Here is a 244,049-nt window from a genome sequence, read left to right as displayed (position 1 = left end):
ATGTTGTGAGTATTTGCAGAAAAAATGTAATATTCAAGAAAAGAATGTCAAATTTCTACAGACATATTTCTGTCATTTCCTCAGTCTTTCTAGCAAACCATTTGGAGAAAAGGATTTCACAGCTGGGTGGATCGTATGGCCTTCCTCCACAATACCTCCTTTTTCCCAGTTTGCTTTTTTTTTTTTTTTTTTTTTTTCTTTTCAGACTCCTAAAGAACCAGGGTTAGTCTCTTCAAAGACAGCTGGAGTCTTTGCCCTCCCTCCTCTCATAAAGGGTTAGAAGCCTTGTTAACAGGAAGTGAATCCTCCTATCAAATGCAATCTTCTGTTGACTGTCCCCTTGCAAAAAGGTCAGCGCTGGGTCTCCCTTGTAACTGAATATTCCCCAGAGCATCACAGCCATTCCAGGGTTTCCATATGTAGTATGTTCAGGTCAGATCGGTTTCCCCTTTGGTGGTTTCAGGGCCTTTGTATTTGGATCTGAAATCCTTTCAGCCCCTTTTCCCTGATATTTTAAATGCAATCCTTGCAGACCACATTGATAATATCTAAAAGCAGGTTGGAAAAAATCCAGTATTTAATGGCCACATCTTCATTGCCTTCATGCCTGTACTGTGCACGTTAACGATAGATACACGATATCAGATTGCTTCCAGCCAAGAAATTTCATTTTCAATGTGAATTGCTTGTGGGGAAGAAAGATCAATTTGACTATGACCTTTGCTGGCCTCCCCTTAGCAATGAGGTTAAGTCCAGGGTGTTTATAGACTATCGATTCCTGGCTCCATCACTCTGCGCCCCGGGCAAATTTTTTCATTGTTCTAAGTATCAGTTTCCTCATCTGTGACACACAGGTACCAGAGTGAAGATAAATGTATACTGAGCAGTTAGCCTAGTGCCTGGCATGTTCAAACAGTGGCAATTATCATTCACTGCTACTTATCTGGGCTTGTCAGGCCTTCCAGATATGGTTCCTGCTTACCTCCTGATCAGTCATTCCCTTCTTCTTGGACTCCAGTTACTCTTTGTGGCCATTTTCCTTCTGTTTGTGCTCTCCCAGTTGATTAGGGGCTACAACCATGTCTTAGTAGCTCCCCAGTGCCTTGCAAACACCTGGCATGTAGTAGGAATTCCATTACCTGGTTTTCACTTTGAGCCTCAGTCTTCAGTGTGGACATGCAGGGGTCTACCTAGCATCCCTTCCTCTGAAAAACTGCTTTTTCTCCCTTCTGTTGTAGTCCTGCATGTTCTCCAGAGGCTGGCCCTGTCCAGGGGAGAGGCACATGACCCAGACCAGACCTGTCAGTCCGCAGGATTTTGGCTGGGGCTGTTGGGAAGACCTCTGTTGGTTTGTAAGCTGTGACATCCACATGGGCTGAGGGCTTCCACCATGGAGACACATGGAAGGAAGCCCTGAGATGAAAGACAAGCCAAGAGGGCTTAGTAGGAATAGAGGGATAAAGGGGCGAGAGAGGGTGGCCATGTCCCCAATCTCAGGCAAGTCCCCACCAGTGAGGGTCCTTGGCTTCACACAGGAAAGGATTCAAGAGCGAGCCACAGTTGAGTAAAGGTAGATTCATTCAGAGAGACACAGACTTCATTCACAGCATGCAGGCCATCTCAGAAAGCCAAAGAGGCCGCAAGGCGCGGTGAGGGTGGTTAAAGCAAAAGTGGATACTCCGTGGAGTGCGGGCGGTCTCAAAAGGCAGGCGAAACCATCTTCAACATTTGCACTAACAATTGGCTTTATCATTTTGGTAAAACTTTCTCAGCTGATTTTTTGGTGGATGGGGGAAGCCTGCCATTTTAACTTGTTTTTCTTTATTAACAGATTTTTTTCACATATTAATTGGCTATTTGAACATTAATTTCCTTTTGGGATTTTCATTCTTTGTTTATTTTTATAGATCAGAGACCTCACTGAATATCAAATTTGTGACAAGTGTATTTTTTCCAGTTTATTATTTACCTTTGAAGGTCAATCATGTCCATGCCTATTTTTTTTTGGTAAAACTTTCTCAGTTGATTTTTTGGTGGTTGGGGGAAGCCTGCTATTTTAACTTGTTTTTCTTTATTAACAGATTTTTTCACATATTAATTGGCTATTTGAACATTAATTTCCTTTTGGGATTTTCATTCTTTGTTTATTTTTATAGATCAGAGACCTCACTGAATATCAAATTTGTGACAAGTGTATTTTTTCCAGTTTATTATTTACCTTTGAAGGTCAATCATGTCCATACCTATTTTTTTGTTTGTTTGTTTTGTTTTGTTTTTCTTCACTCTCCATAGCTGGTGATGAAGAGTCTGAATGAGTTTGCCGCACAGGCAGGCAGCGTTAGTACATGTCACCCCAGAGTTACTGTCACTTGGACCCACTTCAAATGGACCTAGTTATTTCCCGCCCATGTGTTACTCAGCTAGCTCCACTGGGAGAGGTTCTTTTAGTTAACCACAATGCAACCAACTAAGTAATAGTAATGACAACCATAGTATAACCATTATCATCATAAAATACATGTACAATTTTTTAAAAAGAAGCTTATTGGCATCCCTCTGAAGTATTCCACAGATTGAAAGAAAAAGGATTTCAGCCAAGTCTGAGTGAGGGTGACAGCCAGGACGGCTCTAGGGACATAAACAGGAGTCAGCTGTAGCAGATGGCGGTGTGCCTGGCACCATCCCTCTGATCCTTAGCATCTGCGTGCACGCCCTCCTGCTTCCCACACTCAGCACCTGTGTCTCTCTGCCTGGGGATTTCTCTGGACCCGTCCTTTTTAAGCAGTGAGAGGCACAGGGCATCCTCACAGAAAGGAAATCAGCGTGAGCCCACCAGATGTCTACTGCACCAGCAGAGGAGAGCCCCCGGAGACCCTCTAAGGCCAGGCAGTGTGCTGTTTTCTCGGATCGGACGTTGGGGAGGTGAGTGGGGAAGCTTCCTTGTGGCTGCCGGCTTATCAGGCAGAAGAGAGATACTGGTCTCAACCAAAAGATCAGGACAGGAAAAAGGACCGTCCCTAAAACTAGAAAGAAAAGGAAGAGTTAAGTGGGAGGGAACAGGCCTAGAATTGAGTGGGCAGGCCAGGTAGGCAGGAATCCTTGTCTGTGTGTGGCCCCAAGCACTCCTGGAAATTCTGGCTGTGTGGCCAATTGGGGAGCAATGTTTGGGTCCACTGAGTTCTGCGGGAGGACAGTCTTCTGTATTAATTGCTAACATTTGAGCTGCTATCAGGGGAGAATGGAGGTATCCTCCCCAGGTGCCCAGAATCCTCCAGGCCATTAACGCCAGTCTTGTTGATACGATTTAAATGGTTCAGCACCTGGAACTTGGCCTGTTACTGATCTGATCAAATAAAACTAATTTTCCTTTCAAAAAACTCCCATGTTTTTAATAATATAGCCTACCTCACATTATCATCCATTTCCACTAAGTAAACCAGCTTACAAGGCCTATTTTAATCATTTCTGGAAGCTTAATCAGAAGAAGGGATAAAGGCTGAATACATTCTGAGCTCCAGTAACCACGACACCATAAACTGGATAAAACCATGAAAAGGGCTTTCTGATCCCATGACCCATTATGAAAACCACTTGAAAGTCCTTGGCCTGGACATTTTTTTAAAGCTCTACCTGGAATATCTTTGTTTTTAATTTTTGTGGGGGTGATTAGTTTTATTTATTTATTCAGTGGAGGTACTGGGGACTGAACCCAGGACCCTGTACATGCTGAGCATGCGCTCTACCACTGAGCAATACCCTCCCCTTGGAATATTTTTATAATAGTGATCTAAATCATCAGTGCTAAGAAAAGGCAGATGCAGACAAGGATGGGGATCCTGACCAAAGGAAAGAAAATCCAAGTTATCAAGGAGAGACCTGAGTTCCAATGTTGATTCTTACTGTGTGACCCGGGGCAAGTCATTTAAGCTCTCTGCCCTTGTCATGCATGAAATGGGTACGATAATATCACCCTCCTCGAGCTGTTGGAGGATTTAATGATATAGATGGAGAGAGAGGGCTTAGCACTGTGCCTGACATATAGGAAGTACTCCATAAAAGGGAACAATTATTATTGTCATGGTTAAGTTGTTATTGTTATTGGGGAAGTAAGTGGTATCCTGGCAGTAGGGAAAGGCAGTCCAAGAGTGGCACGTGGTCAATCCCAAAGGAGCAGCAGGTCATAGCAACACAGCCTTGAAGGGGTGAGGCTGGTGGCCACGTGTCTGGCTGTAGAAGGAGAGGAGGATTGAGGATGGTGAAGACAGTGGCCCTCTCTGACCAAGCACTGCACCCATAGCAACCGTTTAATCCTCGTAGCAGCAACCAGATGAGGCAGGATTCCCATTTTATACATGAGGAAATTGAGGCACAAAGCTCTTTCATTATGAGATCTGAGGAAGCTTTATTTCCTTGATATATAAGCAGACCTTGGAGATGCTGCAGGTTTGGTTCCAGACCACTTCAGTAAAGCGAGTATCTCAGTGAAGCCAGTCACATGAATTTTTTGGTTTCTGGCGTATATAAAGGTTATCTTTACACTATACTGAAGGCTATTAAATTAAGGGTGCAACAGCATTATGTCTTAAAAAAGCCAATGTATATACGTTTATTGAATTTAAAATGCAAGACAGAAAAAATGACAATAGTAACATCAGAGAACCCTGATCACAGATCACTGTAACAGATATAATAATAATGGAAAAGTTTGAAATCTGGAGAGAATGACCAAAATGTGACAGAGACAGAAAGTGAGTAAATGCTGTTGGAAGAATGGCACCAGTAGACTTGTTTGGTACAGAGTTGCCACAAAGCTTCAGTTTGTAAAAACTGCAGTATCTGTGGATTGTAATAAAATGAGGTTTGCCTGTAAGTGATGGAACGACCCGTTCAGTAGTTTAATTGCCCCACTGCTGAGTAAATACCTAGTTTCCCAGCACGTAAGGGCCCATCATCTCTCAGGTCCACAGCTAGGGAGGTGGAGAGAGAACTTGAACCCTTGGAAGTTTGGCTCCCGAGCCTAAGCTCTGAGCTGCTGTGCTAATGACGCAGAGCATCTCAGGACAGAAACTGTGGGAAAGTCCGAGTGCCTGGGGCTCATTCTTGCCGAGTGCTGGCTCCCTGGTGCAGGACTCCCTCATCCGGTTAGCAACCTGGAAGGCAACATGCGGTGGGTGACCTGGTTGTGCCTTTCCTACCCAGGCCTGCTAACAGGAAACAGCATCCTCCTCGTCCTAAGAGCAGGAGAAGACCTCAAAGTCCTGAACCACACCGGAAAACCACCCCCAATTGACTGGAGTGAATTGGTGTCAATGAAGGTAATCAACAGTCATTCAAAAAGAATAGAAAAAGAGTTTTATCTGAGCCAAACTGATGACCAGATTACTCTGAGAAACTGCTCCAGAGAAGCAGGGTTTTCAGCAGTGTTATATTTTGTCAGAAAAAAAAGAACAGTAAACAATCAGGGACATGTTTCTTTAAGGTTAAAAAAAAAAAAAGCCAGACCATCAGGTACATGTACAGCACATACAGTGGTGGCCTCGGCGCTGAGAAGGGAGTCTCGTCATCAGGGAGGACCAGTGTGGGGGTCCCAGGAAGAGGGGCGTTTAATCTTTATTTTTAACTCGGACACTCTTTCCTTCTAGTCCATGTGTTCTTTTTGTTTATAACTGAAGCAGATGTACAATGTATGTTTGATAGGCCACACACAGGCTGTTTCAGAGAGCATAAAATTCCAGTTAACTTATGTATAAGCCAGAGTGACCTCCCCAGACCTCACTATATGAACCTTCCTTTTATTACAGGTCAGATAAAATCTACTTGCTGTTGCTTGACAGCTTAGGACACGCCGGACAACAGTACAGAAATGCTAACTGGGGACTGCTTTTATGTCAGTAAGAATCTGTCATTCCCTAAGAGACTCAACATGTTGCTCATCTGGATGTCCTGGAAATCACAAAATTAAATATGCAAACACATGTACATTGAACAGAGCCCATGGAAGAGCCCCTGCCAACCTTAGGAGAATCCAGGTATTTCAAGGTCGTCGCAGAGGGCAAACCCCCACTTGCAGAGGGTCGGCTGGACTCTGTAACCTTCCCTCGGGCATCACCTCCACCAGCAAGGCCCCAGCTCTGGAGGAAACCTGTGGGCCCTCAAGTTAAGAAAACAAAACGAGGGGGAGAAAACACCAGCCTTTCAAAACTGGTGACTTCATGAATCCCAGCATCAGGCTGGAAACCGGAGGAGCGATGTCAGGGGCCCACGCAGAGCTGGCCTGGAGCCCCAACACGCAGCGCCTGCTGCCGCGATGATGCTCTGGAACCCCTGCCTCTCCTTCTGGACCTGGTATTCTCAAACTTCCTCAAATAGTAGAGCACCAAGCCCTTTGGGGGTACAGCATGAAATGTGGATAAATTAAGCAAAAAAGAACCAAGTGCTGTAAACGTTTATGCCAACTCTCACAGCGTCTAAGCCAGAACTGAGGGGTAACAAGTGCCAGGAGGCTTAAGAAATGTTATCCAGGGACACCTTAAAACTGAGAAAATTCTATTACCTTAGTTTTTTCCTAAAACCGAGAAGAGAGATTGCTGCTTCAATTTTAGCTATAACATACCTCTCTGTTCAGGATAAAATAGGTGGGAGCAGGCCCGGCCTATAACGTTACCATCAGTGTCCTGATGTAAACCTGATGCCAGATCCCAAGAGCAGTGCTCGCAGAAATGACCCACTGGGACGGTCTTTACAGCTACCTTTGATCCCCGGTGGGGAAATGTAAGGTACAGACTACCACAAGCCTCCGACAGAAGGCGCCCGAGGTCACCAGGCAGGCAGAGCAGCAAAGGTCGGCTTTCAGCAGCTCACAATACCTGCTCTGTGGCCAGACAAAGGCCTGACCTTCCCAGCGATGTCTGACCTTTCAACCCTGACAAACATATGTATTTACTCAGCAATTACAATTTAAGCTACTAAAGGGGCAGTTTAATCACTTATATCGAAGGGAATAAATTAAAGTTTCCCTGGATCGCATAACAAAAAAAAAAAAAAAAAAAAAAAGCTAAACTAGCCTTTGCACTCAAAACAAAGAAATGTCTCTTTCCACCAGTGCCTATAGCTGTCTCAGAAATCCTCATTGTTTGTAACCTAGGCAGACGGTTAGAAGGACTGTTCGGCCCCAAATTGCAGAAGGTGAAAAATCTAAAATCTCAGAGGACGGTGGTTGCATACCTAAGAAGATGTCATTCTTTAAGCTGAGGGGAAATTACTGTTCTGATTTATTTTTCACATCATTCAAGACTGAAATCTGCTGTGAAAACTTGGAGATACCATTTTCCAGTTTGATCATAGTAGTCACCCCCAGGGATTCCACTTGACAGCATTGAATTAAACTGCTATTTTGGGGAGCTAGATACTGAGCTAGAAATTTGAGACATTCAATTTCAGTGCATTTGGGGGCAAAATAAACTCATGTCCCCTCTTACACTGAGGGTGGCAGTGTAAACTGGTAAGAGCACCCTGGAAAACCATCTGGCTGTATCTGTTAAAGCTGAAACACAGCTGATGACTCAGTAGTTCCACTCCCAGGCATGCACTCAGCAGAAATGAGAAAGCGTAGGTACCAGGGGATATGCAGATGTCAATTCCATGAGCATCCAGCCCCGCCGGGAAGAGTGAACATCTCACCGACAGCAGGATGGATGAACACTGTAATAATAAAGTCTGCACGAACTCCTGTTACAGAGCAACATGGATGAATCCCATGGCATCTCAAGTGAAAGAAGCCAGACACCAAAGAGTACATGTTCTATGATTCCATTTACATGAAATTTAAAACCAGGCTAAACCAACCCAGAAGTAAGGATATGATCACTCTTGGGCTAAATAGTCTATTTCTTTGATTTGGGTAGCAACAGCCTAAGTGTGTGCACTTTGTGGAATTCTTTGTGCTGCCCATGTAGGTTTTTATGTCTCTATGAGTATATACTCCAATAGAAAGTTTAGCTCAAAAAAAGGCCGGGCAGTTTTATGACTGTATCTGTATCTTGAAACTTGGTTACAGATAGATACATACTCAGTATCACACGGTGAGGATCACACGGCGAGGCGATGATACTGGAAACTAGAGTAGCACTTCAGAATTAAAGTGGATTTCTTCATTAAAACGTGCTGCCTGGTTTGGCCACTGTGGTTCCTTAGGTCCAGTCACTTGGAGAGCCGCGTGCTGGAAAAAGCATTGTGCCTGGAGGATGGGGCCTCTCTCGGGGCTGTGCCTCAGAAATCAATGTTAGACACTGCTGTCTGGGCCAACTTCATGCACTTGAAATAGTTTCAGATACTTAACTATGTGCCAGACACCCAGTTTTCAATATCTTAATTTCACTCTCTCCACCCTAGGAAGCAGTACGATAGATAAAAACCCTGAGGTGCAGGGAGGCTGCATAATCTGTCCTTGGTTAATAATATAAAGTCGGACTGGATGTCAGGTCTCATTCCAGTGCAGGGAGCCCCGTTTAAAGTTTATCGCCTCCCACTGCCTCCCACGTGGGTGGGAGTGGAAGTCGGGGTGAAAGGGGTTGTGGCAGGAATAAGAGAAAGATGACCCACTACAGCAAGTAGTAAGTACCGTTCACCGGAGCCAAGTAATAACCTAACGCCCCCACCCCCACCCCAGGCGGAAGGACTCATTCCCTCCGGGGGAGCCGTTCACCCCCAGGACATCTACTGTGCTTGCCTCCAGCTTGTCTGTCTCCCTGTTCCTACAGATGGGGGAGAGCCGGGCCCAGGTGGGCACTCTGGAATTATCTCATGAGTCTCTGTGACTTACAAGGGTTTCAACAAGAGGCTTAGAGCAGAATTGCAGGCCCTGACGGTACCAGAGGGTTCAGGTCCAAGCATACGTTTGTGAGGAAAAGCAAAAAACAATGAGCACAAATTCCCAGCAGAATCTCAAGATGTGAAATCCCACTACATGCTTACGATCAATCATTCCTCTCCTGAAGGTGAAAGGGGCAAGGCTCTCCCGCGTACCAACTCTTCTGCCAAAATCCAGCTTACTGAGAGAGAGCAGGATTAACTACACAGCTGCCCTCCCGCCCATGTGTAATTCAGGAATCCATATAAAGTAACACTTCTGCACCTACTAAGGGAAACACAATACGGTCTCCCCGGCTCACTAAATAGAAAAAGAAGCTTGGAAGACCTATTTTACACACTGAAGACTTAATTAGAAGAAATAAAGGCTGAATATATGCTGAGATCCAGTAACCACAAAGTACTGGTAAGTATCAATGCCGTCTCTCATCTCAGACGAGTGTAATAACAGATCTCTGATTTCCTTCCACAGGGAAGAAGTTACAGTCTTCGTGCTACGGTGTCATGGCTCTGTAGCCAGGTAAAAGTTAACAGTATACAATTATCTACTTTGTGCTGGAGACCAGGTTCATCATTGAGACAAAAAACAAAACAAAACCCCCCAAAACCAAAAACACACACACACAAAACCAAAAAAAACAGCTAGAAAGTTCTGTTTTCATGGTGGAATAAAGAACGAAGATACACTATCAATGCTTTCACTGATGCAGATGAATTGAACAGAACAACTGATCTCTTAAAGCTTTCCTTATTCAACTGCAACAGTGCATCTAAAAGTAAACAAATCTATACCGAAGGCTGCTTCTGTTTTTTTCCCCCTAGAAATTAATTTTGGAAAAGAGAGGCAATTACAGGCTACTTTGATATTATCAAAGTAAATTGTTTTAATAGGACCTGGTCAGCTCAAGGTTTAACTGAAAGAAAAATGACATGTTTAGAAGGATTACATGAGAACTTCTCAAGGCTCTTCATAAAAACCTGCAGACCTGTCACAGTGCTATTCATCTTGACTTTAATAGCTTATTCTGATAAACACCCTGTGTGGTGGGTTTAAACGGAGAACTAGGAACAGGGTCCTTGAAAGCCTCTTTTCTTAGAGGGGTTGTCTTACTTCACCCCAAGGTAACAAGGCACTTGTGCCTGCCTGAAGAAAAATTAACCTGGGGAAACTTGAGTGGTTTTTAACCTTCCTCCACCTACGTGCCCCTGCCATCAGCTGCTTGAATTCTTAGACTTCTGCACCTGCCCGGGTCTGGCGGTCCAGCTGATCAGAGGAGCAGCAGCCGAGGTCACTCCTGCTTGGCCTCCCTTTCACTGTTCTGAGCCTCAGTTTCCTCATCAGACCACAAAACGCCTCGTGTGTCTGACTTTAAAGAGGACCCCAGCGTGCAACAGTCACACACACATCTTTTGGTGGGCAGAACGCAGCCCATCTTCTCCCCAGTCCTGTTTGTAAGCAGCATCATGGAAAATGGCCAGTGCAAATACCTGGAATGTCAGAAAAGGCATCAAAAAAAAAAAAAAAAAGGAAGGAAAGAAGGAAGGACTTCTGCTTTAAAAAAATAAACCTAATTACCTCCCCCACAAAAAATAAAAATTCTTTTTTAAAGTACAAAATTCTCACTGCCACGAATTTAGAACTTGGGATGAGAATATATTTTATTTTTTTATATAAGGTCTACTGAAAAATATATTTTTCTTAACTTAAAAATACAGCTTTGGAAAGCAAAATTTGAGTTGTTATAATTCATTGCATGTTTACAAACAGTGGTAAAAGGAAGAAATCAACAGAGTGGATCCAATTTTTCAATATAAAAATGTTCATTTTAAAAGCTTGATCTTGTCCTTCAATAACTTAAAGGTGGGGTTCTTGCTGACTTTCTTGTTGAAGATGACCAGGAGTTCCTCTTCAGACTTGTGATGTTCATCTGTCACAGCATAATACTGGGCTAGAACCTTCGCAGAGAAAAACAACTGTCAAATGGGTGTCTTTGTCCTGAAAATTTACCTAAAATGTCCTTTCTTTGACCCAGAATAAGGCCAACAGTGACACATGGAGGGACGCAGGGGCCGGTTACACAGTGTGTCCTGTTTGTGACAATTCATGTAGCTGCCCATGTGTGAGTACTTGGCTACACGAGTCTGACACCAACAAAAAGTTAAAAGGAGAAAGAAAACACTGTTCTGGAATAATCAAAAGGCAGCACCATATCTGGAGCAGTGATCCGCAATCTGATCTGGGCACCGGTCGGGCAGAGGAGGTGCTGGCGGGCTCCGGCCCCATTCCCTCTGCACACGCCCGAGGCCGACAGGAGCAGCTAGAGAGCCGCTGAGACACGTACACGCTCCGTTACAGTATTTTAGATTTAGAAAAGCAGAACAAAGCTGTACATCTTAAAGCAAAGAGCTGAGCCACCCCAGCTTATAGGCTGGGTTCCTGCTCCATACCTTTTTCCTTAGCTTTTTGATTGTCATTTCATTGTCGGGGGCTTGCTTCAGAACTGCTTTAATAGTTCCCTTCCAGTTGAATTTACCTACAACATACAGAATGACACGTAAAGCAATGCGTTTTGTTGCACTACCAGCGCATCTGCTTGCTACCCTGCGAGTGAACTAACCCTGACCGATCAGGATACCACTGTGCTGGTGGCAGGCACCTGCCCCGAGAAGCGCTGAGTGCTGTTCACAGCACCCGGTCTCAGAGTGAGCAGGATAATGAAGTGCCACCGTCCTACAAAGCCCTGTGAAAGGAGGGGAGTTGTATCTAGTGAACTCAAGATTCACTAAGGACCCACTAAGATCACGGGGCTGTCTAAGCACAGCAAGTAAGACAGAGATGAGCAAAAGCAGCTTAGCCTTGCATGAGAGGGGACAGGACAAAAAATTACTGCACAGCAGGCTCAAAGACTCATCTAGGGAACTTCTGCTTCTGGGAAGATGAAGACTCGTATGCTAAAGACACATAATGCTGATGAAAGAAATCAAAGAAGCTTTACATAGAAAGACATGCCATGTTCGTGGATTAGAAGACTCAACACAATAAAGTTGTCAATACTCCCCGGATTGATATACAGGTATAACACAATTCCTATATAACTCACAGCAAGACTTTTTATAGATATAGGCGAGATTATTCTAAAACTTCTAATGTTGGGTTGGGAGTTCAGGATTTGCAAGCACACATTACTGTATATAAAATAGATAAACAATAAGGTCCTAACTGTATAGCACAGGGAAACATATTCAATATCTTGTAATAGGTGAATATGAAAAGGGAAAAAAAAATATATATATATATATAAAACTGAATCACTATGCTGTACACCAGAAACTAACACATTGTAAATCAACTATACTTCAATAAAAAGTAAATAAATAAAAAAAGTAAAACTTCTAATTTTGAAAAAGACTAAATTGAGAGGAATAAGACAATACTTCCACTATAGCTACTGTAGTCAAGAATGTGTGGTCCTGGTGGAGGGGCAGATATACAAACCCCTGAAATCCAGGATAGCCCTGCACAATTATGCCCAACTGATATTTGGCAAAGGTACAAAAGCAATTCACTGAGGGAAAAGCTTTTTCAACAAATAGCGTAAAACAGTTGGACACCGATAAGCAAAAAAAAAAAAAGCAGAAACAAAACCAAAAAACCTTGAACCAAGTCTCCTATGTCATATAAAAATTAACTCAAAATGGATCATGGACTTGCGTGTAAAATCTAACTATAAAATTCAGGGGGAAAAAAAAACAGAAAAAAAAAAAATCTCTGGGATTTAGGCCTGGCAAAGAGTTCCTGACATCAAAAGTACTAAAGGAAAAATTGATAAATGAGACTTCATCAAAGTTAAAAATTTTTGTTCTACATAAAGATCCTGTTAGAGGATAAAAAGATAAGCTACAGACTGAAAAAACAAAACAAAACACAACTTTGCAAACCACACATCCCACAAAGGACTAGTATTCAGAATATATAAAGAACTCTCAAATCTCAACAGTTAAAGAAAAAAAATCAAACAATCCAATTAGAAAATGGGCAAAGGACAAGAACTGACCTTTCAATGAAGAGGCAGACAGATGGCAAATAACTACAGGAGGAGCTATTCAGCCTCATTAGGGACATGCAAATTAAAAGCACGACGAGCTGTTACTACCTACCTATCAGAGTGGCTAAAATAAAAACAGTACCACCACCAAATGTAGGCCAGGGTGTGGGGAAACTGGACTCCTCACATGTTGCTGGTGGGAATATAAAATGGTCAAGCCACTCTTGAAAAAGCTGGCAGTTTCTTAAAAAACTACACATGCAATTACCATACTAGATGGCCACTGCACTCCTGAACATTTATTCCAGAAAACATGACATGTGTTAACAGGCAAACCTGTACATGAATGTTTTTAGCAGCTTGACGCATGATAACCATGAACTGGAAATAACCCAGATGTTCTCCAATAGCTGAGTGGATAAACAAGCCATGGTCCCCCCCACCCCCAGCACAGAGGACCGCTCCCAGTGAAAAGGAACGGATCGTGGACGACATGTCGGCGGGGATGAAGCTCCCATGAATAACGCTGAGTGAAAAGAGCCCACCTCAACAGGTTGCGTACTAAACGATGCCCATTTATGTAACATTCTGAAATTATAAACTGAGTCCTGGGGCCTGTCCTAACAGGCAGGACCCGAGGGAGTGCCTCAGGCCTGTGGAGCAGCAGGAACTGCTCTGTGGAGGAGGCGTATTTGAGAAGAACCTTGAAGGCCAAGGGCTGGGTGCTGACAAGAAGGGAGCAGGGTGGCCGTGGAGCTCCAAGCAATGGGGCACCAGGGACAGACCCAGAGATGGAACAGGGTACAGCCAAGCCAGCCGGGCTGGACCGCAGGGTACTTCTAGGAGAGTAATGAGAGGCAGGAATAAAGGAAGCAGAAGAGGAACAGGGGCTAAGAAAGCCTACTGGGTTTATTTTAAGCTGTGAAGATTGTCTATGTTTCCAACCCCCTCTGCCTTTCATTTTCTCCTTAAAGCTGGGCAGACACTGCACGACTGACTGACAGCTCTCATGCCTTACTCTGGAGTCACACCCTGGAGAACTCATTTTGCTTTCAAATCCTTCCACCGGACCACCCGCCCCCCAGCTCTCCTCCTCCTCCTGCAGCCTTAAGAGGACAGAGCTTCCAAACGCTGGCAGCCTTACCTTTTGCAGGAGTCTCATGGTTTTCCGGTTCTCCACCCTCAGAATGTTCTGGGAGCTTAATCTTTTTCTTCTTTGAATCTGCTTCAACTAAGTAATTAAAACAATTGAAGGAGAAAAAAAAAGATTTCCTATTTATAACAGCAGCTCCACTTAATGAGAGGCTTACCCGGCCAGGCCCCTTCCCATCCATCACCGTGTTCACTCCCCAGGCACCCCAGCTCCACTTCTCCTCCCCCTACCCCGGGCAAATGGCAAACTGGGGAGTTGAGAGGTGCTCTCATCTGCCCGCATGAAGCCCAGGTAAGCCTGCTCCCAAAGCTTACACTTTTTGCCCTACTTGGTTCAAAATGCAAGGTCTCAGAGACTTTATGTAACTGAAATACACAGCTTAAAAGTTCTCAAACAAAAGCCTGGAGCCTCAGGGAGCCACATACCTTCCGAATGCTTCCGCTTTCTCTTCCCTGGACTGGTTTGCGGCGCCCCGGCCTCCGCAGCTCCATCCACAGCCCCGGGCCGGGCGCGCTCTGCCTTGCTCCCCTTCCTCTGCTGCTTCTTCCCCGTGGGGCTGGTGGCCTCGGTGGTATCCCCACCTTTGGCCTCCTGCTCGGCCTCCTGTCCCGCTTTGCGCTTTTTAGGCTTCTGACTTTTTGAATTCTCCTGGTGGTTTTCCAGTTTTAGTTCTTTCTTTTCTTTTTTTCTCTTCTTCTGCCGTTCCTCCTTCCTTTCTCTCTTATTCTTCTTGGCCTCAGCTGGCTCTGCCATGCTCTCATTTGCTTGGGACGATGGAACGCTGGTGGCATTTTCCCCATGTGGCCTGGCCACATGCTCCAGTGGCTGCTGATCTGGCTTCTTCCCGACTGGTTCCTTGTTATTAAGCAAAACCAGAAACACATAAACACTCATTCCAGACACATTCATTCACATCACTGCATGTATCCTGTGATAAAGTCTAACAAAACTGTTATTACTTACCATGTTACATCTGTGACAACCCGCCATAGTTAACATACAGCAGTAAATAGACAGATTGGCAAAAACGACCCCCAGCCCACACCCCTCTTTGCATTTAACAGATATTTTCATTCCACTGGCAAAGTGAAGAATTCCTCTGTCACTTAAAAGCCAGACCTTTTGTTCTGGCTCATGGTTCGCCTTTTAAGTTAGAAGATGAGCAGGCAGATATGGCAGAAACCACCAGATTTATGCACCTGCAGACCTGGGTTCAAGTTCCAGCTCTGTTCATTACTAGCCAGGTAACTCAGGGCAAGTTATTTATCTGCTCCGCACCTCTTGCCTCGTCTGTAAACCGAAAGCTGGTCAGACCTACCTCACACTGTGCACATATGAGTAAAAGGGAAGGGCTCCATCACGTGCTTAGAGCAGCGGGTACTCAGTGAAGCAGCCGGGTGTGCGGCAAGAGTTCTGTAAACAACTGAGTACCAGACAGAGGTGCTGTCCTCATCACCACTGCTCAGATTAATGGTTACCCCGCGAGGAATAGTCAGGGACACCTGGATGGCGTGCGAAGAATGGTGAGTGAGGAACCACAGGAAACTAAGTACCCACCTGCACTGGGAAAAGATAAACTTCCCATTTACCGCACCACTTTATTCAAACCCATGCAGAGATTATTTTAAAAAATGACTTTGGCCAGCTGGCCACACCGCCTGCTGTGCTCCGATCTAAATATGCTGCCGTCCCTACACCTGCCCCTGCTCTAAAGCAGATGGGGAGCAATTCACTGAACTGCTCCGTGAGCCCGGATGCCCCTGGAGGGCCAGGGGGACAGTCAGGGCCAGGGGCTCCCGGGCTGCTTCAGGGGTGGTGCAGACTGCTGGACTTACGGTCAGAGGCCTGGGCCCAAGTTCCATCTCTGTTAGTTACCCGCCAGGGGACAGACACCAGTCACTGCAGTCCTCCTCCTTTGGGAGACAAGACCACAAGGAGGGAACGCCTGCTCCCCAAGTTGGACCAAATAAAGGACAACTGGCTTCCACTCAAGTGTGAGAACTCTACCAAGCTCCCGCCTCACGGCAAAGCCATGACGCCGCATCTCACAGAGCTCGGCACCTACCACGAGCTGCTTACTGGTGATTTTACTGAGTTCTTAGTATGTCCACAGTTTCAAAAGGGCAATTGGAAAACATCTTTTTTTAACTCTGCAACTGAACTAAGTAATTTTAAACTTTTGATTTTAGTTAAAATAATGTAAATAACCTTTACAAAATAGGTGCCACATAAATGCCAATTAAATGATTGGTTATAACGTTTCAGAGGCCCAATGTGTATGTTTGGAGACAAGTATTAGATATACTGCCAAAATAAGGTTTCATTTTTATCCCAATTTGCTGCCCAAACTATTCTCTTTATATAAAGCAGATCAACTGCTGACAACATGACTAAAGACCAGTCAGACCTCACTGGGTTTTTTTGAAACTACTAATGACACAGGTCTCCCAATGGGATATAATCTCCAAGTCAGAGCGAAGTGCAACTGAATCAGCGAGAAAAAATGTTTAATGAACAATGTAACCAACAATATGGCTACGAAATATAAACTAGGATTTTCTGCCTGTATATTTCACACCTGGGGACTCTGATCAAAACATATTGACTGACGGTGGTTGCCTGATTTGCTCCGACAACTTCTCCCTCCGCCAGAAGGAAGGCGATGAATGAGAGGAACACTTAACAAGTGCCCACTAACTGCTGGGCATGCCATGGGATGCTGGCACACCCTCATCTACGTTAATACTACGTGTAAGGAGGGGCCTTCGCGACCCCCTCGCCCCACACCTAAAATAACACCCAGCCAGCCTCTGTGTCCTCACCCTGTTTATTTTTCTCCAAGGCACTATCACCGTCTGAGATATTTTATATTTTTTGTTCCAGGCCTGACACCCATCAGGCACTCAGGAGGTCCTGAGTATAACTATCTACTTTTCCTCAAGATAAGGAAACTATGCTCAGGGAAGTTAAATAACATGCCCAAGAGCAAATATGCGGCAAACAGCACAGCAGGGCTTCAGACCAGGTCTGTCAGAAGGCCCCAGTCCTCCTGTGGGTCCCAGTGCAGCATGCTGCCTGATTTCTAAGCAAATCGTTTTGTGTTAGCTGTACCACTATCAAATGTTGGGATTAAATACCTTTCTCTGCACAATAAGGAAATCTCTGCAGTGCATTCAGTTTATTCCTTCCCATTAATGAAGGCACAAAGAGGTTCTCTGAAAAAGAAGGCTGTCTTGACCTCCAAAAATAAGACATTCCCATTTCTTTGTCACTAATCATCTTTGCCGCATTATCAACCTAGAATTAGATCTGACTTACATTGCTGGAAGCTTCAGAAAAGATATTCCACACCTGCTCCAGGATAGATTCATTATGAACTTTTAAACTGTTCTTCATCCAATTCTGTAAGGAAAAAAAAAGACAAAACCCCACTTAGCCCATATTTTGACAGGTGCACACAGGCTGTCACTGATGGGGCCACTGCCCCTCCATTCAAGGAAGTCCTATCAAATACGTACCTGAAATTTCGCCTTTTTCCTGGGAACGTTGTCAAAACCACTAATTTGCTCTAAAAGTTCCCTCACTTTGGGGCTGACACTGGGTCTTTTTATTAATTCATTAATTTTCTACAAAAAAGGAAGATAAAATGAAAACAATTCACAACTGACATATATTTCATGAAAGCCAAACTAGAGGGTTCACATTTCCAGTCCAGATTTTGTACTGACATCTATGCAGTGCATTCAACAAAGTTCAGAGTGAGGCCAGAAAGGCAAGAAAGAAAAGGCATCCACATTGGAAAGGAAGAAGTAAGATTATCTCTGTCCATAGACAACATGGTCTTCTATGTCAAATCCAAAAGACTCCACAAAAATAATCTTCAGAACCAATAAAAAAAATTCAGCAGTTATAGGATACAAAATTAACACTTCAAAATCAAGTTGCATTTTATACACTAATAATGAACAAATCAAAAAGGAAATTAAGAAAATAATTCCATTTATAAACTATCAAAAAGAATAAAATACTTAGGAATAAACTTAACCAAGGAGGTGAAAGACTTTTACTGAAAACTATAAACACTACTGAAAAAAATTAAAAAGACACAAATAAATGGAGAGATGTCCAAGGTCCATGAATTGGGAGGCAATATTATTAAGATGCCAGTACAACCCATCTCTGTCAAAAGATGACAACGTTCTGGAGACGGACGGTGGTGGCGGCTGCACAGCATTGTGTATGTACTTAGTTGTATATACTTAAAAATGGGTAAAATGGTAAACTTTATGTTGTATAATTTACCACAATTTTTAAAAACTGAAAGAAAAAACTATCAACAAACTAAAAATGGTTTTTAAAAAAACAGACAAAAATGGATATCATAGGGCCTAGGAAATAAATCAAAGACCAAGACAACAAAATTAAGATCTATAAATAAATATGAAATAGCAAGAACAGAGATGGAAATTTTAAAAGTGATCCAGAGAAAGTGCTTCTGGCAGTCACACTGAAGGCAGAGGAAAAGGTAGTTACTAAAGTCTGGGAGATGACAGTACATAAGAAACATGGTCACTTCTGAGCCAAGAGGACAACGATGCAGCTAAACAAACATAATGCAGGAAAATGTCCCTGCACGAGGAAAGAACGGAAGCTACACAGAGACAGGCCAGGCAAAACTGATACAGGGTACCAAGGAGGGGCCAAGGCAAAGCTTCCCAGGCACCCAGGCAGAAAAACAGATCAAGAAGACGAGCAGAGGTCCCAGTTTCAATCCCCAGGACCTCCATGAAAAACCTAATTACCACCCCCTCAAAAAAAAAGTAGGGAGGAGGAGAAGGAAGAAGAGGAAGGAGAAGGAGGAGGAGGAGGAGAAGAAGGGGAAGAGGAGGAAGAGGAAGAAGAGGAAGAAGAAGAAGAGGAAGAGGAAGAAGAGGAAGAAGAAGAAGAGGAAGAGGAGGAGGAGGGGAAGGAGAAGGGGAAGAAGAAGAGGAAGAAGGAGAAGAAGAAGAAGGAGGAGGAAGGAGGAGGGGAAGAGGAAGGAGGAGGAGGAGGAGGAGGAGAAGGAGGAGAAGAAACAAACCGAACAAGGAAGAAGTCAGGGTAGCTCGGCAACGGCCGGAGCACGTGCTGAATTAGAAGAGAACAGAGCACTGGTGACAAAAGTTTGGATGAAAACACCACGATCAACGCCAAGTAGGTTATTTCCCCGCAGACCCCCCACCCACTCTCTGTGTGTAAGCACAGAGACATTCTGGAAGGATGCTCAGAGAACATTCACCCTGATGGGATTCCAAAATCTTTCAGAGTTTAGGGATTTAAGGAAAAGAATAAACACCGAAATCCAAATCCATCTCTGCTGGTCAGGTCACAGCAGGCTCCCCATTCACCACATTCAGGCTCAGCTGTCTGTTAACCCTGCTGGCTAGGGAGCAAGAGAGGAGGGATCAGACAGGGAGTGGATGGGTGGGCAGCACAGAACCTGACATAAACTTCTTAATCTCTAATACTGAAGCCTAGCAGTTTGGGGAAAGGGTTGCCAAACTTTTCCATACTGATGTGAGGCTGCAGACCACCGGCTTCCTGGCCTAACTACTCGGGGCTGTCCTTGTGGCCTGACAGCAGCCAGAGACAACATGGAAACAAGTGGGCGTGGCTGTGTGCCAGTAAAATTTACAAAGAGGCCTGGGGCTGGGCTTGACCCGCGGGCAGTAGTTTGCGAACCCCTGCTTTAGAGGATTTCATTCCAGATGTGATGTCAACACAGATGGAACTCACAGACCAGGTACCTCAAGCTCAGGGGCCTAAGAATGTCATCTGGTTCTCAGGGCGATCAGACATAGGGCCCAGAAGTGCAGCTGATGACCACCAGTCCAAATGTCTTAGTTAAGATAAGAGGGTCTCACCTGCTCCTCAGGCTGGACTGGCAGACTTTGTTAGTCCTTTGTGAACAGCAGATTTTCCCTCCCAAGACTGTTAACTCAGTAAGCTAGTCAGTATCAGGAAATTCACGTTTAAACTCTATCATTAAAGACAGTAATTATTTGGTTTCCAAGAAAATACAAAATTTCCACATAGATGGCATTTGTTGTTTCTTTTTGGGGGGGTAATTAGGTTTATTTATTTTTATTTACTTATGTATTTTTTAATGGAGGTTCTGGGATTGAACTCAAGACCCTGTGCATGCTAAGCACGCGCTCGGCCACTGAGCTGTAAACTGCCCCGAATTTGGCTTTTCATTCTCCTACTTTCCGTTCTGAATCTTTCCTCCAGCTACTATTCTGTAAATGGTGACTAACATTCTGGAACTTATACCTCTCAGTAAATTAGGGATTTTGTTGCTTTTGCCATTTTTATTGTATATATATTTTCATTTTATTTAAGTAGCAAATTCCTCATATTTATGAAAATGCCTTCTTTGGAGGCCCAATTCTGATGACTGATAGACATCACAGATTAACATGGCTGGAGTTATAAAAGTTGCATCATCACTAGCAGATACAGATTAGAAAGCTTCTGTTCAGTCTCGTAGCCAAGGGAAAGTCAGTGAGAATTTGGAAATATTTTTCAAGAGATCTGCAAAACGTATGAATTAAAGACAAAATATGCTGTAACTGTATTAAAAGAGAAATGAACTCTTTTTCAAGGTTTAGTTGCTCAACCTTAGTCTATACTATGACGTGACGTGTCTGGGTCTCATCTGCATGGACAATGCGTTTATTCTGAGCTCCTTAGGCTTCCAAGGGAAGCAGATGTCAGATGAAGCTGCTGGATGAGTCAGAAAGACCTTACCTGAATCCAAGCCTGCTGCTTAACATCGCCTTTGTGGGTTTTACCTTCGTAACCTTTGCCGCCGTACTTTTGATCTTCGGTTATGCATTTCACATGGTTTTTATAGTCGTCACCCCTGAAAGGCACAGGAAAGTTCCACCATTAGAATGGTTCTCAAATTGGAGCCTCTGTCTAACACTAGCCTGCTGCCCCGCCTTCTGCAGGCCACACTGACATTCATGTCTGTCCACAGCCCGGCCGCCCCACCTTTCACTTACCATGCTGATAACCTCCTGGTCCTACCACACCTTCCTTCTTCCCAACTGTTCAAACCCATCACCAAACTTTCCACCCATTTTTATATACAAATGTCTTAAAATCAAATTGACAGGCAGTATTTTTTAAAGTCTTAAGTGAATATATACTAAATAAAAATTTTTAAAATTGTCTGCAATAGGGTGGCTCTGTCTTAAGTTACAAAATCGGTATGACTTCCTGGTAATATAGTAGGCAATCAACAATCAGTTGTAGAATAAATTAAAAGGCGGTGTAGAACAGCGCTATCAGGTCACTAAACAGTTCTGGAACTCAGAGTTAGAAAAAAAAAAGGAAACTGGATTCTGTCTCATATAGTGTTTTTTGGAGCTCTGTGAGGTCCTCAAGGGACTGTCTAGGACAATGTTGGGGGCAAAGTGACCCAAGGAGAAACAACCCAACTTTCACCTGTTTTATATATCCTTCCTCCAAGGATCAGGTATGAACAAAGGGTTTAGCAGTTTCCATAAATAAATAAATAGACAAATAAATAAATAAAGCAGCTTTAGAATGAAGTTAAAAGCAACTGTTAGCAAGCATCACTCAAATGCCACAGAGGCCATCAGGGCGGACGTGCCAAAAGCAGCCTTTTCACCTGACCTCCCGAAGCTGAGGGGAGTCAGCATTAAGACCGAGGTCAGTCACTTGCAAGGGACCCTCCCTAAGAAACAGAGAATGAGCAAGGTCCACCCTGCCCCCTCCCCTAAGCCCTCAGCTTTCCAGAGACCCCTCAGTGGAACCACCTGACACACCAGGGGCCTGGAGAAGCTGCGCTCTGCCATCACCTCCGATTTTCTAGAAGAGACCAAGTCTCTTCTCCCAGATGCCGCCTCCACGGTGAGCTAACAGCTAATGGTCTGGAAACCTATCTCTTCACTGTGATTAGCATGCCACACCCTTGAAACCTTACTCCACATGGTCACCTCCCTGGGTCTGATAACCGTGGCAAGGAGATGATAGTAAGCGCCACTGAGAAATCAAATGCTCGAACCCATGATTCCCATTCCCTGGGTCTTCTCTTTAAATCCTCCTTCAAAAGCAAATGGTCCTCTAAGGCACTCTCAATTTTCCCCCTCAAATTTGCCTCTTACTTTTTTTTAAAAAATGCTTTGTGGGGCCAGGGCTTCCAAAATTGCTCTGGACCCCCAATGTGGAGCTAGGTGAATTCTGTAGAACTTACCAGAAGTCTTTACCGCAGTCAATGCAGGAAAGACATTCACAATTTCTGCAAAGAGCCACGTGCTTTTCCACTTGTACTTTCTTCACTGATTCGCCACATGCATTGCATGTAAAAAATACCATTTTGAGCTAAATGATTAAATATTCTTTATCCAAGATAGGTTTTAAGTCTTGTCCTAAAAAAAAATGTTTTTAAAAAGGAAAAAAGAGAATTATCATTGTAATCTAAAACTTCTATTCCAAATATATGATTCAGACAGCCAACTTTTCCCATGAAAATAATAACACAACAGAATCAAAGTTGATTAGCAATCTACATAAAACACTACCATCATGTACATAAAATTATCACCAACATAATAAAAATGGCTAGCATTTGTTGAGTGCCTGCTTACTACATGCTGGCCCTATTCTCAGAGCTTTATGCATATTAACTTATTTAATCCTCACAGCAACCCTATGAGGGAAGGACTATGATTGTTCACAATTTACAGGGGACATTGAGGTTCAGAGAGTTTAAGTAACTTGCCCAAGGTCACACAGCAGCAGAATCAGGATTTAAACTTGGCAGGCTGGCTCTAGAAATGAAGTGTTTGGGGGCGTTAAGAAATATCCCACCTTTTCCAATAACTTTAAGCACACACATGCATTCCGTTTCTAATGCCTTTAGGTGTGCACTGCAAAGTATTTCAGGTTCCCAAATATAATACGAACGTAGCAAAAGGGGAATTAAGGGAGGTTTACAAAGTGGAGAAGAGGCCTAAAAACGATTTCTATAAGCACAGAAAGCATTCATTTGGCACAACTACGCATCCACAGGTGTTTGAGTATGAGGCAGTGTCCACCAGTTTTAGTGGACAGGAGTGGGTGTGGCTTCTTGTCGGATCAATCAGAAAGAAATGGGACCATACCCAGGGGTCTCAATGCTGGGTGAACGGCTGGAGGGCGTCCCCAGACACAGGTGTCCGGAGCACCGCCCAAGATGAAGTGGGTCGCATGTTTAAAAATTTCACAGAGATGCTATTATGCTTAACAAAACATGAATTCATCTAAAAGTGTGACAGGAGTCATAGGAACTTGCCAGGGTTATATACTTTCTTAATCACCAGATTCTAAAAGAGTACTGTCACTTTACATGATAAATGAGTTTCACAGTAAAAATGGTGAGCAACTATTGAATCCAGCACCTTCCTCCTCACGATGAAGATAAGAATCAAGTAATCTGATACAGTTTGTTCCAGGACAAGACTTCATCCGAGGGTCCTTCAGCACACGTGACTCCCGGTTTGTGGAGAATTTTCATGGATGAAATCACCGGCTGTCCTCCACCCCCATATTCTGAGTCACTGCTGGAGAGGACACACCTACCTGTGCAGGGATCAGGGCTGCTCCCACCCATTCAGCCTTGAACGGAAATGTACACCCCAGCTGCTCCTCCAGGGTTTACAAAGGCCCAGCCTGTGTCTCTTGGAGGCCTCTGGCCCGGCGGGGCACTGTCGGGTGTCAGTTTGCCTGATGCGCCACATACAAATAGCAGCCCCCTGACCCCAGACCCCCTCCTCAGCTCACCACGGAGGGCTAACGAGGGAGGACACGTGGTCAGCTACAGCCTAACACTGAATCCAGAGGAAAGCAAACCTGAGTGTTCTGGGATGTGCACCAACCAAGAGCATCTTCTCACCTCGTTATGATAGATTCGGGTGAAACAGTCACAAGTCCTGGGGAGCTGGCATCACGCGGACTGTGACCCACTCCCCCGAGGCTTAGCTTTCTGCACGCAGCAGAAGATGATCGTGAATGACAGGCAGCAACCCCCCCCCCCCCGCCTCACAAGGAACACAAAGGCCAGAACAAGAGCCAACGGCACATTATCAAATACACAGTGTCCAGGGCACTTTGGTCCAAGAACAACCAGACCATCATTCAGTCACCAAGAGATGGACTGTCACACAACACACGAGGCAGAGAGCAGCTGTGATGAGCCAAACTGTCTGCCGAAAAATGTAGAAGCACTTTCATAATGAGATTCAACGATGAAAAATGCCCCCTCAAATTTCAGCTATGGCCTAGAGCTTTCCAGCCTTCATTTTTGACGTCTATTCTGTATCTTGATCCGGGGGGAGGGGAGGAAGGCTTCCCTAAGCTTGGGAGATGCAGTCTGCAATGGAAAGCCAGGAATTAAAGGCCCAAGAAGGACAGCTGGAAACAAAATTTATGGACTGAAAGGAGCCAGGGATGTTGACAAAAAGAATGCTCGGAATATCTGTTGAAAACATGTTTTCCCTCTGGGGATTAGCCACACACAGTGTAAACATCAATTCAAGAGAGGATTAGAATTTGGTCACATGTCTATCAAAAAATACCTCTCCAACCGTTTGTTTTCTGTTGGTCTTTTTGGCATGTTCACTGAGAAATTTGTTTTTGTTTTTGTTTTTTAAGGCAAAATGGTAGCTTGCACTTAAGTCAGAACTCAGTCTCACAGTGCCTTCCTCTGGATTTTTAGAGCCACTGCTGTATTTTCACACTGGATCTTAAATGGGGGCTGTGTGGCCACCCGCTTGCTAAGGAGATAAGGTCTGTAAGGAGCTTACCCACCCCTAGCTTTCATTTATGCAGTAAACACTTGCAAGTGAATATGTGGGGGGGGGGGGGAGGTGCCTCAAACGACAGCAAACTCAAAACCACTCTAAGTGTATAGCAGACAGGGTGTGCCAAGTCTTAGCGCAGGCTTAACAATTTTAGAAGTAGAAATGCTACAAACTTACAAAAAAGATGCCCTGTGAAAACACAGTCCCTCTAATTGAAGATAGCAAGCATTACCTAAAACAAAAGCTTCAACTCATTCAAGTTTCAAAAACCCAATACATGTAGAAGAAATTTAGATAATTAAACTTTCAAATGCTGAATTTGGTAAGTTTGTAACATTTGTACTTCTTCCTAGGCATATATCCAGAGGGAACCTTAATTTAAAAAGATACATGTACTTCAGAAGTTAGCAAAGCTGAAAGCATGCTGCCTTAAGTCCCTCCACTGGCTCAGGTGCCATATAGGTCAAGATCTTCCATTTAAAAATATTAGGACCCTAAGTCTTTATCCTAAAGCCAGGCCACACTGGGCAAGGAGACCATCTGTGTCACAGCAGAGGATGTTGGGTACTGGACAATCATGCTGAGCTGATGGGCAGCAGACAGCATCAGTGAGGGGCTGGGAACTTACGAAGCAATCCAGGCACCTCAGTCTTCTCTGATCCAGATGGTGACCCCAATCTGTTGACCTGGGCCTGGACTCAGGGCTAGCAGATCCGAGCTGGAGCCCAATTCTGCCAATTAAACCTAAATGACCTCAAGGCACCTAACTTTCCCATAATCTGTTTATCTGTAAAATGGGTCTAACATCTAAGAGCATTATGTGGAAAATTAAAGATATGAGATGTGAAAGATTCATCCTTACCCAGAAGTAGGATTTCTTGTGACCTATTAATTTGCACATCAGTGATATTACTTCCAGGCCCCTCCAAACTCATGCTTCTTTATATATGATCCTCAATCCACTCATCTATCTTTATAAACTCACTCTGGTCTCCTCTGGCTCCCATTGGTGCCTACGTTACTACCCCATTCCCTGAAAACATGAACTCAGGTTTGGTTCTGGAGTCACTCCAGGTTTGGAGTGACTTTTTTACCTTCCTTCCTACACATTTTTATATTGTTTATTTCTTATTTAAAAAAATAATTAACTATTCTTAAAGCATTCTTTCATGCACATACAGACCTAAATGCCATCATCACCACCACCACAACAGCCTGCCTGAGGGGCCAAGCTGTCAACAGCCACCAGTGAGCACTGTGACTTTGAACTTACATTCTCCCATCTGTACAACAATGGATCAGGCCAACTAGGCTGGCCCTGAGCCATTCATGGGGGATAGAACTCCAAGAAACCAAGGTTATGGTGAAAGGGACAGACAAGTACAAACTATCCATCATCCTACCTGAATCCCTGAATGTGGGGTGATGAGGATCTCAATGTGCACTCATGCAGGACCTCTCTCTCGCTCTTTGCAAAAAACACTAGGAGGCAGGTACACCATCTCCACTTTACAGATGAGCCAACTGAGGCTGGGAGAAGTTGAGCCATGTCTCTGCCACCAAGTTCCAGTCTCACCCCTTCCCCACACCCTACATCACCAGCCCTGGTTTAAACAACATCCCTTCACTGGTGTAGCAACTATCTGTGGAAGCCGACCATGTCTCAGGCACTATACTAGGCACTGAGGGACTGGGGGCTCTGTGTGAATGAGTCCCAAGTGGGCCCTCTCTGCAGGAAAGTCAGCCTTGCAAACACTCACACCCCACCTCATTCTCCTAACCAGGTCCTCAGAGGTAAGTGCTGCAGAAAACGCTGACATTTATTGAGCACCTACTATGTCCCTAGCCCTGTCTTAGGTGCTTTAACACGTTTGTTCTCTTGTAATCCTCACAACAGTCCTCTGAGTTAGGTTCTGTATTATTCCCTTTTGACAGACAAGGCACAAAGAGATTCAGTAACTTGCAGCAGGTCATACATCCAGTTAGTGGCAAACCACCATTCCTACGCAGCTGTCCTGGCCCCAAGTTCGTTCTCTCGACCACTATGCCCTAAGGCCTCCTCCTGAGGGACTGAGCTCCCCAAGAATCAGAGAAGACAAGCGCCTTGTCTCCAACATGCAGCAAGCCTGAAGCCCAGCCTGGACCAACCATCCTGGTTGGAAACTGCTGTGGGGGTTCCGGACACGAGTACTTTTCCATTTTAAAACCCGGAGGAATTGGCCATCCTAAGTTCAGGACTCCTTCCACTTTCCCAGAGCACGAATAAGACCTGAATGGATTTCCTCCCACCATGCGTGCAAACCAAAGGAGGGACTCTAACGCTGGAAACGCAGGCATCGGCCACAGTGCACTCCCCGCCCCACTCTCTGAGCCTCCGAGGTCGGACCTCTGGGCCACCGCTCCTCACCTCTCAGCCAGCGCCCGCCAACGGTTTCAACCGGCCCGGGAGAGCACGTGGGATCGCCGCCGCCCGCCCAGCGGAGCCTCCACCTCCCTCCTGAGCTTCCCCGCGTAGAATTCGCTTCTGAGCCTCTCCGCGCGCCTGCGCGCCGCGGCCACACCCCCTTGGCGGAAGTGACGCATCCGGAAGCTGGAGGGCGGGTCCGGCCGGCCTTGGGGGCGTTGTCGCAATGGTTCCGCTGCCGGCAGAGCCGGGCCAGAGGCGCTGAGGGCTGCGACGGCGGCAGGTGAAGAGGAGGCGGCGGGACGGGGAGCGGCCTCCGAGGGTAAGGTGGTCGCCGGGCGGGTAGGCCGGCCTCGCGAGGGCGTGCGGGGTCCGGCGCGCGGGGAGCGGCCCGGAGTCCCGGCCGGGCTCCCGAGGGCCGGGCAGGGCATGGACCCGCGGCCGCCCGCGCATCCCCGGGCGCCGCGAGGGTCAGGGGAGCTGCCGGGTCCGGCGTGAGTTACCCCGCGGCCGCGCCGTGCTCTGGCTCAGAGACACGGAGGCCCAGTCCCGGTCCTGGAGCGGGGCCTTCTCCCTCGTGCAGCTCCCTCGGCCTGGAAGCCCAACCCGGGGCCCTAGCCGGCCTCCGGCTCGTTGCTCCCGGCCGCCCGGGACGCTGCAGGTCCCTCCCCGCCCTGGCTCCCCGGCTCCCGGCGCCCGTTTCCCCCATCACACTGTAGTTGAGGGTACTGCTTAAGACTACAGAGCTCCTAGCCAGCTGTCTCAGTGCCCAGCGACCTCTCTGTGCCTCAGTTCCGCTTCTGTAAAACGGGTGCAATAGCAGTTCTTACTCGGTGGGTTCCCGTAGGGCTTCACGAGTTGTGAAGGGAAAGCGCTCAGCAGAGTGCCTGCCGCTTAATGGCTTAACTACTCTTTCAGCCCTAAAGACAGGTCCGGCACACAGCGGTGGTCACTAAGTGTGTTGCTTGAATGAATAAATGAATGAAAGTTGAACGGGGGTATGAACAGAGAATGGTAAGCAGCATTAGCCGTAGGGTGGGGGTCTGTGGGTGATAAGGAGGGTTTCACTCTGCAGGTGAGCAGTGTGGGGCCTGGAATAGAGGGTGTATGCGAGGGCCAGCCATAACGAAATACCATAGCCTAGGGGACTTGAACAACAGATTCTCACAGTTCTGGAAACTAGAACCAAGATCAAGGTGTCGACAGGTTTGGTTGCTTCTGAGGCAGCTCTTGTTGGCTCGCAGACGCCCACCTTCTGGCCCTGTCCTCGCCTGGTCTTGCCTCTGTTCCAGCATCCTTGGTGTCTGTGTCCAGACTTCCTCTTATAGGAACATCAGTCAGATTGCATTGGGATCTACCCTAACTGCCCCATTTTAACTTAATTACCTGTTTAAGGCCTGCTCTCCAAACACAGTCACGTTCTGAGGTCCTGGGTAATACTTCAACATATGGATTTTTGGGGAACACAATTCAGCCCATAACAGAAGGAATTCACCAGAATGGACAAGAAAGGAAAGACTGTCCAACAGAAGTGACAGAGGGGCCAAGAGGTTTGAAAGCAGGGTATGTTAGTGTGCAGGGCATGTATGTGCACCTCATCCTTGTTTGTGCTCTCCTGCAATTTTTTTTTTTTTATTCATTTGCTCCCTCTGAAAACTCAGGGTGAGCTCTCCTGGCACTCTCTGTGGCAAACTGAACTTTCAGGTTACAGCATAGATGTCTCTTCCTCCAGAAAGTTTTCTTCTGACCCTCATTCCCCAAATTAGTTTGTGCCTCCCCCATTTAATATCCCCGGTGCAGTGCTAGTCTTGTTTCTTCCACTGAACTGATGCTTCATGAAGGCCCAGATGACCATGTCTGAGTTGTTCACTGTCATACCTTAGTTCCCAACATATGATGGACACTCAGTGGAGTTAAGTGAATGATGTGAAAACTGAGACACAGCCTAGGAAGGGCAGGGAGCAGTCCATCCTCAGTGGAGCAGCCTTCCATCCTCACCACAATGTCTTACGCATATTAGGCACCCAACATTGGCTCAACTGGATTGGTCCATATAGCATCCTAAGGTCATTGTAGTGCTGAGACAGGACTCCAGACTTGTTTGCTGTAGCCAGTGGTTTTGTCATTAGGGTTGGGGCGGGGGTTTGGAAACAAGCCATTTGAAAAGCAGGGTGGCCAAAGTGGAAGGCAGGACCGCTCTAAGGCCAGTGCAGTGCTGAGGTGTGTACACTGTGGACCCTTGGAGAAGTCATCGATCAGTGACCTCACTGCACAGACTTCCACACATTCTTTCCTTTGGGGTTGGCCAGTGGGTAAATTGCCCCATAGAACAGAGGGACCTTTGCTCCTGGAGCACTTTCTACAGGATAAAGTTCCATTCTGACTCTTGTTCCCTTTGGAAGCACCTCTTCATTCACATTTGCCTGAGTGTTTTCTTATGTTTTTCTTTTCCTCTTTTCCCATATTTACATTCCCTTTGATGCCATTGAATCCATCTTTCCACTGTCACATTCTTGGTATAGATTTATAGCGTTTAGAACAGAAAGATGCCCTAGAGAGTATCTAACCCGATGAGAGACCCCTCCATTTTACAGATGAGAAAACTGAGGCCCAGAGTCTCCATCATCCAGAAACCATGTATTGAGCACCGTTGGTGAGCAAAGCATTCTTCTAGGTAACAAAGATGTGTTGATCAACAAGGCAGGAGATATTTGTTCCTTGTCACCAAGTGAGTTAGCCGCAGAGATGGAGAGAGCCCCACACTCCTGGTATCCCAACACACAATGGCTATGTTGCACGCACTCATCCTCACGTGCTGTGCTTTACTTCGGTGCTTATCTGTAGGGTCACCTGGACAATCAGGCATAGGTAGTAGACGGAAGAGGCTACTGATTTTATTCAAGGAAGGCCTTGGAGCTGTAGCATGTAATCCAGGGTGTTGCCTTAGCATGTGGGCCTTGGAGTCAGATTCTCTGTGTTTAAATCCCAACTCTGTCCCTTATTGATGACCTATTATTAGCTGTGTCTGTAGCTCTGGTCAGGTTATCTATTGCTGTGTGCCAAACTACCTCAAAATGTAGTGACTTAAAAACTGTTTTATTTCATCTCACAGTTCTGTGGGTCAGGAACTCAGGCAGGGCTCCGCTGGGCAGTTCTTCAGCTCCACGTGGTGTGGGCTGGACGTGGTATTCGGCTGGAGGTGGGGCTGATCTGGAGCTTTCATTGTGGCTTTGCTCCCATATCTGGTACCTGGGAAGGGATGGCTGGAAGCCTGGGCTCACCTGAGCCCTTCTCCTGCTCTGTGTGTTCTCTCCAGCTGGGCGACTTACGGTCCCAGTGCCTACCCAGGCCTTCGAGAGCCAGTGTCCAAAAGATGGAAGGTGGAAGCTGTTGACTCATAGGGCCTGGGTCCAGAAGTGAGCACAGCTTTACCTGTTCTATTGATTAAGGCAGAGGCTGCTCAGGTTCAGGAAGAAGAGACCTAGATCCCACCTCCCCTAGGGAGGAGTGTCAGAGAAGTTGTGGTCATCTTTAATCTACCAAGTTCATTGTTGTCCTCATCTGTGAAATGAGGCCAGTAGTGTGTAGTTTCTCTCTAACAGTTATTCTGAGAATTAAATGAGTTAATATGTGTAAAGGGCTTAGAATAGTGCCTGGCACAGAGGAAATGTTTGATAAATATTTTTATTATTTGTGACTAGGCACATGATATGTTATTGTTTATAGCTATTATTCATAGGACACGTAATAAATATAGGACACCAATTCTTTTTGTGGAGCTTTTTATTATCTTATTGGGGAGGTACAGGATTGACATCATGAAGCAATTAGAGAACTATACTGAGTAATATAGAATAGTTACAGTTTTTATAGTCAGAGTAAATTGTGGAATGTTCATAATTTGGCATGCCACTTCTAAATAGCTAGAGAATATCTAATGTAGATTCAGAGTATTTGCTGTATTTTAACATTTAAGTCTTTGGAGGAAGGTTTTGTGTTGTTTTTAATGTTCTTTTTCTCAAGGGCATGGGCTCCAGGACTTAGGAACCAGGATTTAAGTCCTGGCTTTGGAACACAGCAGTTTTACAATCTTGGGTGAGTTAAACTCCTCATTTCGTAATTTCCTCACTTGTAAAATGATAATAGGATTCTTGTAGCACTTTTTGAGTTGATGGATAGAATATGCTTAGCACAGTGCCCAGCCTGTAGTAAGTCATCAGTAAATGATAGCTCATAGTAATGAACCAAGAAGCCTTTTGTGTTCAGGCAGCCATGGGGCAGGGACAGTAACTGGTCACTTAGTCGTTTGGGTGTTCAACACCCTTGAGGATTCAGCTCTGGGGACAGTGCCCGTCATCTGACATAATGCTCCCCTTTCCTTGTTTGTTTGGGATAATATATCCACTCCCAGTGCTTCCGCGTTGCTCTTTGTAGATGATGTCATCTCTGAATCCCACCCGAATCTCACACCAAGAGATCATGCCAGTTCCCCAGACTCTACATATCAGAAACTGAGGTTTCCAGGCAGAAATAGAGGAATCAGGATAAGGGGGTGAGATGATGGGAGGTGAGTGTTGGAGACTCTGAGCTGAGGGGGTCATACAGTTAGAGGTGTTTAGCAGAAAGCTGGACATTTGGAAGTGGTGGTTGAAGCTAAACCTGCAAATTTAGGAGTTGTCTGCTTAGAGCAGATGAAGACCAAAAATAGATGTGGTTGTCAAGGGAAAGAGAAGAGGGCCCAGGTGCTGACTCTTAAGGGACAGGAACACTTGGGGGGCTTGCAGAGGAAAAGTACAGTGTAGAGAAGGAACAGATCAGGACAGAGAAAACCAGAAGTGGGCTGCACAGGGAAGGATTTCAGGACGGAGGTGAGCAGGCTGCTCCACCACCTGTCGCAGGAAAGCTGGGCAGGATGGGACTGAGGGCAGCACCGTGGGAAAGTCTGTCTCAGCGCAGCGATTGGGCAGCAGGGCTGTAAGGTGGAAGGGAAGCAGGGTGTTGTGTGGACTGCTGAAAGAGGGGCCTCTGATGACAACGTGTACCTAGGGAGAGGTTTGTTTTGCTTTTTTCCCACATAGGATGATCTTGGTGTGTTAGGGGATGGGTGAGCCGGTGGAGGACAGAGTTGGGTAATGATGAAGGGAAGTCCTAGAGGAGACGGGAAGGGAAGTTAAGGAGAAGGCACACTTCATCCTATGAGGCTGAAGGGATTGAGGGGGAGAGGTGAGGGGGAAATCTGAAACTGAAAAAAGAATTTAAAGGCAGTCAGGTTATAGCAAGTTACCCATGGGCTCAGCCTTCTTAGTGAAATCAGGATCATGGTCATTTGCATGGAAGAGAGGTGGTGGGAATGAGGAGAAGGGAAAGGATGTAGGAGAGCGCTTGTGGGGAGCGTAGAGCGGGAGGAAACAGGAAACTAACCGTCATTAACCAGCCACAGAGCAAGCGTGTGCAGAGCAGCGAGCGTTTCAGCGGTGGAGCGTCTGCTGTGTGCCAGGCGAAGGGGAGTCAGATGGTACCCTCAGAACTCACAGCAGAGTGGGAGACACAAGGACAAGCTGAGGCATAAGGACAGGTCATCTTACTGAAGTGTGTGTGCAGTAAGGTTGCAGAGGAGTGACCCCAGGGCAGACTTGAGGAGGGAACTGTGGGGAAGAAGGATTGTGACAGGAAAGGCGTCAGATGACAGCTCGGCTGATCCCTGGTGGGGGAGTGGGCGTTATCCAGAAGGTGGGAGAGTCAGACATAAATAAAGTCTTCCCAGGACAGGAAGTGTCAGAACCAGAGGCTTTTTAGGAGAGAGCACAGCAGAGGTCTGCAGTCCACCTGCTTCAGAATCACCTGGTTGCTTACAATGCAGAGGCCCCCGGACACTGCATTTTCTCAGGCTCTCCAGGTGTCCCTCCTAGATAACGTTTGTTGACTACATCATATATGCCAGATGCATTTATTTCTAAATGATCATGTGGGTTCTCACAATTATCTCGATAACCTGTGAAATAGGATGAGGGAAGTCGGGCAGTGAGTAGTGGGCGGGGGCTCCAGCGCTGGTTAGGAGCTCGGCTCCCTTGGGGAGCTGCAGGTAGTTTATTTGGGCTGGCACACCTGGGAGTGACAGGAGACAAGGCTAATAATAATACTAACAGTAATAATACTGCTAATAGTAAAGTAGAGGCCATGTTAACAAGCTTAGATTCTTCATGGTTTAGAGACTTTTTCAGTCATGCTTAGGTACTAAGGATGAAAGCAAATAAAGCAGATAATGGCTTTTTAGTTTTTAATACCAACATCCATAGTCTCATCCCAGTCTGACCTCATTTCTCCCTACTTTTCCTCTTCCCAAAACCATCTCTGACTAGACTGAGCTCCTGAACATCAGAGCCCACGGTTTAGCTCATCGAGCATCCAGCTCGGACTGTTTTGCTTGGCTGTTTGTCGTGTGCTTTTGTGTGTGTTTCCTCCCCTAGAACTGAAGCTTCTGGAGGGTGGGAGCCTGGAGGCTTTGCTGACCTTTGTGGCCCTGGAGCCTGGCGCACAGTCGTCAGCAAATGGATGCTGAATGATGGAACTCTCCGTATCTGCATAATGGCTTCCCTCTCACTCGGATTCAAAGTCAAGGTTCTTAAGAGGCTCTGCAGGGCTCTTCGTCTGACCCGCTGCATGTCTTTCCCCTCCGCTCCTCTCCCCTTCCTGAGAAGTCATGTCCTACCACGCCCTGGGCTTCAGCCACACACTCAGCTCCTGCCTCCGATCTCACACATGCCAGTATTTCTGCCCCCAGTGCGTTCGGTTCCTGCTAGAGCAGTGCCTTGTCAGAGTCACGAGGGGGCGAGTGAGTGGACATGCTGCTTTGCGATACGTCTTTAATCATTGTCTAGTGGTGGTGGTTAATTTATTTTGGCTTGTACCTTGTCTCCCCAAATAGGTTCTTAATTTTCCTCAGCTTCTAATTCAGTGCTCCGTATACAGATGCTCAATATTGGTTTGATCTTGTCCTGTTGGGCTTTTTTCTAACCTTGTAAGAGTTTATGTCTGTGTCTTTCAGTGAAGTGATCTAAGTAGAGGTGAGAGAGGTTCACATAGTATTAGCACGGTCATAGCCTAGATCTGCAGTGTCAAGTACGGTGACTGTTAACGTATAAATTAAATTGAACGTGCGGTTCCTCCTGCGCACTCATCACACTTCCAGGGCTCAGTGGCCTCACGTGGCTCATGGCGACTGCGCTGAGCAGTGCAGAGAAGGAGTGTGTCCATCACTGCAGATGATTCTGTCGAACAGCATTGGTCTAGATGCTCAAGAAGCGATTTTTTGTTTGTTTGTTAAAACTGTTGAGACAGGGAATCATGACAGTGAACCACAGATCAGCTGCTGAGCTTCCCATCATGGCGTCGAGAGTCACCATGGATCCACGTTCTTTGTCGTAGGTCTCCTGGATGCTTGAGCATGGACCCAGTTGTTACTCACAGCTGCCACCTCCTCCAGCAGCTGCACGAGCAGCGCATTCAGGGCCTGCTCTGCGACTGCATGTTGGTGGTGAAAGGAGTCTGCTTTAAAGCACATAAGAACGTCCTGGCAGCTTTCAGCCAGTACTTCAGGTACGCGCTCTCGACTCTGTTCCTCTGGTCGTACGGAGGGAACGCTCTTCTAGCGTGGCGCTATCCTGCCTGGACTTTATTTTCTCCTTGGATTTCACTCTCTTTGTCTTTTGTAACACATTGTGGCCTTTTTCTTTTGTATTTAAAGTCACCTGAGAGGAAAAGAGCCATTTAACTAAAATATATTAGGGGTGATTGAAAGTATTTTGGCACTTTGTCTTTGATTTTAATAGTTCTAATGAATGTTAGTCTTAGATATACCTTTCTTAGCCTTTCAGGATAAAAGGTTGAGGAATCGAATTTCTGGTAGGAACGTTTCTGGGATGAGTACTCACAGAGGGGGAACATCTTGTATGCTATTTTTTTTTCTTTTAATTAAAACATTTTAGTTTTTGTTTCCCATTTGCCTATTCTAAGAAAACAGGTTTGAATTTAATTTACCTATCCCTGTAATCATTTTTGCCTCAATGGAAGATTTACTTATAAATGATAATATTAAGCAATAGTATATCATTTATTTTTAACATTAGAGTTAAGTGTTCTACAAACATTTTCTGATTAACTAGATTTATCTCACTAAGCACTAAAGTGCTGTTTTCAGTACCTTTCTTTCCCTAAAGCGGAACAGGATTTAATCTTTCCGTGACAATCCTGAATGATCAGTTCGAAGCTCAGCTGTCACATGTGCTGCAGGTCGTGTGGATCTGCTCGCTCAGGTCGGCAGTGCTTCTTGCCCCTGTGCAGGGTGGTCCCATCCCTGGGCTTTGCCGTTTCTTCTGTCTTCACAGGACAATTTGGTCGAGATGTGGTGATAAACTGGCTATTTTTTTTTTAATGGAGGTACTAGGCGTTGAGCCCAGGACCTCGTGCATGCTAGGCATGCGCTCTCCCCTTGAGCCATAGCCACCCACCCCCACATTGGCTAGTTTCAGTTTTCCCCACCCTACTTCTGATTTGTACTTTCCTTAAGTAAGAACAGAACTGAAGGCTATTTGGAGGAAGCATTTGATAAAATGTCTTTAACAAACTTGCAAGAGAACTTACCTCACTCAGCCATTAATTTATAGTCTCTCTCACTGCTGGCTTATGGACCATTGGGTTGCTAAAAAACCTCAGACAGCCAGATAAATTACTGCTTACAAAATGAGTATTTATCAAGTACCTAGAGACAGAAAGTAGAATGGTGGTCACCAGGGGCTGAGGGGCTCGGGAGAATGGGAGTTATAGTTTAATGGGTATAAGGTATAGAGTTTCTGTTTGGGATGATGAAAAGTTTCTAGAATTGGGTAGTGGTGATGGTTGCACAACTATATGAATGTACTCAATGCCACTGAATTTATCATATGAACCATAGTCAAGTGTTTGACATGTATGTTTTGCCACAATTAACAAATTAAAGTTTTAAAAAATGAATATATATCTAGGATTGTTTTATTAAAGCTATTTTTATTTTCAGACTTTTTAAAAAATTTTATTGAGTTGTAGTCGGTTTACAATGTTGTGTCAATTTCCAGTGTAGAGCACAATTTTTCAGTTATACACGAACATACATATATTCATTGTCACATCTTTTTCACCATGAGCTACCACAAGTTCTTGTATATATTTCCCTGTTGCTATACAGTATAATCTTGTTTATCTATTCTATATATACCTGTCAGTATTTACAAATTTCAAACTCCCAGTCTGTCCCTTCCCACCCCCTTCCTCCTTGGCAACCACATGTTTGTATTCTATGTCTATGAATCTGTTTCTGTTTTATATTTATGTTCATTTGTCTTTTTCTCTTCTTTTTTTTTTCCAGACTTTTTAAAATTTTGTTTTTTGTTGAAGTGTAGTTGATGTACAATGTTAATTTTAGGTGTACAGCAAGGTGATTCAGTTATACATATACATACATATATTTTTTCAGATTTTTTCCCTTATATGTTGTAAGAAATTAAATATAGTTCTCTATGCTATACAGTAGGTCCTTGATTTTATCTATTTTATACATAGTAATGTGTGTTTGTTAATCCCAACTCCTAATTTAATCTTCCCTCGCCCTTTCCCCTTTAGTAACCATAGTTTGTTTTCTATGTCTATAAGTCTATTTTCGGTTTATAAATAAGATTTGTATAATTTTTTTTTATATTTCATATATAAGTGATATCATATGATATTTGTCTTTCTGTGTCTGACTTACTTCACTTAAAATGATCATCTCTAGGTCCATCCTTTTCAGATGTTTTTAAGATACTTAGATATGGAAATGTTGTTGCATGTGTTTTATGGCCTGAGATCTATAACTTGTCAGACTAAACATGAAATATTAAAAAATGTGTATTCTTTAGTTTTCTATATTCTTATCTGTATGCAATTAATAATACACATGGATAACTACATTTTAAAAAAAAAGAGCAATGAGTATGTTTCAGAATTTTACTTTGAGATTTACTTGGAAGTTTGGATATTCAACATGCTAATTTAATTCATCTGGATTGCTTTATTGGATGTCTTATCAAAATTTTCCAAAGGATGAAAGCAGACTTAATTTTAAAATCCTGGCATTTATAGAAGCATAGTAATTATAAATGTTAACATGAATATTATTCATAAGAAAAAGCTATCAGAATGTATTCCTTGTTAGCACTGTAAGCACATATCCTTTCTTTTATCAGGAGCCTCTTTCAGAATTCTTCAGGCCAGAAGAATGATGTTTTTCACCTGGATATTAAAAATGTCAGTGGCATTGGGCAGATCCTGGACTTCATGTACACATCTCATCTCGATCTTAACCAGGACAACATACAAGGAATGCTGGACATAGCACAGTGTTTGCAGGTTCAAAACGTTCTGCATCTGTGTCACACATTTTTAAAGTCAGCCACTGTAGACCAGCCACCTGTCCTGCCTTGTAACAGCGCGTTCTCCCTGCAGGGCACTTTGGCTCCCGACACTAATTGTGTTATCAGTGAAAACTATCCGCCCCATTTGCTGCAGGAGTGTTCAGCAGGTGCTCAGCAGAGTAAAGCTTTGGACGAATCACATTCTCACGCTCCATCGTCACTTAGTCTTCATCATTCCACAGCTGAAACATCCAAACAAGCCCCTGAGACACTGGATGGCAGCTGTCCAGAACTGCCTTTCAAACAGCCAAACTATTACTACAAACTCAGAAACTTTTACAGTAAGCAATACTATAAGCAGGCCTCTTGTCCCAGTCATGAGAGGGTCATCGAGCAGCCTTTCCCCTTCAGCGCATCCCCAGAGCTTCATGGCGCAGAACACCAGCCCTGTGCTGTCAGTCATTCCGAGTGCGTCCTGGAGTCCTCGGAGCACTTGCCTTCCAACTTCCTGGCCCCGCCTTTGAGTGACTCTGCCCCGGACCCCGAGTCAGACAACGCATACCAACAACCCACCAGACAGATGAGGCTCAAAAAGGCCATTCACCTTAGGAAGCTCAATTTCCTAAAGTCGCAGAAATCTGCAGAGCCAACATCTGAACCCAAATCAGATGACAGTTTAACAAAGAGGACAGAATCTGCTAACGAAGACAGTAGAGAAAAAGTGGACAGCCAAAGTGCTGAAGAAAAGGAAAGAGAAGAACTCATCAGTTCTGAGAGTTTTAATTGTGGGAATGAAATGGAGAGGCCGGAGGACCCTGCAGCCCTGGAAGACCAGTCCCAGACGCTTCAGTCACAGAGACAGTACACGTGTGAATTGTGTGGAAAACCTTTTAAACACCCAAGCAATTTGGAGCTTCACAAACGGTCTCATACAGGTACACTGATTCAGTCCCTGCAGGCAAAAGGAAAGGAAATAATGCAGACGGTCAGACACCACTGCCTGCGCCTGTTCTCGTAAGAAGTTTTGCTGTTGCTTGATGACGTCATTGGTAGTTACCCAAAAAGTCAAGGGGTGTTAACTATTTTTTGCTTTATATTTTTGGTGATGCCTCGTAAAGAATAATCTTAAGTTCTATAAATGCTTTCATGGAACCAGTTTCAAAAGATGGTAAACTTTTCATTTTAATGACAGTTTTATGTGATAAACTTTCCATCTCTAAAGTTTGGTGAGTTATTCTGATGCACTCAAATTTTCAAATTAATTATAAAACAGATAAGCAATATTAGTTTGCTGTTTAGAATTAGATTTTTTTTAAAGCATAATGTAGGTTCATTCAGACTAAAGTAACTTAGTTTGAGTAATTCTGAAAGTTTTCTGGAAAGTAATTTGAGTATCAAATTTTTTAAGTTGTCATTTGGGAGGCAGGAGGTGAACTTTTTAATATGGATCAGCTTTAGCCATTTGATATTTTCGAAGGAAATTTTTCCATTTGAACATTGAATTTTCAGTTTTACTACATTGATTTGTGTCTCCTCCCCTTCCCCAAAACTTTTTTTCCAAAAGCTTTTTACAAAGTGTTATACAAACTTACATTACATGATACGATATATGTATATTACTTTCCTTCCTGCCCTGAAACGTGATGACTCTAATAACACCATAAATTAATGGCAGTTACTTTATGGGCTTGAGAAGCAATATGTTACAGAACGCTTCTAAAATAACCTCTCTCCAGGTGCTCTGGGAATTGTGGTTATTAACGTGACGGTCTGTCAGCACTTCTGACTCCCCGTTTGCTTAGGTGTTTACTACCTCGTTGTGTTAAGAGACTGAATTAATATTTATGAAATCTCTTTACAAATCTGTGTATTTGAATATGAAGTACTACTATCATTATTAACTAGTATTAACTCAGTTTTTCCCTGAAAAAATTTAATTTAGGTCATTGTGTTTTCTTATATTTCCTGGAACCTAACGATCACTGTCATTTTTATTTGAGAAACTTATTGGTTTAGCTTTAAAGGAAACAGAAACTGTTTATTCTGCAAGCACATCTTTGGGTAATAGTCATGGTACAGCTATGTGGCACAGATGCTCCTGGGATGTAAATACACTGAGAAGGGCAGCAGTTCTCAAAGTCTGGTCTGGGGCACCCTTTCAGGGGCTCAGGGAGGCCAGAGCTATTTGTATCATAGTGTAGGGTGTTAGTTGGCCTTTTCCTTCTCCCAAGAGTGTGCAGTGGAGTCAGCTAAAGGCTGCAGGGTGTGTGATGAGACTGTCACTCTGGTGGGCAATGAAAAATGTATACTTATATGTCAAAGATCACTCAGTCTTGATTTCTAATATGGCCTGTACCAACAGAGATAGCCCACATGAACAAAAGCTCTTTAGGACCCTCAATTGCTGAGTGTAAAGGCGTCCTGAGAGCAAAACGTTTGAGAGCAGGGTTATTAGCCCTGGCCACTTGAGAGTCTTAATAACTGGTGCCCTCTTTCTTCAGACTCTCCCCATGATGGTGACTTTAACATAACATAATCTGTTATCTCCATAATTTCAGACATAAGTGTAGTCCGAAATACAGAATCAATATGATTATAATTGCAGTTGACCCTTGTAGGGCTTAGGGGCCCTGACCCCCTAAGCAGTCAGATTCCTAGTATAACTGACGGTCAGTTGCACACCAGTTCCTCCACATGGTGGGTTCGGCCAGCCTCAGACTGGGTAGTACTGTTGTAGCTTTACTGTGGAAGGGAGTCTGCATTTACGTGAACCCAAGCAGTTCATACCCTGTCGTTCAAGGATCATCTGTACTTGGGGTCGGAAGCCCCCCCCCCCAGCACCCTTGAGGAAGCCATTAAACAGTTTCAGGAAGAGATCAAAATAAAAATACCCTAATTTGACACAACATTGTAAAATGATTATAAATCAATAAAAAATGTTAAAAAAATAAAATAAAAATAACTAAAAATAAAAACACCCTGGTGGCAGCCCAGAAAGCTAGCAAACCCCGGCGATACAGTAGGAAGGGACACAGTCGTCTTATTTTTTAAAAAGGATCTTAATGAAACCACGAGATTGGAGGAGGATGGGGACAATGGAAGGTTTTTGGTCCTTGCGGTCTTATTTATTAGGGTTCCGTAGGTTAAGGTGATACCTGAAGTGTGCTTTTAAACAGATCATTTTCTAGAGACTACTCAGAACTGCCATGGCTTCTTTGTAGCAGAGCTCCCTTCTCTACATCTATTACAGTGTAATTCTTCAGAGTTCCTCAAATCAGAGGGGGCTAAGCAGCTGGCGAGGGAGCGCATCCCACGCTGGGATCATGTTTCCCCCTTAGCGCGTTTCCGCCAAGGCTGAGAGGCGGTAGAGAGGCTTTTCCCCGTCACTCTTTCAGGAGGTCCTGCTCTGTTTCGGGCTGCCCCAGGTTCCTACCTCATGTGGTATGAAGGAGTCACTTGGCTCAGTTCGAAATCGGTGGCAATCGGAGGAGTCAGACTAAAGGACAGGGGACTAGGTTCCTGCTGTTCAGCAAGAAAACTCAGATTTCATTTTCAGATGAAGGCAAAGGCTATGTCCAAACCTAAGTATGGTTTGAATGCAGATAAATTCATTTGATTTCAACACTGGTTTATATTGGAGGACAGGTGAAGTTTTTAGAGAAGAGTGAATATGGATCTCACTCTTCTCATCCAAGGGCGAGAGAGAGGACTACCAGGGCGCAGAGGCTCCTGTTTTCATAGCCTTTCAGTAACGTGTGTAGTGCTCTGCTTTGACAGCCAGGACCCAGGAGGCAGGTCTAAACATGTTAAACAGAAGATGATTGTGCAAAGATTGCTAATGATTTTACAAGTTGTTGTTTTGTTTTGTTTTAGGTGAGAAACCTTTTGAATGTAACATGTGTGGGAAACATTTCTCTCAGGTGGGAATACTTTTATTTATTGTTAATCGTTGGAAACCTGAAACCCACTGTTTATTTTTATTACAGATAAGCCATACTTTTGGACTTGTGAGAAAAGCTTCTGACAAAATCTGTAACTTTTAACAGACTTCAGACTAAATCAGGAGAAAATAATTTTCAAGAAAACAAATTTCTAGCTGATGAGGAGAAAATACCATTTTTTATAAGCATGTGAACTCTCACGGTACCTCCCCGTTCATCAAGGATGGGCCCAAGTTCTAGTATATTTCTCCTCCTCCGGGAATGATGTTCCCAGTAAACCATATGGAGCACCACCTGGGGCTGCAGATTGTGCTGGGCTGGATCCAAGAATGTCCTGATTCTTCCTGACACTGTAGGTGTTAGGATGTTGGATAAAAGACCAAACACTTTTCATGCCCTGCCTGCACTCCCTGTTAGCTGACCTCAGTTACGACCCTTTGCACGTGTGCCCTCTCGCCCAGCCAGCATGCGTCGTGTCCTCCCACAGGCTGTGTACTGATCTGGGCACTAGACATAGAGAACCCTAGAGATGTAGTGTCTTAGAGGAAATGCTGAGCGTGGTAGAATGGCTGTGGGAATCTACTTCTGAAATGGAAGATAACGGGTCCCCTGCTGTGGGCTGGGCACTGGCATTGCAGAAGCTGCTCACAGGGGCCCGTGCGCAGCCCTGCAGAGGAAGCAGTCACCTACATCTGTTTTTACACACATGTGAGAATCTTGTAGTAACAGCGTGTGCAAGGGCTTTTGCACTGGGGAGGGGACTTCCGGGCTGGACCTTGGAGGACGCGAGCCCTCCAGTCTGGTGGGAGTTGGCCGGGCCGGCCCTGTGGGGCACAGACAGAGTAAGGGAGCGCCCGCTCTGCACACGGCTCCTCCAGTTTCCCCTTCACCATTGCCTGCGCGCCACGACCTGAGATCTAATTACTGTCCCCTCTTCCTGCTCCCCTCGTGCAGTGATTCACCATGTCCTCACGTGTCCCTCTGCATTATTCATCCGAGTGGGGGCCGTGCACCCACTGGGTGTTCAGTAAGCTTCTGCTGAACTGAGTGGAGCAGCCATCGCTCATCTGCCCCTCTTGCTGGGACCTGTGCTGCTTCATACCTGCCCCGCCTGTGGGTCAGAGCTCGGGCTCGAGGGCCAGACAGTCTGGATTTGAATCCAGCCTCTGGTCTACTGCTCTGACCTTGGGCAAGCTACCCAGCCTTTTGTCCCTGCGTTTCCTAGGCTGTAAATTGTGAGGAGTAACTGAGTTGATAGGATGAAGTCCTTAGAATCGGAGTGAGTGCTCAGGAGACATTATTGGTCCTTACCCTGTTGCCATCGCCTCCTTCCTCTCATGTCTTCTGTCCCCCTCTGCGTTTGCAGACCAGTCTTCCTAAGGCAACCCCCTCCCCAAACCACCACCATTTTCATCTTACCAGCTTTTGTGTGGTGGGAAAGCATAAAACCTAGATTAATGACCACTAATAATTAGCAATCACAACTTCTCTGGACCTCATCTTTCTAATCCTTAAAATAGGGGTAATACCACCTCATGGGAATGTTAGGATTAAATGAAAAAATGGACGTGAAAGTCCTTTATACATTTAAATTCTGATAACAATGTAGGTTCTGTTCTTTTCTTGCTTGGAACCCTTCTGTGACCAAATGAAGTAAAACCAGACACCCAGGCACCCTGAGCCTGCCTTCAGCCCTCTCTCCTGGCATTGATGCCGGGGCTCTCTCCCAGAGATTCCGACTCTCTTGGTTTGGGGTGGGGCTTAAGTGTTGATACTTTTGAAAAATTTTTTAAATTTTTAAAATGTTAAGTTTTAACTAGAGAGGCGATAGCAAATAGGAAAGGGTAGAAATAGAACATACATTTAGAAGTCCAAAGTTTTTTAAATATATATGTATGTGATATATATTCATATGATGTGTGTGATGTGTATGTTTATATAATATATACTGAGCTTATAGAAGCTCAAACAATTAAATCCATAAAGTCAGAGTTATCACTCTGTTGTGAATACTTTTCATATCTGACGGGATCAGCTTCTCCGATTTGAAGGGGTGGAGGTCTAGGAAGTTGATCTAATTTGCATCAAAATTTCAGATGAATTTTCAGTCTGTTTTCTTGTATATACGCTTCCAAGTTTTTACTCCTTGAACAATATGTATTAATTCTGCTCCTACTTGATATTGGAGTTACAACAAATAGGGTGACGTTGGCAATATCCTTAGAAGAGCGAGTGGGGTGTCACCTGGCTGAGAACTGTGGGCAGGCTTTTCCGAGGTTTGGTAGGTGTGCAGACGCTGCTTGGAAAGTAGGGCAGGATTGTGGTGAGAGCTGGGTCAAGAGCATGTCCAGTAAACATTTATTGAATGCCTGCTATCTGTCAAGTAGGCGGTGGGGATAGCGCAGTTAGGAACACTAGTTAGAGAAGACGACATTGAGGTGATGGGGACCAGGTCATGTAGCATCCTCTAGGCTATTATAAAGACTTTGAGTTTCCCTTTGGAGAGGAATGGAGAGCTACTAGATGGTTTTAGGCAGAGGAGTAACTTGGTCTAACTTAAGTTTTCCCAGGCTGACTGGCTGTTTTGCTGAGAGTGTACACTAAGGGTTAGGGCGTAAGCAGGCCGGAACGTTGGTTCCCTCTAACACAGTGATTCCGAGGGCAGCCTGCCCACTGCTTCAGACCGGGTCCTACACTTTCGCTGTGGGTCCTGCCAAGGGCCGCCCTGTCTGATAGGCACTACAGAAGTCCTCTTCTTCCATGCGGGTGTCTGTATTTTTATCAGATTTTTATGAATGTAGAGTTACATATAGTACATATGATTACGTATATATGATTTTCAGTGCTGTTTTCTTTCATAGTGAAATGATGACATTTCTGTGAATAAGGACTCTTAAAAAACTTCATTCAACACGTATATATTGCAAGTCTACAGTGTCCAGGGAGCTCTGCCCTGTGTGGGGCACAAAGATGAATAAGGCTTCCAGGAGCTTATCTTTGTTTAGAGGAAGAAGCAGCTGTGTGAAGTGACAAAGTGCAGTGAAATGTTGGAAATGCCATGGCAGAAAGATGTACAGGGAATAATGCGGGCAAAGAGGAGAGGAGTCCTTTCTCCCTGAAAGCTGTGGTATTTGGGTGGGTGGGGACCTGGCATGTGTCAAGTGACTGCTTAGGGGAGCCGTGAAGACAGGAGGGCACCTGAGGAGCCTGGAAGCCCCATGGTATTCCAGGCAGAGGGAGCAGCGGTGGTGTCTACACAGGGATACTGTGTAAGCCACCCTTCAGCCCAAGCCAGCATCCGTTTCTCATATGAACTGGAATACATGTGGTACAATGACTGGGGTGTCCCATGTAGCTGCCAGACTGTTTGCTTTGGCAGAAGTGAGCTTGTATTTTCCCTTCTGGAAGATTCCAAGTTAGAAAACAGAGCTACCAAAGAGAATTAATCTTTTATGCTGTTTGTTCAATTTAGTATTTAATAGGGTTAGTCTTTAAAAAAAAATGTAGCCACAACCTTAATGCTGAGTCAGCAAGCAGTTGATACATGAGAAAGGTATGCCAAGTCCAGGTTGTGACAACGGAACATACGTGTGTTAGCATAATCCTGGGCTCTGCACCTGCCTGGATCGCAGGAAGGAAGAGTCCTGCCGTACTTCAGAGTATGAACGAGGATCCATTTGGAGCCACGTGTCTCCCATGTGGAGTAGAACCTGGGCATCCAGAGGACAAAATAAGATGAGTGACAGATCTGGAGTGCCTGTCACGTGAGAAACAGGAAAAGGGAAACTCAGCATATTTAGCTGTCTTTGGGAGAGGAATGGAGTTGTTTTGTCTCTCCAAGGTGGCAGAAATAGGAGCACTGAGCAGCTGCTGCAGAAGGATGAGTTCTGAGAGGCTCAGTGCCCTCCCAGCAGCTCCTGTGTTCAGGGCGTGGTGGGCAGGATGCAGCATCCTGCAGGGGCCGCCGGGACGCGTGGTTCCAGGGTGCTGATGTGGCCTGATGCCAGGGTGACAAAGTTTCACCCCATCCATGGTGAAAACGCAAAATACAAGATTTTTTTTTTAAAGGGAAGCAGGGAGATTAGAGTAAATGATCATTTGACTACTCAGCAGAACTTTTTTTTTTAATGGAGGTACCAGGGATAGAACCCAGGACGTCGTGCATGCTAAGCATGTGCTCTACCGCTGAGCTGTACCCTCCAGCCACTGAGTAAGAATATTTTCATGCACTTTCTTAAGTTATTAAGTTTTCAACTCTGAGCTGATATTTCCCACACTGTCAAATGTCCTTTTATCAATGTAATGGTCAGTTTTTTAGGTGACATCTCTGTGTTAATATCTAGATTTTTTTTTCTGTTTTAAACACTTAGAACACAAATGACTTTTAAGATCTGAGTTCCCTTTTATCTCTAAAATTTTCTGATTCCCTGTTTTCTTATAGAAACAATCAGTAGCCATTAGAAGAGTATTCTGAGAGAGAATTTATCCTTGGTTTGATCGTGTTTAAATACTGATGTTCAGGTACCTATCTGAGTGGGTTTATTTTTTTAATTACTCGATAAATCAGGTGTTAGTTTCTTTTCTGCGACAGAGTTTTTCAGTCCAGAATTCTGACGACTCCATCCTGATTTAAAATGGTATTGACTTAAAGGGAGTAGAACTTCCTTTACTGCTGGTACCTCGCTGCTGCCCGACAGCCGCACAAGCTTGGAGTCGGCAGACAAAGCGGAGGCGGAGTATTCCCGCCGGCTGTCGGGGCTGAGGCCGACTGCCGCCCAGCGCCTCTGTCTGCTTCCTGTACCCTGTGAAGCAGACTTTATGAGGACATTGTGATGACCTGGAGCACTGTTCGCAAGTGCTTAGCAGAGGGCTTCATTCAGAGTGGGCTCTTCATAAATGAGATCTCCTGCTATTACCAGTGCTGGAGTCCTCTTGGACCCAGCGGTAGATCATTTCTAGGACTGTGTGCTTTCTAGTCTGTGTACTTAGGATATAATTAGCAATAAAGCATAGCAAAGTTTACCGAAAATAAAGACGCTTGAGCAAAGAGCACGTAATCTGAGCCCTAGTTCACAATGTAATTTGGTGTAAATTGTCTGAATATATTATTGGACTTGCCTAAATCATGTAATTACTTAATCTGTTTTTGTACCATGTATCAGACTATATGCTGCTTTATCTGGGGGAATGATAATTATTTTCATTACACATTTCCAACACTAAATAGCTAAAGAAACATTTTAAAGTTTGTTTTACAATTGCTTACTATAATATTAAGTGGAAGACCATTCAGTAAAATTTACTTTGGAAACAAGTCATTGTTATGCTTTATTTAAAAAGGAAATCTGCAACATTGCTGAGAATCTAATCAGAACGCATTTCAATCATAATACATAGTTCACAAGATAACTTGAAACAAGAGGATCCAATTTAACAGCTGAGCAGATGGTGCTATTCGAATTGCTGAGCTTTTCTGAAATTTGTAAGTGACTGTTTTAAAACAGTCAGCGGTGCCTTATATTAACTGCCACGAGCTGCTTCCTGAGTGGCAGAGTGACTGTCGTGCTGAGAATTCAACACAAGCTAGTTTTTTCACAGAAACGTGCACGCCCTTCGTGTAAGACAAGAGTTTAAATCAGACAAACCAGTATTAATTCCTATCCATGTAACTTAGGGCAACCAATTTATTTCTCTGAATCTCAGTTTTACATCTGGAAAATAGAGATAACACTACTAATTTCTGAGGGCAAGTTGGTTATGTATGTAAAAGCCTGAGTAGACCAAATGTCTATTGCTGTTGACATTTGCTGTTTTATTATTGTTACTAATAATCATTCAGTTAAAAGCTGGGTATTTGCCAATGTTTTGCCAGATTCTTTCTCTTTGGTTATCTAAAATACACCAGTTTTTTTAAAAGCCATATTTATCATATTCTGAAATGTTGTATCTAAGTTAGTGTGTCCCAGTCTGGTAGACGTAAAGAACCTTCCAAGTTACATAAATTCCACAGACAGCATCCTTTATACTGGCCACAGATGGACATCAAACCCATCTTCAGACCTACAGCCACGAACTATCTTTGCATCTTGTTTAAAATATAGTTTGCAAATTTACAAAGCCACGTTTATGAGTCGGGTTTTACTGTTCATGCTGGCTTTTTGGCTTATTTTGTGTGTGCTGCCTGCACATTATTGCCCTTGAGTATGTTCATCCTATTCAGTGTGGGGGTTTTGTAACAGAATTAAGTATGGGACATGACAGTTTGAGACTATTAATTTAAATTACAGCTATGGAAGATTTTGTTTCCAAATCCTAATTTAACACATTTGCCAGTAGCGTTTTTAATATCTGAGGCATTTGCAGTTTTAATTTCACTGTACCTTAAGCAATTTCATTGATTTCCTATCAATTAGTACCTGGAAATCTATTCTCTGGTCTTCATTTAAATCAGTTAACCTTCATAAAGCCCGGCTAGTTTCACAGATTAGGAACATAAAAGGCCCGAAGCTGCAGGACGACTGTGAATCTCCTGGTTTGCATTTTTGCACAGAGGTAAAAATGACCAGGCTGTCAGGCAGAACAACCATACTGCCGGAGGAAATAGTTTTGAGAAATGTCTCACCTTCTTTATGAACAAAAGCATGTTTTTAAGGAAGAAACAATGAATACTGAAATAACCAAGTGCAAATGATACCTTTTTTTCAAATGATGTTTGCATATAGATGGTCCAGGTTAAAAAAAATACAAAATAAAATATATCAAGAGCTGTTTAAACACAAGCTTAGCGACCCCTAAAGAAGTCCCCACGGTGTGTCAGGCACATTTAAGAGGGACACGGCACCCCGCACACCTGAGATGGGCCAGGCTAGGGGCTGGCGTGGAGCGCAGAGCTGAGAGGCACCCCTGTTCAGCAGATTGCTTGCGGGTCGGGGGGATCCCTAAGGCCGAAGTGGGCTGGACCTCCATCTCCTCGCACGTGGCTCCTTCTGAGTTGTGCATCAGGAGTCTTCATTCTGAAGTAGGACTGGAACCTGGCTGAATCTGTCAGTTTCCATTTTGAATTTGTATGCCCTGAAAAAAAAGAGAAAAAAAACCTTTCATTGTTGGCATGTTTTTGCTTTTCCTTTTTTGCAGGCGGGCAACTTGCAAACTCACTTGCGTCGGCATTCCGGAGAGAAGCCGTACATCTGCGAGATCTGCGGGAAGAGGTCAGTGCCGGCCTCGCTCACCCCGCGCGAGGAGCAGCCCTCGTCTCAGCGGCTTTGAAAGTCCGTGTTCCCTGAGCCACGGGGGGGCTCGCTGCCTCACTAAGGAACACAGTAAAGCCAAACCCTCTGGCTTTTGATGTGATGCACATGAGAATAACCCAAAGAAGTGGAAATATTAATTAAAAGAATGAGAATCTAGGACACAAGTCTTAGGAAATGGGATTTTACAGGAAACAAAATTATTTTATACTAAAATTTCCATTCATTCCAAGAATGTCTGTTAAAATAGATGAGTGCCAGAGGTGACTGGTAGGGGAAATGAGACTTGCGGCCTGAACGCCTGGCCTTCAGGAGGGGGTGGTAGGAGGCACCCCAGCTGTGCACCCAGACCCATAAAGGGCTGTGAGTTCAGCCACAGGCAGGGTGGGCCAAGCCTGAGGGCCGGGGAGGGCTTAGACTTGGGAAGTGGGAATCGACCTGACTTACTCTGGAGGTGGAGAGCGGTCTGGAGAGATGGTCCCTGCAACGTGGACCCCTGTCCCCTCACTGGGGGCCCTTGTCGAGAGTCCACAGCCTCGGTCACCTGATGGCCAGTCATTGTAGGACAGCAGGGAACAGCCAGGATTCTACCAGTCGCGTAGTGTTTTATTCATGTAACCATTCATTCGGCCAACATTTATTAGGCACCTTCTGTATGCTAAGTGCTGTGATGGGAACAAAAACATAAACAGTACAGATTCTCTGCGTCTGATAAGTTTGCACTCAGGAGCTGGGGGATGGGACAGGAGTGGGACAGCTGTGGTCACAGTCCGCTGTGAGGACGCACAACACCCTTGGTTCTGTTGTCTCTGCAGATGGTATAAAACAGAGAAGTAAAAGCTGCCTAGCCTCACATGTCACCCTTTCTGCCGTAGCCCCCTGGACACTGAAGACCAAGTTTAGTGCCCAGGTCACATGTGCTGCTTCCTGGAGATGCCTTGTAGCAGAAACTCCCTGCTGCTTGACTTGGGGTCCCTGAAAGTCTTGTTTTGCAGGGCACTTTAAATGTGAGCTTTCTGAACTCCCATTAAAAGTAAGGCATGCATTTCAAATCATGTCTGTATTGCAACATCTTCCCCCAAACACAACCTTTTACTCTCCTGTCGAGTACGGTGGAAAGGAAAGAGCATAGGTTTCCATATTCGAGGATTGGGTTGATCATCTCGGAAGGGGAAAGGTTAATGAAAGTAGGGAGGAGAAAGGGTTTTAAGAGCAAAACACTTGGATCATTTTCTACTTTCCTTTAAAAAGAAGAGAAAAAAAGTAATTTTTAAAAATGCACATTTCAAATGAAATAGGCCACTCCTGATTACATTCTGAAGTAACACAGGGAGAATTCATCTCCTCCCTCAGTGACTTGCAATTATAAAGATTTGCAGTAACTCAGAAAGGCTGTTAATTGAATTTCCAAATTACATTACAGGTTTGCAGCCTCTGGTGATGTCCAGCGTCACATAATTATTCACTCAGGAGAAAAACCACACTTGTGTGACATCTGTGGTCGAGGTAGAGCTGAGCGTTTTCCTTTTCTTCCCTTGAAGATTTCCGATTAAGCTGTCCTCAGTCCTTCAGCTTAACACCTGCTCCGGTCTCCCCAGGGTTCAGCAACTTCAGTAACCTGAAGGAGCACAAGAAGACGCACACGGCCGACAAGGTATTCACCTGCGACGAGTGCGGGAAGTCTTTCAACATGCAGAGGAAGCTGGTGAAGCACCGGGTCCGGCACACGGGGGAGCGGCCCTACAGCTGTTCCGCCTGCGGTGAGTCCCCGCCCGCCGCAGGCCGGCGGTCACCTGGCCGCCCCTGTGGGGAGGGCGCCCGTCTCTGCCCGCTCCGTCATGGGCTGTTCGGGTCCCGGATAAGCCATCCCTTTTCTCTTGGGTAAACTGGAAGTAATGCTGTTCCACTGCCCCCTTGGTCTTCTCTGATTTGTCTCCGTTCACGTAGCAGACGTTGACTCAGTGTCTTCCGAGTCAACCAGGAACTGTCCTAGGTGCTCCGGATACAAAGATGACTGATACGGGGCCCCAGGTGCCGCGTGCTCCTGGTCTGGGCTGGCGGGGCACAGGCAGTTGGAAAAGTGGGGGAGAGCATCGTGGGTTTGAGACGGAGGGTTCTTGAGACCATGTATCATGAAGCCGAGGTTGTTTCTGAGGCATTTGACCCATCAGTGACATCATCAGGAAGGAAAGGGAAGGCTGGCAGCCCTCAGTCTCAGGGTTCATCCCTGCCCAGGTGAGGAAACTGGGACTGTGAGTTCAGCCTCCTGTTACGACGGTCACAGAGTGTTGGAGCCTCTGGAGAACTCAGGGAGTGTGTGCGTGTGTGCGTGCACAGGCATGTGTACACGTGACAGTGTGGGTTGAATCTCAGGTGAATGAGTGAGTGACCATTGCTATGATTACTTGTTTGGAACAAATAGGAACAATGCTCGGAGTCAGGCAGCGAAGCCTGGAACTGGGGCACCCCTGGAGTGGCTCCTTCTCATGGTGATTGGTGTCTAAAGTAGGGCAGGACGTGTGGGAACTGGAGGCAGCTTTCTTTGTATCTCCCACTTAAATTGTATCTCGATCTCCTGGACACGAATGTCTGTCAGCACCTCCAGGACCATTCTGATCATCCTTAAAGGATAAAATTACATCACTTTAAATCACAATTACAGTCCCAAATCCTTAATTTAAAGTGTCAGTTCCAAATTATTGTTGTATCTGTGAACTGGAGTGCAGGTTCAGTGTTCTCGTCCCCTCCCAGCGGGGCCTGGCTGCCAGCCCAGACCCCCGCCGAGGAGGAGGCGCAGCAGGACCCCGTCTCCCATCCCCACGCTTGCACCCCTTCCCCCACCAACAACCAGGGTTTTGTTTTTGGGGCATCAGGGGAAGAGAGAAAGGGAGCGAGAGCGTTCTCACATGACCGGTTCAAGTCTTTTTAATAGCTTATTGAGATAAACCTCAGACTGTAACATCTACCGTGCAGAGTGAACAGTTCGGCGGTTTCAGCGTATTCAGAGTTGTGCTTCCCTCACCACGATCGAACCTGAACGTTTTCATAGCCCAGAAGAGAAAGCCCACACCCAGCAGCAGTCACTCCACACTCCCTCCCTGCAGCCCTGGGCAGCCATCAGTCCACTTTCTGTGCCTATAGGTGTGCCTGTTCCAGACATTTTGTGTCAATGGAATCATATGATACGTGGTCTTTCGTAATTGTCTCCTTTCACTTAGCAAATTTGCTGTGGACACTCACGTGCAAGTTTATGCGTGGGTGTATGTTTTCATTTTCCTGGGTTCAAAAGATAGTTTCCATTTTAAGGTGGCTTCATGTTCTGAGCTTTGCTGTGTTTGAAGCTTGTCTGTATCTCTCCTCTGCCTCCTCCCTCCCTCCTCCACCTCCCTCTCCCCTCCCTCCATCTCATCCCCCTGTCCCTGTCCCTGTCCCTCTGTTTCCAGCAGTTCATGCTTCTTCTAAGGCCAGCCCTAGACCCACTCCGTTCTCCTTCCCCAGCATTCAGCTGCACTTTCTAAGATGGAGAGGCGCTTTTTCTTCCAGCCCGACTTTTCCCTCTAGCCCTTAGTTTTGTAGCAGTTTACTCCAAGGAGACTTTCTCTGTTGGGGTCCCATCTGCACCTCAAAGCAGTCCTCTTAGGCTGGATTTCAAAAGGCTCCAGACTGGCTCACTGGCAAGCATGACCCCTGTCTGATCTGTGGAAATACCCATGGTCTGTGCTCCAGGGGGTCTGCAGGCCCACACCAGCACAGAGATGACCCTCCCCTCTCTGCCACCCATCCTGCAAGCCAGCTGTCTCCACTGGATTTTCCCCAGCAGAAGGTGGGCGCTGCTTCACTGTGACCTCCTGATGGAGGGACAGAGGAGAGACACTTCCCATATCCCCTCTCTCTCCGTGGGAACTCTACTGTGGCTGAAATTGTACATATTAAGGAACCTGAAAGCAGTGATCACCTTTTGCCCAGTAATTCCACTGTTGAGAATTTATCTTAAGGAAAAAAGGAAAAGAAGGATATTAATTGCACCTCAGATATAGGAGCAAACAATTAGAAGCAGCCCAAATAGCCCACCATTGTTTGACTAGGACTGGATGGCTGAGAATTCAAATATAGTGACATAGGAATGAGTGAGAAGTTCTAAAATGTGTCCCCGTAAATTGTATAGCTTGTTTCAGCCCTTTATAAATATATTATGACTTCCGTAAGGTTGCTGATTGGTTTTTCCTTTCTGATCTGCTAACCAACTCTAACGGCAGAACTAGATCCCCTGCTTCTATGATATATCCAGAAAAAGAAAAGGGAGCCTGGAGAAGGAGACATAAAATGATGTTGGGAGCTGGACACATTAGTATCTTTAGAAAAGATGCTTCTAAGTTATAGATTGGCTGTGTTAGATTTATGAAAATCTGAACAAAACTGACAGAGTTTCCCAGCATAGGTAGCAGGCCAGCGCCCTGGCCTACTCAGCAGGCACTCCCACGCAGGGCGGCCAGGGCTCGCATGAGGCACCAGATGAGGCTAAAGGTTGGAGGGGCTACAGCTGGAGAAGTGTGGACAAGTCTGGAATCCAGAGTGAGCAGGTGATCGATGCTGGAGAGGGCGTGGAGAAAAGGGAGCCCTCCTACACTGGTGGTGGGAATGGAGTTTGATGCAGTCATTATGGAAAACAGTATGGAGATTCCTCAAAAGACTAAAAATAGATCCAGCAATCCCACTCCTGGGCATATATCCAGAGGGAACCTTAATTCAAAAAGATACATGTACCCCAGTGTTCATAGCAGCACTATTTACAATAGCCAAGACATGGAAGAAACCCAAATGTCCGTCAACAGATGACTGGATAAAGAAGCTGTGATATATTTATACAATGGAATACTACTTAGCCATAAAAAATGATAAAATAATGCCATTTGCAGCAACATGGATGGACCTGGAGATTGTCATTCTAAGTGAAGGAAGCAAGAAAAAGAAAGAAAAAGACCATATGATATCACTCATATGTGGAATATAAAAAAGAGACAAACGAACTTATTTACAAAACAAAAACAGACTCACAGACATAGAAAACTTATGGCTGTGGGGCAGGGAAGGGGGTGGTAAGGGATAATTGGGAGTTCAAGATTTGCAGATACTAACTAATGTATATAAAATAGATAAACAAGAAGGTCCTGCTGTACAGCACAGAGAACTGTATTCAGTATCTTGCAGTAACTTGTGAAAAAGAGTATGAAAACGAATATATGTATGTTCATGTGTGACTGAAGCACTGCATTATGCTATACCGTAGAAATTGACACATTGTAAACTGACTATACTTCAATAAATATATATATATATATATACAGAGTGAGCAAGTGATGCAGGGCCCAACTGAGTTCAAGTCAAAGCAGCGTGGGCCAGGGTTTAGCAGTTGGAGGAGGGGACTCCTTCCAGAATGTTCCCCGCTGAAAAGACCCCTTTTTCTTCCTCCAGGAAAATGTTTCGGTGGCTCTGGGGACCTCCGCAGGCACGTCCGCACTCACACCGGGGAGAAGCCGTACACCGTGTGACGTCTGCAGCAAGTGCTTCACGCGCTCGGCCGTGCTGCGGCGGCACCGGAAGATGCACTGCCGAGCGGACGACGCGGGGCTCGCGCCGCCCATCGCCCCCTCGGAGCCTGGGAAACCTCAGAGCGCAGACTCCTTTTCCCAAGACGTGTCTGTGACTTTGATGCCCGTGTCCGTTAAGCTCCCCGTCCACCCAGTGGAAGAAGAGCCAGCGACTGAATTCGACAGCCACTCTGCCGGCTCCTACTGTAAGTTCCGGCCCACGGTGCAGCCTCACGGAGTCGGTGACCAGGAGAGGCTCAGCTTGGATCCGGCTAAAGCCGCCAAGCCCCCGCTGCCGCAGGCGCAGCCTCAGGCTTACGCTTACGCGGACGTGGCCGGCGCCGAGCCCCTGCAGGCCGACGGCATGGCCATGATCCGCTCCTCGCTGGCCGCGCTGGACCAGCACTGCGGGGACCCCCTGGGCAGCCGCACCGCGGCCCCCGCGCACAGGAACTCGGACGGACAGTTCTTCTCCAGCATGACCCTCTGGGGGCTGGCAATGAAGACGCTGCAGAATGAGAGCGAGCTGGACCAGTGACGTCCTGCGGCGGCGCCGCCTCGGTGCAGACCTCTCAGAGCTTCAGGAGCAAGCCGTCCCCAGTTGCCTTCCTAACCGGCCCGAGAGCGGTCGGACCGCTTCCCTCCTGGTGGGGCCTGATAACCAGAAGCATCCCCAGCTCAAGATTTGGGAAGGAAGGCCCCCTGGACCTTCGTGGAAGCAGACACGAGACAGCACAGCTTGTGTCACAGAAGCCAAAGGCTTGAGAGACCGTTTCATGCTTCAGTGAGCACGACGGCGTGGACTCCGGGTAACTACTGTGCGTTTGGTCATGATAAAGGGAAAATATATATATCACAATACAGATGTTATTTTTGCATTTTTATATGATTGAAATTTGTAGCATTTTGTATTTTTATTTACAAAAAGATTTTATTTGTATAGGAAACTCATACTATAATTTAATTTGAATAAATGAAAGTTGCCTTTCTATATAATATTGTGTTTCCTCCAACATTTTTTATTAATCTGAAGACCATAGTGGTACAAAGAAGATAGCCATCACCAACAGGCACCCTTGCAAGGACAAGTACCGGCTCAGTTCTGCCGCCCTGGACAGAGGACTTCCGGAGCCCAGAGCAGAGCCTGAACCCTGGCCGCCACCTCCTGGTGAGCTCGTGGGCAAGCTACTCCACCTCTCAGAACCTTCTCTGGGTTTGCTTTTCTGCAGCATGAGATAAATAGCTTTCAGCATTCTTACAAGGCTCGAATGATCTCATCCACTTGAAAATACCTGCCCAGGTCTGGTTGCTGGACAGAGCTCCTGAGCCTGCTCCTCCTCTCAGCCGCCCAGTGGACCTGCTGGCCTCTGTGGGGCCATGGGTCGTGTCCACAGCACTGTCGCTGGAATGGCAAAGTGAGATCCAGGGCAGAAAATGCGGTTACCCTTGTGGACAGCAGAAGTCACTGGTCCAGAGAACTGTTTGCACAGAGGACCGGAGTGTGTAAGGGCAACTCCAATCCTGCCGGCATCAGTCCTAGCTCAGAAATAGACAGCCAGCAAGAGACACGGGCAGGGCAGGATTTTCTTGGAAAAACCATGGTTGCAGACCAGGAGGTCAGCTGTGAAGTCAGATTCAGGTGCAACTCCTGGTGTTCCCAATCATTCAGGGCACTGCAGTCCACAAAGCCGGGGCAGCGAGCACCTACTGTCCCTGCCCTAAAGATGGGGGAGCCCAAGGTCCCACGGGTTTGCTGACCTGCACAGGGACGTGCAGCTGTGGGCGAGGCCCGAGGTCTCAGGGGCGTGCCTGGCAGTGAACTTGATGCCTGGTAGTTGCACATGGATGGTCATTTCTTTCCATCTTCCCACTTGTCCTCTTTCTCATCCCCACTCCGGCTCTTTCCAGCTCCTCCCTCCAGTATCCTGACCTCACCAACCCTTCAACCCCACTGGGACCCACGGTCCATTGGTCAGCTCATCTTTTCACAGCCTCTCGTGTCCCTGTCCACCTCCTTCCCGGGCTAAGCCCCATGGGCCATCTTGCCATGATCTGCCCTCTGGCCTCTTTATCAAGCTTACCTGGTAAACCTCCACCTGCCCTCTGCTCCTCTATGTCGGTCACTGAGCCAGGCTGGTGAGAAGCCATCCTCTGGTTTCTCCTGCAGCTCCTGGTGAGCCCTGGGTCTGTCCTGCCTCCCTCCTCGTTCTCTGGACCCTGTGCTGTCCTGAATGACTGTCTCTGTCCTCACTGTGTTCTCCAGCCTCTCTACCTCCCCGCCTCCTCCCCCGCTCAGGACCTTGCTTCCTATTTCTCTGCAGACGCAGAAGCAAACAGAAAGGATCCCTCAGCCTTCCCCCACACCTGCCAAATCCCTGTGCCTGTGCCTGTGCCTATAGATTGCACCCCCACCTACCTGCAGCCTCTCCCACCCCAGCCCACTCCCTCCAGCTTTGTTTTTCTCATTAGGACTTTCTACTGTCAAACCTACTATAGATTTCATTTGTTTCCCCACCAGGATGTACGCCCCCGAGGTTTTTGTCTCTTGTTCACTGCTCTGTCCCCAGTGCCTGGACAGTGCCTGGCATTTACTAGATGTTCAGTAAATAACAGTCAAAGCAATGTTCTTTCAGTCAAAATAGTGGACCTCCTGGATTGATCCTCTAATTTCCTTTTCTCGCTGGCACCCTGTTCTAGCAGATGACTTCTGTCCCCACTACTCCACTGAAACCCTTTTTGCCCAGGTCTCCACTGATGGCCCAGCGGTGGTTCTCGGTCCCCACCTCAGCTGACTCCTGGGCAGTGCTGATAGCTCAGCAGTGAAGTGACTCTTCCTCCGGGAGACAAGAGCCGGGGCCTCCTGGAGGCCCGCTCGTTCTGGGCTTCCCCTCACCTTGCTGACTGCTCATCTCAGCTTCCTGTTCCCCTCCTCATGCAGGAGTCGGGGTGCCCCAGAGCACAGGCCTGCAACCGGCCCCGTCCTTGCTCTCCCTCGGCCGTCCCTCCCGAACTTGTGTCTGCCCCAGGCCTCTCCCCAGACTCTAGAACCCCTCCCCTTACCTGAATGGCCAGCAGACATCTCAGACAGAACATTTTCAAAACCAAGCACCTCATCCTCTCCCCCGCTCTGGCCCACCTCATTAAATGGCAACCCCATTCGTCCAGTGGCTCAGACCAAACCCCTGAAGAGTTCCTGCCCCCATCAGTAAACGTCTACAGTGTGCCTCCTGTCACCTGGGTTCTGCCCATGGCCCGAAGAGTGGGATGTGCCCAGGCGGAAGTAAATCTTCTTGACGAGGACAGTAATGTGTTCTTGTAGAGGCAAAGTTTAGGGAAAAATGAAAACCAAAGCTTTTAAATGTGTATCTCCTGCCTCTTTCCTTTCTCCCTTTATTATTCTGCCCTAAAGCCTTAACCTAAATAAGGCAAAGCTTAGAAGTGGTGAAAAGGAAGTGTGTGACTGTGCTCTTGGATGGAAGATTCTCTTGCAGTGGGCCACGCCTTGACTTTGTGGTGTGCACGTAGCATGGGCCATCTGCAGCAAGAGTATGAGTGCACACGTGTGTACATATGTGTGCGTGTGTGTGCGTGCGCGTGCACATCATTGACCCCGGAGTCAGGGCACCTGGACTGTGTTCTCAGCTCCATCACCAGCCAGCCGTGTGACAAATGCCCTCTACTCCCTGGACTTCAGTATCCTGACTGGACCAAGGTGTTCTCAGTCCTAGTGCTCTGTGAACATTCTCTGAGGATGACCCGTAATGAGGTTCCTGTAGAACTCTCCTGGGCCAAGAACTACCTTTCATTACAAAATTGGGGTGCAGAAGCTAAGAGATTGGGCAGGTCTTCAGAAGAACCCCAGCATCTATGACTGTCTGAGCTGGAAGGGACCTTAGGAATTATATCCTGTTTCCGTGGGTCTCCACTTTCTGTGAGGTCAACGGGAAGGCTTGTTAACAAAGCAGATCTTTGGAAATTTAGCCCCTGTAGGTCAAGGCCACAGCTCCCCAGATGATTCTGAGGCAGGTGATAGGACAGTAGCTGGGGACGCTCTGCTTTCTTCTGAATCCCTCGGTGGGTAGATGCCCTGAGATGGGAGGTGGTGACTTTCCCAGTAGCAAAGATGCATCGTGTTTCTCATGGGCCGGCACAATGGAAACAGAAGCGTCAACCCTTTTAAGCTCCAGTGACACCCTGCTGGGTAGACCCTGTGATTGTCCGCATTTACAGTATAGGAAGGTGACTCCCTGGGAGGTCAGGGAACTTGCCTCATTCCACCCAGCTGGGCGGTTGGGTCCCAAGGTCCCAGGTGAGTTGGTGGCCCCAGAGCCAGGATCAGACCAGGCCCAGAATGCAGGGCTTGCCTGGCAGGTGGTTGGTGGGTTTCTAGACAACCCGCGGCCGTGATATTTGTGAGTCATAAGTCGTCTACACTGGAGCTTATCCCACCCTCTTCTTTTTAATTTCTTCTTTTTTCTACATAACATGGACGATAGAGAAAGATCAGAAAATACAAATAAGTAAAAAGGAACAGTATTTCCATCCCAGAGGTGACGGTGATGAGAGTGATGCTGATAACTGTGATTCTCGTCCTGACAACAACAGCTGAGCCTGCTGCCCCCCTCCCCCACTGCCCCGGCCCTCCCCCCACACACCCCTACTTCACCAGCCAATGAGGTCAAGCACCACTTCCGTCGTTGTGTGTTCCCTTCCAGATATTCTCCTCTGCAGTCAGAGACAAATACATTCAGAGAGCTCAACATTTATAAAATCAGCTCATAACCATACACACTTCTTTCTGCCTTTCTACAAAGCAAATTGTCATAAACATCTCTCCTTGTCAAAAAATGTGTAGGTATCACCGCTTGGAATCCTCGTCTCATGTCCCGTCTCGCCCCCTGCAGTCCGATGCTGTTTGTGAGGGTCCAGCACAGTTCTGGGCGGATGGCAGGTGCCCTACCCAAAAAGCTCTCTTTTCCTTGAAATTACCAGGAAACCTACCGGCCACCGAGCTGTTTCGTGTCGGGTTTTCCTCCAGCCACCAGATGGCGGTATAGTCCCCCGAAATAAGCGGAGACCGCGGCTGGGTGACCTCAGCCGCTAAGGCTGCCCCCAGAGGCTGCCTGGCCGCTTTCCCCCACCTGAGCCACACCCCCCACGCCCCGCCCCTCAGCCCAAGCCTGCTGGCCAAGTAGCCTCCTCTTTCTTCAGTTTGCAGGAATGTGTCCCAGGAAGGGAAGTCACTTACTCATTTATTTTTAAACCTTGCCGAGTGCCGACAATGTCCCAGACTCCAGGGTTCAAGCGGCTGTGAGAGGAGACGCCACAAAACAGCTGGGTGAACTCGCCACGGTTCGCTGGGTTCTGGTGTTTCCTCTGTACAAAGGGGCTTTGAAAATAGCTCTAACTCATGGGTGACCCTGGAAGACACGATGATGAGTGAAGGGAGCCAGACACAGGAGATTGCATGTGATACACGATTCCATTTGTATGAAATGCCCAGAATAGACAAACCAGCAGACAAAGAAAGCAGATGAGTGGGTGGGGGGCGGGGGACAGGGGGCGGGATGGGAAGTGACTACTAATGAGTTTGGGGTTTCCACTTGGGATGATGAAAAGATTCTAAAACTAGACAGTGGTTGCTAAGGACTGAATTATGTCTCCCTCCGGAAAAATGAGGCTATAACACTGGGGCCTGATCCCACAGAACTGTGTCCTTATAAGGGACACCGGAGGTCAACAGGAGGTAGGGACAGGGTTTCCCTTGCTCCTAAGTGGAGGCCTCGGTGAGTTCACCTGCAGGATGCCTGGAGGGGTGAATCAGACGCCCATCTGCTCTCCTTCCTTTGCCTTCAGGGCAAAAGCATCCCATCTCCTGGGCCCCAGGGCTGGCCTCGCCGTCTCTGCAGCCCTCTAACCCAGCTGGGCCAGGATGTGCTGACAGAGGAGAGAAAGGACTTTTGAAAATCCCATCTCTCTAGCAAAACCCTGGCTCTCGGATCTATTGTCTTGCTGTGAGATTCATTCTGCATGCGGGGACCCAATAGTTCCTCGACCTCTGTCTTCGCTTCTTCTGTAATATTCCTGCTCTCACTCCACCCCCACCCACGGCAGATGGATGCTTGGATCATCATGGAGGAAGTTTGAGTTCTTAGAGGAAAAAGAGAAGCAAAATGAATAATTTTCCAAACAGTACCCTTTATGGTTATACATAATGCAAACACGTAAACCTGACTCAGCCTGGCGCCCATAGGAATGCAAAATAATTCTCGTGGCCCCTGTCCTGTCCTGCAGAGGTTCAGCTGGCTTCTCCCCTGATGCGAAAACCCAGCCCTGCCTCCATTTCACACCATTTCCATATTCCTGACCCAAAAGTGTGTCTGTTCTGTGAGTTCTCTGCTGAGCCAGTTACAACATCTGCCTGGTCCCCACCCTGATTAACTTGTTCAGTCAAATCTTTAACATATTCATTTTCATGTCTGTGTGAGAGGCAGAATTTTACCCCTTTTTTGGAAAATTATTTCTAACAGAAAGCAAAGTTTGGTGCAGACATAGAATTTTCTCTTGTTTATTATTTAATTTATGCCTGAATTTGGTTTACTTCCAAATATAGAGTGTATCCCTTTGCCAGGGCTGCCCAAACAAAGCACTGCAGACTGGGCGGCTGAAACAAGGGAGATTAATTTTCTCCCAGTCCTGGAGGCAGGGAGTCTGAGATCGAGGTGTGGGCAGGGTTGGTTCCTTCTGAGGCCTCTCTCCTCGGCCTGTAGACGGCCGTCTTCTCCCTGTGTCCTCACAAGGTCGTCCCTCTGTGGTGTCTGTGTTCTGATCCCCACTTCTTATAAGGACACCGGTCATATTGGATCAGGGCCCACCGTTATGACCTCATTTTACCTCAATTACCTCTTTAAAGACTCTATCTCCAAATACAGGTACATTCTGAGTTCTAGAGGTGAGCGCTTCAACATACGAATTTAGGGGGTGTCACCATTCAGTCCATAACATAGAGCAAGACACAGGGCAGGCCAGAGTCCGTGGCACGGAGGGGCGGCCAGGGGACCCGGGGAAGGCAGCTGTGCCAGTAGTCTGCTGAGCAACCCAGGTCTTGAATCTGCCTGTGATTCCGCGAGACCCCAGCAGCAAGGCCAGTGACAGACAAGGCCACCTGCTAAAGGAAGTTGGTCATTTCACTTTTGGCCCCTGAGATTGTCAAATTACCAGGTGATTTTACCAGGGCCCTTGGCAGTAGACCACCCAACCCTTCAACTGTAGGAAAAAAGACAGAGACAGTGGAATAACAGCTTTGAGGGGAGACGCCGCTTCCTGCCGGCTGACCCGCTGCGGCTGGTTTGGCCTCAGGGTTTCCCAAGCGATCGTGTGTGTGGGCTGTTCACCTGCCATGTGGCTCACGAAGCCCATCCCACAGAGCTGGGGTTCCCCAAGGGTGCGGCCGGAGCCCTGCCTGCACGGCCGTAGACCCTGAGGGGGCTCCGTGAGACCCCCAGAGACTCCAGGGAGAACAGCATGAAAGCCAGTGGCCTTGGGGACACTGCGGGGAGTGTCACCGCATTTCCAGCCAGCTGGCCCCTGCACATCAACACAGCACAGTTCCATTATTTTGTTATTTATTAAGACTTGCTTTGCTCCAAGACTATAGAAAGACAAATAGATGTTTATATTTCTAAAATATCCAAGGAGACAAAGAGAAAATAGAGGCAGGGGATAACGTAAAACCAGGGTGTGTCTGTATGTTGCACACATGGGGATGTCGGGATGTGTGTAACATACAGCATGTCGTGCGTGGTATGTACGGTTGAGGCTTGTTGTGCACTGAATGTTCATGTGTGCCCCCTCATTCCGTATGGGGAACCCCCAGGACCTCAGGACGTGATGCTGTTTGGGAGTTGGGTCATTCAGGTATAATCGTACAAGTTAAGATGAGGTCATACTGGAGGAAGGTGGGGCCCTAACCCAGGATGACTGGCGTCCCTATAAAAGGAGAAATGGGGGCACAGACACAGGGAGAAGGCCATGTGATGATTACAGTCCTGCTACCACAGCCAAGAAAACAGGAGGGGAAGTCGGGAACAGACTCTTCCTCAGCACCTTCAGAGGGCCATCGCCCTGCCACCATCTTGATGTTGACTCTGGTCTCCAGAATTCTGAGGCAATAAATGTCTGTCATTTAAGCCCCTCAGCGGTGGTACTTAGTTATGGCGGCCCTAGCAAACTCTTACTATAAAGAGTCCTGCCAGTTTACACACATGAGCTTTGCCTTCAGCCATGAGATTCCTGGTGGCCAAAGCAAAGAGGGAATCTGTTATTGGAATCTCAGCATTCCCTAAGGGCTCTGCTGACCACCTTAATAGAACTGATGGGTCCAGTGTGCTTACTGCAGTGCCGGACACCAGGTGGTGCTCAAAAATAAGTGTTACCTGGCCTTTTTATTTTTAATTTTTAAATTATTTTAGGGGGAGGGTATAGCTCAAGTGGTAGAGTGCATGCTTAGCATGCACAAGGTCCTGAGTTCAATCCCCAGTACCTCCTCTAAAATAAATAAATAGACTTAATTACCTCCCCACCAAAAAATATTTTAAATTTTTTAGCCACTGAAGTTCTTTTTCCATGAAATCATCACTTTGGGAAGCAGCAGACTAGAGTCTAAGTCTCCCTTCAGCTCTGTGGTTTTAAGATTTACAGTCGTCTTGCAGCAGCTGGTGTTGGTTTTCATGGCAGAGGAATAGCTGGTATGGGAATCCACAGGCTCTGGGCTCGGCCCAAACCACAGGGCTTGGCCAGCCAGGCGCCGGCAGGGAGGAGCCCTGTTCCCAGGCATGCGACAGGCCATCCCAGGGTGTTTGCCACTGCTCGCCTGTACCTGCACTTTCTCACTGACCACACTCCTCCCAGCACTGTGCTCCCGGCAGACATGGCTGACCAGACCAGCAGCACTAAAGAGGAAGGTCTTCTCAGCCCCCGGATGAAATAGTCCCTGTGTCCCTTCAGGAGTGAATGTCCTAGAATCCCATCACCTGTGTTCTGGGCCGCCAGGCTGTGCTCCTCTAGCCATTATCTTTCCTCGTCACAGTCTGGTGGGTCTTTGAGCTGGTCTCTGAGCATCCATCTCTCGCTGGTACGTGCCCCTCCCCTGAGTGGACGGGTGGGGGTGCCTCACAGCCCCTGACACCATCATTCACCCATTGATGCACCAGCAGCCCCGAGCCTCTGCTGGGCACAGACCCTTCTGGTGAAATAGGGCAGTGTCACCTCCTCACCCTCAGCCTCCCCACATGCATCCCCTGGTGCTTGGAGCTTAGTAAGTGCTCACAAATATTATTGATTTTGTCAAACAGAGAACAAATCTGACCTTACACCCATTAGGATGGTTACTAAGAAAAAAAAAAAGAATGAAAATAACAAATGTCGGTAAGGATGTGAAGAAATTGAAACCCTTGTGCAATGTGGGTGGGAATGTAAAATGGGGCAACCTATGGAAAACAGCACAGAGGCTCTGCAAAATTTTTTTTAATTTAAAATTTTAAAAATTAATTTAAATTAAGAATTTTAAGTTAACTTTTTAAAAAAATTAAAAATTAACCCAGCAAACCCATGTGTGGGTATATAGCCAAAGAATTGAGAGTAGAAGAGACATCTGCCCATCCATGTTCACAGCAGCATCACTCACAGGAGTCAGTGGTGGAAACAGCCCAATTGTCCATCAACAGACAAATGAATGAACAAAATGTGGTCTAGATCTCACTACACAATGGAATATTATTCAGCCCTAAAAAGGAAGGGAATTCTGACACCTGCTACCACCAGAACGGATGCTAAGGGCATTATGCTGAGGGAAGTCAGCCAGCACAAAAGGACAAATACTGTCGGCTTCCACTAATAATTTACAGGGGACCAGTTCAGAGAGACAGAAAGCAGAATGGTGGTTATCAGGGGCTCAGGAGCGGGGGAGATGATGGGGAGTTGCTTACTGAGGACAGAGTTTCAGTTTTGCAGTTTCCAGAGGCGGGCGGGTTTGTACAATGTGAGTGTACTTAACACAACTGAACTATGCACTTAAAAATGGCTAAGATGGTAAGTTTTCTGTTATGTGTTTTTACCACAATTTAAAAAAAGTAAGACAAGTACATCTAAAAAACAAGGAAACCAATCTGGACTTAGGTAAGGAGAGACTTTTTTGGACAGGATCTTTGCAAGAGCGGGGAGGGACGATCACATTAGGGAAAAGGCTGGGACCACGAGCCAGGCAAGTCCCCCAGGGCCAGGCAGGGAAGGGCCCTTCCTCTACAGGGAGGCACCAGCGCAGCTGGGAAGAGCCCAGTGGACGGGGTGGAGGTGGAGTGATGGACAGTGGATCAGAGGATGTCTTTCCTGCAAGTGTCCCTGTGAGGCTGTTAGGAGGCGTCATATGCTGGCCCAGGCCCAGGGCAGCCAGTGTTCAGGAGCCTGAGGGCAGGGGGAAAGCCTGACTAAGGTCTGGTCAAGCCGGATGAACAGTCACACCCAGGTCGGTCAGTGAGGACTAACAGTTCAGCTCATCTTTCATGAGCAAAGGATGGGAATTTGGAAGGAATGCCTCTGGCCTTATCATGGGTAAACGGGGAGCATCTGTGAGGTGTATCTGAGTCCCGTGGGGAAGGTTGATGCTTTGTAGTGAGCCGTCTTTGCAGAACACAAAAGGCTGAGGGGGTTTCTACAGAGCAGACCTTCAGTAAACACTCAGTCAATGAATGAATGAGTGAATGAATGAATGAGTTGGCAGAGGGAGCAGGCACTAGGCACCACGGTGGTCTGGGGAGGCTGAGAGAGGGTGGGATCTGAAGTGGGTGTGATGGACACACAGGTGAGTGGTCACCTTGAAGGTCACAACTGCAAAGCAGGTACAAGGGGCAGGAGGGCAGAGAACCATTGATCATAAGAGCCGTGTGACGTGTGAGGCCCTGGGCAGTTCCGTCAGGACATCAGAAACCTCTCTAGCCATTTCAAGCAGAAAAGACAAGGAACTGACTGCTTACAAAGCCAGAGGAGTGGATGGCAGGCCTGCTCCAACGCCACCTCTTCCAGGACCCCTTTCTTTCTGTTTCCCATGCTGCTTTTCCCACCTTGGTTGCCATGAGGCTCTGGGACTCAATTTCCCTGAATGCAAAGACTGAGTCCCAACCTCTGCCAGTTGCAGCCAGAAGCCCCCTCAGCGTGCCGTTGAATGGGGCCCTCCAGTGGCCTCCTGGCCCTTCCTGTGAGTCCCTCAGAGGACACAGGGATGCAACCCGAGCTTTCCAAACAGGCCTCCCACCTGTACAAAGAAACTCAAGGGAAGCTGGACTCCAAGCCAGCTGTGCCCACAGGGACCAGCTTCCCCCCATCAGCCTGGCTCTTGTGGGGCTTGCGGGGAGGAAGGGTGGCCTGGGGCCGGCCAGAGACTTGGGGCCCTTCCTTGAGTCCGTGGTGGTGGCCAGGACCACGCTCAGGTCTCAAAACAGCTCCCCAGCCTCTCAGTTGGTCTCGGGTATGGATGGGGGATCAGAGGAAGTTCAGGGTGCCCACAGGGTGTCCCCACATCCTCCCTAAAGTCCAAGGTGGTAGCATGTGGCTGAGCTGGAGCTCTGTCACTCGGACCCCACTACGCCCACGTGGACCCCCCAGCTCCACAACCCTACTCCCTCCAGGCAGACAGTCCCTGCAGTTCCCAACTGCTCGTGGGCCACCCACGGACTGCTCATAGACCCCCCCCACACACACACAGAGCCCACAGACCATCACGGACTGTCCGTACCCCCATAGGGCCTTACTGTCACCATCCCACAGGTCCCTCCTGCCCAGGCATGCCCGCCTCCCTCCCCTCTTCTCTGCCTCCCCTCAGCTGCTACCCCACCATTCAGCTCCTGCGGTGAACCCTCCCCACCCCTGCGCAGGGGACAGTTGCCTATGAGGCAACTAGTTTACTGAACAAGAGGCCCCGGTGAAGGGCAGTGGGAGCGAGTGTCTGCTTTCTCGTGTCTGCCCCTTTCCTCCTGGCCCCGGAAGTGATCTTGGCAGGTCCCACAGCTTCCCCAGTGGCTCTCAGAGGCTGCTCAGAATACCATTACCCAGCCAGTCCCGCCGGCTCTCAAGGCTTCAATCTGACATCTAATTTACAGGTTCCGCCGTCCTGGTTCTGGATGTGGAGCCACGCCCCCCAACTTCCCCACTGCTCCTCTCACCCTTTACAGGCTCGGCCAGGCACCCCAGGGGGCCGTGTCTGGCTGCCCCAGCATGGGTGTCGGGCGTGCCGCAGAGATGGCAGGACGGTCTTCTGCAGCTGGCGGGGCTGGGGTGCGCTCTCAGCTGTGCGTGCCCTGGGCCATGGCAGACACAGGCCTGCGGCATCCTGTGCCCACTTGTGTGGCTTCTTTGGAACCTGCCCACCCCCACTACCCAAGTTACTGGAGCCCATGCTGCTGACAGCAGCCCCTCCAGCCCCGGCTCCCAGCAGGTACCTCCTCCCCGGCCCTGCACAGATGGGCGCTGCCTGGAGGCCCTGTGGTCGGCTCAGCAGCGCCCCAAGCCCTCCAGGTCCTCGTCCCTGGACCAGCAAATGCCGCCTTCTACAGCAGAAGGGACGTTGCAGGTGTGGTTCAGTTAAAGATCTTGAGAAGCGGAGGTCATCCTGGATTATCTGGCTCGGCCCTCTCTGTCATCACAAGGGCCTTTAGGAGAAGGAGGCAGAGGGAGCTTTGACATAAAAGAAGGAGGTGATGCCGTGACAGAAGCAAAGAGAAATTTGAAGCTGTCAGACGCCGCAGACCCCGCCTTGTGACCAGGACACGGATCTCCCAGGGGTTGTGTTTCAGTGGAAGGAGACAAGTACGCAATTACCCAGGTATCTTCAGAGAACAGTAAATGCTAGGAAGGTGATATGGCGGGGCAGGATGTGACCCCCGCAGGGGGTGGGCAGAGCAGGGAGCTCGAATGAGACGAGAGAGAGGTCAGGGCTCCTCAGGACTGAGCCCCTGGGCGTGCGTGCATGCGTGCGTGCGTTAGGCCCTCATGTACGTGTTAGCTAAATTCAGGTATGAGATCCAGGCGGGGGACACAGTGCAGGCTTGTCCCTAGGTTCTGGAACACTCCTGCAAGAATCCTGAGTGACTTCCTGCTTTTTCCAGTCTGGTACCTGTTCATTTGTTCATTCTTTACTCATCCATTCATTTAAGAGTTCTCTCTAGAACACTCCTGACCCACTTTGATCGGGTGCTAGGCATTGTGCCATCTGTCCCCTCATTTGAGCTCTGCAGCCCCACCCCGGTTCTCCGGGCCTGAGTTGGGCTACCCAGCACCCCCTGCAGGAGAGCCCCACCTGCTCAGGTGGGAGCCGCCCCCATCACCAGGGAAGGTGGGTCCCTAGGTGGTTCCCAGCCCCGCAGCCCCTACCCCTGAGTGGGAATCCCCTAGTCCAGGATGGGGGTCTGGGAACGGGCAGTCACAGCCCATTTCCAGGGTGAAAGTTTGGGAAAAACTGCGTTTCAATAGAGCTTCTCACACTTTGCCCTGCAGGCAGCTCCCTGGGGGGGCTGGTTCAATGAGATTCTGGTGCAGCAACAGCTCAGGGAGGACCAGAAAGGAGGATGACATTTCCCGGGCAACCACGTGTGTCAGGCTGCTGTTGGTTTATCGTAGCCGCTGATCCCGACAACAGCCCTGCGGTGGACTTGTTAGTGTCCTCGATTTACAGGAGAGGAAACTGAGGCACGGGGCGGCTATGTAACCGGCCCAGGTCAGCCAGCTCCAAGTGGCAGGGCTGGGACTGAGCCCCAGCTCCCTGACGTCCACGCCAGGCTCTCCCCAGCCGTCCAGCGGGGCATGGCCTCTGAGCAGAGCACAGAGCTGGTGCTGCCCAGTGACCTGGCCCACGGCCACCTGCCATCCTGCCAGCTGTGCCTGCCCAGCCGGAGGCCCTGGGCTGCTTTCCTGCGGCTGCTGGGACAAATTACCACCAACCGCGGGCTTGAAACAACAGAAATCTATTCCCTTCCAGTCCCGGGGGCCAGAAGTCCCAGGTCAAGGAGTCTCAGTGCCAGGCTCTGATGGCTCCAGGAGAGGGACCTTTCTGATCTCCTCCAGCCTCCAGGGGCTCCTTGGCTTTGGCTCATCGCCCTAAGCCCTGCCTCCGCCGTCACATGGCCTCTCCTCCGCGTCCATCTCTGTGTCTCGCTCCTCTTCCTATAAGGATACCGGTCGTGTTGGCTTAGAGACACCCTACTCGGCATCGTCTCAGCCTAACTCACGGCATCGCCAAGCCCCTGTTTCCAATAAGGTCATATTCTGAGGATCCGGGTAGATGGGAATTTGGGGGGATGCTACGCAATCCCGTACAAGCCCGCCATCTGCTCTTGGCCACAGGCTGTAGCACAAAACAGGAAGACAGGAGGCTGGCGGAGCTGCTGGCAGTCCCCGCAGTACCCAGAGCTCTGTCACGTAGGGGGCCGGCTATGCAACGCCACCCAGACAAAACAGGCTTTTGCTCCGTTTGGGTTTGTTTTCCTTTCTAGAATTTCTCCTCCAGGCCTTTTCCCCTCGCCGGTGGTTGGGGGCTGCGGGCTGCTGCTGTACTTGTAAGAGGTCAGAAGCAAAGGGCATGAACAGGCGACACAGGGAGAAATGTCACTACAGGAGGAAACGTCACTAGCGAACAAGCCTGGAAATGTGTTCATCCCCCTGGTGGTCAAACAAATACCCATGGGCACAGGACACCATTTCTTGTCCTTCAAATTAGTGAAAGTTGTTGTTGTTGTTGTTTTACGGTAATCGTCAATGCTGGCAATGATGTGTTGAAACAGTCACTGCCATGCAGTGCTCGTGGCCCCCTTCGGAAAGTGATGCGATAGTGTTCCCCAAGAGCTGCCAAAAGACCCGTGCCGCTCCGTGCAGTGATCCCACTGCTAAACATCTCTCCTAAGGAAACAGATGTGGTCAGATTTTCTTTACAGAGATGTTATTACAGTGTTTTTAAAAATCATGGTAAAAAATAAACTGGAAATAGCTTCAATGTCTAACCACAGGGCATTGATTGAGTAAACAATGGCATATCAGCTTGAGAGAAAAATGTTTATGGAGTCTGTATGAACTTGGAAGAATGCTGTGCTAAGTGAAAAGGGATACACAATTGTATATCCAGTGGGACCGCAAATGTGTCCAAAATGGTGCAGAAAGAAAAGACTTGAGGTGCCTGTGATGATGAACATCACTAGGGAGCCTACACCCACCCAAGGTGGCAAGGGGACTGTCTGGGACAGAGGTGGGACCTGGGGGAGGGATGGGGGTCACAGCCTAGAAATTGCCCCCCCAAGACAAGAAGCACGTGGTGGGACAGGAGGTTTTGAAGAATTTCGGGCTAGTACCGTGGCCACCCTGGTTGCTACCTCCCCACTGGTCTTTCCTCCATCCTTCACCCTGCAGGCAGAGTGATTTTCCAAAACACAAATCCAGTCGAGTCACTCCCATGCCACAAACCATTCAATAGCTCCCCACCAACAAAGGACAAATCCAAGCCCCAGTTGGAAGGCCAGGTGCTTCCCAGTCAGATCACCTGTCTTCCCAGCCTCACCACCCACCCCCAACCATAAGCCATACTCTTTCATTCCTCGGTGCCTTTGCCCATACTCTTCCCTCTGCCCCTAATCTACTTCTTTTTAGTTTCCTCCTAGTGAACTCCTACACACCCTTCAAAACCCAGCTCAGTTACCACCTTCTCTGTGAACCTTTCAGAGGACTTGTCCCCAAATGAGCTGAAGTTTCCCTCCTCTGCTCCCATAATCTCTTCTGCTCCCTACCCCCATCCCAGCTCTCACCTGCTTGCACTGTAATGAGTCATCTGGCATCCTGTCTCCTCCTCCAGGCTGTGAATTCCTGAAGTGCAGGGACTCTCACCTCTTCATCTAGAATCTCCAGAGCCCAGCATTGGCACCAGCCCATAGTCAAGGCCCATAAGCATTGGCTGAGTAGTGATTACATGTCACGGCGGACCAAGAAGCGCCAGGTGAATTTCCTCATTGGGAAAACTGTCAGAAATAGGAATTAGGGTCTTCATTTAATCTATAGGGAAACTAAGACTTACAGTGCTTAAGGAATCTGGCTGACACAGCGAGAGGCAGAGCTTGTGTCTGCGTCCAAATGTCTCATGTTCCTTCTACTACACCTGTACCTCCTAGTGCGGGCTGCAGCCCAGCTCGCACATCCGAGCAGTCTGAACCATCAGGCCCTGAACAGCTGTCACTTCTCCACAACAGTTTTTCCAGACCTCTGTCCACTCCTGTTCTATTCTCCACAACAAAGAGAAGAGAATCAAAGGGATTTGGGTTCAAGACATACTTTTGCTGCTTGCTGCTGTGTGACCTTGGCCAAGTTACCTACCCTCTCTGGGACAACTTTCTTCTTCCTAAAAGTGGGGATAATACAGAATGCTTTCCACAGAGGAGCACCGAGGGGGTTCAGTGAGGTTAGGAAGGAGATGGAGTGTTGGCCCTTTCTCTAGAAATGGTTCGCCGCCTCAGAACTTCCATTCTCTCATCTGAGCAGGCTGCCTCTGCCTCTGATTATGGTTCTCTGGGGAGCCGCGCACCCCCCTCATAAGTGAGGGCCCCACGTCAGGATTCAGTGGCCTCCTTCTCATGTCCTCACACCCAACTGTGCCTGAGAAATGCTTGCTGATCAAACCTGTGCCTCCAAGAGACATGCACTTGTCAACGTGGACCCTCCCGCGCGTGGTTTGTAGAACCCTTTGACAAGAAGCAGTGAATGTTTCTCCTTTGGCTTGTTTTATGCTGAAAAATGAGAGGAGTAAGAAATACCTCACAAGTGCCTGGGGCCCCGCGATGGGACCTGTGGGAGAAACACTCAGGAGAGCGAGGGAGAGGCTACTGGGTTATTCAGGGCCTGGGTCTGGGACCACAGCTGAGCCCCACATGGGGGCTGGGCAGGTGTCCCATGAGCACAGCGGAAGCTGGGTGGGGAAGTGGTACCAGAGCGAGTTCTAACCCAGCACCGGGGCCGCGGCTGGAAGCGTGGGACCAGGTGTCCCACACCCGATGAGCATCCCATGGGCTGAATGGCGGCCCCAAAGAAAGGTGTCCACGTCCCAGTCGCTGGACCCTCTGCCTGCTGCCGTATTTGGCAAAGGGCTCTTTGCAGATGTGATTAGGTTAACGCTCTCCAGACGGAATAATCCTGTATTATCCAGGTGGACCCTAAGTCCAACAACAAGGGTCCTTGCAGGAGGGAGATTTGAGACAGAAGAAAAGGTGTGGGGCTGAAGCAGAGATGGGAGGGATGCAGTCCAAGCTGAGGGAGCCAAGGACTGCTGACACTCCCAAAGCCAGAGGAAGTAGGAAGAACCCTCTCCTAAGGCCTTCAGAGGGAGCACAGCCCTACCCAAACCCTGACTTCTGGGGGACTTCTGGCCCCCAGAACAGTGAGAATAAATTCTGTTGTGTTAAAGCACCTGGTTTGCTGTGTTTGTTCCAGCAGCCTCAGGAAATTAATATGTGAGCTTTGGGATAGGTACAAGTTTCTCAGCCTTCTAAGTGTCAGTTTCCTCACTTGTAAATAGCACCTAATTTATACAGCTTTTAAAGGATTAACCAAAGTATTTAGGTTGAATCATATTAAATTGCCATTTTTGCAAGTCAGAAATAATTGGATGTTGGCAGCTTCACTGGAGTCAAAGTGGTGATCTAAGAGCTACTTAGAAGAGCATCTGGCGTGCAGTGAGTGAGCAGCAAACACAGGGACACATTCCTAGGGCCTGGAGAGATGACTCAACAACGGGGCTGTCAGGCCAATAGCTTGGGGTGGAGTGGCAGTCATTCTGGGCTCTGAGGGTTGTGTAGGAGATCATGTGGCAGAGAATGGGAATGCTGGGGGCTGGAGGGGGGGTGCCTGAAGAGATGAGGCAAGGAGGGGGAAGGTGGCTGGTAGGGGACAGAGGAGCTCCCCTGGGGGGAGGCATGCAGGGTGATGTATGCACCTACTGAGGTCCCATTTGTAATTACTTTCCTGCAAAATAAATACTTAGGTATTAATATAACAATACATGTGCATGACCTGTATGTAAAAAGTACAAAACACTGGTGAAAGAAACTAAAATGTATATCTGAATAGATGGAGAAATATACTATATTCATGGATTAGAAGAGTCAATAGTGTTAAAATGTCAGTTCCCTCCAAACTGATATATACTGTATCCCAGTCATCATCTGAGCAGGAGTTTTTGTAGTTATTAGCAAGCTGATTTAAAATTTCTATGGAAAGGCAAAGGAACTAAAATAGCCAAAACAACTTTGAAATAGAAGAACAAATCTGGGGGTGGTGCTGCCTGACTTCAAGACTTAAAAAAAGGTACAGTAATCAAAATATTGCGTTGCTGGTGAAAAGATTCTGTTCAGTGGCACAGAATAGAGTTGAGAAGTAGATTCAAAAATATATGGTCTATTAATTTTTATTTTTGGTGAAAGCCTTATTGAGGTATACTGCCCATACTGTACAATTCATCCATTTAAAGCATAAAATTCTATGGTTTTAGTATATTCACAGAGTTGTGCAACCATGACCACAGTAAGTTTTAGAACATTTTCATTACCTCAAATAGAAGTTCTATACTCTTTAGCCATCATCCTGTCCCCAACTAAGCTTTAAGCAACCACTAATCTACAAATCTCTATAGATTTGCCAATTCTAGGCATTTCATATAAATGAATCATACACTAGGTGGTCTTTTGTGACTGGCCTTCTTTCCTCAGCATAGTTTTCAAGGTTCACGCACGCTGTGGCATGGGTTAGTACTTTGTTCCTTCTTACTGGTGAATAATATTCTGTTGTGTGGATTTGCTGTTTTATTTATGGGTTCATCGGTTGATAGGCATTTGTGCCGTGTACACTTTGGGGTTATTAGGAACAATGCTGCTATGAGCATTCATATACAGGTTTTTGTGTGGATCTACCTTGCTATTCTCTTGGATATATATACCTCAGAATAGAATCGCTGAGTCATATGGAAACTCTGTTTAACATTTTGAGGACCTGCCAGACTGTTTCCCACAATGGCTGCACCATTTTCCATCCCTACCAGCAGTGAGTGAGAGCTCCAGTTTCTCCACATCTGGGCCAACCACTTGTTACTGGTTATAGCCATCCTGGTACATGTGAGGTGACATCTCAGGGTGGTTTTAATTTGCATTTCCCTGGTCACTAATGATCCTCAGCATCTCTTCATGTGCTTATTGGCCAACTGTATATCTCCTTCGGATCTAAATGTCTATTTAGATCTTTCCCCCATTTTTAGTTAGGTTATTTGTCTTTTTATAACTGAGTTGCAAGACTTCTTTATATATTCTAAATACAAGTCACTTATCAGATATTTAATTGATTTTCGACATAAGTACAAAGGCAATTTAATAGAGAAATAATAAGCTTTTCAACAGATTATTGGAACAATTGTACATTCATATACAAAAAAATTAACCTCAACTTTTACCTCACACCTTATACAAAAACATTAACTCAGGATGGTTCATAGGCATGTGTGTAAAATGTAAAACTATAAAATAGCTAGAAGAAAGTATAGGGGAAAATCTTTGTGATCTTAGGTTTCACAGTGAATTTTTAGGTATCAAACACTATCAATAAAAGAAAAAAATTATGAATTAAACTTTATCAAAATTAGAAACTTTCACTCTTTGAAAGAAACTTTTAAGAAAATGAAAAGAAAAACCACAGACTGGTAGAAAATATTTGCAAATCACACATCTGGCAAATGGCCTGTATTCAGAATAACAATATTCAGGTGACAGGAAGAAAATAAGCAACCCAGTTTTTCAAATGAGCAAAAACTTGAGTAGACACTTCACCAAGGAAAATATATGAATGGCAAATACATGGAAAGATACTCAACAAAAGTGTGCTCTCTATCACAGAAAAGAAGGCCCTCTGGCTGCTGTTTGGAGAATGGACTACAGGGGGCTAAGAGCAGAGGCAGGGAGGGTACCAGGCAAAGACGGTGATGGGTAGACTGGCGGGTAGCCATGGAGACGGTGTGGTGAGGTCAGCCTGGGGCTGTGTTTGGCGGTAGAAGTGACAAGCTTTGCCTACAGGCTGGAGGAGGGCTAGTGAGGGAAGGAGCGGAATCACTGGGGATTTCTAAGTATCAGCTGTGCATCAGCCTCCATGGCGAAGACTGAGGGGCAAGCCGTGTATCAGACAGTACTCAGGTGCTGGACAAAAATCACTCCTGCCACTGTGGGCAGAGAGCTGTTTAATGCAGGGACTCAGATGCACACACAGCCTTGGAACAGCTGAAGGATAAAGAGTGACTTCAGGGGCAGCCCCACTGAACCGGGTCATCGAGAAAACCACGACGGAGCCCCAGTCAGGAGGACGGTGATGGAAGGACCTTGTCCCACCTGCAGGCTCCAGGAGCACACTGCCCCTCCACTTAATTCGGTCCAAGTCCAAGACTCGTGCAGGTGCCTCTGACTGGTTGTATTCATGTCCCAGGCCGCCATAGCAAAGGACCCCTGGACTGGGCAGCTTAAATAACAGAAATTTCCTGTCTCACAGTTCTGGAGGCTAGAAGTCCGAGGTCAGCATGTCGGCAGAGTTGGTTTCTTCTGAGGCCTCTCCCCTTGGCTTGTAAGTGACCACCCTCTCCTGCTGTCCTCACGTGGTTGTCCTTCTGTGTGTGTCTGTGTCCAAACCTCTTCCATAAGGACACTATCATATCGGATTAGGGCCTCGCCCCTGTGACCTCATTTACCTTAATTACTTCTTTAAACATCAATGACCTCTAATCTCTAAATGCAATCACATCTTGAGATACAATGGGGATTGAGACTTGAACATATGAATTTTTAGAGGGGCCCCAATTCAGCCCATAACACTGATGGAATGTAAATTGCATCCAGAACCCTAGCTGAAGCGGGTCTGGTAAGTATAGATTTTTTTTGAAGCCGTCTAAATCCTGTCTAAAGCTGTCTAAGGGAAGTACATAAGAAGGAAGTTGGGACAGAGGTTGAGTCAGATAATCTACTCTTGGCCAGCAGGTAGTCGGGAGGAGGGGTGGGGACGAAAGTTCATTTGATGTACCAGCTAGTGTTACCGGTTGAACTGTGTCCCCCCAAAAGATGTGTTAAAGTGCTACCCCCTAGAACCTGTGAGTGCGATGTTATTTGGAAGTAGGGTCTTTGCAGATGTAGTCAGGTAAAGATGAGGTCATTACGGTGGCCTCTCATCCAACGTGCCTGGTGTCCTCCTAAGAAGAAGAGACAGACACGGGAGAAGGCCGTGTGACAGCAGAGGTAGAGACATAAGCCAAGGAACATCAAGGGTCTGCCGCCAAGCAGAGGTTAGGAAGGGCAAGGAAGGACCCTTCCCAGAGATCTCATGGGGAACATGGCCTCGGGGACATCTTGATTTTGGACTTCTGCTCCCATAGAACTGTGAGTGAATAAAGGTTCTTCCCTCTAAGTCCCTCCACAATCATGTTCATTCTCCCTAGGATGCCAGGAGGGTCATACTCCTTCCTCAAGGGGGTGCAGGAAAGGATGCTTTCTCATTGCCCAAAGTGTAGTGGTTGAATGGTACCCCCAAAAGGTATCTGCACATCTCAACAGATGGCACCTGTGAATGGGACCTTATTTGGAAAAAAGGTCTTTGCAGACGTAATTAAGTTACTGCTCTCGAGATGAGATCATCCTCATTAGAGTAGGCCACGAGTCCAGTGACCAGTATCCTTATAAGGGACAGAAGAGGAAAAGACACAGACACAGAGGAGAAGGCCAAGTGCAGGCGGAGGCAGAGAAAGGAATGGTGCAGCCACGCCACGGAACCTGGAACCACCAGAAGCTGGAAGGAGCAAGGAGGGGTTCTCCCTGAGAGCCTTTGGAGGGAGCTGCCGCCTTGATTCCAGACTTCTAGTCTCCAGAACGGTGACAGAATACATTTGTTGTTTTAAGCCACTCAGTTTGGGGTAATTTGTTACAGCAGCCATAGGAAACTAACACACAAGGCTTTTGAACTTCTCACAAGAGGTACCTCTGACTCATGGGCCCGTTGTCTGGTAGGACGTTACAGCAGCAGGGCCCCTCCGAGATCTCCTTTGGAACTGGAGGGTGGGGGGTGGGATGCAGAGGACCCCTCAGCTCAGATCCCAGATTTACCTCTTGTGAACAGCATGACCGTGGGCAAGTTCACCCAAGCTTTCTGAACCCAAACTGTCTTTGGTGTAAAATGAGGATAATGTCGTCTCCTTCGTGATGTCATCATGAGATAATAATGCGCGTTGAAAAACTCAACACAACAATTGGTGTAAGTGCCCAGACTAAATGTGTTGCATTTAGCCTGGTCCTTGCACCTCCATGGTGCTCGCTAGTCGGTCAGACCGTGGCTTTTCATCTTTGTGAGTAGAAGCCACTTAGGTGATGTTTGCTGCTGACACAGGAGCCCCACAGAGCTTAGTGGAAGCTTCCGGGTCACCGGGGCCGACCCGGGACAGCAGCCGGGCTCCCGCCGGGCTGGCTCCGGGAGACGCTGTTTTATTAGCAAGATTGGGTCCAGCTAGAAGCTCTGGCCTGCGCTCAGAGTTAGCCATGGGTGAAATGATGCTCCAGGAGCAATGAACATCTCTGCGCTTGTTAAGCATTTCCAAGAGGCTGGCAGGTGTCTCCGCACGGATCGACTTGGATAAGCCGCAGGCACGCCTCACCTTCCCGAACCTCCCGATGCCTTATGGTAAGTGCCGCCTCCTCAACGGTTTGGGAACTCGTGGGTTGGTCATCCATTCTTCCTCGCTGGGGAGAGTGCACCTGCGTGAGTCCTCTTTTTTAATCTCATAGCCTAAAAAATCGCTCCCTTACTGTAGAATCCAAGTCCTCCTTCCCACCCCCAGGGTTGTGGCTGTGGCTCGTACCCTGGCTGGTCCTGCCGGTCCCCTGACACTGGATTAAGCCGTTACCAACCATCAACCACTTGGTTTTAGGGGGTTCAGTGTAGTGCTTCGATAACTGCAGTTACGGAAGGGCTGGCACCGGCCTGCAGGGAACCTCTGTGCACCTGTGTATCCTCGTCTGTAAACTGGAGACACTCATAGTCATCACTTCATAGGATGTGGTAAAAAATCACGAGGGAGAATGCACATGGCACACCGAGGATAGGGCTGACCCACGGTCAGTGCTCAGTAAAGGCTAAGACGTATGATCACCACCCAGAAAAAAATGGTGCCTCCTGCAGTGTAGACAGTGCTTCTGAGTCTGCTAAGCGCTGAGTAGGCATCACTTCGTCCCCACCGGGTGGCAGGCCTGCGAGGGCAGATCAAGGAGTGAGGCCCCTGATTCGTGGTTGAGGGAGCGGGGTGCTCAGCCCCACGGTGGGGAGGCACGGAGCTGAGCAGGGCTCCAGCTTGGAAGCCCGAGATCTTTCCACCTTTCTCCAGTGGGAGAGACTGGCCGGCCCTTTTGAGAGGGAAACTGGATTTCTGTGACAGCACTTGGAGAGCAGAGGCGGCGTCTACTCACCTCTGTGTCCCCGATACCTTGTGCTGTGCCCGGCTCGTAAAATGAGACCCTCAGTTAGATTTGTTGAGTGAATAAATGAATGAAGGAATGAAGGCGGCCATGTAGGGTGACTGAGTCAAGGCTGGTGGATCACGAAGACCAAGGGTCTGCTTAATAACACTTACCCTGAGCCGCTGAATCCGAGCTAGCCTTCACAGCAATCCATCACTGAGAACATTCGTCCCATTTTACAGATTGGGAAAATAGAATGCTCAGGTTAAGCAAACTGTTGACCGTTGTGAGAAATGGGTTGAAATTGGGTTCCAGCTGGGATTAGGTTCACCCCTGACTGATCCTCATCCCTCTTCTCAAATACCCCCAAGGGGCATGTAATGGGAGCTCATCAGCTTTCAAATCAAGGTCCTGTTTTCCATATAACAGCAGTCATCCAGCTCTGGGAAAAGCTTATACTAGTTCTACCAAAATTAAAACTGCCAATACTTTTCTACTGCCCAGTGTGTTCAGTTCCTAACGAAGTCCCACAGATGGGGGGCGTAAACAACAGAAGCATGTTTTCTCACAGTTCTAGAGTGGAGTCTCCTTGCCTCTCATATGATCTGCTCGGCCAGTGAAATGTGAGTGGGTTGACACGCGCCCCTCCTGACAAGGGCATTTAAGAGCCATCATGCGATCTGGGCAGCTCTCTTTTCTCTCTGCTCCAAGATCAGCATGTCCCAGAGAGGGGCTGCTGCTTCCTTCGTGTTCTGGAGTACAGAGGATGCAGGCAGAACCACAGGGACCCACGGTGGACGTAAACAGGAGCGTCCTTGATTTTAGGGTCACTTGTTACTGCAGCGTGACTTGACCTCGGCTAACATACACTGCGGGCATCACTTTATGGCTTTAGGGGGTTCAGTGTAGTTCTTCACAGCGATGGAGGGAAACCTTCAATCCTCAGACGCCTGTTATTAAACTCTACCTGCTGCATCTGTCTGACAATAGACGCGCTGTCAGATGCTCTGACCATGTAACAGTGCGACTGAATCTCTGAAACACAAAGTGGTGCCCAGGCCTCAGGATGCTGCCTGCCCCCAAGGCTCGGCTGCAGTCAGAGGCTGGCCACTGCGGGGCGCAGGCTTTGGCAAGAGACCCAGGCTGGAATCCTACCTGTGCCCTCCCCACCGACCTGGTGACCACGAGCAAGTTACAAGCGGATTAGCTGGTGAGTGTATTAATCTGCTTGGGCTGTCACAATAAAATATCATGAACTGGGCGGCTTACACAACAAAAACGTATTTCTCACAGTTCTAGGGGCCAGATGCTCCAGAGCAAGGTTCAGCAAGATCGGTTTCTGGCGAGGGCTCTCTTCCTGCCTTGCAGGGCGGCCGCCTCCTCACTGCGTCCTCATGTGGTGGAGAGAGAGGGGACACTCTGGGGTCTCTTCCTCTTCTCACAAGGGCACCAGCCCTATCGGATTAGGGCCCCACCCTTATGACCTCATTTGCACTTTGTCACCTCCTCACATGCTCTCTCTCTAAATACAGTCACTGTGGGGATTAGAGATTCAGCACGTGAATTCGGCAGAGGACACAGCATTCAGGCCTTAACAGTGTGGTAGCTGAGTAATGTCCTTCTAAACATGTCCGTGTCCTGGTCCCCTAGGAGCTGTGAATGGCACGTAGGGAAAAGGGACTTTGCAGATGTGATCAAGCCAAGAGCCTAGAGGTGGGCAATCGCCCCGGATCATCAGGAAAGCCTCGTGTGATGGCAGTGGCCCTGTGAGCCACGGGCAGGAGGGCCTGGGGCAGAGGAGCACACGTGGTGACGGGGTGATGGAAGCAGAAACTGGAGGAGTGCTCTTCGAAGATGGAGGAAGGGGCCCTGAACTGAGGGCCACAGGAGGCCACGAGAAGGTGGAAAAGGCAAGGGAAAAATTCTCCTCGAGAGCCTCCAGAGGGAACCAGCTCTGCCAGCACCTGGACTTTACCTGGTGAAGCTGATTTCAGACTTCTGGCTTATGACACCATGAGAGAGTCAGTTTGTATTGTTCGAAGCCAATGAGTTTACCGGCAGTTTATTATAGCAACTGCAGGAGAGGAATACAGCTGGGACTAGCTTTGACTGTGACAGAAAATCCCACCCAACAGTGGCTCGAAGAAGAGAGCTGGGGACAGAGTCTGGAGGTGCGTGGACCAGGGCAGGAGGGGGCTCAGCTGTGAGGTCCTCAGGGCCCCAGCTCCGTCCAGCTCCCTGCGACATCATTGTGGCCAGGGCCCTTATCCCTGTGGTCCAAGACAGTGGTAACCACATAATAGGCAACAGGAGGGAGGAAGGGACAAAGGAGACAGAGGCAAGAAGTGGGCCCCAACTGTCCCTTCTGGAAGGTTACTAGGAGCTGCCACACAACACTTCTGCCTTTCTCCCCGTCTCCAGAGCTTACTTACAAGGCCAAGCCGTGCCGCAAGGGAAGTGAGACAATGGTGATTTTACTCGGAATAGACAAGTGCTTGGAAGGACCTTTTATTACAACAGAAGAAGGGGAGAATGGATGTTGGAAATAGTCCACATCTGGTACGCTGACCCTGTGAGGATCAGCCTATCTCTGAGCCTGTGAGGTAGGAACGTGCTCACTTCAAGGAACAGAAATCCTGCCCCAACAAGGATTCAGCAAATTAGGCTTTGCTTTTTTTTTTTTTTTTTTGATAATAAGGAGTGTTTGGTTGCTGGGGCAGTGTAGCCATTTTGAAGATGACTGCACTTTAAGGGTTGATTTCCATCCTCAGACTTGGAGCCTCATGGACAGAAGAAGGCTGCTGTGGCTCCAGACATCATTTTTACATTTTTGGCAGGAAGAAGGATGAAGAGTCCTGCCAGCCTATGTCCCTCTTCAGCAGGAAAACAAAAGGTTTCCTACAACACTCAGGGAAGACTGCACAGAGCACTCACTGGTCAGCACTGGGTGTCATGGTCTCCCTAGCTGCAAAGAGCATGGAAAACCAAGCATTCAGCTTTCCAGTCTCTCTGTTAGACAGTAGATCAAACACATTGTACAGGAATTCCTGTACCAATAGTTATCATCACAGTTGTGCACAGAGGTTGGTATGTGCCCAGAGATGTTCATGACAGCGTCGCTTGTCACTGTGAAAGTTCATAAACTTCCTGAACGTCCAACATGTATTGTTTGGGTCCCAATGAGTGAGCCCCTTATTCAGTGTCTGGCTCCAACATCCGTGTCGCTTTATCTTGAAAACAGAAGAAACTACGATTTCCTTCTTTTAGGATTATGTTGATGCACAAAGATAAGGATAAGGCTTGTCTGGCACACAGCTGGTGCTTAGTCAACGGTCCTGTATCCAGATCTCCAGTTCTTCCACCACCGGCCCCATCTTTTAGCAATCAAAAAAAAAAAAAAAAAAAGGAGAAATAACCAGTGACAATGTGTTGGAGGCATCTTGTTAGAAACGTTCCCAGTTGGTTTAGCTTTTAGATCTCAGGACACTGGAACTGTATCCTCCAACTCTCTAAACTCTGGAGGGAGGTTCCCGCGGGACCTGGGCTCTGGGGCCAGCTGCACTTGGCTAGAATCTGCATTACATAATTTCAAATTATACCATCCTGTGGAGGTGGCCCTCAGCATCTCTTCTGTAACATGGACAATAGTGCTGACCTCCCAGGCAGCTGTGAGGTTTCACAAGGAAAACTGCCCGGGGCACAGTGCCAGCTAGTAAAGCCCAAACAAATGCAGGTCCGCTTAAGCACGCTGTCCCTCTGGCCCGAGGGCATTCTGACATTAGCAGTGAGAACACTGTACCACACTAAGGGCTTCCGTTCTAGCCGAAGTCTCCCTGGCCTGGGCCATCCAGGGCTCCCAGCTCAAAGGTGACCTAATTATTAACGAGAGCTCCAGAGATGAAGCTAAGACATAATCCACCCCTGAATGGATTCAGAAGGAGCAGATAATGGGACAATAAAATTAATCTTGTAGAAAAACACAATTAGCCGTATCGTTTATAAATCTCATCTCCTTCCATGCGGGGTGAGGCGGGAAGTGGCTGAGCCTGAGCGGTTGTCCACCTCACCTCCCATTCCACGTGGATGGATGCAGCTCTTGCTGGAAAAATATTTTCATTTCACAATCGAGGGGCACTGTTAGAGGTTTAAAAACAATCTTCAGAAGCCAAGATGACCCAGAGAACAAAATCAACGTCACGGCCCTCCATCTCCCCCAGCCTGTTTCTTGCCTGTTTCAAGTGTCTTTGATGCAATCAAAGTTCCATTTATGAAGAATATATTCCACAGGGGGGCCCTCACTCACAGCTAGATCAGCCCCCATTTCTGCCCTCTCCGGGCTCACAGGACCCAGGGGAGGAATGAAGTGGGCACAGACACTGCAGAGATACAGACGCACCCCCGCTCCCCGCCCCACCTCCCAGCCGTGCCACCTTGAGCGCGTACTCCACCTTGGTAAGCCTCAGCTCCCCTACGGGTAACGGCAGCCAACGGCGGGGACTCCCTCCGTCCCAGGGCCCGCGGAGGGTGAGATGGGCCTCTGCAGAGCCCCCACCCAGGAACTGTCCCTGGCAGCCTCAGCACCGGAAGCAGGGGTGACCCCCTTGCGGGGAGTGTTATTTATCGAGCACCTGCTGTGCACCCGGTACCGTTAGCTGCAGAAGCCTGAGGGCATCGTATTGGATTCGCATGATGACCCATGATGATGGTTCAGAGGAGGAAACGGGGCGTCTGGAAGGGGAAACAGTCTGACTCACAGCTAGAAAGTGACCACATCCAGGTTGAGCCTCAGCCTGTCTGGCTCTGAAGGCCAAGCTGTTTTCTGAAACATTCCTCTGTGGGAGTGCTGTAAGCTGAAGTGTGCCCCCACATTTCATATGTTGGAGTCCTAACTCCCAGGACCGCAGAATGTGACTGCTTTTGGAGATAAAGCCTTTAAAGAGGTGATTAAGGTCAAATGAGGTCACGAGGGTGGACCCTGATCCAATGTGACTGGGGTCCTTATAAGAAGAAGAGATGAGGACACAGATGTGCACAGAGGGAGGATCACGTGAGGATGCAGGGAGACAGTGGTCACCCAGGAGCCAAGGAGAGGGACCTCAGGAGAAGCCATCCATGCTTCCACCTTCATCTCAGACTTCAGCCTCCAGGACGGTGAGAATGTGTCTGTTGTTTGAGCCCCCAGGCTGCGGTGTTCGCTGTGCTGGGCAGTGGGGGGAACGGGGGAGGTGAGTCTCACCCTGGGGAGTGGGGTGAGGTCTTGGAGGCGCTGCCCCTCAGTGGGTCTTGAAGTTCATTCGGAAGGGCAGGCAAAGGCAGGCCTGCTTCTGCTCCCAAATCCCAGTGTCTGTCCATCTTGCCCTCAGGCACCGGCTGACTTCCTCTGGGGCTTTTATTCTCTCAACCCAGATCCATCCCACCCTGGCCTAACAGGCCCTCAGGTTCCTGTCATGGGTGTGCAAGAGACACACACAAATGACACATGCATACATGCATGTGTGTGTCCATGAACACACGTGCACATGGAAGCATGAACACGCATGCGCCCACACATATGCAATTCACACATGCATTCATGTATATGCACACATGGGCTCATGCACACACAATACACAAGCACACACCTGCACACGCACAGCCAAAGTGTCAGGCAAGCCGGCCAACATGGTGGGGGAGCAGGTGACTCCTTGGATTTGAGTCCCAGCCTGTCACTCTCTGGACCCGTCTTAGTTTCTCCACCTGAAAAAGGGCTCTAACCATAGGACCTACACATTTGTCCACTGCAAGTACGGTATTTAAATGAGTGGACGTATGTGAAGTCTTTTTTTTGTATATATATATATACATTGCTATTGAAGTATAGGCAGTTTACAATGTGTCAGTTTCTGGTGTGCGGCATAATGCTTCAGTCAGATGTGAACATACACATTGCAAAGTCTTCCTACAGTGTCTGCTGTGTCAGCGCTATACAAGTGTTACCAATTCATATTATTATGTCTCAGAACCATTCTGTCCCTACCCCCTGCTCACTCTCCCCCTTCCCCAACCGCTGATGCGCCAGCTGTTGTGTGACCTGTTTCCCCTTTTCTTTTGACGTATAATGCACATACCATAAAATTCACCATTTTGAAGCATATAATTCACTGGTTTTCAGTACATTCACAGAGTAGTGCAATGATCACCACTAGTTCTAGAATATTCTCCTCACTGCAAAAAGTAGCCCCAAGTCTGTTAGCAGTCAACACCCATTCCTCTACTCCCACCCCCATCCCCGAGCAGCCACTAACCTACTTCCTGTGTGAATTTGCCTACTCTGGACATTTCACATAAATGGGATCATGCAACATGTGGTCTCTTGTGACTGATCCCTTTCACTCTGTGCAATGTTTTCAGGGCTCATCCATGCTGTCCCCAGCATCAGTGTGTCATTTTTAAAAAATTTTAATTGAAGGTCAGTTGATTTATAATGTTGTGCTAATTTCTGGTGTACAGCATAGTGACTGAGTTGTACAAATATCTATGTTCCTTTTCATATTCTTTTTCATTATAGGTTATTACAAGCTACTGAATGTAGTTCCCTGTGCTGTACAGCAGGACCTTGTTGTTTATCTATTTTCTATATAGTAGTTTGTATCTGCTAATTCCAAACTCCCAATTTATCCCTTCCCCCCACCCTTCCCTTTTGGTAACCATAAGTTTGTTTGCTATGTCTGTGAGTCTGTTTCTGTTTTGTACATAAGTTCATTTGTATCATTTAAAATTTTTTATTTTTTAGTAATTTTTTTTATTAAACATTTTTGGGAGGGAGGTAATTAGGTTTATTTTTATTTTTTAATTTTTTACTGGAGGTGCTGGGGATTGAACCCAGGACCTTGTGCATGCTAAGCATGTGCTCTACCACTGAGCTATACCCTCCCTCTGTGTCATTTTTTTAGATTCCACATATAAGTGATATCATACGATATTTGTCTTTATCAGATTTCACTTAATGTGATAATCTCTAGGTCTGTCCATGTTGCTGCAAATGGTATTATTTCATTCTTTTTTATGGCTGAGTAGTATTCTATTCCATATCGTCTTTATCCAGTCATCTGCTGATGGACATTTAGGTAGCTTCTATGTCTTGACTATTATAAATAGTGCTGTTATGAGTATTGGGGTGCATGTATCTTTTCAAATTAGTTTTCCCTGGATATATGCCCAGGAATGGGATTGCTGGATCATATGGTGACTCTGTTCTTAGTTTTCTTAAGGAATCTCCATACAGTTTTCCATAGTGGCTGCACCAATGTCATTTCTTTTTATGGCTGAGTAATATTCCATCGCACAGTGAGACCACATTTTGTTTATTCCTCTATCAGTTGGTGGACCTTTGGGCAGTTTCCACTTTTCAGCTTGTATAATTCATGTTGGAAAGAACGTCTGTGTCCTCATTTTGTGTGAACGTGTGTTGGGTGCATACCTAGGAGTGGAACTGCTGGACCATACGGTCATTCTATGTTTATTTACCTTTTCGAGGTGCCGTCACCTTGCCTTCCACAGTGGCTGCACCATTTTACATTCCCACCAGTGGCTTCGAAGGGTTCCAATGTCCTCACATCCCTGGCAACACTTGTTGTCTCTTGTTGGTGCTGTCGTAGCCATCCCCTGACTACCTTCTGTGTCTCTCCCTCCCCTCCCTCTCCATGGCCTTGCCCCATCTTCCCTCACCTTCTCCTGAGTGGCCGTGGTACCACTGAGACTGTCTAATTTCAGGGCTGACTTCTTAGGAGCACAGCTTTCCCAGGTGCCCCTGATGAACCTCTGTTTCCCTCACGTACCCGCGAAGGCTTCTGAGCTGCCGAGATCACCCAGCAAACACATCGGAACGTGCTCACCCCCTTGTCTGTTCCTCAGTATCCCCGTCTGTAAAACGAGGTATTAGGTCAGATTAGGGTCTCAAACTCAAGTACCTGCAAGGGCCAAGCTGAAGAGGTAGCACCCGTGAGTGGAGCACAAACCCATCGGCGGCAAATGGGGGCATGGACGGTGGGCAGCCCTCATCCCTACGCAGCTGACTTTTGTCCTCTAGAAATGCCTCTGTTGTTATCACTCAGTTTTCCAGAAGAAAGCACGAAATCTGGATATCTTGTGAGATCTCCTGCTTCTCAGTAATTCCAGTTGAAGCAATTTTTAAAAATGCCAACAAGCAAAACACGTCTGTGTGTCTAATGTCATGCAGCCTGCGGAGTTCCAGTTTGCAAACCTGGAGCCAGGGATTCTGCCACTTGCGTGTGCATGGGAGTCACCTGGAGGGCTTGTTAAACCAGAGTCTCTGATCCGGCAGGTCTAGGGTGGAGCCTGAGAATTTGCATGTCTAACCAGTTCCCAGGTGAGGCTGATGTGCTGGTCCCGGGACCCCACGTGGAGAACCACAGCCCTGGACTACCACTCTGAGTCCCATTGCAGCACTGAAATGCAGGTTCGTGACTCTAAACCCCAAAGTGCGGGCTCTTCACTCAAGGACTCAAGGGGAGGCAGGACCACGTCGTGGATAGGGCTCTGGTCGGGAATTAGCAAGTTCCTGTGACAACCACCCGGCTCAGACGCCGCACGGAGCAGGTACACGCACCTTCGTGCTACTGAGCATTAGTTGTGGAAATTTGTGCTTATGAAATGCTTTGAAAACCCTAAAGGGCTATTTTAAAAATGCATATGACATCAAAATATGCACCAGGTCAAGATGTAAAGTGTAAAAGTCCTACGGAAGGGACTGGGGCGGCAGCATTTCTGTGTTAATCTCCTAGGGCTGTTGTAACAAATGACCACACACTGGGTGGCCAGGGTGGAGCTTAAAACAACAGAAGTGCACGCTCTCCCGCTTCTGGAGGCTGGAAGTTAAAAATCAAGGTGTCGGCAGGGCATGCTCCCTCTGCTGTCTTGGGGAGGGTCCGTGCTGCCCCTCTCCTGGTTTCTGAGGGCTGGTGGCAATTCTCACCATTTCTTGGTGTGTGGTTACGCCTGTCTATGCTGTGCCTTTGTCATCACCAGCCCTTCTCTTCTGTGTGTCACCCTGTGTCCTCTTCCTATAAGGACACCAGTCACTGGATTTAGGGCTATCCTAAATCCAGGATGATTTCATCCCAAGATCCTCAACCAATTATATCTGCAAAGACTCCATTTCCAAGTAAGGTCACATTCTGAGGTCCCAGGTAGACATGAATTTTTAGGGATTCCTATTCAACCCACTACAGCCTCCCTCCTCCTTTTTTGATGTTATTCTAATATATTTGGCAATTTGGATATTTTGCTCACAGCAAGTTGGAAAGAGGTAAGAGGGTGAGTGGTGAGGATAGTGACCAGGACAGAGGCCACAGAGATGGCAACAAAAGCAGAATTCAGCACTAACCAGGTCTGGGAGCCTGGGGGCCCTCAGTGTAGTGGGGCTCCCAACCCCACGCCCCAAGTCCAGCTTGTGCAGAAAGCTGACCCCATTCTTCAACATCCTCTGTTTCAGAAGGCAGGGCAACACGCCTTGCATATTAAATAACTGTGGTCCCAAATGAGGAAAATGAGACCTAGAGGGGTAAAATCTCAATCTTCGGGAAAATCTGCTCATAAAGAACCCACTCCCTATTCCCCAGCTAGACCAGAGAAACAGGGTAGACTGCCCGACAGAGAAAAGGTTATAAATTATGGATGTGAAAAAAAAACATGCCACGGCTGGAAGTCCTAGGTCAGCTCAGAGCCTGTGGATCTGCCGTGTGCTAATTTCGCTCGGCTGTGACCACCTGAAGCCCAGCCCAGCCGCGGGAAGGGAGACGTTCCGGACAGAACGGCCCCATTAGGTCATAGCTGAGCTGCCTGCAATGCAGTTCAGCCTTGCGCTGTGTAATCTCCAGCACACTCCGGGGATGCTGTGAATTTTAGACACTCTCCCAGGGACCCTGGCTCCACAGAGCGTGGAAAGCATTGCACTCATCCATCTGTGGGCTTTTGAAAAATTCAATAATTAGTTCAAGCATACAGTGATATTACTGTTATTAGGATTTCGCCTTTCTGCGGTTCTTTACTTTGGCAAAGGGCTTTTATAATCATCTACCAGCTAAATAATTTAATAGAGTTATTGCTACACGCTGGGAACCGTTACTTAGCTGGCACTGGGTGATGCTCATCAACCAAGCAGGGACGGAGCTGATGAGATTCCACGGCCCTGGTCATTTATTCCCCAGGTCGTGTGCAGTACCTTGCTTGACCTCAGCCCGCCCTTGATGATTTCGGTTCTGATTCATCCTGAGCTATCCTTATCATGGGGAGAGTGAACCAAATTGCTGGGGTCAGGGGGGCTCTGAAGCAGGAGGGGAATTAAGTTATCATTCTAGCCCATCCCCCTCATTTTATGGACGGGGAAACTGAGGCTGGGGCGGGTTGGTACTCTGCCCAAGGCCGCACTGCCAGTATAATTCGTTTCCAATGAGGAAAGGGAACAACGGGTGGCAGACACTCGGGACCCAAGTTTAGGGTCGCGAGCTCGGAGGCAGGGCTGGGCTTGGAGCAGAGGGAGGTGGCTGCCGCCTCGGTGAGAACTCTGTACTTTGACTGGGTTCTTCGGCGCCTGATGCTGTTCTACCCGCGTCCCTTCCCAGCCTTGTCTTAATGACCCCGTTTCATCTCAGCCTCAGCGGTCTTGTTCCTGGTAGATGTAACCAGTTTCCAGGTTCTTGTCCTGTCCCAGAACTCAGAGACAAGGCGCAGTGGTTCAGAAGCAAAGTGAGGGTTGACTAAGGGATGGATAGTACAGTCTCAAGGGCGGGCAGGCTCAGGGGAGCGGCTGCCCTGAGTTTCTTTGGCAAGTTTGTTACAGGGTGTAAAAACGAGTGGGCGGAATATTCACTGGGGAGGGAAGGGTTGGGGTTGGATTCCCGAATTTTCATCCCAAGGGAGGAGGGATTTTTGTCCTTATTTAGTCTGGATCGGAAGTGTCACGGCATCAGTGCATGATGGGTGCTTCTAATCTGCAAGGCTAATTTTATCAAAATGAGGGCATAATGAGCAAAAGTTACATTCGGACACTGGAGATTCCTGCTTTTTCTCACCTATCTTTGTTGGCCTCCAGGCCACTCTTCACTCCAAAAGCTGTGACCACTTATCAGCCCAGAGGTTCCTGCTTTTCTTTATCTGCCCAGGGATCTCTGGTGCTTACATGATATATGGTTTCCTGCATTTGGCCTGTGCCCCTCCTTTCTGCCCACTTCCTGCCATTTGGCCTGTGCCCCCCTCTCTCTGCTCATATCTAGCTGTCTGCCTGCTCTAACAGTCTCATCTGAGACTTGGAATAATAGAACCAAACCCAGATGGTGGTTTAGGGGGATTAAGGGTCAGGGCCTAGAGAGCCCTTGTCAGCATCCACTGCACCTTTACTATTGTCAATATGGGCACTTTCAACTATTGTCATGGTGCCTTTGTCTGCAGATTGGGTGTGACAATACCTGCCCCATCCACTCTGGAATTTTTGTGAAGCTAAAAAGATAAAGAAGATAATGGCAGATAAAGCGTTTTATCTTCCTCCTCCTCAAGTTCTTCCCCCGGGAGGATGGGGCAGGTGGAGGCTCCCGGGAGGGTCCAGGTGGGAGCAAAAAAGCCCTCCCTTGGCATCTGGACCAGTCAAGACATCACAATGTGGCAGATGCCCCCTAAAGTGAGATCATTTGAGGAGGGATTGTTCGCAAAGGTGTGGCCAGGGTGTGGGGCCCAGAAGAAGTGGTCCAATAGCCAGAGAGGGTGGTGGGGAGCTGGGAACGTTTCTGGACCAGCAGGAAGGCAGGGAGAGGTGAGTGGGCTCCTGAGTGACCTTCTTCAAGGGACAGGGCCAGCCTGAGGGGGCAAGGGGACCACTGGCCAGACGATGCTGAAGTAAGACATGGTGTCTGTGGGCCTGGAGAGAGGCTGGGATGGTGGGAGCTGGTCTGGAGGACTAAGAGGGTGCCTGGGAGGCGGTGTTGGGGGAGGGAGTCTGCCTGGTCTGTGAGTTCGCTGCCCTGGCTCCCTGGGGGAATGAACAGGCTGAAAGTCCCGGGGACAGGTTCAACTTCTCTGCTGAGTGGCCAATGACAGTGCACCTGACTCCCTGCCAGCCTTGGTATTCCCTGCTGTAAAATGTAAAAGGAGGGTGTGGAGCCAGAGGATGATTCAACCTCTGAAAACCCTAGATCCTAAGATACCTTGTCGCTGGATCTGAATTTCCTCCCCAGGAAGGAAGATGGTGGGGTTTTATCTTCTGAACTTGACCCCCGCCCCCCCACCATCAAAATAAAAGGCAACTGAGGGAGGTGCTCCTTAGAACTGCAGGTGCCGCTCCCTCCCCTCCATCTGCTCCCTGCCCCTTGCGGGGGTTGGGGATGGGAAGGCGGGGCTGAAGGCTGCTGCTCCTTCTTCCCCGCTCCCTCCCTCCCTGCTGCCCTGGAAAACCTTGAGGTCACTAGAGAGCCTTTTAGTTTCCTTCCACTAGACAGCCATGTTCCTTGTCTGAAATAGTTTTCTACTCTGATGTCCCTGATTTTGGGGTTGGATAGATCTGAACATCTGAAAGCAACCTGGGTTGTGCAAAGCATAGGAATTTGGAGCTACCAGCATCTTGGAGACAGTTACCCAACTGGAAAAACAAAAACAAACCAAAAAAACTTCTGCTGACTTTATGACCATTGATCACCCAAAACGGCAATGCTCTGACCTCAAAGCCAAAAATGGGGCTCAAATGGGGAACATTTTAAAAAACAACTTTTCTTATCTCCTAGATCTTGGAGCTGAAAAAAGAAAATCTTTGTGATTACTCCCTTGATTTGTAGATGAGGAAACTGAGACCTGGAGAGGGCCACTCGCCAGAGCTATGCAGCCCCTGATTCCCACACCCCCACCAAGGCCAAGGGCCTCACAGCTAAGGTAAGGTTGATCTTAGAAATATTGGGGGAAAATTAGGAACTGCTGAGTGGATCATTAGGACCTTGTAGGCAACGACAAACAAAAAAACCCCAAGACGCCTAAAACCCAGAAAAAATAAATACACACACACAGAGTTCTCTTAAAAACGTAAGAGGTTGCCAAATGACTTGGAGCCCCAGAATCCCGTTTACTCTGTTCCTACAAGTACAAAAGAACCAAAAACATCACTCATTTCTTAACCTTTTCCTGAGTCCCTAATATGTGCTGAGGGCTGGGGAATACAAAGATAACTGAAACACTAAAATCAGGAAAATCACCGTATTTATGATTTCGTCTGTACGTTACACATTTTAAAATAAGGTCTGGCATTTAGAGATGAGCATGTGCAGCAGAGTTAAACTTAGGAAGGAGAAAGGCTCAATGATGCTATGGGATACCCCGCCTCCAGCTTGAATTAGACTGTGAATTTTCTCACTACACACTTGAACTTGGCTTTACAAACCTGACATTTAAATGCCTGAATCTGCCATGAATGTAAAATGAGTGGCTGCCTATTCTGCTTAACATCCAGTTCCTGAGTACTCACCGCATGCCAGGCCCTGTTCTAGGCACGGGAGATGGAGAAGTGGAAGATGAAATTTTCCGTCAGGGTTTGCTCTTGTGCTGGGGACCAGGCTGGTTATGGGGAAGCCGGCTGGGGGAGCACTCCGCGTGGCACTGTGGCCTGGGACTAGGCATTTACTTCCCTGAGCTACAAAGAGGCTCATCAGGACCTGGGGGAGGGCCTCCTTAGTCAGCCTGAGCACTAATCCTACACACAAGACAAGCCTCCACCACGTCCCCCTGGCTCGGCATAGGCTACATAAACCACAGGGTGCCTAATTAGAGGTCAAAGCTGTAATAACAGCAAGGCAGGCACTGCCGGTTTTTTAAAAAATATAATAGCTCATTTGATTCCCACAACACTATGATAGAGATACTATTACAATTTCCATTTTATAGATGAAGAAACTGAGGCACAGAGAAGTTAGGCGACTTGTCCAAAGACACCTAGCTAGAAGTGGGAGAGACAGGGTTGGAAATCAGACTGTCACTGCCTCCTGCTGTGGCAGTCTGGGCCCCAACCAGAGGGACAAGGGAAGTCGCCAGGGGGCCAGGACGTGGAAATGACAGGGTCTTTTTAAAATGATATCCTCTTTTTAGAGTGCAGTCAGTTTACAATGTTGTGTTAATTTCTCATGTATGGCATCGAGACTCAGTTACACACATGTATATTCCTTTTCCTATTCTTTTTCATTATAGGCTATTACATGATATTGAATGTAGTTCCCTGTGCTCTACGGCAGGACCTTGTTGTTTATCTATTTTGTAGATAGTAGCTGGTACGGGGAGAAGCAGCTGGCTGCCCTGCCCTGTGGAGGGAAGATGGGGGTGGGGGTTACAGCAGTCACGTAAGCAGTGATGTCATTGAGTCGTAAGCCTAGAAGTGTCCCTAAAAGAGCCGTTTAGAAAAACCAAGCAGATGTCAAAAATCCTGCGAGACACCAGGAGTTACAGACTGCTAGCCCAAGGGTGAAATGGGTCTAAGGGAAGAGCCAGTCCTGCTGATTTCAGTCTGTGTACACTGTAAAACACCTTCAATCTGTTTGCCCCACAACCACCATCGCAGCTTCACTTGATCCCAGTTCTTTGACTGTTGCCTCTTCAACCTATTTGCTAGCCAAGACCCTGCCCCTCTCAGGACCATCTGCATCCCTGAGGTTGAGTTCCCCAAATGACTGCCCCCTTGCAGGCTGGACACCTGTAGTTGGCTCAGTGATGCCCCCTCCAAAGACATCCAAATCTAACCCTTAGAATCTGTGAATATTCATCCGAGTGGCCCTGAGACCTGATGACAAGTGCCCTTATAAGAGACACAGAGAGGAGGGGAGGGGACAGTGTTGACTACAGGGGCAGAGATTGGAGTGATGCAGCCATTAGTCAAGTACCGACTGGGGCCACCAGAAGCTGGCAGAGGCAGGAACAGATTCTTGACTACAGCCCCTGCAAAGAGTGTGGCCTGGCTGACACCTTGATCTCGGATCTGGCCTCCAGAGCTGTGAGACAATACACTTCTGTTGTTTGAAGCCCCCCAGGTTGAGGGAGTTCGTTACGGCAGCCCCGAGAGACTGATGTCTGCCTGCACATCCTGTCCGGACCTGGGAGGCCTTCCTCCCTGCGTGTGTTGCCCGCTCTGCCCCCTGGGGACCCCCTGTGGATTTCACACTTTAACCACAGTCTCCTGTCCTCTCCCCTCCGCAGTGGAAATGGCCGCTTCCTCCAGTGGACCCTCTGCTCTGCCCAAAGACTTGTCATTTCATCTTCCTCATCCATCAGCTGCTGGTGGGCTGGCTGTGTGTCCTATTCATTGCATGGCCTGTGTGTGCTTTTCCCAGGGTCTGGTGCTGCCTGAGAACCCACAAAAACACCCACACGGAACGAAGCTGCAAAGTCCCAGTGACCAGCGCCAGTGAAAACTAGGACAGTGTGAAAAGGACGCAAGCGGCACGGTGACGGTCTGCTGCCGTCTCCGGGACAGCTGTGGGCTTTCTTGTCCATGTGCTTCTCAGCTGACGAAGACTTTGAAGGGGAACAGGGTCCACACAGGGTCCAGGAGGCCCACTCTGCAGCTCCTGGTGTGGGGTTGTGACTGTAGTCTGTGTGTGTGTGTGTGTGTGTGTGTGTGTGTGTGTGTGTGTGTGTGTGTGTGTGTGTGTGTGTGTGTGTCTGTGTTGGAGTCTGTAAAACGCTGGCACCTAGGATGAGGACAAAGCTATCCGCTCCCTGAAGCCCATGTTTCTCCTCATCTGTGAGCTTAGTCTGGCCAGGGACGAAGCTAGGCCAGCACCGGGGGTGGGGGTGCTAGCTGCTCCTCCTCACCTGCTGTGGGAAGAACCGGGACCACACACAGATGCCTCATCAGTCCCCGTCCTCCGTTCCAAGGGCCTTTGCCAGAGGATGATGAGGCCAAGCCCCAAGGCCGGTGGCAGTGGCCAATGCCTGGGACATCTGCCCTCCCTGGGCCAAGAGCCTGGGACCCACTAGGCTGCCCTGTGGTCAAAGGCCCACTTGGACCCTGCTGGGGACCTGGGGCCAGCTAAGAGGAATCCACGTACCTCATCTGTGTAAGGAGGGGGGATGGGTTCCTGGGGAATTTGAAATCCGGGCCCCCAGGGCCAGGTTCCTAGGCTGGGCCGGCAGGGGCTGTTCCTGGTCTCTAGGAATATTCCTAGGGCTTGCGGGGTCATGGTCTCTGGTGAGGGGGTCTCTCATGGTTCTCACGTGGCTGATGGAAAACGCTGGGTCTCAGGTCATCAGCCAAGCAAAGCAGAACTAGACAAAGGGTGGTAAAGTAAGACCCTGGAGGACACTTACTCGTGCCCTGGCCGGGCCCCAGCAGCACTTAGGGGCCAGGGGAGGTTCCCCTTCCCCAGCAGCAGCCTTCCTCTGGCTCCTGGTCTTGTGCCCGCACCCCCGCAGTTTTCCCCCTGGGGGGTCCTGTGGGCAGGGCTGGCTGGAAGTCTGTAAAGTGGGGCCCTAATCTGGGCAGCTGCGACAGTGGCCCCGCTGAGGGGAGAGAGCGCAGAGGATCAGGTTAGAAACTCCCTCTTCGTCCCAGGCCTCCCGTTCTCTGCGCCCTGGATACTCCAGCCGACTGGACCAGAGAAACCCTCCAATAGGGCACTCGGAGCCCTCTCTTTGCCCTGAATATCTTCCCTTCAGATACCCTGGGCGAACCCCTCAAACCCGGACACCATCCCAGCTCTGGAGAGCGCTCCCCCCACATCCTGCGCCACCAATCTCCCCCCTCCATTCCCATCCGAACCTCCTTTCAATAGGGACACGCCCTCTTTTTGTAGCCCTCTCCCCAACCCAGGCAAGCTCCGCTCTGGTCTCTGCCACCGCCCACCGCCTCCTGGAACCCTCCCCCCAGGACCCTTCACTATTCGTCAGGACTCCCAGATCGGCTCGGCTGTCAGCGGGTGACCTTTTCCCCCACTTTTGGGGACAGCTCCATCCCTAGGATCTACCCCCAACCCCCGCGCCCCTTTCTCGCTTCGAATCGCCTTGCGCCCGGGCCGCCGCCGCCGCCCCACGGTTGCATAGCCCGCACCCCTCTTTCCCCCCCCCGTCCCAGCCTCCAGCCCTGGGGAACCCTCCCGCAGCTCCGAGCCTCCCCTCCGGAGCGCGATCCCACCCCGCTCCTAGCAGCGCCCCCATCTGCAGGTTGGCGCGGCCGCGGGGCCCGTGGGGAGCGCTCCCCCGCGCTCCTTTGTGCGGCCGGCGCGCGCGCTGCGTCAAGGCTGCCGCCGCCACACGCACACACTCACCGCGCGCAGTTAACCCCCGGGAGCAGCAGGAAGGGAGGCGGCGAGCGGGAGGAGGGAGCCCAATCGCGCGGCGCCCCCGCCCCGGCCCCGCGCGCGGCGCCGCCTCCGCCATTGCTGCGAGCCGGAGCGGGCGACGCGGAGGCTCGGAGCGCGCTCGGAGCTCAGACCTGCCGGAGCCGGGCGTGGGGTGAGTGCAGGCCCGCGGGGCCTCGGGGCGCCGAGGCTGGGCCCTCCCGCCGAGGAGCGGGGTCCGGGGGCCGCGCAGCCCCCCGGGTGGGAGGGACTGGGGTCCCCTGGCGGGTCTCTGGCGCAGCGGCGCCAGGACTGGGGACGCGCTAGACCCGCCGGCAGGGGCGGTGCCTCCTCCCCGGCCGCGGTGCGCCCCGCGCCCCGCGCTCTTGTCCAGCGGGTGAGAGTCTACACAGCACCTGCCCCGCCGCGGGCCGCGGTCGCCGCGTCCTCACGACCCCTCCCCGGAGGCGAGGCGGGGGCGGGAGAGCACGCCGACGCCCGGGACGCGGGTGGGTCCTGCTCGCGGTGACTCCCGCCCGGCACCCTCCTCGCCCTCCGCAGGCGGCAGCCTCGGGTCTCCCGGAACCATGGTGAAGTTGGGGAACAATTTCGCGGAGAAGGGCAGCAAGCAGCCGCTGCTGGAGGATGGCTTCGACACCATCCCCCTGATGACGCCCCTCGATGTCAATCAGTTGCAGTTCCCGCCCCCGGATAAGGTGAGAGGCCCCCAGCACCCCGCACCGCCGGGTGCGCACCCCCCAAATCTCGGGCGGCGGCCGCAACAAAAGAAACGCGCCGCGTGCGCTGGGGACGCGAATTGGGGGGCGGGCTCGGGCTGGGTAGAGGACGCCCCCCGGAGGACCACGTCCCCGCGCGGGATTCTGGATCGGGTGATCTGGGGGGTCCTCCGCCTTAGGTGAAAGCTTCATCCTGACAGTGGAACGCCGTAGGTAAAGGTCCTTTCCTGATTTTCGTGGGAATCTTGTCCAAGAGCGGGCACTGGCCCCACCGCCGCCAACCCAGCCCTGCTTATCCCAGCCCCGCGGTACCCGGAGCTCGGGTTCCGGGATGAGCCCAGGGGCGGCGCGGCTGCCCCTCACGCCTTCACAGGTGATGCAATTCCAGCCCGATTTGCCCTTTGCGGTGGGGAGGCCCCTTTCCTTGGCCAGATGGACCCTCCTTAGGGGCTGAATCCCCTTCTTTACCCTCTCTGCCCGCCCCTCCCACACCGCTGGTAAATGCGGCAGGGTGCGCGCTCCTACACCGCCTCCTTCCTCTCTTTGTTCCTTTTGTGAAATCTCCAAATAAGCACTTGTGCTCCTCAGTGTAACTGGGGACAACCATTCATCATCCTCTTCTCAGAGCGGGGTTTTTCTTTGTGCTGAATTTAAAGAAGCACCCCCTCTTTCCTTAAATACAGCACGCAATTAAGTAGTTCCTGTCCATTAAGAGCCATATTTTCCAGAGTTAATGCTAAAAGATGTTGAAGAGCCTAGACAATTATATTGTAAAACTCAAACCTAAAATAATCAACACGCATCCATTCTGATAATCTTGCTGCTGCTTAAAACCACCGCAGCCTCGGGTTAGCTCACTCAGTTCCCTGAAGGGTCTCCGCGTTTATTGTTTCATTTAGTCCCTGGCAGGGAGGTTGTGACTCAGGGCTTGTCGTTTATTCCAGCATGTTGGTGATTGCTGGCCACAGGGCAGGGTAGGGATGGGGGAATGTCCCTGCAGTGGGTCCTATCTTTCTGGAAGATTTGTTTATTCCCATGGTGGGTCCTTGGAGAGACTAACTCAGCTCTGCAAAGTGGTTGTGATTCCCAACTCTGGTCTGTGTTTGGGTAGTGGGGCGGGGATAGGGGCAGGAGGGAGGCTGCAGCAGGTGCTTCATTTCAAGAAAAGAGGCTCAGCTGCTCACACCTGTGCACCCAGGCCACGTGGGGCCACTCTGAAGCATTGACGGCCCAAAAGAGGCTTTGCAGGAGGGCTGGGCTGCCTGAGGCCTCAGCTTCTGTCTCGCCTCCCCCTTCCCTGTCAAGGTGTCAGACTTGCCCAGTTTGCACAGCCTGGTGCCACTGTCCCCACCTTCCCCTCCTGCCTCAGCCCTAGAGTGGTAGTGGCTGGTGCCAGGAACACCGTGTCCCCATGCAGCACCTTTGTCAGGTGATTCCCTCCATGCAGCCTCAGCCTCCTCTTTTGTCCTCAGTCTGTTCCATTCCAGAACCATCTGGCACACGGTTGGCTTATACTGGGGAGGAGGGTTTCAGGCCATCCTGGAGTAGCCCAGGCAGCAGGTTTCACCTGGTGGGTCCCCCATCCCTGGGGGCAGCTGGCAGGGATGCTCCAGCGGTGGGAGTCTCGCAGGGAGTGACTGTTGAGCTAGAAGATTCCTGAGGTCGCAGATGAGGAAACCAAGTCTCAGAGAACTTCTGGGACATGCCCAAGGTCGCACAGTTCCCCAGAATGCAGAAGTCTTGGCAGGGCCTCTAGCTCTGCCCTGCTTGGAACCAGCCTCGCACAAGACATCTCCTAACCTGAATAGCAGTAGCATGTTTCTCCCAGCCGGGGTTCAGGGAGGCGATGTCATCTGCCCCAGGTGCCATGTGTCCCAGGGCGGATAATCTAGTTCAGGTTGTGAACCTGAACCTGTGCCGAGTGCCAACGTTCCGGAGGTGTGACAGTGCCGGTAGTCACAGGGCTGCAGCAGCAGCCGGCCCGGCTCACCTGACCTGTGTTGAATGCTTGCTATGCACCAGGCGCCCGCCTGCATGCTTGACAGTTTTCAACTCCTTTAATGTCCTGATGTTAGGAGGGAACTACCACTATTACCCCATTTTACAGATGTGGAAATGGAGGCACAGAGAGTTTAAGGAACTTGCCTGAAGTCACTTAGCCTATTAGTGGCAGAGGCCGACTGAATCTGGGCTGATGAATGCTGACGGGGTACCCCCTGGGCCGGGGGTTCATGGAGTCCCTCTTCTTCACAGTAGCCCAACCAACAGGCTTTCCTCCCATTTCACAGGCCAGGACACGGGGTTTCCGAGTAACCAAGTGTGTGCTCAGGATCACACGGCTACTCAGGTCCAGGTGGGCTTGGAGGATGGCAGGGTGAGGCCCAGGCGCTGCTGAGAGACAGGCACCCGGGGTTGGTGGAGGGACGCACACAGGCTGCCACGCTGGGCACGGAGGGAGAGCTGCGGGCAAAGGGGGGAAGGGGGAGGCAGGAGAGGGTTTGCCCTGGGCAGAGGCGGAGCAGGTTTGCTGGTTGGAAAAACATCTGCTTCACAGTGCAGAGGGGAGGGGGAACAGAGCGGGCTGACCCTTTAAGGGCTGTTGCAGAGACCCAGAGAGAGGAGGGGAGCAGGGTGGAGACAGACAGACTCCCCATGATCAATTTCCCTGAAGGCTGGCTGCCTGCTCCTTCCTAGTCCTGAAGGGGAATAATGCGTGTGCATCTTCTCATTTACCCCTGGCGGCCGCCAGTAAAGACGAGTGGAAAGCCAAGTGCATCCTCCCCACCACCTGGGCTGATGAAGCTCTGGGCAGTGAAGGGAGCCCCGCTGATGCCTGTAAGCCCTGCCACCTGTTAAGTACGAGGCCTTGGCCAATGAGCTTAACTTCTCTGCCCCCCTGTTATCATATTTCCCTCCTGGGGCTGCTATCAGGATGATTAATGGGTAATTTCTCTGAAAGTCTTGGCACAGAGGAGATTTCTAAGAAGTGGCTATTCTCTCAAAGACTTCCTGGCCAAATGGTGACTTTGAACTTGAGGGTTCCCATACCCTTCTTTTTGGGGCAGGTGTGTCTGAATGTATCTGGCCCCACCATTCACTGTTTGCTTCTGTTTCCTGGACAAGGTGGTTGTGAAAACTAAGACCGAATATGAACCTGACCGCAAGAAAGGCAAAGCACGTCCTCCCAAGATAGCCGAGTTCACGGTCAGCATCACCGAGGGTGTCACCGAGAGGTTCAAGGTGAGTGCCCTGGAGGTGAGTGAGATGCTGCTTTTGCCCCCAGGTGGGGTCCCCTGAGCTGCAGAGATGACCAGGGAGTGACGGGAACAGGATAAGACACCGTCTCTCTGGGCTGATCCCACATGTGCGAAACCCACTTCGTGATTTTTACAAATTTCTTCTTTTATCTTCCAAAATGATCACCTATTACTTAGTTTTAATAACAGGGAAAATTTCTAAACTTTCTTTTAGACAAAGGTTAGAAACATATGGAAGATCACTTACCAAACATTAAAAATCTTTACCTACAGCTCTGGGAAGGGGCAGACAGTAATAAAAAAGCAGCCTGCTGTAACTCATCTGGTGCAAGGCCAGGCTGAGCCTTTACATTTGCGGGCTCATGTGAGCAGCCCTCCCCGGGAGGTCAGTGCTATCTGTGTCACCCATTTTGCAGATGGGGAGGTTGAGGCACAGGGTGGTCACAGCTCTTCGTGGCAAGGCCAGGATCCAGAGGCCATACAGTCCAGAGCCCTTGTGTTCACACTCCATCCGTCACCACCCCGGGCACAATGCAGGGGTGTGGGGCTTGGCCGGCCCTGTACCCTGGTTGCTGGAAGTGCTCGCTCTGGGGAGGGAAGCCTTGCTCTGGATGGTTCTTCAGGCAGGGCAGGGACAGCTGGGCCTGGGGACAGTCTTTTCCACTGAGTCTGGGTGACCTCAGAGGGTGGAGGCAGCTGGGTTGGTTAAGGAACAAGTTAGGATATGAATCTTCTGGAAACTTGTTCTTTGGGAAACATGAGAGATGGTAAAATGGGGCCCCTCATCTAGATTCAAAAGAGTGATTTGGGAGCCAGCAGTGTGTCACCCAGGCCTTGAAGACTGGCCTCGGCTGGCTCCCTGGTTGCCCCCCACGTGGATGTGGGAGCTGTTTGCTTTTGCTGAGGGTACAGCTGCCTGCTCACCGCAACAGCCCTGCAGTTTCCAAAGCCCCTTTGCATACGCGGCGTCCTGTTCCACCTCCACGGCAGCCCTGTGAACTGGCTAAGAGATGAAAGTGATGCCTGGAGCAGCGAGGTGGCTTCGTGGGGTGACTGTGGGCACCCAGGCATAATCTGACTTTCAATCTTCTTCCCACCTCTCTGTGATGCCTCCCGGGGCTGGAGAAAAACCTGCCAGGCCAGAGGATTGCATTGGAGTTGCCACCTTTTGTGTCTGGGGGTGCATTTACTTGTGTTCACTCATCCAGTCCTCCCAGCAGCTCCCCCCAGAAGCAGGTGCTGTTAGTTTAACCCATTTTACAGATGGGGAAGTTGAGGCACAGAGATGCCCATAGTTTCTGCTGGTGGCCTCAGGAGGGTGCTCTTCTAGCACCTCCTGGCCTGGCAGCCCATTGTTTTGAGGTTCACGGGGGACTGGGTCAGACTGACCTGAGGTCAGCATCTCTCTCTGGCTCTGGCCGGCCAGTTTGGCATGTGCCAAGTCTGTTGCTGTTTGCACGGCCCTCCCTGTTCACGCCCTGGGAGCAGCCCCTGGCTCAGGCAGCAGTGACCTCGGTTTCAAGGTCATAATAGCCGTCATCCTGATGGTGGACACTGTCTGGGTATCCGAGCTGTCTGGGTTTCTCATCCCTAACTTGAACTTTGCCTCTCCTGGGCCCAGCATCTTGGGTCCCCATGGAGTGAGGAGCTTTGTGGCACTTGAATGGCTGTCCCTTTTATCTGTTGAGTGTCAGTTGTGTGCCAAACCCTGCCTCCAGGGGCCTTTGTGCTTTGCATGCACGCTCACCTGATGCAGGTCCCCAGGTCCCTTGTTTAAGGTGTGGGTGACGCACATGGGCCACCAGGGCTCTTGGTAGCCACGGCAGGGCCATTGTGTGGTTACTTGGCTCCAGTTGCCCAGAACCCGAGGGCCCAGAAGATCAGTGCCCATCCCAGTGGATTGGGTTGTGGTGGCTCCCGCCCACTCCCGCCTCCTGGGGATGCCCGAGAAGGTGGTGTATACAGTAGGTGCTCAGTGGGTTGTTGCCCTGCAGTGGGTCCATTTCCCTAGTTCCATACAGAAATGGACCAGGCATGTCCGTTCACTCAGATCTGTGGCCTCCTTAGGATCCATAGCATCACAGCCCCTTTTGCAAATGAGGCTGTTGGGTCCCAGGTGGTCACCCCCCACCACTCTGTCTGCGAGCCCAGTGCCCTCCCACCATGCCTCCTGCCATACGTGCCTCCCTGCGGACCTGCCTTCCGATTCTTAGAACCGATTCCCCTTCCATTGCCTTCCAGTGCCGGCTCAGGTATCACCTCTGCCGTGAAGACTCCTGGGATTAACCTCACCTCCTGGTGTTTCCACTGCCCTCCATACCGAGCCAGTAGCCGCATGGAACAGTTCTGGAGCGCTCCCATGGGCCAGACTCCGGGTCAGGCTCGTTACATTTCTGATCTCATTTTATCCTCAGAAACCTCACGGGGCAGGCACTGTTATTATCTGCACTTTACAGCCGAGGGGACCCGAGGCAGAGATCTTGGACCAGGCAGCCTGCTTTTGGCTGTAGCACCTGAGGTCCAGGCACCTCCTTCTGGAGGACAGGTTCGCAGGGGATGCTCTCAGCCCCAGGCAACCCACTGTGCTGCTTCTAAGAAGCCTGTTCCTTTGTGGACTTGAAACCCTTTCCCAGTAGCTGCAGCCCCAAGGCCCTCAGGGGCACAAGTCCCCCTCCTTCCCAGCAGCCTTCGGATATGGGGGGCCTGCATACCCCAAGCCCTCCCCCATGTAAGCATCATTTTTCTGCTTTCCCTTCCTTTTCTGTCGCAGTGTCCAGGCCCCTTTCCCCGGCCTGTGCTTCTCTTCGAGTGAGTGGGGTGGCCCTTGTATGCAAAGGCCCAACAACCTGAGTTGGTGACCTGGGGGAAGCAGGTGGCCCCTGAGCCACCTCAGGCAGACTGATGGCACTGAGGTCTCTGGGTGCGGACAGGACTTTCTAGGCCCTCTGTGCCAGGCAGGAGAAGAGCGCCCTGATGCCTCCCCGCTAGCGCTGGGCACACTCACAGTGACGGCTCCGAACGTCCGGGGATGACCGAGAGGGCGGCCGGCCCCGCGGGAGTGGGGGCCTGGCGTCGTTTCCCGGGCTGCTCTTGGGACTCTCGCCTGTTGGGTGAGTTGGATGGCAGTTCCTGAGGGAGGCCTCTCTGGCCATGCCTGGATGCGAGCCCTTTGCAGGTGGTCACTCAGTTGGCAGGTGACCTGCGCAGTGTCACAGTCATTGCGAGGCAGAGCGAGCTCTGAGCCCAGGCACCTGGCCAGTGTGACCCGTGGGCCCGACCTGCATAGCTGAACGACCTGCCTTTGCTCCAGCGCCTGTCTGAACAGGAAGCAGGCTTACCTGGTTCCCTGCGCGCCCACCGCGGGGTCTGTGTGTGGGAGGCAGCCAGCCTGGGGCCGCCGGCGTTGGAACCACCTGAAGTTCGATTTAGCAGGGACCCTGGACCCTAGGACGGGCATTGTAACAAGCTCTCCAGGTGATCCTCATGGTACTGAGTTTGTAACCTTTTATGGGCAGGGCTGTCTTCTAGCACAAGAGGAGGGCTTGTGCTTTTGGAAATGCTAAAGGTACTCGCCCTTCCAGAATGTTCTCCTGGCCGTTTACCACCCATTATGTTTCTGATGTGTCTGAATGCATGCTTCTCTTGTGGGAAGCATCAGCTGGTCGAGGGCTGGGGGCTTTCTTTTGGAAAACGGGGATGTGAGCCGGCAAAAGGTTGTACTTGAGCTGCATGTGTGAGGGAAGGATGGAGACGAGGACCTGCAGCCCCCCGCTCCCCACCCCTGCTTGGGGGTGAGTCACAGCTTTGGCTGGGACAGAACATCTTCCACATCCTGCTGGTGACCGGGCAGCATCCATGTGGCTCCCCACCCCGGCCATCTCCTTGTGCTTTTTTTTGACTCCGTGTGTGAATGGCAGGAAGGAAATTGTGCCTTCCAGCTGTTGAAGCAACAAGTCAATATTGTGCCTTCCTTTTGTCTGTAATTTGTGGAGCTCGGGAGTGAGGTGCCGCTGCAGTGCGCCTCGTCCTTCTGTACCTTTGGACGGCATCCTTGAGACGGGATGTCTTTTTGGATGTTGCTTTATGATTATCACCCGGGGATTAATCTCTGGGCTACGAGGTTGCTAGGCTGGTTGCTAGGTAACTGCTGGCTGGGGGAGGGCTTGGTGCGACTCCGCTGCACTGGGATTGCTGGGTGACTCACCCGGCGGCGGCGGCCCAAAGTCTGGGCTTCCGAAGAGGTTAGTGTCAACAAGGAAAGAGGCCGTTTAATTATTTGAAGGTGTGTTTATGCCGAGAATAAACACGAGCTGAGATGTTTCTCAAATTAACTAAACCTAAATATGTTTTTAATTGCACTTTCCCACTCACCCATGCGGAGTGGCGGGTCGCCGTGCTGCTGGGGCCACTTCTTAACGCTTGGAGGTTGGAGGGGGCGCAATTAGGCAGGCTACAGGAAAGTAAGGTACGTGCTGTGGCTGCAGCGATGGAGGGGTGCCGACCCCTCTGAGATCGACACACTGGTCCTTGTGGGTTCAGGACTTGGGTGAGCAAGCCACACACCCTCACCTGGCACCACATTGCCTTAGGGGCTTTAAGAGGTTCCAGGGTCAGCCTCGCACAGAGCTGGGAGAATGTCCCACAAGGAGTGACCTGGTTGGTTTGAAGGGTCTCCCTGTGCTGTAGCAGGGGTCCCTTTGCCTCCCATCACACGTGACTGTGTGGGTGGTTGGTGTCTTTTCTGACATCCTTAATGACCTTGAGCTTCCAGTAATCCCCCGGTGTGTCTCAAGATGCACCTGTTAAGTATTTATGACTGGCGACACTGTTTCCTTGGCACTCGGTGGTGGGGGCGGCCTTCCCGCGGTGGCACTGGGGATCCTGGAAATGCATTTTGACACCTCGTGGCCTTCCGCAGAGCATCACGCAGGGCTTGCCGCCCCCCTCTGCGGTCTGCAGAGCCCACGGTTTTCCAGCCTAGCCTAGTGGGGGGCTTCCTCCACAGTCAGGTAATTAAGTGGGTTGAATCATCTGTGGGGGAGAAATGTCTGTGTGTTCACTTTGTCTGGGTTTCCTAAAATATTTAGCACTGTCAGCGTTTGGAGAGGTCAGAATTCATGTTATTTTTCCAAGATTTTTTTTTTAAACTGCATTACTCAGCAGAAAAGCACATTTCCTTTTTCCCTCCCCCCCCCCCCCAGGGTGAGAGGGCGGAGAGCGGAGAATAAGGATGACCCAGTGTCTGCTTGGGCCCTTAGTTAGTCTTTTTTTTTTTTTTAATTAAAAAATATTTTTAATGGGGGGAGGTAATTATTTATTGAATTAATTATTTTAAACAGAGGCACTGGGAGGTGCACCCAGGTCCTCAGGCGTGCTAGGCATGCGCTCTGCCACTGCGCTGTACCTTCCCCCCTAGTAACAGTCTTGAAGGTTGATCTCGTCCTGGTTTTGGAGGTGGGGGATTCAGGTCAGAGAGGAACAGGCCCGAGGTCGGCTGATCACCGAGGGTGGAAGTAGGATTCAGACCCACACCCATCTGATACCCAGCCCGCCATGCTCTGCCTTCCCCCTCAGCAGCTGCATGGGGTCCGTGGGGTGCAGAGGCCTGCTGCAGACACCTCCGTCCCCACCCCAACTGGGCCGGGGCCCCTGGGGGGCCTCCAGCAGGAGAAGAGGTCCCAGACCAGAAAGAGCAGTTGGGAACACAGCCGGTTCAAATGCTGCGCCAGCCCCTCGTCTGTGAGGTCGGGGGACTGCTGATTGCCTGCCCATGGTGAACGCTGAGGGAGCGGGCACGAGGGCCAGGGCCTTGTCAGTGGAGCAGCCGTGCAACTTATGGCCCAGATTGGGACGCTTGTGAGGGTGACAGTGACACTGCGCATTTGGGGATGCTGAGGCAGTAACCGTCCACTGGGACCTTCCTGAGCATCTAGGACACATGGTCCTCACCTTATAAACTCCCTGTAAAGTTCACCCCAAGGCCCGCATCCTATTTGCTAACCATTCCTGGCTGTTCTTTCCAGAACACCCCCTGCCTCCGGCCCCTCTTTTCTCTGGGGTAGCGCTGCTTGGACTTGGGCTCATGGTCTTGTCGGGACCCCGCCACAGCCTGTGCTGACCCCAGCCTCCCGTCTCTGGCTCACTTTTTTTTTTTTTGGTAGTAAAATAGAATACAAAATTTATGTGAAATTTACCATTTTAAAGTGTTCAATTCAGTGATGTCTCGTACATTCACAGTGTTGCCCAACCATCACCACTCACTGGTTCCAGAACATTTTCATCACTCCCAGAGGGGCCCCACACCCATTGTCTGTCACTCCCTGGTTCCCCCTCCCCTCAGCCCTGAGCAGCCACTAATTTGCTTTCTGTCTCTCTGCACTTCCCTGTTCTGGACATTTCATATAAATGGAATCATCCAAGATGCAGTCTTATATGATAGGATAATACTCACTGAGGATTGTGTTCTCAGGGTCCATCATGTTGTAGTCTGTATCAGTGCTTTGTATCTCTTTATGGCTGAGTAATGCTCCCTTGTACGGACGCACTGCATTTTGTTTATCCATTCATCCACGGATGGACGTTGGGGTCCTTTCCACCTTTCGGTTAAATGTGAATAGTGCTGCAGTGATCGTTCACGTCCAAGTTTCTGTGAGCACCTGCTTTGAGTTTTCTTGGGTACGTACCTAGGAGTGGAATTGCCAGCCTGTGTGGTGCTTTTATGTTTAGCACATCCAGGAACTGCTGTGCTCCACAGCAGCTGCACCATTTTATATTCCCACCAGCAGTGTACGAGGTTTTCACTTTCTTCATATCCTCACCAACACTTGTTCCTTGTTTATTTATGTTTATTACAGCTGTTCTAGTGGGTGTGAGGTGTTATCTCGTTGTGCTTTTGCTCTGCGCTTTCCAATGGCTAATGATACTGTGTCTTTTCCTCTGCCTGCTGGCCGTTTGTTTATCTTCTTCGGAGAGCCGTCTAATTCAAGTCCTTTCCCATTTTTAATTGGGTTGTTTGTCTTTCTGTTGTTGTAAGATTTCCTTTTATATTCTGGAAACTAAAGCCTTACCAGCTATATCATTTGCAGGTATTTTCTATATTCTGTGGGCTTCCTTTTCACTTTCTTGCTTGTGTTTAATGCACAAAAATTTTTTAATTTTGGTGAAGTACAATTTATTTTTTGTTTTTGTTGGTTGTGCTTTTGGTGTTGTATCTAAGACACCATTGCAAAATGCAAGGTCATGAAGATTTACCTCTCAGTTTTCTTCTAAGAGTTTTATGGCTTTGGCTTTTATATTTAGGTCTTCATTTCATTTTGAGTTAATTTTTGTATGTGGTGTGAGGTCAGGGTCCAACTCGATTCTTTTGTGTGCAGATAGATACCCAGTTGTCCCAACGCCATTTGTTGAAGAAACCGTTTTTGCCCCGTGGATGTCTTGGCACCCTTATCAAAAATCAGACTGTGGACACGAGGTTTTAGTTCTGGACTCTCCATTCTATTGCACTGATTTATGTAGCCATTCTGATGCCAGTGCCACACTGTTTTGATTACTGCAGCTTTGCAGTAAGTTTTGAAATTGGGAAGTGTGAATCCTCCCACTTATTCTTTGTTTTCAAGGTTGCCTTAGCTCTTCACGATCCCTTGCAATTTACAATTCTGCGAAAACGGCTGTTGGGATTTTGATGGGGATTGCGTTGAATCTGTGCATCAGTTTGGAAAGTAGTCCCATCTTAATATTAAGTCTTCCAGTCCAAGATCTCTTTCCATTTATTTGGGTCTTCTTTAATTTCTTTCAGCAGTGTCTTACAGTTTGCAGTGGAAGCATTCTTTCACGTTTTGCTGTAGGCAGTAAGCTACAGTAGTGTTAGTGATACCCGTGCAAACCACAGGCGTTTTGGTATCACACTGCAGTTGTTGCCAAGATTTGGGGAAGCGTTTGGTCTCATCATTCCTCTGAAATCACAATAGTGTAAGATCTTGTTGTTTGATGTGTTAATAAGGAAGCATATATATTATATCACAAATCTACATTTTTGTAGTATTTTGATAATAGTACTTCATTAGAAGTGTTTTTCCCCCTTTGTATAGTGTTTTCTGTGCGCTAAGCATGATTCTGAGAAGGATTTACCAATTTCACTTGGCTGCCAAAGAGGTCCGTGGCACAGACGTGTTAGAAACCCTGCACCAGGCCCCCCTCCCCGACCCCTGCTGCTCCCACACACTGTGCCTAACAGCCCCCTTCCCGCAGCACTGGGGTCTGGGCCACCGAGGGCCGCCATGGGCACACGCCAGAGGACGTGCGGTAATGAGTACAAATCCCTGTACAGTCTGTAATTTCACCCCGTCACCTCCTGCTTTAGAGTGTTTATTGACAGCTGTGCAGAAGTCATGTAAATTTAGGGAGCATGTAGAATCTGCTTTAACACACATGTGCACACACACACGTGTAAATCAGTAGCAAACACCCGTCCTTCAGGCAACTGGCAATGCCTCCCAGCGCTGCAAGGAGTGCTAATTTGGGGCATCATAAAGAGGCAGCGCCTCCTGGAATCCCGCAGCACCTGGGTTCCCACCTCTTGGTGTGGCACATGGGGTTCCTTGTCACCTGGCTCACATCCCCTCCCCCACAGGACGTGTGATGCTCCAGCCACACTGGCCGAACGTGCTGTGTCTTGAAAGCCTCAGGGCTTTGGCACGGTCCCCCTCTCCCTCTGACAAGAGCAGCCTTGCCCGAGCTTCCCTGGGGAGCGCCCATCCTTCGGGACCCAACACCTGCCTCCTGGACACCTTCCCCGCAGAGGTGTCTGCCCTGCCTCCTGCTTTCCTCTCCCGGGTCTCTTCCCACACTCTTAGGAGTTAAAACCACTCAGCAGAGACCAGGGCTGATGCAGCAGGCCAAGGTCACTCCAAGGTGGCCGCTGTCAGATCTCCCAGGGGAATGTCCACTGGCCACTGGGGATTCAGTCGGTGCAGGAAGGCAAGGCCTTGGGGCACAAAGCACTTTTGCCTTTGTGGGCCCTTTCCTCCTTAAAAAAAAAAAATTTTCTGGCTACCTTGGTCTAAAGATGAACATAATCCAGGCTGGATTCATTATTATATATTCATTACTATTTTATTCTTTTTTTTCTGGTTTTTAAACAAAAATAAAACCCATTTTCTTGGGTCACTAAAGGCATCACAGGCCCCAGTACTGGGCCTCGTGCGTGTCTTAGAGATGTCGGCCCTGGAAGAAAGGCCCTGCCTCTAAGGAGACAGCCTTCCTCCACCCAAGGGACGCCCTGGCCCCCAGCCCCACAGCCTGGCCCCAGAGAGCACAGCCGTGGGGCTCCCAGGGCACACCCTTATGTCCCTGTAGAGAAGGCAAAGGGTACACCCAGGGCCTGGAGGAAACAGGTGTGTTTCACACTTCGCTCTGGAATATTCCTGGTTGTCTCATGGGCTGGGGGAGGTGAGGGAGGCTCATGAAACTCTCCAGACTGGGACACATTTTCACTACACTTGAATCAGGAAAGGGGGGGATGCTGGGTTCTGGGGTGCACCATGTGTTGCTGGTGCCCAGAGAGGCTGGGGCGTCCCGGAGCCCTCCTGGAGGGCGGTGGGCCTGGCCAGGGCTTTGAACGGTGAGGAGAGAAGGCTGCCATCTGGCTGTGCTGGGGGACAAGGGTGACCTTCCAGGGAGGCGAGCCAGTCCTGAGTGCTTGCCTGAAACAGCCCTGGCACTGCGGGCTGCATTAGTTTGCTAGGACGGCTGTGACAAAGCTCACCGACTGGGGTGCTGGAACAGCCGAAATGTAGCATCTCACAGTTCCGGAGGCCAGAAGTCCAAGGTCAAGGTGTCGGCAGGGCTGCGCTCCCTCTGAAGCCTGCCTCTTCCTGGCTTCTGGGGCTGTTGCTGGCACTCCTTGGCTGTCTTTGGCTTGTCTTCAAGGGGCTGCTCCCTGTGTGCACCTGGGTCCTCATGTCCCCCTTTCGTAAGACACAGTCCTGTTGGGTTAGGGCCCACCTGAATGAGCTCGGTTACTTTAATCACACCTGCAAGGACTGTATTTCTAAATAAGGTCACATTCGCAGGTACCAGGGGTTGGGGCTTGTGTGTTCTTTTGGGGGGAGGTTTGGGGGGGACACAATTCAGCCTGGAACAGGGGCCCAGCACGTGGGGCTGACAGCGTGCTCTCAAGTCCGTGATCTCGTCATCCTCTTGATAAACATGTAAGAGGTGAGGTCTGAGGCGACCTGTGCATCACACAGGTGGCAGGTGGCCGAGCTGGGATCCAGTTGTGAGCTTGCTGGGACCTTTCTGGAAAGGCTCCTCAGCCTGTGGCGGCCACAGGGGATACCATGCCACACAGTGAATTGTGCACCTGCATTTCTTACCCCTCAGGGTGCTTCCCAGGTCTGAGCAGACCCTGGGGCCCAGGAGGGGCCCGGAGAGAGCAGAGGTGTCAGTGGCGGGGTAGCAGGGACCACCTGGGGGTGGGGGTGGGGCTGGGGCTTTGCCACACCAGGTGCCTCCTGCTGACTCTCCGGGGATTGATTCCTTTGCTTTCTCCCTCGGCTCTTCTGGGAACTGTCAGGTTCTCATTTCTCAGTTCTGTGAGCTTCGTGGCCATCAGGTCCAGAAATCCTGGATGGAACGCCCAGGCCAGGTTCCAGGAGGAGAGCCCTGAGGACCTGCTTCCTCACAGCCCCGCTGAGAGAGCCGGGGCTTATTTTACACCTGAACAGACGGGGCGCTGCGAACCCAACTCCACGTGGCTTCCAGTTCAAGGGACAGGTTTAAGGATGCACGTCTCTCCAAGACTTGAGATCATACTCTTTTTTTTTTAAATTGAGATGTAATTGACATATAGAATCAGTTAGTTTCAAGTGTGCAACAGAGTGATTCAGTATTTGTGTGCACTGAGAAATGATCACACTGTAAGTCTGGTTAACATCTGTCACCACACATAGTTACAGATTTTTTTCTTGTGATGACACTTTTTAAGAAGCTACTCCCTTAGCAACCTTCAGACATGCAACACAGTATTGGTAACTAGTCACCATGCTGCACATTACATTCCCGTGATGTATTTATCTTACAATTGGAAGTTTGTACCTTTTGGCCCTCTTCACCCACTTCTTCCAGCCCTACCCCACTGCTTCTCGTAAAGCCAATTTGTTCTCTGTTTCTATGAGCTCTTTTTGTTTTCTTTTTTTCAAGATTCCACATATAAGTGAGCTCAAATGGTATCTGTCTTACTCTGGCTTATTTCACTCAGCATAATGCCCTCAAGGTCCATCTGTGTTGTTGCAAATGGCAAGAGTTCCTTCCTATGGCTGAATATTATTCCATTGAATGTATGTGCCACAACTTTATCCGTCCATCCATCGATGGACACTTAGGTTATCTTGGCCACTGTAAATAACACTGCAGTGAACATCGGGGTGCAGATAGCTATTCAAGTGAGTGTTTTCATTTCCTTCAAATAAATACTCAGAAGTGGAATGACTGGATCACATGGTAGTTCTGGTTTTAATTCTTCTGAGGGATCTACAGTGTTTAACATAATGGCTGCACCAACTGGCACTCCTACCGGCGGTGCAGGAGAGCTCCCGTTCCTCCACGTCCTCCCCAACACTTACTATTTCTTGTCTTTTTGAAAATAGCCGTAGATGTGAGGTACAGGTATCTCATTATGGCTTCGATTTGCATTTTTCTGATGATTTATGATGCTGAGCACTTCTCATGAACTACCTGTTGGCCATCTGCATATCTTCTTTGGGAAAAATGCTTGTTCAGTTTCTTTGCCCATTTTTTAGTTGGATTGTTTGGGTTTTTTGCTCTAGAGTTATGAGTTCTTAATTTATTTTGTATATTATTCTCTTACGTATGAATTACAGATATTTCCACCATTGCTTTTTTATTTTGTTGGTGGTTTCCTTTGCTGTGTAGCAGCTTTTTAGTTTGCTGTTGTCCCACTTGTTCATGTTCGCTTGTGTTGCCTTTGCTTTTAGTGTCAAATACAAAAAATCATTGCCAAGGCCAGCGTCAAGGGGCTTATCACCTGCGTTTTCTTCTAGGAGTTTACAGTTTCGGGTCTTACGTTCAAGTCTTTATCCGTCATGGGTTAATGTTTCTATATGATGCTCTGGCCGCACACGCGGTGCTGGGAGCCCGCGTCCAGTAGTGCAGAAAGCTCGGTCCCTGTGCTGGGGGGACTTCCCTCCAGGGAGGGGACAGATCAAACTGAACACGCAGGAAGCCATCGAGGGTGGAGGTGATGGGGACCTAGGAGAGTCAGTCTGTCTTGCTCAGCTGGTCCCGGCTCGGGGCACGTCTAGGGGACAGCTGACCAGCTGGTGGCTGATGCGTCCCCTCCAGGACCGGCAGCATGAGAAGGGCCACCCGCACCCACGGCTCAATCGTGTGTCCCATGTCCATGAGGCCTGATGGTATCTGTACCCCAAGCTCTACACAGGGCCTGAAATACTAAAAATAGCTTATTAAAAATAAAGATGCCATGTGGATATGGTAAAAGATGAAAATGGCACAAGGGATTCTGCTGACCTGTTGTCCCCAGAGGCCTCCCAGTTCTGTGTTCTGTCCCTCCTTCCAGAGACTGCCTGCTACAGCAGCGTGTGGGTCAGTGTGCGCGCACGTGTCTGTGTGTGCGTGTGTCTGTGTGTGTGTCTGTGTGTCTCTGTGTCTGTGTGTGCATGTGTGCGTGGCTGCCCCATCGCCCCCCTGACGGCCCCGCCTCTGCCCGCAGGTGTCGGTGCTGGTCCTCTTCGCCCTGGCCTTCCTCACTTGTGTTGTCTTCCTGGTCGTCTACAAGGTGTACAAGTATGACCGCGCCTGCCCTGATGGCTTTGTCCTCAAGGTAAGCCCCCCACCCCCTGGCGCCCAATGCCTCTGCACCTCGTCCTCCACTGGGCTCTCAGTGCCTGAGGGACAGACGCCAGAGCAGCCGGGCCGGTGAGGGGTCTGGCCGGCAGGGAAGGGAGGGGGCGATGCGATGGAGTCTGTGGGAGGGAGGCTCCTGTCCAGCAGGCCCAGCACATTCCCTGAGGGGCAGTGAGTGAGGGGGAAGCAGAGGCCCTGGGAGAAGAAGGCCTGTGTAACCACGTGGGGATTGGGGACTGTGTCCCCGGCCTGCAGGGTGTGGTCAGGTGGCCCATGTGTGTTCTGCCTCAGGGAGGAGCCGGCTGTGGCCAGACTGGAGTGCCAGCAAAGGCCCCTGGAGGAGCGGGAGTGATGGGATGGTCACTCGGGTGGCCGGGGAGGCTGCAGTTTGGATGGGAGTGACAAGAGGCAGCGAGACGGCCCAGGAGGGCATCAGGGAGGAGACGTGGGTCTGGACCAGTCTGGGTGCTGGGGATGGAGAGGGAGTGAATCTGGGAGACAGGGGCGGGGCAGGAGGGGAGGACCTGAGGTCAGGGAGTGGGAGCCAAGGTGATGTAGGAGCCGCGCCCTGATGGAACCTGGGTACACGGAGGATGGCTTCCTGGGGACTAGAGTCCCGTCTGGACAGACTGCACACAAGTAGCTGTGGCCACGGCCCCGCCAGAAGGGGCCGGGCTTTCCTTTTGGCTCATTTTCTCTGTGTCTGCCTGGGGCTAGTTCCCTGCATGGAGAGGCGGGTGGGCAGACAAAACTGCCTTCTGCGTGCACATCCTGCCGGGGCAGGTTCTGCTGGGTAACCTGGTCCTGGTGGAGTTGGGGAGGAGAGGCCTGGTGCTTCTCGCAGCAGCGCTGGGCGGGGCAGGCGTCGCATGGCTGAAAGGCTCTGCAGCGGGTGGAGTGCACAGCCAGCCTCGGGAACTTGGAGCCCCTGGTAGATGGTTCTGGAGAAGCGTCTCTTGGGACTTGGGCCTTTTCTACTGGCATCTCATGGCGGGCGTCCTTCCCGGAGAGCACCGCTGGCAGGGCCGGGGAGCTGCTGGGGCTGTGTCCAGCTGCCCTGAGGCTGAGGCTGAGGCTGGAGAAAGAAACGTGTGCGTGCCCTTCCTCCCTCTTTCCTGCAGGTTTGTGTGCACATCACATGCTGATACCCAGGAGTTCACAAGGGGCTTTTAACGAAGATCTCTGATGCCCCCCAAGCCCCTGTAGGGTAGATGCCGTTAGACCCCACTTGACCGAAGGGAGATTGAGTAGAGACACTGTCGTGCCCGAGGCCACCCCCTGCACTTCATTCTTCAGTGTATGTTTACTAAGTGCCACCCACTGTGTGCAGGGCGGGGTGCTGGCAGGTGCCTGCCCCCGGGGCTTATGTTCCAGCAGAGGCGACAAGCGGTGAGCCAGCAGACAGATGTCCAGATGCTATTGGATGCTGCCAGGAGTCCACAAGGGAGAAATGCAGGGTGACTGAGTGCCTGCGGCCAGCTCTTTGGGGAGATCACAGGCCTCACCTGGGCTGAGATCCGAATGCGGAGGGGGCCCCATGGGATGGGCTGGTGGGCACAGGTGCCCGAGCTTCTGGGCTGCACGGAGGGGCGGGGACCAGCCTCTCCCAGGTGGCCCCAAGCTGAAGAGTGTCCCAAGGGGATTTAAAATGGCAGGTGTGGGCTGGGAGGACACCAGGTTTCTGCTTTTTTGTTTTTTTAACCATTCAGTCACTATACGACTATTACAAAAAGGTCCTAAACACAGTGGGGAACCGCCCCAGGCCCCACAAGGGTTTTGCGTTTGGGTGCGCCTTGCAGACTGACTTCCTCGCGGGGGAGCCCGCATGTGGGATTCCACAGCCAGGGCTGCTGGGACACGCTTTCCTGGATTCCCCTTCCCGTCCAGTTAACACTTCATATCGTGGCGGAGGGACGAGGTGCAGAGAGGCTCAGTGACCTCCCTAACCTCACCTACAGGTGACACGTGCCCCTCAGAAGTCTTCCTTACCCCTGGGGTTGTGCTCGCCGCCAGTGCCCCACCCACGGAGGCTCCCCAGCATCCCCGTCATGTGGTGTCACTGTGTGGGCGGCGTCGGACCGTCTGTACTCTCTGGCCTGGGCACCTGGAGGCCTGTCCCAGCCGGGAGCAGAGGCACTCACTGCACAGCAGGTGTTGGTGGCCTCAGAAGGTCTTGCCAGACCCTGTGCTAGTAACTGATGGGTGGCGAGGACAGAGGGCAGGGAGGCAGCAGTGCAGGTCGGGGAGGAGGGTGGCAGCCAGCCTGCCAGCCAGGGGCCCTGGGCTGAATGAACGGTTTGCCCCCGCAGAGTGGCCTCGCCTCTCAGTGCCCTGATGAGTCTGGGGTCAAGACCTGATGAAAGAAGGGCATCCCCCAGCGGTGCCCCTTGTGGCTTTTCGGCTTTTCTGTCTGCTGTGCTATGCTGACTTCAGCCCCATTTTACAGACAAGGGAACTGAGGCTCAGAAACGTGAACTCAGCCAGCAGCGTGGGCCTGGCTCCCCGGCTGAGCTCTTCCCACAGCGCCTGCTCCTGCGGCCTCAGCCACTGAGATCCTGCACCAGGCAGAGCTGGCCGTAAATACGCGGCCTGCCTTTGCCATTTCTCTTCTGGAAACAGCCCTCTGTGCACCCGGGGGGCTGGCAGGTGTTTCTAGTCCTTACATTTCAGGGTCAGTGAGCTGGTAAGAAGCAGCCCGGTCCTCCGTGGGGCAGGGTGGTGTCGGGTGTGCGTTTGTTATAATTTCCCTTCCATCCTCACTAAAGCAGCGGCAGTGAGCCACATATCTCTGAGAGGCAGGGGCTCCAGCAGCCCCAACAGGGGAACCCCCATGGCGCCTGCGGGCCATGCCCCCCGCCCCACCCCCGGCTTGAGGAACAGGCTGCCAGACCCCAGAGCTCCCTAACCCCCTGCCCCCAAACCCGCCTCCTCCTCCACCCCTGCCATCTTCCTGGCCCGGCAGTGATGAAGGGGCAGCTTTGTGGTCCAGGCGCTGGACCGGGCCTGATGCCATCGCCTCTGCCAAGCTGGGTGGCACCGTCTTCCTTCTGCTGAGAGGCCAGACCTCCACACCCCACCGAGAGCAGCAGAGCCTGGGTCCTGAGTGAAGGCCACAGGGCGGGCAGAGCCAGGTTCAGCAGGGCCTGCAGTCCCCTGGCGCCTGACCCAGGACTGGCGCGAGTGACTCCTGCGCCTGATGGCAGCTCACCTGTGGGAGAGCCTGTCCTCCAGCCACACCTGTTAACCTCAGGCTGATACTACTTCTCGGTGTCCTGTTAGAACTGTCCGGGTAGCCAGGGGGTTCGGTCACTTATAGATGAAACAACACCCCTGGGTCACACTTGGTCAGGCCTCGAAATTGGTTCAAATAGGAGCTTTTCTAAGACCAAGATGTGGTCCTTTCTCTCTCTCCACAAATCACCTGTTCAGCCCTGTGCGGACATCAGGCAGCAGCCAGGCAGTGTCAGAAGGACCTGCACCCCAGGAGGGCCTCCGGCTTCAGTGGGTGACGTTACTGCCTGGTGCCCAGAGAGGGCCTCCTGAAGGTGGCGGTGTTCCCCAGGCTCAGCTGGTTCCTGCCGCAGCAGCTCCTACCGGGCAGGCCCTCCAACCCCCAAGCCCTGCAGACAGGGTGCCGCCACCTCCACCTCTGAGGATGCTGAGGGCCGAGTTGGGACCGGGTGCCCTGGGCTGGGACCTGATGAACGCGGGCTGAACCTGAGGCTGCCAGGGGTACAGTCCTGCCCAGTGCGGGGAGCACGCTGCCATGTTTCTCACTGTTCTGCCTTTGGGCTGAGTGGTCACCTGTTGGCAGCTTTGCAGGGGGCGTCTGGAGTGCTCTAAGCGGAGGCCCAGGCTGCTGCTCGGTCCCCACGCTGCCCTGTGGTCCCTTCACCTCTCTTGGTCTCACATGCCACGTCAATGGGACAGGACTAACGGAAGCCAGCTCAGAGAGAGAGAGGCTGTGTCTGGAAGGCACTTGGCCACCGGCGTCGTCGCAGGGCTGGGACATGGTGATGGGTCTCGGGTCTGCAGGAAGACCCCAGGGAGCAGCCCTCTAATGGGGGTGGGGCAGAGCTAACCTGCCTTCAGCTTCGGGAGCCTGAGGAAACCTGGGTCGGGCAGGGACGAGGCTCCCAGAGGACAGTCCCCTGTGCGTCCCGGGCCAGTGCCCGTATACGTGGGGGCAGCCACCACCAGCCAGCCCAGGGATCAGCAGAGACCGGGCACAGTCTCCACGCTGGGCCTGCCCAGGGCAGGTCTAGGAGTGCTCTGAGCAGCGGGTTTCTTACTAGGGCCCGGGAGTGGGTGGAATCCCGGCTGTGCACCTGCCAGCAGGGTGGCCGTGGCTGAGACGCTGCTCAGTGGTGCTGGGCCGGACCTCGCAGGTGGGGCTGGGAATCTGGCGGTTCACAACTTTTCCTGGTGACCGTCTTCACTGCAGTCTCCCTTCACATGTGACAAGGAGACCCTGGCGTTCCCATAACATTTCGATTGCCTAGAGACACAAGTAATGTGGCTTCCGTGAAATGAGATGGGCTCATTAAAGCCCCAGCTGGAAGACAGTGGTGCTCCGTGAGGTCACCGTGGAGCCCCCATTCTGTCTTGTGCTGTGTGGCCAGCCCCCGGGGAGTTGGCCCTCCCTGGGTGGTCAGAGCCACTGAGGGGGGCCATGGGAGCAGGGAGGCCAGGCGGCCTCCCTGTTGGGGGCCCTCTGAACCTGCTGTCACATCCAATTGGCCAGAAGTTAGTTCCATGGCCTCAGCTGGCTACCAGGAGGGCTGAGCTGGGTGCCACATGCCCACTTAACCTCTGGGAGAGTGGGTGGTGGGGGACAGTTGGGAGCCTGCCACCCCTTCCTCGTGGGCTTGGTGAGGGACGTGTGGAGACAGCAGTGGGCAGTGGCATAGCCTGGCTCCTGGAGTGACAAGGAAAGGCAGCCTGTCTTTCTTGGGGCCCTATGCCCGCAATGAGCAGATGAGAGCTGTGAACGGATCTCCACGCCCCCGGCCTCCCCAGGGTCCCGTGGTCAGTAGGGAAGGCGCCTTGTCCCTTGTGGACAGCTGCTGGGATGGTCCCCCACTCAGCGTGCCTTCGTAGGGGCCTCGTGGCTTCCTGCTGGGCTCGGGATCCAGGGTCACACAACTCCCTAGAGGCCCTGACCCTTGCCTCCTTCCCAGTGTTTTCGTCCTGCGGCTCCTTGCCCTCTGCTCCAGCCTGCATCCATCCTCCCGCCTTGAAGGCCCATCTCCTTTGCCTCAAGTGTGCCCCCTCCCCATCCCCCGCTGACCCAGCCACCAGGAAGACTTTTATGGATTCCCTTCCTTCCTTATTTGAATACATTGTTTTTGGTGGACACATAAGAATTCCCATTGTTTTCTAATAGATGTAAAACAAATGACAGCTAGTGTAAGATCATGAGTGAAGCAGGAAGGCCCGCTGTGCAAGTCCCACCGCCATGGCCTTGTCACAGACATCCCTCCTGTCACCATGTAGTCAGCACCGGGCCGTCAGCGCTGACTCATCACCGAATCTCCTCCAAGCCCGGGGAGATGCGCAGTGACGACAGGTTGGGTGCTAATGGAGACACCTGGGCGTCCATCTTGCATCGGCATCTTAGCAGCCTCTTGTCTTTCAGAACACCCAGTGCATCCCAGAAGGCTTGGAGAGCTACTACGCGGAGCAAGACTCCAACGCCCGGGAGAAATTTTACACCGTCATAAACCACTACAACTTGGCCAAGCAGAGCATCACCCGCTCGGTATCACCATGGATGTCAGTTCTGTCGGAAGAGAAGCTCTCAGAGCAGGAGACTGAGGCTGCTGAGAAATCCGCTTAGTGAGATGGCGAGTTCCCTGCAGTGTCACTTGAAGGTAACAAAGGGACTTTGAGGGACATTTCATTAAATATAATTCCTGATAATTTAGAGGTTACTCATTTATGGTGCAACTGCTTCTGTTTGCTGATGCTGCTTTGCAAATCAAACTTGCTGCAGGCCACCTCGGGCATAGAATCAAGTGCTATCAGCATTGCTTAAAGAGCTCTGACACCAGTTTTCATGTAAAGGAATCTTAATTTAGCAACTTGACTGGGATTTATTGGATGCTATCAAAAAATAAATTTACACTGGATATGCAAGGGGTTTGGACTTCAGATAAATAATGCATTTTGTGGGACTGATTGTTTTTTAAACCACTTGCTGTTTGCAGACCTTACTCCATAGCCATATCTAGAGTAAGCCCTTGCGTTGCTGAGAGCAAGCTGTCCTTCTCATTTCTTCCCACCTCCCATCCAGGGCAATAGTGCTGATGGCCAGGATGCGCTGTAATGAGTGGCACAGGGAAGGAAGGAAAGACGCCAGCGGGTCACAGCTGCGCCCTGCCCTTCCCCGTGCCCATTCTGAGTGTGCAGGGGCTGCCGCAGGGCTGCTTGGGCAGAGGCTGCATCTCAGCCCAGAGGGCCCGCTGGGCAGAGGAGGCCGTGTTTCCCTTGGTGCTTGTGGTCTGGGTCAGGGCATGTGAGGTGGGGACCCTGGGCCACAGGCTGCAGAACCGGCCCCCTGCCAGCATCCGTTTGCTCTGTGATGTGCTGGGTAGGAACGAGACCCACCAGCCCTTCTGTTCACATTGGTTATTAAATACATTTGCATCGACAGCCGTATTAGCAATTAGTTTTAAATCAGTTAGCTGGGCGGGGAACGTAAAAGTGATTGCTGGTAAGCCAAGGCTACTTTAGTGTTTATTCTGTGGGACAGATGTCACTCCTCTGATGTAAGAAGCAGGCAGAAAGGCTGGGAGGGGGGCTGGCGGGGCACCTTATGAGTCCAACTGTGACATTTACATTCACAGTCTCTGTAAGACAATTACGTTTCAGTCTGAATCTTGACATTAAAGTGTATGTTTACAAACTTGCCAGTTAGATGAACTAAGTGTGTAAGACGATTAAATAGAAAAAAAAATTCACATTTTCTTCCATGTTATTTGACTGTGTTGTTTCTGGTGGACATGTCACAAGTTTCACTGTTTTTTTAGTAGATCAAAAATAAATGACAATTAGTGCAAGATCTGTGACGAACAAGCATGGTGGTCACGGCCAACTCCCTTACTGTCCCCTGAAGTGCACTTCTGAAACAGACAGTAGATGTCATTGTCAAGGGTGTTTGGAAACAGTGGCCATGACCTCAGAGCAGTGGGTGTGCGTTACAGTCGCAGCCGCGAAGGACGTCGTGACGCTGTGGGGGTGCACAAAGAGCAATAACTACGTGCCAAAACGTCTGCTGCGTAGAGGTTATCTGTCAGCAGTTCCAGCCCATGTAAACGCAGTGCCAAGGCAACCCTATTTGTACTTTCTAGTAGACGTGTATTTTATTGACTGTAAACTCATTCACATGTAACTTTCAACATTTTCACTCTGCAAATAAAAGAACACAAGGATCCCTGTGCCCCCGGACTGTCTGTGCAGCGCGGAGCCCTCGCACCCACGCTGCTGGCCCCGCCTACACCGGACGCTTTCTGCACAGATGTGGCCGCGGGCGTCTGTGCTTCGAAGTCCAAGCAGGCGTTCTGGATTCCTGGGGCTCAGGGAGAGGCGGGGAGCAGCAGGCCCTCTGGACAAAAGCTCGTGGGCCCCAGTGGCAGGAAGTCAGGCCCTCCCCGCTGCCTGCCCACCAGGCAGGAGAGTGCCGGGGCAGCAGTTCTGGGCAAGCCGGGCCGTGGCCCAGAGGCCTGCCCCACGCTCCCTCCCTGGGCAGGAGGCAGGTGCGCATGCGCTGACTTAACGGTATTTATGGGAGTCACGACGGTATTTATGGGAGTCACAAGGCAGAGGGGGGTTTTCTCATGGACTGCACACCGAATCTATGTGTTGGTTGGCTCAGACAGACAAAAAGCCGCGGGGAACAAAGAAATGATCATCTGCTGTGAGAAGGCATTGACCAGCACTGTTTCTGCAGCCACCAGGAGGGAAAGGCTGGCGCCTCCTGAGACGGTGGCGGATGGGCCTGGCCTGCCCTCCCTCCCGGGGCGGCCCCCCCCCACAGCCTCAGGTCAGGTGCAGCGATAGCCACCCTCCCGTTTCCCCCCTGTGGCCTCAGGACTGTGACGCAGCCCACTTCCAACTGTGTCGTTTTCTTTCTCAGCTACTAGATGGGCACAGTCTGGGTGCACAGGTCCGGGTGTCCCTTTTGTGAGTGTGTCCCCCCCCCCACCCCTGTCTGACACCAGGACAAGGACCGCGCCATGCTGCCAGGGCAGGCTAGCTGTCGTACCAGTCGAGGAAGAGCAGCGAGAAGGAGCACATGACCAGGAAGAAGAGCACCCACACGCGGAAGCCAGCGTTGTTCTTGATGGCCTGGGGGCGGGGCGGGGTGGGTGAGAGGCCCTCCTCTCCCTGGGGGCTGTACCTGGGGGTTGCTCCAGCCCACCCTGACCTTGAATAGATGGCTTAATTATTAAGCAAAACAAAAATCGGTTTACAGTCTATCAGAAGACAAAAGGGTTCTGTTTCCCTCGCTGCTTAGCTGTTCTTTGGAAATTTTGCACAATTCTCCCAGGAGAAACAGCTCCTGTCCGCCCCAGGGTCCAGACCCTGCAGGCAGGCTCAGAGCACTGTGTCTCCTACCCTGGCTTATGTCTCCTAGCAGTGCAGTGACAGGGCGTCCACAAATGGTCCTACATCCACCCAAACCCGAGGACCGCATTCAGAAAACAAAGGCCATGCCACAGAGTCAACTGTGGAGGCCCCGTAAGCAGTGACCAGGGCTCTGGTCCTTGGTGCTGGTCCAACAAGCTTCTCCAGTGGCACCTGCCCTGGATTTAGGGAGCTGGTCTGACCCTTGCTGAGAGTGACCGCGTGCAACCCAGCTGGCTCCTCTGCAGGGGCCGAGCTTGGCGGGGACAGAACGGGACCAGCAGTGCACAGCTGTGAGATCAGCCCTGGGGCTCTGCCCCAGCCGGGCTCTCAGGCAGCCCTGACGCCAAGGCGACCACTGCCGCCCAGCCTCGGTGCCCCTCCAAATCAGACTCGGGGCCCAGAGGGTACCCACCTCTCTGATGTCTTCATTGCCCTCCTTGATATTCTCGGTTGCTCCGACTACTAGTTGGTGAATATTATCAATCTCGGCTTCCTGTGGAAGAAAAGTGGCACATAAATTCAGCCGCTGCCCCATCACCGAGTCTCTGTTACGACAGAAACAGCAGCTGCCGCTGACTGAGGGTGAGGCCCCGTGGATCCTCACAGCACCCTGAGAGGTAGGCAACACTCCCATTTACAAAAGGGAAGCTTAAGGCTCAGAGAAGCTTAATAACTTGCCCCAAGTCACACAGCACCCAAGTGGCAGGACTGGAACTGGACCCCGTGCCTGTGCGCCCTCCCCCGCTTGCTGGCTTCCTGTCTTCTCACCGGACCATACAGGACAAACACATAAGAGCTGCGATCGCAGAGCAGCTGCCACATGCCAGGGGCTTCCAAGTGCATGTGCTTTAAAGCATATGCTGGCTTCCAAAAGGTGCGGTGCACATCACTGTGTTTTCTCTCAAAAAAAGCTAAAGCTTAAAAATCACAACAGGATGCAGGATGTTTGCCAAAAATTTTACTCCAGATGACTGGAAAGCTTACACATGGGATCCTGGCCTAAGGAGCGCCTGGCTAATCACCACCGCTGCACAGGCTGTGAGCAAGGCCGGGGCCTGGGGAGCAGGACTGCCCACCTCGGCCTCCTCAGGGCGGTGGGGCGGGGGTGTAAGTGGGCACTTACGTTTTAGGGATGCCTGACTGACTCAGTACCACAGAGAGGAAAGCAGCCTTTTGCCACCTGATTGCAGCAGTGGATGTCACACAGTCCAAGGATGGAAGGGCCAGGGATGGCTTTGCTCTCTGTAACCGCACTTTTGGGGAGAATCTCCAAGTGGGAGCTCACTGACCACAGCCGATGCTCCCATGAGAGACGTCGGGAAGAACCACGTTGAATGTGGATGAAAACTCCCAGATAGACTCAACTCTTCTCAGGTCTTGGCAACTCCTGGGAGGCCAGGTAAGGCTCAGCCTGTGCCCTCAAGTCCCTGTGCAGTCCGCCCTGGGGTGTGACGCAGTGTGCAGCTGTGAGCTGTGGCCCGGGCACGCGTTTGGAACTCTGGAACAGTGGCTTCCTAACCGAGAACCAGCCCCCAACCAAGAATCAAGTGTGAATGGCAGTCAGAACTCCGTGTTGATCAGGCTCAGTGTAGGAGCAGAAGCAATGGCTGCAAAAAGTAAAACAGCTCTCACTGCATTTGGGCCACCCAAGCCCTCTGAGTATCACCGCATGTCAGCCACACTGCGGTCAGGCTCCCCAGGCCAGCGGCTCTGCGCGCTGCCCAGGCCTGCTGCAGCCACACCCAGAATGACAACGGTTCCCATGTCGGGAGCCTGTGGCAGGCCAGGCAATTCCCGGCGGTGAGAGAGTGGCTGAGAGCGACTCGGCCCCTTTCTGCAGAGGGCGTTGGGGCACGGGAGAGCCGCAGCTCACGCGATGGATGCTGGATGCGCCGTGGGGAACCAGGTGGGGGTGTCTGCCCCCACCTGGGTTCTGGGCTCCTTTCGCCACACCAAGCTGCCTCTAAGGACAAGTGGGCGCTGTGAGAGGGAAAACGTGAGTGGTTCTGTGTCAGGCGGCTGGACTGATGGCCACCGGGCTTCTAAGTGAAGATCAGCACACACATCCTAGACTAGTTCCTTCCATGTGCTAGCAAAAAGGCCAGCTCCCCCGAACCCAAACAGCTCTATGCACCCAATTTGCAATGACTGACTCTGGCCGTGTAGTTTTGGGGAAATTTTGTGAGTGGAGTATCTTAAGCCAAGGGGACAGTGAAGAAAAATGATTTTGTCTTTCAAACTCTTCCACAATATGTGGATTCTAAAAACAAAAGGGAAAATTTATCAGGTGTCTAAAATTTTGGGCCATTTATCGGCTGGATAACATGAAAATCCGCTCACAAGAACAATCACGTGTCCTGTGAGGACAGGACACTGAGATGGCAGGGTATTTTGAGACAGTCGAGTCAGCACTTGTAACATCACTGACTGAAAAGCTGCTACCACCGGGCACTGAGCTGGGTGCTTTCCGGGGGGTCTTCTCTGAACCTCACGACAACCATGCAAGGGTCACTCCAATTTATAGGTAAAAAACCATAGCTCAGAGAGGCTGCCCGGCTTCCCCGAGGGCATCCAGAACCAAGATCGCCTGCCTCCCTCATCTGGGCGCTCTGCCGCACAGGACAGGGGCCCGTGGAGAGCCACTCCCGTTTGCCAAGGCAGCTCCCGGGACTGGGAGGCCCTCCCCGTGTGCGCTGGGCACCGGGTGCGCCAGCTGCAGAGGCCGGACGACCTCGGGAGAAACGCCCTGAGGTGAGTTTATTCCTCTTTGAAGCTAAAACTTAAAACAACTTTGGTTTTTCTTACCTGTTGTAAAACCTTCTCTGTGAATATCTCCTGGAGTCTGGAAATTTCAACCACTTTCCCTTCGATTTGCCTTCATAAAAAAAAATAGGTTACACATTACCTGTTAGTACCTGGTGATCTTAACAGCAGTGTCATACATTTCCAAAGAAATCATGTCTTCTAAGTGAAGGCAGAGGGGAGAGGGAACACCATGTCATCCATGAGAGAGGGAGGGGACACCGTGTCAGGCTCAGGGGAGGAGAACACGGGCAGAGAAGGTTCACGCCACTCACTGGTTCCCTTTTAATGTCCCTCAGTTTAGTGGGGCGCACTGGACTGTTTGGAAATCCACCCTCCCACCCTTGCATAAGCTGACCTGAGGGGCCCCTGCCTGGGCCCCAGCTGCAAACCCTCCTCTAACGCTGAGCCCTGTCCCCGCAACCACAGTGACACGGGGTGGGGATTCAAAAGAAAACGTCAGACTTATGTCGATGACCCAATTTTGTTACTGCTCAGCAGGTTAGAGGTCCCCTTTCATCTCAGAGGAGTTAAATGTAAACCGCGCCCACGTGGCGGTGATCACAGGTGGTGCAGTTTGCTGTCACTGACCGAGCCCCTGGGATGGGGTGGCAGCACCCGGGAGCCTCGTGGCAGCCTGCGGGGGGCTACCGCACTGGCCCACAAGTTGAGGGGAGTCAGTGAATTGGGGCCGTCTTCTTGACCCCCGAAACGGCTCCCGGGGGCTACACTTGGCCCAAGGGCCACATGTGGATGCCTGGGCACCAAAGTAAATGAATGAAGTTCCTAGTTTCTGGGGAAGTTGGAAACTGGGCCATCAGCTCACAAAGCAACCACGTGCGTACCTCACTTCATCAAACAGGCTGTTCATTTCACCAATTAGGCGCTGATTTTCTTGTTCAAACTGTAAGGAAACAAATACATAAGGATGACATCATACTGAACTCCGGTCTCAAAAGCAACACAGCCAAAGGCTAGTGTCTAGCAAGACGTGTCTGTCTGGAAACCTTTGATCTGCCCTCCGACAATCAACCACCAAGTCCCTCTTTCCAAGACACTGAGTGTCAGCGTGAGAGTACCCAGGCTTCAGGGAGCACACAGAGCCCCGCAGAGCAGCAGGGCTGCCTGTGGCCGGACTGCTCCGCCTCACTCCTCTGAGCTGCAGGCTGGCCTGATGACTGTGACCAGAGTGCAGAGGCGTGCGGGGTGGCCTCAGCCGTGCTCCCCGCCTGCCCCCTTCTCTCTGGGCTCTACCGGCCTTTGTTTTCTGCCTCTGCTGCCTTCGTGTTTAAATAGAGCAGGAGGGCGCCTGGCTGTACCGAGAGCTGGGCAGGGGCAGGACTGTACTGGCATGCGGTCTGACTTCAGGGCCCTGCTTTGCTAATCCACCACGACAGGGATGGAGGCCCAGGAGCCGGAGGAGCGGTATTCCCAGTGCTTGGACTGGCACCAGGCCTCAGGGCTCAGTCTGTGCAAGGGCACCACCCTGACCATCCTTGCCCGCTCGATACTGGCCAGGCGCAGGGACGGCGCATCGCAAGTGTCACCGTGGTGTGGGGCCCAGAAGAGCTTCTCCTCACCGTGTGGTCCATGAGGGCAGCTCTGTCTACATGTGCCCACTCCTCCATCTCCTCCCCAACCTGTCCCACATGTCCCCAGCTCACAGGTCACCTTCTCCGAGATACTGTCCTACGCCTTGGAGCTCAGAGGTACTTCTCCGCTTTCTAACCCTGGCCTAGCGTCTTCTGAAAGCCCCTCAGGACGTTAACCATTTTCTGCCGTCTACTAAGTTGTGTGTGTCCCAAACTTCCTGTGTGATTGTGGGTGGGAAACGTATTGAACCCACATACATTTGAAAAAGCCACACACATGTTCTGTTTTTGACATCTATTCAAGCTGTGGTCAAACCTACACGTCCTCTGAGGCACTCTCTGTGCTGGGCAGTGTGTAAGGAACGGAGAGAAGGGAGCTCTTGCCCTCCAGAGGCTCCCAGTCCAACTGAAGACCTGGTTATCATTTGCTTAGTGAAGCAACAATGGAGGGAGAAGATGATGGTTAGAGAACTCAGAAAGACCACCAGGGCGTGCCGGGCTCTCCGCACATAGAGGCTCGTTTCACCAGGGAGGGGAGCTGTGTCCTCTCACCTCTGCCCCTGCAGCGTCTTTTGCTACCCTTCTCCACCCATCCCTGCGTCCCGCACCCTTCAACTCTGCCTGGCCCACTCCCACTCCCCGGACACACCTGGGGAGGCCTCACTTCCCCTAGTCAGGGCTCCTTAACATTAACAGTCCTCTCCACCCTCCAGCCCCTTCGTTCCTTCCCCACCATCTTTAAGTTCTGCCTTCATCATCCCCCACCTCCCTCTGCCCAGGCCAGCTCTCAGCCTATGGTGGCTTTACCCCCTGGCTGAGGAACTCCAACTGGTCCCAAGAGATCCAGTCCAGGTGCCTTCTTTGTCCTCAGACACGGCAGGGCAGGTTTAGCCATGTTCTCTCAGCCCCTCTCTCTTTAAAAGGCTCTTCTGCACTTGCCCGCATCACTACACCCCCACACTTGTTTAGGGGCCTGTCTCTCCTCCTGGGGCGGGGCCGGCTCTCTCCTCTGGACACCAACCCCAGTGCAGGGCCTGAAATACTGCAGGGCACTGTTCATCAAAACACAGAGTCTTCTGCTCCACCCCAAACCCACTGGGTCAGAGGACTGGCAGGTGACAAGGTACTGCGATGGCTCTTCAAATCTGCATCAAAAAGGCTATTTAAGAGAATAAAAATTGCACTTTTTAAAGTATCAGCTGTCAACAGTTACCTTAGAGTCCAGTATTTAAGACGAAATACAATTACCTCAGCATGTAGGTGCTAATTTGACTAATTCTCAGGTACTTTACTCAGGGTTATTTATTTATTTATTTAGGCAGAGGAAATTTTCTTTGAATTTTTCTAATGACAAAATATGGCTCTACCCTCTTAAGTCTACAGTCCTTTAATGCTTTTAAACTGTTCCTAAACAAAACTAACTAGGGGTTTGAAGTGGTTTGTTACTGAACGTTCCTTAGGAACAAAACTTCCTATGTTTGCTCCCCGACTGAAGGGCACGTGGCTTCCTTTTGGGGCTCTTGGGAATTGTTACTTCTGAAGGGCTCCTGTTAGCAGCGGTCAGGAGGTCAGGAGTCGGTCAGATTCTGGCTCTGATTTCCTCCCAGCCCATGGCTTGTTGATGCCACCTGAGAAATACCTAGTTCCCAGAGGAAGTGAGAGAAACAAATGCCTCAGGGGTCTAACTGTGATTTAGGTGAGAGGTTTGCCAACAGCCAGCCGGCTTCATGGAGAGCAGCCTCCGTTTAGGGGGCTGCAGTTACAATGAAACTGCATTTAAAAAAACAACAGAACTGGTTTCCCACAGCCATTCAGTGAGATCTGGCAGGGCGCAGGGAGACCAGGTAGTGGCCAGGTTGCTGACCACATTCACTTGCGCCAGGCTTCAGGCCATTCATTTTTACACTCACATAACACGCTTGCCAAGGCAGCCACCCACCTGGGTCTGCCTGCTCTTTCCTTGAGAGCATACTACCTCTCTCTTAATAAATCCTTGCTTTGCTTTCTTAACCTCCGCGTCTTGTCTCTGAATTCCTTCTGTGACAAGAACCGCTCGACCCCAACAGGACTAGTCATGAGCCTTCTGTGTGGCCTGTCAGTTTCTCCTTGTGAACAGATGTGGTTGGTGATTCTTATCCTTTCCTGCCTGCTCCTGAAGGTGGGGAGCGACAGCTCCTTCATCTGCTAAGCTGTATGCGCTTGGGCAGATAACTTAACCTCTCTGTGCTTCTGTCTTCATCAGTAAACTGAGAATAACTGTAGTACTTAATAGAGTTGTGAGGAGGAAGACATATACAAACACACGTAAGCTGCTTGTTAGTCTCTTTGGGACATAGAGTCTGGATTCAAAATAGTCATTAAATGCTTTGAAGGCCCCTTTCCCCGCCCTGGTTTTAAATTCTAGTGGGCCACTGAGACTCCTGGTCACTTCACTCTCAAAGCATGAGAAACGTGCACACACAGCGCCCCCTGGGGCTCGCTAGCAGCTCACACAGGCAGGGGCCTCCCCTGGAGCAGTGCTGACTGTGGCCGGGTCTCCAAGATCAGCACCAAGGACAGGGCTACCCGAGGCCCAGGGAAGACAAACCTGCCGTCTTCATCTCTCAGAGTCACTGAAAGGGGGACAAGGGGCCTGGATGATGGGGAAGGCGGGCAGGTAGGACCGGACAAGCATGACAGCAGCTGCCTATCCTGCTGGGCTCCCTCCGTGGCCCGTTTCACTCTACACTGTTTGGGTTTCACACCAAAATTCAGTGTTCTCCCTCAGTGCAGACCGATGCCCCCAGCAACCCTCCCACCCCCCGACAAGAGTGGTAGGCATCATGGCTGAGAGTCCAGGACTTGGGCATTTTCTGTAAAATGGGGCCAGCCACAGTCCCTACCACAATGAGGCAGCATAAATTAATAAATGCTCAAGTGCTCAGAGCGGCATTGGGCGCACAGTGTTACATGCATGTTAGGCGATATGATTTAACTGCCTTATTCAATTTGAAGTCAGTCAGACTTTCCAACAGGGCCCCCCAGAAGGGTTTATAATCTTGTTTAAAGGATACGGCTCCACACTGTGAATACACTGTTACAGAAATCCTGTTCTAATCTAATCCTCTTCACTATAGTTTTAAAAAGAAAGTCACTCCTACAAAGGCCTTTGAGTTAAAGTGAGGCCAGGAGAAGTGTCTGCAAAGACCTGAGAGCAGTTCACTGAATCAAGACTATGTGCCCACCGGGGCCTGAACCCACAGGGGGCTCAGCCTAGAAACCAGCCCACACCCTTGGCTCAGGAGCCCACTGCCCAACCCCCCTGGGCTCTTCAAGACACGCCTTATCTGTGCCAAACACCTTCACACCCTTGGCCCTGTGACCCTCCCCTGACCCCAGCTGTGCCCTGTGACCCTCCCCAGCTTTCACCCGGGTGGTGCTCAAATCCTATCAACAATTCTTGTGTTTTCAATGAGTAAGCTATGCTTGGCCACAGACCATAAGCCCTGCCAACCAGCCACCTGGGGATTGGGTTAAGGGGACAAGGGTTAAGGACACTTTTTATGCTAATTAAAGAACAGAAGTCACATTCATGTCTTTAAAAATTACCCCAAGGAATACATCAGTAAGTGCAGTGACTTCACTGAGGTAAGTAAAATGAACGTGGGCTCAGAAAGGAGGTATTTTCTCTGCGTAACATCACAAACCATTCTGTTGCACTCAGCCTGACCACAAAACATCTGCTTATATTAACTCAAAGGCATGGATATACCTGTATCAACAGGGATGAGTGGAAATGTATTGTGCAAATTATATACTACTCTGTAGCCATTTTGGAAAGTGTAACAACTGCTCCTTTGGGTGAAATAATGAATTAAATTGCTATTATAGGGCTTAATTCATTATTTTACCCTGAGGAAAAATTCCAACGCCATGGTTATGAATTATGACCACAATTTTCTATAATACTTCCCAATTTAAAACCAATGGTGTGGCATGTCTCTCTCTTCATTTTCAGGATTGAGCCTTTTAAATAAGATTTGGGTTAGTCAGACTGTAAGATATGGGACTTATTTATTAGTCCCAATTAAGAAAGAAGTTACCTGAACATCAATTTGCTTGTCATAAAAGTACTGAACAATGCAGCCTTCTGCCCAGTCCACTTGCAGTAACCCAGTATAACTTAGGGAGGTCCTGCTGATTCTGACTGCTTTAGTCACTGATATTGTGACACCGAACTAGCTCACATTATTTGGAGTGGTCACTGGCGTGTTCTCAGGCGGTGCTCCAGTTAGGACAGTACGATGAAATGGAGGCTTAGGGCAGCCACAGTCATTACGGAGAGAAGAGCCTTCGAACACATGTTTTTCACGGGCATCAGCTAAATCACATTCCAAACACACACAGCGAACGCCGTTCCGCGCGGGCACAGCAGCCCTGTCCTGCTCTGAGGAGCCGCTAGCAGAGCAGCCGCCGTGGGCCCTGCACTCTGCTGGGCGCTCGTACGTACGTGACCGCGTTCCCGGCAGCCCATGGCGGGTGGGTGAGTCTTACCAAACTGAAGTTCAGTGGGGTTCATTTTCCCGCCCCCAAATTACACAGACAGGAGGTGATGTAAAGAGGATTCAGATCCAACTCTGTCAAGTCCCAGAGCCCATGCTCTCGCACCATCTCTCCTGGGGCCGAGCAGCAGCTGATGGGATCTCCTTCCCGCCCGCCTCCCCGTGCAGCCCCCACGCACCCAGCAGCTTCCAAGCGCACGGCTGCAACGTGCACAAGCTGCTGCTGCCCACCCCCGCCTGCAGGGGCCAGGCGGCTCCCTGGCGAGCAACGGAGGCTGCTGTTCTTGTAGCTGCTTCCTTTCTCAAGTGGTGCAGTGTATTTTTAAAAAGCCCTAAACAGAAGCTAAGTTCTGCCTAAATACAAATGCATTCTTTCTTACTGAAGAGACAGTGCTTCACATATTTTTATCTCTAGCAAAGATCTGTGGTCATGTGACCACATTCATAAAGTTACTTTGTATAAATTGAAGGAAAACTATGAGATTTGGCCATGACTTGGCTCTAACAGAGCACGGTCAAACTGTTCTTCAGTCTGTTGGCTTCTCCGCCTTGGCCTGCCCTCCAGCATTGTGTCCCCCTGGGGATGTCCTTTGCCTTTCTCTCCCTGGTACACGCTGTTTCCAACACCTGCAGTGAGATGTCTCCCACAGTCACGTCTCTAGCCCGAGACTCAAGCCTGGGATCCCACTGCCCACCAGGCACCTCCCACAGATGTCCCCCAGGCCCCACACCTCACACCTGTCCCTGATGGGAGGACCATCGCCTGCCCAGCCTTCCCCTGACTGCCGTTGTTCTGTTTTCACAAGTTAGAAAGCCCCACCCAGCTTCTTTCCCACCCCCTCACTTCCTCACACGCCCTACTGCCCTCAACGATCACCAAGTCCAGTCCACTCCCCCAGCATCTCTCTCCTCTCTGTCCTCACTCCTGCTCCCTGGCCAACGCCCTCTTCATCCTCTCTCAGCTGGACTGCGCCGTGACAGTGGCTGGCTGGGGTCGTACTGCCGTCCTCCTCCGCACCCTCCACAGCGCGGGGCTCCGGGTCACACACCTGCTGGGTTGGTGAGCGCTGAGCATGTGCTCCAAGGCAGGGGTGCATTCTGGGCCATGAAAGAAGCTGGGGAGGAAGGCAGGAGCCTGGCAGGCTGCTTTACAGTGTCTGAGCTATTCCTGAGCTCAGAATTATGTTTGTCTATCAAGGAACAGACAGCTCTGCTTCTTGTTCCAAAGGTAGTCCTAGAGGCTCTGAGGGAGCACCCCCCAAAGCAAGCCCCAAGTCACAGCCAACAGCATCGTCACTGGAATCAGCTTCACGCTCTTAAAGTGATGATCTTAAGGGGAAACTGCTCATCTGGTGAACAAATGTTTGTGAAGCAGTGCTGAGCAGAAAACACACAGAGCTCAGCCAGGCCAGCTCTGAGCTGTACACGGACCCTGCCGGAAACAAATGCGCAGGGGTCTGGCCAAATTGGTCACTTTCCTTTTGAAATTCACCCAGAGATGATACACTAAAATTGGCAACCAAGGGAGAGGTAACTAAAAGGAGGTGATACTGGCAGTTAAGGTGGTTACTCTTTTCATTTTTCAGTCATTATTTACGCCTTCTTCACATTACCACACACCAGAGGTTCAAACAATTAAAAAGCACCACAGAAGCAATTATAAAAGACCCATTTAGAACAGAAGACTGTTTTACTGCTGCTGAAAAGACATCTAATATTAGTAAAATTACTCCAAGGCAATTTCTTCTTTAATTATGCTACTGCAAATTTAAGATGTATGAAAAGCATACTAAAAATTAGGAAATCAAGTGGATAATTGTACCTAAAATACTTATTTATAACTTTTAAGACTCTGTATAGAAGTTACGGCAAGGGCATTTAGGATGGCCTCTTACTCAATGAACTATTCTTACTGAAACTAGTTAAAAATACATGACTAGGCAGAGAGAAGCATTACCATTTGTATTTCTTCTGGGGATAATTCATCTTCGCCTTTGCCATCTCCCCAGGTTCCCAGTCCAGGCTGTGTTTCAGCCGGAATTTTTTCTGTTAAAAAAAAAATTGAAAACAGACAGAAGGCAAAATATTCACTTTAGAATGTTGGCTTAGGATGCAGGCATGTTTAGAAACATGAGATGTAATGGAATCACAGAGCTCTGTCCATCACTGTTGGTCAACATTCAGGCACCGCAGCACGATTCCTTACAATGTTTAGACCCGTGTGTGCGCACGCGCGCACATGCGTGCAGGGTAGAGGGCCTATGCAGTTTCAGTACTGCCACGATCTCAGCAAAGGTCACAAACCAAATGGACAATCCTCTGCCCACCCCCAACCTCGGCCTAGAAATAACGTACAGTTTTGTGTGTGTGGTAGTGTGCTTTTCACAAAGATATCAACAGTAACATTCTAAAACTTGCTTCTTATAACTTAACAGTGCATCTTGGTGATTATCCTACGTCACTCCACATAAGTCTACCTCATTCTTTTAAATTGAGGCACAACATCCCACTGAAAGGAACTCTTTATGTAACCTAACTCCACTGATAAGCCCTTGGTTGTTTTGGATCTTCTGCTAGTACAAAGGTCCGCGCGCTGGTCCATGCTGGGAGCGTTCTGGTGCAGTCCAGGACAGGAACCTGGGCACGGACTGCTGACTGGCGGGGAGTGAGCATTTTAACCTAGGAACTCTTTGACCATGAGCACATAAACACAGGCTGGACCCGGAAGGGGCTGCGCCGCCCAGGGCTGTGTTAGAGGCCCGCACGGCTCATCGCTGGGGGGCTGGGAGCAGGGGGTGGGTGGAAGGCAGGGGGCCGCTCTTTCTACAGGTGACTTTGTGTCTGGTGTCTCGGCAGTGCCTCTGGGCTTGTCAGTGACTTGCCAAGCACTCAAAGGCAAACACGACTCCTTTTTCCTCTCTTCCTCAAACTCAGTACATTCCCCATAGTTGCTCTCAGCTCCATGAGATGTACAGAAGTCCAGAGTTTTTGTTTTGAGATGTGTAAGGGAAAAGAACATAACGACAGTGCCAGTTCAGAGAAAGCAGGCTAGGCAGGCCCTGTGCTCCAGGGATGGTCATTACTCTGGATACATCATCACGGAAAAACTCCATGTCATCCCACGACTTTGTGCAAGTTTTTAAAAGATGGCTGTTTTTGTCAGAACTGTCATATTTATAAAAGACACATTTATATATAATTTAGATATAATAAATACAGCACATATAAATGTCATACATAATTTTGATATGAAAGACGTATTTATAAAAGACAGGCTGAAAGCATCTTTAGAGGCTGATGAGGTGCTTTCCTGACAACCTTCTTCAGGTAGGAACATCTGCACTTGTCACTCACCTCCTCCCAGCCCTCTGTCTCCTACTTGACCTCATTATGGTATCCACCTCAAGTCTTCACTTTTATGTTTTTCAAGGGTAAGAACACCAAATTAGCAATACAGAAACACCACATCGGAAGCAAGCACAAACGAGCTCTGAGCTAGAACAGAAAGCCTGTTAAGAGGACACATGCTCACTCGCCATCTGGAACCATCCTGACCTGGAGCCATCCTGACCTGCAGCCGTAAGGATCAGCCTGCAGCGCGCGCTCCCACACCAGTGCTCCGCCCAGACCTCCTGCGCGCCGCGGGGTCAAGAGACCCGGGCCCAGACTCCCTGGTCCTGCACTCAAGGCCGCCTGTACGGTATGGCCCACCCACCTTTAAGGCCCACCCCTCCTCGCCTGTGAGTTTTACTGACCCAGAAGTCCTTTCTTTCCTGACTACATTCCATGTCTCGCCCAGGCTCTCTGGCTTCTGAGCATTTACTCATGCTGTTCCCTCTGCCTAGAACATTCTAAGCTTCCATGTTTTCAGGTCCAGACTCGTTTCTCAGGGCCACCTCCTCCTGAAGTCCCCTGACCCTCTGAGTGACTGTCCTTCCCACGGGTGCCCCCTCTGACGGCACCACTCGCTTTCTCCGGGGCGGGAGTCTCATCTTCCCTGTCGACTGTGAGCTCTCCGAGGCCAGGACCCACGGCTCGCTTGAGAAGTGCAGGAAGTATAAACAGCCACACCTGTCTTCGCAGAAACCAACGTCAGGAAACAGATTATAAATGGGTCCACAAAGACCTCACCTGGCTGAGCAAGAATATGGAGGAAGACCTAAGCGTCGGATGTGCACAGGTCAGCTTTGACCTCAGAGGCGCTCTACTGTGCTGATTAAATGAAAAAGCAACACGACCAGTGCCTCTTTCAGGAAACACGAGCATGACAAGCAAGAACCCGCCCTCCGCCTAGAACTTTGCCCCTTAGTCCTAAAGTCTTTTTGTCTAAGTTACACCTCATGTTTCAAAAGCGAAATGAAAAAACTGAAAACCTAAGCAAAAGGATAACCAAACAGCCCAGGTTTTATAAATCCTTCTGCCAACCGTAGATAACCTTAGCAAAATGTCCACGGACAGGAAGAGGCTGTCTTCCAGCAGGCATGGAGGAAAGGGCAGATACATGACCCCTAAGAGGGATCAGCTGGGTGTGGGGAACGGGATCTACCCGCCAGCATCGAGGTGGGGACAGAGACGAAATGTCAAAGGCCCTGGAAAACAGGGCAGCGCCACAGAGGCTTCTCCCGCCCCCCACCCTGCCTCCAACATGCTCCCCTTAGGTGACGCCTCAGGCCGGTGCCTCTAACCTGCCTATTATTTCCTAGGACTCCCACACACCTCTGGCCCCGAGTTATTCCCTGAGCTCTAGGCTCACGTCAACAACAGACTCACTGTTTTCACCTGAAAATCCAACAGGCATCTCAGATTTCACCTGTGTAACCAGAACTTTGATTCTGCTCCCGGCCCGCTCCCCCCAGCCCTGCTGCCAACCTGGTCTCTCTCCCGCCTTCCTCATCCCAGTTTGCCCAGGTGCTCAAGCCTGAACCTAGAAGTCACCCCTGATTGCTCTCTGTCCCTCACATCTCATGTCCCACCTGCTGGGAATCTACAGTTCCTGAGTACGGCCGGAGGTTGGGCCCTTCTCTCCGTGGCCACCTCGGCCTCCACCGCTGCCTCCCTCAGGTGAGACACCTCACCTGGCTGCATCCGGCCTCCTGCAGTAGATTCCCAACAAGTCTACTTGGTTCCACTTTCTTCTCACTCCAACTCCACACGGTAGTCAGGAGAGGTTTTAAAATGTGAACCAGGCCTCGTCACTCTCAGCTTAAAGACCTCCAGGGGCTTCTCACTACACATAGACTCAAAGCCAGACCTTTACCACAGCTGCTGAGGCCCTGGGTGATCAAGGCCCCCACCTCCATCTCTCACCTCTCCCTGTACCATTCTCACTGGTGCCTCCCTCTGCAAGTGTCTGTGTATGTGCAGGTGTGTGCACGTGTGTTTAAATATACCAAGCTCATCTCCCTCCTAGACCTTCTCACTGGCCGGTCCCCCTGCCTGGAGAGCTTTTACCCGGTGACAGTTCTGATTTCCCACATCCTGCAGACACTGGTTATTATCTGCCCCTTCACTCCAGCCATCCTGGTAGGTGTGGAGTGAAACCTCACTCGCTGCTGTTTGGATCTGCCTCGCCCTGATGACCAAGGATGCTGTGCGTCGTGTCCTGTGCTCATGGGCCGTCTGTGTATTTTCCTTGGAGAAATTTCTACTCAGCCCTTCTGTCCATTTAAAAATTAGGTTATCATTTTATTACAGAGTTGTGAAAGTTCTATGTTCTAGATACAGATCCCTGGTCAGATATGATTTTCAAATATTTTCTCCCATTCTGTGGGTTTTTTCACTTTCTTTCTTTAACAAGAAAAGCACAAAAGCTTTTAATTTTGATGAGGGCTGGTTTACCTAATTGTTGCTTGTGTTTTGTTGTCATAGCCTTGTCAGTCTGAGGCCAGGCAGATTTAGCCCCATGTTTTCTTGTAAGTTTTAGGGTTTTAGCTCTGTGTAGGCCTTCGGTCTATTCTGAGTTACTTTTTATACATGGTGTGACTTGAGTGTCACGCCTCATTCTTTTGCATGTGGATATCCACTGAATGGTCTTGGCACCCTTGTTGGAAATCAGCTGACCAGAGCCACTTGATTTATTTCTGGATTCCCAATTCTAATCCATTGATCCATATGTCCATCCTTGTGTCGGCACCACACTGTCCTGATTGTTGTTGCTTTGTAGTAAGTTTTGAAGTTGGGCCAGCTAGCACACACAAAGACAGGAAACAGTGGAACCCAGACTTGCGCTCTGTCCTGTTCACTCAGTTGGCTGATGAAGGCTGCTGAAATTACGTGCTCCACCCCGAGGCAGGATGGTCAGGCCCACGCAAGCCAGTGCTGACAGTGCACCAAGATCACCGGGACGGTGCCCCGCAGGGGCGCAGGGGAGATAGCACCCCCCCCAGTGTGCACGGTGGCCCAGGTGCTTTCTCTGGACCTTGCTGGCTCAAGGGCTCCCAGGTGCCAGGGATCCTCCCACCCTGCCCCAGCAGCAGTCATTAGGATCCAGCTGTAACCAAAAACGGCTCCCTCTTCCGTGTTTCCTTTGCTTATGCAAATACAAACACCATGAGATGTCTGGGGCCAGGTTCCTTTTTTTTCTGCTTTATGTTTTTGCCAACATGTCATAAGGAAGAGAGACAGGCGAGATTTTGATTTTAATTCATACCTGGATATTCTTCAGTGACAGGTTTTTCTTCAGAGTCCTTTGAAAGAGTCTGTGAAACTTTCTCAGAAGACATGGATTCTCTTGGTTTTGTATTTGGTTCTGGTTCCAGCTTAGATCTGAAGAGCAAAAACCAGTAGACATATAATTTACTTACACAACAGGATTCTGTCTGAAAGCAGAAGGAGGCACACGTGACCCCGCACGCCTGTTCCGAGCCTGCTGTGCCACTGCAGAGCAGAGCTGCTGTCTCTGGGCCCAGTGACCACCCCACTCACCTCCTGCGGGCACTTACTACAAGGCGGACTGCACACCCTACACCAAAGCACATGGCGAGGGAGCACAGGCTGCAGGCTGCAGGAAAGGACACAGGACCCCCCTACCTGCTGACACCACTCCCTACCCATCGGCAGCGAGGCCAACTATTCCAGGTTCAACAAATCCAAGAAGCTGGTTGTTTTACCCCAATGGAGAAGTGTCGCTGAACATACACATGCATGTGTTATGTCATATATGTGATATATGAGTCCTATCTTAAAAAACTGACCTGTAAAAGCACAAGGCTCTAAATACCCACTGATGGCAGGGCCTTGTCTCAGGTCCTAAGCCTCAGCACTTGGCACCTGCCCCGGGGCTCCCCCCACCGCCTTGTGTTCTCTTCCACCTTCAGGGCCAGGTGCAATCTCACCCGCTCACAGAGGCCCACCCCCGTCTCCGACTCTCCCACCTCACACAGGCCTTCTCCACCACAGCGCCTGCTCGTCTTCCTAACGGCAGTCACCACGGTCTGGAATGATCTCGCTAGTTAACTTGTTTACCGTCTGCCTTGCTCCGCTGGAGCGCTCACTCTGAGAGCGGGGGCCTTGACTTCATAAGTTGTGTATGCTCTGTGGCCCTAGGTCCCAGCTGAGTGCGTGGCATTCAGTGTTTAGTAAATACAGGTGGAATGAATGGGTGCTTTATAATTGTCAATAAGTGGCTAATAAGAGGAAAAATATTGGTTCTGAAACAATGAGCCTTGTATTGGAATCCATGTGGCACTATGAACATTCTAACCACACCACATTACCAGAAAGGATGAAAACCACATGATCACCTCATCAGATACAGAAAAAGCATTTGAAATATTCAAGATTCCTTCATTATAAAAACTTTCAGCAAGCTAGGATTAGAAGGTGTGCAGGAAAGGGTTGACTCGGCAGGTCTAGGGTGTTCCAATTCTACATATGACAAAGAAACTGGCCCTGGATCAGTTCCTGGGAGATGACCACCAAGCTCTTGGAACACCCTGCACGATAACGAGTGTTTCTGTACACCTGGGGCCAAGGCCCACACGAGACAGTTTATGCTAACAATGCGATCTGTGACGGGGCCTTGGACCAAGCTCTACGAGCCTGACCTCTGGAGAGACTGGAGATTGAGTAACTAAGGTCAACTGCTGGGTACCCCGTGCATACATGACTGACCCCCAATGAAAATACGAGATGCTAAGGCTCCAGTGAGCTTCCCTGGTTGACAAGTACTCTGTACAAGCTGTCCCATGTCACACGTTCTCACTGCTGGGAGGTTAAGCCCTGTCCGTGCTATGCCACTGGGAGAGGGCAGCTGGAAGCTTGCACCTGGTTTCCGCTGGACTTTGCCTTATGTGCCTTTGACCTTTGTTGACTTTAATCTGCATCTTTTCACTGTGATACCACAGCATGAGCATAACAGCTTTTCCGAGTTCTGTGAGTCCTTCTAGCAAATAACGAAGCCTGAGGGCAGTCTAGGGAGCCCCCGACAAAAAGGGAACTTGAATATCATAACCTGATAAAGAGCTACAGAATGTCTACAACTAACATGACACTTAATGCGAAACAACAAATCCTTGCCCCTTCATCAGGAACAAGGCAAGGATGTCCATTCCAACCACTTCTATTCAACATGGTACTAGAGGCCCAGGTCCTAGGCAACTCAAAAAAGCAAGAAAAAGAAATAAAAGGCATAAAGATTAAAAAATAGAACTACTGTTATTTATGCATGGCATTACTGTTTATGTAAAAATTACAGAATTTACAAAAAGTTACTAGAACTAATATGTCAATTAATTAATGTTGCAAGACACAAAGTATTTTGCAAATGCAAAAATCAATTGTACTTCTATACACTAGCAATGAGAAACTGAAAAATAATATTAATAAAACAGTACCGCTTAAAAGAGGCTTTAAAAAAATCTAGGAATAAATCTATCAAAAGATGAACAACACTTCTACACTGAAAATGACAAAATATTGCTGAGAAAAAAATTTAAAAATAAAGGTAGAAATAAATAAATGAAAATAAACCATGTTTGTGGACAGATATTAAGATATCTGTTCTCTTTAAATTTACACATAGATTCGACATAATCCCTATGAAAATCCAAACAGGTTTCCTGAAGAAACTGACAAGCCGATTCTAAAATGTACATGGAAATATACTAAGGATCTAGAACAGCAAAACTAACACTGAGAAAGCAGAAATCTGGTGGGCTTACACTAGCTGACTTTAAGACTTACTACAAAGCCACGGGAATCAAGACGGTGAGGTACTGGATTAAGAACAGTCTGGTCAACGATATGCACAGAGAATCCAGAAACAGGTATATATGCAGGGCTGAGAGATTTTTGACGGAATGCCAGGTCAATTTAACTAGGAAAAGGAAGTCCAAATATTGCTGGAATAAGTGGATACTTACATGGATAAAATGAACCTCAGCCTCATCTCATTGTATCAAAAAACTAACCCGAGATAGATGCTAGGCCTGAACATAAAATCTAGATTCTAGAAGAAAACAAAAAAGAGTATCTTGGCTCCCTTGGGGTAGACTGGACTTCCTCAAAATTAGGGGTTTCTGTTCATCAAAAGACACCTTTAAGAAAATGAATAGACAAGCCACAGAACAGGAAAACGTATTTGCAGCAAATACCCGACAAGGAATTTGTATGCAGGGTACACAAAGAATTCCGATACAAGTCAACAGAAAAAGATAAACAACCAGGTCAAGTGTAAAGACTTACCAGACATCTCACAGAAGGAAATGTATGAACGGGAAGGCGTCCAGCAGCACTGGGTAAATAAACCCGCAGTGGCGCACTGCGACGCACCCACTACAACAGGTAAAAACATCACCAACCTCAAACCTCGGTGAAGCGTGGAGCACCAGGAGCTTCCGCACAAGCTGACAAGGCTGTAAACAGCACAGCCACTTCGGAAAACTTCAGGCAGTTTCTTAGCTTAAAAAACACCTCCACCCTGACCTAGCAACTCCACCTTTAGGTGTTTACCCAAGAAAATGGAAAGATAAATCCACACAAAAGTCTGTCTAGGAATGTTCACGGCATCTTTATCCAGAACAGCCAGACAGTGGGAACAACCCAAATGTCCACCAACAGGAGACCGGATAAAACAACTACGGTAAATTCATGCACTGCGATACTATTCATTCATAAGGAAGAAAAAATTATGCATAAACATAACATGGATAAATCTAAAAAAAAAAAAACTGGTTAAGCAAAAGAGCCAGTTAATGACATAACTGAAAAGAGAAACCAATTTAAAAATAAAACACAAACTTATTCTGTTTGACATTAAATATATAAATGTCATTACTAAATTTATTATTTATTTCTTCACATTTTACATCAAATATTAGTTTTGGGATTTAGCACTTGGCAACCTGACACCTTAGCCAATATTTAAACTAGTGTGACATGAACAAGACATCCATTTGCCAGATTTTCATATTTTTTCCAGTTACTAAATGACAAATGGCTGACCATTTCTTAGCATGTTTTCTCATCTGTAAAATGGGACTGTAAGAGTATCTTTCTACTGGTTTATACGTACATCTTTCCATACTCTATAGCGCGTAGTAAGAGTTGAAAAAATTAGCTGTTACTACCACTATTACCACTGTGGTTATTATCACCGGGTAATAAGAATGGTAGAGTGGTTAGACAGGTTGTCTTGTGACATCCTAAAAAAATACACATTTTTTTATTTTGACAAGACACAGGCCAACAGAGGAACAGAAGGAAACAGCTGACACAATCCATCAATAATTCAGAAAAATTCAGAGAGGGGAGAGCACTGCTATAATCAGCACAAGGGACTCAGCAGGGTCTTCTAATTATGGGCCCAACTAGTGCTGGTCTTCTCGGTTGGTGCTATGGATGGGGACAGATTTAAGGAGTCTTAGGAGGCCAGCTGGGGAGATCACAAGCTGCCTGAGTGGTGGGCAGCCTTCTCCTTTGCCATGTTCCTCGGCAGGACTGACCTGACGCCCTCCTAGACCGTCTTGGCTGACAGGCTACCTCTGTGATTCCACAAATGCCATGGCAGGTCCTTAAACCTTTGGCTGGCTGACTGCCTGAGAAAACTGCATCTAGAAATCAGATCTGGAGACAAAAGTGGGCTTGGACTCCAGTCTGCAGCTCATCTGCAGAGTGGCCTCTAGCCTGCCACTTACCTGCAGTGTGACAGGTTTTTATATCTTCTTTCTCTGAGTCTTCTTCATCTGCAAGATGAATTAAAGAGCCCTCTTCTTAAAAGGTTCTTGCAGACACTGAATGAGATCATCCAAGACAAGGAATCTGGCACAGAGGCGGGCACACAGCAGGTGCTCCCGGCTCACCTCCTGTGCCCTGGGCCTCAGTTTCCTTATCTGTAAAGTAGCTTTCAGTACCTTTTGTTCCAGCCAATAAAGCAGGCTTCGTTCTGCCTTTCTCCCTTTCACTTCTGTGATAATGAGAAACCTGGCTTCCAGTAACCTTTCAATACTATCAAAGTTGTTGCAAAGACTAAATAATACAGTAGACAAAAAAGAAAAGTCCTATGTAAAAGGTAAGTACTTTACAAATTCTTAGTGCTACTAATTCAGAGCACAGAAATAACCAGGGCTTCTCGAGGGCGGTGTCACTTAGGCAAACTCTTGAAAGAGGGGTAAAGTTTTGCCAGGCACAGAAAAGCAGAAAGGATATTCTGGGCATAAAGAACCTAGTGTGGAATTTCTGGGTCACAGGACGGTTATTTACCCTTGGAGAATTATTTGGCTGTTTGTAATAAAGAATTATTTTATGTTCCCACCAGCCATAAATGAGATTTCCAGTTGCTACACATCCTCCCTAACACTGGTCATTTTTATTCTGGCCACTCTAACATCTGTGAGATGCTAGTACCTTGTGGGGTTTTGTTTATTTTACTGTGAAACAATCACAGGCAGAAAAGTCTAAAGTGCATAGTACAAAGAAGCCCTTTTTCCTGAACCTGAGTTGGAGAGTAGGTTGCCAACCTGGTGCCCCTTCACCTCTGAGTATTTCAGTATTTCCTAAAAATAAGAGCCTTCACTGATACAACTAGAATGCAACCATCAAAATCAGGAAATTCAGGAGGGAGGGTATAGCTCAGTGGTAGAGTGTGTGCTTAGCAGGCATGAGATTCTGGGCTCAATCCCCAGTACCTCCATTAAAAAGTAAATAAATAAACTAATTACCACCCCCCCAAACCAACCAAACAAACAAACAAAAATCAGGAAATTCACACTGGTACATTTCTCCCATCCTTTCCCTAGACCCTATTCTAATTTGACCAGTCATCACAGTAACATCCGTTATAACAAAACAAAAATCAGTTCCAAGTCACACACTGCATCTAATTGTCATTTCTCTTCAGTCTCCTTTGGATTGAACAGATCTTGGTCCTTCCTTGAGTTTCATGATCTTAATACACAATAACATGCCAGTTACTCTATAAGACATCCCTCAATTTGAGTTCGTCTGCCCTCTCCTCATGGTTGGATTCAGCTTATGCATCGCTGGTGTGAAAATGATGACATGATAAAAGGGAAATGCTATTCCCATTCTTCTCACTGCATCCTACCAGGCTGCACACGACTTCACTTTGATCCCCTGATTGCAGTGGTGGCTGTAACCACAGTTACTCTTTCCCTCTCTGCAGATAACAAGTCCTGGGGAAGGGAATGCTTTGATACTACGCAATTATCAACTTCAGACTCTTGATTTGTTCATTTCTTTATTCCTATCCAGATGGACTCATGATGTCTTATTTTATTCAGTGGGTTATAATCTGCTATCACTTATTTTGATGCTCAAATTGTCTCTTACTTGGTCAGTGGAAGCCCCTTCAAACTGGCTTATGTCCTTTTCACATGTCCCCACCACTCCCTGAACCCTTCCTTGCTTTCTGGTACAACAAAATGTTCAGGCTCATTTTATACTTTTCCTGACCCAGCCCCAAACTCAGCCACTTCTCCAAGGAACCGCAGTTCCTAGAAGCTAAAACTGCTATCTAGAAGCCTGAGATCTGAGTGCTAGGTGCGTTTACTGCTATTGGGATGTCACTGCATCCAGGACATCTCAGTGGACAGAGCCAGAACATATATATGGGTGTCTGCACACCTAGTCATGCACACACATTTACAACCATATTTCTTTTCTGTATCTATGTAGATTAAAAACCGTGAGTTCACATCAGTACCTTTCATTCCAATCCAATTTCCCTCTCACTCCCCTGACAGTGTGAAACCTGGCTTCCGCTACCCTTACATGCTTAATTATCTGATCAATGCCCCTGTATATAACCAGCCTGCCATCTCCACTGCCACTCCTCCCCCTGCACGGACATGCCCCTGTCCTTGCTCAGGCTCTCTCTGGCCATGCTGAGCCACCCCTCAGCTGGCTTAGACTCCGACCTGCCCTGGGAGACGACAGCTCCCCCTTGCTGCAGACACCCACCTTACTGTGCCCCAACCGTGGCTGCAGGACTCAATTGTTCAGGAAGGAGAATGGCTTAACTGACTTTTAAATAAAGGGTTCCATTAATGTCTATCTCCTTTGTGTCCAGAGCATGCCAATGTGCCAGTTTTCCATTTAAAATGAATAAAAGACTGCAATGCGGCAGACTTAGACAAAGTTAAGTGCTTTTTTTTTAAGTGATGAAAACACATCTAATTATACATAGGATGTCTACTAAAATCCTCAGGGAAATTAAAAATTAACTAGTTGAAGGGAATTTGAAAAAAGCAATTTTTAAAAAGTCATCAGAAAGATCAGTTTATGCTCCATGATTTACTTAAATTAATTTCTCCAACTGAAGGCTGAGCATTTCATAACTTCAATCACAACAAGTTCCAGCTGGCCAACATCTGTTTCTGGGTCCCTTATTTGAAAAACTGGGATTTTATTTAAAATTTAAGAACAGAAAGAGATAGAAAGGAGGGAGAGAAACAGATTTTTCTCATTTTGAAGCAACAAAATATGTGGAAATTCTTTGCAAACCTAAAATGAAGCCCTTAAATGTTAGAGAAAAGTGGTCCATACCCGAGTCGAGCAGCGCTCCTACACTTCCTTTCCGCCCCCAACAGAGGCTCCAGGCAGAAAGAAGATACTTTTGAGACCTAATACTGCAGTACTGTCATGTCAAAGACGGGTTTGCAGACTAAGGTGCACACTCTGGCCCTGGCCCGTGTGCTCCCACGGGGAAGCACCTCACTGCCTTCAGCCACCGTCACACTTACAGAGATTTACTGGGCATCTAGTCCACTGCTGGGTGATTTTCAGGCCAGTGCTACGCAGAGTATGGTCCACAGACCAGTATGAGACTGTGAACTGTTTGTTACTGGTCTCCTATGAATAAATGTGAAGAATAAGCATTAAGAAACATTTATAGCAATTCAATGTTGCCATTTAATCATAGGGCTCCTCTCTCTGAACAGGGTACAGACCAGTTCAGCTGTAAGCTAACACCGCTGGGTCACCTGCAGCGTAAGCTGTGAGCCCGATCTGTGCGGTGGAACCGGACACATCAGTCCGTGATGGACTGCAAAGAACATACAACAAAAAAGTGGTCCTTCAACTTAGAGAGCCTGGTCTAAGCCATGGGTCAGCAGGCTTTTTCTGTAAAGGGTCAGATGATAAACATTGTAGCCTTTGTGAAAGAACATACATGGTCTCTAACTCATGTATTTCTTCTTTTGCTTCTTGTTTTACAAACATTTAAAAATATGAAAACCATGCTCACCTTGAGGGCCGTACAAAAACTGGCAAAGGGCTAGCTCTGGCCCACAGGCCATAGTTCACTGACCCCCTATTCTAGGTGGTGCACAAGACAAAATCTCAGGTGGGGGAAATACGGAGGGGCTGGTAAAACGGTACAAACTTTCCACTATAGGATGAACAAGGTCTGAGGGTCTAATGGACAATAAGGTGACTGTAGCTCACAACACCATTTTGTATAACTGAAATTTTCTAAGAGAGCAGAGCTTAAATGTTCCCAACCACTGCCCCTAAAAAGATAAATACATGAGGTGATGCATATGTTAATGAGCTAGGTGGGCAGGAATCCTCTCTGAATGTACAGTGTATCAAATCACCACAATGTACTCTTTAAACATTTTACAATTTTATATGTCAGTTTTACCTCAATAAAGCTAAAACTTTAGAAAAAAGACAAAATCATTGCTCTGGACCTAATATCATATCACATCACTTCTTGTTTTCTTCATCTTTATCATCATTATCCTCCCCAACACTGGCAAAATTTACTGAGCTGTTACTCTATGTAGGATACTGGGTTAGGGGCTGTGAACATAAAGAGATAAAAGACAAAATTCTGCCTTCACCAGGCTTCCAATCTAGTTGGGATGAGAGGATCGCATCATAAATAATAATCTGAGTACATTCTTTAAGTACCAAGTAAGAATGGTGAGTGTATGTGCTGTAAGAAAACCAATGTTCTTTTTAAAGGAGGAGGAAAAACGGAATGTAGCAAAATTTGTATCTTTTGTACCCAACATCAGGGAGTAAATAATAAATAACTCAAGGTGATACACCTGGCCACGGGATTAGGCACTATTTTGCCAGGTATTTCAAGAGTGAAGGGCTCCGCAGTGGGCAGGGCTCTCTTAGAAAGATGTCATCAGGGCCCAGGGTCAGTGAAGACTCCGAGCACTCTGTACACTAAGTGTTTCTCAGACTTGTTTGATCGTGGAAGCTGTCTACAGAGTAACACATTTTATTTAGGTCACCAGGATTTCCTCAGAATATCTTAGGAAATTCTCATTTACATCATCCTTTAGAAGTAACAGTACGATGTGATCATATTCTGGTAATTAACTTCAAGCCACAATGATAAATTCCGACAAGTGCTGCAGAGTTGTCCAGTCTCCCTACCTGCCCTTTCACAGCCGCCACAATGTTACAAGAAACCACTGTCTTTCAGACAATGCGTTCTGTCCTTCTCAGATCTCCCCTGAGGCAGAAAAAAATAGCCGAAGTTTCCACTCTAAGAACATCACTGTACTAGTGAGAGTGATGTGTTCAAATGGCATTCCAGAACCCAGCAAACTTTAAAGTAAGGTTCGGGATCAGATGAGCCACTGCTGGATGAGAAGGAAACAGCAGTCTGAAGAGAAAGGGCTACTATGTTACGTCTGGATCTGTTCCTGGACTTCTGTATAGTTTATAACCCTCCACAAAGAAAATGTTCTGAACTAGTGGAAAAGAGTATCAGAGGTTAGGTTTAATTTCCAGATTGCCGCTTCAAACCTCTCCCTGGGAAAAAGAAAGCCAATGCTGTACAACTTGATTACTTTCTGGAAAGAAGAACTGTTTCTGATGATTTTTAATTGATTTTTAATTTGATGAGTATATGCCTAGGAGGGCATCTGTTGGCTGCTTCAACGTCAATCTTAAACAAAATAGTAGTGCTTCAGGGCGATCAGGAGGATAATGGGTACGTGTCAAACCCTTTCAGGACGACAAGGTCACTTGTGCCAGTACTGCAGTTGTGTCTACACTGCCTGCCCACAACCTTTCCAACATATAAGCTCTCACATGTAGATCTGAGGAGCCAGGAATGAGTGACTGTGCCCCATTCCTTCCTTTATTCAAGAACCATTAACTAAGCACCTACTTTGTGCCAGGCTCTGATCAAGGCACTGGGACCACAGAGACAAAAGACACAACGGTCCTTGCCTTCAAAGCACTCTCAGTCTCACAGCAGGAGAAAGAACAGAGATGAGACCCCAGTAGAAGTTTCCACCATCTCGCACGTCCAGCTTAAGGTACCTAACAGCAGGTCCCACTGTTGACTCAGATAGTTCAATGCCCAGGGGATGGGTGAGAAGAGTCACATTTAACAATGGTACTGTCCTTCTAAGAACATAGTCACGGAGGGACAAATCCAGAAAGATCAGCTGAGACCACTGCTGTCTTAGTGGGCAGAACATTTTCACCCAGTTTGGAATAAAAGCCCTTTGGTATGAGAGCTTAGCGTGGTATCACCATTCTGTGAAAACAGTCATCATCATAGAACACCTTTTCTCTTATACTGTGGAAGAGTTAAAATAAAAACAATCAGACTGCCCTTTTACTGACAAGTGTGTTTTTTCCCACCAAGAACAAAACAAACATGATAGCAGCAACAATGTCATAGAACACGGGAACTTGAGTTTCTCAAATTTCTTTTCTAAGAGTGATTTTAAACAAAAACCATCATCAATCAAAACAAAATAATACAAAAACAAAGGACCCACCAATCCAGCTTGGCAATGAAAAGCCCTACACGCAGCCAAGCTGTCTTCAGGAGACTTGTCACTGGCACATTCATTCCACAGTCCTCAGCGGACCGGGACAGGCAGCATGCTGCATAGCGGGCGGAGGGGGGCGTTAGCAGATCTGCAGGAGCGGGAGTGTCACACCTGACCAGGACAATGTGCAGAGAGCCTACACAGGAAGGAGCCACTACCACGGCCCATGGGAACTGGGGAAGTCCTTAAAGAGCAGGCCACATCTTCACCGGGGCTGGAAGGGTAAACAGGAATTTGCTTGCGACATGAATGCGGGAGAGGAACAGAGAATATAACTATATTCGTGAAGGGCATTCTAGGCAGGGAAATCAGCAAGGATTAAGGCTCAGGAACGTCAAAGAACAAGGCCTCTTCAGAACACAAAGTAGGCAGGTATGACCAGAGCATATACCCACGGGGGCCGACCGGGAAACAAAGTGTCACGGGCCTGGAATGCCATGCCATGAAGTCTGGCCTTTGTAAGGCAGAGATAAAACTATACATGTTTTAGACAGACGCCTTCTGGGGCAAGGTGAGGAAGGAACCAGAAGGGAGGCTAGACCACGTCGCAAAGGGTCACAGTTATTTCCCTCAAGGTTCTTTGCTCAAAGTAATTGGCACAAGGCAGCTGTCTGACAGGAGACTGGCTAAACTTCACTGCCTAAATGGGAACAATTCCCATCTGACTGATCTTAATTTGTAAAAACCTCTGCTGAGAACTGAGCACTGAGGAGGCAGCAGCAAAAGCCCCTTCTTACTTTACTCAAGGTGCCTGCTAGGTCTCCAGTGTTAGGGTCCGCCTGGGATAAGGAAGCAGAAGGTGGCATCTCTCCCTCGGGGGAACGTGAGACCCAGTGACCACATACCATCGTGACGGTGACTCATGTGGCAGCAGAGCCCTACCTTCTCCTCCAGGACTCGCTTTGAGCAAACATCCCGCCCGCACTCCCTCCTGAGTCTGGGCTGCTTTCTGTCTCTCTCATCACTTAACTGGATTATTTTCTTTCGACAGCCAACACAAAGGCCATTGTCTGAGAAATCTGCCCTGCTTAACCTGACGTTCAAATCTTAGTTCAGCTGTGTGACACTGGGCAAGTAACCCCAATTCCCTGAGCCTCAGTTTCCTCTATAAATTGGGATACTAATATTTATTAAGAATGGCTGTGAGGATTAAATGAAATAACATGATAAATGCTTAATGGCAGATAATAGTACAAGTTAACATATATTAACCGCTCACTGTAAGCGTTTTATCTCTATCAACTCATTGTGTCCTCATAACAACCCAATAAAGTAGGTATTATACATTTTTTCCATTTTACAAGTGAGGACACTAAGGCACAGAGAAGTTAAGTGATTGTCCAAGAGTCACAGCTTGCAAGTGGCAGGGCCAGGATTTGAACACAGGCCGTACGGCTGCAAGCTGGAGCCCTTAGGTCCTATGCTTTGCCATTTAATAGTGCCAGCCCCTCTCTGAACCTGCTCCTGGTCTCACTAATTATGACATATCCTGATTAAGTCAGCTTATTTTTCGTTTCTGTAGTAGCCCAGCCTGACTCCAAAGCTCCCTGAGAGCAGAGCCTCTCTGCTTCTCTCTGCCTACCCCATTAGTATCTTGTGTGATCAACAGTACCTATCTGCCAACAGGTAACATGCCTCACTTCACTCTCCTCCACATGTGCTTCCATTTGTTGGCATTTACAACTGCAACTCTGTCTCACAAGAGTGCAAGAAAAAGTTAACCCCAGAGGCCCAAGACTGAAACCCTGAGAGGCCTCCTTGCAAGCTGAGCCCCTGGGAGGCGGTGGGGGCTTGGACTTTGGGAGGGCTCCGGCCACCCTGACCGCTAAGAGTGGCACCCTGTGCGTGAACTGTGTGCAAACAACGTGGTTTTTGCTGGATGCCTGCTTTCCCTCTAGGGGTCTGGAATTTCGGTGCATGCCAGCTGGAAGGTGCCTATGTGAGCAGGATAAAATCCCCAGGTTGTGAGTCTCTCATGAGCTTTGCTGGTGGACGACATCTCACACGAGTTGCCAGTCACATCCTGTGCAACGCCCTGGAGAAGGCTCTGGACGCTTGCTCCTGGGCACCCCCATCCTTCATCCCAGTGCCTTTTCCCTTTGCTGTTTGCTTTGCACCCTCTCACTGGAATAAACCACAGCCATGAGTGGGACTATATGCGGAATCCTGTGAGTCCCCCAGTGAATCACCTCACCTGAGGCGGGGGACCCCGACACAGTAAGAATTGAGAAAATTTGTCCTAAAATAGTATGCAATGTTATCTTCTGAAAGAACACTCTAAAATCTCCAGAGCTAGTTCAGAAGTGGTCAAGAGCTGGAGCCTGGTCCCAGCACCCCCTCTTCATTGAGGAATCCCATCGCAGGCTGGCTGAGTGGCCATGAGGACACAGCCCCCTGTGCACTGGAAGCTAGCATGCAGCCCTATGGGAGACAGACAGGGGCCACAGGAAATGCTGCTTCTTGGCTGCATGGCCTTGGCCAAGTCATTTCCCTGCTGCAGCTTCAGTGTCCTCCCCTGTGAAAGGGGGTTATTAACAGTGCGGGCACTGAACAGGGGTAGGGCTGAAGTGGGGTGTGTACCCGGAGCGCCTGGCACTGGAAGAGAGGTGCACCGCCAGTGACACGAGGCCTTCCTGCGCTGCAGCTCTTCCCTCAGCAAGACGCCTTCAGAAGCCGCAAGGGGCGGCGTGAAGGCAGAGAGTCCAAGGTAAAGCGGCTAACCCTGTGCCAGCCTCGAGGGCTAGTAGCACAAGATGGGCAAGAGCATGCATTTTGGACCAACCTCTTGGGCTCAAGTCGAGCTCTGCCACCTCCTGGCTGCGGGGAGTCACCTAACTTCCCAAGCCTCAGCCTCCCCATCTGTAAAATGGGGGCATGACAGCCCCAGCCTTGTGAGGTAGTTGTGAGTGGGTGAAGAGTCAGGCACGGTGCCTGGCATGTGGGAAGTGCCCGCTGGGCGCTCATGACAGCATTTCACAAGGAATTTCAAGCACTGCACATCGTGATACACAGAGCTCTGTGACCCTGGGAGCTATGAACACTGCTATTATGAATTAAAGAACAAAGACAACACTTACAGCCTTTTCTTGTCCACCACTCGTTTCACTCGGATGGCTCTTTGTTCTGAGTAGAGTTTACACACTCCTGTTCAGGGGGAAACACCAGGAGAGAGACCATTTAAGACTGCTCCTCAGGCAAAGCTATCATTAAATATGAGACAGCAGAGTCTGCAGCTAGTAAAGCTAAATTCGCATCCCACTACAGTGAAATGCCACATTTGATCTTGAAGATAAAATGAAATACTTTTTAAGTAATCTTCGATGAAATCCAGAACAGCGCTCCTGTGCTCCTTCACTTGCTGGGAATGTATCTCCTTGTGGGCTGTAACAGAAAAGGACACTGTTCAGGTCTTTGCATTGAACTAGACTGAAGAACAATCCATCAGCGTTCTTACAACAGTTTTGTCATTAGAAGTATTCTTAAAAATACGGCTATAAAACAAGTCGTGTCACATCACATAACATTTTTTAAAGAGTAAGATTTATTAGACTTTGCAAGAGTAAAAGATTAAGCCTGCAGAAAAACTCCAGGCAAATAATTTATGGTTTATTACAGCACGAGGATCGTATTTAATGCGGCCCACTTCCTGAGTGCTGACCCGTCTGTACTAACAGCATCCAATGCTCAAGCTGACCTTCAAGGAACACGTTCAGATCAAACTCAAAGCACACACGCCCCCTCTGCCTGCCTGTCTGTACTATTTTTCAGCTTGGAATGCTCCACCCTCTCCCCTCAGCGACTCACATTCCCTTTAGACACTGAGTCAGACCTTCCTTCTCCAGGAAACCTGGCCTCTCCAAGCCACGAGGATGCCTTTCTTCTGTGAATTATCACGTCTTCCTAGAGTCTGTGCCAGTTATCTGGTAGGACAGCTCCCACTCACGAGAGACTGAGAACCTGTCACGTGCAGGCCCTCTGCTCGGACTTTACATAAACTACTGCTAATGATCCAAACGATCCAAAAGGCAGTTATGAGTATGCCTGATTCACACCGGAAGAAACTAACGTTCAGAACCAGTAAGTAGCCCAAGGTCACGTGGTCTGGTGCTCACTTCCTCGTTTTATTAACATTCATGCATGTTCTAGGTTATCTCAATGAATGTCCTGCAGGGTCGGGGGCAGGATTTACTTTTACCACAGGGCTTCCCGACCTGAGACGCATGTGAGGAGTTCATGAAATTACACAAAACTTTGTGTGTATGAGTGTTTCTTCGGCAAGAATGACTATAGTTTGCACCCAACTGTCTGGGTGGCCCATCAGGGCTCTAATGGAAGCTTCCCAACAAAAGTCTGCGTCAAGCACAGGAGCAGCTGGCCCGGGGACTCCATGCTGTGTTGATGGAGCCTCCACCTGCCCAAGCCAACTAAAACCGACTCCAGGAAGACACGCACCCTGGGAAGCCACCGCAGTGCCTCAGTGGGAAGTAAACACTGATGGAAGCACGATGGCGATAATAATCCCAATGCTGGCTGTGGTTCTAAGGATGCTATGAGGACTTAATTCTCCTAACAACCCGAAGACATGTATCATACAATTGTCTCCATTTTATAGATGAAGAAACTGGGACCCGGGCGATTAAGTGACTCGCCCGAGGCCAGAAGATGGTGGAGCTGGGGTGGGTACAGGTGCAGCCATGGCTCCTCCCTCTTGACCGTGAGGGTCTGAGACTGCAGTCTGCTTTACTGCTCTTGGTGGAGGGTCTAGGGCACCCCCTTCCACCCTCATATGCATGCCAACGCCAGCTGCCCAGCTCGATGCCACCCCAGATGCAGGCATGCACATGCTTCCACATACGATCTATGCTCTCTGACCCTGGCCCTTGGAAAATTTTTGGTTCTGTCTGGAGCCATCCCTTCCACCTCTCTTCCCATTTACTTAACTTGAATCATGGCTTTTTCATTACTTTTAACAGCTTAGGCAAAACATTAATCAGGAAAAGAAGAATTTTTAAGTTTTAAATATAACTCTAAATAAGGACACAGAAGAGAGCTTTAGCTGGCTGGGCCAGCGAGTCTGACATGAGCACGTGACTGGTGGCAGCAGGCTGCCGGCGTCTTTCCAAGCACTTCACCTTGTGCTCTGAGCTGCTGGATGGCTTCCGAGCAGGTCCTCATGAACGTCTGAGCATCCTGGTCTATCTGGTCTCGCTCTGTGTCTGTCATCCTCCCATATTCAGACACGACGTGGCTAACAGACAGAGAGAGGATACAATCAAAGGGCAGCAGCAAATGACCCTGTATGGCATCTGGGCGGGGCGCCAGGGAAGAACGAGGCTCCCAGAGGAGTGACGTTTAAGCTGAGATGTGAGGGATGAGGGGCACCCGGCCAGGCTAAGAGGTGAGAGAATACTCCGGATAGTGGAACCAACACGTAAAAAAAGCTTCCTGCAGACCAGACGGGACCAGGCCAGGCCAGCGGAGGGTGAGGGGGGCCGAGAGCAGCGTCAGGGCCGGCGCACACGGGCCTGGAGGACAATGGGGCAGCTACCGAAGGCTGTCACACAGCACAGGGACACAATCAGATTCCCACACAAGCACCCCGGGAGCTGCATGGAAGGTGAGGTGGGGACACTGGAGGCTCTGGAGACATATGTGCAGAGCTGTCTCGGGGGCCATTTTCCCCATGTTGACAGTCTTCAAAACTGAGTAAAAGAGCTTTTAGAAACTTTTCATTTCCCCTGATAGTAAGCTAAACAAACTCTAAAGTCACCGAACGAGTAAGGGTGCTCACTTTCAGTAACGCTGCACCCTGATGCTCAAAACACTGCAGTTACATCACTTTGCTTGTTTTTGTAACACGTGGGCAGGCGTGGCAGCATTACTATGAACGGTGACTACACTCTGGACACTACAGCTGAGACACAGCATCACAAAATACCAAGTTCGAAGGGACCTTAGATAATCATTCCATTTCGCCCCACCAGCCCCGGGAGCCGCCCGTCCTCATTCTGAGAATAAAATATCAAGTCCTATATTCCCAACCGCCAGCTGTGACCACACTTCCTGCCACGCACCCTCTTCACTTCACTTTGTCCCCCCTCCCCTGCTGTCCCGCGTCAGCCAGACGCACGCGGGACCCGCTCCCGGCCTGACCCCTCTCGGTGCTGTGCCAGCTCCCGCCCTCAGTGATGCTTCGTGCCTGCGCCAGGGATCATGTTGTCCTCTCTCAGCTCAAAGCCACCCCCAACACTCTGCTTTGTGATGGGAGGGCTGGGGCTCTCAAATCACACTGCTCCACCCCGACTATCTCTTCCTCACCTGGCTACACTTTTCCTCTAAAATAATAACATCCATCTCCTCCCAGGAGAACACAAGCTTCATGAAAGCAGGGACTTTGTCTCATTCATTTCTGTTTCCCCAATATCTAAACTGCTGTCCGACGCACAGTAGGTATGCTAACAACTGGCTGAGCATGTAGAGTGCACCAGACACTGTTCTCAGTGCCTTACGTGTATCTCATTTACTTATTAATCCCCACGATTCATTCATTCAGTCACTAGTATACTAACTCCAGTATGCCAGGCACTGTGGCAGGGGCTGGGGGTTTAAAGTTAAGTGGGTTCTGCACCACAGAGGAGACTGGCACAGACACAAGAAGCACAAGGAACTGTGGTGGATGGTGCTGGTCTGGAAGCAGACAGTGGAACCCAAGCAGGGAGTGGTCAGTTCACGCAGGGGAGCTGCTGGTCAGGCAGAGAGGAACACTCTCCACACGGGAGACAGTGGGAGAAGACTTGCTCCAAATCCTCAACCTGCAGGGCATGGATGGAATGACCATATAATGTCTGACTGATGACAGGCCACATATGAGAGTGAAAGGGAAAACAGACGTAAACCAGGTGGTCCCTGCAGACAAGCATCCTAGCTGTGGACCTCTGGAATCTCGATTTATCTCAAGGGGCAGCATATCACATGCATACAGTCAGCGTTTCCGCACTGAATGTGTCTAGCTTATGTCTACACTATTTTTCAAAGGAATGCAGGTGGTATTATAAGTACACATTTATTTAGAATTGCTACTGAATCTGCAATAGCTGTTTCTCCAGTATCAATAGGTTCCCCCAAATACAACAATCATACAAAATACAAATACGCCACTATCAGTCAGCAAGGAGTCCCTGCAGTGCAGAAGTTGGGGACTGCTGGCTGGTGTAGTCACTGGAGGATTTTAAACAGGAGAATCTGCATTTTGCATGGGGTCCTCTGTGGTAGCTGGCCTGGAGGTGGATGAAATCAGACCCTAGTTAGGAGGGCACTGAGCATCCAGGCACCGATGAAGAGGTAAGGCCATGTTGGTGGGGAGAGGAGGCAGAGCAGATCTGAGCGAGAGCTCATGGGTCACAGGGGCTGCCTGGGTCGGGAGGTAAGTGCAGGGAAGCCTAGGACACAGAGCACAGAAGAGGGCCCGATGTGGAAGGAAAGATGGTAAGGTGTGGGGTTGAAGATGGCATGCAACGTTTAGGATACAACAGATGAGGAGACAGCAGCCTGAAGAAGGGGTCAAACTCGGACTCTTCTGTGACATTTGAAGAACAGCACAGCTATGTAATGGGCATTGAAACACATGCATCAAAAGTAATGAATGCTTGCCAATGACACAGCCCCAAATTAAGTCTCACGATAATACAATTATTACTGTTTTGAAAAGGTTAACCATCTGGCAAATAATTCCAAAATGTATATTCTCATAGGACATGCATACATAACTTTCTCAAACTTTAATTTTATTCCCTTTATGATGTACAGAGGAATAATTTTATTACAGAACTCAATTTATCTAAATTTTAGATTCAATTAAAGGAGACTATTTAGGTATAGGCTTGGATTAGTCAATTTACTTCAGGGAGAAAGGAGGAAAAAAACCAGAGGAGTAAGTCTATTCAATGATTCAGAAATGGAAAGGAATCGGCTTTTAAAAATTATTTGGTTGATTAGTATGTTAAGAAAGGGCAAGTTCAAAATTATAAAATAGCACTGACATTCTGTTTATTAATTTAATATGCAACTAGATACTTCCTGAGAATAGAGAAGAATAATGTAAATTATTTTAGACTCCATTCCAAAAGTTACTGCAAAGGCATGGATAAAAGTTGAAGACTACAATCTCATTTTTGCTATAAACATTAAATACGAGCAAGTATATGCCTTGCCCAAGGTACATGTCTGTTAATGTCTGGGCTAAACACACGAACAAAATACAGACCCTGCTCTCAACAGACTGTATGACAACAGGTAACATCCACAGGTTTATGTACATACACATGGACACAGGTAACGGTTATAGAACACTCTCCATGCACGGACACCAACACTAATTCACTGTTTCAAGTACCTCACACATATTTACCCAGTTAATTATCAAAATTTTATGAGGTGGGTACTGTTATAATTTCCATTTTATGCTCTGAGACACAGAGAGATTAAATCACTTGCCAAGGTCACACAGCTAATAATCAGCAGAGCGGGGATTTGAACCAAGGCTCCTGGCTGCATGCTCTGAACCACCTAAGGCAGCTCCTGTGTCATGAAAGGCAGGAGAGCTCAGAAGAGGGGGTGCTTATTCCCCACTAGCTAATCGGAAGGAAGGTGATCTACGAACTAAATCTTGAAAGGCGGGACGTGGCCATTGGGAGACGAGAGCAGAAACATAAGTGACAGGATGGAACCAGGGGAGAGGGAGCCTGTCTGGAAAAGCACCGGAGGTTCAGTCTGGCTGAGCACAGGTCAGGCAGAAGTGATGGGTTCTTGGTGGGCCTCTGTGCTCGTTGAAGGTCTTTTATTCTGTAGCCAATGGAAGGGCAGAACGTGATGGAGATAAACGTGGCAACACCACGTTAGCTGGAACAGAGGGGGAAGATCAGGCGACAGGTTGTCAAAAACAGGCAGAGAATCCTGCCTTCCTCATCACTGTACCCTTAGCACCATGCAACATAACATGTAGGTGCTAGTGATTTTCTGTTGAACTAAAATTTGAGATAGGAGCAATGGCAGAATGCGGGTGGTGGCAGGAGACTGAAAAGAGGCAATGGGTCTGAGATGTAAGAATCGTCAGGAACAGAATAGATACTGGAGGCAAAGCACCATCAGACCCTGGGATCTGGGTCCTGGGTGAGCAAGAGATAATAACAGAAACAAAGACACAAGGAAGAGGAGAAAGAACTGGAAATATGAAGGAAAGGAACTGCTACTAACACTTGTCCTCACAATGCAATTTAAAAGGGCAGAAGTAACGTTCTTGAGACTAAGTGTTCCACGACTGACACTTTATTTTAAGAAAAGAAACCAGGGCAAATGGTCTTCTAACCATTTTGTGATAAAATCTAGAGAAGCTAAAGGAGATTTTTAAGTAATAAGATTGCTTTCTGAAGCTCCCTACTCTACGAAGGGAAAAGTCACTGTGACATACAGCAGTACAGTTACCAGCTCACTGTCCAGCTGAGTTTAGGATCAAGTGGGAATCAAACAGACAGAGATCAAAATACTGGCTTTACACAATGACGAATGACAAGTGGCTCCCTAAGGGGGTGGCAACTACACTGCACCTCCCTGCTGCATCTGCTTTCCCGCAGTCCTAGATGGCTATTTCATGTCTTCTCCCTCCTCACGCCTCCAAGCTCTCCTTCCCCATCTGCAGCATCAGCTGTAACTGTGTTTTCTGAGAACGCCTCCAAGCTCTTCCCACCCCACCTCCCCACCTCACTTTCAAGGGGCCCACAGCCAATACTTTCTCTCCAGCGACAGAGGATAAAGTGCCCACCTCCCAGCCACGCCCCCTCCACCCGGGCACTGGGTTGGTCCCAGCAATTCTTTCTCTCTCCTGCACCATCCACCCCAAAAGAATGAATACGTGAACACAGTGCCCAGATGTGTTTGGCACGCAGTGAACACTACACGTATTAGTTCCTTATAAAATCAACTTTTCCCGTCTACGGAATCTTTCCTAGCCTCATACAATCTTGCTGTTATTTCTCCCAACTTAGAAAACAAAAAAACAAAACCCTTCAAATCTGTATCTCCTACTAGCTACTGTCCAATTTCTCCCCACTTTTCAGCAAAACTTCTCCAAGAAGCTTACACCCCAGGTCTCCGCCTCCCTGACCATTCTCCCTTGACCCAATCCAAGCAGGCTTTTACCCTCATCGCTCCACTGTTACCCCCACTCCCCAAGGTCACCAAGGACCCCCACAGGGCTCAGCCCTCCCCTCAGGTCCCTCCCTCCTCTGTCATCCCCAACAACACTCTCCGGTACCCCCTCCTGCCCCCGTGGCTGCTTGTTTTCATGCTTCTTGTTGACACCTCTTACCCTCCCACCATATAACCACGGAGAGTTCATGGCTCAGTCCCTGAACTGCTTCACCATCTACACTGCTCCCTTGGTGAGTCCATCTAGGCTCATGGCACCCCCCCTTTTTTTTTTTTTGGCAGTGCATATACCAGTTTTACACTGACAAGTTCCAGATTTATACCTTCAGCCTGGACCTCTCCTTGAACTTCAGACACATATATCTAACTGCTGGCTCACTGTCTCCATTCAGATGTTTAATCCGCGTTGCAAATATGCCCCACGCCAAGCTCCTGACAGCTCCCCTCACCTGGGCTCCTGCCGCAGCCTCCCCACCTGTGCTGATGGCAACTTCCTTCCAGCCACTCAGGCCCCAGACCTGGAGTCATCCTGACACCCCTTTCCCTCCCAGCTCACATCTAATCCATCAACAAATCTTGTTGGCTCTACCTTCAAAATAGTTTCAGACTCTGAGCTCTTGTTGTCATCCTCTGCTGACCTCTCTGGTCCGGGCCCTTGATAACCCCCAACCCCAGGACTATAACCGTGGCCCCAGCTTGCACGCTGCTTCTGCCTTGGCCCTCCTCAGTTTATTCCAGCACAACAGCCTCACTGACCCCGCTACAAAGTTAGTACAGATCCCTGCACAGACCTGCCAGTGCTTCCCACCTAGGGGTCAAAGCCGAGGCCCTTACAAGAGCTCCAATACCCTTTAGATGACCTATAAGATCTCACTCCTGCCCCCTCTCTGAGCTTGTCTTCCACTACCCTCACCCGCTCCCTCCTGCTCCAGCCACACTAGCCTCCTTGCTGTTCCCTGAACATTCTAGACATACTCCTCCATCAGGACTTTTACACTTGCTGGCTGTCTTCTTCTGGAATGTTCTTTCCCTGATTATCTATACACACTGAGCACTTCTTTTAGGTGTTTGCTCAATGTCCCCCTCTTAGTGAGGCTTCTCTAAGCTATCTTCATAAACCTGCATCCTCCCTGACATTGTCTATTTCCCCTTCTCCCCTCCCCCAAAAGCATTTATCCTGCTCTAACAGTCTATATATTTCACTCATTTATTTTGTTTCTTGTCTATCTTCCCCCTAAAAATATAAGTTCCACGAAGGTGGGGACGTTTGTTTGATCCCTAGTGTATCCCCATCATCACGAGCAACACCAAACTTAGTAGACTGATAAACCACTACATCAATAATCAAATACTGTGAAAGACCTCACTTAATGCATGAGGATGACCTGAACAGGCTCGATACACAGCTCCAACTGTGCTCCTTAACAGGTCCCTTCCCTCCTCCGCCCCCAAGACCTGCAGGCGCCCCCCTTCCAGAAGCTTCCCCAGAAAAGGTAAGGTGCAGATGGGCAGGGAATGCACCCATCCCGACGACAGAGCCTCCTCAGGAGAAGAGGCCTCTTCTCAGCGCCAACCATGAGGCCAGTCTCCTTCCTCCCCTGGTGTGGCACCTCCCCCAGCCCAGCCCCAGCACCCGCATTTTCTGGGGGAGAACTAGAAGGAGAGAAGGACGCCCACGGGTTCCTGGGGAGGGATGGTCCTCCCCTCGTGAAACCTGAAGAGACAGAAAGAGCAGGAGCCCCTATCCCCACTCTCCCCCGTGCCTTGGTTTCTTAACTACTTTGGTTTAACATGGTAACCCTAACAGAACGTACTCCGCCTGAGGTAGAAGACCCAAAGGAGAGGAGGAGGGGCCGGGCAAGCAGGCTTGATCCCTCCTCCCAACCCCCAGGCAGTGGAGGCGGGAGGAGTGTGAGAGGGCACAGAGTGGCCAGAGCCTTGTGCTGCCCCTAACAGAACCGTCTCACGGGAAATGGAGGCTAAAGGGGTCAGGGACACACCAGTAAGAAAGGTACGTGCTTTCAAGTGAATATGCGCCCCGTGGAGGGTGCAGGCCCATGAAAGACTAATTCCAAGAACATTAGATTAATGTCCTCCTACTCTATTTTGACTTAATGGAAACTCAGCTCAGTAAAATTGAAAAGGTCTAAAGGTTAATTTCATAAAACTGATTACTCAATTAAAAGGTGAGGTTCCTTTAGGATCCACTATATATTAACCTTTAAATTGGACATTGACAGTATGATTATTCTATTAGTAACAACAACAGAAAGGAAGAAAGTTTTGCCCCTAAGTGGTATTGTTTTGTTGCCAGGATACTGAGGAAAAGGTACATCCACCAGAAGTGGAGAAATTATTTTTAATTAAAATCATTCAAGAGATCCAGCCAGAGGCTACCTAGGTTGCACGCTGTTCTGCTCTAGTAAAATGCCATTATTAAAAAAAATTAAATGGGTCAATAAAGTCTGAGCTCGACGTTATGGAAAAAATTACAGCTTCCTAATTATGTCAAACTCACACAGACTTATGGGTCCAAAGGCATCATTTCTCTCAATTCCGCGATCATGCTCCCTCCAGACGTTCCCAAGAACAGGCCAAGGAAAGCACGTTCATCGGGAGGCAGAGCAGTAAAAAAAAAAAAAAAAGAAAGAAAGGCTTTAAACAGTCTCCCTTGGGGAGGGAGAACTTGATGGGAGAAGATAAGAGTGACCTTTCCCCACCAGGAGAGAGTGTAGGCCCAGAGGGGAATGTTTATTCCCTAGTTTCAAGTTTCCCATGTGACACCTAACCTCCTTCAGCCTCCTGCGCCCTGCCCCTCCCCTGGGGAGCAGGGACTTCTCTGGTCGGCAGCCTGGCAGGAGGAACGGGCATCGGCATGAACACACGTCGAGCCAGGCTCCTTTCTCTCTGTCCTCTCCTCTGGGATCTGCTTACTGACACTGACAGCAGAACTTCCGCTCTGTTCCTCTCTCTCTCATGTGCCATAAGGGGCCTGCCCCTGCTCTCTGTGCTCCGGGGCAGTGACCGCTCAGTGGCAGTAACGGCTGAGTGCATCTGTCTAACTCAGGAGCCTTCAGCGTGGCCACCCACCCGCAGACCTAACCTCTGCCTGCCACCCTGGATTCATCTGTGATAAAAGTGAGAACACATCTGTCCCTGTCGGGCTGAGCTGACTCTGGCATCCTTCCTCTTTCTCTCCCTCCCTCCCACTTCTGGCAGGAAACAGAGGTGCTTTCTTTATCAAGTGACCAACTGCTGCAACTGCATCACAGGTCAAATGGGTTCCAAGTCAGTCACCATCCACCAAGGAACTTGCCTGTGCCAGGAACTCTCACACACATCTCATCTAATCCTCAGAAGAACACTATCTACATTTTATTTAAAAACAAACGAACAAAAAAACCAAGCACAAAGATGTGAAGTGAGCTGTACACACTGACATGATTAACACTTGGCAGAACTGAGACTAGAACTCAGGTGTGACTGACCCCAAAGCCCTGCTCTTTCAAAGGAACCAAAACAGGGGTAGGAGTAAAACTCAGAGCACACTGGTTGGCAATGAACTGCAACTGGGAAAATGAGTGCAAGGCTGAGTTTCTGTAATGGGGTGATGGACTGGTCAAGACTAAGAAAGCCTCAGCAGCTCGAGTTCTGCTGACGCCCCAGCCACATCGCCAGGAAGTGGCAGGGGGGGCCAGGCCCCGGGGGCCCTGGTCCTTGGTCCCAGCATGTGCCGCCAGGGCAGCTGGGAGAAGGGGAGGCACAGGCCAGCTGCCCGCTGTCCTGAGAGCAACAGGAGAGCAAACGGCTCAGAGCAGCCCACACCGTGGCAGTCTGGGGACGCTGAAACAACGTGGGAGCTGAGCTGTGCTGTTCCTGGAGAAATGCCTTAATATTGGCATTAGAGTCAAAAGGTTAAAACCACTGCAAAGTGACAGCACAGCACCTGTTTTATATAATAATCTTCTTATAAATCCATTGCTTTTTTCCTGTCTGCACTGCATGTCAATCATGCTGTCCTGTTTGAGTCTCCTAACAAGCTGGCAAGTGATCGTCAGCCCCAGTGTTTACAGCAGGGCTTCTCACACTGTTTCTGGAAAGGGCCAGATAGAAAACATATGTGACCTGAGGGCCATGGAGCCCGTCACGGCCACTCCACCCTGCTATGGTGGCATAAAAGCAGCCACCGATGACATACAAATGAGTGGGCGTGGCGGTGTTCCAATCAACTTTATTTATAATAGACACCAAAATCTGAACTTTGTATAATTTTCTTACGTGGTAAAATATTATTATTATTATTATTATTATTATTATTATTATTATTATTATTATTATTATTATTATTATTATTATTTTTCCCCAGCAGTTAAAAAATGTAAAAACTATTCTCAGCTCATAGGCTGTATAAAAACAGGCTGGGCTTGACCTGCTGGCTGTGACAGTTTGCTGATCCCTGGTTTAGAGGCAAACATAGCGTTTTACAGATTAAATGACTTTCTTAGGTTCTCATGGCTAATAAGGGAACAGGGTGGCTTGAACTAAACCAACAGTTAAAGCATTCTCCCAGCTGGATACCTTCTCAAGGCAAAGGGAGGTTAGTAATGGATTCCCATGAAAGATCTCCACACCCACTTATTTAACCTCAGTTGTCATGTACTAGAGAAAGGAGCTGAACAGTATAATTTGGTGTGTCCTTAGGACTGATTATTTCAGAACTGCACAAACAGATTTGTAAAAAGAATGTTATTACAAAAAAATTCACTCTGGACAATTTTTGGCCTCCAGGTCTTCATTCTGACTAGATTAATGACTTCATATTGATTTTTGCATGTGTGTTGCTGTATTTAAAACATGATAATCTGCTGTTATATTGATAATCTTTCATTAAAGATGTGAAATCACTTTTCAGACAAGTTATAGACATAAAGAGATGTTTTCAGTATATTCCTATAAATGCTAAAATCTTAAAGACTGTACTAAATAAGATTTGGAATTTCTCACAAGGAAAACAAAACAAAGCAAAACAAAACAAGGAGCTGAAAACTGACAGACTCGTATCAGTTTTATTAAGTTTTCCAAAATGAGTGGAGCTTCCATTTTTATGAGCTATAAAATTGATATCTGATATACATACACACCTTCAGAAATAAAATTTACACTGCCATCTAGTGTTGATCAACTATTTTAACTGAGAACTTTAAGGTCTTGGTACTAAGCATTAGAATAATACTTCTAGTATGGAAATGAAATACACTTAAAAGTATAAAGTAGACAAAGTGGTAGAGATTACTTAAAATTCACCTGGAATATAATTATTTTTTCTGTTAGAGAACTTCTATGAAATATTTTCATTTTTGCATATATTGACAAAATTGTTTTAAAACCTGAGGATTTCTTTTATATTCTCTACGATAAGAAGGTTTCTGAAGGGCTAAAATGCTTGTTTAATAAGACGAAATCCTAAAAAGATGCTTCTGAAGATGTTACCGCATACGTCCAACCCAACTTTTCCATTCATTTACACACTACGCTGAAGCCTGGCCCCACGGCAGAAGCACCGCACTAGAGACAGGTGCAGATGCCGGTCAGGGGAGAGCAGAAGGCAACATACCTGCACTGCAACGTCCCTGTGCCTTTTGAGAACTGGCGTCTATTTCAGAAGCCATTTTGAAAGGCTTGATCAAAACGCTTTTTCTCTTTTTAAAAACTGACCTAATAAAAACTTACACTACAGCAAGAGCTCTTGTCTCTCCAAAATGGCATCTTTACGTGACTTGTATTACCTCTTCATCTGCTCAGTGAGAATTTACTCGGTGAGAAACTGCCCCGTTCCTCTCTGCATGCTTCACAGCACACCTGGCGCACACCGAGACACTGCCTCAGGGGGGCATCAGAATGGGGGTGCTGCTGTGGGGACGTGGGGATGTTGAGGACGTGGGTGCAGCTGGCGGAGCTCCTTTTTGCTCTGCAGATATTTTTTCACTGCAAAACTGATCCTCTCCATTACAACCCTGAGTTATTAAGTAAAAAGTGAGGACAAAAAGCTCAAAAGAAATACAGGTACGGAAAAGAACAGTCACCAAAATCATGATACAAAAATATACTTACCTATAAGCATTAATATAATCTTTCCTGTGTTCCAGAAGAAAATCTCTCAGTTTGCCAATGTGCGAAATCTACAATGAAAAGAAAGCGAACGGTTTATGTAAATAGCTATTTTACGCTCACATGTAACACATTTTAAACTAATAGAGAATGGAATGCATGGTAGAAAGATTCTGAAGCTACAAACTGGACAACTCTGGTTTTAGACTCTGGCACAATCACGAGCTTGCTGGGCTTTGTCTCTTACTGATGGTTCCCTCCTCCTGTGTAACGGCTGTGATCTGTGACCGGTGACGAGGAGCTCTCTAAGGAACTCTGAGATTCAATGGGACAGTGCAAGTCTAGAAACCACCCAGCATGTGCTCAATAAAGGCCGATCCTTTTCCTTATGTGTCTTGTGCCTAAAACTTTATAGACATGTCTTCTTCCAAGTGTTCTAGGGGGTGGGTTCTAAGGTAGCTATCAAGTTTATCAACAGGGCCCATGTAGAGGAGCAGAATTAAATGAAAGATTCAAGAGCAACAATTTATCGCTGCACAGCAAATCTCCATCTCCCTACTTCCATGGGTGAACAAAACAGACACAGCAGTACAGAGGGACTAAGAAACAAATCAAATAAAAAGAAGTAGGAAGAAAACTAGGACAACAGGGACCAAAGTGTTTCCAGAAGGAGACAGTGATTGGCTAAGCTGGTGGCCTGCCCTGTCCTTTGACCATGGCTCACGCTAATTTCTCTCTAAAGCCCTTTGTACTTACTCCAAAGAGATGGAGCCCCAGGCTTGAAGGATCTGCTGAACTTCCATCTTTCTCATGATAGTTCTTCTGTCAAGGCCAACTCAGGCTAATTTTCACTTTGCTCTGAACTTAAAAGAACTTCTGCGTCCCACCCACGTCCCCTGGCTTCACTGTGACACGCACACCTCTCTCTGTGGGGCTATGACCCACACGAGGAGGGCCGCACAGCCTCCTCGCAGCCCAAGCACACCACGCAGCTCAGAGGTGTTAATACGAGTAAATGTCTAAGTACAAAGACAGTGTTCACACCAAAGAGATGTTCAGCATGTGTCTGGAGATAGGTCAGTAGGGGTTCAGTTAAATTTCCCAGAGTCTAGACTAATAACAAATACGGTTCAGAAAAGTACCCTCAGGCGTCTTAAGAGCATGAATCAAAGACAAAATTAAGTATGGCCACAATATTAATTTATGCACCAGACTAAAACAATGATTGAGAGTCTGCCAGACAGCCCTGGCTCTGCGGGTCCTTCCACATACACGACCCAGTTCTTTCCTGTGCCCCTGCTGTGGGCACTGACGCCACTGCGCCCATCACCCAGCTTGGGAAGGTGAACCTCACCGAAGCCGAGTGAATGGTGCGGTTACAAGTTAGTGCCTGGTGGGGCTCAGGGTCAAGCTCGGCGTGTCTTCCACTGCGCCACAGTGGCCCTCCTCATGCTCTCATTCTTATTTTCCACTTATGCTGTATTTTAAAATCTGACTTTTAAGGTTGTTGAGGAAAAAATTTAAGAGATGTGCAAACAAGGTGTTTACTGTATCACATACAAGATTTAATCAAATTACTCTCAGTTTAATACATTTCCCTGGCTTCTATCCCCTTCCCAACACCTGCCTGCAGGGGCTGCTGGGGCACAATGCACTGGGCAGGGGGAGTCTGGTTCTAAAACACACTGCAGCCAATTTGTTAAAATGAAGTGAAGTTTGGTCAGGGTTAAATGAAATTTGGGGGGGGGGGCGTAATTAGGCTTGGTTTTTTTTTGTTTATTTTTAAAAATTTTTAATGGAAGCACGGGGGATTGAACCCAGGACCTTGTGCATGCTAAGCATGTGCTCTACCACTTCAGCTATACCCTCCTCACTAAATGAAATTCTTGATAAATTAAGGTGTTAAGTAATTACTGACTTAATATCATCAGTTTAATAACTCAATACTTAATACAAGTATAATGTATAAAATATTTCAAATGCCAAGACTAAAAAGAAATAAATGAGCATTAATATTTCTGTAGGTATTTGACAGCTGTGAAATTATACTAGGTTCCCAAAATAAATACACACAAAAAAATCACAACAAATTAATAATAAAGAAAAAAAGTCACTATATCTTTATCTAAACAGACACACTTAAGTTCCCAAACAGCGTTATATGATAGAGTTAGCTTTGTAAAGACTGATTTGACAGTTTAATCACATGACTACCGTCATCTTCGCAAAGATTCTTCGTCAAGCTTTGATCTGTTTACTGTTGTGCTCGGTCCTATTTTTGAGAATAAACTGCCAAAGACAGCATATTATATTTCATACAAGACTGATATGCCCCTGAGGCTTTCAGATTTTTAGAGAGGCTGAATAGTTGTGTACTTTGGATTTTCAATGTTTCCACATATAGTGCCAATTTAAAAACAGTCACTTACACGGTAAGAATCATTTATATGTGTGTATCTAAAGAGAAAGCTTCTTACTTCTACAAGGAGAAAGGCCATTCCAGTGTCAAGTTTGACAAGGAAATCAGAGCAAAATGAAAGTACATTTGCCCCATCGAGATCTAAAACTAGTGTCTATTTCTTTCAGACTTGATATCATCGAATGACATGGGAGTAGAGGGAGGGAAAAGGTGGGGTCTAGGAGGAGGAAGGATGGGGTCAATGGAAAAGTCTGTGGGACCAGGTCAGTGACAAGATCCAAGGACTTCATGGAGGAGGTAACATTAAAGCAGAAGGATGACCAGAGGCTCTGCAGGTAGCATGGGGCTGGAACTAAGAATGCTGGTTCAGGCAGAGGAAGAGCCATCACAGAGGCATAGAGCTGTGAAAATGGTGTGTGTCCCTCTTCTGACCAAGGCCATGAAGTGCCCCACAACATGGTTTAGCCTGGAAAGCATTCCCAGGGAGTGCTCCTCCTCTGCTGGAACAGCCTTCTTAATCCCAATCCCATGCTACCTGCAGAGCCCCTGCTCATCATTCCAGGTTCTGCTTAAATGTCACCTCCTCCAGGAAGCCTTTCCTAACACGCCCCTTAGTATTTCACAGATACCTGTGAACACTTCCCACATTACAAGTATTTACCTGTAACCCCTGCTAGACTTCAATTAAGTTCTTTGACATCAGGATCTATATCCTATTCATTTTTGTATCTCCAGTAGCGCCTAACTGTTGGAAGGAGGAAATGAGGGAAAAAAGGAAATCCAACAGAAAAGGCTTCAAGATCTGGTAACTCCTGACATCCTAGTCATATTAAAAAGGAATCACAAGACTGCCCTTAGCTAACTGTGTGAACAAACAAACGAAGAGGGCTATGCTGGCTATTTTGCAAATTGCTCGCCTAGAGGGTCAGTGTGGTGCATCCAGAAGGTGCAGCATCAACATGTGAACCACCGAGACTGTGCAGTCCAGCGTGCTGCACGGAGGTGGTCTGTCCTCACGGAGCCGGGGCTCCTCCCTCCATCTGACTGATGGTCCACAGGGACGAGTTTTCATGTCAGCAAGCTGTGGTTCTGATCACACTGCTGAATTATACGAAATATGTCTCCACCAGAGAGGATGGATGTGGACCAAGAACAGAGACTCCATTACTAACATAAGCTGTGGTTTAAAGTAAGAATTGAACTGAAGTTACAAGAGAAAAAGGAAAGGAATGCAATATTTACTTTCTCCTCCGGACCAGTCACATTAAGCGGGTTATTTCACTTAATTCTGACAACAACCCTGTGGAAACAGATTTTTAATTAGTGGAAAGAAACCAAAATCCTGAGCAGCAGTATCGGCGACAAAGCTGGAACTGAAGTCCTAATTGTGCCGTACGAGCACAGGCTCCCTCCTAAACTGATGAACATGTCGGTATTTTCTAGTTTCATTTGACATTAAAGTCACTATAATGCCTGCTGTATATTGTTACTTCACTGGTTTAAAAAATCTCCCACTTAATATTTAATGATATTAAGGAATTAAAAAGAATTTTTCTTTAGGTGTGATAACAGTATGTACTATGATCATGTTTTTAAAATCCCTATCTTTTAGAAAGGTACTGAAAATTTATAAATAAAATGATATGATACCTGGGATTTGCTCCAACATAATATGGGGGTGGAGAGAAACAGGAAACAGGATCAGTCATGCGTCAGTAACTGGACATGGGCACGTGCATACGTGGGCTCCTTACAACTATCTGTCTACTTTAGTGTATATGTGGCATTTTCCTTAATAAAACACTATTTTTCTAAAATATGCCATCTTATACTCTCTTTTAACATTTTGGTGATTCTGAAGTACAGGATTTCTGCTGCCAAACTAGTAATAACTCACACTTGAACCAACTCAATCCCGCCACAAATCTCTACTTTATTTCTAAGTACTTGTAAGCTTTGTTAAAAGTTCCATTTAAGAAGATCAATGACACTTAAAAAAATCAACAACGAAAAGTTCTTTGAGGGTTTACTACATGCCGGGCACGACCCCAAGACCTCTGCGCGCACTAGCTCACTGAACTCTCCCAGCAGCCCCCAGGAGGTGAGTAACACTGTCACGCCTGTTTTACAGCTAAGAAAACTGAGTCAGAGAGAGGGCAAAGAATTTGCTCAGGGACACACGGGGTGAAGCCTGGAAGGAATCCAGCATTCTAACTATCAGGCTTGAATTCTTAACCCCCAGACTGAAGCACAGGTTTTTGGCAGGTGGCAGGTGTAGTTTTCTAGAATAGTCACCACGAAGGGGGATGACTGGGAACGAGAAAAGCGTCCAGCGAACAACGTTGAGCTGTTTTTTCCTGTATCTGTATTCAACAACGCACTGCACACCTGACGTTCCCAACAGTGACTGCCACGTACTGAGACCAACCACGTGTGTGCCAGGCAGTGCAGATAAACTGAGGCCCCTGCAAGGTCACAGGCTAAGAGGGGCAGAACTGGAATAGAGCACAGGTCTATGTGACTCTAAGGCTAAGTTATTTATTCTCTATTATACTGTCAAAAGACTAATAAACCACTGCTACTTAGCTTATTTAAGTTTGACGCTTTTCTTCACAGAAATATAAACTGGGTTTCAAGTGAGAGTATTTGTATATATTGATTTTTTTTTTAATGTTTAGACTACAGTGGGCATAGAAAGATCTGCAAGAGAGGTTTTTGGAATGCTTCTGCACAGAGTGCTCATTTAAAAAGTCACTTAGATGACAGAGTAGGAACACTGCGCACATCCAAAGTGACTGCTTTCACCGCTGAAGTCGCCTCCTCCAAGCTCCGCTGCTGTTCCCTGTGCTTGCGACAGAGGAGGCCTGGGGTCGCAAGTACCACGGGGACGCTGGAAGGAAGGCTCACAACAATGAGCAAGGAAACAGGATGGTCAGAAAGACTGGCGGTACCATGGTCACCCATTCACTGAGTATCAATCATCAAACCACCTCAAAACACAGTTTAAACAAGAAATGAAGGTGAGGTCCAGGGCCGGGTCCCTTCCCCGTATCTGAGTCCGTCTCCATCCACCCTGAGGGTGGGGTGGGGGTAGGCCCAGGAGCAGACTCTGGGCAAAGGACTGGGGGTGGAGCAGGATAGACAGGAGAGAGATGGGTAAGAAACCAAGGAGCTGGCCTAGGTTCCCAGTTCTCATCTCTGCTCCATCTCTGCCACTGACTCTACAGGGGACCCTGTCGGGCCTCGGCGGAGGGACTGAGCTGGACTAACTTCCTGTTCTGTCTCTGACCCCTCACTCTTGCAGCTGAGGGCAGAGGACGACTTCCTGGTGTGGGACCTGGAGAAGGGAGTGAGCTCGCTCGGCAGCCGGCAGCAGAGGGGCAGTTTGGGCTCATGCTCCACCCAGATTTGGCCACAAATCTAAAGCCAGCTTCTCCACTTGGTGTTTTCATCTTCTGACTCCTGTACTCCTTTCAGGTAGTTCCAGAATTGGGCTGGGAAGAAAGGGGTGTTTTTTATAAGCTCCTAAACTCTTAACCTTTGCCAACTGAAATTTTGAGCAAGTTGCTTAATCTCCCTGAGCTTCACTACAAAGGGAGAGTGGTAAAAACGAGTCTTTAAAGACAACAGTAGCAGGAGGTAACAGCCAACTCTGAGTGCGTGCTGTGTCGCCAATCTAAATGCTGTGAGTGCATTATCTCATTTACTTCTCCCATTAACCCTATGGGATAGGTTCCATGATAATCCCATTTTACAGATGAGAAGACACATTTTGTATAAATGATTCAGAATAAAAGGGAGACGGTGACTCCCAAACCAAGTGCCTGTGGGCTTTCCTTCTCAGCAAGTCTCCCACAGAGGTGACCCTCGTCCCATCTGAGCACAGTGGGTCTCTGAGGGGTGCTGTTACCAGAGTGCACGCGGAATGCTTTGAGATCACAAGTACCCAACGCTAAGATGACTTGTTCTGGTCAAACGCACAAAGCCAACAGCCACACTCCAGCATCAGCCAGGATATGGCTTCTCCAAGAAGCTGATACTCAGCCGAACGAGTTATTTAAGCTCCATTCTAAAACTGCAGGCATTTATCTGACTCATTCCTTTCTCTGAAGATAAATCTAGTTCACTTTTAAGTGACTGTAGTTTAATAAGGCTAATTCCAAAAATCATCAAGACATTGAAGTTCTCCACACACGTGCCACATAAGCCGACTGACTACAACGCAGTCCCGGTGTCCTTGTGTTAGATGCATCTGACAGGGAAATAGATTCTCACATGACCTGTTCTTACACATGAAGCTTTTACTAGGAGACACCAAACAAAAACACCCCAATATGTGCACCCAGGAGAACTGCTCCCACGGGTGAATGTGTGTTGTTGACACGGACTCAGCCCCATGGATGGTTTTCCCACAAGCATACTGTCGAAGGGGGAGGAAGCAAGGTTGCCCACAGCACGTACTGTGTGATCTAGTTACGTGAAATACATGACACACGTACCAAAGCTGTGTCTGCAGACAGAGGAACCTCAGAGGCGGCTCATCAGGATACTAATGGCTGTCTGGGTGGTGGGACCTGGAGACCTTGCTTTCTTCCTAATACCTTTCCAGACCTTAAAATTTTCTACAATTTGTATATATGATTTTTGTAATCAGACAAAAACTGTTTCTAAACAAAAAGGTAAATCTTCCCACATACTTCCCTGACCGAAAATGTAGATGCCTCAGGACCACAGGATCAAGTCCAATTCCGTAAACCCGAGGTGCTGAGGAGTTCCTGTCCCTGCTGATTCTCCAGACTCAGAGCCCTCCCCAACCTCCCAACCCTAGCCTTCTGATTTACTCCGACTCACACGACTCTGGTCCAGGGACCCACCTCCTAGAAGTCTTCTCTGCCATTCCCAGGCTGGGTTAAGGACCTCTTGCAGGCGTAACTCTTTCAGAGATGCCGCTATCTGGTTCTGAAATGTTTTCACATCTGAGCATGTGACTAACCCAAAGTGGGTCCTCAAAAATGATTTCATGCTCCGCGTGGAACTGCTTTTCCATCATCTTCAAGAATCACTAGCAGGGTAAAATAAACTCCAAACACAGCACGTCTGCTGCGTACTTGACACCGTCCACTAGATGGCAGCACAAGTACTGGAGCAGTGCAATAACAAGAAATGCCAAAAGTATCCATTTTTTCCAAGGGCTTTAACATTTTCTCTGGTTCTTTATTTTTGATCTAGAATCACAGGAGATTATTAAAAGTTAATTGTGGCTGCACAAGCTGAAGCTGGAATGACATTGTTTGCAAATATACACGTGCATTTGGATGAGTCCAAGGCCTTAAACCACCACACCCCAGGCAGGCTCCACACAAAGGCAGCTCCAGGAGCGGGAGCGGGGCTGCCACCTGCCGTCCCCGGCGGCATCCCGGCCCCGTTCACGTGTGTCCCCCACAGAACAGACCTGCGAGCTGCTCCTTCACGGGTGTTTTGTAATCACCCAAAGCAAGATAAACTGTAAAACAAAAACCCTGGTACAAGTTCTTCTCAGAGGCCGACTGCAATTTAACTGTAGGGAGCGTTCAAGGCAGTCAGTCAGAAGTGTCCTCTGCAGATCACAGCAGTGGTTAGACTTGCAGAGACCCGCCCACCACCACCACAATAGGAATTCTGTCCCTCTGGCATGCACAACACTTCCAACAAAGACCTGATTGATTATGAAACACTGAGTGCCAATTTGCATAATTTGCCTCTGCAAGAAACGACCATTGTTCAAGATTAAAGAGACTCCAGTACGTCCCTCTGGCATATTGTAAAAAGTTCCCTGTAACACAAAATCGTTCTTTTTTTCATTCAATCAGTGGACACAGCCCGCTGTTCAGTTTCGTATGCAGCCAAAGGCACAGTGAGAACAACCACTGTTGTGTAAATGTTTGCCAACTACCGATAAGCTAAAATGACTTCACAGGGATCATGTTCCCAAGTGTAATTTGGGGCCCACTAACTAAACTGCAAATCCAGTCCCTTCAGTCTTAATTGAAAAATGCATCAACGTGAATTACAGCTAAAAGTTCAGAACCGTCAGGGCTCTGAAGCGTGACGCCCCTGCTGAAGTCACAGTGGAGGCTGCCGGAGTCCTGTCTCTGTCCCTGTCCCCGTGCTGGAGAAGCTCCCAGGGACTAGTCACCCACAGAAGAGGCCGGCAAGACACCCCCGAGGCGGCGGGCAGCGCAGCCAGGGATGGAGGGAGAACGTGCAGACTGTTCCTTTTGCTTTGCTCCCTTTCAGCAGCTGTTCAGTCAGCACGCGAGTACACCGAGGACACACGCTGGGCCCCCATCGCTCCCCCAACGTGTACTGCTCCCCACTTCCCTCTAGGCACGTGGGGCTCTGCGGGGGCGGCTCTCCTGGAGCGCGGGCCTCCCTTGGCCTCCAGGACTCTGTCTCTCCAGGTTCTTCTTCAACCTCTGACAATTTGTCTTCACCTTCCCTCGTGGCCGCCTCCGCCCCTGCAGACCTCTGACCCTTAACGAAGTTCAGCCCTTACGCATTCTCGCTAAACCCACTCGTTCCCACAGAGCCGAACCTGGGATCTGCAGAAAACGCCCACCCTGCCGCCTGGCTCCTGTGTCCCAGGGGAGCGTATTCAGCTGCCTGCTGGGTGTCCCCTGGTGCCTCAGCCACGTGCACACGACCCTCCTGACTTACTCTCAGGCCCTCCCTCTCCTCCCAAAGAGAAAGGGTCCCCCTCTCTTGATTCCCAAGTTAGGAAATCTCAGGGCATTTTAGACTCTCCCCTTTTTTTCACCCAACAAATTAGCCTGCTCAGCCACTCCACTTGGTGAACATCTGCCAAAGGAATGGGCACTCACCACCCGGCTTCTCCTCCTGCAGCCATGCCAGAGTCCAGAGCTGCAGACCCTTCCCCGAGCCAGCCCCTCCTTCCACCTCCACCCTTGGGCACCCACTGTCCTCTCCACCTGCAACATCTTCTTTCTCACGGACCAAACTTCTACTCAAATGTGCTGCGCCAAGGAGCTTTCAGAATATGGCATTCTGGGTTCCCTTCCCACTTTCTCTGTGTGATGCCTTCTGTGAGGCAAGCTGTGAGTGTCTGTTCACCGAATGTTGTCAATGTTAGCTGCACCTATGTTGTACATGTTACACACACACACACATATATACATAAAATATAAATATTAGTTGAATACATAAAGTGTTCTACCCCATCAGTCTGGAAACCTCATTAGAAAAAAAAAAAAGAAAGGTGTTCTTGATCTGAGGAAACTGTCATCAGCAGTTAAATAACCTGTTTTGGAATTTTGGTGAGAACCAGTACCAACCTTGCTGGTCTGCAGTTTCCAGAATTCAGCCTATGTTTTTTAACAGAGAAGGAGAAATGTGTGCATGAAAGAGGAGAGAGGTTGACTTCTCTAGTTCCACCCTTCTACGCTTCATAGATCCTGAGCAGCAGACAATGGGGACAGTTACACAAAGGGGACAAGGATGGTTAACACCAGCTGAGATGAACTTACTGGTCTAATTTCTGATAATAGCAATTAACCTTCAAATAACCTGAAAGGTACTGCTTTCTCTTATTAAGCCCCTATCTCCTTTAAGAAGTTTGGAAATTAGAAACATAAAATCTCAGATCCTTAGTGTTAAGGACACTATGAGCAAACTCATGACAATTTCAGAAGTCGAGGAGCACCACACGTACATAATGACCCAGGAAGCTCCAGGCAATTCCATTTTAAAACAGGACTATGCCTCTTCTCCTCAAGAAAAAGCAAAAGCCTGTCACGTTCTCAGCCTTTCCCTCCTCAACCGTTTTGCCCCAGCTTTCTTTTACATCTCTCTGTCCCCATGGGCACACTTTAATTAAACATTTTAACCACCATTCTTCGGGCTCCCCAAACTGCACTGATTTGGCGGGGCGCACATCCCCTCCATTTCCAGAGCTCAGCCCACCCCTGGCCTACCTGACCTCGCTATTTGCTGGATGACACAGAGTAGGACACAAGGAGACACCGCCCCGCTCTGTCTGTGTGTGGGGAGCCCACTGCCTCTTCCAGGTCACCCTCCCACTTCAAGCAGCACTTGGAATAAAGTTCAGCTATTTTGTCCCCGACCCCCACACAAGTCTTCTCTCTTCTGTAGGCTAAACATTCTCAAACCCTTCCGGAACTCTCTACAGGAAATACACTTGTGCTTGCTGGTCACACATATGACTCTCTGAATGCAGGAATTTACTGGCCTCAAAAAGCAAATGTGGTTCCAAGAATGGACGCAGTACTCGGTGTCAACAGGAGATGCAGAGGGAGCAGAACCATCGTCGACCTCGTTCTGCCTCTGGGCTTCCACGAACGCCACCCAGGGAGATGCTCACCTGCATGTCACTGGGTCAGGCTGGCTTAACATCAACTAAAATGATGTTTTCTCTGATAAACCATGTCTTCACTATAGTCACATTTCCCCCGGCTTCTTGTCATTTGCTGTTCTGATCATTCTGCCATTACGTCATCTGTAACTAAAAAGTATCCATTTAAACAATGGAATGAAAATAGGACTGAAGTGAAGCACGGAGTTATAGGCCCTCCTGGTGGACAACCAGCTCAAGTCACAGACACCCTTGTAATCCAAATATTCAGTCCATTAAAAAACAGTTTCCTCCACAGGAATATCATGGAAATCTCCTGACCTACAACCCGACCCAGAAGTGCACACGAGGCCGGGGGGACATGGCTTGTGCTTCGGGACTGTATGCTGGTTAATCATCACCACCAGCTTTTCTGTGTACTTGAAAGCCTTCCCTTCATTTGTTCCCTTGGCAAACAGGTTAAGACCTAGCATGGGCCCAGCATGTGAAAGAGGGAGGTAATAAAGGACGGAGCAGGGACGGGGGAGGACAGACAGGGAGTTCCACCCCGAGGATCTGACAGGGCTTTGCACAGGGCTGTGTACAATGTATGTGTAAGGTGTGTGTGTGCAGAGTGTGTGTGCAGGGTGTGTGCAGAGGTTGTGTGTGCAAACCGTGTAGAGAGTGCGTGTACAGAGATAAGTATGTAGACCGTGTGCGGAGAGGGTGTGGGGTGTGCGTGCCCCTTGCTTTCTCCCCACGCTCGGAAAGGCAGAGCATGGACTGCAGGGTGGCTGCCCTGGGCTCAGACCCCAGCGCTGTCACTGACCGGGGACAGGGCCTGGTCTGCAGAAGTTATTTACCTCCTTTGAGCTCTGACCTCTGAAGTGTACACTGGAGACAGTAACTCGGCAGGTGACTACAAGCCATCAATGAAAGTCTCTATAAAGATGTGATTTGGCGCCTGTCACAAAGCAGGTGCTCGGGCACATGAAGGGTCCCCCCGCCTCCTCCATCACTGTCGGGTCTCACCTCAGAAGCGGGGTCAGCAGACAGTGGACGCCACAGGGCACTGGATAGAAGGGGAGGTGCGCGACCCTGGGCCACACTAAGGGCTACGGCCTGGAAGGTCATTCACTAAATCGTAGCGCTGAGGAGAAGGGAGAGCTGCAGTCAGAGGAACAGACACTGGATCTGCACACATCCAGCAGGGCGTGGAGGGCAGGTGGAGGTGGCACTAGCCGTGAATTTCCTGACCGCTAACCTTATACCAGGCACCGTCCTCCAAGCTTCATCCCTGACGGCAGCCCGAGGAGATGGTGCTGTGACTGCCCCCAGGAAGGGGAAGGAAGCTGAGGCCTGGAGAGAGGGTACCTCGCTGCCCAGGGCTGCACAGCGAGTCTGTAACATGTCAGAGCTGGGCCCCATAGGGCATGGCTGCACAGCCCAACTTTGCCTCCCTGGCAGTGGGTGTTCCCACATCACCACAGTCAGGGGCAAAGGCAGGTATGAGCATGGAGCACAGCACCAAGGGAGGAGGGGCAGGGGTCCCTGATGCAGGCTCAACTGCATGACAGCAACTGGAAAAGCCTTTTTTAAAATTTTCATATTCTTTTTGATTATAGATTAGTACAAGATGTCAATATAGTTCCCTGTGCTCTACAGTATAAACTTGTTTATCTATTTTATATGTAGTAGTTAGTAACTGCAAATTTCAAACTCCCAATTTATCCCTTCCCACCCCTGCCCCCCCATTACCATAAGTTTGTTTTCTATGTCTGTGAGTCTATTTCTGTTTCGTGAATAAGTTCATTTGTATCATTTTTTTTAGATTCCACATAAGTGATATAATATGGTATTTGTCTTTCTCTTTCTGGCTTACTTCACTTAGAGTGACAATCTCCAAGTCCATCCATGTTGCTGCAAATGGCATTATTTTATTCTTTTTTATGGCTGAGTAGTATTCCATTGTATACAAATACCACAGCTTCTTTACCCAGCCATCTGTCAATGGACATCTAGGTTGTTTCTATGTCTTGGCTATTGTAAATAGTGCTGCTGTGAACACTGGGGTTTGTGTATCTTTTCAAATTAGAGTTCCCTCTGGATATATGCCCAGAAGTGGGATTGCTGGATCATATGATTAAGTCTGTTTTTAGTTTTTTGAGGAATCTCCATACTGTTTTCCATAATGGCTGCACTAAACTACATTCCCACCAGCAGTGAAGGAGGGTTCCCTTTTCTCCACAGCCTCTCCAGCATTTATTGTTTGTGGACTTTTGAATGATGGCCATTCTGACTGGTGTGAGGTGATATCTCATTGTAGTTTTGATTTGCGTTTCTCTGATAATTAGTGATATTGAGCACTTTTTCATGTGCCTATTGGTTATTTGTATTTCTTCACTGGAGAATTGCTTGTTTAGGTCTTCTGCCCATTTTTGGATTGGGTTGTTTGCTTTTTATTATTGTTATATGAGCTGTTTGTATATTCTGGAAATTAAACCTTTGTCAGTTGCATCATTTGCAAATATTTTCTCCCATTCTGTAGGTTGTCGTTTTTTTTTTTGCTTATTGTTTCCTTTGCTGTGCAAAAGCTCATAAATTTAGTTAGGTCCCATTTGTTTATTTTTGCTTTTATTTCTATTGCCTGGGTAGACTGCCCTAGGAGAACACTGTGAAGATTTATGTCAGAGAATGTTTTGCCAATGTTTTCTTCTAGGAGGTTTATCGTGTCTTATCTTATATTTAAGTCTTTGATCCATTTTGAGTTTATTTGTGTGTGTGGTGTGAGTATTCTAACTTAACTGATTTACATGTGGCTGTCCAGTTTTCCCAACACTACTTGCTGAAGAGACTGTCCTTTTTTCGTTGTGTATTCTTGCTTCCTTTGTCAAAGATTAATTGACTGTAGGTCTGTGGTTTTATTTCTAGGCTCTCTATTCTGTTCCATTGATCCATATGCCTGTTTTTATGCCAATACCATGCAGTTTTGATTACTGTAGCTCTGTAGTATTGTCTAAAGTCTGAGAGGGTTATTCCTCCAGCTTCGTTCTTTTTCTTCAATATTGCTTTGGCAATTCTGGGTCTTCTGTGATTCCATATAAATTTTAGGATTATTTGTTCTAGTTCTGTGAAAAATGTCCTGGGTAATTTGATAGGGATCGCATTAAATCTATAGATTGCTTTGGGTAGTATGGCCATTTTAACAATATTGATTCTTCCAATTCAAGAACATGGGATATTTTTCTATGTCTTTAAGTCATCTTTAATTTCCTTAGTCAATGTTTTGTAGTTCTCCGCCTATAAGTCTTTCACTTCCTTGGTCAGATTTATTCCTAAGTATTTTATTTTGGGAGATGTGACTGTAAAAGGGATTGTTTCTTTCCTTTCCTGATATTTCATTGTTAGTGTAAAGAAATACCACTGATTTCTGTATGTTGATCTTGTATCCTGCTACCTTGCCAAATTTTTGGAAAAGACTTTCTCGACAGCAGCTTGGGAACAACCCATCTGAGCAGCACCAGCTCCTAAAAAGAGCTGACCTGGGACAGGTGCTCTGGGCTCTCCTGGGCTCTGGCCACCTCCACGGCGGAGCCAGGCCTCACGTCAAGCTTGACTTCGGTGCCTGAGGTGAAGAGCACACACCTGTCCGCACAGCCCCTAGAAAGGCCGCACTGGATCCCAACACACACTCCTGCCAAGAGTTCAGAACAGCTCGTTTCCCCCCTGAGTTGGAAAACAGACCTGTTTCCTCAGCTGTGCATCAGAGGAAGTGGCTGCTTTGAGTTTTATGAGCCATGATGAGAGCAAAAATGCTGATCCTAGACGCTAGAATCACAGGCAGTGAGGCAGATACTCTTCCTAGAAGGGCCCTGGGGGAACAAAACCACGGAAGGGGACAGCAATTCCCAACCCCAGCTCACCCTCACCGCAGGGCTCGCACACGCGGACTGGACAACGGGTACCAGCGAAACCGGCTTCGCTTTTCAGCCCCACACACAGTTACCTCCTGCCCGGTCAGTTTCTGTGGGACGTGTCTCCAGACAGCTCCCCCTCACTCCCCATTCCGGGCTCTGTGCTCGGCTCACAGCACCTGCCTTTCCCGCAGTGCAGGTACCCCCTCCAGGAATGGTCTGCCACACCCCTTCCCGGGGACCACCGTTCACACTGCCCTTAGGGGGCCCACATCCACTTCACTCTTCTGTAAGCCACAGCAGGCTTCCAAGCAGAAGGTGTGTGGCCAGTCAGCTCCAGGCAGGGACAGGACCCCGCTTCTGGCCACGCGCACTGGGACTTGGAGGCAGGCCAAGGGCCTGGGGCTCACTGCTCACCTGCACGCTGCAAAGGTGAGACAAGAAGGTCCTTCCACTCAGGAATTTCAAGAGAATTTCTAATGTTCAGTCAGCTTGAAAGTTCCTTCTGACCAAACACTACTGGCTTCTTTTCACTCCTTTCACACTCTTCAAAGTTCCCAGCATGATTTGAAGGATCCACGTACTTGGGATCCTCGTTTACTAAGGTTTTTCTTACTTCAGGAAACTTGTCTATAGTTGGAAGCAACCTTGGAAAGTCTGCTTACAGGAAATTAGAAATATTTATAATTGCTCACACATCAATAGGTAAATAGACAATAAAAGACAGTTTGTAATAGGCAACTAATGTGAACATACATAATGTTGTTGAGTAAATGCGCAACAAAAATGGTGATGGCAAACATGAACGTAGTTCCCACTACACACCAGGAGAGCTACAGGGCGTGGTCCCCCCAGCTCCGACGCAGCCACGAGGTGGGGACCGTCGTTACTCCCCCTGTACAGGTGGGAGAGGCTGACCCACTGGCTCACGGTCTCACTAGCCCGTGGCCGGCCGCACTGGAAACCAGGGTCTACTCCAGAGCCTGTATTCCTAACCCTTCCTTGCTCTTATTTTCCTTCCGAACTTTGAAAAGAGGGACAAGAGGGGAAACACTCCACTTTTATTTGAGTTCCGCAAATTCATGATCCTTAAAAACACGTATGTGTATCTTACACAACAAATAGTGTGAAATTCAAATTTGAGTTTCATTTTCTAGGAGGGGGTTATAATGTCTTCAACGTCATGAGTGGCCTTCCAGAAAGAACTACAAACTTCAAAGATAAAAGTTCTTGACCCTTTTATGGAGCACAGATGCCTCTGAGACTCTAACCAAAGCTATGTGTCTGACCTATTCGCCTAAGAAAATGAATATCCCCACCGATACAGAGACTTCCTGCCTGCCGTGCGGGGCTGCAGTCCCTTGGCTCACTGGCTCAGGTTAAGAACCTCTGATCACAAAACACAATTCAACAAACAAGCACACAAACACAGAGGGCAGCTTTTCTTTAAATCTCACGTGTGTAAGGAAGCCTGTCCAGCTCAGCACTTGGAGACAGCCACTGGCCGCCATCAGCAGAGTTTGTCTGCCCGGCAACACCAACCAGGGATGGGTCGGGGTGGCAGGGGCGCTGGGGCCTGCAGGTGTGGGGGAAAGACTGAGCGACTGTCATAACCACTCACACGTTGCTTCACAACATGAGGGAAAGGGGAGATGGAAGACAACCACTAACTCTTTACCGCCACCATCAGTCCTTAGTGTTTACCATGCTGGTGCATAAATGATCTCATTTAGTTCTCATAACAAATGAGAAAAGAGAAACTAAAGCACAGAGTTGTCAAGTAATGTGCCCACGGTCACACAGCTAGCAAGCTGAAAAGCCAAGGTCCATGCTCCAAAACAGACTCCAAGCCTGTGCCCTTACATTCTTCAGGCCATGCCTCCGAGCTCGCGCTCTCTGAGGGTAAAACTGGAGCTGAAGAACCAGACCAAGGAAGAGTTACCATGTGGCCTTCCACAGCTTCGCACACACCAAACTCATATTTATCGGCTTCTCCAGAAGTATTTGCTAAGTGTCTTCTAAACTCTTCCAATCCAAGGCAGAAAATACTAAACAAGTAAACACACTTACACTCCACTATAGTATACCCCACATCTCAGGAATACGTTTACTCCCTTTTGTGGTCAAAAATTAAAAGACTTAAAAAAATTATATGTCCAAAGAGAACCATGTGACGTTTGTTTCAGATTCCCAAAGTCTGGCAAGGTTCCTAACTCAACAGATCTCTGTTGGAAAAGTGACAGATTTGATTAGGAAGTTGTGATCTGAAAATAAACATTAAGGAACAGCTATACCTAAAACTGGTGGTTATGATGTATTACGTTTTTTTTAATTTGGCATTTTCTCACGTTGTTTCCGCAGATGCTTTAGTGTACACCAAAGGCACACACTCTCCATGACAGACAGCCAACAACTGATGACCCAGCTGATAACCAGCAGCAGCTCCTCCTCCCGTATGTCGAACAGCTCAGCAGTAGAGCATAAGGTTCGTGGCAACAAACAGTTCTACCCAAACGCAGTCTCCTATTATTCACGCAAAAACATAAAATCTTCAGACTGAATGCTGCCCTATTGACATTTTAAAAAAATGATCTTTTTGTTTTAATTATATCAATTATGAGGAGCAAATGTTTGTGGAGATGGCAAGGACCCCCACATACACCTATGTAAGCGGGAAAATCACAAATAAAACGGACATATCACAGCTTCTCCCAGTCTCCTTCTCCTGGGGTTCTAGCCCTCGGTAGAAATTATGAGCTGGGAACAACGTGGAACCTCACTTATTTGCAAGCCAAGGGCAAGAGTTACAACAGCACAGACCAGCTCTCTAAACCTTCTACTCAGCGCGGCAAATGCAGGTCCCGCCCACTAGGTGGTGCTCTCTACCACGCTGTTCCTCCGGGAGCAGTCCTGTATATCAAAATGACAACGGCCTGGTTTTAAGATGATTTGTCTCTCGAGGATATACATTTGGTTTAAGTTTCCACTGCAAAGTTAAAGTTCTTAAGATAGGTCACGCAGATCAATTGCTCCTGTAATCTGAAACTCAAAAGAGCAAGTAATATCTAAACAAGGGGAGGGGGTGGCCCTGGGCTTCTAAGGTTCTCTAAAAGCCAGGAGACAGTCAGCCTGGCTACCTCTAATCTCATCATCAAAACTGTTACCTTGTCCAGTTTCTGCTTCACATCAGCAAAGAGAAGAGCGAAATCAACTGCGGGCGGTACAAAGGGAAAACACACATTCAGCTTCCACACTGCTTGAGAGACGCCGATAAGCTACACCCAACAGAACACACTGCTTGATACTGTTGCTTGACATTTGAACCCCAAAAGTATAAGTTGCTTTGCTCTATTAAAACATATTTTTTCCCTTTATTAGTAGAAACAAAATCAAAGCCATCAACGTGCATTTTATCATGAAGCTCTGAGAAGAGGGCTTGGTAACGAGATACATAGCCTTGCCTCCAAAGTCATCTTTCAACGGAGTGAGCGGGAATGAAATGCAGAGCATGCCGGCCTTGAGCAATAATACACATGCTCAAATTCCAAGCAAAATCCAGGGGCCTCATTTCATCACTCCCCGCCCTCCAAAAAATATAGATTCCTTTCCTTCGTTATGGCCTTCTTTGGAGTAAATAAGACATAAAACAAAGTGGGAAAAAAAGGGCAAAAATATGATTTCAAGGAATGAGTTACAAAACATTCTAACAACTTCTTTGTTTGAAAAAAATAATAAAAGTTAGTGGTTTCCAGGATTTAAAGAAACTGTAGCAAACTGCTAACTGCTAAGTTTTATAAAATGCGGACTAGCCTGATAAAAATTGATTCTTACTTATGTGTCTATAATAGCAGAAAATAATTAGTCCCTAATACAATATTTGCTCAAGAAAAATCTGTATGTAATAATAACTAGAAAAATTAAGGTTAGATCCTGAGCTGTATATAACAGATCTTGATTTTGAGAATCAAATCATATCTTTTCATCGTACTTTTAAGATTTATCATTTTATACTTAGACACAAAAATATTTGTCCTATATATTGAATTTTATATTTCAGTTGAAACCTTTTTTAAAAAAACCAGTATATAATTTACGTTCCTTTTAACAGTCTTTCAGATCATTAGGTAAAGCATTTGAAACACCACGCATATAAAATTTTCCATTCTTAGCAACAAGTTTCAGTTAAAACCATGTATCAATTTGTAAGCAATAAAATTGTCATCAAAATGTAACACTAACTGCTCCCTGCAACATACACACTTTAAAGGGACATACTAGTAGTGTGTCAAAGAAAGGAAAGTAAAACTTTATTATGTTCAAAGAAATCCTTCAGAAAGTCTATAACATTAGTAACTGATAAAATGTTGGCAAGACTACTATTTCAGAAGTGCCCATATGTAATAACTGATAAAGTGATATCTTTCTACACTTACTGTATCATTATGGTAAAAAATGGACAAATTTCTCCAAGAACTGGGATATACAGTAAGTGAAAATAAAATGCCAGTTTGCAATTGTGAGGTTAATGTAACGACAATGAGATTTAAAACAAATTTTAGATTAACGTTTTAAATTTTTATTTTTATTTATACTCTATATTGAGATATATTTCGATAATTAAACCAACTAAAATTTTTTTCCTCCTTGCAAAAAATTAGGAATCTCTCTATATGCTAAAATTTAATGCTTCTTTTGTTAAAAAAAAAATAGTTCAAATTACCCTAGCAACTAAGTATGTATTTTGTTTTTTAAATGGAAATATGTATGTAGTTTTTTGTGCCCATAAGTGGAGAGGAACATTTTGAGGATTCCTGTAACAATCACTAAGTTCCTTTAAAAAAAAAAAAAAAAAAAGCAAAACTTCATATATGTTGAAGAATTCATATTTAATCTTTACTTTCAATTATAGCCAAAGTCTTTATTCCAGATCCACAAAGATCACCACTCTCTCTGAAAATGACTTTTTAGAGAAAACATTATTAAATGTTACATCTGACTTTAATAGAGCTTCCCAATTTGTTTTTGCATGTTTATTATCAAACTCTAATCATGACTTTCCCAAACATATTTATACTTTCACACAAACTTCCAAAGTTTTCCCAACTTAAATAAAAACCCACAAAAACTGTGGGAAATGTTTCGCTTGAAAGATAAAAGTAAATTGGTCCAAATATACATTTGCAATAATCAGTGTTTACTTTTGTTGCTCAAACATTCAGCTTACAGCACTTTCAGTATCTGCATTCAACTTAATTTTTGTCTCTTAAAAAAAAAAAAAAAGGGAGGGAAAGTAGTTTTCTTCCCCCAATTTTGCTCTCAAAATATAAACTCATTTAATGCAAAGCATTCCTGGATTAGGCACGTCTTAAACTACAAGCATATCTAGTCTCAAAAGTATTCATATTACATACGAAATACTATTTCTTTCAAAACTTCAGTCTGAATATTTTATAAATCTAATTTCACTTTTCCAAATCAAGTGAAGACATTTTACTAAACAAGACCCAATTAAAATTTTAGGAAATGAAAATGGCAAAAGAACTGATGCTACAATACTAAAGCGGGAAAGAAGGTAAGAATTAATTGCTTTACTCGCAAAGTTCGATTATTTTTCCTTTAAGCATTCCTACTATATATAGATTTTGCACTATATTTATTAAACTATGACAAACCTTTAACCTGGGAACAATTTACCAGTTAACATTATCTACTGAAAGAGGAAGTATACTTTGGGTCAGTAAAACACTGGAAACTATTTATGCTGCCCTTGTTCAAAGCTGCTTAGAAAACTGGGCTATGTATTTTTAAAATAGTCATTAAAAAGAGCCTAAAGGGTAACTGCGATGCAGTTAATCCACAAGCCAACTGATGCCATTTAAGTCTAGAGACAGGAATTTGTCTCTCAAGGGGGATCTAAGACGTCCACACAGTGATACACGTTAAAGGTAATGAAACTATAAAGAAATATTTCCTAATAGAATGAATATATTTTAAAGTTTGTATGATTGGCAACAGAAAAGATTTTTTTTACCACTAAAAAAAAGGCTCCAGACAAGAGATTCTGGTTTTGAAGTATGTCACACCCCAGTTCCCCAGCCACGAATCCCAGTTCATTTTTTAAAATGAGGTCTATTTCCTGTAATTTTAGATATTTTAGAGTACAATTATTTAACATTTTTATGATGCCTTTGGGGTATCATTATAAATATTTTTATGTGTTTAAACTTAGGAAAGTAAAATTAAGTAATAGCTTCTCTTAAAGGGAGCTGTCAGCTCTCTCCTGAACAAAAATCTTTGTTTTAAAGCAATCTAGAGATTTATATCCCTAGTAACCATAGAAATTAATCTTAAGCTTTAGGGAAAAAAAAACCTGCATAAAACGCTCTTTAATTAAAATCAGAGCTCTGCTCTTAGAAATAAGGACCCTCTTTTGAACAGAAAGAACTTTCCACAGAGTAGAATTGTTTTTACTCAAGGTGGCACCCTTTGTGATAAATTAATCAAACATGTTTAATTGACTCGTGAATTTGTGTGCATAGAAAGTTAAATACTTTGTTGGAAAGGATTTGCTCAGGGAATACATCCACTGAAAACTTTTAGTAAGAAAAGAAAGTAAAACACACAGGATTCAGTCTTTGCAGATTATCTAAGTGTGAACAGAAAAGGAGAGAGAGCAAAGAAAGAATTTAACACTTAACAATTAGAAGGATCACTCACAGCAGAACTCACTTTGTTTTCATAAGGAAACTAAAAATATCATTTCCCGTGCCTTCGTATGAAGGTCCATCAACACATCGTAACTCAGTTCCGTTCCTGGGATCACTATCACTTTCTATTCCACGTGCACTAAAACAGAGATACGTTCTGAAGTCTGCTTATCGCCATGTGACCAAGAAGTTTATTTCCAATTTAGAAACCAGTCAGGGACGCCTCGGGGAGCCTCGGGGAGTCAGCAACGCTTTTCTGCGCGCTCCCTCCTGAGTGGTCTGAAAGACTGTGTATTTGAGGGGTGGTCAAGACAAACTCCTCAAACATTTCTGAAATGTCAAAGTTTTCAAGGCTTATGAAATTCAGGTTTTGATGAAATCTGTGCACTACCAAATTTGATTAACTTTCATGAGATTTAAATTTTATAGCTTCAGGTTTTTCTCTGCATAACGAATAATGTTAAAAGTTAAGCCACATTCTGTTTCCACTATATTTTTAAAAACCCATTTGGACTTTTCTGAAAAAGAAGATTAAAAACCAAAAAAGGTTAAGAGCTTAGTTTAGAATCAGGAAACAGACACCGATGATCATGTCAAAAAATAAATATGAACTATTCGTAAAGTGCTCGTACAGTATACTATAAACCCCAAGTCAAGTCCAGATTAGAAATGTTTCTGCTTTCAGATAAAGTCTTTGAAGAGGCCTGAAATAGGTGTTTCTCTGCATGAGTTTAGGCGCTGCTAAGAATGCTAAACATTTATCATCATCTTCTCTAAGCAAACCCACTTTTTGGAAAAGACACAGGCATTTCCTCCCCACACTGTCCATGGCTAATTTCACAGTCCTACAAAGGAAAACTTTCCCAAGCATTTAAGAGAATCAAGACGTCTTGGCATATGCAGTAAAGCTGCAAAAGGCAACAGAAACTGATGAGGAACCACAATAAATGATGAGAACAGGCAGTTCCCACTGCATCTGACACTGGAGTGTGTTCACCTTGTTGTTCCAAAAACGATTCCACTATGAAAAAAAAAAAGTTTCCACAGGGGATAGAGGGGAGACGACGGCAATCAAGTGTTTGGGTTCAGATATTATAAAACTGACACATCTACCCTCTTCACTACAGGCTGCCACTTCCCTAGCAGTTAGTCCCCAGGTTAAACAATACATATTATGTGTCAATGAACTGGTTTTCACTTTTAATCCAAATTACAGTAATCAACACTGATAGGAATCTAAAAAATCTAACCCAAAGCATCAACAGAAAATAATGTTTGGTTTAAATGGTTTAAAAATAATCTCAGCGCATGATGCCATTTTGAAGCTCTTACAAAACGATGTTTAGTAAAAACAAAACATCAACATTCTGTTGGAAGCACAGCTGGAATCAGTCCCTTCCCTCTGCTTTTTACCTTACACATGCTGAGAACTTACGAAATATGAAAGAGCCCCGTTTTCACGGAGAACACGGGAACCGGAAAAGAGGTTCGTGGGCTTTCAACCACTTGTTATTTGTATGTGTTTAACTCTTCTCCCTCTTATGTAAAAAAAAATCGAGGTAAATATGTGCTCTTCCGTGTACCTCCTTAACCCTGTATCCCATGGTGGCTCCTTCAGGACTTTATCCTACAGGCAAAGCCTTACACTGGAGTCAGACATTTGAGGCCTGCACGGTGGCCTTGAGAGTTACATAACGTACACAAGAGCACACGGAGGTGACAGTGCAAATGCTACGAAGCAAGAGGTAGTAATAATCACAGTTGGAGGACAGCATTCATGAGCCACTTACTCGTGCACCCGCAGAGAATGAGAATTCCACACACAGAGCAGCCGGCTCACCGCGTGCCCGTGGTCAAGTCACTTCTTTATGCTTCAGTTCCCTCACTTGTAAAATGAAGGGTTTAGCGCTCCCTGATCCTGAAGGTCTATTTGAGCTCCAGAAATTCCATGACTTCTTGCCTTTGACTGAAAGCTGAATAGTATATTTTCGGGGGATTTTTCATGTGTCAATTCATTTTTGCTTAACTTACAAAGAAAGAATTTAGCCTTTATTTCTGATTACCTGCTACATGACAGAGTATACTCCATGTTTTCACATATCTCATTTAATCTTCACAATCATCTTAATATTATCACTTTTACAATTTTATAGGTAAGAAAACTGAGGCTCAGATATGCTAGAATCAGTAAAATTAAATCTGCCCAATTAACTACGCTCGCTCCGTACATCATGGGATCTCCCCTGACGCGGAATGACAACCGCGTGCTGACTCACCCGCTGACGGCTGAACACTCTGGTGCTGTGTGTGTATGACAGGCTGCGCTGGGTGCTGGGCTGACACCCTCCGGTAGGAAGCACCTCCCTACCTCCACGGGCCCTGCCATACAGAGCCAAACCATACAGCTATATGCCCTCACCTGCAAAAGGCCATTAAAAACCCTACATATGTCATGAAACCAGGGGAAGGAAGGGTAGGTGGCTAGAAAAACAGGGAGAGAGTGACCTCGGACCTTGGAAAAGGGAGAAGAGGGAGGATTTGATTGGTCTCAGGTAGGGCCAGGTAAAATTTCTCTCTGGTCCCTGGCCCCCTTTGCAAGCTCTCCAGATCATTCTAATGCACAAGCAGGGGTGGGGACCACTGACCGTGGGCGGCCCAGGACGGCAGACTCGGACTCAAGCTGCATGAATCCAACACAGGGTCTGACAGTCCCTAACTGTGTGGCTGTCCCCAAATGACTTACCCTATCTTTGCCTCAGTTTCTTCATTTGTAAAATGGGGGGATAGTAGTACATATCTCATAGGGTGTATGACGATGAAATGGGTTATTTTGTGCTCAGAAAAGTGCCCTGGCACATGACAAGTACCCTGCAAAGACTGGAAGGCCTTGAATGCCCGGTGAAGGAATTTCTGAAGGCAACTTGTGAAGTGTTCTCCTACCAACGCTGACAGAAGATGACAGCTCGCTTTCTCTCACTCTCTCATATTTAAATTGTACATTTAAATACAAAAAATAAATGGAACCTAATGCCAGTCCAAGTCCAGGTCCAGCTGCCCCAACTCCATGTCTGAAGCTTTAAACAGGAAAAAAAAAAAAAACCCACCACATAACAACATTCATTTTCAGGTAAAATAATCTGCAGAGTTAACTGTAACAAGTAAGATTTTTTTTTAAAGGAGGTTCTCACAGAATCCTAGTATAACGAAATGGAACAAGTTAAAATGGATATGAGAGCTAAAATAAAGTGCCAGAGCACAGTGGTGCTGTCAACATACACACTACGGGCTCTGAAAATTGTCCACGTGTGAGATATTGGGATGGTAAGTGAGAACATCTATGACTGTGAGATCGTGTGATTCTTTTTATCCTGTAGTTGAATTACATTTCATTAAATAAATGTGCCTTCATCAAGATTTCTTTGTCATATACACTTTGAAAAACAAGGTTTCTCTCTTTTTTCCCCCATTTATTCTTTATGTTCCCAAAAGAAAGGTAAAGCAAGTCATACAAGATCAATTTTAAAATAAAGGAACAGAGTCAGAGGGACTGCCCAAGACCACCACTGAGTGAGATGAACACTGACTTCTTAAACACCAACCCCAGTGGTGAGGGAAGGAAAAAAGGAGGCCAGGGCAGCGGAATGAGACGATGTCCCAGAGCTGGAGGCCTCTCGTGTCCTGATAATCCCATCTCAGAGCCGTGGCTGCGGCTCCTGGGTTGGGTACTGTGCACGCTGGGTTATGAGACAATGAGACCCCACAGCCATCGCTGCCTCCTGCTGAACTGCTCCAGCCAATCTGCCAGCAAGCCCTACAGAAATCCAGCCCCTTCTGCTCACGCCATCAGCCTTAACCGTGGAGAGTCCCCAGCGCTGTCCCGGCCGCGCAGGCTCTCCCCTCACCACCCCCACGCCGCCCACCCAGCCAGCCCAAGCCGCGGTGCCAGGGAGGAGGGGCTGAGGCCTGGGATATCTGTGCTGTTTCCAGTCAGCAGCTTTGGAGCATCACTAAAAGCCTCACACCTACTGATGCCACCCTACACAGCTGTGGGTAGAAAGACCGACATTTTATCTCTAACCCTTTCCATGCTTAATAACAATAGCACCATGGGTTTGGAATTTTAAAACAAAACAAAATAAAAACCTACCCTCTACCACATTAAACCACCATGTCACGCAGGGGACTCAAATTGTGAGCACCTTGGGCACTTAAGGTGTGCAAAGAACAGCTGCTTGAAAGAGGCAGATGAGGGTGTGGGAAGCAGTGACTTGCCTGCCTGTTGAGGGAGGTGGGGGGGATTCCTTCATTCCGCCGACATAAACTAGCCTGCATCTGAGAAGACTCAGCAGCCAATGGAAAAACTGGCCTCTTAATGTTTTACATAGAAATGAATTCCATAAAACCAGCATTTCCACCAACAATAGTTTCCGATTGCAGCTGGGTCTGCCATCCCGGGTCTAGGACCCGGCTGGCAGTGGAAGTGGATGGTTGCAGACATGCAAGAGGACAATCGCCCATACCCCCCTCAGGCTCCACAGAGCAAAGGGAGCCGTGAAGACGACAAGACTCCTTGCCCCCCGCCCCCCAGGACCTGTGCGAGAAGGCCTCCTCGGTGTGGCTTTAGGAGAGTGTGACCTCTGACTTAGTTCTCAGAGGCGCAGGCTGAACTCCCAGGATTACTGCACAATATGCCAATAAGGAGCACAGACTTCCAGTTTCTAAGATGTTTATAATGAACCATCAGTGCAGAAAAACTAGGAAGTGGGGGAAGCAAGAAAAAATAGAAAAAACTACATCACCATTCAGCTTACTCAGTATCAACTGACGAGGCCCTGGAACTACAAACGGCGCTTTACTGTTCTGTGATTAACACAGAAACATCAACAGACAACCACACATCTCTTCACGCGGCCACCAGCACCCCTACAACCCCGCACCAGGCACAGCTTCACCCTGACCCACAAGTATTCACTGAATTTTCCTCAACAGCCTACGAGGTGGAGAGTATTACTATCCCTATTTGACACACGAGGACACTGAGGCGCAGAAAGGTTAACTGCTGTGCCCAGTGTCACTCAGCTCATGCACAGCATAACCCGGGTGAAACCCAATTAATGTAGCTCTATAATCTTTGCTCTTAACTGATGTCTGTACTGCCTACTGTGTGAGAATTTATAAGACCTACCAATAAAAAATGTGTTCACTGGTCCTCGGAGTCACCTTGTCATATCTTCCTGAGATACAACTATTATACCTAGAATGAAATTTGTATTGTGCCTACTGAGTTAAACAAAGATTAACTTTGTCTTCCAAGACACAGGAATATAAGGAGACGATACACTACGGCCAGGGATAATGTATTCCTAGATGTTTCTATCTGAAGGTATGTGGTATGTGTCAACCAGAGGTATGATTACTAATTAGTGTAAATGAACATATGTATTTTTCTACTTATTAAAAAAAAATTACATAAAACTTTGATTAACAATATTAACCATGAAAATCAAACTTACTCTTTTCCACAGAAGAATTCTTGTTCCACAGAACCTCAATGCAAATTGTTTTCACTATATAAATTTACAACTCATTTATATATGTCTTCCCTAAATTTGGAAATGTTTTTTTTCTTTTTAGAACAATTTTTCTCTGGAGGGAAACATTCCCAGAAAAAAAAGGTAAAAAGTAAGTAGATTTGAAGTGACTTTTATACTTCTTTGCAAAATAATTCTGGATAATGAACCTAGTAACAACCGTAAACCCCAAATAACGATACTATTACTGCCAGTATGTGAGAAAGGTCTCCCTACTAAACTTGCTGTGCTTTGAAATATTTAATCTCACCCATTTTGGTGTTTTCTTTTGTTTTTGTTTTTGTTTTTCTATCTTCACTCCTCAGTGTGATGATGGCACATAGTCCTGCTATTTCACAGATATATACTGAATTGCTTAGATAAAAGTAAGGACAAGTGTTTGGACTATACATATCATTGGCCTAATCCAAAAATCAAAGACTTCATAATCTTTCCAAGAAACACAGTTCTTTGATACCAGTTCTCTGGTACATAACACTACTGTTCAGACAAAACAATCAGGTAACATCTAGGCAGTCAGGACATTTAGGGAGTATAATAGTGGGCAAATAGTAAAACAGCTTCAGTGTTAAGACAAAGATCTAGGCTTCATTTCAGATGAAATAAACAGAAAAAGATGCGGCCAATGAGAAATGCTAAGCACTGGGAAGACAGTGGGATGTCCTCTGAAGGCCTTTAAGAATAAGACATTCATCACAGGGCTTCAGATGATTTTTGAAAGACAGAAAGCTCACGGAGGCAGCATATTCCAGCACTAGAATTCTTAGGCTATAGCGCACAAGGCAAAATACACAACCAGGCCAAAGAGGCAAACGAAGAAAAAAGGTGCCACTTCTTAGCAGGGGACTAACAGTTTGAGGCTACCATGGACTTACATAAAACAAACATTTCAAAAATTTATCCCAGTGCCTAACAAACTTTCCTTAAAAGATCTTTTCTTTTAAATTAAAAACAGTAGCTTTATTAATGCACAACCCATTTCAAATTTGAAACACAACTCTAAGCCATACCTTGTGGACTGGAAAGCCATAATTGTAATGTGGAATGGGACCAACTGAAATCAATATAAGAAATTTGAAGTAAGTAAATATGTTTTTTTCCTAGGGGGTAATATAAAACGTATGAAATTACAGTAGTAAGAAGTTATTAATTTTAAATTATAAAGTAGAACTGAGGACTTCAAAATATTCATAGATTTTTTTCAAAGAATTTTGAAAGCAAAGAAAACCACACCATGCTCTGGAAAAGCTTACCTTTTAGAAAAACAGCGTTTAAGTTGCCCAGCTTCTTGCCCATGCCGCACTGCAGACCGGGCTGTGCTACAGAGAGCAACCGCGATGGACCCCATCGCGCCCTGCACTGATTAAAGCTGGATTTTCAGGTTCACAGGTAATACACTGACTGGCTTCTGCATAAACATTCATTATTTAATAGCTAACCCAATTTAATTATTAAACCTGAACCAGGTGAGAACAGAAACTGTGTCAAGTTACCTGTATACCAGAATCCTCTGGCAAGAAGATTTATGAAAATTTCAACAATCCCTGGGCAAAGAGTCACTAGTAGAGGAACGTTACCTCAAGTCAGAAGAACTAACTTAGTGGCACTCAGACATGTCTGCTAAATGAAAGAATAAAGGAATGTTCGTTCGATAGGGGGAAATGGCTTTTCAAATTTAGTTTTTTCCATATAGAACGTCTGCTGATTAAAACAGCAGTGACTCATCTATTTCACCCCTGCCCTCGGTCCAGCTGGGTCACTAGCCCAGCTGTGGGGGTGACAGTGGGCAGTGGAGTGTGCCTTAACAGATCTCCAGCATCAGAGCCTATGTATCAGTGATCCTTTCCTCAGCGGAATTTTAAAGTGGATTTTCATCTACTCGGTATCAGGGAAAAAACTGCCTCTTCAACTACATTTTAAATTTCTTTTTTATAAACTTACTTTCTGCTAATCATGTAGAGTTTGTGAAATAAGCAAAATATAAAGAAGAAGATATAAACTCACAATATCATCACCTAGAAATAAACTCATTTAGCACTCTGATGGACTATCCATTTTATGCATATATATCCTTTATGTAACTGAAACCATATTACATGCACAATTCTATATTCTACTTATCTTAATTGACACCATAATAAGCACGTCTCATATAATGAAAAACCCTTCTAAAAACTGCTTCAATGGCTGTACATTTCATTGCTTAAATTTACCATAATTTGACTATTTCTCTACTGTTGGACAACTAAGTTGTTTCTTCTGATTTTCTACAAGGATAAATTATGCTGTAATGAACATCTTTTTGCTAAAACATACTGGAGTATTTTTGTATACTAAATTTTTACCTGATTTTGTAATTCCTTAAGATAAAGTCTTAAAAGAGGAATTACATGCTAAAAAGTTACAAACATTTTAAAATCTTGACATACATTGCCAAACGGTTCCCCAGACAGGAAAGGACCTATTTGCATCGTACGGCACCCCAGTCCCAGCAAACGGCAGCTGTCCATGTGCAGTGCTGCCCAGACTCCCCTCCCTTTTTATCTGCCTGCTCAGAGTGACTGCTTTTTAAAACAGTAAACATCACAATTATCCTAATACCACTAAATCCAATTCCTTCTGCCTCAAGTTAGTGATCATTTTCTATATACAGGGCAAAATAAGACTTTAGTTTCCTCATCTAGAAAATGAGGAGAGTCAGGCTAAATGAACTGTAAGGCTCTTGTGAGCTCGGACATTCTACAATTCTTATCTGTCCTCGTGCAGACACCATGTGTGTAGGTTCACAAGACACTGACAGAAGAATAAAACGTAACTTAAAGCTCCTCCCCTGTTTCTCAATCTTGTTTCCCTTAGAGCAAATCATGAACAGTAACTCTGCAAATTGGAAATACTTAAATACAATTGCCATACTGTTTTATAAAAAGAAAGATAACATTCACTTCTGGTATTTAAATACATAACCTAGTTTTTGATTTTCAATTCAGGCTCCATAAAACTAGATGCAACAGCTGGAAATTCTGATTCAAAATTATGACTTCACAGAAAACCAGATGCTATATCAAAGATAAAGTTTCCTGGAGAAGTATAGCACTTTAAGAGGCAATTGAAAATCTGTGTTAGATTTTCTGCAGAAAAACAGAAACCTCCAGGATACTAAGCATTAAGAATCTGCACATTAACAGAAAGTTGAAGCTGCCAATCTGCAGTGCATATTTCTCAACAGCCATATAACCTGTTGACCTGATGCATGCACACAGACCTATAGGTGTGATATGCCGAAAAGTACCCATCAGATACCTCAAAACCACTGTAAGCAAAAAGGGAACAAATGACAACTAATTTTTTAATCTTTGAAAAGTACATTAGGATAAAAAATACCAAAAAACTATTTCAGTGGAGAATTCAAGCAGAGCCTTGTTACTTGAAAAAACAGTATGAGTTACCTAAAACAATGTAATTGGGAAAACAGAGAAAAAGGATTTAGAGAAAGTGGCATTATTATTAAGTTAGCAAGACAGCTACTGAGTCAAAAACTCTACTTGTAGAAGAACATTTTATTCTTGAAAATTAAAAATGAACTTCATAGCGTACAACACTACTCAGGAACAAAAACATTTCCCCTTTTATATCTTTTCAAAGAAAACTGAAAAGGTTAATAGATTTTGAGTCAAATTTTACAAAAAAATTTTACATAAAAGTTTTTTTCCTAGATTAGTGAAAAAATTTATGTTGTGAATTCTTACTAGATGTCTTGGGTTGAGGAAATTGTGGCTGGGAAAACAAAACAAAACGAAACAAAACAAAACACAAAACCACACCACAGCTCTTTGCCCTCACGTGTCCTGAAGCAGGAGTCCACACAAGGAGGGACAGGTGTCTGGAAGCACAGGATGACCTGCTGTAGTGTACCTCGCATACACAATTTTAAGGAAGTAGATTTCCAGATCCTCAACATCTATGTGTACTTTTTTCTGAAGCGGATCTGCCTGAGAAACTGTTGTGATATCCCGCTGCCTCTGCCTTCCCACCAGCCCTTCGCAAGCTCCCTCTACCACTCCAGAAAAGAAGGGCATGACTGGGATTGCACTGTCTCTATAGATCAGTCTGGGACAAACGGATGTCTGAACAATACCGAGTCTTCCAATCACAAATATGGTACATCTCCCCATTTATTTAGGTCTTCTGTAGTTTCTTTCATCAGTGTTTTATTATTTTCATCACACAAATCTTGCACATATTTTGTAAAGTGAGTATTAAGTATTTTATGGTATGTGGTGCTACTTGAAAAAAAAAAAAAAGAAAGACATAGCTCTCACCAGACCTGCATCCTCCTATGGTGCACTGTCCTGGACATGAAAACCTCTAACAAACGGACACTCAGAAACCTTGGAAAGACTCTAATGACTAGACAACAAACCCTTCCACAAGACGAAGGAGTTTCCAATTTTTTCCACTCAACAAAATGAACGGAAGATCTAACCGAATTGTCTTCTGACAGATCATTTAAAAAATTTTTGATAATAGTTTTGGCATGTACTCAGAGGAAGTTCAAAGAAGAGTGGAGAGGCCGTGCTATAACAAAACTCCTTCCATTCTTGTCCTCTTATGTATGTAAACAAGGTTTCCAAGGTTTCTCAGCTCTAATGTCTAAAGAAATCAAAACTAATTAGAATGTAGTTGATACTGAGCGCTGTCATATTCTAGAAAAAAGTGGCATTCATCCACCTGCACATGATCTAGCTTAAAAAAAAATACTTCTTTAAGAGGCTTTTCAAATAAAATAACATATTTTAAAATTGTGATCCATGTACACTGATAAGAACTGCAAAGGTAACTCAACCCAGAATAATTCAAAAATAATTCAACAGAGGGCAATTAACAGCCTTTTGGTCATCACTGAAAGTATTTTAAAAATTAAATTTCAACTTGCATACCTACTTTTTGTTGCATAAAAGTATGAGAAAACGAGCAATAAAAGATTTTCAATAATAACCAGAGATAGGATAATATTATGCAGGGCAAGTAAAACGGAGTTGATACAGAAAAAGAAAGACTATAAAATTTATGACTACAAAAGCAACTTTTTCGGGATTTTTTTCAACAAATGATGGTGAGTATCAAATATAGTATTTAGATTCCATGGGCTATATTTAAAAGAGCGATTAAAAGTTTAACTTTAAAATGTCAACTTTTATAGTATACTGGAAATTACATCCTTTGCAGCTATTTAAACTTATAACGAAAAATTATAGACGTCAGCTTGAAATATATGTAACAGGTTACCTAGTTTTTTCAAAATTCTTTTAAGGGACAAATAAACAAAAATATTTAAAGGTCACTGGTTTACAGTCCGGTAGGGTTAAAAACACTGAACGTACATAATTATAAACAATTAAACAAAGTCCTGTGAAGTTAAAAACAGAGGGATACTATAAGAGCATAAAACAGAGGCGCTCAGCCTAGCCTGGGACGAGGGGCAGAGAGGACTTCTGCCACAAAAGGTTAAGCCTCAGGAGGATAGGGAAGTGCGTCTGTCTTACTCACTCTTACATTTCCAGGGTCTGGAATGAATGAGTAAAGGAGACTCTTGAACGAAGAAATAAATTAGCCTGGCAAAGAGCATGGGACAAAAAATGTTTCAGACAGAGGGAACAGCATGGATAAAGGCTATGAGGCAGAGAACAGGAAATGTTCGAGGAGACAAACTGGATGCCATGCTTTACAATCTGTATTAAGAGTTTTATTTATTTATTTTTTTCTCTTAAGAAGTTATTGGAAGGAAATATTTTAATCAGGGAAGTGACCTAATCAGGTTTACTTTTAATATATTATCTCTCAGGAAAAAAAAAAAAAAAACCTGTTGCTAATCAGTAAGAAGGGGGAACTCACTCAATCATCCAACAAGTAATAACTGAATATCTGTTTTATACCAGACACTGTATTAGGCACTGAGGGTACAGGAGTAAACAGACAATGAAACCCTGAGAATTTGTAACCCATCAAGAAATATTTACTTTAAGAGAGTGAAAAGACAAGCAAATTGGGAGATTAAGAGAAAGTACTTGGAAATCACATATCTGACAAAGGACTTGTATTTAGAACACTTAAAGAATTCTCAAACTTAATACTAAGAAAACAACTCAATTTAAAATGGGCAGAAGACTTGTACTGACTCATCACTAAAGAACGCAAACAGGCACGTGAAAGATGTCCCACATTATTAGCCGTTACAGAAATGCAAGTTCACAATGAAATATCACTTCATACCTATTAAAATAGCTAAAATAAAACATACTGACAATACCAAGTGCTGGTGAGGACACAGAGCACCTAGACCTCTCGTACATTGCTGGTGAGAATATAAAATGCACAGCCACGATGGAAAGCAAGTTAGTGGCTTTTTTGTTGTTGTTGTTGTCATTTTTAGTAACAGCCTTATTGAGATATAATTCATATAGCATACAACTCACCATTTAAAGTGTGCAATTCAGTGATTTCGAGTATATCCACAAGCCGTGAAATCAGCATTTCAGTCAGTCTTGGAATATGTTCCTCACCCCAAGATCCCATACCCATTAGCAGTCAGTCCCCATATCTCCCCAACTCTCCCAGCCCTAGGCAACCAATCTACTTTCTGTCTCTATGGATTTGTCTCTCCTGGATATTTCACATTAGTGGAATCATAGAATATGTGGCCCTTTGTGACTGGCTTCTTTCATTTGGCATGTTTTCAAGGTTTATCCGTGTTGCAGTATCAGCACTTCATTTCTTTTCATTGCCAAATAATATCCATTGTATGGATATATCACATTTTATTTACCCATTCATCAAGCTGATGGACAACTGGATTACTTTCACCTTTTGATCATTATGAATAAGGCTGCTAAGAACATTTCCACAGAGGCAGTCTTTTAGAACATGAAACACACAGTTACCATACGACCTAGCAATCCCACTCCTGGCTGCCCTAGAGAAACGAAAATTTATGCTCACACAAAAACCTGTACACAAATATTTATAGCAGCTCTATTCATAATTGCCACAAACTGGAAACAACCCAAATGTCCTTCAACAAGTGACAGATAACCAAGGTACCTCCATATAATAAAATACTACTCAGCAATAAAGAAGGAAGGAACTTTGATAAACATACATCTTATATGAATCTCACAGGCATTATACTGACTAAAAGAAGTCAATTCCAAAGGATTACATATTACATGATTTCATTTACATAAAATTCTCCAAAAAACAAAACTATAGCAAGGAAGAGCCAGTCTGTGTGTGTGTGTGTGTGTGCGTGCACGTACATGCGTGAGGGGGATGGCTACAGAGGGATACATGAGGGAGATTTTGCAGGTGATGAAACTGTTCTGTATCCTGATTGTGAAATGGTTATACCAAAAGAGAATGCATATATGTATATATTTATTATATATACACTTATATATGTGTGTATACATGTATAAATTCTCTTTTGGCATAAATATAATATACATTGGTGTATATACATATAACACATGTATGTATACATATATTAAAATTCATAGAACTGGCAAAAGAAAAGTTAATTTTACTATATGTTAATTTTAAAATAATATTAAAATTAAGGGGAAAAAAAGGTACTAACTAGAAAGATACACCCTGGCTCTCCTAGCACCTTACGCACCAGCCTGGAAAGTATGCGTGTCACACTTCCTGTGCATGTGTCACCCACCAGCCACTGTGCCAGACAGCTGACCACTGAACAAATGACTTTGGCCATCCTAATAGAGATGTAAAAGGTATTTTAAGTCCAAATCTAGGGTGTTTTTTAATTTAAATACTGGCTGGTCTCCTGTGACGGCCCAGGAGAATTATGACTTCTCATTAAATAAATGGATCACGGCTCACACTTCCTCTAGAGCAAAAGATGCAGAAATGCCCAGGTGAAAAGCACCTACTTCTAGGACTTCAGCTTGGGGCTCATCTCCCAAACCACGGTCATTGTTTTTGTATTTTGTCTGGTCACAGTGTCTTAACAGATCGTCATGTGGGCCTCTCCACTCCCCACTTTAGCAGCTCTGGAAGAAAACAGGCTGTCTCTCGATTGCCCCTTCTTGTCTCTCATCTGTGCTATGTGGCCTACGTCTCACTTTAGATCATTCCAAATAGAACCTCCAAATCTGGTGAAAAGCCAGGGGGGGTTTGGTATTGCACTCAGAAACAGAAAGAAACATCATTTTAATTATTTAATTATACAGATGAAATTTATTATTTTGTAGCAAAGACTAAGCCCAACACTTCTGGAGACGAGAGGTAACAGACCCCCAAATACTAAAATCAGTAAGAAGGAGATGGTTTGTAACAAAAACTAAATTAAACTTGGGAGTCAAAAGACCCCACTTTGAATGATCCTGGCTCTGCTTACAACTAGCCGGATTCTTGACAAATAATAAATATAACAAATGTTAAAAATAATATGTATAATAATAAACAGTAAGTCTGTTAATAAAGTATGATTAGATGGTGATAAGTGTTACGGGAAAAAAAGGAAAAGCAGAGTAAGGGAGGGGAAATCTAGGTAGAATGTGGGGAGGAGGTGAATTATAATTTTAAATAGAATGGTCAGGATGGCCTCACTGAGAAGATGACATAAAAGGATATGTTTGAAGGAGGTGAGGTAAGAGTTATCTTGACAGTATCTGGGGAAAGCATTCCAAGTAGGGAACAAGCACAAAGGCCCTAAGACAGGAGCAGACCTAGCATGTGTGATAAACAGCAAGGAGACCAAGTTTCTACAGAACCTCCGAGCATAGAGGTCAGGTAGGTAGGCCGGTGGAGAGTTTGAAAGAGAAGTCTGAGCTGCAAATAGGAATTAGGAGTTACTGGAATTCAAACAGAGCTGTGGGACTGGATAAGATCACTATTCATCATTCTTTGAACAAACATACAATGAGTGCCAATGTGTCAACTGTGTGCCAAGGAGAGTGGTGGTGGGGAGGGACGGAGGGACAGAGAGAGAGAGAGAGAGAGAGAGAGAGAGAGAGAGAGAGAGAGAAGAAGGAGGGGGGAGGGAAGGAAGGAGGGAGGGAGAGAGAAAGAAACTCAGCCTCACAAAATGCTCCGTAGTTCAACTGTAATTTAACCACAACAATGGTGGAGGCCAGTGGGAATGAAACTGAGAGAGAATTCCCAGTCATGGTTTTTAAAAAACATTAGGCAAAGAAAGTTACCAAAAAAAAAAAAAAAAAAAAGATTTAATGTAAAATGTAGGAAATATTAAATCTGATTCTTAATCTAGGAGATTAACTGCAGGACCACGCTCAACATCTCAAATTCTCATTGTCATCACTAACATTCTTTTCTATCAATTTTTCATTGAGAAACTCATGTGTATGAATCTGAGGATGAATCAGAGGAACCGTGCTTTCTGATGGTTTCAGATAGGAATTCTGTTCGCCCAGCCCATGTTAACACAGATGCTGGCAGTTCCTTGTGCCAGCAATGCTTGGTCAAAGCCATTATAAGACAGTGTTTTGTTCTACATAGTTATTCCTAAAAATGGTATTTCATCTCTTATGTATGAGCTGAATGTAAATCTTGAAAGAACTCTTAGGGAGGACAGCATAATTTTGATGCAATCCTAGTAGCAATTTATGAATAGGTTTTACTTCAAAAGTTTTCAAGATTAGAACATATGTTGCCTAGGTACCCAAGACAGGCTATAAGTGTCCACTTGAACCCGTGTGGCAGGTGCCTTTAAACCTGAGTGACAGGATATCCGTACATTACATCAGCTATGTACCGAAAAATCTTAAATCTGGGACTGAAATGCGTACCAATAACCAAACACAACTAGCTCATGTATACACCTAGATTAGTTAAGGTTCTCTTGAACAGAAACTATCTAACTAGTGCTCAAAAAAAAGGGTGGGGAGGGTATTGAATGGACACTAAGATCATCCAACGTATTTGAAAGGGGTTAAAATTCAGTGTTAGCAACCTAAGCCCTACTGACGTTTTGAGTCAGGTAACTCTTTGCTGTGGGGAATTACTTTGGGAGCCAGAGCTGCCCTGCACAGAGTAGGAGGTTTAGCAGCTTCCCTGGCCTCTGCCCTCTAGATGCCGGTAGCAGCGCCCTAGCAGTGAAGACCAAACAACGTCTCCAGACATCACCAAATATCCCCTGGAGGCAAAACTGCTCCCGGCTGAAACCCACTGGTTTAATGTCAAACATGGAAGGGCCAAGATTCAGCTGGACCTCTGAAACAATTGGAAGTGGGTATTTAAAACTCTCCTGTGAGTTTAGCTAAAGGTTTATCACTTTGATTTATCTTTTCAAAAAAGCGGCTCATAGTTTCACTGATCTTTTTCTATTGTTTGTTTGTCTGTTTTGGTCTCTGTTTCATTTATTGCCACTCTGAACTTTATTACTTCCTTTCTTCTACTGACTTGACACTTGCTTTGTTCTTCTTTTTCTAGTTCCTTTAGGAGTCAAGTTAGGTGGTTTATTCGAGACTTTTCTTGTTTCCTGAAGTAGGCCTGTATTGTTATCAAGTTCTCTCTTAGAACTACTTTTGCTGCATCCCACAAATTTATTTTGATTGAAGTATATAGTTGATTCACAATGTTATGTTAGTTTCTGGTGCACAGCATAGTGATTCAGACACAGATATAGATATATAGATATATATTCTTTTTCATTATCGGTTATTACAAGCTACTGTATATAGTTCCCTGTGCTAACAGTAGGACCTTGTTGTTTATCTATTTTAAATATAGTTGTTAGCATCTGCAAATCCCAAACTCCTAATTTATCCCTACCCCCTCTTTCCCCTTTGGTAACCATAAGTTTGTTTTCTGTGTCTGTGAATCTGCTTCTGGTTTGTAAATATGTACATCTGTGTCATTTTTTTAGATTCCACACATAAGTGACACCATATGATATGTCTTTCTCTGTCTGACTTACTTCACTTAATATGATAATCTCTAGATCCAACCATGTTGCTGCAAATGGCATTATTTCACTCTTTTTTATGGCTGAGTAGTATTCCACTGTGTGTATATATATATATATACACACACACATACATATAAGGAATATTACTCAGCCACAAAAAGGAGTGAAATAATGCCATTTGCAGCAACATGGTTGGATCTAGAGATTATCATATTAAGTGAAGTAAGTCAGACAAAGAAAAACAAATACTACATGTTTTCACTTATATGTGGAATCTAAAAAACAAAACAAACAAATACAGCAAAACAGAAATAGACTCACAGATACATAGAACAAACTAGTAGTTGCCAGAGGGGAGAAAGGTCGGGGGAGGGGTGAAATAGGTGAAGGGGATTAAGAGGTACAATCTATCAGTTATAAAATAAATAAGTCACGGGGATGTAATGCATAACAGAGGAGTCTAGCCAATAATGTAAAAACTTTGCATGGTGTGTAACGTATAAAAATATCAAGTCACTATGTTGTATACCTGAACTAATATTGTAAGTAAACTATCCTTCAATTAAAAATAAAATTTTTAATTAAAAAAAAATCCCTCTAGAGCTTCCTTGAGTTCTGATTCCTTTTTCCTCTGCATTTTAGCTTTAATTTTCTCAGTGCAGCTCAGCAGTGGGAACATGGCCACCAAGAGCTCTTTTTATTTGTTAAAATCCAGGCCTCTGGACAAAGAATGACTCTTCTCAAATTCCAATTTTTAAAAAATCTTAGGGAAGGATTCTTATTGTCCTGATTTGAGTCTGATACCTGTCTTTGAAGTCAGAGGCGGTGTCAGTTCCCAAAAGGAGAAAGGAGCTGTTGTTGACAGAAGATGGTCTGCGACTGAAAAACAGGCATCCACCACAACCATTGAATACTGAATAATAAGCTACATACAGCAAATAGTCAGGAAATCAATATTCCTTCATAATATTGAACTGGATTTGCTTTTCTACATTTGAGGCACATTTGTGAGTTAGGTATTCTAGGAAGCACCTGAGTCCACTGGGAGACCATTATGGTTTTTAGGTAAGTGGGGAGGCAGAGGACATGTTACCTATGCATGGCTGTTTTGTCACTGATGTATTTTAAAGTGAATTTCTAGATGACACATTTAAGTAATTCACAAATGAAGTTTTGGAATATTACTATTACTATAATATTACTGCCCACAGTCAGACATGACAAAGGACTGACAGTTGGTATGCTTTGTGGGCTCCCAGCAAAATATACTTTTAACATGTGACTCTGCCTAAGTCAACGGAAGACCATAATTGAACAACCATTGCCCAATTTGTGGGCTAACAGAAAACCAAATGTTTGCTTTGAAACTTTCCAACTGGGTTCAAGAATAAAATCCAGGAATATGATAATATACACATCAAACAGACATGAACAAATTCAATTCAAAATTTAACGAAGGAAGCAGTCTAAGTTTAAAAAAAATGTTTCAATTTTCCCAAAAGACTAAGACAGGAAATCTTTCCCTGGTCCTCCCAAATAGCAAATCCAAGAAATGATATTCTATGTTAATTGAGAAGCACCTATACCTTGAGAGTAGAGATCAGCAGGAGCCTAGATCCCAAACCCCAGCTTTGCCTTAGGCAGGCCAGAGCCCTCAGGGTTTCCCATCCACCTGTGACCCCCACAGAGCTGGCTCAAACACTTGATTATAACTCTGTCCCAGACTAAGGGCCCTTCATAGAGCCAGGAGCCAATCACAAAGGAAGGCCAGAGAGAAAGGCTTGAAGCAGTAAAGTGTGGTGGGCGGTGGTTCAGCCTGCACAGCCATCTCAGTCAGCTTCATGGGAATCAGGACCTCTCTGCTATGTTCCTGAATCTTACTGTGATAGAATTGGTTTTCGGACTACGTTCGCCAGCAACACACAGGAATAGTAATATATTCAAAGTCCACCAGTAGATTACTTAAATGTGGCACCTTGTAAATCTCCAAAATCCCAATGTTAGCAAAAAAAATCACATTTCTATATTTTAAATAGACACTCAACAAAAAAAATAACCAACAAGATTCTTAATAGTTTGATGGGAAAAAGTACCCCAGGACCCCCACGTCTTCACTGCAGAGCCAGAGGTCTGGGATGGCTCTTTGCTGATGTAGTAGTAACATGCTAATTGGCTGTGATTAGACAACCATAAACTTCTATCTTTTCCTATAAAAGACTGATGTTCAATCATTGCTTTTATAAATGACATGATTTTTTTTTCATTTCAACCTGAGGACAGGTGTGTGATAAAGACACTGAGGACCTGGGAGAAAACCATGCAAATACGTAAGTCAATACTGGAGGGAGAACTGTGAGAGTCCAGCTTCCACTGAGGGAGAGAATCCAGTCTAAAGGAGACATGATGATCAGCCCTCACACTTCAAAATCCATGAGGCCAGGACTTGTATGTTATGACGTCACTGTATCAAAAGCAGCACTTTGAAAGTGTTCAATAACTGTTTTTTGAGTGGTCATTTCTGCAAGGCTACTCTGTAAAATCAGAGAGACTTGTAGATATACAAATCAAAGAAATGTTTCTCAATCTTTTCACTACAGATGGGGAAAGTAGTTGCATAACTATTACCACAAGTTAAGCAATCAATTTGTTCAGCACAGCAACAGACAGTGCAGCTTCAATGGAAAACAGAGACATTGTGAACAAAATTCATTCTATCACTGTTCTCATTTGAAAACATTTCAGGTGATAAATGAAAATAAAGTTATTTCTCTCAGTTATTTGGTTATGGCAAAAAGAGAGAGCGTCGATGTTATTTGGATGTGCTTTTCATTACCTTTTAAAGATCTCTCATTCTTGTCTTTCACTGCTAAGGACCCTGAAGGGATGCTCTACTTCGTCCTGATTTTTTTTAAGACATCTATTTATCTCATCTTAAGCACCTCCGACCTGGCTTCTCAACTAACTCGTCAATGAAAACTATTCTCTACATGATAAGAAATTCACATGGTCAAACCTCTGGTCGTTTCTGTGCTGCATGTTACTTAGCCAATTATTTAATCAGAATTTTCTCCTCCTCGGGATTCAGGATATTCTGAGCTGTATCCTTTACTCTCTGAGGGCACGTCTAAGAAACTGTCCTTAGCTCCTCACTAAAGGGGCATCTGGTAGCACCATGCTCCTCTAAACTTGACCTGTGGAATATACAGACATCATATACATCCACAAGGCAGATTGCACAGGCAGTGCTGCACATGTTTTGCTGAGTGAACGTTCTTCTGTACTCAATGTTCAGTAGTCACCTCCTCCACGAAGCAGTCTTGTGCTGACCTCACACAGCTTTAGCCACCCATATTACTGCAACAACTCCTTAGTGTTTTTATTGTTATATATTATCAGGGATGTTTATATTTATTTATGAATGCCTATCTTTATGGTTAAGTGGCCCTATGCAGTCTATTTAATAAAAGCTAATATTTGTTGAGCATTACTATGAGCCAGACACTACTCTAAGTATATCTATATTAACAACCCTATGAGGCAGGTACTATAATAATCCCCATTTCACAGATGAGAAAACTGATGCACAGAGGTAAAGTAACTTGCCTGGGTCACATAGCCAGAAAGTGCCAGAGCTGGGGCTTGAAACCTGGCAGACTGGATTCTAGCCTCTCTTGTCTTAACCACCACACTGTACTGTCTTTACATTAGCCCAATATTTTAGATATTCTCTATATTCGTTAATTTATCTTTGATTGCATTTCTTTTCTTTCACTTGACTCACTATATTCATTCAACATACATTTTTTTTTGCGTTTCTACCATGACCACACACTGTGGACTGAAAATCGAATATGTTGTTGTCAGTGTCCTCAAGAAGCAAAAGTGTGGAAGACAAACAGTCAACAGCTGCAGTGAGTTCTGTAAATGATGCAACAGACATAACAATGGGCTGCATCACTGCAACCAATGAACAAACCAATACAATTTTCTGTGTCCAGATTGTATATAAAAATAAAACTTATAAATAAAATGTACCAGAAAGAATATAGGGTTTAGAGTGACAAAACCCTGATCTGAATTTCTGTCCTGTCACTTTGGGGTTTGTGACTCAGTCAAGTCGACTTGGGTTCCCTGAAGTTCATGTCTCTTACTCTTCTTGCTAAAACGCAGAGGCCTTCCTAAAAGGATTGTGAGAATCAAGTGAAAATGACTGGCAAACTGGAACGCTTTAAAGAAATACTAGCTGTTATTCACATACTTGGACCTCATGTGAGTCCCATAACACAGTCCAGAAGGTCTACATCAACAGATCATAAAGCAATGTCCTCAACCATAAAAATATAACTTCTCTAAGGCTGTGTTCAACCAAGTGCAAGTACCAGGCAAGCACAACTACATAAGAGAAGGTGGAGCTAGGAGCAATAATGCTTCTGAGGAGTGGATCACTTTTTAAAAAGATGAGTAACTGGCTGGCTGAGGGGAAAATGGTGGAGGGTATTCAGGGCAGGGCACCAGCATGGCTGGAGTCACTTGGTGAGGGAAGTAAGATTTATATGATGAAATGGCACAAAAAGAAAAGGAAAGAAAGACTAGCCCTGGGTTAAGAGGGGCTTGGATGATCTGGGAAAGAGCAGGGACATGGTGACTAAGCCAGGGAGAACGGGATGAAAGGCAGACAGTGCATTCATCCATCATTCAGTCAACAAGGAGTGAGCCCCTGCCACAAGCCAGGCGTTGTTTCTGATGCTGGGATACAACAGGAGAACATAACACACAACCAGCCTTTGATGTGAAGGAGCTTGCAGTCCAATGGGAGTGGCATTAAACAGGTTAACAAACAAATATAAAAATCCATGCCATGTTAAGTGCCATGAAGGAGGTAGCCTCAGTGACCCAAACATCACATAATGAAAGCAGGAACTAGGAGGGGGTATTGGTCTCTGAAACTGAGTGGAGATAGGAACAAGAACATTTTAAATGGGTTAGAGAAGGGAGTGAATGAGACAGGATCCAAAGGGTCTCTCAAGTTCCTCCTTAGACAAGTCTTTCACCTTCTTTATGAAGATGCTCAGAAGCATGGGGACAGGAGGGAGGTAAAGATATCATACTGTCCTAGTGTTCTTGAGCAAATGTCTCTTGGAAACAATAAGCATAAGGTATTTGCAATTCTCTTTAAGTTTCATTTTCCCCATATAATTCTCAAAGTTCATTCATGCAACCAAATAAAACTACTTCTCCCCCCATGACAAAATCTTGAAAACTTCCCTAGAATGGTTAAGAACTAAATGAACACAACTTAAAAAAAAAAAAAAAAAAGAGTAGTACAGCCTACTGGGGATGGCTGTAAAGTTTCTAGAAAAATTCATGGTCCAATATGCAATGATTACATCCAATAAATACCTCAAAACGCTGGTTTTCAATGCTAAATGGAATGTGAAGGACTTGAATACTAAATAATGGGGGAAAGAGCTTTGCCTATTGCTTAAGCATTCTAAAAACTGTGGTCATCCTTTGTTTGTTTTGTGTTTTAAGGAAAACCTGAATTGCCAAGATTCCTGTATAAAATTTAAATATTTTGAACCGGCTGTGGCGATTCGTGGTTAATTCTCACACAAAGATTCATCAAGTCATAAACTGACTTAAAGAGAAATGGTTTCAAGTGGATTTTGAATACTATACACTGTACTTACAGCGGATATCAGCTTGATGAGCAAATGTAATAAAAATGTGTAAAGAGAAAAACAACTGTAAGATATACTTGATAAAAGAAAGATTTGTTTTAGCAGTTTACACATATTTTAAAAAACATCTTAAGTGTACAAAGCAACTAACAATGACCTTAACTATAGTTTTCTAAGTTTAAGTGGAAAATAAATTATTTTTTCCTAGCACATAAAAAAGAGTTACAGTCAGCAGCAACATTTTAAAGGCTACTTTTAAAAAATACTACTCACGGGCATAATTCCCTCCCCCACTCCATGCAGTCTTTTCTCCAGCACAAATTATTGATTTGCAGACAAAAGTATTCAGAAAACAAACATATGATTACAGCATAAGCTATCAGTGACACAAACACTTTTGTGATGAGAAAAGGCAGTATCTCAAATCTAAAAAGGTAAAACACCAAGTAGCAAAAATGAATCCTTAAGAACTATCAACCCAAACAAAAAATAAAATTAGATATAAATTCAAGTTTTAGACTGTGGTCAATTGAGGTCTAGACAAAACCCTATGTTTGTTCACTGCCTAGTCTCCAGTCTGCTCCAAGTTTGAAAAGGTAATTGAACACAGTCTATAATTACTGGATTAGACACAGATGGGCTCTGTACATTTCAGGGGGAAAAAGCACTGTTTTGATTCATTTTATGATTGCCTGTAAGGTCAGACTTTTCAAAATGTACTTTCATCTGTTAAATGGTTTCTCAAATTCCCTGGGGTATATCTTCAATAACTGTGATGTTTTAAGCAATTTGGGCCTATCAGATCCTGTCTTTGAATGTAACTAGCTGCCCATTTTCTAGTATTATAAATGTGCATGTAGGTTAATTGCTACATCTCTTACATATTTTCTGAAGTTGCAGTTTTGGGGGAAAAAACTGAAAAATTGTGCCCCTTCTCCGACAGGAACCGGTCATATTGATGAAGATTTTCATGCAAGAAAAAAATTTAGCTATTTAATAACAAATGATTCAGTGTCATCTAAAGTCCATGAAAAAATATTTTCTGACTCAGGTGAAAAACAGAAAGAAGGAAATATCAACATTTTGGACAAAAGTTGTAAACAAAGTAAGTTTAGATTCCTTGCAACTGAATAATTTATAAAACATGATAACACATACTTGACTCAAATCCTATGCATTTTTATTTAATAACTGTAAATGACTAGGAAGTATGTTGTCTGTGCAAACACAAAAAATGAAAAATTATTTCCTAATCTAAAAAAATAAAGTCCTGAAACATAGTATTCCATATCACTTACAATAATAATGTCATTATACTGCAACATGTTATAAATTCACAGTGGAAAATAATATCTAACTCGGAGAATTCGGTATTCGGTCCCTTCAGTGTCCTGTCTCTCCTATTTCCAAACATCTCATGTTAAAACAATTTAGTCAGTAGAACTAGACACAAAATTTTTAATTATGAAAATCTGTGGCATAACTAATACCTTTAGTTAAAATGCCACAAAAAGTCTTCTTTGCCTAGTACACATAACCACAGAAAGTAAATTCTCGGACTCAAGAGTTGGTCATACAGGCTCCCAACTCCATCAAAAGAGCCCCGAGAAGAGCTGTAAGGCCAAGGGCGGTTCTGTACCAGCGGCAGCGAGGCTCCAGGCCCGTCAGGACAGGCTTCACCTCCTTCCCACCTTTCACAACGTCATATTAGACTCTGTTTCTTTTTAAATCTCCTTCATTTTCTAGTCCCCAGATTCACTCTGGTTGGCTGTGATCCTGATAGTACAGAAACACCTCAAGAGCAAAAAAAAAAAAAAAAAAAAAAAATAGAAAAAGAAAGTACAGAGTAAGACATAATTCCAGAAAGTTTTGATATTTTAGGAAGCTGGTTTTATGTGTATATATGTGTGTATGTGTTAACACAGGTGGAGAAGGGGAATTTACAGTCACATAATAGAACCTAAGCTGGTATTCTTTATGAAATTACACATGCAAATAGAAGTATTTATACTTAGACAAAGATTTACAGCCATGTTTGAGAAAATTTAGCAACTTTACTGATCCTCTCCACAAGACACATAAATATAATTTACTTATAATCTCCTCCTGTCACAAAACCAAGGAGTTTCTAAATCACACATAATCTGGTGCTTTTTTAAAACACACTAATTTGAATAGAAGAGAAAATTTCGCAAAGACAAATGTTTATATCACTATTTTTATGAATGCAGCTATCATTTCATTTACAAGAGTTCCTGTGAATGTTGTTCCAGCTATAATAATCTCACATGTACTAAGAAGTAGTTTTTAAAATTAAATCTATTATATTTGTTACATCTTTATGCAAAATGAACAGCTGGCTCTATTTTATATTTTACGTATGTATGGACTTTCTTATTAAAATTTCCTAAACAGAAGATACATCTGTACTAAGTGACTAGAAGCTCAGAGTACCACGTAAATGCTGTAGAAAATTATTAACAATTTCCTTCCTTGCTCTCCATAGAGCTCAGACACAAAACCAAGATAATATCGGAATAAGGCATTTGTACACAAAGCCATGACAGAACTTTGGCCTTGTTACCGTGCTGTTTTATGCTTTCTTCGTAAGGCTGTATGTAAACTGAGTGCCACAAGCCAACTGAAATGGTAAAACTGCCGAGGAGGGAAGTTTCCCTAGATGAATTTACTTGTGAATTTAAATATGCGTTTCACAAGACTGGTTACCAAAAACTGTGCCTTACTGTCAACTACAGACACACAACAACTACATAAGAGAACAAACGTAAGGGTTTTTTTAAAAAGACAGACATGTTATGAATTAATTCCATCATTCCTTCCTTCCCTTATTGCTTCCTCCTTCTCTCTCTTCCTTTCTTCCTTAATTTCATTTCCAAAGTCACAGAAAACACATTTTAAAATATTGCAATGAATTTGATACAAATTATTCTGCATCAACACCCGGTTTCCGCCAACCTCTAGCTCACAACCATCTTTACTCACATACATGAGCACTTATTTCTTAACATTAATGCTTTAAATAGAGCTTAAAATTGTGAAACTAAGTAAAAGAAACAAAAGAAAGTCTGGAAAGATTTCTTCTCAGCCTTTTTCAAAAAAGGCCTTTCCCTTTTTAAACAATTTACATGATGTTTTATGGTCCTTTTAGAAGAGAATTATAGTAAATGGCACTCCAAGTGGGTTGTGTGAACCCACAAACCACTCCTCATAAAAACTGCTATAATTTTCCAGGACAGGGACAATAAAATATCATACATAAGCCAAAGCTAAATCACGGTGTGACCACAGTAACAAACACATTATTTTCACAAAAATTAAGCATGATAAAGCTAACAAAGAAATGGCAAAAAGAAAACTTCTGACAGATTTTTCTCTATCTACTTAGCATTTATACAAGCATTTACAGAATTTTCCTCCATTTCCTAAGCGGCTTGAAACACAGGTGTTAATCTAGTTCCCAAGGTTTTATATGTAGTTTATCTATTTTCAGTAAGAATATAAGTGACTTCAACTGTAGCTCAAAGGACACAAGCCAATCAGCCTACCGAAAATTGCTGACATTTTTATTTTTTATCAAATGTTAAGTTTACAGTTCTAACGGAATTTTCAGGAGATGCATTTCCCATTTCAGACCACTAGGGACTAATGAGTGTCTTCATTCCCAAATGAGTAACTTAAAAGTTCATAGAATTAATGCTGCAAACACTAATGATGCACTCCTTTCTCCCTAATAGAACCAAACTCATTATCTGTGAAACAGATGAGAAGATCCAAGCACTATACAGAGAAAAGGGGACGCTCAAATCAAAGTTTTAAAAGATGAAAGTAATTCAAATAGTAGAATTCTTTCATCATCATCTATGCTGAAAAACTTCCCACTTTCCCTTTCCCCAAGATAGTTATTAAACATTAAAACTGAAAAACAATACGAAGACTGTGCTTTTGTAACTCAGGGGTGGGAGAAACGGCAATACCTCACTGACACAGAAAGTAAAGCCTACCCAATCCGATTCCCTGTAGCTGATCCCAGCAGCTTACCGCTAAGTCAGGCATAATACTGAAATTAGGCTTGGTGAGCCAGGCCAAGATATCTGCGAAAGAATATCATTTACAGAGAGTTATCTTATGATGCAGTAATAATGGTAAAATGAAACGGCATTTTCTACTTAAATCTGTTATTATTAATTCTGGTTAGAGAGAGCTATTTAAAATATTTATAACACTCCTTCACAGCAAAACTGGAATGAAATAATACAAAGCTCTGAAACAAGCTGACCGATAGGAACCTAACAGACATGCTTTACCGCTCTTCAGATTCTTACACTGAAATGGATGGCTTTTTCTAGAATAACAAATTATGTTAAATTTATGTAGCATTTTTGCACATAGCTCAAGGTTCCCAACTCTTTCCAAAAGGGTATCGTTAATCAGCATCACAAATTTCTAGCAGAATATGGCAATGATTCAATTAAATCCGCTAAGACATCAAACACAGAAATTTGCTCTCCTTCCTCCCACGCACAAAATAAATTCATTCTAAAACGGCAGAGGTTGAACACCTGAAATGCATACTCATCAAATCCTTTCATATAAAAATACACTTCTTTAAAAGAAAAAAAAAATCTTTGCTTCCAAATCAAACTCTAGAATATTTAAAAACTATTTACATTATTAGGTATAAAGAACAAATAGTCATGTTAAATATTGTGCTATTAAAAATAAATTCATTATTCTTGAGGTTAAAGTTTTGCATGCTAAAATATGTTTTATCTTTATTCAGACAGTCTAGCGGGTCTTTGTTTGTGTTTATTGGAAGTGCCTTCCAAATACTAGGCCCCAAATCAGAGCTCCCCAAATGGAATCTGCAGAGAAAAAACACCGATTCCAAAAAGAAGACTGTGCAAACAATACATAGTTCCAAGATAAATAAATCTACCCAAACCAACTAAACTGTTCTTCCAGGTTAATCAGACTCCTGCCTAGTGAAATACATCTTTCAGGAAACTTAAGATGTCCACATATCAGACTTACAATTCAAATGATCTTCAGAATTAAAAAATTTCACCAGCCCAAACACAATGAACAACTTATCTAGTCTTGTGATTAGATATGAAGAATCTTTGAAGATGCAAAATGTCTTCACCTCATTCTACAAAATCTGACCTGACTCCTCCTCTACTTACCAGAGTCCACCCACCCACCTAGCCCACTCCTCCCGGCCCACCCCACCCCTTCCACTGCCCTTACTGGACTCTATGTTATTTGCCGAATATGGCAAAATTCTTCTAAGCAAAAAGAAGAATTTACTGAATCTCTTTTTGCTCCATGGTGTGGCTTCCTTTAGGTCCCCTCACTGACAATTCTTTGGCCCCAAAGCGTGGGGGTACAGGCCGATCTTCGTGGCTGGCTCTACGGACGTATCATGAAGCCTTTACAAATGACCACACAAACACATTACCACAATGGAGGTCAACTCGTGCACTCAAATGCCAATGTGAAACTTACACAGAAGTAAACTACAGACATAAATCTAAAAGGGTAGAATTCCACTCTGTGATCCTAAAATTATTTCAAGGAATCAATCTTCAAGAATCCATCACGAAATCAGAAGAGCCCAGTTAAGCTTTAAGAAGAAGGAAAGAAAATGAAAGGCTTTAGAAGAGGCAGCAAAGGTTTCACCAATCATTATATCATTGCGAGGGCTCAAACTACAGATGAAGTTAGAATACAGAAGATTGTAGAAAGGGCATTTAAAATTATTAACTGATCAAAAATTTGTAGTTGTCATTAAAAAAAAAATACAACATAGCAATTCAGTTCAGAAAGAAGAATATCCCCAGGAACATACACATCTGTTTAATATTACAAGCCAACTGTCAACATCCTAAGTGAAGTTTTAATTTAATATTTTTTCTTTCTTGATGTTTTACCTTTAATCAATGCCTCATGAGAGTATCAGCTTTCTATAAGAAACTGTTAAATATAAAGAAATGTTATTGTAGCATGTTTATAAAATCATAGTTCGAGAACTTTTTATTTTTCCAAAGCCTGACCACAACTTAATTATCTGCAGGACATTCCAGGCTCACAATTGCAAGCTCCAGTTCCCAAGCAATTTTAAACAATATCTACTGTACAGGACAGAGGGTACACAACAGACCGCAACATGGTTATATTTCCAAAAGTCAGCATTAGGCCCTTTAGACATGGTTTTTATTTTCATTAAGCAATATTTGTTTCCTCACTAATCATTAAATGGTTTTCATCACTATCGCCTGTTTTCCTTTCACATGTCACTTGTTAGCATCAGTGTTTGTGTTCATAATAAATAAAAAAGTGACCCACCCCGTTATTTAAAAATGAACGCACACAGTGTCTGGTTCAACAAGTGTCAGAGATTCTACAACAGACTCACACCCTGAATACTGTTCAGTTTTAACCTAGACGCTAAGAGACTTTAATGGAGTGACAGACTCTGCACAACACTCCTTCGAATCAGATTTAAGTTTCATGCCTGCTTATGTTATTGTGGGCACATAGATCTAATCAGCGGTTCGAGACATTTACTTGGGAAAATCCAAAAGGAAGAAGAAAAGACAGCAAGTTCATATTCCTGACCATAATGGAGAGGAGTTGAAAATATTGCCAATTCCTACAGATGGATGAGAAAAGTAGCCTGATTAAAAGTAACATGCCAGAAACTGACCAAAATGCGGGGGAGCAACTAACAGAGCATTCCAGAACTTTAGGAATGATTCTGGGGAAGAGTATCTAAAAACAAAAAGAGAGAGAGAGAGAGAGAGGGAAGAGAAAGCTGTATGCCACGAGGTTATTAGGAACAATTTAAAAATATGTGAAGTATGGAAGAAACAAAAGTACATCAGAGGTAAAATGAATAGCCAGTAGAAAAAATAATCCAATTAAATACCCTAGAAAACCTTCAAGAAGTCAGATACTTGCACTGTTACACTGGAACCACCAGAGTTTTCAGAAGAGTAAATTATTTAAGTCCAAATAAACAAATTTTAGATTTCAGATTAACTGGCCAGCAGGTATGTAAACTCAGAGAGACAGACAGATGCACAAAGGCAGGGCACATGTGTTTATTGGTTTCCATGTTTATTTACCAAACACTTCATAAACTTTCCTACGTCCCAAGCACTTTCCAGGTGCTTTACTAATCTTGTCCTCCAAAGTTACATACTACTTTATTCCCATCACATAGATCGGGAAATGCAGTGGAGTAATGTGCCCACAAGTCACACACCAGGAGGCAGTAGCGCCTAGAGTCCTTGCTCTTAACCACCATGCCACCAACCATCCCAGGTGACACTGCCTTTATCAAGGTAAGAAGAGGTCTAGTATTTGGAGGGACCCATATGCCTACCTTCTCTGCAGCCTCCTTCTCTGACTCCTTCTCCTCTATCAGTCTCTCAAATGTTGCCATTCCCCACTTTGAGGGCCTCTTTTCTTCTCATTTGAAATTCCTCTCGGGTAACCTCACTCTCTCCTCAAGGTTTCAACCTCCACCTATACTCTGATGTCTCCCAGTCTAAGTCTCTGGGCTCAGAAACCTTCCCTGAGGTCCATTTCCATATTTACTGCTGCCTGATAAACATGTTCCCTTGGGCGTGTGTTCAGCAGGCACCTCAAATAACCACAAAACTGAACTCATCCAGGCACCCACAACTGAAATCTCGAAGTCATCTAGAACCACTGATTTTCATCTCCTGTATCTAACGGGTCCTAAATCCTAATAATCTCTCTGAAAACTGTCCTCTGTCCCTATACTCACTGGCTTAGTTCAGGCCTTCACTGGGGCTTGTTTGGACCTGATTGCTGCAACAGTCAATGGCTCCCCCTCCTTGTTGCTAGTCCTCACCTCCACTACCAATCTACCAATGGCTGGCAGAATGATCTTTCTAAAATCCATACCTGATCCTGCCAGTCCCCCACTGAAAACGTTTCATGGGTCACCATGGCCTTCAGGACAATGCCCTTCTTTCCCCATGCTAGGGAAATCTCATTTACCCGTCAAGGCTTAGCTCAAAACGCACCTCTCCTGTGAAGCCCTCCCCGCTTCAAGCCCCCCCCAACTGGGTTCTTCACTTCTACCTCCGTGTCCACATATACTCTGAGAGCAGCACTTATCACAACATGCTTTAATTATCTGCCTGTTGGTCTGTCTTTTCACTGGACTATGCGTTTCTCCTAGTCAGGGATTGCCTCGCTCACGTTTGTACACCCAATACCTAGCTGCATGCCTGGCACACTGGATGTTCAATAAAGAGTGAGGGAGTTAAGACTTCACTCTCAGAGACACCTCCAGTTCAAAGCAGCATTAATAATCTGCCTAAGGCAGAGTGGAGAAGCACGACTCGGAGCGCAGTGGACACCCACATCCAGTGCCCTCCTCCAGGGAGCAGCTCCCCACATTTCCTTTGGAAATCACTCCTCCTCTATTCTCAGCGATGTGTCCTGGGTGCAGGTGACACTGCCCCAGCTGCAGAGCGGGGTCCTCAGCCGGCCAAGCTATGTAGTACCTCCTTTCCCTCTGGACACGGGCTGAAGGATAGGCACCTGACTCATTCCAAGATTCTGGGGGTGCTCCGAGGAAAGGGCGTCTCTCCTACTCAGGATGGGGCAGAATGGCAAGCAAGGGCTGCAGGTGCTGCAGCTCGAGAGCTACCGCAAAGCAAGAGCTCAGCGGTGCCTTTCGGGAGATGCTAATCCCACAAAGGCAGAACAGAGGGAGTGAGAAGAAAGGCCTTTGCTAACAGTTTTGTCCCCCTGGGTCCAGCCATGCCAGAGGTCAAGTCGTATCACTAGACTTCTCAGTGATATAAATCAATAAATTCCCTTAGACATTTTAAGCTAATTTGCATTGGGTTCTCTGTAACTTGTAATCTTAAGACTCCTGATACAGCAAGTTAGTGTCTGTGGGAAGAAAATCAAGTTACGCATTTGAAGAAGTGCACAGGAAAAGGAAACAAAACAAGGAGAGAGCAGAGTAGACCACAAGTTAAATCTGATAGGCAACGGGGAAAAATGTCAACAGGATATTCCAAGACACAAATAAGAGGAGGTTCAAGATGCCTTCCTCTCCAGACAGCATGAACCAGGCCCTCACAGGGCCCTCCTATGGTACCTTCGTGAGAAGAATAAAGCCTTATAAAGAGCTAGAAAAAGAAATAAAAAAATAACAAATGCTTCTTTCTGCAAAGGCCTTTATGAGAAAAAGAAAAGGCTTTGAGATAATTTAATCTGGAGAAAGCAAGTCCTAGAGGCAATTTAACTTGTTGAAGGGTTATTTATAAGGAGGTGACTAAACAGCTGTTCTCCAATTTCACAGGGAAAAGAATTAAAGGAAACTGATTTACATTTCAGTACGAGGCTGAAGGCAGGCAGAAGGGAGAAGTGCTTGAGGGAGAACTGTTAATGGTGAAAAAAGCTAAATGAAAAACTGGATTTTTATGGCATTTAGAAGATAGAAAATCACCCATGTTGATTCTTTCAGCTTTGGGTCAAACTAGGATACAAGTATTTGAGAATGCCTTCTATTCTTTTAGTCACATACCATGTACTGAATCCGTACTATCGGCCAGGCGCGGTGCTAGGTACTGGGAACGCAAAAATGATTAAGACGTGGTGAGGGTCCTGTCTAACAGCTGCGGTACTAGTTACAAAAGCCACCGAGGGAAATATTCAGAAGCATCCTGTCAGAGTCTTACCCTCCCCTTTGCCATCCCCCATGCTCAAAAGTAAACAGCGTAGTCTGGGAGCCAACACGACAGCACCTGGAAAGTTCAGCAACAATGCAATCATTAAACACGCGAGTGCCTCTCTCCTTACTAGGTGGGATACTGCCTGATTCACCAATCACTGAATAAAGCCAATTAGATCTCCAAAAATAACAATAACACCACCAAACAATAATGCAAAGGCTGTCGTAAGCCACGCATAGTTCTTGGCTTAACGAGTAATACAGGCAGCAAATGCTTTGAATTCAGAAGAGAGAGATTAGTATAGGGTAGAACATGCCTTTAAAGATGGGCAGACTATGAGTAAGTGAAGGGGAGCGAGCCGTCCAGGCAAGAGATCTAGCAGGAGCCAAGCAAGGAGACAAGAAAGCAGAGGAGTCCGTGAACAGAGCAGCTTGGTTAAAGCTGGTGGGATGATTCAGGCAAGTGTGGGATGTAAAACTGGAAGAGTGGGTAGAGCTAGTTTTATAAAGACCTTTGAACACCGTCCAAATAACAGAATTCATTGTGTGAGAAATGAGCAGTATTGAACACTTCTGAGCAAAGTAACATAATGAAAACAGCATTTTCTGCACAGTGGCTTGGCTCTGAGAGGGGCGGAGGATGGGGAGCGCTCAGTGCTGTTGCATCAGCTTAGGCTCAAAATGGTGAGGGCAGGAGCCCACACGGGAGCAGCGGGCTGGTTGAGAAAGAGAGGAAGCACAAGGCAAGAATTAATTTCGCAAATATACATTGAGCTCTGCACTGTGCTCTGTGCTGGGACGGGGAGAGGGACAAGGCCCCTGTCCGCTTGGGCCTGAAAATTCACTGGACAGGGGAGGCCAGCAAAAGGGAAACTGACTGAGACAACTGCAAAGATGGTGGTCAGTGCGGATGAGCGTCCAGTAGGCTCTGATTCCCAGAGTTTTATTTACATGAGCTGAACAACAATAAAATGTCAAAATATAGACAGAAAAACCAATCCTCCCAAAATATCACCTCATGTGTATCATGGGAGATGTTGATTTTTTTTACTGCCAGTTGAGTCATGGAAAAGTATAGAAGCAAATATGCCTGTGCTGACTGAAGTGTACCAAGTAATGAACACAAAAAAAGACTTTCAGAAAAAAAGGTCTTTTTTAGGACTGAAATGTTTCCAGATTTCATCCTTTGACATACTGAGATATATTCACAGATTTCCCACTTACCCACAGATAAGTATTTAGAAGCCTTCAGAAAATTCATCACCTCTCCTTGATATCTCTTTTTTTTTTTCCTCCTTCCCTTAATTTAATTTTGATTTAACTTCCTCTTGTCATTGCTTGCTTACAAATCATGGCCTCTATGTCTGGAGTCAATTAGGACTATAAAGTACCCCACCACGCCTTCATCTGGGGACCCATTTATATCTATTTTCTTATTTCAAGAGGTACGGCTAAAAGCCTGTAACTCCAAAAGTTTCCAATCAACCATCACATTCTATTCTTTGGAAAAGTACGCCTCTCTCCACAGTTAAGAAGACGACAGCTAACTGTATTTTGCAAGAATTTTTCCTCTCCACCTGTATAACGGTGAATTGTGCTTTGGGAATTCATTTGCAAAAATGGGCTGAGTGTGTGTAATACATGCTTAATAGCAATAACATTAAAAAATCTTTCTACCATTTAAAATTAAATGTAATTTCCTTATTACTTTAATGGACTCCTTTGGAGGTGAAGTATTTAACTAGTCCCTTTCACATCAAGTATTCATTATATAATTCCCTTTTAATATTAGGTATATTAGGAATGTAAACTGTCCATTGACAGAATAAAAACACACATTTTCACTGAAACAGAACAGGAGAAAGACAAGGCGGCTTGATTCAGAATCTGATAATGGGTTACAGATTCCATTCCAGTTCAGATTTATAGTCAAAATACCACAAGAGCCATTTACCACCTCTAACCTTTCAGAGCATACTTGGAAGAAAAGTATGAACTGCCACATCACTAAGAAAATCTGCTTGAGCCTAAAATTCTTGACTTTTCCTTATTGCAGTTTTGAGGGAGAGAGAGAGACATACATTGCCTTTAAAAACCATCTTAAATAAAAAGGCAAAGATGAATTGTCCATAATTCGGTTCATGAAGAGGAACTCCCTTTGTCACTATCTTTCAGGGTCACTCCTGAGTGGGGCTGCAATGTCTGCTGCTGGCTGGGGTCAGCCTATTGGCTAAACCCGTTCTAACCCATGGGATGCTAGACATGCCCAGAGGAAAAACTCTAGGGCTGCTGGGCAGACAGCTAATCTGAGTAACGGACTGTGGGCGCAAAGCCTTTCCCCAGTTCCCACACCAACCCCTCCCTCCTCCAGCCTTCCAGTCGCCTGCTGGTGTCTCCCACTGGCTGCACCCAATCAGAAGCCAGAGAGCAAGGAAACCTAGCCAGGCACCCCAGAAAGATCAGCCTCCTGGGGCAGGAGCAGAGTGGAAAGGACAGAGAGTGGGTCCAGGGGGACCAAGAGACAACACTGGCTCACCCCACCACCTCCTGCTTCTCACTCCTTCCAGTTAAACTGAACTTTCTGCAGATTCCTCCATCCTGTGCCTCCCCGCTCTCGGAGCTTTGTCATGTGCTCCTGTCCCGCTTCTCCTCTCTCCATATCTCTGAGGCCCACCTCAGTGTCACCTCTTCCATGAAGTCTCCCCCCAACCTCACCCAGAAGTAACCTCTCTGTTCTCTTAATTCTCAAAGTTGCTCTTTCGAAGATTTCTATAACTCCTTATGAGTATGTCTTATGAACTTACTTATCACTACCTGACGTAAGTATCCTTTTTATCTGTTTTCTTGTTTGCCGTAAGTGTCCCATTAGAATGCAAGCTCCACAACAGCAGGGTTTTGTCTGTCTCACCTTCGCTCCATCCCTGGCATCATACACAGCACAGAGCCTACAGAAGATGCTCGATAAATACTTACTGAACTGATGAAAGCCCTCTTCTAGGGTGTTAACATATCAATGTCACGATGAAAGTCTCATTCATCTTTCCATCCCAAAGCGCCTTCCTTTGCTTATGGGATAGTCAATAAATACAAGCTGATAACAAAGTTGCCATTTAATGACTATCTCTAATGTGCCAGATACAACACCGGCAGCTTTACATAAAATATCGCACTCGGTCCTCAAAACAAACCTAACAGGTAGTGTGGCAGAGCTGTGCCTTCAGGATGAAGGCACTCATTCTCCCAGCTCCCAGAAGAACTGTCTGCTGACAGCTCACAGCTGGGTCTCCTCTCTCAAGGCACTGTCCTCAGCAGAAAGAAGCTGCCTCACCCAACTCTATGCCTCGTCCCTGAAGCAAGCCCTCATCCACCGGCTGACCAATGCAATGGTTTTAAAGGCTTGGCCCCTTGCCTCACTTGTGCAATTGTGAAAAGCCCTCTCAGCTCCAGAGTCCTGCGTGGGACTGACTGCTGAATGCACAGATAAACAAACAGCAAAGTAGTGTCCCAACAACAGAAAAGGGAATTAGACTTTTTTCAAATATATAATGTAGAAACTGCATCTCCTTCCTTCTCAATGATTTTACTAACTAAAACCACAAACCTTTTTCCCTTTTCCCAAAAACGCTCCTCAACACTACCCATAAGAAATACATGGCCACTAGGTAACTGTTGATTTTAAAAACAGTTTGATTTGGAGGCAGCTTATTTCCCCAAAAGCTAGTCAGGCCCCTTCAAATACCTGTGATGTATGCAGCAAAATATGCTCCTAAAGACAACATGCCAAGGAGAAAAGCACCGGGGATCTGACCATGCACGCAGGGAGCCAGGGGAGGTGGCAGGCGATCGATTGGAGGAACACAGCGCAAGCTCGTCAATGTGACATCGTCCTGGGCAGGGCACTTAACCTGCTGAACCTCAGTTTCCTCATGAGTAAAGGAACCTAACTTTCAAGGACAGTCAACTAAATGACAAAGCTTTGAGCGCAGGGCCAGGCAGAGTAGGTGCTCAGCAAGTGGTAGCTATTATTATCCTTTATTACTTTGCAGAATGACAACCAGAAAGCGAAGACATCAATAAAACATTGTGGATGATTTTCTTGTACAGGTTAAGGAAGTCTGAACTGGAAATCCAGCCGAGTTACAAGAAAACGACTCCCTTTACAAAAGATTTACCGCAGACTTCCTTTAAACAGGGACCCCCTCTGCTGTGCATTTAATATGTAATTAGATACGGATTTTCATGACATCTTTCCAATCAAAAGATGCTAATTCTTCTCCATTTCCTTCTGCAGCAAATAAAAACTCCTCTGCCTGGAGTTTTTACTTGTTCTGTTTTGTTTTACATTTCAAGAGTAGTATGTGCTCATTAAAGAAATTCAGGAAGACAGAAGCAGAAAAATAAATCACCATAGTCCCATCACCCAGAAAGAGCCACTGTTAACATCCTGGTGTATTCCCTTCTACTCATTATTTCCATGCCTAGAGTTGGTTGGCTCTGCATACATAGTTTTAACTGTATCTGGTTTGGTAGTAATTTTTTAACCTAACATGAGAATGTGAGCAATCCTCACATCATGACAAACTCTTCAGTATGCCCTATTAACCTAGTAATTTCCCTGTACCTGGGAATAACGCTATCGTGTCTCTACGTAAAGTACTAGTGACAGCTGCCAGGATGATCATCGTCAAAATCGACACCATCATTAAGACCACTGCTGCTAATTTTTAAATTCAGAAAGTCCTCCCACTTCTAGAAGACAAGTCAATATTCACTCCATTTTCATTTTCTTCAGTTTTGCTTCCACAATGAAATCTTTAGTCTATGTGGAAATTTACTTTAATCTGTGTACAGTAAGAGATGAGAACCTAAAAATAACCTTTCCTTTTTCAAAGTGCTAACCAATTATCCCCAAATCACTGAATAAACTTTCTTTTTCTTACTGATTGACAATGCCTCTCATTAAAAGTTACACACACACACCCCTGGCCTAACAGGCTTCCCTGATTGATCCATGTGTGCATGTATTATTTTCTGGCTTTAAAATGTTTTAATATTTGGTAAGGTGAGTAAACCCACCCCAACACACACCCTTCCACTCTTCTTCAAAAATCAGCTATTTTCACACATCATTCTTTTCCAGCTGAATTTGAGAACTACTTTCTAGATGAATTTTAGAACTACTTTCTGTTGGAATTTTGATTAAAGCTGCACTAAATCTACAAACTAATTTAGTAGTAAATGACTTCAAGCGGGGCATTTACATTTCTTACTAAGGTCACTTCTAGAAATGCTTTCTGTTATTTCTGTAAATGGTTTCATTCTATTTTAAGTGGTCATTAATTAGACTTGGATGGCGATTGATTTTTGTACATTTATTTTGTACAAAATCTCCAAAGGCCTTCTGTAACCTCCAGGCCATAAGCTCCTCCCCAAGTGTGTTCCACGCTGCTGACTAAGAAGAACCCAGCGGCCTCGTCAGCCAGTCTCCTCACTGTCACTGAAATGCACATGCTTAGGCTCCACCCCAACCCAACTCTACTTGCTCTTCAACGCTCTGCTCCCACATAAAAGTTTTCCTGGCTAGCCTGCTCCTTTCACCTACCCCTTTTCTATACTCCTCCAGCACTGAAATAAGTTCCAATACATTTTATACTTTCCCTAAAATTAGAGGTAATTTTCTTTTTATCGAATAGGGCATCCAGTTTTTTGTATCTGAGGAAAAATTACACAGAAAACAAGTAAAGTGAATTTATATATAGTTTGCCTTTTATCTTAAAGAGATTATAAATTTGAAACAAATCTAGTAAAAATGTAAGCAGCTTAAATATCTTTCAATAAAGGTTCAGGTAAATAAATTATGTGATATTATTTTTAATGGCTATGCAGTGACATTTTTAATGTCACTGATTATTTTAATCAGTGACAAGAACAATATATACTGACATAGAAAAACGTTCACAATATGTTAAGTAAAAAAGGCAAGACAAGACAGGAATAGAGGGGCTACAAAGCAGCATTGTAGAAAAATTTTGTTTTTGTTTAATAGGAAAAATGTCTGGAAAAATATACCCCAAAATTAAAGCAGTGGGTATTTCTGGCCAGTAGTACTAGTGAACTTTACTTTCTTTTTTATTCTGCTTAATGAGCACTATTTTTATAATCAGATTTTTAAATTAGTCAACTTAAAAAACATGTCCTGCTGATAACCACCCATTATAAGAGTATATAATCACTACTAAATCAAATACATTTGTGGAAACATACCAAGCGACTTTGAAAAACAAACTCATTTTTTAATCTAGGCGAAATATTCTGAGTATACGGGCACTCAGCGGGGAAATATTACAAGGCATTGGACAGTTATCATCACAAAAAGCATTTAAAAATACATCCTGTGACTTTGTGCAAGAAGAGTACTGAATCCTGGAGCCATCCTGTTGGAAAGGTCCTTAACAACTATCTAGTCAAAGCCCCTCATTAAACAAACAAGAAAGATGAAAAATAAGGAAACAAAAACCAAACCAAAAAAGAAGTAGGTGAGTTCTCCAAGATCACATAATTACTGGCAAAGTCCAAAAGTGTTTATAATTCAAAACTTATGCTTTTTAATTCCTTTCTCAATTTCTCTGAGTTAAGATAGGCTGCAGTCTGCCATTTCTACTTAGACTATAAAAGACAAATGTTGATTTTACCAGGGTTTTCTTATCATCTGTCTAGAAAGTGAACAGGAATGTGCACAATACTGTGAAATGAAAAGACTCACTTCTCTGGGTTAAACAGAGCTCATGAGCGCCACAAGAAAGTTTTGACAAATAGGCATATGTTAGACTGTGACAAGCAAGAGCAGGCGAATTCTTGTATTTACAGACCTTGAGGACCTGAAAGTCAGGAATAAAAAAGTACTACTGAGTTTAAAGTTACAACTGTTCATAGCCGAGTTACAGGAGTCCATTCAACACATCAGACTTTCATTCCTCTCGTTTATTCCCTCTCTTTTACCGGGGTTCTGCAGGGGCCTCTTTTTAAGTCAATTTTAAACCTAGTGTGTTTGAAACAATAAGTTTTTCATAACACAAGCCACAATTAACCACTGTAGACTTTACCGACGCTTTGCCCACCAGAGGGAGCCCATATAGATTTCCATGTAACAAGAAACCTCAAACATCAAATTTGTATGAATTCTAGAATATTATTCATAATATGATCAATATTGTAAAATCATTTGATAATAATTATATTTTTATTCCCATCAATAGAGAAAAATTGAATGAGATCAGGTACGTAAAACCCTTAACAGAGTTCCCAACCTACAGCAGAAGCTCAAAAATAATTGACTTTCTAATATTTGGATCCTCCTGAGTGTTAATTATAGTACTCAAAGTAAATGAACAATTTGGTATTCTGACTTTTACACAAGTTGACGTGAGCTCAAGTGATATCTGTCCTGATCAATGGTTCTATCCTTGGTACGCTGACAAATCTGTTTCTCAAGCCTGCAGGACAGAATCAGACCCTGGACAGGAAGAATTCCTTAAAAAGTCACCCTGAGAGACCTGTTTTGGCAGCCCTGTCCTTGTAGGTGATACACTGAACTGCTGGCTACCTGCCAACTAGAAACTAAGGAAGGGGAGAACTCTTTGACCCATTCCAGATTTTTCTTAGGACAAAGGAGAAAGTCAATTGACTATCCCTGAGAACCACGCTTCTATGAGTTATGATACAATCATTACCACCAAGATGAGTTTCTTTCAAGAATAAAGAAAGCACAAGTGAGCACAAACTCTGCATAAGAACCTGCATCTAGATGGGCCCTGCGACTCTATGCCCATCTGCAGTCTGCTGAGGGTGACCTGCCTTGTCTCTCCCAACCCAGCATTTGCTGCATTTGTGAGGCAGGTCTAAAATCTCCAAACGGTTGGCTGGGCAGATGTTCTAGCGTCTATCTTAAACACTCAACCACCTCCAAGATCTAAATGTGACAAAGCGAGAGGAACCCCCAGGCTCCAGCTACGCTCTCCAATCCAGGCTTACCCAGAAGCACTGCCGCTGGGGAGTCACCACCACATGTTGTCTTAATACAACTCCGAAGTCTGCTGGGCTCCTTGGATCTATTCTCCACTGTTCAGAACTGAGGAAGTGAAGGCACGAGCAGTTGGCATTCTACTCTAACTTAAAAAAAAAAAGTTGCTGTGGTATCTGTCACTACTCAACTTCCCAACCAGAAAGCTGGGGATTATTCCACCTCTTCCTCTTTCCAACCCCACCAGTCACTACACTTTTAAAATCCACCTCCTCGGTGTCTACCTCATCCACCCGTTCCTGTCACTGACTCACCAGTGTCCACCTGGGTCACTGCAAGAGCCTCTCAGTGAGCTCTGCTGTGTCAGTCTCACTACACTTCAAACCCACCTGCAATGTGGCTGATCATTTTAAAACACAAATATGATCTTTTCATGCCTCTGCTTGCATAGCTCAGAGCATAAAGTCCAAACTCCTCAGCGCTGCTGACAATGCTCTCACCCAAGTCTGGCAAACTTTTTCTCTAAAGGGCCAAATAGGAAGTATTTCAGATTTTGCAGGGTTTTGCCAGCTACAACTCTGCCACTATAGCACAAAAGCATCCATAGCCTATATATAAACAAGTGTAAAGAATAAACCCCATTTACCAAAATTGGCAGTGGCTGGACTTGGCCTATGGGCCAAAGTTGGCTGACCCCTGCTCTAATCTAACCCAGCGCAGCCTCTTCCCCTGCCCTCTGACCCTCACCCACGCCTCCTCTAAAAAAGGACTCCAGACACCACAGTCTGACCTCTGCTCCCCCAACACCCTGCTGCTGTACATCTGGGCCTATGTTCCTCCCTCTGCCAGGAATGTGATTCAGCCCCTTCCTCTGGTAGAATGGTCCTCATCCTTCAAGGTCCAGTTTGCTTTCCCACTGACTGTCCCTCAAGGAGCTTTAGTTATCCTTTATCTGTATTTTCAGAAGAGCCAGGACATATGTCACATATGTTTTTTGTGCCCTCACAATGACTGATACCTATCAGGAGTCCCATGCTTATAGGATGATGGAATAAATCAATTAGTATTGAATAAATATAATTTCAAAAGCTACAGTCTTCACAAGTTCTGGGGAAAATTCAGAACTGCAGTCCACACAAAGGTTCACTACTTGTAAAAAGTCTCTAGCACAGCGTTCTGCTCAGAGTATATACTCAGTTATTATGACCCATAAAAACGTAACATCATGAAGTTAATGGGGGCCTTGGAGAACATTAACACAGTGAGAAACTGTGTCTCTCTGAGCCCTACGGTTGGTTCCAAAGGGGCTCCTCAAGGAGGAGGGGGAATGGTGGTAGAGGGGCAGGCTGGCTAATGAACCTCTCTCTTCCCAGCCCCTGAATCCCAGCCTCAGCCAAAGCTGCTCTTTATTTCATTTGCATTAATTTTTAAAAAATCTATACGATTCAACTCGTATTCTGTTTAAAGCCTGCATCCAAAACCTACATTGTTTCCTGGTCTATTCCTGTCTTACGTGGCCCCATCTCCAGCTTCTCGCTGACCCATGGCACCTTTTGCCCGAATACTGCTTTTTGGAACCATGTTCCCTCAACTGAAACCCAGTTTAAGTAGGATTATACTCAATCCTTGGATGAAGTCTATTTCCAGCTACTCTGGATAATAATTCAGGTGGTCCCAGCTTAACCTTTGGGTCCAAACAAAGGGACACAAAGTCAACACTACGTCTCAGAAGAAAACCAAGGAGGACCTGAGGAATCAATGCCAAGTGTCATGGCTGTCACTTAGACCTGAGTTGTTAATACTGCTTATGTGTCTGCTTCTCCACTTGACTGTACTGTACACTCCCTGAGGTAGGAACTGAATCTTAATAACAAAATAAAAGCTACTACTTATTCAATGTTTACTCCAGATACTGGATTAAGGGTACACATATGCTGTATAATATTAAGGAATCATGTTAGGACCACATAGAAGAATTGGAAGGAGTCCTAGACAGAGATCAACCAGTTCCAGAACGAAAAGCAAAGGGACACAGTGCCTCCATTAAAAAAAAAAAAATTAAGTGACACAGTAGATTAACACTTATTCATTAACTCAAGAAACATTCATTGAGAACCTATGTCCCTACACTGTTCTAGAACCTAAGGAGTCAGTGGTAGACCACACAGAGTCTTTGTTTTCATAAAGTACACATTCTAGTGGATAAACAGCAAATATATGCTAGATAATGACCACAATAAAACAAAGTAAAGAACAGAAGAAGGATGCTACTTTATACAGGGCAGTGGAGGAAAGGCTCACTGAAGAGACTTAAAGACCACATGGAATCTGGGGAACAACAAATGGAAAGGTCCTGAGGCAGGAATGTGCCTGGAGCAGGTGAGGAAAGCAAGGAGGCTAGGGCGTCTGGAGGAGAGTAAGAGTGAGAGGAGGTGAGGTCTGAGAAGCGGCAGGGACCAGATCCTCTGGTTTTGAGCTGCTGTTAGAAGTCTGAACTTAAACCAGGAACTCAAGATAATCAACCCCTAAAACAATAAGAATAAATGACATTTAGCTTCCACAAAAGCTTGTATAATACACAAAGAAAAACTCAGCTGCACGCCTAATCTGAAAATAGAATTCCCAACAACTCAGAGCTGCTGTTTACCTGACATGTAATCAAAACATCTTTGTTTTACAAGACATCACTGCAGTTACTGTCTAAGCACTCAGATTTAGCAGTGTGGACACTGAGGTGCAGAAAGACCATGTGGTCTGCCCAGTTAATGCAGAACTTGGGATAGAACACAGGTTCCCTCAGGTCCCGTTCGGTGATTTTCATTGGCTCCTGCTGCCCCTGCAGACTCGGTCTGGCTGCTTCCAGGGGTCTTGGTTTACTGTGTGGTGCTTCCCCTGCCTCTGTAACCTTTATAAACCAGTAAGAAAATGGAAGAGTTACCCCTATGATGCACCTCCAGACACATTCCCACAGCAAAGCCTGTTGTTACAAACTCCCACAATTCTAGTTTTTTATTCCCAACAGAGTTGAAGACAAGCAGGTAAGTAAGGTGAAGGCAGGTCAGGCACTGTGCTAGTTACTAGAAGGAACACTCATTTTGGTTTTGCCTGTCCAGCATTTCTTGCTCCCTAGTCTTAGCGATCACAGACTCCAATCCACCTACTGGAGTGAACATATGACCTGGCCATTTGAGGAACCTTATCCTTCTGATGCCATAAGGAGAGCTCAGGACCCAAGCAGAACCAATGAGAGTCCTTTCTTGGGGTTTCATGGATAAGAGTTGGAGAAAGAAGCTTCATCCTGTTTCCCAGTTAGACCAGCCAAAACATCCCTATTTTGCTCAGGTTATTTAATCAAGGTTACTGTTACTTGAAACCAAAAGAATTCACACTCAGGCATGCACTTGCATGCCTTTTCTCCTTTCTGCCTAACAACCTTATAAGGTTACTATTACTCACTCTATTTTAGAAGTGAGGAAACTGAGGTTAAGTAACTCTCCCAAGTTCATACAGTAAGTTCATACAGTAAGAGTCATTCAAATTCAGGTCTTTCTGTTCTAAATCTTATTCACTATTCAGTTATGAATTCAGTATTAACTCAGGAATAAGAAACTCAGCTAAAGAATTTTTGGTTTGAAATTACAGTAGAAACGTAAGGTAGGAGAATGTATAAGGGCAGGGTGGGAAATATTAAACTGGGGTCAAAGGACCTGGCTTCTACCTCTGGCTCTGTCCTTTGACTTTATCTGTTATGACTCTGGGCAAGACACTTCCCTTATCTGGGTGTTAGTTTTCCCACCTATAAAACCAGAAGCCTGAACAACATGAACGTAAGATCTCTCTAAGTACTAAAAGAGAAAATCCGTGGTTCTGCTTCAGACATACAGATTCTATTTTCACTATATTTCAGGTAGGAGGTCAAGTAAATTTCAACTTCAATGTCAGGTCCAACAATTGGTAATGGCTGCCTGGGCACAATGTTGCAAAGGATTCTGGGAAATGAACACTGGCTCCTTGGTCATAGGGAGGAAGAGAGGAACAGCTGCCTGCTTGCCACACATTTGCCATCACTCACAGTTTCACCTTGACAGAGGAATGTTGCTTCCTCCTCTATCGATGCTATTAGTACCTGCAACGGATTTTCAGACTCCTTCATGAACTTACTTGGTTTTCCTTTGCAAGCAACGAATGAAAGTACAAGAAAGCTAAGTGGTTTAGGGAATATAGCTTTGTCCCACTGATGAAAATACATCTAAATGGCCTACATGGGGTTAGGGTAGTGGGTGAATGGGAACAATAATAATCGCTATAGTTCTTTATGATACATACATACATACGTATTAGCATCAAAAGATGCTAATAATCAGCTTGCCAATTAAATGGGGTATTATCATGGCCATCTTTATAGAAAGAGGGAATGAGACTCAGGTAACAGGACTTGCCCAAGTCTCCCACTTCTGAGTAACAGAACCCACATTCGAATCCAAGCCTTCTAAAATCTAAGTCTCAGTTCTCTTTCCACTCCAAGGTCCCCATTAGTCCCACGATTCAAATAAGTTAACCAATCAAGCTCCCAATGCAAACCGTCATAGTTATTACTGTTTGGAGTTGTCCAGCTGTGATAAGTTCTTCCCCTCAAAATCTGAAATGCCGTTACTAATTTGTTGGTAATTTAATGGGTGGACATGCATTGAGTACATACAAATTGAGCAGAGAGTTACCTATCTCCACACCTTTGTGCATACGCTTAGTCAAGATGCCCTTCTCCACCCTGTCTGCACTGGAACCAACTACTTCTCTTTAAAGATTTGTTTCAGCTATCATTGCCTCTGTAAAGCCTTTCTTGGCCCTGAGGTAGAACTGAACACACCCTCCTCTGTGCTCTACACAACATCTACAAGGCTTTAAGTCACTTCTTTGTTACTATGTCTCCACTATTCTGTTTAAATCCTATTATTCTAACACAATGCTGGTCAGAAAGCAGGTGCTTAATTGATGCTTACTGAAACACTGAATTTATTCATCTGGACCAATTTCCCTTCCAATGCATGAATATCCTCTCTAACTGCCGCTCATGAATTCATGCATGCATACATTCATGAAAAAATATCTGAGTGTCTACAAAGTACAAGGCATTGCACTGTGTACCAAATGGAGGTGAATTTACCATGAAATCAATGAAGTTTAAGCTTCAGGGCCCCTCACTTGCACCTCTCAAAGCTCTGAACCATTTTTTTTTTCTGATTTTGTATTTCATTTCTTAAAGAGGACAGATATAACTACATAAACTCCAAGCTTCACAAAACTAGATCCACCCTTGGTGCCAAGGATATGAAAGTGAACAAGGCAAACGTTCTCTTCTCTTACAGTGTTTCCTGTTTAGTGGGTAAGACAGACAACCATTTGTTCATTCATTCATTCAACAAACATTTACTAAGCAATGATGAGTCAGGCTTTGAGGATTCTGGGGCAAAGCCAACACTGTTCCTGCCCTTGAGAAGTAGGTCTTTGCTCTCCTGAACGAAAGCCTGCAGTGTTCAGGGAACAGAAAGTAGTTTAGATGACTGTAATACAGAGTGTTTGTGAAAGATTATCTTAAACCAGTCTCAAGATCTAGCGATCCCTAGCATGAGCCCTAACCTATTGTAGGAAGCAAGGGGAAGGGAGTGGTCAGCTGAACAGGATCTTTGATCTCAGTGAGGAAGCGGGGAGGGGAGGGGGATGAGACAAGTAAACAGAAGAGACGAAAACACTGTTGTCAGTGCTGCGACAGGAAAGCAGAGAACTGTGTGGGAAGCTTCGCCGGCGTTCAAGTCTGCAGTTTCGGCAAACTCATGACCTCATAAAGGTAATGAACTCTGAACTTGCAAACAGAAGACTTCCTAGTTCCCCAAATACGAGTCCCCATTCCTCGACCTAAGACTGTTCCTTTCCAAGACAGCCCTTGGGGACCAACTCTCCGGCCCCCCTGCAGACCACTTTCTCAGGCGCCTCCTTTGCACAACGCTTACGGGACAGAGTCCAGTTTGGGCTCTGGGGTCCCTGTCGCGGGTTCGCCCCCAACTCCAGCCCGCCGTTTCCATAGCAACCAGCTCACCACTTCGCGCGCCCGGCTGGAGAAGTCGCCCTTGGGCCGGGGGCTCCGGCGGAACAGCTCGTCGCGGCTGCCCTCAACCCCGCCGCCCACCGCCACTCCCAGCGCTTTGTTGCGCGTCTTCACGGTCTTGACGCTGGCCCGGAACAGCAGGGTGATGTCCACCGCCATGGCGACCCGCACCCACGGCCCCCACCAGGCCGGCCCACGTCAGCAGCCGGCGACCGCGACTTGAGCCCGGCAGCTGGAGGACAGGTCCGGCAGCGCACGCCTCCGCCCGCCAACAGCGACGCGGGAAGAAAAGTTCCGGCCTGCGCGGGGCCACCGCGGCCAGAGGAGAAAGGTTCCGGCCTCCGCCCGCGCGCCTAGCCGATCCTCTAGGCGCCGCCGACTCCGCGACGCGCACACCCGCGCCCTTTTCTGCTCCCAGCAAACCTCGGCGGGCTTGGCCGCGGAGGGAGATCGCAGGGTCCCGAGCCCCCGCGAGCCCGCTTGCGGAGTGTAGGGGATCGAGGAGTTGGAGGGCTCACTCCCTTCTCGTGGCTCGCGCGCTGCCCAAGTCAAGCCGCGCGGGTTGCGGGGGAGCGGAGGCGACGCAGCCTGACTCATACCTCAGGGACTCGCCTTGTGCGGGACCGAAGCACGTGGACGGTGACCACCAGGGTGCAATAAGTGCCAGGGCAGAGTCAGGTGTGTGCAAGGCACAGCGCTAAGGCCAGAGGCCTTTCTTTCCAACCTTCACCCACCTGATCTGTAAAATAAAGGCAGCACTTTCCTCCAAGTGTTTACAGTGATAATTAAACGAAATAACACGTGTAAAGTGTTATGGCGTTGCTTGGCTCCTAAAGACCACTGAAAGTTAGTTACCGTTGTTAATAATAATGTTATTGTTATCATTGTAGGCATTAATCATGGTGGGGAATGCTCGGTAGAGAAGGCATCACAAGATTTGAAGGGTGACTAGGAATTTACCAGATGCAGAAAAGGACGGAAGAGTTTCACTGGTTCCTGTTCATCCTCATGTATGGTTTTTAAATATACCATCTAAGTCATAGTTATTTAAATCGACTGCAAGTGAGCCAGTGAATTCTTTCTACACTTTGGTACAAGGTTCAAATTTAATTCACGATCTCTTTGATTTCATCCTTTGTCTTCCTTAAAGAGGATGCACAGCTGGAATATGTATATAAAATGTGATTGTCAAATTATTTTCATGCTAAGATATTATTTGTATTTTCACTTATTCTCTCGTGAGTTGTGCTCAGTTCGGTTTTCCAGAGGCTGGGTGACTTGTGTTACTGCAAAACACTGAATGTAGAACAGCTGTCTTCTATTAAGACAAACTTTATAAAGAGATCTGCAAAAATATAAAACAATGCCATTTTCACTAAGCTGATTTGGAAATGCATTTTTTCACAAGAAGATACCATTTATGTTAACATGTAGTGGATTTATTTTTGCTTTTAACTGAATGAATATTTAAATTTTTTGTTTTAATTTCCTAATATGGTAAATATCCATAGACAAAATCTATATAAGCCAAAGTTATTTTAGGGCCCTCAATAACTTGTAAGAGTGTAAGGTGTTCTGAGACCAAAAGTTTGAGGGCCACTGTGTTAAAGAAATAAGTTTATCAGAGATAGATGTACTAGGAGTACATAAGTACCTGAAAGGAGGAGGGAAATAGTATTTAAAACCCAAACTGTAGCCACTGCAGCCTCCCTGTATGAGGAAAATAAATTTTCACACAGCTTTCTTCCGCCAACAGAGTAAGGGAGAGAAAAATGAGAAAGAAATTACAAAATCTCTGCCAGTGATTCTGTCTTGCTGAAATGGCCCTTTGTTTTATCAAGACATTAATGAGTCTTTGGCTTAGGTAAGCCTGGGGCAGAGTAGAAGGAAAGAGAGTTAAATCACCCTCCATAATGAAATGAACAGGATTGAATTAAGGATAGGGTGGGGGAGGGAACCAGAACCCAGAGAAGGGGACTGGAAAGGAAAGAGTAGCTCATTGGGGAGGGTTTTTGAGTGGGAGGAGGCTGAGCTACACCACGCCCTCAGTGAGCAATGTATTTGGTGCAGTTGGTTTTTGGGGGTAAAAAGTTCAGGAGAAAGGTCTACGTTTTCTGTCTGCATCTGCAAGAAAAAAAGGAGATTATGGAGAGGAGACCCAAGTGAGCTCAAAATGTGAGGCTCTAAAGCCACAAGTGACCACAAGCGCATGAACTTCCTAGAAAAGTTACAAAGATCTTCAGGAGGCCCTTGGGCTTCCCACAGACCATGGGATATGAGATGTTGCATTTTTATTATTATTTTATTTTACTCTTTTAACCTCAAAGGGCCAGATGACTTCAGTTGACCGTGGACTTATAACTATTTGAAACCCCACGGAACTGAGAGGGGATGTGGATTAAAAGGAAGAACAGAAGCATGGCGCATACTACAAACTGCCACATTGGAGGTGGTACATAAATTATGTTTCACTAGTAACAATATTTCATTTGGCTAGGATCTCTTCTCTTGAAAAACTGGAGGGCATATTGGAATTCCCGAATACATTTCTCTATAACAGCACCCTGCATACAATCGAGGTAGATGTAGGCAGCTTAGAATCATTTGGGGACTCTCATAGAAATCATTAAATGCAACTTCTGCCTAAAAGAGGGTCTATCGCAGGTCCAGATGTCCAAGCCATGACAGAACTGTGCTGTGAGTGAGAAATAGACTTATGTTGTTGTCAGCCACTGAGATACTGTCATTGTCACTTGCTTTAGAGATGTTGGTTTTATAGCCCTTCTACCTGGGGAAAGTTGATGTAAGCAGGCATTTGCTGTATGAAGGATGCTCAATGCCTGTGTGAATGCAATGTGCCCAATGCAAGTGTGAGTTCCTGCCGGGCAGTGCGGGGAGACCAGAGTTTTCTGGGTCCGTGGCCTCATGGATTTGCCACAACAGTACAATAACTGGAGACCCTCTGTGGTAGTCCATTTTATTGTCCGTTTGTGCCCCTGCCTCCCAGGAGAGGATTATAGCTCCTTGACCTATTGATGACAACCTTGGCCAGGTGATTCCTTGTAGCCATGAAGCATGCCATGTGTTGGTTCTGGGCAGCAAATTTAAGAGCTAACATGTGGTTCCCCGTGCTCTCTTCTCCCTCTGTCATAGCAACCTGTCATGTTCTATCGTGTCATCCACCTGGGTCCCTGTAAAGTAAGATGACTTAGAGCACAGCTAACTAAGGCCTGCAGTAAGAAGTAAACCATTGCTCTTGTTGTCTATGGAGATTTGTGATTGTTTCTGCAGCATAATTAGCCTATACACCCCATGTCCAGATATCTGCCAAACAAGACTATCACTGCATTCTTCACTTACCATCATTACAGTGCTATCTTTCAGTAAAAGGATGGAGAGGAAGGAGCTACTAGATTACACCTAGCTCTGACCAATAGAAAAGACCTGGTTGGGAGGGTTAGAGTGACAGAAGCCCTGGAAGGCTGGCCATGCCGTGGTAGAATTCACTATGCAAGAGGAGAGGATTCGGAGAACATGTGCTTTCACTTTAGGAAATGAACCTAAAGAAATTCATCATTTTTTTCTCGGGAGCTTTAAAGAGGTCTATGACTCTAGGGATGGGAAGTTCAAAGAATAAACCTTTGTTCCTAAGAAGAAACCTAGCTAAAGAAATCAGGGTGATGGAGCTAGAGTTCCAAAGAGCAAAGATGGGCATTTTCTGTGGTTTGAACCAGAGCCAGTCAGATCTCAGGTGACCACGTGAGGAGCTTGCCTCATTTAGAAAATTATCTTAAAACATATCCTTTTGTTGATTTCTTCTGGGAAGACAAGGGGTGTGTGTGTATGTGTGTGTGTGTGGTCTTTCTTACCATCAGCAATGGTCTTGGGAAAAGACCCTCCTTTCCAACCCCCACGGAGACTCCCATTCTTTTTTGCTACAAATAAGTCTTCAAGAATATTAAGTCCAGGGAGGGCCGAGTGTTATGTGCACACACCTGAAAGTCCAACCTTGAGGGCAGTGATATCTCTGAGTTAAGACTACCCTGAGACAATCAGACCTCTCTCCATCTCTCTCTGCCTCTTTCTTCCTCAGTTTAATTATCTTTGCAGACCTTCTCTGCTTCTCAGTTCACATGACCCAACACAGCCTCCCCCTGCCCCCACCTCAGCTCCTGAATTTGTATGTGTTTCTCCTCACAGCTGTTATCAATCCCAAATCCAAATTCTGAGCATGCCCAGCTTGGGACAGACATCTACCTCTGGTCCAATCAGCTATGGCTGAGCATCCAGTGTCATAGGGTTCAAACATGGCTGTCAGTACACCTCAAAAATGTTCTCCTAAGACAGTCTACCCAAGAAATAGAAATAAAAGCAAGAATAAACGAATGGGACCTAATGGAACTTACAAGCTTCTGTACAGCAAAGGACACCATAAGTAAAACAAAACGACAACCTACGGAATGAGAAAATTTTTGCAAATGAAACTGGCAAAGGCTTGATCTCCAGAATATATATAAGCAGCTCATACGACTTAATAAGAAAAAAACAAACAACCCAATCCAAAAATGAGCTGAAGACCTAAACAAGCAATTCTCCAAGGAAGAAATACAAATGATCAATAGGCACAAGAAAAAATGCTGAATATCACTAAATATCAGAGAAATGCAAATCAAAACTACAATGAGGTATCACCTCACACCAGTCAGAATGGCCATCATTCAAAAGTCCACAAATGACAAATGCTGGAGAGGCTGTGGAGAAAAGGGAACCCTCCTACATTGCTGGTGGGAATACAGTTTGGTGCAGCCACTGTGGAAAACAGTATGGAGATTCCTCAAAAGACTGGGAATAGACTTACCACATGACCCAGGAATCCTGCTCCTGGGCATATATCCAGAAGGAACCCTACTTCAAAATGACACCTGCACCCCAATGTTCATAGCAGCACTATTTACAATAGCCAAGACATGGAAACAGCCTAAATGTCCATCAACAGATGATTGGATAAAGAAGATGTGGTATATTTATACAATGGAATACTACTCAGCCATAAAAACTGACAACATAATGCCATTTGCAGCAACATGGATGCTCCTGGAGAATGTCATTCTAAGTGAAGTAAGCCAAAAAGAGAAATAGCCAGAAAGCCAGAAAGAAAAATACCATATGAGATTGCTCATATGTGGAATCTAAAAAAAAAAAAAAAACCATAAATACAAAACAGGAACAGACTCATCATAGACATAGAATACAAACTTGTGGTTGCCAAGGGGGCGGGGGGTGGGAAGGGACAGACTGGGACTTCAAAATGTAAAATAGATAAACAAGATTATACTGTATAGCACAGGGAGATATATACAAGATCTTATGGTAGCTCACAGCAAAAAAGTGTGACAATGAATATATATATGTTCAAGTATAATTGAAAAATTGTGCTCTACACTGGAATTTGACACAACATTGTAAAATGACTATAACTCAATTAAAAAATAAATGAATAAAATAAAATGAAAAAAACCCATGGCTGTCAGGACACTGCTGGTCGGGGATTTGGGGATGTATTAGTTTCCGTCATCGCTGTAACAAATTTCCATCAACGCAGTGGCTTAAAACAACGAAAATTTGCTGTCTTACAGTTTTAGAGAGAAATTTCAAAGTGGGTCTCACTGGGCTAAACTCAAGGCGTGGACAGAGCTGCATTCCTTTCGGAAGGTTCTAGGGAAGAATCCATTTCTTTGCCTTCTCCTGCCTCTAGAAGCTGCCCACATTCCTTGGCTTGTGGCCCCTTCCTCCATCTTCAATGCCAGCCATGGCAGGTTGAGTCCTGCTACAACCTATCACTCTGACACCGACTCTGTTCCTCCCTTTTCCACATTTAATCACCCTTGTGATTATAATGGGCCCACCGGGTGGTCTGGGATAATCTCCCCATCTGAAGGCCAGCTGATCGACAACCTCGATTCCACCTGTAAGCCCAGCTCTCCCTTGCCACACAACATAACCTACACCTTCCAGTGATTCCGATTTGAACATCCTTGAGGAGCTATTAGCCTGCCTACCACAGTGGATGCTTCCAACAGAAAGGAGCTGGGCAGACACCTCCTATATGTCTTCCTGGATGAACAGAGAGATTTACCTATTGTTTTTTTTTTCTTTTTTTTTTATTGATTTATAATCATTTTACAATGTTGTGTCAAATTCCAGTGTTCAGCACAATTTTTCAGTCATTCATGGACAGATACACACTCATTGTCACATTTTTTTCTCTGTGAGTTATCATAACATTTTGTGTATATTTCCCTGTGCTATACAGTGTAATCTTGTTTATCTATTCTACAATTTTGAAATCCCAGTCTATCCCTTCCCACCCTCCACCCCTCTGGCAACCACAAGTCTGTATTCTCTGTCTATGAGTCTATTTCTGTCCTGTATTTATGCTTTGTTTTTGTTTGTTTGTTTTTGTTTTTGTTTTTTAGATTCCACATATGAGCGATCTCATATGGTATTTTTCTTTCTCTTTCTGGCTTACTTCACTTAGAATGACATTCTCCAGGAGCATCCATGTTGCTGCAAATGGCATTATGTTGTCAGTTTTTATGGCTGAGTAGTATTCCATTGTAAGATTTACCTATTCTTTTTCCATTTCTCGAACAATGTTTCTAGCCCTGCCCCTTGTAATACTCCAAGAATCTCCACAAGCAAGGAAAACAGAATCTCTGCCCTTCAAGGATTTAATCTAACAGGAGGCTTTCAGATAGCCAAAGTACCAAGATTTTCTCTGAAAGTTTCTAGCCCCTTACTACCTCTCTTAAGGAAAGCATCCTGCTTTGCTTAACCCATCTCAGAGGACCCAACTCGCAACAATGTAATCAAAAGTTACCGAAGTTCAAGTCCTCTCTCTCCCCTCACCTCCACAGGTTTGCAAGTTGGTGCCACTTCCTCCCAGCACTCACTTCGTCCACCCCAGGAGTTTCATAAATCACTTCATAAAAACTCATTTACTGGTTTCCCAAACATAATGGTAGAAATAAACTGCTTGATACACACTGGGAAACTCTATCCAGAAAGTGCGTGCATTGGCGTGGCATCTAGGTTTCCAACCTGAATTTCCACCGCCTTTGCTTTTCTGTCAGTTATCTTCCGTAATTAGCATGGCTGAATCCGGCACTTTTTATTGAGTTGGACGGCAAATCACAGCATAAATGCTTTCACTTGCACTTTAAAAGGATTTAATAGGAAAATATTTTTCTTACATCCTGTTTCAAGGGGAAAATGTGATTTTAGGGGACATTTTATAGTTCACAACAGGATATTGAAGGGCATTTGGTTTTGCTTAGTTTATTATGACTGTGTTTCTCCAGCATGAAGTGGTATTTTTTTGTGATTATTTAGATAAATCTGATAAAGGTAGGTAGATAGCCATAGCATTATGGAAATTTAGGACTGGAAAGGGCTTCAAGTATCATCCAGGCCATTTCCTTCATATTTCAGATGAGAAAATAAGTGACTTGTCCAAGATCACACATGGAGTTAGTAGGAAGAATGAGGTTAGATTCTTTATCTCTCAACTGTTCAATGCCCCCAGATCAGCTTGGTGGTGGGGGTTGAGGTCGAGGGGGGAGTGGGAGGGTGGCATTTATGCAAAGAGACCCATGTGTTTCTGTACATACATGTATTATACAAGTACTTTTGATTTGAGAATTGGGAGTGATTAGTAAGTGTGGATTCGTGTGTGCTCCATCCATCCATCCATCCATCCAGTCATTCAGTCAGATTCCAAACACATTGTCAGTGTCTACTCAATACGTGGCACTGTGTTAGGTGCTGAAAAGATAAAAACAAAGCCCAAGACCCCACCTTGGAACAGGTCAAAGACTAACAGTGCAAAATAGTATATACATAGACGATTATAATAACACGTGGTAAGCACAATAATGAAGTTTGTTGTTTTCAGATGACATCTCTGATGAATGAAATTTTGAGAAAGCTGTATGTATCCCTAGCCCGCTCTCCAGGGGCAGGAAAATATCAGCATGAATTGGAAAAGGGACTCAACTCCAGAAACAGAGCTGCAGAGAAGTGTTCTTGTGGCCGTTTCTGGCCATCTCTGGCATCCCAGCCTTGATGCGGCTTTACAGAGCAGCAACCAGGTCTTAGCCTGGCATCATGGCAGGAGCCTGGACTCTGAGTCCGACAGCCCCCACGCTCAAATCCCAGCCACGTATCCGTAGTGAGAGCTTTATAAATTAAAATTAAAAATATCTATCCAACAGGGTTGTCGTGTTAGATCAGCTGATCCATATAAAGTGTGTCACACAGCATCTGCCCAGAACTAGTAATAAAAATACAGCCATTGTGGCAATGAGGCTGTTGAGGATTAAACTTCGTGGCTGGTGGCACTGGGGCAACTGAAGGTGGCGGATAGTCTTGAAACACTGGATGGAGCCTTGATTTGCTTTCCAGTCTCTGCATCATGCAACGGATGTGTGCCGTGCAAGGCGGAATGAAGGCTGAGATGGTACCTCAGATCAGTGTTGGGATTAAAGGAAGCACTTAGAAAGTAATTGGACACCGTGGTTTGGGCTAGTCTCAGAGAATGTTCCTGGTAGTTGGAGTATTTATTCTGGAGAAGAGGAGGCTTAGGGGATGGATGGAATAAAGGTCTTCAAGTGTAAGAACCCGTGGATGGAGAGCAGCTGTTCCCGATTTCTATTTTGGACAGAATGAGAGGAAATGAGCTTACACTGAAGCATGAGGGATTTAGGCTGAACAGCAAGAAGTATTTCCTGGATGTGGGTGTTGCTGGACTTTGGAATGAGTTACCAAGGTGTTTAATATCAGGACAGTGTCCCTTCCTGCCATGGATTTTCACGTGTGAGGCCATTGGCTACACATAGGAATGGCTAAACTCTCAAGCTCTTTCCAGACTGAGGCATCCATGTCATTAACAGAACCCTCTAACACAAGAACGTGAGTCTCGGCCAACCCCAAACCACTGTCCTCGACCTTGGCCTCCCATAAGAAACAATCGTGATGCTAGCCGGGCGATTACCTCCAGCAGGCAATCTGCCTTTGACATTCCACAAATGCCACAATCGCTGATGTGGGCTACTCCAGCGGCCGAGCGCCTCCCCTCTCTGAAATTTATTAAGAAATTCTCTGTAGGGCTTCTTTCACCAAAAGGGCATTTAATAAAGCTTGGAATTTCCTCACAACGCATTTATTCTTGCTGATATATTTTTAGGTCTCCATTATGCCTTGTCTTCACCTTTCTTTGCTTTGTAAGCATAAGGCAGGCCAGCCTAGCAGGATTCCAAAAGTTCTCAATAACCAGGAACTGGCCACACGGCTGGAGCTCTCTGCAACCCTCCATGGAAAGCCAAGTTTCTCATTGTTAATTTAGGAAGTCTTTAAGCCAGCCATTGGTTTTAACAATTGTTCATTAAAAAGGCAGGCCCATTACAGCTCTAAGTTAAAATTTGAACATGAAAGTCTCACTGTGAGCTTCAGTGTTGGAATAGTTTTGAGTTATTTCCCCCCAAAAGTAGACTGGGATGGGTTAGGTTTGTATTTTAAGAGATTTAAAGTTGAGTGGCTATAATTTGGAAGAGGGTTTTTTTTTAAAGAACCTGTGTAACAATCATTCAGTAATTATCCCATATGCCCCTCTATACCACAGTGTTTTGTTGGAAATAACTACTTTATTATAATAATCCCCTAATTTAATTTATGAAGTCCCTAATCGTAACCAAAGGACGTTCACATGTGGGATGCCCCACAGGACTCTGCCGGCGGTAACGACCGAGCCCAGCCTGGCGCTCTGTCCCCTGTTGTGGGGGGAAGAGTCATGGTTTCCGTAACTGACTTACAGAGACCAGAAAAATGTTCGCGTTGTCTTTTACTTCAGGTTTTTCCACCCACAGGGCCAACAAAGGGGGGGAGGGCAGCCGCTTCATCCACCGTCGGCCCAGCCCCTGTAGCCAAAGCGGGACTGTTGCGGGAGAAGGGAGCTCCGGGGGAGGGCCGTGTCCCAAGTCTCGGGCCAGTCCCTAGGACACGCCCCCCCGAGTGAGGGCCCTTGGCGTCTGGCAGGGAAGAATTCAAGAGCGAGCTGAAGTAAAATGTTGAAGAAAAAAAAAAAAAAGAAGAGCGAGCTGAAGTAGAGTGAGAGTAGATGCATTCAGGGCGATGTTCCCTCCATAGACGGAGTGCAGGCCGTCACAGGAAGCGAGAGAGGCCATGAGGCAGGGGCAGGGGCGGGTGGTTAAAGTAAAAGTAGACACACACTCCACAGAGTGCGGGCAGTCTCAGAAGGAGAGAGACCTCAGGATATGCGATTGCTGGCTTTTACGGGCTCGGTAATTTCATAGGCTGACAATTGGGAGGATTACTCCGACCATTTGGGGGAAGGGGGTGGGGATTCCCAGGAATTGGGCCACTGCCCACTTTTTGGCCATTTATAGTCAGCCTCAAACTGTCATGGTGCCTATGGGGCGGGGGGCACGTAGCAGCTAATGTATTACAATGAGCCTATAATGAAGCTCAAGGTCTCCTGGGAGTGGAATCTTCCACCATCTTGGGCCTAGTTGGTTCTAACCAGTTTTTGTTGTATCTTCAATGGCTGGGCCATTCTATTAATGGCTGTGCCCTGTCCCCTTCACTCCTGTCTCAGGACCTTAGCTCTCGTTCCACCTTGCTAGGTCTGTAGAGATACCTCCTCCCCTCACACATGCTTTCTGTTCTTCCCTCCCTGACTTCTTGGTCTATTGAAGCCCTGGAGGTCCCTCGGGGTCCTCCCTTTGCTTGCGTTGCTATTCATCTTTGCTTCTTCAGGACTTAAGGGAGGTCTGCTCTGCCCCACAGTGGGGGGCGGGGGGGATCGTGTAAACGATAGTCAGACCTTTCAGCTGTGCTCCCTATGTGAGCTCTGCTAACTCCTTCTCTACATCATGTCTTCCTCCTCCTCCCCCTTGAGTTGTAGTCCTTTCATTTGTCTTTGTAGATTCCACAAAATGGAGGATGAGGGTGGAGTGGAACATCTCTTCTCTACAAGCTGATACACTGAAATTTCTGGCCTGGGTGACTAATTGCCATCAATAGAGACAAGACAATGATGATGAGACGTTGACAGTGAAAGCAAATCCTTACGTATCACTTACTAGCTTACTTACTTACAAGTACTATTTTAAATGCTTTATGGATAATAAATCACACAGTTCTATGAGGTAAGTCATCTTATCATTCTCCTGTTATAGAAAAGAAAAGCCAAGGCACGGAATGGTTAAGACACTTGGTCACACAGCTAATAAGTAAGAGAGCAGGACTGGAACCCAAGCAGCCCAGCTCCACAGTCTGAAATGTCCCCCGCGGAGACAGCACTCATGCTGGAAGTGCCTGTGGGCCAGACAAGCAGAAGTGCTCTGGCTTTGAGACCAGAGGTGGACTCAGACAGATTTAGGGGCCATCTCCCCACCCCCTGAGGCTCCTGCACTGGCCAGATCTCCCCACTGGGCCACCTTTCCAGCTCTGCCTCGCTGGCTGTTCCGACATCCTCTCCTTTTCTCCATTTCACTCACTGTCACCCACGCATCCTCCTGTTAAGACATTCAATCCCACCCCAGGCATCTCCAGGCTTAGTTTATACTTCCTGCCCCTGGCATTACTCCAAGTACCAAGCATTCTGCCTTGCCATTGTTCATCAGGCTTCAGGCTCCCTTTCCCATCAGCGTCCCCCAAAGCTCGCGTTTATACATAGCATCCCTAAGAGGAATTCAGTTTAGAGTTAAAAAACAGATGTAGTTTCAGCAGCCATCTCCTTGGGAAGGAGCGTTTTCACTAGTCGGTTGCTTTCCTCCATCCTGCTCTGCCTCATCTTTGCTCCAGCTCCTGGAGCAGGAAAATGTGAGGGCCCCCCATTCGAAGAATATAATTTACATAAATAGTTTCCAGTTTTATTAAGTGAGCAGACAGCAAAAGGAAACCCACAATTAAGGAGTTTTTGCACGCATTCAGTATCTTTCCACTGGCTGAAGTATCATCTTCCCGAATTAATGAGGTCTGGGTAGAAACTGTAGTTTCTGCTCCACTTTCAATACTTTGGGGGTTTTACCATCCTGACTGGGGCAGGCAGCTGGGGTGAAACTGGCAGGGAAGAGTTAGAGGCCAATCTGTTTTGTTAGGTTGTGTTGCCAGACTGAAATTGTCAGGCTGATACTGTCGGGACAGATAAGAGAAGGAGACTGTGTATGCAACTAATTGTCCACCCACTGATTTCAAAGTCCATCATCCCTCTGACATTTAGCTAATGATCGGTCCATCCACCCATTTAATACCTATATCCTACCTTGCTTGCAAAAGCTTTTTGAGACCTGGACCCAAGAACAACTAGGGGAAGCACCAGTTGGGCAGGTAGCAGGTAATGCGCAAGACAAGCTTTATTTGGACTAAAGGCCACTGTCCCCTGAGTAGCTGTGACAAGAGAGAGCACTGGCTTTCGAGTCAGACACTGCAGGTTTTGAATCCTGACTTATTAACTACCACCATTGATTAGTTCCCTCATCTCTGTTTGTTTTTTTAAACATTTTTTGTTGTTGCTGCCTTTTTTTGTTTTCTTTTTTTTTCTGGGAGGGGTATTAAGTTTATTTATTTATCTTAATGGAGGTACTGGAGATTGAACCCAGGACCTCGTGCATGCTAAGCATGTGCTCTATCACTGAACTATACAGTTCCCCCTACTTCTTTGTTTTTAACATCAGAATCACACTTAGCCATTGGGGTGTTGGTGGATGACCTAGTACTGTTAATAACGGGCTCCTTATGTGATATCTGTCACCAAGGCTGACAGCAACTATTTTATCCATTCTCTATTTTTACTGAGCACCTACGATGTGTCAGGCACTGCAGTAGCTGCAGGAACCATGATAGTGGATGCATACAGTCCTGCCCTCATTGAAATTTCTCCAAGTACTTATGAGTGTTTTGCTCATTAAAACCCCTTTAACACAATACAAGATCAATATACAATTTTTCTAAACCTTGAAGACCAAAGCGAGTAGAAGAAAGTGTATCAAGACCCAGAATCTCCCAGACACATGACTGCATTACAATAAAGTAACAAAAGAGGTCTTGCTGTTTGTTGCTGGTTTATAGAACAGCAGAAGTGAATACAACCTGATGTTTCAGCTTCAGGC

At 46.6% G+C, this 244,049-nt stretch overlaps 4 protein-coding genes across 7 annotated transcripts; 2 read left to right on the top strand and 2 right to left on the bottom strand.

Annotated features, from left to right (window-relative positions):
• Positions 1–10,493: 10,493 nt before the first annotated feature.
• LYAR (Ly1 antibody reactive) lies at positions 10,494–27,477 on the bottom strand. Its single transcript, XM_006189040.3, has 9 exons — positions 27,325–27,477; positions 22,331–22,505; positions 20,857–20,971; positions 17,586–17,693; positions 17,386–17,469; positions 14,493–14,922; positions 14,059–14,145; positions 11,317–11,402; positions 10,494–10,824 (listed from the first exon to the last, which is right to left on the bottom strand). Exons 2-9 carry the CDS (start codon positions 22,450–22,452, stop codon positions 10,690–10,692), a joined length of 1,167 nt encoding a protein of 388 aa, XP_006189102.1. The 5' UTR covers positions 22,453–22,505; positions 27,325–27,477; the 3' UTR covers positions 10,494–10,689.
• Positions 27,478–27,518: 41 nt separating this feature from the next.
• On the top strand, positions 27,519–55,644 carry ZBTB49 (zinc finger and BTB domain containing 49). The gene is given in 9 exon segments (XM_032493888.1): positions 27,519–27,643; positions 34,747–34,917; positions 37,578–38,680; positions 41,619–41,665; positions 48,821–48,894; positions 50,357–50,439; positions 50,532–50,693; positions 54,406–54,476; positions 54,478–55,644. Coding segments are annotated over 8 exon segments (2,274 nt in total). The 5' UTR covers positions 27,519–27,643; positions 34,747–34,765; the 3' UTR covers positions 55,060–55,644.
• Positions 55,645–95,307: 39,663 nt separating this feature from the next.
• On the top strand, positions 95,308–119,298 carry NSG1 (neuronal vesicle trafficking associated 1). Of its 2 annotated transcripts, none has more exons than XM_032493886.1 (5): positions 95,308–95,536; positions 95,923–96,077; positions 99,222–99,353; positions 112,104–112,214; positions 117,876–119,298. In XM_032493886.1, exons 2-5 carry the CDS (start codon positions 95,949–95,951, stop codon positions 118,074–118,076), a joined length of 573 nt encoding a protein of 190 aa, XP_032349777.1. In that variant the 5' UTR covers positions 95,308–95,536; positions 95,923–95,948; the 3' UTR covers positions 118,077–119,298. The 2 variants fall into 2 exon arrangements, with proteins under 2 accessions (XP_032349777.1, XP_032349778.1); XM_032493887.1 differs by having other exon boundaries at positions 95,341–95,536; positions 99,222–99,338.
• A 281-nt stretch (positions 119,299–119,579) lies between these two features.
• Positions 119,580–231,094, bottom strand: STX18 (syntaxin 18). 3 transcript variants are annotated; one of them, XM_032493883.1, is made up of 12 exons: positions 191,619–191,676; positions 191,376–191,419; positions 163,391–163,458; positions 152,209–152,324; positions 150,380–150,457; positions 150,154–150,220; positions 136,453–136,568; positions 131,761–131,849; positions 124,516–124,574; positions 123,674–123,743; positions 121,281–121,361; positions 119,580–120,586 (listed from the first exon to the last, which is right to left on the bottom strand). In XM_032493883.1, exons 1-12 carry the CDS (start codon positions 191,659–191,661, stop codon positions 120,491–120,493), a joined length of 927 nt encoding a protein of 308 aa, XP_032349774.1. In that variant the 5' UTR covers positions 191,662–191,676; the 3' UTR covers positions 119,580–120,490. The 3 variants fall into 3 exon arrangements, with proteins under 3 accessions (XP_032349774.1, XP_032349770.1, XP_032349776.1); XM_032493879.1 differs by lacking the exons at positions 191,376–191,419; positions 191,619–191,676 and adding an exon at positions 230,851–231,094; XM_032493885.1 differs by lacking the exons at positions 119,580–120,586; positions 121,281–121,361; positions 191,376–191,419; positions 191,619–191,676 and adding exons at positions 121,382–122,475; positions 230,851–231,094.
• Between the last annotated feature and the right edge of the window lie 12,955 nt (positions 231,095–244,049).

The sequence above is a fragment of the Camelus ferus genome, chromosome 2, assembly GCF_009834535.1.
Source record: "Camelus ferus isolate YT-003-E chromosome 2, BCGSAC_Cfer_1.0, whole genome shotgun sequence".
In the NCBI taxonomy this organism is placed as follows: Eukaryota; Metazoa; Chordata; class Mammalia; order Artiodactyla; family Camelidae; genus Camelus; species Camelus ferus.
Note: the sequence above shows the minus strand (reverse complement) of the source record. Positions and strands in the feature narration are given on the sequence as shown.

Excerpts from the sequence above, each read along its gene's own strand:
- LYAR (XM_006189040.3), bottom strand. The coding sequence starts at position 22,452 with ATGGTATTTTTTACATGCAATGCATGTGGCGAATCAGTGAAGAAAGTA. Across the intron at positions 20,972-22,330 it reads GACTGCGGTAAAGACTTCTG|GGGTGACGACTATAAAAACC; the intron begins GTAAGTTCTACA and ends TGTGCCTTTCAG. Across the intron at positions 10,825-11,316 it reads TCAAAAAGCTAAGGAAAAAG|GTTCTAGCCCAGTATTATGC; the intron begins GTATGGAGCAGG and ends TTCTCTGCGAAG.
- NSG1 (XM_032493886.1), top strand. The coding sequence starts at position 95,949 with ATGGTGAAGTTGGGGAACAATTTCGCGGAGAAGGGCAGCAAGCAGCCG. Across the intron at positions 96,078-99,221 it reads AGTTCCCGCCCCCGGATAAG|GTGGTTGTGAAAACTAAGAC; the intron begins GTGAGAGGCCCC and ends TTCCTGGACAAG. Across the intron at positions 112,215-117,875 it reads CTGATGGCTTTGTCCTCAAG|AACACCCAGTGCATCCCAGA; the intron begins GTAAGCCCCCCA and ends CTTGTCTTTCAG.
- STX18 (XM_032493879.1), bottom strand. The coding sequence starts at position 231,018 with ATGGCGGTGGACATCACCCTGCTGTTCCGGGCCAGCGTCAAGACCGTG. Across the intron at positions 150,458-152,208 it reads CCAGCAGCTCAGAGCACAAG|CCCACAAGGAGATACATTCC; the intron begins GTGAAGTGCTTG and ends TTTCTGTTACAG. Across the intron at positions 120,587-121,280 it reads GCAATGAAGACATCAGAGAG|GCCATCAAGAACAACGCTGG; the intron begins GTGGGTACCCTC and ends CCCCGCCCCCAG.